Source organism: Enhydra lutris, unplaced genomic scaffold (assembly GCF_002288905.1).
Source record: "Enhydra lutris kenyoni isolate GAN:26980312 unplaced genomic scaffold, ASM228890v2 scaffoldscaffold14, whole genome shotgun sequence".
Lineage (NCBI taxonomy): Eukaryota > Metazoa > Chordata > Mammalia > Carnivora > Mustelidae > Enhydra > Enhydra lutris.
The window spans coordinates 7172331-7460688 of NW_019154098.1; the positions used below are offsets into that span (position 1 = coordinate 7172331).

At 43.8% G+C, this 288358-nt stretch overlaps 1 protein-coding gene across 2 annotated transcripts; it reads right to left on the minus strand.

The window, feature by feature from the left end:
- Positions 1–8961: 8961 nt before the first annotated feature.
- Positions 8962–194058, minus strand: LOC111146653 (KH RNA binding domain containing, signal transduction associated 3). Of its 2 annotated transcripts, XM_022502292.1 has the most exons (11): positions 193899–194058; positions 129697–129815; positions 110070–110186; positions 104105–104251; positions 91369–91508; positions 77150–77345; positions 52734–52816; positions 19483–19541; positions 16492–17614; positions 15989–16047; positions 8962–9223 (listed from the first exon to the last, which is right to left on the minus strand). In XM_022502292.1, exons 1-9 carry the CDS (start codon positions 193984–193986, stop codon positions 17523–17525), a joined length of 1041 nt encoding a protein of 346 aa, XP_022358000.1. In that variant the 5' UTR covers positions 193987–194058; the 3' UTR covers positions 8962–9223; positions 15989–16047; positions 16492–17522. The 2 variants fall into 2 exon arrangements, with proteins under 2 accessions (XP_022358000.1, XP_022358001.1); XM_022502293.1 differs by lacking the exons at positions 8962–9223; positions 15989–16047; positions 110070–110186 and having other exon boundaries at positions 17353–17614; positions 193899–194037.
- Positions 194059–288358: the final 94300 nt, after the last annotated feature.

Here is a 288358-nt window from a genome sequence, read left to right on the forward strand (position 1 = left end):
TAAGGTTGTACCTCGTGGTCCCTTGAGCCTTTGCATTTAGCCTCATTCAATGCTTTTTGCTTTGGCTGCTGTGATGCTCAGGAGCCCATCTCGGGCTTTATGGGGTTCATGTTCCTCTTCAATCACACCTTCCTCTGGCTGTAGCTCATTATCTCAAGCCCACTGGCCTCTCCCACCACCACCACCATTTCCTCAACTTTTCCTTTCCTGCTCCGGTACAGCGCGCATGCCGAAACCATCCCCAACTCCTTCTATGTGGAAAGACACCGGTGACCAAACAAGGCCACAGAAACTACAAAACTCCCCCAGCTTCTATGAATCCAATTACGTAACTAATAAGAGCAATACATTTCTCGGGAGAGGCGATGAGATAGCGTGTCTTCTCCTCACAGAATGTAAAATGTCTGTGTATTGTTATGCCCGAGTTTTCGCGTCCGAGAGACCACCAGGAGCCAAGCACCGATGCAATCACACGAGGGTTTATTTGACAAGCTTAAGCTCGGGCCCAAGTATACCCGACACAGCAGAGTAGGGACTTGGACCCCGAACCCCAGATTACAGTCAGACTTTTTAAAGGCAGAGGAGGGGTGGACTTGGTGGTGGGTGAGGACAAAGGGGATCATGGATGATGAAAGTCTCCAAGGACTTTCGGAAGCAAGGTCTCCAGGACCTTGTGGGGCTAGCTATTGCTGGGAGAAAGGTTATTTATTACTAATAATAAAAATCTTCTCGTGAGACCCTTTAGATGTATATCAGTGGGCCATATACTTGGGAATGATTCTTGACACTATCTTAGAGGTTTAGAGATGAAGGAATTGTTAAAGTAGACTTACAGGATCCTGGTCGGACCTGTTGGGGTAGGAGGTTGGTTAGGCTAGGATTGTCCTTAGCAAAATCTCAAGTTGAGGGCAGTTAAGTCCCCAGGGGAGAGCCACTCTGTCTGTTTCAAGGGCTTGTCAGTAGGTAAGGACTTTCAATGATTTTCTTTTGCCTCTGTTTCCCACATTAGCTAAACTTGAGGTGAGATGGCCTTAATTTTCTCGGCCTGCACAGTATTTAAGGGAAAGGAAAAAGAAATCGCTCCTGCCCCTTCCTACAGCCCTCCTCCCGCTGAGTCTTTTCCTAAGCAACCTTAGAAATTTGCCTGAAAGTCAGAATTAAGAGGAGCAGGTTGCCCCCCCAAACCTTGAGCCCATTCGAGCACAGTCCGGGGACACAGGAAGGGCCTCCGAGCTGTGCGTCTGTGTCCTGAGGCTGTGGGAACAAGTCACCGAGTCTCGGCAGGGCACACAGCACAGACTTACGGTCTGAAGGCTCCGGGTTAGGCTCTTGTCAGGTCTCGCTGGGCTAAAGTCGGGGTCTCGGTAGAGTCCCCGATCAAGTTCTCCAGCGGAGAAGCCGTTTCCTCACCCGTTCTCGGTCCTGCGGAGACCAGCTGACCCCTCTTCCCGGGCTTTCTGGCCGCACTTACTGCCATTCTGATAAAACTCAGCAAGCGATGACTTTTGTCTGCTGAATGTCCTCGAAACGGCCCCAGAAAGCTCGGGTAGCGCTCGTGACCCCCACCTCTGACATTCTCCCAGCTCTTCACTGCAGGGGTGTTCTTGGAGGCAGAGGGAGCGGGCCCAGGCCCCTGCAGGGGCTGCCCCCCACCCCCACCAGCTGTTCTGTCCAGCGTCAGTCTACAAAGCAATCAAAGAGAACGCGGCTGTCTAGAAACAGAAAGCCACTATGAGCAGACAAGTGTCTGTGCTAGTCCTGGGAGAGCTGGGACAGCTTCTATTTTCCTTCTCTGTCCCCCTTTCTGCTTCCCTGCCCTGCCCTCCTCCTTCTGGTCCCACCCCGCCATGGGCTGGGGACTTGGGCCAGCTGTACCCAGGTTTCGCTTTGATTCTCGCAACCTGCCCGGTGAGGCTGCGCCATCACTCCGGTTTGTCAGCTGAGGAAACCACATCTCAGAGGGTATGGGAATGTCCCCAAATCAGGAAGCCAGGAGGTGGTAGAACTGAGAAGGGAGGTGGGTGATCTCAGGGGGAGTGTCTCACACCACACACACCACGTCATGCCTACCGGGGCACCATGTGTGGAGACAAGTGCCACATGCCCTGGCTTCTTGAAGAGATGCTAGAAAGGGTGGGGTCCCTTTCCCAGGGAGCCAGTCCCAGGGTGGTGTGGCCCTAGGTTGCTCCGAAGCTGAGCTCAGAGCTCTGAGCAACCCCCTCCCCCAAAGTTGGCTTGACACAGCTGGTTTCACAGGCACCGGCCCTCCTCCCCCTCCAGCAGCCGTGGCCTTGGCCCTTACAGGGAGGACAGCCATGCACATGTGTACCATGGGCCCAGCACAGGCTCTGTGGGATCTGAAGTATGCTGAGTCCTCCCTCCACAGCTCTCCCTCCTCCCAGCCTCTTCATTCCTTCTCAGGCCCCGAGGACCTACTCCTGGAAACCGACAAGGACACTGGCTGGTCTCTGACTCTACATTCCAGCTGCTGCCCTTTCAGGGGTCCAGGCTGTGTGGGGATCTGTGGTGCAACCTCACCATGACGAGCCTCTCTGTTCTGGATTCCAGCCCCCCTCCCAGCCAAGTGTGCTATGAGCTCCTGCCAGGGGCTGGGGTGGAACCCTTCAGCAGTGAATCGGGAGGCCAGCTCTCTGGGATGGGGGATTGCCTCTGATGCCTTCTGGAAACAAAGCCATATAGAAAGCCATAGACACTGATCTGCTAAGGGGTCCCCGCCTAGGTCCAGGAGGTCCTGCCTCCACGGAAGCACTGGCCAGGAAAGCTATAACACACGTATAGGAATGAGAACCTGCCCACTTGACGGAAGGCCCCTGGGTGCCAGAGAGGCTGGATGTGGGGGAGGCAGGGTGCTCTGCGGCGCTGGTGGGGGTGGGGAGGGGAGGGGAGGTCAGATTTGGCTCTTTGGCGGCAGTATCTCTCCTGCCGCTGATTGGGAGCCCCTGTGGCAGGGCCCCTCCTTTCTCCGGCGCAGGGGCTGCTGTTGCTAGGTGTCCCTGACAGGCTTCCAGGCTTGGGGGCCATCAGGCAGTCAGCGAGGGGAGGGCAGGCTTTCCCCCGGGGAATGGGGATGGACATCCCTCCCTTCCCACATCCTGTGCTGCCAGGGACTCCGGACATGGGCACAAGGAAGGCGGGTGTGTGGCTGAGTGGTTCAAGTCACCATTGGACAGTGGTACAGGCAGGGGACTGAAGTTGACACTCTTTCTGGCTAACTTGACTTCCTCCCGCCACGGGACAGTGAGCCTGGAAGACGTCTCGTCACGGGGCGGTGGATGCCAAATGCAAAGGAGGCCGAGTGGTTACCAGCCCCCGCTGCCGCAGGCCGGGTGCGAGCCCACAGGGAAGGGGGCCGGGGCCACACCGTGGCTTGTGCGGACCAGGGGGCCGTGTGGAAAGCGGGCTGAGGCTCCGGATCATCCGCTTTCTCATGAAAAGCCAGACGTTTAGGGATTTGTGGGGAGATGGCTGGTAACCGGTGAAGTCAGCTGGAGGACTGTGTGAGCCGAGGAAACTTGCTGGTGGGGCAGGAGCGGAGACACGGGCATCTCATTTAATCTTGTTTAATGAAAAGAAAAATTTCTCTGGAGCATCTACAGTTTGACCTCAATTATTCAGTATTATAGATTCACAGGAAAAGAGGTCTGAGGGAAATAAATATTCTGTAATACAATTGCACCGTTTGGTTTAAGATGGAGACATTGAGGCGTGGACGGAACATCACCTCAGTTAAGCCTGTGCAGTCTTTGGGTTGATTAATGCAACATGTGTTTTTTCACTATGAAAATAGGTTCTGGCGGCCCGTTAGGAGTGTTGGAGCCCTCCCAATCTGGAGAGTTCAGGCCAAGAGGCCTACACCACCTCTCCCTCCTAGAGCATTCTGGATTTAAACCTCCTGTACGGATGCGGACAAAAACAGTGCTGCGGCCACAGGGCCCAGACGTGTGGTCTTGGACTCTGCTGCCCCAGCTTTGCTGGCCTTGGGCTTCCCTCCTGTGAGGAGTTTGGATCTTGCTTCTGTGATCATCTTCTGGCATTTGGAAATCATGAATCTCCTGCCAGAAAAGGGAAGCAGATTCAGTTCCCTTTGTCTGCACTGTTGTGTTACTGGGATGCCTGCTCTTCCGGTGTTGACACGGATTCTCCCTCCGCAGCTGCCCGCTGCCGCCCTGGGGCGTGGCGTTGGGAGAATGAATGAGCACATCACAGCCTGCTGGTGGGGGACAGCCTCCTGCCTTTTGTTCACCAGAAACACTGAGTGAGGCTAGAGATTTGAACTGTTCTCTGGATTCTGGTTTTTACAGAATGTGTGTGTGACCCTCCAGCCATCTTCTCATCTATCCTCAGTCCGTGAGTTACCCGAGGGCAAGCATGTCCTCCCTTCCTAATGCTGGGGGACCCAGCCCCGCAGCCAGACAGCAGGTGCTCAGCCCGCGCTGGAAGAGTGAATAAGCCACAGTGACACTTTCCTTCGTCTTGCCTGGGGCCCAGCTATCTTCACCAGCACCAAGCTTCTGAGGGTCTCTCAAAAACATTCCAGGGCCATCCTCAAGAATGTCCATTTCACAGATGAAAGCACTAAGACTCGGGAATAGTTCTCTCCACGTCACTCAGCTGATGGGGAAGGAGGGAAGGCGGAAAACACACGCCTGGCTCTGGAGGGCCAATCTGGTGAGAGGACATCAGGGGATACGAGACCTGGCACCCTGCCCGAAACCCAGGTGGTCTGATCTGAAGAAATGAGCAGCAGAGCTACTTGCTCAGCCTCTTGCTTCCAGTGAGTCCAATGGTTGGAGGCAGGGCCCAGCAAGTGGCTCCAAGATGGGGGTTTCCTGACAGAAGAGAGGCAAGAGGAGAGCTAGGGCTTGGGGATGGGCTATCGATGGCTCTGGAACCATTGCAGTGGGAGATGGAGGATGAGCAGGGAAACGGAGGCCCAAGTCCCCCGGGGGGCCGCAGGGGTTAAGGGGAAGGCTGTGAGCCCAGGCAGGCAGAGTGGCAGAGGCTGAACCCCGCACACCAAGTACAGAGCATGTGGTGGCTGGTAGCGTCGCGGCTCCACCGGCTGGTGGGAGGGAAGGGGCTGCCAAGTCTCCCCGAGGTGGAGGACCCGGGCTTCACCTGGCAGGCCTTTCCCTGGGCGCCTGCTTGTGTGCAGAGCCTGGGTCATGGGGGGAGGGCGGACCCTCAGGAGGTCACTGTTCTGGGAGGAGACACATCGTGATGGCTGAGGGTTTTCATACCCGCAGGATCAGGGGGTGACATCTATGTTGAAAGTGCATGTGTGTGAGGGTGTGTGTGCGTGTGCATGTGCGTGTTTGCATGCGCGGGGCGGGGGGTGTCCACAATAGCTAACAACTAATTTATATCACGTGCTTACGAGGTGCCGGGTCTCACTCTGACAACCCCCTGGAGGGAGGCGCGGCACTACCCCCCATTTTGTAGGTAAGGACGTAAGGCACAGAGAGGAAAGTGACCTGCCAGGTGTGGTGGGGGGGTGGTTTCCAGCACTGCCCCCCCCCCCACAGGATCCCTGCCTCCTGGCATTTGCCCCCAGCTGTGTGCAGTCACCTCCCACTGGAGCGGGGCTGCCGTTTGCCCAGTAGCCTGCTGGGGAGGTGACACTATGTTATATCTGGGATTCGGGTATGAAAGCCTGTGGTTCTGTCTCGTGTGTTCTCTCTCGTGGACTCTTTCTCGTGGACCACTTGCTCTGGGGAAGCCAGCTGCCATGCTGTGGGGACACGGAGGCAGCTGGTGGAGAGACCCGTGGGGACCCCTGGCCAACAGCCCAGGAGCGGCTCCGTGAGTGGCCCCTGCAGCCCCAGTGGACACTTTGCCGTCCCGTGAGAAACTCCAAGCCAGAATGTGACCCAGACTCCTGACCCTCAGAAAACACAGGACATTGTAAATGTTTGCTCTTGTAAACCTCTGAAGTCTGGGATAGTTCGTTCAGCAGGAATCGATAACCGAGACACCAGGTGTCCGTTCTGGTTAGCACCGGACTCCAAAGGCCACGCTCTGACGCGCCGTGCTGTGCTCTTGCCAGAAGCCCCAACGAGGACCGCTTTGGAGGAAGGGCATCTTGGGTCAAGGGCAGAGCAATGGAAACGTGCCATGTGGGGCAGGCTGAGTGGGAAGGGCCCACACGTACATTCCGGTGTGTGGACAGGCTGCCGAGTGGGACCCGGGCCATCGGGACAGAGGTCAGAGCTGGATGTTCAGCGAAGGGTCTGCAGGAAATGAAACCTCGGAGGTCACTGCTGAGCAGGGCCATGGAGGAGGGCCTGTCCACTTCCCACAGAAGCACCTTTTTTCTCAGAGCTTCCGGTGGGTCAGTGCTACAGCCCCTGGCCCAGGTCGCCCTGCAGAAGACCCTCAGACCGCGCGGCAGCAAGCATAACGTGGACAGCTCCGTGGAGGGACCACTTTAAAAAGCTAGCTTCAGGATCGAACACAAACGTGCTGAAAAACCCATCAGCTGTTATTTTTAAGACCGTGAGAAGTCCCTGGGATCCTTTACAGTCAAAGGCTGGAACGGTTCTTTCAGCCTGCCATGCCTGGAAGGCTGCTGGGAGCAGCAGAGAAGATGAGGAGGAGGGAGCTCAGCTGTCTGAGATGGACCGAAGGGAACTCAGCTGGAGAAACGTCAAGTCGAGTTTCACATCTACAGGTTTCCTCTGCTCACTGGTGCTCCTGTGCTCAGTGACCCACTCTCAGACTTTCCCCCAGCCCCGAGGTGTGATCTGTGGGGACGCCCAAGGAACCCTGGCCAGGTCGGGCCCTGGGCCGAGTAGGCAAAACAGTCCCCTGGGAGGAAGTCTGTCCTGTGGGCCGGAGCCCCCAGAGCAAGGGGACCTGCACCCTCGGAGCCCCTGCCGGCCCCCCACTTCCCACCCTGCTCCCGGGGCGCCCTGTGCTGCTGGGGCCCAGCCTCCCCTGTGGATCACTCCCCTGCATCCCTCCCGGTGCCTCCCACCTCCCTCATCTCAACTGCACCCTCTCCAGCAACTTTTCTCGAATCTGCTCCCCGCTCTCACTCTGCGAAGACAACCGGGGTCACAAAGGCCTCTGTGTGTCCCCACCGCCAATCCCTAACGTATCCCTGCTCCTCCTGCGTTTTCCCATCACAGGGAGGGGATTTATTTCCTCAGTGGCCCTACACCAGATTCTCTGTGCCGTCCAGTGCCACTGCCCTGCGCTCCACATCAGTCCATGGACAGGCTTAAGGGCTGTACTTCCCAGGCACGTCTGGAGCTTGGCAGGTCCCCAACCTTTGCACGGCTGCCCACAGGGCCAGGCTAGCATTTCCTCTTCCCTTCACTGCCATGGCCTCTGAGGGGGTGCCTCCAACTGGCCGCACGACAGCCTATTCTCAAGGAGGCTGCCAAAGTGACTTAGAACACACGGGTTACACCACTCCTCTGCTCAAACCCTCCCGCACAAAGTTCCCTTTTAAATAAAGCTCTCAGGCGGCCCTACATGCTCCAGATCACCCCCCCCCCACCCCCGCCAATTTCACTGTCCTCTTCCTTGCCCCTTGCTCATGCCACCGCTTCGATACCGACACCCTCCCTGCTCCTCAAGCCTCCAAGCCTGTCCCCACCTCAGCCCCTTTGCACTTGCTCGCGTCTTGGTGTGGCTCACACGCTTCCTTTTCTAGGTGCTGCTAACCTGCTGCTTTGTCAGTTGAACCCCCGCCTCCCACGATGAGGCGCTCCTATTCCTCAACAGCACCAGCACCACCAGGCCCTCTCCGGGCTTGTGGCCGGTGGCCTGCCCCCTCCTGGTGGAAAGTGAGCTCCCTGAGGACGGGCTCTCTGATCTGTTCTCCGCCCGCTCTAGCTTGTAGGGCAGTGCCCAGCATGGAAGACATTCTTGACAAGTATGGGTTTCGTGAGCTAAGTTAGGGAGGAGTGGGAGCGAGGAGAAGGGTACAGACGGGTGAGGAGCTGGAGAGTTTGAGTCCCTGGGACTGTTGGTAGGTCTACGACTAGTGTCCCTGACTCCGTGGGTGGAAAGGCTGCAACGAGTGAGCTCAAATTTTTTTTTTTTTTTTCCCATTTGTAACAATCTGGCTTATGGTTTGAAGTTCCTGGTTGTTCAGTTAATTTCAAACAAAGGGTCCCTGGAGCTGTCACTGTGCACCGCCCTCCCGACGGAGCACTGAGGGGCGCTCACAGCCTCAGGGGCGGGGCGCCCACCTGCTGCCCCCGTGGCCTGTGCTGCACTCTCTCCGACCTGGGGCTGTCCGTCCTCGTGCTCCTGAGATGCACATCTGTGTATGTGACAAGTGCAAAGGCATGATGGCTGAGTGGAGACGTTCGGATGCATCATGAGAGGATAAGGAAAAGTGAGCTTCTTAGAAGTTACTCGGCGGTTATCACAATGTTCCCAACGCCGCACGCTGTCGAAGTGAATGCCTTAGAGCAAATGTGTCTTTGAGGTAGGAGAGTGACAATTTAACAATGCACAAGACTGTTCCTGAAATTCCAAGACTAGGAAACATGTTGTGTGAGCTTCCAGCAGAAGGAATAAAACATCCTCCTGGGGCATACTGAATTAAAGTCACAATGCAACAGTAAATGAAGAAAGGAGAACGAACAGAATAATACTGTCCACAGGGATTATGACCTTTATGTTCCATAACAAATTACAGAGAGGCATGAAAATCAGCTTTCTTTTCTGGCTGTACCACTCTGCTTCCTGCAAAAGCCTTTCTATTAACCTTTTATGTGACAGGATACTTTTGGAAGAACACGTCCGTATTTATTGGTCCATCACTGAGACGCACAAATCATTTTCAAATCTGGACTATGTATATAATCTGGCCTTCTCTCAGTGAGTTCGCAGGCGTACATGGTTCTCAAGTGTGCAAAATTTAGAGCTTGTTGAAATAACAAGACCTTGTTTTTCTAGGTTTATAGTAAAGTGCAGAAGATTGAAATGGGCAGCTTTTATTAAGTAACACACAAATCATTTGTTTGTTGTTGTTAGGAGACCACAAAACAAGATCAGTTTTCTTCCCTTTTTTAAACAGGCTTTCCAAATTAAAAAAGCGTATCATTTTATAAAACATTTCACAGGACATAAAATTGTGAAAAAAATTCAGATGATTTTTAAGCTCCCAAGTGAATTCATTTACTGACTAGGCACGTTGGTGAGTCGACGAATTCTAAGCAGTCCATAACTCGAAGGAAAGCCCCTGAAAGAGAGGAAAATGAAATACATTTGTATACATCAAGAAGCTAATAATTATTTATGCTCTGTTGGGGGAAGGCAGGCTTTAGGCAGAGGAAGGAGGCAAGTAGAAACTTAACAGAAATAAGGATATTTATGGAAAACGAGGCAAAATAAGAATTATAGAAATTTAAGAACATAAAATATTTGTGTTCGGTAAGGCAGATGCATGGTAAATTAGTATGAGGAGGATCAAAATACTCTCCATTACAAGGTTTTTGGGTCTGATTCCAGAACGGCCCTTGTTTGACATGGAACCTCTAATACCAAAATTTGAAACGGGTCCCTAGGGGTACACACTGGATAGTCCTTGACATCCTGTCCTCTGAGCGGAGACCCAACGTTCAGATGTATTTACAAGTTTTTATTAACTAACACCAAGGAATATATTTTAATGTGCTACACAGAACATAACTGTTGTTTCAAAAACCCAATGGGCATCAAGAAGGAAGAAGAATGAACCCAATCAGCGTGGAGAAGTGGCCGTCACAATGCTTATTCCTCATGGCTCTGGTCACACACACGCAGCCCTGGCGGGACCATACTGTTCGTGGTGCCCCATGACCTGGCCCCTCCCAGCTCCCCGGCACTGCCCCGTTCCTCTCCCAGCTCAGGCAGCTGCTCAGGTCCCCCCACATGGCGCAGCTTCCTGCCCTGGTCAGTGCCCGCCTCGCTCACCTACACCAGCCTGTCAATATGCCTGCCCATCTCTGCGAAACCTTTTCCTGCCCCTCCGCCCAGGGTTCGCCCCCTTGCCCCACGGCTGCACCCCTCTGCCTTCACTTAGCCTCTGATCACTGCACATGCAAGAGACAGGGAGCCACGTCTTGGGAGCCATGTGGTGCCACCCGCGCGTGTTTCGGTGGGGGGGGGGAGGTGGGGGCGCTGGGAGCCATCGATGCCACCTGAACTGAAAGGCTGATACTGTAAAAGGTAAACATCAAATGTAGTAAATCTATTAATCGGGGTTTTGTTTAGTTCATCGATGGGTCCTTCCAGAACAGCCTGATGACCGTTTCAGGGCACACAATGTAACGGACGCATTCCTGACCCTGAGGGACTCTGGCTGGAAGCTCCCAATTAGGTGCTTGCCAATCGAGTGCCGGCAGCCGGTACTCTCAGAGTGAACAGAAAAAAGGGTTCTTTGGCAAAAGAAGAGAGGGAAGATCTCAAAGCGTGGGCAGGATCTGGGGAACAAGAGCACAGGAAAAGCTGGGTGGGGACACTGCAAAGTAGCACCCCGGGCCCCCAAAGCAAATCCACTCAGGCTCGGGAGTTGGGGGCTGCACTGAAGGGGTCCGGTGCCCCCACATGCCTCACTCATCCACACCCAGACCTGACCCACACCGTGCCAGCCGCCATGCTGGGTGCCCACTTGGAGTGGGGCACAGGTGCTAACAGCTGACAGTAAGGAATGCATGCAGTATGTAGGGTTCAAGTTTCCTCAGGAAAGCAATACAGTAATATTCATAAAAAATGGAAAGGTTCAATGACCCTACTTCAGAAATGTGTTCTTAAGTTGTATACAAATGTGTGCAATCGCAGCGATGGAGGGCTAGGCTGTCCAGCACTCGCACTGATGAGTGTAAAATGCTGGGGGTGAACTTCATGTCCATCAGTACTTGTTTAAATTATAAACCACATAACTATTATTCAGTCAATAAATAGGAAAAGGTAGCTTTACAGTATAGAATGATAGAAAATGAACTTTTAAGATGCCCTCTAAAGTGAAACAAGAGGGTAGAAAACAGTGTACTGTTTCGTTTGCAAAAAGGTAATAGTTAGAAAAGAAACATGTGCTTTGCTCATGCACAGACTATCTCTGGAAAAATATACCAAAACCAAGCCAACAGCTTCTTGGGGGCTTGGGGGTTTCATCATATACCCCTAAAATTTTTGGATTTTGTACCAAGCACATGTATTATGTATTAAATAAAGGACATATTTTGGCTTTCCAGCTTCCCATTTCCTCCCACTAAAAAAGTCAGTAGTTGCAGAAGTAACTATCTTATTTCCACTAAGAAACCAAACTAATATTGCAAAGTGCTCAGGGCTGGCATTTTAAGAATTACAAGGTTGTTGGCTCATTCACTCCCTTCCTCTTGTGTTCCACACCGAACACCTCATCAGCCCCCACTGCGTGCCAGGCACGATGCTGGCATCTGGGTGGACCAGTTAAGAAAGACATGATTCCACGTTCAAAGAGCCTCGTCTTGTAGTTGGTGAGAAAGACACGTCAATGAGTGGAGCAGAGACGGAGCCCGGGGACAATGCCTCCAGCTCCAGCCCGGCTCACTTCACACAGCATCTGCCTATTTCTTCTCTCTCCCCATTTCTGGCCCTGTCAGGTATGAGGCCGCAAACACGGACACATGAGTAAGGCCCGGGTCTTGCCAGCAGTGGTGATCAAATGAGACTTTTGGGTATCTCTGTCTACACCTGAATGACCACATTTAAGAACCTGCCGAATTCTCTCCAAGTTCAAGGATGACTCTAATTCCACCTGGTAAGGCCAAGGACGTCCCAGTCCACTCTCCTCTACTGTGGAGACACTGAGCCACCTCATTCATTTCACTCACTCACATATTCAACTGCTTGTACACGGATCCTTTCCCGGGCATAAGCATGGGGCATACACTAGAGGTTTCTACACTGGTGAGGGTGGGTGGAGAGGAACATGAACGATCCGTTGAGGGACAGTTGTTGCAGAATTCAGGCAACTCCAAGAGTTCTCAGCAGGGATCCGACACCAGGCCTGAGGTGGAGACGGTGTGCCAAGGAAGGCTTCTGGGACAAAGGGAAGCTCCCAGGCTCACTTTGAAGCTGGACAGACCTCAGTGACTCACTGGGCCAAGAGCTGGCTGAGAGGGGTAAGGAAACGTGATTTCAGGCAGTGGACAACCCAGACAAGAAAGCACCAAGAGGGATGTCCAGTAGCAAGGCTGGTGCAGCCATGAGGCTGGAACACAGTCACACTGGGCTTTGGGTTCAAAGCCAAGAGCCTGAGCTCTACCCTGCACACCAGTGTGTGCGGGGGGGGGGGCAGGGCGGGCAGCGAGGGGATCATCACACTAAGGTCTGAAACAATTTTGGTGCTAGGTGCCAATCACTGAAATCCGAATCCCACTGAGAATCAACCTCAGTTGGATGGGATTTTCCATTAGATAAGAGAAGGATGCAATTCAGATCTGAAAATGTTCTACAGCCTTTCTGAAAGATGGACACAGAATCAAGACAAAGTAGATTTCATGATTTTCAATATAATCATAGGGTTTTTTTCCCCTTTCTATCTGTACAAGACACTGAATATCATTGTAAATAGATCTTATTTGCATAGAAAATAACAAACTTTATTATTTATATTCATTACCTAAACCCTATAAAGTGGCTTCTATTTTGGCTAATTAGACTTTTGATTACATTTTTATTTTTTTCTCCAAATTATTGGTTTTAGACTCTGGGATCCATTTCTCTGTACACAATGACCAGAAGCACTGTCTAATTTTGAGTTAAACCAATGGAGCTGGACCTTCTGAATTATAATCCTGTGGACATAAGTAAGGTTTTTGTTTTTGTTGGGGGTTTTTTTGGTCTCTGCTAACTATTCCTAAGCACCCCTAACACTGTCTGCTAGGAATCCTATCGATCCACTGACAATGTCACTCTCTCCTATTCATTGACTTGCTGAATACTTACTCTGCTGAGAGGAGACTGAGAGGATAAAAGGTTAGAGCCCTATTTTTTAAGACACTCTGTGTCTGGGTATCAGATCAATAGCCAGTGCAAACAGAGGTTGGTACAAAGTTCTTCCTGAAGCAGAGACTGACAAGGCCCTCTCTCTGCCTGGGGGGGAGGGCGGGCAAGCTGAGAGGTGAGGAGGATGTTACAATGGAAAATGGGGTCACTGTGTCGAAGCTTCTTAGCGGAATGTGTGCGACCCTTCATTATGTGCTCCCCGCCGCCCAGACAGCACATCTGTTGCTTTCTCTGATTACCTAATATAGCTGCCGTCTCCCAGATAATCGTACTTTCTTATCAGTCCATGCGTTTACATTAAGCAACAAATGAGCAAATACCTGCACACATTAGAAGTGTTTCTAAGTCTTCCACAGTAATACCGAGGTAGCTGGCATTCCTGTGCCATTTTATGGGTGGGACACTGCCATCTCGACTGTAGTTCCGAGGTCAGGTAATTAAGCAAGGTCATCAAGCTGGTAAACGACAGAGCTGGGATATGAATGCTTCCCAGAATACCTTCCCCTCTGTGCTGAGGTTATCTCCTACTGGCACTTACGCCCCTGCTGGCACCTGCCTGGCAGACAGGTCTCTCTTCCACGCACCTGCACCTGTGCTACGGACTCCTTCCTTGCCCATCTCCCCAGCAGGCTGTCGCGTCTTCAAGGACAGGACAGGACAGGACTATGTCATTGGCACTGAACTTCCAGGATCTGTAGCACAATGTATCTGCGTGGACACTGATATTGATTCAAGCCGGACGTCCTAATCAGATGATTCAGAACCTAAATACTGTCAAAGAACTTCTCCTGAAGGAATCTGGTGTGGGGGTGGAAGAGACAGGGAAGGGACTACTGGACAACAGCTGTGTGCTGATGACGCTGAGGGCTCTGGGAGTTACAGGAAACATGCAGACCAGCCCCTGTGCTCAGAGATGATGGGGGAGTCAGTGCTAGTCCAGAGCTCAGCCAACAACAGAGATTCTGGATTAAAGTTTAAAACTGGCTCTACCAATTGCTGGGTGTGAGTTTTTTACCTAAATGATTTCACATTTTGAAGCTGAAGTGTCTTCCTCTGTAAAATGGAGGCCACACTTACCTTCTTGTGGTTGTGAGGATTCAGTGAAATCATTTACTGAGAGTGACAAGCTTATGCTTGGTCGTAATGGCAACGTGTGACCAACCTACGTCACTAAAATGAGTATAAACTCAGCATGCTACTTCAGAGAGGGCACTGGGCCAAGTCCTGAGGAGTGGGCACGATTTCTGTGGGTGGAGGAATAGGGGCGAGCCCGCTTCCTTTCCATCCTGAATTACCGCAGCCTGAGGAAGGCCCACGTCTTAAAGATCTTTACGTTCTTTACGTCTAGTACAGAACTCAAGCTCAGTACATACTGTAAAATGAGGAGAGAAACTAATCCCAGGAGGGTAGACGAAGGTTAGGGGAAAGATCTGGGAACGGTGCAACGTGCTCTGAGGAGTGGGGAAGACCGCGTGTCTACAGCAGATTCTTCATGTGGAAACCAGAAGCAATAAGGCTCGGCAGACTATGTGCTCAAAATGGGAAGCCCTTGGAAGCCAAGCAGGAGGATTCTTGTCCAAAAGTATTTCTGCGGCTTCCTGACCTTTCTGGCTCACGATCCCTTTTTATAGTCCAATGGGGCTACGGGTTCTCTCTAAAATGAAAATAAACATAACACTGAACAATAATGCCTATGAATTAGCTCTGAAGACCATCTGGGGGTTTACCCTCTAGGGACCTATTTATAATCTCTCACTTAAGAAACCTACATTATTATTCAATATGCTAATCCCCCTCCAAAATTACTTACTAAGGAGGAAAGAGTGAAAAATTCCAATATTAAAACCACACATTGAAAAAATGTATGATGTGTCACATTCTCTTTCTATGCAAGAAGTCTCCCTGCCCCACCCCCCAAAAACCCCTCAAAACCAAAACTCTTATGTTGGTCCATGAGAATAAAGAGACCTATTCTCTTCCCAACAGTTAAGGTAATTATTTCAGGTGAATTTTGGCTATTGGAGGGGAAAAAGGCTCAGCTATTTCCCATACACATTAAATACGGGCATTCAACTTGACAATTAAACTTCACATTTACTGTAATACTTTTTAGGTTACAAAACACTCACAGTATTAGCTCAAAACACTCATAGTATTAGCTCACTCAATTCTTAGTAACAACTACATGCATTAAGCATCATTCTCCTTGTGCTGATGTCCAAAGGTACACAGTCAGGGGCAGAGCTCAAATACAACTACTTTTAAAAAGCAAGATACTCTGTGATGTCATGGCCTAAGCAGTGTTTCTGATGGTTTAGAAAAACAAAACAAAACAAGACAAAAAACAAGAATACCCTGAAACCAAACTAATGATACATTTTCCTTACAGATCCCTAACTTTAAAAAAAAAAATACGAAATAATTTTATAAAACAACTGTTACGTTACTTGTCTTATACAAGTAATAACTTGTTTTGCAAAATTCAAAAAGGACAGAAAAGTACACACACAAAGTCATACTTTCACAAGCCTAAGATAATTATTGTCAAAAATCTGGTGCATACCAGTGTAATTTTTTACCTACAAATATATAGCAAGTACACACAGTTTTTAAAAAAAAAAAAATTGGGGTCATATTATACGTCAGGCTTGATAAACTGCTTTTTTGCCTTAATAGTTTGGACATTTTTTCATGTTACTGCCTGGGCTTCGATTTCTTACTGAAGAAAGCAACGCTCGTATTAACTGCTGTGACGACTTACGCCTCTGCCCTCCGTGGCACCAGCAAGGCCGTCTGGGTCTGACTTGTTTATATTCAGGGAGCTTCTGTTCTGACTGGAGGAGTTAATTTGCTGTAATCACCAGTGCTGGTAATAGGAACCAGCGTGGGATATTTTCCATGGGACTTTAGATAAGCATGAAATTGTCTTCATCTTCCGTAACACATCACAATAATTGGAACAAAAGGCACTCACCTTTGTTTGCTCCTTGGGCACAACCAGTTCCTCTGACTTCCCAAGATGGCTGACATTTCCTAACAAAAGAAAAGACCTTTTTACTCAAAGAGAAGGAAATCTCTTAAGAAACAAAAATTAAACATTTTACATCATCTACAATTAAAAAAAAAAACAAAAACAACAACAAAAAAAAACTTAAGCCAAATGATTAAAGAATAACTTTATTAAATATTTGTCAGTTTTAAGAAGTGCCCTCAATTACTAACCAAAGAATGTATTACAAACAACTAGTTATGAGGTTTTACATTTGTTTAATAGGGAATAATTGGCCCCAATTAAACTGACTGAACTAAGGCTTTTTAGATTACTAAAACAAATTAAACTTTTTAAAATGAGAATTTAGGTGATCTTAAAACCTCTCTAAAATGGATAATGAAACTTGCTAAGTTGTAATCTCCCTGGTTTTATTAGTTATATTAAGATAAATTAAGTGAGATTAAAATCTTATTTGATTTATTTACCTTTGACAATGAAGACCGTTTAAGGGTTACACATCCTCAGCCTTGGCGAGTGCGACCTCAATTAGTCAAGTCAGATTGTCTTTAAAAGCTTTGTGCTTATTGCTTCCAGCATGGAGCGAGGTGTTCATTAAGGTACCAAAATTCTCATAAAAAATCCAAAGTTGCACTAGTGAAAAAACGCTCAACAAGATGAAAACTGATCACATCTTTTTCAGAAAATCAGTAGTTATTTTAAAACCAGTTTTTAAACAAGATTTGGTTTTGCGTCGTTTTAACTTGCTCTCACGCAGCTTAACACCATGTGGCCTCTTTAAACAGCATTTAAATCTACGGTGAGTATAGAATGGTACATTTAATTTTATACCATTTTTTAAGTCAGTTGTACAATGTTTAGTGTGACCCTTTTATGACAAGCGCTGTTAAATGAACTCTTTCCCTGTTTACAACTATTTATGAAGGCCTTTTTAAATAAGAGAAACATGAAATTGTTAGCTCACACACACGGAATTTCTTTCAAAAGTTTATTTAGTATCAAGCAAGAGGAGACTTTGCTCAACACTACAGAACATTTCAAGACTTGAGTTACAAAAGAATACCACATTATTTGCACTTGTAATTGGCTTCCCTTTTTACGCATGTTGGCAAGAGAAAAAACTAGCATATGGCTGAAAGATAAAATAACTAATTGCTATGGAAACCTTTAAAATGAAAGGTGAGGCTTATGTTAAAAGGATGGATTAACATATTTAGTAAACCTAGTTTTTTGTTTAACACTAGTTAATCAAAGTTATTTTTTTCCTTTTGATGACCTATTTTTTTCATATACAGACTGGAAATAACAAAATTTTACATGTTTTTTTTTTTTTTTTCTGCCCAGGTTGATGTTTCCACAAAGTAGTTTTAAACTTCCATCCATTCAGATTTTAAGCATTTTGATTTATTTAAAAAGGGATTGTTCATAGAAAAACATTACTTTGAACAGTACACAGGACTGGTGGAGACTGGCTATTTCACAACACCAGACAGTACAATCAGTATCTGCCGTAGGGCTGGTCTCTGTAGACGCCCTTTGCGGTCCTCGCTGCAGGTGCCTTGTGTCTCGAGTTAGTCCAGTCCTCTTGCCCTAAAATTAGTAAGATATCAAATCACAATTAGATCATTGCCATGGATCCCGCTGGCTTCATTTTTCAGAATCTACCTTAACCCTGAACCAGTGGTAGACGTCATATTGAAGACAGATAGCCCTGAGGTACTAGGGGTAAAAAACAAAAACAAAAACAAGGGTAATTACTTAGAGAAAAATTATAAACACAATAGAAAATGGTCGCCCCACTAACAATACCTATCAGTATGGGGAAAAAAATGATTTTTGTATCTTAAATCGCAACCGACTTTGCAAGAACTTTCCTTTTGGTCACTCATTTTTAACAAAAGCTCACACACTCAAACAGCAAACTGAACTGCCTTTTGCTAAACGTTAAGACATTTATGAATGGGAAAGAGAATGGGAAGAGGATCACTCAGACTTCTTTTGACAGCAAAAACAAAGACAACACAAAGATTTGTGCAGGCAAAAGCAGACAAACGTGATGAGCACCGTGGGGGTGGGCAGGGTGGGAGGGAGTCCCGGGTCCTGCTGTGGACAAAGTGAACGGAAGTCGTGTTCAGGGGAAATGTAGCCTCAACAATACTTTCTGAATATGAAATAAACTTGAAGACAGAATGTCAAGTCTCACTCATCCTAATACTAAATCCATACCAGACAAGTGTACAAATAACAAAAGGCATTCCATCATCTCGATCTCCTGAAATTAAACACCTGTTCCATCCCAGCGCTCTCAGCGAGTCATCTACAAGTCTCCGACAACAAACAGTTAACATCTCTGCAGCAACATACAGCAATTTAAAAGCCATGTGTCCACTGAGACCAATTTGAAAAGTCTGTGAAGAAAAAATACTTAAAATGACCTCTTCTTTTGATACAAGCGTGCAATCAACGTCATTCCCTCAAGCTAACGTGCATCCATTTAAGTAGACAGCATTCAGCAAACCAAGGTATTTCTCTTAAGTGTTTGTTACAAATAACAAAAAAAAAAAAAAAAAAAAATCCAAGGTGAGGTCATCACGGCTTGGGGCAGGTGATATAACAAAATGCACTTCAAAAGGAGCACCGGAAAATGATTTTTCAGTTATGTTCAGAGAAATGTCAGAACATCCATTAACCAGAATCCTGATTCACTTGCACTGGGTACTGGAGGCATTTATCAGAGCTTTGCAACTGATTGAAGCTTCCTGTTCTCTGATCTCTTTGCCCTGCGGCAAAGGAGCTTCTTGCTATCATTATGTTGCTGCTGCCAATTCTTTTAATTAAACCTGTCCTCCTTCTGCATAGAGACTTTGGACCTGGATTCCCCAGCATCTCTACCAGCTCTCACTGAATTACGTGGGGTTTAGCTGTCTCCCCATAAGCCAGAGAGCGCCTTATGGCTCCCCACCCCTGGCTCAGTGCTTTTGTAACCTTTACGGAGTGACTCCCACTGTAATGTTTTTCGAGGGTTTGGGATCAGAGATGAATTAAAATATGAAGATGGGGGTGGGATAATCCTTTGGGAGCTGCAGTCTCCAGGGCTTCATTTTCCTTCACTGTCAAGAAGCAAAGACACTTCAAAAAGTCCCGAGCTATCAAATGTCTGCAGTCTGGCAAAGGACTCTATAAATGAGAAAATCAGCACATGGCAATCAACCCAAACAGAAAATCTAAGTTGAGAATGTGAATGTAGGCAATTTTCTTTGAGTTTTTAGTCCTCTTTAAATATTAAATTTAAATCTTAAAGGAGCTGAAAATAGCTAGATATGCACAGATGAACTGAAAGGGAAGCTGCTGTTTCAGTCAAAATGTCTTTATGGATTTCTCCTCAGTTCCGGTCTTGAAGGTGTTTCTGGGACCACTCTGCCCGCTCTATTTCTGGTTCGTGTGGGCCAGTTACTCACCATAGGAATCGTAGGTCTCTTCACTGAGTCCATGTCCATAATCATAGTAATCAGCACCACTGTATTGAACAAAAGACGCCAAAAAAAAAAAAAAAAAAAGGTGAAAACAGGATAAAATAACTTGACCGTGAGCTTAAATCATATTCAGTGAAGTATTCTAAAACTTAAAGATAGCCAGTCAAGGGCAGGGCTACACACTGAAAGAAAGAATTCCCACTGAGATGGCAGAGACCTAGCACAGAAACTTTAGACCTCAGGAATATCAAAGATTTCCAGCTATAGTACCTGATAAATGTGCCTGGCACTTTAGCCACAGATTTTGGCCAATGAGCACCACGTGAGTGTCTCTGTGCATAAGGGATACACAGCCTGTGTGTTCTGGAAGGGCAGGGTCTGCACACTTGACAGGTGTGCGGCGAACAGCACAGTGCTCCAGGCCGGGCCCCATGGCCCTGGAGAGGACAGAGAACCACAGGTCCAACGGAAAGAAGGCAAAAACGTTCCTTCCTCTTTAACTCCTGCCTACCAGAAAAGCCGACGCTGCACGATCTGTGGGCTTCGCGGTGCTTTATAACTGGGACCGAGGTCCAATGTTCTGTTTCGCCAGCACTGTGGCATTATTGTCAGGAAGTCGGTGTGATGACTATGTTGCGAAGGACAGCAGGGTGACTCCGCACCCTCCGGTCATGGCCCCCTTGCAACGTCCATGATGATGGAGGCGGACCATCTTTGCACAGCACAGGCACGTCTATGTTCTAACATACGGCATCCCTGAGATGGGGGGCGGGCGGAGGGAGCCTGTTATCAGGGCCATTCTGCAGATAATGCGAAACAGCCTACAAATACACAATGTATTTGAACCAGGCATAATTTTTATAGGAACAAACCTATGGAAAATCTAGATTACTAAGCCACGGCAGATATAAGTAGTTTATGATGCTATTCTGGGTATCCAGGGAGGAGCTTCCACTCACCCTCTCAGGCTTTGCGCTTTCCCACTCTACTTAATTTTGTAGGGAAACAATCGTCCTGAATTTGTTATCTTGGACTGTCATGGAAATAAACATTCTCATTATTCCAGCCTCATGCAATCAAGTAAGAAGTTCTAATCAAAATAGAAAATGATCCAGCTCGGCTGCTTAACACCTTAGGAAGTTGCAAGATGAATAATAAAATCTGTAGAGTGAGTGTTGCTGAGTGCCAGCTGCCGAGGTCCCGTGGAGTCCCCACAGCAGCCCCTGAAGTGAGTGGGGCTGTCATACCCATTTTAGAGATAAGGATATGCTGCTGCAGATCGGAAAGCCAGGATTCCAGCCAGAATCTCAGACAACAGATAAGTGACATACTCGTCGATCAAACCCACACCTGGCTCTCTTCCCACGCGTCCCGTCAGGCAAGCGGCACCAGAGACTCAGCCGCGCTGACGGCTGCAGCATAGCAGAGCGATCCTCGGACGAAGCAGTAAAGCAAGGGGAACAGCTTCCTTTTTGCCTCAAGCACGTGCGGGTGGCTCTTCACCTCTGCTCCTCCTTCGGCCAGAAATGTTCTTCTTTGCTTTCCTTCCAATCTACGTGCTGCTCAGTCTGTAGCCCAAATGCTACCTCCTTGGAAAACCTTCCCAGTTTCCCAGGGGCTGGCTCCCCGAGACGGCACACTTTCCTTGTCCCCCCTGCCCCCCTCCCCCATGCCCGGCCCCAGGACCTTCCTCTAGATGGACAGAGGCGGCGGCCTCACCAGCGGCTACATCACACGGCTTCCCAGAGAACGTAATGGTAGAGCAGTTCTGAGCCACCCGCTGGAGGGTGAAGCTGAGGAAGGGGTGCAGAGAAGGGACGGACAGGGAGACGGCGGCAGGGCCCTTCCAGGCAGAGCAAACTGCACACATAAGGCACAGATGCATGAAAAAGCCTGAACGATCCGGATGTCTACAAGTACCTCCACCGCACGGAGTTAATAAGCACTGATAAAACGCCGGGGCTAGACTATTCCTCGGTATAAAATGCTTCCTCCACGTGCAAAATATAGGTCAGATCTTGTCATCCTGGTTTAATCACATCCTCACTAGTTAATTAAACACAGTGTAACATACTGGTTATGAAGGGAGCTCGCCGGAATAGGACATAAGCTCTCTGGAATGTGCCGTGTTAAGAAGCTCCACGGCTTTTTAAATGTTGCCCAGGAAGAGAACAGTCACTCCTACAGCTGACCTATTACACCACGTGGCAACGTGCAGCTTTTCTGAGGAGGGGCACATGGCTGCAGAGTTTTATAAAAAGGTCTTCAGGCTGACAGCTGACACTCCTAGAGGATGTGGGAGGAAGGCAGGGAGAGGGAGGGCGGGCACGCTGCTCAGTGAGACCCCTTCACTGTCCACGAATCCATGTGCATGATTATACTTGATCTTCCTAAAATCGCTGTCCTTGAAGACGGAGCAGCCGAGGCTCAGTGAGGCTGGGCCACCTGCCCGGAGTTACACAGCTCAGAAGGGACAGCGCCCACACCACGTGCTGAAGACCTACACCAGTTGTGGACTGTGCTCACTGTGGGGCCACCTTACACTGGTGGGGGGTGGGGGGAGTTCCCTGTCCACTCTGACCTGCTCTGCCACTCTTCCAGAATGTCTGACTTGCCCCCTCTGGGGCATCTAGGATCCCTCCTCATGCTTGGAAATAGAAGGATTTACACACAACTCATTGCCCTGTGATCATGGTGAATTATCACTGCCTTCTCTGTCTGGTCTCAAATTCCCTCTCTCCCTTTCAGTAGCCCTCACTTTCTCTCAAGGCAACAAATTTATCTATGGTGAGAAGCAAATGGGAGGAACTAGCTAAAAAAGGATCAAAGAAACATTTATATTAAAAAACAAAAATCCAGCAACAACAAGCAATATAGGAAGTAATATTGCTTTCCTACCTCTTAAGGTTTTATAGCTTTAAATATGAGAATTGCCTTTAAAGTAGAGTATTTTTTTTTTTTTTTTCCCATCTTGAGTTCAGAAATTCAGAAACTAACCCCTTGATGAAATGTCAGTGTCAAATACTGGTCAAGACACTGGAGTCTGAACTGGGACCCCCACCTGCCGGGCTCCCTAGGAGATCCGTCCTACCCGCTGCCTTCGTGCTCCATCCGTCAAACCACAGGCCTGTTCTAGAAGCTATGCAGACCCCAGGCAGCTCTGACATTCTCGATGGCTCAAGCACAGCAATTGGCCACAAAGCAGTCAAAATAACTTCTCATTTTGTTGCAAATAAATTGGCTAATGTTTCATAGAAACTCAGCACTAAATTAAATGAACCTCAGTCCTCTTTCCAAAGGTCAGAAGTTACAGCATAATGGCTCCTTAGACAAATAAAACGCTGATGTTCTTGAGAACTGGATCTGTTGCACAAAGTGAGTCACGTCTTCACAGGCCTAAGAGAGTATCCTTCACAGAGGCCTCCTCTGCGCACCTCGGGTTGTAAATGGCAGGCACTGAAGCTCGCCAACAGAGACCCTGAACAGTGGCTTTTTGACCCAACCAAGTCTTGATTAAACAGACTGAACAGTCCTGCACATCTGTTTAGACTGGACATCGGTCTGGGAAGTGCCTAAAACTGTTCAGTGTAGAAAAGTCCGGGGCGAAGAACGTTTCCAGTGAACAGGAGGATCAGAGGGAGCACAATTTGCTACTCCGGCAATGGTTTGGTGATAAGACCATCACGGTTTTGACAAGTGAAAACTTTAAACTGACATTTGCTATCATTTCACCCAGTTTCTGATTATTTATTGCAAGACTGTCACTGAGCCAGGAAGCTGGGAGCAGCTGAGCCCCATTCTCAGAGCTGTCAGTTCCACTGAATTGCTTTGCCAGCCCTTCAGCGCGTGCCCCTCAAATGTCTACTAACCAAAGATGTGTCCTATTTCCCAAGGATAAACTCAACACCCAACATATGACAAAAGGAAAAAGACATGAAGAATCTCTTCACTTATGCATACGACATTATAATATAACATCAATAATAGACTGGAAAACACATTAGGCCAAGTAGGCCTCAACTCCATCACAAGGGATCCAAGAAGCTGGTCCCTGAACAGATCAAGAGCGGGCTCTGCTCATGCTGGTACTAAGGCCGTGTCTGCCCAGGGCCTTTTACTCCGCCACATTCTACCCCATCCCAGTGGCCAAAGGAAGTTCGAGGATGCGGCCTACCTCCTGGCTTTCCTGGAGGTTCTTGGTTCCATCAACCACAGTCAAGAAACAGACAACAGAGGGGTCAGGGAGCAAACTGCAGCCCTGGGACCAAGCCCACCACTCTCTAGACCTTCCACTCTCCATTGACAGGGGTCCAAGAGGAGAACAGAAACTCTGAGACCCTTATCACCTTGTCCCTGTGGGATCAAGAAGGCAATCCTGACATTCATCTGTCTCCTGCCCTTTCAACCTCTTCAAGATCTCCACCAATTTCTACTTTAAAGTCACTGAAACCAATCACATGAGACCCCTTCCTTGTATTTACGTCAGCTCAGCAAGCCCTAGACCACTAGGATAATCTTACCCACAGGCCTCAAAGTCCTGCCCACCTGCTGCTGTCTGTCCTCAGCTCCTACCCAGCTCTGCAATCCTTTCTCTGTGCCCCCTGGAATTCATGGCCCACTGCTGGCAGAACTCCCCATATAGTCAGTTTCCAGTGCGCTCAGGGCAAAAAAAGTTGTACAGTCATTCTTTTCACCAGCCATTCCCTTTGCCTAGAATGCTCTGACCTCGAGATATCTGTGTGGCTAACTTCATCTTTCTAAGACTTTGCTCAAAGGAGGCCATCTCAACAAGGTCCACTCATTAGGACTGCAACCCCCCTGCTCCAGCAACCCTCACCCACAGGACTCTGCTCCATTTTCTTCTACAGCATATGTCGCTTTCTATCATGCTACATACTCATTTCTTAAACGTACTATTTCCTCTCAGCAGAATGAGAATATATGCTCTCAGGGAGGGACTTGGGGCTGTTTTATTCGATGACATACCTCAAGCTTCTTTAGAATAATACCTAGTACAAGGTAGACACACAGTAAAATTTATTAAAATCACCGAGGCAGTGCAAGAAAGACAAAGTGTTATTAGTGAATAAAAGTGAATGACACACTACTCCTCTCACCTCACTTTTAAAGGTACAAAATAAAAGGACTTAAAGGATTTAATATTTTTGGGATGTTGAATAGACTTGGAAAATACGGTGTGATCATTACTCTCCAGAAACTAACAAAGATGAACAAGTACATTTCCACAGAAGAGGGTACAGGTGTGCCTGAGCACAGAAGGGTGGCCAAAATACCTTGGGATCAGAGTCTCATTACATTGGGAGGTGAGAAGAAGGTAGGAAGGTGACATGGATTGGCTGAGGAACTGAAAGAGGAGGGAAGAGGCAATAGGTGAGTCAGGGTCCGGCTACAAAGAAATTCACGAACTCTCAAAAAAGGGGGAATTACTCCACTAGTAGTGGTCAGCTGGTATACACAGGGGCACAGAAAGTGTGCACCCATGTGTATTTTTTCTCATTTAACCTCATGACAAATTGATGGAAGTAGATATTATTCTATCCCTTTATATATAATAAAATTTGAAGCTCTGAAAGTTACCTAAACTATCCAAGGACAATCATGAACAAGTAAGGCCCAAAGCTGTTACGTCAGGTCTGTCTGGCGCCATAGCCGATGTTTATCGTGAGAAGCTGCCCTCTCCTCTTCTATAATGCTAGAAAGTTTGAAGTTAATCCTTTCAACAGAAAAGTTAGGGCAGTCTGCTTATGCCTGGCCCTAACTCTTTCTTCATCTCATGTTACATTCACAGCTCTCTGCGCACTCAGTATGCCCTTCAATGTAAATAATAACTTGTGTCTTCAATGTCTCAGTTTTTTCTTTTATGAAATTCTCTCTTTCCCTTACTCTTAGTTTTTTCCGTCCTGGTAATGCCAGTTAGGTTACTTATGAAGTTTTGGGTTCTATCTTCCATCCAGTTTTTCTATCCTACTTGGTGACTCTTTATCCTTTGGTGATACTCAACGGCCTTCTGTTGGACTTTAAATCCCAGGCTCCCCAACTGGTTTGGCCTTTGTGGCTTCCAAGTCCTCTGACCCATATGAAGATTTAACTACTTACTTTAAAATTCCTTCTACTCTTTGAACTCTGTTCTGTCCAAGTATTGGTTTTTCAGTTTGCTGAGTTTTTTTTTTTTTTTTAATGCTCAGGACTTGCTGGATGCTTTTGATTTGAGATTTTCAGTTTGTTTGTCTAGGGATGTTACCTCTTATTATTATTTTTTAAATACTGAACAGGGCTTCTTTTTATTAACATATAATGTATTATTAGCCCCAGGGGTACAGGTCTGTGAATCGCCAGGTTTACACACTTCACAGCACTCACCATAGCACATACCCTCCCCAATGTCCATAACCCCACCCCACCCCCCGCAACCCTCAGTTTGTTTTGTGAGATTAAGAGTCTCTTATGTTTGTCTCCCTCCCAATCCCATCTTGTTTCATTTATTCTTTTCCTACCCCTCAATCCCCCACATTGCATCTCCACTTCCTCATATCAGGGAGATCATATGATAGTTGTCTTTCTCCGATTGACTTATTTCGCTAAGTATAATACCCTCTAGTCCCATCCATGTCGTCACAAATGGCAAGATTTCATTTCTTTTGATGGCTGCATATGTTACCTATTATTTAAAATAGCTTTCTTCTGGTGGTTGTGGAAAGGGGACAGAGTATACTGTTGGGTGGGATACATAAGTAATTGGTCTCCTGCACCTGGGGCTCCTGGTTGCCCTACCAGGTGGCACAGTCAGCTTTGGCTTTGCATGGCCACAACAGTCATCTGGGAAGAAGCACTACCACTTGGCACTGCTAAGCGCCTCTCAGTAGCCAGACTAGCCTGGCTACTCCAAATGCAGCTCTCCAGTCAATTCTCTTGGTGCCTCATGTTGACAGCCACGTGTGGGGTTGCATCTGCCCTAAACCCTCCACCACAGCAGCACACTTCTCTGCCACGGCTGGGCTTTGTTTCATTTTGCTTTCTCATAGATTGCCTTCCATTTGCCTTCCATTTGCTTTCCCTCCCTCAGGAATCTTTCAAAACTTGTTTCTGTCACTTCCTGGATTTTGAAAGGGGAGGATGGATCAGGTTTGTGTTCTTAGCCCATCCTCCTGACTCAATCTTCCTCTTTTTAAATCCTTTTTTAGTTTTATAATGCATTACAGATTATCCCTTAATCCTCGAAGCCCCTGTCTGAAGCAGATATTTTTAATTTTACAGGTGAGAAAAATGAGGTCAGAAGATGGAAACCTGTCTAATTCGTAACTGTCTTCTGTAGGAATCAGAGAAAGACTGATATCAACACTAGGACTGAACCCTGTCCATGTCTCAATCAAGAGTCTAAGATAAGGATATCTTGTTGAGATGGTTTTGGCAATTTTTAGGGGTGGGGAGGTAAATCTGGAATTCATCCCAGAATTGATCTTAAGTGGATATCTTCCAAAATTAAATTAGTAAATTCTGCACTGTTGAAATTTAACATAAAAGGGTTGGTGTTTTTCTGGATTGTCTTGGCTCATTCCTTTGAGAAAAAATTTTATCTATAATCCTTTGATAAAAATTAATATTTGAGCAGGCATTTAGTGAAAATTCATTATCTGACAAGAAAAACTACAGGATGGGGCACACGTGGCCTAGGTAACAGCTCCAATCCGGCGGCCCCCAGGCCAGTGCTTCCATTCTGCTTGGAGCCTGGGATACTCACGCAACCATTAAGAATTTTTATAGATGCAGCAAAACAGATTAAAAGTCATATTTAAAATGAAATTCTGGGACTACTCTCATTTTCCCATTATGACAGATAACTGAAAGATCTGAAATTCCTTCAGGGTAAGTGACTAAAAAAAGTCCAATACGCTCTCAGTAAAAGCCCTACTTCTCGAATAGTCCTTTCATAATATTTGATAATATTTTCTAGGGAAGATGCTGAATAAATACGTCTCAAACTGGGTAGCACAGGTCAGATGGGAGAAGTCTAGCCATTTGCTCACTGCTCTGCTACATCTGGACCTTCCAAATGTGCTTGGTCACTCCAGCTCCTACTGGGGTTACTCTCTGAACTGAACCACTGCCCTCTGAGATGGGAGAGGTCAAAGCATGACTTTATTCCCATCTTCTGTGTTCTGCTAAGTGTGTTGCAGATCCAAATGCAAGGCTGTTCATCTTCTGCCCCTCTTCCCCTGAGGACTGCAAATTTGGACAATGTAGCTTTGATGCGGGAGGGAGGCAAGGGCCAGCTGCTCTTCCTAGACACACTTGGGGTTCACAGTATCCCACTGTGGGACAGGCACCCAGTGGCGATATGTCTGCCCTCAGGGAGCTTATGGTGTGAGGACAATGCACTGAATGGGAAGGCTGTACAAGGCTTACCCTGATTTAGAGAACTTGCTTCATCCCTCTCTTGCTGGTGGATCCATCTCTAACTGAGCGCTCTCCTAGAGCATTAATACAATCTGCATCTCCAAAATCGGAGGGGGAGATGAATCATGAGAGACTGTGGACTCTGAGAAACAAACTGAGGGTTTTGGAGGGGCGGGGAGTTGGGGGATGGGTGAGCCTGGTGGTGGGTATTAAGGAGGGCACGTATTGCATGGAGCACTGGGTGTGGTGCATAAACAATGAATCTTAGAACACAGAAAAAACAAAACAAATAAAGTATGGGCTGTGGACTCCTAGGAGCCCCTGCCATCCTATAGGGGGCCCACCAAGTCAAACTATTCTTGCGAAAACAAGCTAACGCTATTCATCTTTTTCACTGTGCTCACATTTTGTGGTGGGTAAAATTTTCAGTGCTTTGGCAAGAACCAAGGTAGTGGCATCAAACTATACTAACAGTTAAATTAAGAAAAGTACTATCATTTAAAAATATCTTGTAAAGCAGTAAGAACTGTTAATCTTAATAAATCTCAACTGTTCAGTCCATGCCTTTTCATGATTTTGCATGATGACATGAAAGTGTGCTTACGGGAGCTCTGCTGCTGGGTGCAGGATAGGCTGAGTTCAGGCTCTGCTCACAGCACCCCTTTCTACTTGCAGGAATGAAGCACACCAGATCATAACTATGCAGACTTACATATGTGGCTGGTGTGTTCTCAAAAATGAATGAAGTGAGCTTGTTCCTTCAAGAAAAAATGACAGTATTTGTTACCAATGATAAAATTCAAGCTTGCAGGTATGAACTACAAATCTGAAAAATTATTTACCCCTGTAAGTACTGAGAGCAAGCCAGTACTTAAAGAATTCTCTATTGAGACTGGTGGTGGGAAAAACGAATGATTTTTTTGATATTGCACAAGGAAATGTGTCACAGCATCATGAAAATATGCACAACTCAGTGAACAAGGACTTTTTAAATGACCATGTTTCCAAATCCACCGAGGGTAAATGGACCAAGGTATTTTAATGTAACTGAGTATGAAAAGTTTATGGACATGGTTTCAGAATCCGTATTAAAACTAACCTTTAAGAAACTAGCACCTGCCAAGTTTTGGTGGACTATCAAAGATTAGCCACAGTTATGCGGAACGCTGTCAAAATGCTTTTCTCTTTTCCAGCCATGTATTTGTTGTCCCAACTACTTCAACCAAACAACGTATAATGTCAAACTGAATACAGAGGCAGATGTGAGAATCTAGCCAGCTTCTGTTAAGCCAGACATTAAAGAGATGAGCAAAATATAAATCAATGCCACAATTCTAATTTTTGTCTTAGAAAATAGTGATTTTCCATAAAAATAGATTATTTAATGTTAACATGCAATGGGTTGACTCCTGTTATATATTTCATTATTAATAACTGTTTTTATTTATTTTTTTTAAGATTTTATTTATTTATTTGACAGAGAGAGATCACAAGTAGGCAGAGGCAGGCAGAGAGAGAGGAGGAAGCAGGCTCCCTGCCGAGCAGAGAGCTCAATGTGGGGCTCAATACCAGGACCCTGGGATCATAACCTGAGCCGAAGGCAGAGGCTTTAACCCACTGAGCCACCCAGGCACCCCTAATAACTATTTTTAAATGTTTCTGTTTTAATTTCAAATATGGTAGATGTTAACAGATACAAGCCATACATGTCAAACGACAGTGTGACTCTAATTTTTGAGAGTATAAAGTATAAAGGAGCCTTGAGGTACAGGATGCTTGTTGGCAGGAAGTGTGAGGAAGGTAGAGTGACTATTACATACTTGCCTGAAGAATGATTCTTTTATCTGGAAAAACGTCTCACTGTCCATGTAATGATGGGGAGGAAGGGCTCACTCACAGAGCTAGTCAGGTGGACAGAGCTCAATGTCACAACTGCCTGGCCCCAGATCTCACACACACCAGGATTAAAAATCTAGATATTATGGGGTAGATAGGCAAAAAGAGTCAAAGGAAACTTAGACTTCTTATAAGCGAGGCAGGTATGTAGATCCTCCAGACCCATCAGGCACAGTTTTAACATGAGGGTAGTTTCAATCCCCTCACTGGTACATGTCACTTTCTAGTGCCTAAAATGTAAGAAAACAAATATACACTGAGGTTTGAAATAAATAACTCTCTTTAGGACTAAAAATTACAGACATGTGCCAATAATTGGAATATTCCACTTAAATGGCCAGGTATAATTTATAGTTTAATCAGGGAATCCCTCTTTCTCTGAGAAGAAGCTTCAGTAATTCTATTAGCACAAAAATTTAAGGTCTGACTTTCGGAATTCTCAACCTTTCAGAGTTGACATCATTAATCTGTCAGATATTCCATTGCTCGGGAGAAGACCCATCACAAGACTGACAGGGGAGGGAAAACAAAGGCAAATTTAAAAAATGATGTTGCCAGATGTCTGGGTGGCTCAATCAGTTAAGCCTTGGAATCTTGGTTTCAATTCAGGTCATGATCTCGGGGTCATGAAATCGAGCCCTGTCTCGGGCTCCACGCTCAGCACAGAGTCTGCTTCACTCCCTCTCCCTCTGCTCCTGCCCTGATTTGCAAGTGTGCGTGCTCTCTCTCTAATAAATAAATAAATCTTTAAAAATAATTTTACTATGTTTTTTAAGCTCAGAAATACGATTTGGTAGAAAGAGTAAGTGGAAAATGGGGCTTAAAACAATGTGGGGAATTAGTTCAGCTCCCTAATCAATTAAGAGTTAACATAAATTTCAGTTTACAATGGAATCCTATCTTAAAAATGGGTTGATACCAAATACATACCCCATGAACATATTTTAAAAATTGCAATTGAAATTTTTTTCTCCTTTTGTTTTCAGAGACAAAATAGGATTTTAAAGATTTACTTACTTATTTGAGAGCAAGCCAGCAAGCAGGGGGAAGAGCAGGGGGCAGGGAGGGAGAGAGAGAATCTCAGACACCCCACTGAGCATGTAGCCCAACAGGAGACTCAACCCCCCCCCCCCCGACGTCCCCCCATCCTCTAGATCATGACCTGAGCCAAAACCAAGAGTCAGACGCTCAACTGACTGAGACAGGCAGGCGCCCCTCAGGGATGAAACAGGATTTTAAAAGGATGGGTGAGAAAACAGAGCTTTTTCTTCTTTACTAATAATAACTTAAAGAAAATCAACGAAACTGGTTATATTTAAATATGTGTTAGCCCTCTAATTTTGTAAAACTGAGACTATTACAATCTGAATTTTACCGGGACATTAATAGTAGTTCCCGATTCTGTAAGAGGAATACATTCACCCAACTCAGCCAAGTCTTGTCACTGCTGAGGCCCGCCCTGCTACCAGCGCGCACGCGCACAGGCCGGGAGGGAAGGCCAGCAGCGCACACAGCCGGGCGCGTGCAAGCGACTTCCGGTTCTCGACTTCCGGCCCTCGGGTCCCGCCGCCTGCCGCTGTGCCGCCCTTTACTGAAGCCAATGCTGCGAGCCAAGCGCTTGAGGCAGGATTCTTCCATTCAGTCGTGGACTCAATTACACAAAATCCCCACCTTCATACAGCTTATGTTATAATGCGAAGGCAGACAATAAGCAGTTCGTATGTACACACAGTGAGAGTAAGAACGGGCAGACCTGCCTGGCCCGCCGAGAGCTGTTCCCTCACAGCCCACCCCGAGAGCCGGCTTTCACGGTGTTCCGCGAGCAGCGTCTTGAAGGCAAGGGCGGAGGAGCAGCCAGCGCCTGAGGGGGGCAGGGTCCCAGCAGCGGGCTGTGGGTGAAGGAGGTGGGCACGTTCTTGGGCCATGCGGGGCCAGAAGGGCAGTGCGGCCGGCACAGAGCGCCTGGGCGGGGAGGGGCTCCGACCGTCGGAAGAAGGCGGAGCTCCCAGTCCTACAAACCTCGGACGAGGTGGGAAGTTACTGGGAGAGTCCCACTAACCAGATCGGGCAGGGGTGATCAGGGGGCGGGCCTGGGACCCGCCAGGTTGGAGAGGCCTCTCTGACTTCTGGGACCGGGAAGCCACAGTCGGGAGACACGGCTGCAGGCACCGCAGACTTAAATCTGGAGTCCTCGCCACACAAACGCCCTTAAAACCCGGAGAGGAAGACAGCACTGGGGGCCTGCACGCAAAGGCAGGGAGCGCAGATTTGGGATTGAGAAGGTTCCCTGGGTTTTGAGGCCTGTCCTAGCATTCGGAAGTAGTGTCACCTTGGGCAGGCAGCTTGTTGAGTTTCAGCAGCTACAAGTGTCTGAAAACAAAAGGTGCTCAATAACACTGCAGGAAGGAATGAGGATGTGTCTGGCTCACAGCTGCTGCTCAGGAAGGGACAGAGCAGCTGGGGCTCTGGGGAGAGGGTGGTAATGGATGAGTAATAATTAAGTGAGCTCATGTCCACAAAACACTTGTCACGGGCTTGCCACGTCGTCGGTACAAAATAAACGGTGACTATTATTCTTAACCCTATTGTGGTAATTACATCTGCAAAGCCTCATTTCAGACTTAACAATTACTTTGTCAAATAAAAAGATTTTAAATGTTAACACAGGTTCGCCACATAATCAGAGACTGAGTTCGCCGTTTACAGCTGATGTTCCACTTCTCCACTGTGAAATGCTTGGGAATTTGCCCTCACTACAAAGTGCAGGAACTTACAGGTACTTTGCTGAATCAAAGGGAAGAAATCGACCTTGAGAGACCACGTGGCCCATCTCCTGCCTTCAGGCTAAATTGTCTTAATCGTCTGAGAGAAATGATTCTCTCTCCACTTTCCAAGACTTCCAGAAATGAAGCCTGAGTAACCTGCCACAGTAACACACTTGAGCAGCCCTGCCAGAAAGTACTTGTTTTATGTTTAACCTTAATCTCTCGTGAGACACTCAGAATCCTTTTTCTTTCCTTATGTTCTCCATAGAGGTGGAAAGTACCACCTTCTGTGTAAGACAGCTCAGGAAGACAGATTTGCACAGATGTGAAAAGGCCAGGAAGCCTGTGCCCTCCAAGTGCTGACAAGCCTGATTTATGGAGGACCTACTTCAACAACCAGGACCAGCCGATGCTCACCTTTGGAGGCCGGACCTGCGAAGATTTAACGTAATAGTAAGAGCAGACAACACTTACCAAATGCCTACTGTGAGCCATGATCCTGCTAAGTACTCTCCCCACAAAGGATCTTTCATCTTTAGAACAAATTTACAATTGGGTATTATCTCTGTTTTAAAAGTTTAGGTTAAAAATAGTAACACTTTTCCACTCTTTAAGAAGAGATTCTTACTTGTTACACTATCTCTTGAGAAAGATGGTCTTAGTAGAAGTTAATGAGATTCAGGTATCTTCACTGAACATTGTTCAACAGAAATTTATGGAATAGCAGCTATGTCCCAAACACTGGAGATGCATCAGTGAAAAATATTTGGTCTTTGGGTATTTTTTGTTTGTTTTTTAAGATCTTATTTATTTATTTATGTTTGTTTGTCTATTTTTATTTGAGAGAGAGAGTGTGAGTGAACGAGAGAGAAGGAGCAGGGAGAAGGGCAGAAGGAGAAGGAGAAGGAGAAGCAGGCTCCCCACTGAGCAGGGAGCCCAATGCAGGGCTCCATCCCATGACCCTGGGATCGTGACCTGAGCCAAAGACAGAGGCTTAACCTACTGAGCCACCCCAAGATTTGTTTTTTTGTGATAAAACTCGCTTGGTCTGGTGTGCAAATCAGACGGTGTTAAGTGGGCAAAGGGAATAATGTGACAAATGAGACACCCAGAGCTCTAAAGGAACTCAGAGGCACGGTGTCTGAATCACTCTTGGGGGACACGAGCGAGCTTCCTGGAGGAGGAAAGGTCTAAGCTGACTCCAGAGGGAGGAGCCAGACAAGGAGAAGAAAGGCATTCCAAGCAGAACCACAACATTCTATCTGGCTTGAGAGAAAGTAGCCAGTCAGAGACAGGAAGTGACTTCTCTAAAGTCAGGTGTCTACTGCGCCAGGGAGTCAGGGGTAAGTCTAGTTACCGTCACCTCCCAGACTGATTCTTTCCACAACACTAACCTTGCACCACTGTCTAAGAACTGTCTCACCATATACTCGAAAAAATAGGAAATACGTCTGGGTACTTTTTTTTTTTTTTTTTTAAAGCCATGTAATTCTGGGAGACCAAGAGATGATGGGAATTAGCTATCCCAGAGCCAAAAGCAAAAGCCAGAGAGCTCTGGGGTGCCGGACATGTCCTCCTGGTTGCAGGGGCGCACACACAGGTAAGCAGTCACAGAACCACACACTTCGGGCAGGTGTGAATTTATGTGCTTTGCTGTATATACATTATGTCTTGTTAAAAAGAAGAAAGTCTTCGAGAACAAAAAAACCCCTAATTTATGTGCTAAAAGGTAAGGTCATTTGTTGTCTGTTTAGCACACTTTTCCTTTCTTTCTTAGCAAAAGACTCCTTATAAGATGGGGGTATGTTGCTAGTGATAAGGCATCAGTCCCCCAAACTTCCTTTCTTAGATACTTCTGCAGGCCACACAGAAGCAAACTCACGGAGTGAAACTTCTGGGAAGTTTCCTAACAGAAGGCTGACCCAGCCAGGAGGTATGGCATTCTCCTCTTCCTCCTCCTCCTTTCTGCCCAAGCCCCACTGTGATGGTTGACATGTCAACAGCCATATCGAGACTGGAAGGAGCCTCAGGACACAGGGTGGAGAAAAAGGAAAGAAGGGGCCTGGCACTTAGTAACTATAAAGATGTGTTCCAGAAATCTGCAGTTGCTTACATTCTTACATGAGAGAAAAGAAAACTCTCATTTCTTACAGTTTATGGGTAATTCAGAGCTCATCTTAGTCCTAAAAGATAGAGCACTACATTCTGAAATAAGGGATGTTGAGTATCTCTTTTTCTAACGCAGAAACATCCAACTATGCTTTCTTATTTGGACATCAAACCCCTCTGTTGTGCTACTTCTTCCTATCAAAACTCTTGCTTAAAAGGTTGCAGATGGTTCTCCATAACTTTAAAAAAAAAAAAAAACTATGAATTTTTATTAGATTCCAGGAAAAAGGGAAGAGTAAAAAGGAAAAAATTTGTTTACAAGAGTATCTTTAGTTCACATTGTGCCTTTTTTCTTCCTCCAACAGCCCTGAGCCATGCCTCCAAGCAAGTCTCAGTGATGCTGTGTGCCTGTTTCCCAGCCCCACACACTGATGCTGGTGGTACGATGGCTAACATGACTCTCTTTAGAGACTCGTACTTTCATTTTTAAATTTTTTTTGTTTCAGAATTTTACCATTTTTTAATTTCTTTTCAGCATAACAGAATTCATTGTTTTTGCACCACACCCAGTGCTCCATGCAATACGTGCCCTCCTTAATACCCACCACCTGGTTCCCCCAACCTCCCACCCCACCCCTTCAAGACCCTCATTTTTTTTTTTTAAAGATTTTGTTTATTTATTTGACAGGGATCACAAGTAGGCAGAAAGGCAGGCAGGGAGAGAAGAGGAAGCACGCTCCCCGCAGAGCAGAGAGCCCGACGAGGGGTTCATCCTGATATCATGATGAGCCGAAGGCAGAGGCTTTAAGCCACTGAGCCACCCAGGCGCCCTGTCATACTTTCATTTCTTAAGCAGGTTTCTTTTCTTACTGTCATCGTTTTGGAAGACAGCCTAGAATTAACAGTTATGAACCAGGCTTTGGAGTTGAACAAAGGTATTATCAGAAGCCAGGCTCCAGCATTTACTGTGTATATAAACTGAGTCAAAGTTAATCCAATTTTCTCACCTGGAGACAAGTTTTAAAACTAATTCTTTCAGGGGCATCTGGGTGCTTCAGTTGGTTAAGGGTCTGCCTTTGGCTCAAGTCATGATCTCAGAGTCCTGGGATCGAGCCCCACGTCTGACTCCCTGCTCATCAATGAGTCTGCTTCTTCCTCTTCCTCCCCCCGTTTGTGCTCTCTCTCTCAAATAATAGCATCTTAAAAAACAAAACAAAAAGCTAAATCTTTCATAAGATTGCTGTGAAGTTCATATAAAATAATGTGGTGCATATATACCTCAAGGACAGTCATTATTAGCATCATTAAAGCAGAGGTTCTTCCTAAACAAGTATTATTTTTCTCAGAGTTCTTATTTCGATGTTACATCATTTATTTCTGCTTAGAAAGAGAGGACCTCACCTTCAGTGATACAAATCTAACGACGACAAAAAAAAAACCCAACAGCTAATGGTTTCATTCTGTTTGCACAGTACTCCACAATTTCATAACCTTATTTAAGTTTCCAGAGGTAAGTACTGTTTTGTCCACTCACTTTATCAATTAAATACAAGGTTTCATGAGGCTTACGGCTGGCTGGCTCCACTCGCACAACAGAAGACAGAGCGGGGTTCAGTTAGACCTGCCTTTGACTCACACTTCAGTATTTGTACCACAGCTGTCAACTGCAACAATGAATTCATTTCACAGAAACACTAACATTTAGAATGAAGATTTCTTATGAAAAAACACAAGGAAACAGATCTGTTTTTTATAACATTTTTCTGGCAAAAGAGGATATAAAAATTGTTATCAATTATGTATATCAGCACGAGACACAACAAGAAAGTCTAATGCGAATTCTCTGTATGAAGCATCAAGACTGTGGATTAGAATGTGATGGAATGTAACTGTCAAGACAGATGGGAGTTTTGGGGGGGAGCCCGTGAAGGCAAAGGGTCAGAGGTGGGTCCCCAAGTGACAACGAGGTTGGGAAGGTTGCTGAGAAGTTATTTCAGAAGCATGAAATATGTACCTACAAGTTTAAAAAATATAAGAAGATATTTTGGACGGAGAACAAAATGGGGGTTGGGTTGATGAGCCTATTTACTTGTATCTGTGAAGACCCATGTCCAACTACATTGTGTGCCAAGGCACATAATCTCTCCGTACTGGTTCCTTTGGCTCTTTCCATCGCATTCAAAATGGTCTATCAACATTTTATGAGCAATCTGCAGTATTTCATGGAATCGTTTGTTAATGGGAGTGTTCATGGGATCTTGAATTTGTTTTTGTAGCCAGTGCTTCCATCTGCTCTATGGAGGTATGTTCTGGAAGAGATTTCTGACACATCTGATAGTGGCATATCAAAGCAATTTTGTGTTACTTTTAAAGACATTTGATTGTGATCAGCAGTATCTATGCATGTGAAATATTACGTGAGTATGGAAGGAACCTCATTTGACTTTTTGCGGGATTGTCAGCATCCTTGTGAAACAATGTAGGACTAGCAAATGGTTTTCAGTGTTTCTGGAGAAGCTGGTAGACACTAACTTGCATCTATGTGCATATCAAATCATTCAGTCTCACTCTTCAAATATGTAGAATTAAGATAATTTCAGCTATACCACCCGTAACAGTTGTTTTTAAATTCAAATCCAACATTAAGAAGTTCAAATCATATACCTACACTGTTTTAAAATTACTGATGTGAAGTTAAATTCTCTACCTTCCCATTTTAGTCAATAAACATTTATTGAACATTTTATGTTTTAGGTGCTGTGCTAGGCACTGGGGGGGATGGTATGACGGTGAAAAAGTTTCAAGTAGACAGACACTGATCAGAGAAATTAGTTCAATATAAAATTGCAGTTATGAAGGAAAATTGCTTAATATTATGAGAAAATATAATCACAGCACACTTAAAAAAAAATCACTCAGCTGCAATACAGAGAAATGACAGGAAAGTGGTCACAAGTGGAGGTGGGACAAACAGCACAGAGGCTACTGGTATTCTAGAAGCAAGCAAGACGATGCGGGCTTGGACCAGCGTGGTGGTGGCGGGCATGAAGTAACCTTGGTCTAAAAGAATCAAAAAGCCATGTCGAATTCTTGAGCTTGGTATTCGGGTCCACCAGAAACTAGCCTCTACCCATCTTTCTCTGGACACTTTCTGCGCCCTCCTGAGGCACTTGAGGCCTAAGCCTCGCTGAGGACAACTTCTCATCAGCACACACCACGTCAGTGCCCTTCACCGAACTATTCCACTGGCTTGCTCCCTTCTCCCCTTTCTGGATTGCCAGATGCCCGGTAAAATGACCATCTATGATCAGCGGCAGTTAAGTAGATGATGACTAAACACCAACTCAGACTGGGAGCTTTGTAGCAAGTACGTTTTACAAGTTTTCTTAATTTCATCCACGTTACTGCAACCGCCATGATTCTGTTCCTTTTCACTGCTGAGCAGCATTCCACGGTCTGAAGACATTACGGTTTATCCCTTTGTGGAAGGGCATCTGGGCTGTTTCCAGATTCTGACTCTCAGAAATAAAGTCACTGTGAACACTGTTAAATAAAGCTTTTTCTCAATACATATTCTTATTTCTCTGGGATAAAATTATTAGGAGTACAATTACTGCTATATAGGGTACATATACGTTCAACATTTTTAAAGAAACTGCCAAACTTCTCATCGTCGGGCTGCTCTATTCACGTATGAGGTTTTTAGTTGCCCAATAACCTTGTCAACATTTGATGTTGTTAATTTTTATTTTAGCCATTCAAATGCAAGTATAGTGATATCTCACCGAGGTTTTAATCTGTATTTGCACTTCCTCCATGACCTATGACTCTGAGCACTTTTGCATATTCTTCATGGCTATTTGAATATCTACTTCTGTAAAATTTCTGCTCTAGGTTTTCTTATAAAAATTGGGTTATGTTTTTCTTGATGAGTTGTATAGTTTCTTTATATCATATACATAAAAGTCCTTTTCAGATGTATGTGTTGCAAAGATATTTTCCCTGACTGTGGCTTATTTATTTATTTTCTAATGATGTCCTCTGATTAGAAGATGTTTGAAATTTTGATAAAGTCAAATTTCTAAATCTTTTCTTGATTTCTATTGTTTCAATATTTTCTTGTACAAGCTTTATAAATTTAACCTGAAATCTCTAACCATCTCAAATTAACATTTGTAAATGTATGAGGGGTGTGTGTGTGTGTGTGTGTGTGTGTGTGAAATCAAATCTATCCCCCCCTACACAAATATCTAACTGTCAGAGCATTACTTACAAAAAACATAATTCTTTACCCACTGAATTGCTCTGGTGCCCTCAAAAGCAATTATGTGCGGGTCCACTCCTGGATATCCACTGGCCGGTTACCCCTTCCACAGCACCACCCTGGCTTCACTACTGGGGTTTCATACACCAGAAAAGTCAGTATTCCAGATTTGTTCTTCATTATTGACTACTTTAGCTATTCTAGGTCCTCTGAATTTCATGTATTTTAGAACCATCTTATCATTTTGTACCAAAAAGAAACAAACAAAATCCCAAAACAAACGAAAAACAAACCAAATCAAACAAAAACAAAAGAACCTGTAGGAGTTTAGATTGAAATTGTACTGAATTTACAGAAAATTTCAGGGAGAATCAGTGTCTTTATCAATATTGAGTCTTCCAAATCAAAAACATGTGGTATGTATCGCCATTTAGTTTGGCCTTTGTTACTTTCGATAAGCAACGTTTTAGTAACGGTTGTCAGTATAGAGATCTTGCACATTTTTGTTATAATTATCCTTAAGAATCCTCACACATCACTGGTAGAAATTTAAAATGATAGAATCACTTTGAAGAACCAGTCGGGCAGTTTCTTAAAAGGTCAAACATAAAATTACCACTTGAGTCAGCAATTCCACTCCTAAATACCTACTCAAGGGAAATGAAAACACAAGCTCACAGACTTGCACGTAAATGTTCATAGTAGCATCACTCATAAGAGCTAAGAAGCGAAAACAATGGTATCAGTCACTTAGTAAAAGTATAAACAAAATGCAGTGTATCTATAAATGGAATACCATTTGGTAATAAAACAGGAATAAAATACCAGTAAATGCTGTGATGGGGATGGACCTCAGAAACATAACGCTAAGTGAAAAATACCAATATAAAAGATCATATGTTTTGATTACATCTAAATGAAATGCTCAAAGAAGGCAAATCTATAAAAACAAAAATGAGATTAATGGTGGACTGGGGCTAGGAAAGGGATTAATTACAACAGAGATGAGGGAATTTATTACAGTGATGAAAAAGAAAAAAGAAAAGTTCCCAAATGGGATTATGGTGACAATCACACAACTTTGTAAATTTACTAATAGTAAGTTTTTAACTTAAATGGTGAATTTTACAGCATGTAAAAATATGTCAATAAGGCTGTTTAAAAATGATCCCTAAGTATTTTATGTTTTTGATGCTATTGTACACAGTGTCTCTCAGGGGTTGTCTTCCACTTGCTAACTGCTGTGGAAGTCGAGTCTGTGGAAATACAGGACTTGTATACTGGCTGCGTTACAACTGACAAACGGACTGAATAGACTGAGTAGTTTTTTAGTGGGTCCCTTAGGATTTTCAACTACCTGATCATGTTATCAGTGAATAAGAACAGTGTACTTCTTCCTTTTCAATCTGTATGCCTACTGTTCCTTTTCACTCGCCTTCCTGCCCAGATCAGGCCTCTCAGCACAACACTGAGTTCAAGTGGAGTGTGGGCAAATCTGCTTTGTCCCCATCTTAGCAGGAAAGCATGGAATATTTCAGTAAAGAATGATGTTAGCTTGGTGTGTGTGTGTGTGTGTGTGTGTGTGTGTGTGTGTGTGTGTGTGTGTTCTCTTGCAGATGTCTTCTATCAAGTTGGGGAAAACATTCCCACTATTTTCAGTTTGCTCAGACCTCTATTTGTTATTAATCATCAGTATATGTTAAACTTCGTCAAACATTTTTCCTGCATTTATGGAAACAATCACATGATTCTTCTCCATTAGTTAATGTGGAGAATTATTATTTACTTTCATGTATTATATAAATACTGCATTGCTGAGAGAAACTCTATTTGATCATGATAAAGTAACCAATTTTTGATCTGCTAACATATTTTGGTGAATGAATTTGTGGTTATGATCATGAGGGATAATCTCCCCATCTTAAGATCCTCAATCACATCAGCAAAGTCCCCTCTGTCATCCAAGGGAACATAACTCTAGGTCCTACAACCTCTAGGTTAGGTTGTGGGTGTTTTGGGGAGCCATTATCCACAAGCCAAGGCCGTCACGGGCCAAGACAACAGTCTCCTTATCTTCATAGTTTTAAGTCTGCAAGCTCCGTCAATCATGCTGAGACTCATAGACAGGAAGAATTATTGTAACATATTCTTGGACACTTAAAACATTTTGTTCCCAATTATTCAAAAATATCTTATTCCAAAGGGAAATTTGAAGCTTCCTATTAAAAACTTAGAATTACAGACTCAAAGGGAAGACGACAGACTTTAAGGATGCCAGAAGACATGAGACAGACCCCATCAGGGGTCTTCTGCACAGACCCCTGGCTCCCACAGATGGCCCCTCGGGCAAACACTGTTACCTCCTTCAAGTCTTCCATCACCTCCTCCATGGAGCTGAGCACGAGTGCCATATTTAAACATGAGTAGCACTAGAATTTAAGCTCTACAAGGGCATGATCCTTACCTTTTTTGTTCATGGATACTTATCAAGCACCTGGGACAGTTCTAGGAAACAGCAGGTACTCATGTTGTTTGCTAAATGAATGAATGGAAGCCATTACAGAAATTCCAACACTGTTTTTTCTTTGGGAAACAAACATTTACTTAGCAACTATTTGGTAGACACTGAGAAAAGTTTTATATATATATATATATATGTATATATATATATATATATATATATATAAAAGTTTTATATATATATATCACCTCATTATGTAATGCTTACTAGTCAAAAAGGACATTTCTCAATGTTGGCTGCCCACTGAAATTATCTGTAGAGTTTAAGAACTTTCAGATAGCTATGCTACATCAAAATCCAGATTAAAAACAAGCAGCAGCAGATTGGTTTGGGCACCTGCTTGTCTTTTTTTTAAATTCTGTATCAGTGACCCTCATACACAGCCAGAGTGTGGGCAACGTGCATTTTCACCAGAGACTTTCAATGCATCAGACTTTTTACCGTGTTTCCAGAAAAGGAACTTTTAAAACAGATACAGACTTCTTAAATGTTATCCATTTAACTGAAAACCACAGAGATCACTTCTCTGACCAGTAGTGTCCGAGGTATGGGGAACAAAAAGACAAATAAAAGGGTCCTTGCTACTGAGAGCCTCTCTGTACAAAAAGGAGACAGAGTCTCAGTAGTCTAGTAGGTACTACTGGAAAATGGAGGCGAGGAGAGTGTTTTGAAAACAGAGAAGATCGGCTCAGTGCTTAACAGCACACGGGAGGAAGGGGGTTGGGGGAAGCTCGCTGGATGGCAAAACCCCTGATTCAAGGAACTGCAGCTCCACCGCAAGCCGTCTGGCAAGGAAGAAAAGGCAAAGAAAAACAAATCATCCTATTTGTGCTTTCTTAGAAAAGTCTAAAAAAAAAATGCACGTAATGTTTATAGAAAAATATAACCACAATGTCTTTAAAAGGTATGTGTGAAGAAATAATTGAAGGAGCCACAAAGGAATTAAATTTACTGTCCTACTTCATGCTTTGACATCTACTTCATGAGTAATCGAGCAAACTGCCCACAATTCAATGTAAGGTTAGAGCATCTGGGGCTGACGACATGAGGCTATAGACAAAAATCGGGGCCAAATCAAGAGAGGCCTGGCTCCCATAAAGGCTCCTACTGGACAGGATGGTCCCCCCACATCCTTTAGTCCATCCTCTTTAAAAATTAATTGCTAGCATTCACAAAATTACTATATTGGTAAGATTACAAACTGCCAAGACTGAACACCACGCCCCCTTCAGAAATCTCCTTGTTTTTCTATTTGCCATACACGCTTTTCCTCTCTCTGTAGTCACATTTTCCTTGATCATAAACTTCAAATAATCCAAGGGGTAATCGCTCTCCTGGAGAAGCACAAGCAGACTCTACTGGAGATGTACAACATATCTAATATCCTTGGGGCTAAGAGTCTGAGATCCAGAAATTCTGAATCTCAGACTCTTAGCCCCAAGGATATTAGATAATTACAGTAATGATAGCTAATGATAGCATGTACAGTGTGCCAGAGCTGTTCAAAGAGCTTTCTGTCTATTAACTCATTTAACTCTGTAACAATCCTACGAGGAGCTTACTGTTACCATCACCCATGGTTTCCAGATGCGGAATCTGAAGGGCATGTTCTGCACTGGGACCTCAGCCACAGTGCTGGTCAGCGCCGAGCCAGGGTTCAAATCCAGGAGACTGGCCCTCCGCCCTCACTGACCAAGCCCGGACTCGGCCTTCCTTAAGGCACTGTTTGACCTGTTACTTTGGCCGAGGTGATATGGATAGGTTTCCTTCCCATATCTAAAATGTCATATCTCTTTCCCTGAACTTTGCCAAAACTGTTGATTCTTTTTAAAGAGCTTTTAAACATACTTACTTACACTGTCAGCTACTCACTGTACAGTAAGCGCAGGCATGTACTGTGCAAATGCTGAGTCAAGGGTTACAAACACTTCCGAGGTTCCTGATGAACACTTGTAAATTACTTCCCAAAATGAACATATCCCTTCATGATGACAAACAGAGGGGGGAAATACAATTTATACCACGTCTGAATTATTTCAGCCGCTAAAGTCATGAATCCAATAAATGAGGTTTGACTAGATTTTTGAGCAATTCAAGCACCCTGGCATTCGCTATTATAAATCATTCTTCACAAGTAACTTCAAGCTTTGACCTCAAGTCTGTGCTTCCAAACATGTTATGATTCTAAACAATCTAAATTAAATGAAGCCTTCAATACCTCTCTACTTCACAAATGAGGAATCAAAATGGCAAGTATAATTTTGTTCAGATTATTTATTTGTTGAGATTTTACTGACAGGAGACTTCCTCAGAAAAAGACTGCACAAGTTTCTAGACGCAGAGACTATACTCCTAACAGGCGCATGGAGCGGAGTAGAGCAGAGTGCTCAGACCGTCTGGGCTCACACAGGAGCTCCAGCACTTACCTTCCACGTCCTATAAGGTTTGTGCCTCGATTTCTGCATCTATAAAGTGGGATAATAGCTGCAGCCTACTGCATAAGGCTGCACGGTGCTCAGTGATGTGAGCGAGCTGACTGAGCTTCTCTTTATGTCACATCGGCCATTCCATATAATCTGTCTTCTAAGTCAGATATTGTCGTCATTTCACAGATGAGGAAAGACTGGAGGAAAACCATGCAGCTAAGGAAGTGATGGGGCCGGGGTTCAAACCCAGGTGTTTCTGGTTTTATAGCCCTCAGTCTTTTAAACTAAACCACATCACAATGTAACTAAATCATATAGGATTTGTCAGGAAAATTCTTCTAAACATCAATAAAAACACATTTTAAGGATGTGTGAGACATGAGGAAAGAAGACGTGGGTAGAGTCAGAGCAGATCGCTTTCTCTAACAGAACTTAATACTTTGTAGAGAAGATTTAAGATCGGGGTTTGAAAAACAACACCCCGACTTTTGGGCACCCCGTCGCACAGTCCACGTTTCGGCAGTGCTCGTCCTCCCCTGCGCGCTCCACGGCATCTGTCGCTGCTCTGAACGGCTGATCATAAGCACCGCTTTAGTCTTCTCAACGCCATTAAACAGATGGCAGCGCTAAATCCGAATGATGTAGTACATCTCCCCGGTGGACTGTGTTTTCACATGCTGCCATTATTCTGCAATTCCTCAGTGGTAAATCTCATGAGTTCTCAGGAACACGAAAGACTGAACTGACAGTGGCACTGATTGACTACCACTAGCCGGCGTCTGCCCCATCCCGCGTTCCCGTGGACTCGTCTGCTTCACGCGTGAAGATTCCACACGGTTGGCACGCGGGGTGGGTACTCTCCGCATGGAGACGGACAGGTTTGTCCACTTGTTGCCTCCAAGGGGAGCAGAAGAACGGGGGCTTGGGCTCTCAGAGAGCTGGGTACGAGGCCTGACTTGTCAGCTGCATGACCTCAGTCAGGCTCACGTTCTCTGAGCATCCGTCTCCGTCCTGATGAACGTACACATTTGTCCTGTCCCCAGAATATCCATAGTTTGGGGACAGAACAAAATGGCAGGCATCAGAGCCTCTGACAGGGTACTGAACGCTTCCCAAGCACTCAAGTGATACTTGACTTCTTCAAAATGTGCTCGCTTAATAAATCTGGAAACTTTTCCTTTATTTTTTACTAATTTAATTCTAAGGAATTTCCTGCTGAAGCTATAAAACTTCCTGGCTTGCTCTCAATATAGTCAAGGTATTGAGTTTAGTAACTCCAAGGGAGGCCCGATCATGGCCCTGGTTCACTGACCGCCCCTCCCCCCTCAGCAGCGGCACACCCCAGGGGGCCAGTCCCCAGAAAACAAACCCAGTGCAGTGTTGGTCACACTGCAGTCCCTCCTGGATGGCTGTCAGGACTTCTGTCATCCATGCGCACCACTCATCCTACCAGTGACTGAACGGTCGTCTCTGTATTGACTCTGATTTCACCTCCATGTATCAGAACTGAACTATAGCGATATTCATAAAATCGTGTGCTTGACATGCTAAGTATATTTTCCCAATGATTCTAAAATCTATCATGAGAACTGTAAAAAGAGGTCTGCCTGTGTGCCATCTGAAATCGTGTTGTGAAACATCAGTGGTATGTGAACTACTCTTGGAAAAACACTCCTATAATAGAAAGAAAATGGGCTGAAATCAAGAGTCACCAAGTGAGTGACTTATTAAATCTTTCTCTGGGTCTGTGTTCCCAAGAATAAGCTGGGGGTGATCATTTGCACCTGTTAAACAGGTTAAACTTCACACCAGAGGAGACAGACACCACATGCACGTATCTCTCAGAGTGTAACCCGTACTCTGCAGGGCTGGTCAGCGCACAGTGATGGTCCTCAGAGCAATTCTCAAATCCTGCCAACACTTCAGCCTGGTCTGTCCTTCCCTCCTCCCTTCTAGCTGCTGGCTTCCCCTTCTCACAATAGCCCCCCTCCTTTCTTACTACAGAGTCTTTGGCTGATAATTAAGGAATTTATGGTTTACGGTATAATCTGGGCTGGTATCTCTGCCTTTCGCCAACGTCTACACAACACAGGAGGGACGTACTTGTTCGTCAACAGCTCCCACTGCCTAGTCTGTGCTCAGAGGCATCGTAGGTAGCCGTGCAGCGAGCAGAACACGACCCAGGGGAGCCGGCCGGGTGAGAGCACACTTGACAGAAATCTGACCAGGCAGAGTGAACAAACTCTGATCCACACCAAACCATTACTGCCTTTAAAAAAAGTCCTCGACAGGCAAACAAGACACCACACACATGGCGATTTTCTTCTGAAAAACAGTTTCACTGATGTTGAAGTGGTTACAACTTAAGCTAAACAACAGGTCCTCATTTCCAAAGTGAAAATCCCAAATCCTTCTCCGACCTCCACGGTCGGCTCTTGAGAAGGCACTGCTGGACATGCAGTCCCTTCGGCCGCCAAGAGCAGCGACAGCAACTGGGCGCTGGGCATATGGCAACATTAATTTTTGTCTCACTGCTTCCCTTGGAATTGGTATTTGAAAACAAACCCAGAGTGCGCACAGCTTCTGGCAGCTTCCGTCACCCTGCCTATCCAGATAGAGGGCATAGCTGCTGTTTTACAAAGACAAGTCAATACGATTCTACATTTTCAAAAATTTTTCTTAGCTGGATAATGGTTCTTGGCATTAGACAAAAACCCAGGCTCCTCTAGCACTTCTCGGCTGTGTATTCTTGGGAAAGTTGCTAAACACTGCTCTCCTCAACTTCTGTGTGCGGGGCACTCACCACGTGCGGCCACTGTGAAAAGCAGAGATATGGCATGTGAAGAACATAAATGCTGAGTACTAGACTCAAGAGAGCCTCCCAAACAGACAGCTATTATTCCTAATTCTTTCTTTCAGAAATTTTAGGTGCTTTCACAGAGATTTTGGAGGATGAAATGAAATATGTACTTGAAAGTACGGTCAAACCACAGAGCTCTTGGGAAACTGGAATGTCCTATTAAACTCATCCAGAAACTCACGATTCTTACCACACAGTCATCTACTAACATTTTTCTGAAACCTTTTGTTCTACTTTCTTTATGATCACAGTAGGAATCAAATATTCTTTTGAGAATTTACAATTACTAGGTACACAATCGAAGATACCTTGATATTTTTAATAAATGTGATGACTTGATTTACAAATTTATAGCAAGATGATTATTACAGTAAAGCTCTTAACATATTCTCTCCTCGCACTGTTGTTATGTAAGAAGCCTGCAATCTATTCTCCCAGCAAACTTCCGGAATCTGAGAGTGTTATTAACTATGGTCATCGTGTTTTACACTGCAATTATTTTAGGATAAATAAAACATTCAATAAAGAATGAATTCTGTTTAGTTTAGAATGAGATGGATATATTTACAAGTGATTTCTCGGAGTCAAAATTGGGACTTTTGTGAAGTCTCGAGTCATGTGAGGGGAGGGGCAGGTGTCTGAGGGCCGAGGCCGTCCATCACCAGCTCTTTCTATGTACCACAGCTGCTCAGGAGGGGTGTCTAAAGAAGGCCACAATAACTATTTTTGAGCCAATGTATATTAGAACAATTCCAGTATTATAAAGAATAGTTCCTATTTCTCTTCACAGTAATTGTGTGGACAGCTTGTCACTCATTAAATGTGTGACATTAGAGAAACAATGCCTTGTTTTACACTACCGTATTAGCACTATCAAGGTCATTAGAAAAATCAGTAGGGAAATGTAGCTGAACTATACTGAATTTTCTATCACTCTGCAGGGATCCTCGTTTGTACTCTAATTTTAATACAAGGTATTTGAAAATCGGGAGAAAATAATTCCTAGTTTGTAAAACCTCCTGAGAGAAACTGTTGTTTCTACAGCAAAATGGCGTCATAAAATGATTACAGCTTATGAAGTTTAAACGTCATTAGTGAAAGGGACCCTTCTGCACAGCAGGTAAAAATACCCAGTGGCCACCCATATGAGCCTAATGTCTTGCTCTATTTTCTTTTCAAGTGGGTTCTAGCTGCTCAGTTCTAGCTAATCCCAGTTTATGTTAAATACTGATACTGACCATCCCAGGGGAAGGAGCCCTCCAAAAGGTCCCCTCTCTCTCTTCTCATTTTCCCTGTATATCATTGACTCACACAATCCTTCCAGATTTTCTAGTACCTTCCCTATGTGAAATGAGATGCAGAAAAATTTAGAACTGGGAAAGGAGGGCAGCAACCAAGATTTACTCAGCGCAATGTGCTAACTGCCTTACACCGTGCCCTAACTGCCGTACACAGATTACCTCATTAATTCTCTCACAGAAAAGACACTGTGGATGACATGATTTCTCCCTACCCCCCAGCAATTCCCACAGACTGTAGGCTTTCCTGTCTCATTCAGCTTGCCGGCTGACCATCTACAGAAGAAACAGAGCTATACCTTCTACAAGCCGACACTTAGAGAGGTCAAGTAACTTGCCCAAAGCCACAGAGCCAGCAAATACTGAAGTGGGGTCTAAATACAGGTCAGCCAGACTCTAACCACTATGGCCCAGATCTCCAGAAGTTTTTGATAACACATCTGTTATCAGAAAGAAAACCACTTTCGATCTTATAACTGTAACTGTTTTTGTGTAACATGTGCACTAGAGTATTAGACGGTTATATTTACACATAACACAAAACATCAAAATAGAAATTTTGAAAATAGGAATACGAGTTGACCCTCCCTAATTCTCTTTCTGCACTTGGTGAGCTGACTTGCTTCCCGGAAGGGTGTAGGCCCCAATCTGGAGATGCTACACTGTGTGCCAGAGAGACAGAGCGAGCCAGTCTTTAACTCTGCATTATTCAAGAGAAATTTGTAATTTAAAGTTCTCTAGTAGCCACATTAGAAAGAAGAGGAAGAGAAAGAGGAAAAGGAAGAGGAAGAAGGAGGAGGAGGAGGAAGAGGGGAGGAGGAGGAGGAGGAAACGGGTAAAATAAATTTTAGTAATACATTCATTTTATATTCTTTATTTCATGCTAAGTTTAGGACCCTGGTGTACATCCTACATTTCTAGCACACCCCCATCTGCACCAGCCACATTTCAAGGTACACCGGCCACATGAGCTAGTGGCCACCGTGGTGGACAGTACAGGCGAACCTCTGCTCATGCTTTCTTCCACACCATGATGTGCCAAAGAACATTTCAGAACAGTTCTGTCATCTCAAAGCAGATCAGGTGAAGAATTCACAACTACGGCACAGAAGGGGCTTTCAAATTCTGATTGAGAGAATTATTGAAGTACAAAATTAATTTTACAGACCCTGAAGAGTCAAATCCAAGGAACTGCAGACTACAGGTCATCGGGTGTTACCCGGTGTCGCCTATTAGTGAACATTAAGGCTGTGTGCTCCCTGAGAGCGGTGGCACTGAATGCTATTTGCTAAAAGGATCGAATGTAAAACTGGAAAAGTAAGACCCTTCATTTCATGAGTCCTGGTGTACAACATTAATATACAGCATAAATGGAATTTTAGGTGTGATTAAGGTAGCCCAAGTCTGATAAGGAAACACCTCCAGTTCAGATGGAGGCCTGATTCCTATGGGATTCTAAAGCCCCATGAAGTATTCGATTACTGAATACTGTATATGGGAAATACTAATAGGAACTCCCCCCGCTGAAATCAAAGCCATGACAAGGGGAGAATGGAGGCAAGGGGACACAGGACAAAGAGGATGCTGTGGGGCCAAGCTGGGTCTGGACCACAGCTTGGGCTTCTGAGTGTGTGGGTGAGTCACTTCACCTCTCTGAACCTGTATGGGAGGGGATGACGTGAGTTGTATGAGCAATATTTTAGGGTGTGCTGAGAGGGGAGAGAGGATGGACAAGACCAGGTGCAGAGGAAAGGCTCACCAGCTGAAGACAGTGGTGATGGTGATTTCCTTGTTAATACTATCTGATCCTGGGGAGGGTCTGAAAGTTCGCTATTCTAATTCTGACACACAGACTGTTGTGCTTAAAGCACTGTCGCCATATGTGCCTGTTATGGGCCAGACCATGTCCCCCGCCCAAAGCACATGCTGAAGCCCCCAGCCCAGTACCTCCGAATGACACTGGAGTCAGAGACAAGGCCCTCGAAGAGGTGATTCAATTAAAATGAGGCCCTTTGTGGGTCCTAATCCAGTGTGACCAGTACCATCAGAAGAGAAGAAATGTGGACGCACACGGACACACCAGGGATGCATGTGTACAGGGAAGGACCATGCAAGGCCACAGCGAGGAGGTGGCCATCTGCGAGCTGAAGGAAGAAGCCTCAGGAAACACTAAATCCCCCAACACCCAGACCTTGGACTTCCAGCCTCTCTAACCATGAGGAAATAAAATTCTGTTGCTTAAGCCGCCTGGAGTGTGGAAATTTATTACGGTGACTCCTACAGACTCCTACAGACTCCTACAAACTCCTACAGTGCATGAAACCATCTTTCCATCCCACCCCACAGTACAGCTGCTTCCCTTGGGTTTATCGGACAGAGCTATCCTGTCGAGCCTGCGATGCTGTGGGGAGGACGCGTGTGGCCACGGACCTCGGTGCAAAGCCTGCTCCTCTGCTTGTAAGCTGTGTGATCCCAGGCAAGTCCCCTCGTTCCTGGAAATCACAGTCTCCTTCGTCTATAAAAGGGCTCACGTCTATGTCACAGGTCATGAGGATTAAATGAATACTCAGATTACCTAACAAAGAGTGGCTTCTACATTTGTCAGCGTGGGCAATTAGCATACAATTCTCTGTCCTCCTTCAGGTGTGATGAGGTGCAACACTGAAAAGATCACTTCAAAGAAGGCAGACCGGCTGTCAAGCAAGATGTCTCTTTAAGTGAGTCTCCGTGACACTGAAAGGCCTTACAGTGCACCAGCCTCTTAATTGGTCTCTGCCTCTAGGCTCACCAACCTGTCAGTCCAGCCCCTCCGCTGCCATGGGATGACACTGACTCCAAGTCAAAAAGCACCGTCCCAGCGTGTAACTCTACGGGCTCCCCACTGCTTGCCGCCTGCAGCGGGGAGCCCCACCACCCTGCAGGGAGTCGCGGGCTCCCACCTCATCGCCTCCCCGCAGATCAAGTGCAGCTCCAGATACCACTTACCCCACCAAGCCCCGGCCCTGCTATTCCAGCTCTGTGAAATGCCCTTCCCTGCTAGTACCCCAGTGACTCTCCCTCCCACTTCCCCTTTCGCAGTGAAATGTCCTCAGTGTTCTCAAGCAGACTTTAGCACTGCCTACTTCCGGAAATACTGAATTTCCCCTCAGACCTCTCATAATGACAGTCACATTACACTGCTCTTGAGTATTTTGTTGTTGTTGTTTCCTTCTAGACTGTGAGCTTTTCAAAGAAACGGTCTCTGTCTCAATAATCTTTGTATTCCAAGCATCAGGCACAGAGCCCAACACACATGGACATTCAATACATGTGGGGTGAATAAACGACTGAAGCAGTGAATGCCTGTGACCCGCCATATTAATAATGTCACCATCCTCATCATGATCATTATCACAGCTTAAAGTGGAAAGGCGATACGCTTTCTAAGTCTGGGCTCACATTGTGGATTGGTCAGTGACTCCTCTGAGCCCTCATTTCATCATCTGTAAAACAGATACAGTAACTCCTGCTGTTACCATGCAGATTAAATGACACATGTGAGTAAAGGCTTACACTCCACCTGGGACTTCTGGCACATTACTCAATCCTTCCTCTCTACAGTGGAACAGGGCCACACGCTTGATACAGTTGCCGGGACACTAACAGGAGGTACCATATGTAAAGTCTTGGTTAGCACCCACCAGTGCCAGTCCCCCAGGCTGTGCCAACCCTCTCAAGGACATGAGCACAGTGCACCAGACTCCTACTCAAAAAGACCAGTTGAGACTGCAAGTCTGAAGGCTCTTAACTATTATAAGTTATATGAGAAAAAAATCTGACATGAGCCAAAAAGAAGAAAGAACTTTCTATCCATGTCAGCCTCAATGCCAGAGCTCAGGAATAACAGGACCAACCTGTTCAAAGTTGCCCGGCACTGCATGAGTTCATCGAAACAACCACATAGTCCTTATTTTTTCATACTTCATAAAGCCAATATTTTGTATATATGTCTATCTTTGTACTCCACGTAGAATTTTAAACAAAAACCAAATGGTTTCTAGGCATTTAAGAAAACATTCTGAATAGGGATAAACTGATTTCATATATCAATGAACATCAAGGTATATTATATCACAAGAGGTAACTATAAAGCTCTGTTTTGCATCGGATAACACTTACTTATTTCTGGGTAAATACCTCTTTAGAAAATGAATTAGAGCTACCTCATTATTCACAAATAGGAATCTGAAGTTGTTAGAAAATAGGATCACTGCTGCTAAGAAACAGAAACGTTATGTGAATGCCAAACAAAACGTCTGGGTCTTTCCACCGTAGGCACTGACAATGTAGGATATTTACACATTGCTGATGTGGTTTTAAGCCTTAGGACTTGCACAGCCACAGACTTTGTAGACACTCTTCCTGCTCAGAATATACCGAACACCTAAGTTACATTTTTAGAGTAAAAAATATTTCCATTTTTATTTTTCAGGCCTATTGCTTTAGCACTATGACAAATTTGGGAGGAGTAATCATGCTAGTTGGTAGGATAGAGAGTGCTTCTCCAATTAAAACAAACAAAAAACAAAGCAAGCCAAGTCACGATACCCTTGCTGTCTGATCATCCCCGTTTCCCAGAATGTACGTATGTGGACAGAGAAAAGTGTCTGTTAACGGGGGTCTAATCAGAGATCGACTCTTACCTTTGGGCAGGGGTGCTATAGCTGTTATCATAGGAATCATAACTCTGTTCGTCATAAGCAGTGCCATATCCATCATCATAGTCCTAAAATAAAACAGGAGAAGTATAAAAAAAGGTCAGAAAAGTTTCTGGAAAAAAAAAAAAAAACAACACTCTGCTTTTAGTAATTCTTTATTAATTCAGCTAACATTTAAATATATATCTAGGTATGGTACAAAGAAAAATGTAAGAGTGACATCAGTGAAAATGATGAGTAAAAACCTCCAAAAATTTTCTCTACAAAAGCCAAAAGAAACTGGAAAAATTCTCAGAATCAACATTTTCAAAAGTCTGAAAATTAACAAAAGGTTTGCAGAGATCTAAGGAGCATTTATTTCTAAAAACTTGGCTGAATCTTGGTACAAGCAGTGAGCTCTGTGATGTTTTAATGAGTCCCTTTCCAACCCACCATTCCCAGCTCTGCGGGAGCCTTGAAAACCAACAGCTGTAACCACAGTGGACACCAGCAGTCTGGGGACCACTGGAGGAAGCAGAAAAGGGTGATGTTCTTAAAACCTCATTTCCAGAGTATTGTATTTGACCTGACCTGGAGCTCATCCAGTGCAAAATGCCTTTTCCCTGGGGGTATTCAAAGAAAATAATTAGAGGCAATTATATAAGATTTTAGCTGCTTGAGGTAGTGGAACAAACAGCAGTCTAATCAAAGGCCAGCAAGAGAAGTGGGAGGACAAGATATCCATTTGCCCTTTGAATAGTTCTGACACACTCCTGACAATCTAGAAGATTACATGTCTGCAGAGTACCATGTAGAAGCCCAGGAAAGACCTGGGAAGGTCCTGAGCTCTCCTCTCCAGGGATCTGTAGGTTCAGCACAAAAAAGAAAGGCAAAGCCAAGGAAGGAATTAGTTGTAAATCAACTGGCTGAGTCTAAATGACTTGTTCCAACATGTTAGGGACTTAGTTTCCAGGCATTCATTAAAATCTCTGTCCAATCATTAGCTGACCACTAAGGTAACAGGAGACGTTTCAGTAACAACACATAATAAATATCACAATATTAGTTTGGAAAAGTCATTAAATAAAAAAGGAAAACAAAAATACTGGAAGAAGGAGCATTTAGTTTCCACAATTGGCACATTAAGTTACATCTCTAGTTTTATTTTTTATTTTAGATCTTATTTATTTATTTGAGAGAGAGAGGGAGGGAGAGAAGCAGACTCCCCACTGAGCAGGGAGCCTGATGTGGAACTCAATCCCAGCACCCTGGAATCATGACCTGAGCCGAAGGCAGACACTTAACCAACTGAGCCACTCAGGAACCCCTAAATCTCTAGTTTTAAAAAGATATGCAAAGAAACATGAAGGTATGGTTCACACAGAAGAAAAAAGTAATCAACAGAAACTGTCCCTGAGGAAGCTGAGACACTGGACTTACCAGACAAAGACAAATAAGTTATTTGAAATATATTCAAGAAACTAAAGGATACTCTGTGTCTAAAGAACTGAAGTATGAGAACAATGCCTCACCAAATACAGAATATTACTATAGATATAGAAAATAATAAGGAATCCAGAGAAATTTTTGAGTTGTAAAGTACAAAAAGTGAAACGGAAAAATCACCAGAGAGGTTCAACAGCAGATATAACTAGGCAGAAGAGAGAATAAGTGAACCTGAAGGTCAATCAATTGAGAATATCCAGTATGAGGAAGATAATACAAAAAGATAAGGAAACAAGTTCTCAGAGACATGTGGGATACCATCAAACATGAATGTATGCATAATGTGGTACCCAGAAGGAGAGGAAAGTAAGGAGAAAAAGATTATATAGAAAAATAATGGCTAAAAACTTCCCAAATTTGATGAAAAACTTTAATCTACCAATCTACCAAGAAGCTCAAAAAATTCCAAGTAGGGTAAACTCAAAGAGACCCATGCCTACATACGTCATCATCCAAAATGTTGAAAGACAAAGAGAGGATCTTAAAACAGCAAGGGAGGGGCACCTGGGTGGCTCAGTGGGTTAAAGCCTCTGCCTTCGGTTCAGGTCATGGTCCCAGTGTCCTGGGATCGAGCCCCACATCGGGCTCTGTGCTCTGCAGGGAGCCTGCTTCCACCTCTCTCTCTCTCTCTGTCTGCCTCTTTGCCTACTTGTGATCTCTGTCTGTCAAATAAATAAATAAAATATTAAAAAAAAAAAAAAAACAGCAAGGGAGAAGCCACTCATCATGTGAAAGAGATTCACAATAAGATCAAAAGCTGATTTCTCAAGAAAGACCAAGGCCAGAAGATGATGGGACTGCATATTCCAAGTACTAAAAGAAAAAGACTGTCAACTAAGAATTCTATAACCATCAAAACTATCCTTCAAAAATAGAAAAATTAATGTATTCTCAGGAAATAAAAACAGAGAATTCATCAATAGCAGATATGTTCTACACAAAATAGTAAAAGAAGTCCTTAAGGTAAAGTGAAAGGTCATTAAAAAGTAACTTGGATCCACATGAAAAAAATACAAGTAACACTGATACAGGTAGCTACTTAAAGAAATACTAAACTATAGTATTAAACTATAGTGTTTTTGTTGTAATTCCTTTTTTCTTTTGTAATTCCTTTTTCTCTTGTTTGATTTAAAAAACAACTGGATGAAGAACTACAATTCTGTGTTGATGGGCACACAATGTATGAAGCTGCAACTTGTATGACAGTAACAACACAAAAGGGGGCAGGTAAGGACATAGCTAAAGAGGAGCAAAGCTTTTGTGTACTGTTAAAATTAAGTTGGTGTAATTTTGAAAAAGACTGACATAAGTTAAAAAGTAAATTGTACTCTCCAGGGCAGACTAATAAAATAAGAAACAAGAAAAGAGAGGGGCCTGGGTGGCTCAGTTGACTCAGCATCTGACTCTTGGTTTCATTTTGGGTCATGATCTCGAGGTTATGAGACTGAGCCTGCATGAGGCTCTGCTTGAGATTCTCTCTCCCTCTCCCTCTCCCTCCCCCTTCGCTCCTTCTCAGCCTACACATGCATGTGCACTTTCTCTAAAAATAAATCAATAAAATCTTAAAAAAAAAAAAAAAAAAAAAAAAAACAAGAAGGGGCGCCTGGGTGGCTCAGTGGGTTAAAGCCCCTGCCTTCGGCTTGGGTCCTGATTCTAGGGTCCTGGGATCGAACCCCATGTCTGGTTCTCTGCTCAGTGGGGAGCCTGCTTCCTCCTCTCTCTCTGCCTGCCTCTCTGCCTGCTTGTGATCTCTGTCTGTCAAATAAATAAATAAATAAAAATCTTGAAAAACAAAACAAAACAAAACAAAACAAAAACAAAAAAAATGACAATGCAGTTAAAGTGATCCAATTAAAAAATCTAACAACAGAAAGAGATAGTAAGGTACAAAATAGACGTAAGACACAGGGAAAAAATAGCAAAATGGCAGATATAAAACCAACTTTATTAGTAATTACACTAAATGTAAATGGATTAAATGGAATAGAAAACAGAAATTGGCATCAATGTTTATGAGATCCAACCACTTGCTGTCTACAAGAGATACACTTTAGATTCAAAGATAAAAAATACATTGAGGGGCGCCTGGGTGGCTCAGTGGGTTAAGCCTCTGCCTTCGGCTCAGGTCATGATCCCAGGGTCCTGCGATCGAGCCCCACATTGGGTTCTCTGCTCAGCAGGGAGCCTGCTTCCCCTTCTCTCTCTGCCTGCCTACTGTGATCTCTCTCTCTCTCTGTCAAATAAATAAATAAAATCTTTAAAAAAAATACATTAAAAAAAAAAGGATGGAAGAAGATACACCATGGAAATACAAATCAAAAGAGGACTACCATAGCTGCACTAATATCAGACAAAATAGACTTTAAGAATTGTTACCAGAATAAAAGCACATTTACTTATAATGATAGAAGAGTCAGTCTATCAAGATGGTAATTATAAAAATGTATGCATGTGTGTATATATGTGTGTGTGTGTGTGTGTGTGTGTGTGTGTGTGTGTGTATAACAACAGAGCTCAAAATATATGAGGCAAAAACTGACAAAATTTTAGGAAGAAAAAGATAATCCAACAATAATAGCTGGGAACTTCAACACTGTACTTCAATAATAAAAAGAACATTAAAAAAAAAAGATCAAAAAAGAAATAGAAGATTTGAACAATACAATCTAATTATACCTAACAGCTATAGAACAGTCAGCCCAGTGAGGATGAAATACACATTCTTCTCAATACACATGGGACATTCCCCAGGAGAGATCATACATTCTCCCAATTCAAAATTCACTACAAAGCTAAGTAATCAAAACAGTGAGGTACTAGAGATGCAGATCAACAGAATAGAACTGAGTGTATAGAAATAAACCCTTACATCTATGGTCAACTCACTATCAAAAGACTGCCAAGACAACTCAATGGTGAACAGAACAGTATTCTCAGTATATGGTGTGGGAACAACTGGATACCCACACGCAAAAGAATAAAGCTGTCCTGTAACCTCACACCATATACAAAAACAAATACAAAATGCATCATACATCTAAGTATACAAGCTAAAATTATACAACTCTTAGAAGACATCATAGGTGTAAATCATCGTAATTTTCAAACAGTTATGAGTTTCTTAGATATGCCAGCAAAAGCACAAACAGCCAATGAAATATAGACAAAAACAGACTTCGTCAAAATTAAAAATGTATGCATCAAAGGACATTAGAAAGACAGTGAAAAGACTGTCCACAGGATGGGAGATAATATTTCCAAATCACATATCTGATAATGGTCTCATATTCAGAACAAAAGAAGAGCTCTTACAACTCAACAATAAAACAACAATAACAATAACAACAACAACAACAAGAGCAAAAGCCATCCTCCCAGTGCAAACTGAAGACATTCTGCAGATTTAAAAACAAGAACACTGTGGTTATCTGAAAAGCACTGTGGAAGTCAAAAAGGTCCAGAGAAATCACCATTTTATAAAATCAAATTAGATATATTACAATGACATTTATGTCCATGAATGTATGAATTCTACCCTGAAACTGATCATCAAGTTTCTGGTGTTAGTCAATTATATAGTGACCTTGGATTAATTGCTATATACTTAATATTTAAATGAGCCTGAAAAAAACACCTATTTTGGAACATTGGTCTCACCAGTGTTAATCAGTTTAGTGATTACCACCAGATCTCTTGAAGTAGAGAAATGTGGTCAAGGGGTGAGAGAAAGGATCTGGAGTTAGATGAGCTTCCATAAGTTACCATCAGTGATTTTAGGCATGCTCATTCCCATATTGAAATCTGTTTCTTTACCTGTAAATTGTGAATCCCTTAAATATTCTGAAGGGATGAGAAATTATATATACACACATATGTACAGATTATAGCAAAAGCACACACCCTGTATTAAGAACTTTATGAAGAACAGCTTATATAATTAATTATTGTATTAAAGCATTACCCATAAAGACCTCTCTCCTGGATTTCTCAAACAACACAGCTAACAGATACAGAACATCAGAAGCCACTGTGTGCAAGGGTATGAGCCAAATAACTTAGTTTATTCTCTCTTAAAAAGCATCTGTTAAATATTAGACCTCAATTTACTTGGCTTAGGCAATCACAAATATCTAAAAAGTTATAATGATTTCCATTTTGTAAAACAAACATCAACACTAAGAGGCAGTACTCTCTCTGTAGGAATGAGGCTCAAACATTTTGCACAAGATCACCTATTTTTCTTTTAGATGTTTTTTCACAAAGGAGGAACTTAGTATTTGTTGAAGAGCTGCATGTCTAGTACTTTGGGCACAAGACAGAATAAAATATAAAATGAAAACTCAATAAATAGGGGCAGAGGAAAAATAAAAGTGAAGAATACACTTAGCAAACAATATATAAACCACAGTGTTCCTCACAGTCGCATAAGGCAGATTACTCATTTGGTGATCTTCCAATGACCAATGCAAGAAGGAGAGAGCTATCGGACAAGATATAGGCAAAGAATACAACAACAACAAAACTGATGGGATTTTAAAAACGCAGTAAGTCATATAAATGCAGTTATTACTGATAATCCTGGTGAGTTCATAAATTAAAAGAAGCTGGTGTTCCTAACAGGAAGAGTAATATTAAGTTAAATTAAAAAACAGCAAGAACAAACCAAAGCCCTTCCACTTGCCTCCTACCCTGTTCCTGGCACTCAGTTAGACATGACAAATGGAACAGGATCGTCGTCGTCTGTGGTGCGAGGGAGACGACGGACCACTAAAGAGATAATGATAACACCGCAGGTCAGGTGCTATGGCAAAGGTGAGCACTGAGGTGGCACAAAGTTGCCCAAAGGGGAATGGGAATGGAGAAGACGACCCCGAAGCGCCAATGCTAGCACTTCGTTTCAAAAGCTGAGAAAAGCAAAAGCAGCTGTTGAAATCATTAAAAATAAAAACCAGGCAGAAGGAACAGCAAGTGCCAAACAGCAGAGGTACAGAAATCTGAGAACCCTCACATCCAGGAAAACCAGCAGCTTGTTGGGGGCACCTGTAAAGAGCAGAGAGCAATGAAACTGAGAAACCCATAAGCCACAGCATGGATTTGAGTTCTGAGTGACATGATCCACCTTGTGGCTTAGGGACACAGGGAACAGGGTGTGGACACAGAAGATCAGGGTGAATCTGGAGGGCTGGACTGGTCATTAGATCATGGCTCTGCATAGTGTGGCAATGAGGAGCTCAGAGTTCTCCAGGAATGTGTTAGGAGCCTGAAGAGTATGGCTTCACCAAGTGAAGAATTCCACTGCTCTGTTTATTTAAAGGACCAAGATTGTAAATGAGTGGAACTTTCTTAAATAACTAAAATGTTTAGTGCTATACTATTTTAACCCTACAGTTATGTTATTCATTCCTTGTTCAATTATTCCGTCAGATATTACAAGGCTAGAAATGTACTTGCATTTTCAAATTGTATAGGTCACTGAATTATTGACTTCCATGTTTTTACACTAAAGATTTTAAAGGATTAAAATTGCAATTCTCACATAATTTCTTTCATGATGATTTCACAGATGGATTTGGCCATGGGGGGCAGAACTCTTCTCATCACAAAAATTGTCTGTTCTGTGGACGACACTTGAATAATACAGGGAAGCGTGAAGAACAACGTGACTGGAGCGAAGGAAGAAAAGTGAGTGTAGGTGCAAATATGTTTGTAAGTTTCTAGGAAGGAGCAGAGGGGTTCTTGTTGATCATCGGCCATCTTACTGCAAGACAGGAGAGGAGGTCACTGGTAGACAATCGGGGATTTAATCAGAAAGGATTCAAGATCGTTCCCATGAGGAAGGGCAGCAGGCAGAGGGAGTGAGAGCCCCTCAGCATTAGGTTTCTTTGTCTGAGAACCAATCTGGGCATCAGCAGCGCGCTCTCTCTTTTTGTTTCTCTCTTTTTTGTTCTTTTTTTGAATGCTCTTAGTGTTTCCAACTACTGCTTGCTGGTTTATTTATTTATTTAATTTGATATTAAGAGATTCCTCTTTGGATTTTTCTGAGGCCAGATCAGGGATTTTAACAAATAGTGAATACATTATTTGCTACAGGTTAACATGTAATTGGGCAGAAATCATAAATCTAGTAGAGACGGGGCATCCCAGACTTGGTTCAATCACACCGCTGAGAATCTACTCTAAAAACCCTTCCAGAACCTGGGGTGGGGGACATCTATGTCCCTGTTGGCAGTGCTCAGACGTGTTGAACGATTTTCTTTACAGTTGAAATCTTCAGGTAATTTCCCGCATTTCTTTATTTTCTCCAAGAGAACATTCTCCTTTGTGACGTGGCCTAGTCAACATGTCAGCCTCATTTTTTGCCGTATGTCCTGAGCTGCTCCCAACAAGCCTCTGCATCCCCACCCTCTGCCAGGGGCATTTTTCTCTGTGAGGCTCGGAGGACTCTCCTCTCCTGCTGTATCTGCTCAGTCCCAAGACACCGTGCGATGCAGCGACTGAGCAGATACGCACATCTCCATTCCTGGGTGGGAAGGAGTGGGCCTTGGCCTCCCCCACTGTTACCAACACGGATCATGTCTTGTTTACTCTTTTACACAGAGCAGGAAGAGTGCCTGGAGCCTAGGAAGGGCGGCTCGATACATCAATGCTCATTCGATTGCCGGACCGAGTGCCTGCAGAGGAAAAAGCATGCAGCCGCACCCCCGCCTGGTCCTGTCTCCTGCCCTGAGCATGGGCCTTATGAACTTGCTTATTCCAAGAACTTACTGAATTCCCTCAGAAGCAAGCTTAAGAGCGCTCCCTGACTTTATTCAAACGCAGTGCAAAGATGTTTTATCTCCTTTGCCACACTTTAAAACAGGGTCCTGTACCCGTGAGTGGGATGGCACAGGAGATATACATGTCTGATAAAATGCTGAGAATCCACTGGTCTCCACAAAGCTCTCTGAAGGCACCTTCGTCTGGGCAGAGTCAGTGCCTGGGGCTTTCCCCTCCCCCCAGCATCCCCCCACCCCCACAGGAAGTCTTCAGCTATCTCCATGCCATCTCTGCATCCCCATGATAACTGCGGTACAATCACCCAGAAGGTTTCAGCTGAACTCGTATGATATTCTAACTCATCTCCCTGGAAGTGCTCCCTTTTCTAAACCTTCCACCAGAAGTAGCCACTACAATGTGGGTCTGAGCTTGCTGCCTCCCTTCTTACAAATCGCCACTCCCCACCCATCCTGTTTCTACAAAATAAAGCACACCTTGCCAAGCCTCGCGCGGGCTCACCTCAGCATCCTGCCCAGAGACAGCGCAGGGCATGCCACAGCACCTCTAGAAGCTTCACCGTTTCATGCTGTAAATGCTCTGTGCCCTCCGCTCCCTCTGCTACCCCCTTCTAGGTTTTCCATCAGAAGACCTCAGGCTTAAATTTCACACCCTCCTTTGTGCTTCCACGATAACCGATAACTCGCTAATACAAGGGACCTGGAATTATCCCTCCGCCTCCCTTCTTCCCCCCAAGTCTGCAAGGTCCTCATGGGTAAGACCCAAGCCTTGCTTGTTCTCATATCCTCAACGTCTGCCATGTTGGAGGCTCATAGTGACCTTGTTGAATAAATGAATGACGACGAAAACTAAGTACGGACCAAGTGGCAGGAAGTAGACCAAAAACTTCTTTAAGATGAATGCAAATTAAGGAGATATTGTAGAATCAAATGCAATATTTATTATAAAATACGGTAAACGGTGGTAATGAGACCTCACCTGAATTCTTCTGTCAAACATTACCTACCGGTCTTACATTGCCTGTTCTCAGCAAAAATTCCCTTTTAAAACTCTGTATGCTATTTCTGAAAGTCAGAACATTATTAAAAACAGCAAACAAACATGGACAAGAAATAAATGTATATTGATATAAAGTCTTGCCTTATTAACAAAGAGTTACTGATTCAACAGGTTACACCTCTGAGTTTTCATCTTTGACAGTGAAGACGTCTATGTGGAATTTAACTGAGAGGGTGACCTGGACACTTGCTAGACGCCAGGGCTGTATGAGGAGAAACATGTTCTCACATAGGTAGAGATTCTCTGTTTGCCATTCCCGACCTAGAAAACTCCAACCGACACATGGCCAAATACCAAAGAAATCTTGCTTTGAAAAGAGATTTTTCTGAGATAAAGGAAACAGCATGACCTATTTTTAATTCTATTTCTGTCACAAGTAAAATCAAGCATAACATTTAAGCTGGGAAAAGCCATTTTAAACAGAAGAATTTATAAAAGACTTGGATTTCAAAAATAATGTTTCAGTTTTATGTCCTTTTAAAAGGAAACAATTACCCTATATAACACCTCACTTTAATTAGGGTGATATCTGGTCATTCTGAAATGCAAGAGGTTTTAATTTATAATACAGCACTAAAACATATTAAAATCTGTAGGCTTGGGGTGACTGGGTGGCTCAGTCGGTTAAGTGTCTGCCTTTGGCTCAGGTCACAATCCTGGGGATCAAGCCCCACGTTAGGCTCCCTGCTCAGTGGAGACTCACTTCTCCGTCTCCCTCTGCCTCTCCCAACTCGTGCTCATGAGTTTTCTCTCAAATAAATAAAATCTTATAAAACATCTATAATCTTATAATGACTATTTTGACTTTATAAGACAAACATTAAGCTAAAAACAGTCTTTTCAAAAACGCATTTTCCCGGGGTTCTGAGTAATAATATCCTTGTCAAGTATTACCAATGACCATGAACATATCACATAACTAAGTTGATTTATAATTAAGGACAAAAATCACAATATTAATAATAATTCTAAATAAGAATCTTTTCCATAATCATTTAAATATCATTAATTCAACAATCAAAATCACATCCCTAGGTAATGTTTACAAGCTAGGAGGAATATACTATACACAGCTTCTAGATTATACAAATTCTTCCTATCAGCCTTTGGAGTCTGATCCTGTGTTCAAATTCCAGCTCTAACTGTGCAGCTTTGGGAATATCACCTAACCTCCTCAAAACTCAATTTTATAATATGCCAAATGGGAATCGTGATCCGTGTTATGGTTATTTCCAACAGTTGTAGATGGATTAACCAGAAAGTATATATGAAACCTGCTTGACACAGTACTTGCCCAATAAATGTAGATTTATTTAAGGATCTATCCCTTTTAACATTCTCAAACTCTTAAACCAGAGAATCAGCAGAGCTATCCATGGATTTGTCTTTTATAGAATGTGATAAATTCTTAGAACTTTGTCTAAAACAGCAATGTCTGTGTGTCCATTCAGCAAATGCTGGTGCCGCCATGGTTCTGGATGAAGCAGCAGTTGCCCACGACCAGCTGTGATCCTCTCCACAAGTGAACCCAGCTTGGGAAAACAGAGCTACGTCAGTCATTCACAGAACCATTTCTTTCCTCTCAGCTCATACCTAACAGGCACAATTAGATCTGTCTGGATTTGACGAGGTGTTAAAAAACACAATAAAGGAAAATTAGATAACAAAGAGGTTAACCCAGCAATTCCACAAACAAGGGAAGGGAAAACTGTACACAGAATATTAAAGAAAACCAAATTAAACCAGAAATCCCATGAGGATGGAAGAAAGGGGAGTTACTAAACTGCATTAAGGCCACATTATGCACATCATGCCGAAGACTTTTACATCTATTTTTCTGCTTTCCAAAGGAGGTGGGCATTTGTTGAATGCCTACTACTTGCCAGGCATCTCTCCAAGCAGGGGGACACAGTACCAAACAAACAAAACCAAAATGCATCCTTGTCCCTGGGGGGCTGACATTCTGGTGGGGCGGCAGACGGAGAAAACCAAGCATCCCAAAGATGGCACGGGGGAGGTGGGGGAGGCAGCCAGAGGAGCCTTAAGGACTCCAGTACCAGTGTGAAGGGAGTGAGGAGCTGCTTATGCAGATTTGTTTAAGGGGGTGGGGGGTAGATTTCAGGCAGGATGAACGACAAGCACAAAGGTCCTGAGGTAGAGTCAGCCAGGTTGAATGAGCCAGAGGAAGGCAGGAGCCAGGTCACCTGGGACCTGCAGGACTTGATGTGAGGGAGGTGGCCACCAGAAGCTTCTGGGCCTCCTGAGAGTTTCTGTGTTGTCTGAGATTTGTCTTTCTGCTTCATTTGACTTGACTTCTTCAACATTGTTTCTTCCTTCATCTGCATCTAATCTGCTAAAAACCATTTACTTAGTTCTTTTTTTATAGTTCTAGAATATCTGCTTTCTGTATTTCTATATTTTCCAGTTCTCTGCTTAAACCATCAATCTCATCTTTTAATTCCTAGATGATACAGAACATAGAGTTACTTTAAAGTTTATATCTGATATCTGAATCTACTATCTCTATTTCTTTTCTGTTTTTTATTATGGTGACTTCAACTTTTACTTATATATGAAAAATTACAGAAAAAATTTAAAGTCTACGTTACATATTTCTCCGGAGAGAATTTATATTTGCTTTGGGTGGGAGGATAGGAGAATTAGCAATTCCAGCTTAGCCTTAGCCCAGAGGGACTAGGACCTCCAAACAGCCTTCCCGCGTAAGTGCTTCTCTGAGCTCCAATGCAAAGCCTACAGGGTTATCAACCTTCTGCACCCAAACCTGGGGGCCTTAAATTCCAGTTTTGGTTTTTTTTTTAAACCTTTCCAAACTCCAGGTTTTTTAAAGCTCAATTACCTTCTCAGCTACCTCTTCAGGAACTGGCAGAAGGCCCCCCAGGGGTTCTCAAGCAGGGTTCTACCAGAGAATAAAGCCCAATACCCCACACCCACTGTGTACAAAGTGAATTCACTTCTTTCCCATGCATCTAGAAAGGCAGTACCTTCCTAGCACCATTTGCTACATCCCGTGATAGAGATGAGGCAGCCCAGCTGAGAAAGGCTGCCCAAGGGAAAATGCGCTCAAAAATGCTGAGCTCACCTCTTTGGCGTTCCTCAAGAGGCTAGCTAGTATTTGGTTTGTTTGTATTTTGCTAGCTCTTATACCTCCAAAGACGTTTTCTTTGTTGCTTCTGTTTCACCCCTCCCAGCCACTCTTGGCAAGGTCTGGAGCAGACTCTCATGAATGGGGTCTCCCTGTCTTTTGGGCCACCATGTTCTCTGAGTCCCGACAGGAGGAAGCATTCAGTAAATCCTTTCTGAATCAGTGGGTCAATAATGAATGACCAACAGCTGTAGATTCATTCACTCACTCTTCCCAGTGAGAAGACAGCTCCTGTGAGAACGACAGCTGGCCAGGAGGGAGGCACCAAGGGACTCCAGCGTCACCAGGAAGAAGAGCCTCCTGGAACACAGAAATGCACACCTACTGCACAGAACACAGCTTCCTCCACAAGGAAACCGAAGCCCCAGACTATCAGAGTTTACACTGTTAGCACTAGACTGCTCCGTGCTTAGCTTCCAGGCAGAGAAACCTTCGGGTTACCACCTGGTCTAAGGGCAGATAGGCCTGCAGGAAGTCGTGCTGTTGTGTGATGGACAGAGTATTGGGTCTGTCTGGTATAGCATTCTTCAGACACAAATTGGTCATATTTTAAAACCATTTATCCAAGTATACAACAAGGCATAAAAAGGTACAAACCCCAAGTGCGCTGCTTAGTGAGTGTGCAGAGCAGGTAACCAGCACTCGGATTAAGAACCAGAACGCCCCGCCCCCACTGCGAGGCCGTCCCCGAACCTGTCCTCAGTTACTACCTCCCCCAGGCAGTAACCACCATCAAGTGAGCTTGAGCTTTCTGTCAGTGGAATCCGGGTGACTACTGCTCTGCCCAGCACAGTGCCCTGAGATCTGTCCTTGTCATCAGAGGGAGCTTCAGCGGCTGGTTCCTTTCTCGCTGCCTGAAAGTACCGATCTGTATCGTCACACCGCGGCTGGTTTATCTACTCTTGTTCTGAAAGGTATTTGGCTTCTTTCTAGTTTTTGCCTACGTGGCTCTTGCACAAGTGTTGTGTGCGTCCTCGTACGTTCCCAGGAGCAGCACCGCGGGGTCTCAGGGAAGCACGTGTGCAGCTTTAGCAGGGGTGTCAAATAGGTTTCCGAACTAGTGTTATCAGCCTGCGTTTCCACAGCAGCAGAGGAGAACTCCTATTGTACCCCGTTCCATTTAAAACTGGAAATTATCTTTTTAACTATTTTCGTAAGTATGAACAGCACTGGGTATTATGCTTATCGTAAACAGTAATCCCCACTTATCCAAGATTTCGCTTTCTGAGGTTGTGGTTTCCTACAGTCCACCACAGGCCAGAAGCAGATGATCCTCCTCGTGACCCCTTGTCAGAAGGCCAACAGTAGCCTCCCGCTATGTCACAGGCCTGCGTCACTCCCCTCGCTCCATCTGGCCACATGGACCTTTTATCGCCCCACATCCTCCCAAGAAGAAGGGTGCACAGCACAGTAAGATATTTTGAGAGAAAGAGAGACCACATTCACATAGCCTTCATTACAGTATACTGCAGTAACTATTATTGTTGTTGTTAATCTTCTAGGGGCCTCATTCATACATTAAGCTTTATCATTGGTTTGTGAACAGGAAAAAACAGTGATTGTAGCATTGAATAGTATCTGCAGCTTCAGGCATGCCCCGGGGGTCCTGGGACAAACCCTCCGCAGTTAAAGAGGGACTGCTGTATCAATGTCCTGGGCACAGTTAGCAAGGGTCTGGCATGAAAGACAGAGCTACTTGGTAAACTGAAGAACTGAGATTTCTGAGCCAAAACCAAAATGACTTTTAGACTACTTTTTATGTGCCAGGCACTATTTTAAATACATTTTTTCAAAGATTTATTTATTTGAGATAGAGTGAAAAAGAGCATGAGCAGGGGAGAAGGGCAGAGGGAGAAAGACTCCTCTAGCAGCTCCCTGCTAAGCATGGCAGCCCCACTGGGAGAGCGGGGGAGGGGGGATGTCTACCCAGGCTCCATCCCACAACCAGAAGGTCATGACCTGAGCGGGAAACTAAGAGCCAGCTCTTTAACCCACTGAGCCACCGGGTGCCCCTAGATACTTTCCATATGTTAATTTGTCTAATCTTCATAACACTATGTGTTAAATAAGTACTAATATTTCCACTTAAAATCAGGGACTGAGGGATAGAGCAGATAAGAAATTCACCCAAATTACACAGCAATTAAAGACACAGCAAAGATGTGAATCTAGTCAGTCTGACTCCAGCCTTTGCTTGTAACTATGGCGATAAATACAGGGCTCATCCCCATAAAACAGAGGATCAGACCCTGTACTATAATCAGCTTCCCGGGACAGGGCCACATTCCGAGGACACATCTGGACGGCCAGCCGGCCTTCTGCACGTGTTACCCAACCTGACAGTGTACTTTAGCCCTGAAATATATCTTTCAAGGTTCCATGTCCCGTTATGACCTCACACTCTGCTAACGAACTGGATGAAAGCAAAAGGATAAAGATAAAGACGATAATAAACCTCATCAGTAAGACGGCACCGCCACGCCTCTGCTGGCCACGCCTCTGCTGGCCGCGCCTCTGCCGGCCGCCCCAACATCCACTGGCACCTCCCGTGGGTCTCTGCCTGCCTGAATGCTGCTAGCACCTTTCTCTGTTTGGTCTGCTGTCTCCAGAAGTCTTTCCACATTCCATCAAGCAGCAGTCTTCCCTGATTGGTCCTCCTGAAATACTCTGTATGTGTGTGTGTTTCCTTTGCTGTATTAAGAAATCAAATATTGGGGCGCCTGGGTGGCTCAGTGGGTTAAGCCTCTGCCTGCAGCTCAGGTCATGATCCCAGGGTCCTGGGATCGAGCCCCGCATCGGGCTCTCTGCTCGGCAGGGAGCTTGCTTCTTCCTGCCTCTCTGCCTACTTGTGATCTCTCTCCCTTTGTCAAATAAATAAATAAAATCTTTAAAAAAAAAAAAAAGAAATCAAATATTGATTACTACGTGCTGGGCACTATGGATAAAAAGCCATGGCATCTATCATCAATAACTTGAAATGTAAGGAAAATAATGATATAAGTGAAGGGAATGATCACATTGTTCTAAGAAAGTATCTTAAGTAGAACCACCACCTGAAACAGACAGGGTCATGGGCAGGTTCAAAGCACAGACAGTAACAGTTTGTCTTCCTAGACACCCTGATCTGCTTGAACGCAGGGATGGAGTTCGATGAACGCTGGTTAATGTGCGAAGAAAATGACAAAACTAAGATGGCAGGTTCTTGTAGGGGATCCATTATAACAGAGGGCCATTCCCATGGTTCTCAAGCCCTTCCCTGCCGCAGCCCTAATTCACTTGAGGGACACGACACCTCCATCCCGGTAGCTCAGATACAACCATCATCGCTCGCTCACTTCAATGGGCAAGCCCTCACTGCAGAGGCAAAAATTGTTCTCCATGCCCTAGAGACACTGTCATTCCAGAGTTCTCCATGCTCTTAAAATGCTTTTCTGGTTGGTTTGTTTAACAAAAACAAAAAACAAAACAACAAACAAACCAAAAAAACCCTCTAAATACATAAATTTAAAATCTGAAATCATTTCTCAAAGTTCTGCGTTTCCAAAATAGGTCAACCTTCCAAAAATTTAGGAAAGAGATCAACTTATGAAGGTCCTGACAGACACTTCAAGTAAATTGCATGTGGCTCTTGCTTCTGGTAAAATGAATGTGAAAAATTACAGAACCTTCATCTTTTTATCTAAAACAAAAAGGTGTCCCTAGGCTTTTCAATTCACATTTAAAATGCATTTTCATAAATAACCTTTTCACAATCTGTACTCTGTTTTAATTAAATTTCTCACTATGGAAAACAAGATAATTGAAACAATTTAGAGATTAGTTAACTGTCAAAAAATTATGCCAGTAGTCACTGCACTGGGAAAATTTGCCAATGGTACAACGTTCTTCTGTAACTAAAGTCCCCAAACTAGTCATGTAATTGAAACTCCAGGTGAGCTCACAAATGAAGAAGGACAAAGGCTTCACCGAGTCTTCAGAACAAAATCTACATCACAGATTTACATGTATGTTCAAACACTGCATTTGGTTTTGCACGGATGTTTCCAGTCACCGAAAATTTGGAAGAGTTTATCCCTCTGGCAAAAGAGTCCGTGGCAGTCCCTGCATGACCAGGTGTTGGAGGGGACACCGACTATGGCGGGAGCAGGCTGCCTGCTTCAAGCCAGCTTCAACTGCCGCAGCGTTACTGCGCCATGATGCGGGAGAACAGGCAGAAGAGGCATGTCTGCTTGTGAAACCCACGGTTCAGATTTCTGCTCCGATTCAAAACTGTCTCTGACTTTTTAAACCTGGATTAAGTGAACGGCAGATGTCCTGTGAGGAAACGCCCCCTAAGAGCTGCACAAGACAGTCCTGAGAAGCCCCATCCCCACGGGGCAGAGCACTGGCTCCGGGGGGGCCCTCCATGTGCCCGGCCGTCCCTCGCCTCTTGCAGGTAGGCACGACTGCACCCCATGAGGGAGGCATCCCAGAGGGATAATCAGAGCATATCAAGTACCCGCAGAGCTTCCATATTCTGAAGTTAAAGGACTTCTAGAATGCCCTACCATGTTTATGTTTAAAGGGGATCAACCCATCAGCTCAGCCTCCAAAGCCTACAGCGATTCACATGAAGATATTGGGGACATCACTGACTGGCACGTACTTCCTATGAAGAAATAGATGGGTGACATGGGCATAATTAAATGAGTTAGAAAAGAATAAATGATTAAAGCTTCTAAGATGATCTGAGTTTGTACATCTTGAATGGTGAGTATGCATTTGAAAAGAACTCTCATTTTTAAAACATTTTTCAAAACTTCTAGAATTCAAGAGACTCAGAGCCACTCACTTTCCACTTTCAGCTTGTTACTTCCATTAAAATATAGTTTGCTGTGTTTGTTCTGTGACTTTCTTTTCAGTACCAAGATTTCTAGCTGATGAAAATGTAGTTACTTATTAGAAAAAGCATTTCTGGGTGACAGAATGAAGAACGCTTCAGAAAACAACCAATTACAGAATTTTAAAGTTGGAAAAGAAGTTAGGACGGTGGGGTGCCTGGGTGGCTCAGTAGGTTAAGCCTCTGCTTTCAGCTCAGGTCACGATCCCAGGGTCCTGGGATCGAGCCCTGCGTCAGGCTCTCTGCTCAGCGGGGAGCCTGCTTCCTCCTCTATCTCTCTGCCTGCCTCTCTGCCTGCTTGTGATCTCCGTCTGTCAAATAAATAAATAAAATCTTAAAAAAAAAAAAATGTTAGGACGGTGTCTGGCCTAACCTGCTGGTTCCTTGGGTGAAGTACCGTGACTGGCACTTTGTAGTCACAGAAACCAAAGCCCAAAAGGGTTAAACAATTTGCATACGAAACAATGGTGACACTGATAAGAACGGAGACAAGAAACCAAGTACTTGCCTCACAAAGTAACATTCTCTTTATTAAATTGCATTGTCTTCCACATTTATTAGTTCACTAAATGAGCCATGCTATGCTGCTAAAATTGGTGCCAGATACTTAATTTTACTTCACTAAGTATATTTAACAGTGCACATGACACATGGAATGACACATTCATTGGCCGTAACAAAGACCACACTCCACATGTTAATGTATGATCTCTAAACTGTAAGGCCTGTGGCAGGCTTTGGGCAAACTCAGAGGAGAGGTGAGAGAAGAGAGGAAAAGAGAAGAGAGGGAGGGTGGGGAGGGAAGAGGAGAGGAGGGAAGAGGAGGCAGAGGGAGAGGAGAGGACTGATGGAAAGCTGGTGGCAGGTGAGACATGGGGACAAGCATTACAGACAGGTGCAGACTGGGAGAAGTGCAGGTGCTCTTGGAGGACATGGTCACAGCATGTGAGCGGGATGCTGCGAGGGAGGGGTGTCTCCCGAGGAGGGCAAATGCCCTGGGGTGACATGAGGAGCTGGAGACCAAAGAGCGATGCAGATGTGAAAAGGCTCGGTTTGCTGTCTGCTTATAGGGAACGAGAAGAGGCACGGGTGAGACCCTGCCGCCTGGGGATATGCCGTCCACCCTCACCAGCCTCTGTAAGCCCACGGGGCTGGCCCAGGCCACAGCTTTGACAGTGCTGTGTGGCACTCTGGGACAGAAAGACACAGGAGGTGGACAGTGGAGGGCCCGCAAGGGAGAGGCGAGAGTTGGAGATTTAGATCAAGTAGTTACAAACAAGCGGGGTTTGTTGTTGTTGTTGTTGCTTAAAAGATTTATTTATTTGACAGAGAAAGAGCACAAGTAGGCAGAGAGGCAGGCAGAGAAGGGAAGCAGGCTCCCCGCCAAGCAGGGAGCCCGATGCGGGACTCGATCCCAGGACCCTGAGACCATGAACCAAGGCAAAGGCAGAGGCTTAACCCACTGAGCCCCCCAAGCACCCCACAAACATGCAGTGTTAGGTGAAATCATGGAAACAGACATTTTTCAGCAACAATAAAAGATAGTGAGCGTTTAAAGAACATGGATCTATTTTGATTGTGTGTTTTCTCTGCATGTGGAGCCTAAAGTGATTTATCAAAACTGGTTTCATTTTAGAAATTCATATGTAAATTGGGCTCTGCCAGGAAGCATCAAACATGTCTTTCTATGTAATTACACCAACACTTTGAATTGTTAAAGTGCTCTCATTGAACGTATTCTGGGTTATGTTAATTACTTTGTCAGTTATTTAATTATTTGGACATAAGTAATCAACCAATGTCATTTTGGGGAAGAGGTACTTCTTGTTCTCAAAAAAGAGATGAGAAGTTACAGTAATTATGTCTAATTTTACTAAGTTAAAAGTGGAGCAGAAGGTCCCAAATTTCTTGGCAAATGGTTGAAAACATATCCATTATCTGTTTTCTTCTCTCCTGGAAAAAAAAGCTAATCATGCTGAATTGTCTTGTTTCCTTAGAGTTACTCTTAAAAGACAAGCGTTCACCGACGGGAGGATCTGGTCTCCCCAGTGGAGAGTCTGTTCCTCACGCACGGCCACTGCCTGTTGCCTGCCCTCTCCTCACGCTCATCTCCTCGCAGAGCAGCAGACTGATTTACTAACAGATGTTCTTCTCAAGGACACATGCTCAGGGAGCATTTGTGACAGTGACTGTGATGAAGAACAGTTGGCCCAGGTGACATTATAAATGATCAAATATCTTCACATATACACCTTGAGAAAAATCAATCCAATTTCAATAGTCACATTTTGACAAGGAAATACCTTCAAATTATCAAGCTTTCTCACTGGGGCTAATCAAGCGTATTCTTATAACGGCCACTGTAATGCTCACCACTCGCTGAGTGTTTAAGCCTAGTGCCATGCGGGGATCCCTTCAGGCTGGCGCACGTACTCTGAAGAACACGGAGTATTTTAAGGACTGAAACGTATGCTTTCTCAAAAAAGTAGCAGCTGTGGCAGGATCTGAAGGAATAGGATGTTACCCCCTTTTTGGTTTAAATAAGCAACTGATAGGATTTTTTGTCTTTTATTCTGGAAATAATGTCCTCAGATAATAAATGTTAAGTGGAAGTTAAAATGAAAAGCAAATTGAATTGGTTGGATAGAACCAAACAAGTTCACAGAAATAAAACATTTAATCACTATGGATGTACTTTGAGGAGGATCTTTAAAAATCACATTTCTGAGTTCCAAAGGAATGACACGTCTTTTTGAGAGTTACAGGTGCTCTGAAACTCTTAAAGAAAAAACTATTTTTTTTGGCTAGTCAATACAACACTATTGTCTTTTATTATTTTTAAAATTCCTAAACCCATCCTGTTTTTCCTAATTAGTCTCAATTTCCATTTATCTAGTTAAGGTAGCTTAACACAAGTGGCTGATTACACGGCCAGGCCACAGGGGTCATCTGACAAAATCTCCCGTCACCTGGCCCACCGTCCTGGGGAAGCAAGATGAGGTAGCCGCTACATTTTCTCCAAAGAGGAGAAGAGCCTATAGTCTCATCTACTAGAACACGGTTCTTCATAAAGCACTGACTGTTCGAGACAGACAGCCCCTGAGTCCTGAATCCCGCATCTGCTCCTTCTTTATCTGCCACACAACTTTAGGCGAGACACTTAACTTCTCACTTGCACAACAGATCATAACATCTCACTGAGTGGCTATGAGAAGAACATGACAGAACATACATGAAAATGCCTTGTGGAGGGTAGCTTCTCATTAAATATTACATCGTCTGGAAAGTTCATTCTTATACTGAGATAAGAATTATGTTACTCTGCGACTTTCAGGAGCTACACAGAATTAGTCCTATCTCTTTGTAACCTGTAACTGCCCTTTGAACATCAGGGACAGGGATAACTAAGGCAAGATGTTTTTTCAAATGCCAACTCTCACACTGCTTCCCATCGGATGGTTACAGTAATGACTTGGAAAAGATCAATGGTAACCTTCATTAGGAAAACTTATCGGGTCTCTAATCCAGTAAAGATTTACTAAGTGCATATGATGTGCCAGAAACTATGCTACAGGCGAGAGAGTGTTTTTCCTTAGAAGTTTATAATCTGCTGAGAAACAGATGTATACTAATGACTACACTATACAGCTATATGCCCACAGTGAAGAGAGAGAGACAGAGAGAGCACAAGTAGGGGGAACAGAACAGGGAGAGGGAGAAGCAGGCTTCCTGCTGAGCAGGGAACCCGACCCGGGACTCGGATGCCAGGCCTCTGGGATCCTGACCTGAGCCAACAGACTCAACAGACTGAGCCACCCAGGTATCCCTTAAAACTCAGTCTTGAGAACAGTCACACATTCAGCAAACACTTAGTAAAGACCTTCTATGTGCCAGACAGCATACTAGGTGATAGGAGTTATAGACAAAGGTGAATGGCAAGCGAGGGATCCATATTCTCAAGGAGTTTAGAAACTCCTTTATATTCATTCCAGTTCAATGGTATGATTATTTTAAAGATCAACTCCAACTTTCCCACTTGCCGCATGAATGAAGAACTATTTGGGGCGTTATAGGATCTCAAGCTTTCTAAGTTGGATAATGTTTAGGATATCCACCTCTTCCAAAGTCCCACAAACAAACAAACAAACACATTTTTAAATTTTCTTTTTTTAAGTCTGGGCATTTTCTCCTTCCCGTGCTCCAAAGCTAAGCATGTTGTGTGAATAATCTTCAGGATTTCAAATAGTTAGGACCGATGGCCAATGTCTGGGAATATACCAGACACCGCAAAGCTGTGGTCAGGAAACGAGTTGAGGTCAAAAGAGCACACCTGAGAGGCAGAGCTACTAGGGCGAGCCGCAGAGGTGAGGGGACTGTGTCTCCTCCTCACACCAGCTCCCAACATTGTTTGCTGTGTACAGTGTTCTGCTATTGAAGCTTTCAGTATATAACAGCATAAAAGGCCTGCAAAATGCGAGGCAAAATGGGGAAAATCCTTGTTCTTGGCTATTAACTTCCATAAATGTTTCCAGGAGTAACAGATACAAATCAAGGGGGAAAGGTATAGCACATAATCCAAACTCTTCATTATAGTAATCCAACTTGGGGAAGAGGCCGTACTCATGACAGTACAGCTGGCCCTTACTAATAGATAGCCTACTGCTGACCAGAAGCCTTCCCAATAACATAAATAGTTGATTAACACATGTCCTGAACGTTGCATGTATGAAGTACTGTACTCTTATAATAAACTAACTCAGAGAAAATATTAAGAAAATCATAAGGAAGACAAAATACATTTATAGTACTGTACCATTATTTTCAGAAAAATCCACATACAAGTGGACCCACGCAGTTGGAACCCGTGTTGTTCAAGAGTCAGCCATCTTTCTTTCGTGTATGTGTCCTACTCCAGCACCTAGAGCACATTAAGAAAGCAGTTGTGTGTGCAAGAGCTGTTGTGTGAACATGACAGAATTGCCGATGTCGCACTCCAGGTAAGTTCTGATGAGGGCGGGAAACACAGCCATCGGTTACCTGGGAGAGGAAGAGGCCGCCACCCTGGAACTGTGGCCACAGCCACAGTTAGCGCCTGGAGGAGCGCCAGGTGAGTGTGGGACCCGAAAAGTGAAAGCTCCCTTTCTCCCCGAAGCTCCTGAACCCCGTCTGCTCCTGGAAGGACACACAGATTCTTCCACATGGCCACTGTTGCATCATCCATGGTAGTCCGTGGGAAGGGCAGTAAATTAACTCAACCAAATACTTCTCAAGTCAATTGTTTTAACGCCTTTCTCCTCTGGACTTAAACTTTTCCAGAAATGTTCATTTGTATTCATCTAATTGCATTCTGGATTCACTAGAGTGTACACCTAGAGACAGACGGAATTCAATCCATCTGAGTGGAAAGGTGAATTAATGTATGGGGAGAAGGCAACAGCTCTTTCTGAAATGTGACTGTAAAGCCCAACAAGCAGCTTGCCTGACTCAGACCATACTGACGGCGCCAGGGGCCGAGGATCCAGGCCTCCCACACCCTGTGTCTGACGGTCTGGCGACACCATCTAGCCACACCTGCATTAATCCAGACCTAAGAGAAAGCCCAGGTGGAAAACGACAAACACCGAACAGCACTTTCCCCAGGTTGCAGTCTCTGCTATTCTCAGGAGACGCCGCATCTGTGGAAGAGCTTGAGGCATGATTATCATTGTCAGTTTGGTCAGAATATCAGGACACAGGAACATGTCAAACTGTAAGAAAATAAGGAGAAGAGATAGAGGTCACACCCTTTCCCAACTGAATAGCAAAATGGTGAAAGTGTTATGGGATTTATTTGTCAAATTCACTGAGTTCCCAGGATCCATTCTCTGCCGCTCATAGATACAAGCCAAACATCCTTGCCCCTCCAGAAGTCCCAGTGTAGGTGGGAGAGAGACATGTGACTCCAGCAGTAATGCTCAATACAGCAGCTCCTACTTCCTCTGACTTTCCCTAAGGATAGCTGACAAACAGGAAGCATGAGATTCCAAGCAGAAAGCAGTACCAACAAAGGTCTGGAAGCCCAAGAGGACGCAGCACACAGAGGGAAAGACACAAAGTTCAGTACATCCAGGACAAAGACTTTGATCTTTCCAGTGGCTGCTGATGCAGCTGAAGATGTCCCAGAGAATGAACACAGCCTTCCAGACACCATGCAGGGAGCCACCGGGCACCCAGCAAGAGCTCTCCCTGACATAAAACATGAAAACCCATCGGTTCTTGTACCTCAGCCCCATCACCCGTCACTGCTTCTCTTTGACAACGGTTCCTGTACTGTTTCTTTAAGACTTTCAATCACTAACATGAAGCATCCATCCACCACTTATTTTCTTTATTTATGTTAAACTCGAAAGTCACAGGAAGAATCCCAGGGGGCTTGTATTCTCGTTGAAAAACGCCTCTGTCCTTCCCCTCTACTCAGTTTCCATGGATATATTTTCTTTCTCTTACGTTCAGTAAGTCTATGAACCGTATCAAAGAATTATCAAATGGTAATGGAAACACATACTGATTTGCATTAATGTAAAAAATTGGGAACTTTTGTTTTCTTCACTGAAAAAAATTTCAACTAAGAATCCATATTCAACAGTAGCACTTAAGAGGAAACACTTCAGGGTAAAAACAACTTGGTATATGTAGGTGATTCTTTTTTAAATGACTGAATTACTCAGAAGCAACCTGTAGTGGAACTTGAATGAATGTTACATTAAAACCCGTAAGAGCTTGATGACATGTCTCCTTGATCCTGGGCTAGAACCTCCCTACCACCCAAATTCATCTTCCCTATCACAGATGTAAGTTACTTGACAAAAGAGGCTATTTCCTTCTCATTTCTTATACTGCTAGTATCACATCTCATTTGGCACTCAGTAAACGTTTGCTGAACTAAGGTAGCATTTTTGAGGACTACAGCAAGTGAGGGTGGGCACTTGGTTACGACAGCCAATGCTGCGTGTGGCTGGCTCGATCAGATCAGCACAGCTGCTGCATGACTCCTTCACTTACATAATCTCCATACGTCTCTTGTGTTGGGGGTGGTGGCGGAGGTCGGTACCCAGTTGAGGGAACTCCTCTTGCTCTGGGAGTGAGAAGTCCTCTTCCCCGACTCACTGGCCCTCGGGTGGAAAGGATTCCCCTGGAAGCTGGCGTCCCTCGTGGTACACCAACTCCAACTGGCCGGGCTGTGACTCCTCCCCTTCCCCTGCAAGCAAGAGGGGCACGTTAGCAATAGTCATCATTTCTCTACCAGGCCATGGTTCACATGCATTTACACCTCAGGAAAAGCAACATTCCATATTACTATAAAAAGAAATAAGGAAATCAAATGCAAAATGAAGACTAGAGCAAATGAGAAACAACTACATAGTGCAAGGAAGTTAAGTCGTTTAAGGCTTATACAGCGGTCATGAATATTATAACATCAAAGAAACCCCAAGACTCAATTTCTGGCTAAGACACAGAGTAGTAAGCGAGGACATGTGGGAAGGCTGCCTCATCTACTGAAGACTTCTTTGTGATGCCAGGCCAGGGTCACATCCGACCTTCATGCCTACATCATGAAGTGGGCTGTATTCTACTTGTCTATGGACAAGGAAACTGAGGCTAGAAAGATCGTCAAACTGAGAACACAAGTATACATCAGAGTTCGATGAAAGAGAAAATTAAATGTAACTTCCCAAATAATGTATTGAACACACAGTAATTTAAAATACCATTCTTAAGTTAAATAAATACAGGTATTTTCTGAAGTAGAATTCAACTTATTTATGTATGTCTAACATAAAATAGGAGATTCCAAGTCAGAGAGGACAGAAGAAACAAGCTGTATCAACAATCGCTCAACATAAGCAAAGCTTGAGAAAACATTCAAACTCTGATGAAATAAATCAAAGAAGAAATATCCCATGCTTAATGATTGTTACAGTCAATACTACTCAGTGGCCAACCCTTCCCGTCTTGACCTATATTATATACTCAATATAATCCAGTAAAATTCCTGAGAACGACTTGGCAGAATGACAATCACATTCTGGGGAATACATAGAAAAGCAAAAGACCCAGAACAGACATCACAATACTGAAGAAGAAAATTTTAGATGGTCACAGTATCTGATTTCAAGACTTATTATAAAGCTATAATAATCAAGGTAGTAAGTATTGATGGAAAAATAGATACACAGAACAGTGGGACAAAAGAGACAGACCTGAAACTGATCCACAGAAATATAGTCAAGTGACTACTGACAAAGTTGCAAAGACAATTCTATGAAAAAGTCTTTTAAACAAATAGTACTCAAGCAAATGGACATCCATATGCTACCAAAAAAGAGAGAGAGAGAGAGAGAAAAGAACATAGAGACATCTTTCATAAAAATTAATTCAAAATGGACTTTAGACCTCACATAAAATATAAAACTTATAGAAGAAAATTCAGAAGAAATCAAGAAATCAGTGTGATTTCTTGGGTTTGATGATGAGTTTTTAGAAACAGTATGAAAAACATAATCTATGAAATAAAAATTAGTAAGCTGAGCTTCCTTAAAATTAAAGACTTCTCCTCTGAGAAGGACACTGTTAAGAGATGAAGAGACAAGTCACAGAAAAGGAGAGAATGTCTATAAAACACGTATCGGATAGAAAACACGGTGTCCAAAATATACAAAGAACTTTTGAAACTCAACAGTAAGAAAATCCAATTAAAAAATGGGCAAAAGAAGAGACAGCTCACTGAAGAAATTATACAGATGGCAAATAACCAAAGGGGGGAAAAATGTTCTATATCACTTGTCATTAGGGAATTGCAAATTAAAACAAACCTATCAGAACAAATAAAATCAAAAGAAACTGAATATACCAATTGATGTTGAGGATGTGAAGAACAAGTGCTCTCATTCATTGCCAGGGGGCATGCGAAAGAGTACGGTCAATCAGGAGGATAGTTTGGCACTTCCTTATGAAGTTAACATGGTATTGTACGATAATACAATACAACCAGCACCTGTATTCCTAGGTATTTACCCACCTGATTTGAAAACTTGCTTCCACACAAAAACCTGCACATTAATGTTTACTGAAGCTTTACACATAGTGGCTAAAACAAACAAGATGCCCTTTAAGGGGGGGATGGATAAGCAAGCTGGGGTGCACACATATGAAGGAATATTATTTGGTCATGAAGAAAAATGAGCTCACAAACCAGGAAAAGCTATGGATGAACCTAAAACATATGTTTCTAACTAAATGAAGCCGAGGCTATGTACTGTATGACTCCAATGATAGGAAACAGTGGAAAAGAAAAAAACTAGTGAGGAGTTAAAATCAGTGGTTGCCGCAGGTTAAAGGGAGGAGGGAAGGTTGAAAAGGTAAAGCCGTAGAACACTTTAGGGGGCTGAAACTATTCTGCAGGATGCTGAAATGCTGGATACGTGACACAAAGCCATTTGTCAACACCCACAGAGCTTTGTGAACTTTAACGTATGCAAACTATATATATATATATATATTTAGGAAATTGAGGGCTTCTAAGATGGAATGCTAAATGTGACAAAATATTTTAACTACATTAAAAACATACAAAACACCTTTATGAAGTTGAGAAGAAGAATAAATTTAGAAATGAGTGAAGCTTGTAAGACTAAAGGCAAAAGAAAATGCATGTAAGCACTGCTCTAGGTGATAGGCTTATTTCATGAGGAGGGATGCAGGTACACATAATGATTCTGATATACTCTATACGTACACTGGACTCTAGCAATCAAATGGACGATGGATAATGGAAGCTACACTTCTTGTGCGGGAGTGAAGGTTACAGGTGAGCAAGCGGAAGAGGCTAGAATGAACACTATGGTTATGGACTGGAATCGGAGACATCAGTATCAACTCTTGATTCATTTACTATGGGTACAAGCGGTCACACACAGAAACATACACAGATGTGTACACATACATGGGCTAGTAGAATACATATGTTTCCTCGCTCTGTCAGCCGAAAGGGCCTGGAAGCAAGGACCTACCAGCAGCAAGAAACAGAACCAGCACCCAGATCTTGGTCTCTCACACCATTCTCCAATAAAAGGAACCGGTGCTCCTTGGAGAAATGGCCGATTCCAGGACTAGAGCAGGAAGTATGCAAGATGATGCTGGAGCAACTTGTAGGACAGAAGGCAAGGACGTACTCAAAAAATAAATAAAGGTATATACGTACGTACATATTATAACCAATAAAAAAATTATGAGGGTATATGAGAAGAGTAGAGAAGCCAACTGAAAGAACACCCATAGGCCAAAGCTAAGACAACGTGAGTAAAATGAATAAAGCAGTATTGGATTCTAACCCAATGTATAAAACATAAATATCCGTAAACCCACACTAATATAAACAAATGATTGAAATAACAAACTGCAGAGAAGAAAATCGTGCAATAATTTATGTAGGTATTCTACCCTACATAAATCAACTTTAAGTGGGAAAAAATCAACTTTAAGTGGGGAAACCCAACAACTATGACCTTAGCCCAGTTACCAAGGCATCAGCAGCAGCACAAAGTCATGTGGACAATAGACACCACTGATAGGACGTGATGAAAATGATAGGACGAAATGAAAATGATACTTCATCTTCGTGGTTTTTGTTCCCTAAACCTGTAACCCCAGGTTTATCTTGAGAAAAACATTAGACCCATCCAAGATGAGGGACATCTTCAAAGAACCTGACCAGTACTTCTCAAAACATTAAAGCCATTGAAAAGATGCAAAATCTTAAGACTTTCACCCTTAGGTTACTTGTATTATTTCTTTTGTAAGTATTACATAAATTAGGTCTGTTTTTGCTCATCCTAGGCCATACAAATTGGCACAGTAAAAGTGGTGGTCAAGAGAAAGGTCATGGGAGTCAGACCTGAATTCAATTATAGATTATGTTTCCTGTCTTAATTTCCACCTTCCAGTTAATATTCAAACAAATCAAATCTGAATTTTCCAAGCCAGTTACTCCACTGTGAACTGGGTTACAGTTATTTCTTAGTAATAGTGTACAGAAAAACGACACAGGACACAGAAAGTACCTACCACATCTCCTACTCAATCAAGATCAACAATTTATGTACATTTCAATCACTCTGAATTACAATGACGGACACTATAAATTCTTGTCTTACTCGTATTTTTATCTGCAGGATATATCTAGAAACATCTTCAATATGATTAGAGAAAAGAGTAGTTTCTAATTACAGTAGATCTAATTCATATGTGATATTTCAGTTAATCTGTGTTTATCCAAACTAAGCCTCCTGCTTCCTTATCTAATACCCCATCCCTGCCATCCAAGGTACTATATGGACCACAAAATATTCAACATGGTTTCTCAATCTATAAATATAAGTGTTCCATTAAATTGACAGACATAAATTTATATATTCAAAAGGCTCACAATTCTTCCCCAGCATCATCAACACTGTTTGGTTATGTGCCCTCTGGGTATATGGAATCACAGTAAACTACCTGTTACAGAATTTCAGACAAGTCATTTGATATATGTAGCTCTGGATACTTATCTAGGAAAGACCCTTTGAAGATTCATTTTTATGTGTTTGCAATTCCATGGGAACTGCGTGAAACAGCACAGTTGCTTCAAAGGACACTCTGGTGAGATGAAGACATGCAGGAAGTAGTGGCTAACATAAAGATCCTATGCAGAATGTCCCCCGTATGCGACAAATGAAGTTCAGGGTAAAGTTTAACAGCTGGACCGATAACATGGGGATAAGAAGAGGAAAAAAGTGTCTGTGAAATGAGATAATAATCAGTGGGAATTTATTATTTTTTTACTTGAAAAATTGATTCAAATTGATAAAATTAGGTTGCCACACTGTTGAGAATGAGGCTAATGAGAAAGAAGGAAGATCACACCTCTGAACAGAAAGCTTTGTAAGCCGAGGAATCGGTGTGAGGGTCATGGTTCTTTCTGTTTGTGTTCTTCAGCAGTGAGACCCTGGTTCCTGGTTTGAAACTCAGATGTGGAAATAATCTAGAAAAGTCTGTGAACAGGTACTTTCACGGGAACAATGCTTTGAATGACTAATCAGGAACTAATTATTTATAGACTGGCAGGCGTTTTAGCATGTGATGAAAGAGTACATGCCTTCAGTTCCAGCATTCCCATCCTCAAATCTGCTCTGTCCCTTAGTTGCTGAGCCTCAGTTTTCTACCTGTAAAATGGCCTCAATAATACCCTGCTCTCGAAGACAGTCGTGAGAGCTACACACAGGAGGTATAAAGTGCCTAACCTGACACAGTAATTCAGTAAGTGGTAATTATCACGCAGTCTTCCACTTGGAATCTGTCCTGACACCTTCCTTGGGCCACTTACCGGAGGACAAGGGGAGAACAAAAGAAGGTATCAATCACATCAGTTAGCAAGAGCACCTTGATGTACACTCTACCCTTTTCACAGCAGTAATGCAGTCTGGGAGAGAAAGAGAATAAACATATACTATTACACTGTTTGGCCTTTGTCTATAAATTTTATGAGGAGGAAAAAGTACTGGGTAAAACAATGACTTTGGTGGCAGAAGCCCTGAGTGCTCAAGTCAGCCCTGGCATTACTGACTGGGCAGGACCCACAGCTGATCACAGGCTGGGTGCCTGAGGGAGCCGAGGGCAGGGTCTTAGTTGGTACCACCAGTATCACAGCGGGAAGCTAACCTTCCCAGGGCACTACCTGAGGCCCATGCCCTGGTGCACTAACCACCCAAGGGGCAGTTTATTTCTCCCACAGACTCCCTAACAAACTCATGGACTTGTCTTCATCTCTGCAGTTTTCTGAGAGGGAAACTTAATTATTCTGAGACTTTCCCTTGTTGCCAGAGGTTGACAAGTGAATGAGAGGCTAGATAAGAGCAAACAGGGAACACGGCCTAAGGTTATAATCCCTCAGAACATGCAAAAGAAATTGTCAAAGCCAGTGACGACCGAAGCTTCCAGACCCTCTGGCAGCCCTTCCTCTTAGCACCTTTAAAGTTGATCTGAAATGTGGCTCTACAGCAGTACGTCCACACTTCTTGTGTGTCCTTATCACCCACTGAGGACCTGTGTCGGGAGCCAGGAGGTCTAGAGTTCCATTTCCAACAAACTCTTGCTGCTCCTGGTTTGGACCCAGAACATACAGACCTGTTCTTCATTCTGGGATCCATCCCATTTCCAACACAATTAAAAAAAAAAAAAATTCAAGACCAACTGTTTCATTATCCTACATTGTACAGAGTACAAAATAAATCTAAGGCACTTTGTTTCTTCCTCAAGAAGTTACCAACTAGTTATTAGTAAAATTACTGACAATATAAGGCACTGTGAGAAACACAACCTCTTATAAAGTGCAAGAAATGCATTTATCTTCTCTTTCCCACCAGTGATGTATCCCCCTGAAGACAGAGAGCTCATCACTTACTTTGAAGCCTGTCACTGTCTTCCAATTCTGTAAGCACGCTTGTACCTTTCTTTATTTAAAAATAAAAATTGCAAAAGTCTTTATCATTTCTAACTAATAGCCCTATTTCTGCCTTTGCAACTTTGAGGATGAGTCTTCTTCCTCTCTGGTAACAGTGAATTAATAGTAAAGAAGATTAAGAGAGATGCGTACTTTTTCCAAGGTCCTCCGTAAGAATTCAAGTTGCGATGTGGATCATTTTGTGTCATCGGAAAAGGAATCATGGAACAGTTGGGCTTGAATAAATTAAGCCCACGGAAATGATAAAAATTAAGCAGCATTTGGATTAGCATGTGCTCAGTGTTCTAGCTCCACTTTACAGCTGAGGAAACCAGGGCTTAGCTTGGGGAGAGACCCGAGGAGGCCCTACAGCTCCAAAGAGCCAGGGGACTGATTTTCCCAGAGTCACACCCAAATTCCAAGCACAGTCCCCATCTTTTCTGCTTTCCAGTCTCTGCTCCTCTGCTTGGGATGACTTCCCTCTGGCACTCTCCTGCCTTATACCCATGTCCCCCATTCAAAGTTATTTGTACCCAATGGGGCACCTAGGTGGCTCAGTCAATTAAGCATCTGCCTTTGGCTCAAGTCATGATCGGGGGATCTTGGGATTGAGCCCCACACTCCCTCTCCCTCCCCACTCCTGTGCTCTCTTTCAAATGAATACAATATTTTAAATAATTATTTGCCCCCACATTTCTATTTCCATTCCACTTGTTTTTATATCTCCCATCCCCTTTTTACACTATTCTGCCATAATTACTTGTTTCTCTGACTTCTACTTCTGAAACTCCCTGAAGTCAAAATGACGACTTAGCCATCTCTGTAACTTCAATACTGTCACAGAAAGAGCTCGAAGAAATGCTGTGACATTAAATGACCTAACAGCAGGAACAGACTGACTGATTTTCCAAGAGGAAGAAATATGTTAAAGCTTCTGAACAACCAGGGTGTGGTGGGAGGAGAGTCCCACTGCACACGAACACTCTGCGGTTCCATCTGCCTCCAACTGTCTCAGCTTATCAGTAGAACTTGTTTAACATTATTGTAGGGAAAAATCAGGCGGCAAATTGGGCGTCAGAAACCTTCCTCCAGTTGGCACTGACGCCTACAGGGGAGCTGAGGACATTTATCTGACTGTATGCACTTGACACGTGTGCGGTCGACCTCACTGTGACCAGGAGAACCGCGCTTTGCTGCCATTCTTACCTGCCTGCCCCTGGCTGGCTTCGGAATTACAAGCTCTTGCACCAAGTTCTCACAGTCCTTATAACACTATTTGCCATGGATTTTGTCTTCCCAAAGCCTATTAAAGTGATTTTAAAAGAAACCACACATTTTTCATTTTCTCCTTTTATTTCCCCTTAATCCACTCCAGTATGGCCACTCAGTAATACGGCCCCAGGGGCCGCTGGAACGGAAAGCAAGTGGATACTGAGGAAGGAGGAAGCAGCTCAGTAGGAGAAATCCATGAACCTTATGGCAAGAAAAGAAGAGAAACTCATTTCCCAGGGAAATCCTCTACTACTCTCTGCCTGGGAAGTGTGGCATACATGTCATGTACCAATACCTAGGTTTTTATGAAATCAGAAGGAAGGACAAGAGGGTGAGTTCTGACAGTTTGGTCCTGAGAAGCTCAGTCCAAAAGAAAATCAAATAATTTAAGTTATATCCCAAGGAAGCGTCGTTATTTTTTAATAGAAAACGTCTATCAATAATGCAGACTAGTAGAAAAAGAAGTATATTGTCATTTTCCTATATCTACCCTTTCCTTATTAAAAAAAAAAAAAAGACCTTTTAATATAGATTGGTAGATTAACACAAATCTTATCATATACTAGAGAAATATTTATGACTCTTATATTAACTATTCAGTGTTCCTGATAACATTTCTCATAACTTCATACACTATGGGAGAAAATATATCATTTTCAATCACTGAAATAATCATTAGCATCTATGATATCATTCACGATGGATTTAAAAAACGGTGAAATCACATGGAAATCAATGTGAAAGAGGACATGTGAGTGCCGGTGTCCCATCCGACCCCGTCATAAGAGGTTATGTAGTGCTCTACAGAACTGTGGCTACTTGTTTGCTCAACACAGCAACTGCCAAAACACTGGTTTTACAGAGATATGACATCAGTGGGGCACAATCTAATGTTGAAACTATAAATAACTCCCTTATGCTGAGAGCTCGAGCGGTGCCCATGAGATGCTGAGGACTGCGGGGTCCCGGGGAATGCCGCAGCACCCCAGCACCTTGGCAGAGAGTTTGGGAAATGCCACCCAAAGATTTACTGTGGAACTTCAGTCCATGAAAGAAAAGAGGAAGGGGCAGGTAAAAAAAATTATAGAAACCAGAGTTGAAAATTTCCCCAATTTAATGAAAGCTTATAAAAAGCCTTGAGTGATTGTGTCAGCTTCATGTCCTGGGTCCAAACCACCACATTCAGCTCCCAGTGCTGAAGAACATGATTCACTACTCAGAAAGGCAGGCTTCATCTGCTTGGTCCACTCTTCTTCCTATCGTTTCTGGTCTCACATGCAGGGAGCTAAGACTGCCTGCTACCTGGGAGGAAGGGCCCGCTGGCCAGAGTAAAGGTCAGCGGGAAAGCAGCACAGAACAAGCCAGCTATCTCGAAGAAGGCGTGGAAGGAGCATCCCCACGGGTCCAGGACAGCCTGGCCCAGACCGCTGGGCAGCAGGTCAGGGGGGAGGAGGGGACCTGCCCAAAGTGTGCTGCCTGCAGTGGCCCCCTCTCCAGCTTCCCTCTGCTCTTCCGCAGACCCCGAAGGGCCAGGCAGGCCACACTTCACAGCAACGTCCCTGGAGGCATGCACAGGACAGACCGGAAGTGAGGAAACTTCCTCATCTCCTGAGTTACAACAGGTGTTAAGTTTAGTTCTCGCATTTGAAACTGAAATGAAAGGTTTATTTAGAGTTTGTTAAAACTTCCCACTGCAGGATTTAATTTTAGATCATTTACATCTTTCAGCAGAAAAGTATCCTGAACTGATAAGAATGGGGAACATTCATGAAGCCTCCAGTAATAATTTATTCCACTCTGAAATTCCAAAATGGTGATAGCCACATGACCATTCCCACAAAGCTAATCCCCTAGTGCATTCAGTCATGGGACAGCGAACTACATCAACACAAAATACTGCAAATGACTGACACTTGATCAGCAAGAGCCTAAAGGATTTGCTATTGTACTGCAGTCACTTAACAATTATTTACTAAGTGATTCCTTTATGCCAGGTCCTAGGGACACAAGAGCCTTTACGGGTTTACATTATCATGAGGAGAAGCCAATGAAAATGTGAACAAAAAAGGTAGAATTCAGTGTGATAAATGCTATGAAGGGATCCCAGCTTTGGGACTGGGGTACGATGACTCTCAAGACGGTGCTTGGTAAGGCTTCCTAGGCATGGACCTGTGTCTGTCTACCGTGTGAGGCCTGGACAAAGCATCCCGAGGTGGGGTCAGTGGCGGCAGTGAATGCAAAGGGCCTGGGAAGGAAATAAGCTTGGCCAGTTTGCCAGAGAGTTATGAGACCAGCCAGACCACAGTGCAGAAAACCATAAGGTCAGAAAGGGCAAGAAGATCGCCAGGTTATGAGTGTGTCCTCGAGCACGGCAGGAAGTTTGGATGTTCTCCTAGAGGCAAAGGGAGCCACCAAAAACTAAGGCAGGGAGAAGACAATGTCTACTTTAACAGGTCATTAAAGACTGCAAATGAAAAGTGGAAGAGCAGTGTGCCTAGACTGAGGTGGGGAGGAAGAGATGATTAATGAAAACCAGACTTAAGGTTTATTTTATTTTATTTTATTTTTAAAGATTTTATTTATTTATTTGACAGACAGAAATCACAAGAAGGCAGAGAGGCAGGCAGAGAGAGAGGAGGAAGCAGACTCCCTGCGGAGCAGAGACCCCGATGTGGGGCTCGATCCCAGGACCCTGGGATCATGACCCGAGCCGAAGGCAGAGGCTTTAACCCGCTGAGCCACCCAGGCGCCCCAAGGTTTATTTTAGAGGTAAAATCAAAATGGTGTACAAAAAGGCCTACTAAGACTGTGCACTGGAGATAATTCTCACAGGTCTCAGGACCTGAAGGCCCTGGGCTTTGAGAAGTATGTTTGTCTTCTGTTTTATTACTCTTTTAGACCCTGAAACAGTGTGATTCCATAACCACGTCTTCCTCAGCTTTGGCTACAAGGAAGCTCAAAGTATAATTCGAAGACCAACTCTGCGACTGTACTCCTGTGTGCTAACCTCACTCCTGGGGTTTGGTAACCTTCTGTCCTAATTCCCACATCCATTTATTTTTTATTCCGCGAGATGTGCATACTAGTTTGGCAAGTTACTATATGTGATTTAATGAGAAAGTGGTAAAAAACATAAAAGTATTTCCACCATAGATTGTATTAAAGGTGCCATCATGGGCTGCAATAAAAGTCCAGTGAAAGGGACAAAACCAAAGCTCTATGGAGGAAATGCAGCGGCAGAATGGATGGAGGGAAGCCCAGCTCCAGGTGAAACGCAAGGGAGGACCAAAGAGAGAAGAGAGGTACGGACGGTGGAACCAGGGTCTACAGATCTTGGGCGAGTCATCACCTTCCTTGCTTGAGAAATGGTGAGTGAACACACCAGTGGCCCCTCACAGGGCTGTTATGAGGCGTAACCTAGTTAATATCTGTAAATGCTTAGAAAAGTACTCAGTCAGTAGTAGATGAAGTAGAAGTGTTAAAATAAGTTTTGGTGTGAGACACAAAGAAAAGCAGGATGTAAAGAGGTGAGGGGCTGGGAAGGGATGCAGAACTGTGGGCAGAGGAGCAATGTTCACGAAGATATGGGAAGGACGTGAGCACCAACTTCATGAAATAAACAGTTTCCAGCGGGGGTTGGAACACAGGAAATACGGCAAAGTAATCAGTGAAGACTAAACAGAGTGAGGCCTTAAGAAAGAATACAGGAGGGCTCTGAGTACCTCTTCGAGGAAGAGAAAAGCAGAGTATTTGAAACATCTGGTACCGAGGAAGCCCACAGTCAAATGGAGGAAAGAAGGTAGGGGTGTGTGAGGTGCTCTGCCCAGTGCCACAGACATGCGTCATGAAGAGGAATAATTTTTCATCTGGGTAGATGGAGGTGTTTCTGCAGACACTATACTCAAAATACCAAAAAGTTTCTGCCTTCCTCATCTGTTTAAACTTAATTTAAAACCTGACAGTGAGGGATGCCTATGGCTCAGTTGGTGAAGCGTCTGCCTCGGTTCGGGTCCTGGGATCAAGTCCTGTATCAGGCTCCCTGCTCGGAGGGGAGCCTGCTTCTTCCTCTGCCTGCCACTCCCTCTGCTTGTGCTCCCTCTCTCATTGTCTCTCTCTCTGACAACGAAATAAAAAAACATCTTAAAAAACAAAACAAAACAAAAAAACCTGACAGTGAAATGAGAACTTATCTTCAATCAAAATGATAGCTCTGGTTAAGGAACACAGCATCCCCTAAAAAGTGCCCTCAACAGTGACACTGAGTGTGCTCTCTTCCCTCCGCCTCCGTCCGGGAGGTTCATTCTGTGAATGTTGCCTTCTTTAGAAAAAGGGCATTTGCTGACGTGATTATCAGGTGAGCATCTTGGGAAGGGAGGAGTACTCTGAATCGCCCGGGGGGCCTAAACGCTATCACGTGGCAGAGGGAAGCACATGGAGATGACAGACAGACAGGAGAGAAATCCACATGCAGAGACCGGAGTGATAAGACCACAAGGGAAGGCATGTTGGCAGGCACCGAAGCTGCATCTGGCAAGGAAAGGATTCCCTGCTAGAGGGAAACCACCACCACCACCTTGACTGTGGTCTGCCCAACACTGATTTTGGACATCTAGTCCCCAGAACTGATAAATCTCTATTGTTTAAAGCCACCAAATTTGTGGTCGTTCATCACAGCAGCCACAGGAAACTAACGCAGTGAGTACAGTTGACCCCGGAACAACACGGGTTTGAACTGCATGGGTTCGTCTGCACACGGATCTTTTTACAATAAATACAGAACAGTAGTGTAAATGCATTTTCCCCTCATGAATTCCTTGTTAACATTTTCTTTTATCTAGCTTATCTTATTGCAATAATACAGTATTTAACACATACACAAAATGTGTTCTCGACTGTGTTATAGGTAAGGCTTCTAGTCAACAGTAGCTTCTTAGTAGTAAGTTTTGGGGGAGTGAAAAGTTATACACAGATTTTTGACTTTGCAAGAGGTCAGTACCACTATCTTCCCACAATGATCAAGGGTCAATTGGAATTTCTTATGATTTAAAGTAAATTTAATGGTAGAAGAAATAAAAATGAGAGGGATTTACCATTTACTGAACACCTACATAAATTATTTCACTAAACCATCAACAGCGATCCATTATCAGCCTTTTTTAATAGAGTAAACCCACTTGGTACCATGAGCAGATCTGTTTATTTTACATCGCAAGAACACCTGTTTGTAATTGCTCTCTTTGACCATACACTAATCAGCAACACTTAATAAGAAAACTGACTTTTTATTCTCCTAAATAAGTTGGAGATATAAAAGAAAGCTATTTGAAATTATTTCATTCAAAATCAATCTGAAAAAATATATATGTAGTCACCAGTGAAAAATCTGTTACTTCTTTCTACTGAGTTCTTTTGGATGCAAAGATTAAAAAATTAAAAATATTTTTAAATAAATTTGAGATATATCTCAATATATGGTTTTGCTTAAACTGTCTTATGAATTCATTAAAACATTTTATTTTTTATTTTTCATTATGTTCAGTTAGCTAACATAAAGCACATCATAAGCTTTTGTTGTAGTGTTCAATGATTCATTAGTTGTGTATAACACCCAGTGGTCATCCCAACACATGCTTTCCTTAATACCCACCACCCAGTCACCCCACCTCCGCACGCCCCTCCCCTCCACAACCCTCAGTTTGTTTCCTGGAGTCCAGTCTCTCTCACGGTTTGTCTCTCTCTCTGATTTCATTTTTCATATTAAAAGTAGTCATCAGTCCAAAGACAGAAAAAAAATTCTGTGTACCTGGACCAGCTGAGGAGTTTCAGAGCATTCACAGTGAATAAAATGACAACAGGCTTCTGGATACTCACTTGGTGCCTGACATGGTGCTCAACAGAGATGTGGCAAAGAACTGGCCTAATCCTGTACTCAATGGGGAAGGCACATGCTTCCAAGACTTCAATTTGCATATCAATATTATTTTAAAACAAGCCTCATTTTAAAAAATTTTAAAAATTAATATTAGGGGTACTGAGTGGCTCAGTAGTTAGCCATCTGCTTACGCAACGGGTCATGATCCCGGGGTGGAGGCCCGCACTGGGCTCCCTGCTCAGCAGGAAGCCTGCTTCTTCCTCTCCCACTCCCCCTGCTTGTGTTCCCTCGCTTGCTGTGTCTCTGTCAAATAAATAAATAAAATCTTAAAAAAAAATTAATATTAGAGTGATAAATAAACTTGGCTACAGTCATCAGCCAGTAAGTGGTACAGGTTCTATTTAAACCCAGGAATATCTCACTCCAAGCAAAGTGAATCCCCTTAATTACAACATTATAATGTCTGAACATATTCTTGCAGGTTTTGTAAGGATATACCGATAGAGCTGTTTGACTATTAATAAAGGAGACATTAAAACGGTTGCCATGGTATCCTATTCTAATGAAAAAAAAAGTAAGTCAATTAATTACACCTACCTGGTTATTGCTGGGGTGGGTACACCTCTTGTACGCAAGGTGGGTTTCCCTCGAACAACCGGTACATCCGCATTTTCTGAACCACCGTTCAAATATGTTAATTCTTGGAGCTGTGCTTGCCTGATTTCATCATTATAGTCCTACACAGAAGACAGAAGACAGCATAACTCAGCTCATGTGAAAAATACAAAAGTATTTAGGACAAGAATAAAACAACTTTTAATAGAAGAAAGGTCAAGGAAACAGCTGAATTCATAAAATAAGATTTGAGATTGTTGAAATGAAAATGCATCAATAAATTGTTATAAAAAAGGGGGGAAAAAGCGTATTTTTCCCAAACTAAAATTTTCTACAATCAGCCATTATTCCTTCTGCTGGACCTACTTTCCAAGTAAGATACTTATAAGCAAATTAAAATACCATATACAGACACATGGCACTGTTATTTACAACTCAATTCAACTAGTAGTTACTGCGATCTGTGAAGGACCACTAAAAGAGCTAGAGGAGGAAGCCTGGCTCCCTACAGCCAAGGAGCTCACAATCTAACAAAGGAGGAGGACATACATACAACAGGATAGCTTTACTGAAATTAAGAACCACGTGTACACATTCCTCTTGTACATTTCCATCTGGATATTATACTAGAAAAATGCACCATTTTCAAAGCTGAATATATCTTATTCTTGGAGACCTGCTCTTCTTTATCTTACGACTGTTTAAATATTCAACTGAGAAACCCTGGGAGTCATCCTTGATTACTCCTTTCCTGAATATCTCCAACCCCATTCAAGAATCATCAAGAAGTGTGATCTGTTTTACAATAAAACGAAAGTTCAGGTCTAAACTGTCAAAAAGGAAAGTCCTGTAACTCAGCTGTGGGCAATGAGAGCAGGTTCCCAAAAGAAGTATCATCTAAGGATGAGTGTGAACTAACTACCAGAAGAGGGGCAGTACACTACTGTAGCTGGAGGTAAAAGCACATTTTAAGACCTAAAGAGATGGTGTCCAGGGAACATGAAGAAGTGCCATACGGCTGAATTACAAGAGCAACTTGGGGTGTGTTTTTTTGGGGAGGGGGGTTGGGCTCAAAGTGGAAAGGAAAGCAGAAACCAAATCAAACAAAGTCTTCAGTCATTTTAAATGTAACTTAAAAGGTTTAAAATTAAGGGTACTAAAAAGCACTTTAGAGTTTTAAGGAAGAAAGTTGCATATCTAGGTTTGTGTTTTAGAAATATTATAAACAATTGGATGCCATCAAATTAGGTAACTAAGATGACAGAAAGACACGGATGAATTTCTACAAAGACACAAATTACCAAAACTGACTGAAGAAGAAATGGAAAATCTGACAGATAAGCCAAGAGACTAAATTAGTACTCATTAAGTGTCCTGCAAAGAAAAGCTTAGGCCCACAAAACTTTAATGGTGAATTCTACAAATAATTAATAAAGAATTAATACTAATCCTTCACAAACTTCCAGAAAAATGAAAGAAGAGGGAGTACTTCCTCACTGTTTCTATAAAGCCAGTACTGTCAGGGTACCACAATAGACAAAGACATTGCAAGAAAAGAAACCTATAAATGAATATCCTTATGAATACAGAAACAAAGGCTCTCAAAAAAATTAGGAAGCCAAATCCAACAGCATAAACAAAATAAAAGGAGGAAATATAAACAAGAATCAAGTAAAACTTATTCCAGAATTGCTAGTTGTCTTAATATAAAAAAACCAATTAATATAACACCATAAAAATAGAATAAAGAACAAAAAATGATCATTTTAATACAAAGAAACCAAACCATTTGTGAGAAGAATCCAATGCTTTAATGATAAAAACACTCAACAACTAGGAAATCCCAGAGTTAACACCGTATTTAATAGTAAAAACGTAGAAGAATCATCCTAAGATGAGGAACAAGATAAGGAAGTCTACTCTCACCCCTTCTATCCAACAACACACTTGAGGTTCTAGTCAGGACAATAATGTAAGAAACAAATAAACAGCATTCAGATCAGAAGGGAAGAACTAAACAACCTTTATTCACAGATGGCATAACCCTGTATACAGAAATCAAAAGAATCCACAAAAACATTATTAAATAATCACATTACAAAAGGTTTCAGGATATAATGAGATCAATATACCAAAATCAATTTTATTTCTTTATGAACAATACAAAAATAAAATTAAGACAATAATTCCACTTATAGTATCATCATAAAGAACAGCATAGGAATAAATTAACAAAATAAGAGCAAGATTTGTATACTGTACAACAAAATACTATTGGAAGAAATTTTTAAAAAATCTAAGTAAATGGAAACATACCCAATGTTCATGGATAGGAGGACCTAATATTGTTATGATGACAGTATCTCTGCCTTACTCTCCCACCTCCCAGACTGATCTACAGAGATGAGGAAATCCCTATCAAAATCCCAACTGGCTTCTTTGTTAAAATTTCTATGAAAATCCAAGGGACCTAGTATATCCAGAATAATTTTAAGAAAAAAGAACAAAATTGGAGGACTAATATAATCCCATTTCAAAACTTACCACAAAGCCATAGTAACAAAGACTGTGTAGTACTGGCTTAAAGGGTAGACATAAAGATCAGTGAAATAGAATTGGGAGCCCAGAAATAAGTTACTAAAGATTGATGTTCAAACAGTCTCTTTAACAAGTGGTACTATAGTAATAAGGAGAACACTGAAGATAATGGAAGTCTTACACCTTGCTGGCAGCAATGAAAACTGGTCCAGCCACTTGGAAAAACCAGTTAGCACTACCTCAAAAATGCTTTTTTTTTTTCTTAAAGATTTTATTTATTTATTTGACAGAGAGAGAGAGAGAGATCACAAGTAGGCAGAGAGGCAGGCAGAGAGAGAGGGGGAAGCAGGATCCCCACTGAGCAGGGAGCCCAATACGGGGCTCCATCCCAGGACCTGAGATCATGACCTGAGCTGAAGGCAGAGGCTTAACCCACTCAGTGACTCAGGCGCCCCTCAAAAATGTTAAACACAAAGCTACCATGAAACCTAATAATTCCACTTCTGGGTCATACCCAAGAAAGTGAGAACATACATCCCTCCAAAAATCTGTACACGAATGTTCACAGCAGCATTCTTGATAATAGCCAGAAAGTACAAATAACCCCAACTGAAGTCCTTGACTAATAAAGAATGGACAAATAAAACATAGCATACCCGTACAATGGAATATCATCCAGCAATGAAAAGCAGCTTCAATGAACCTTGAAAAGAGTACGCTAAATGAAAGAACGCAGGACAAAAGACTACACATACTGTTTCATTTTATACAAAATGTCAAAAATAGGCAAGTCCATAGAGACAGATTACTGGTGGTATGAGACAGAGAGGTGAGAGACAGCAGGGGACTGGAATGGGGACTGCTTGCTCAAAGGTATAGGGTTGCTCTGAGGAATGATGAAAATCTAAAGCAGATTGTGGTGATGGCTCCATAACTGCCAACGCACAACAATCCAGTGAACTCTGGCCGTTTAATGGATGAATTGTAGGGTATGTGAATTTTATCTCCATAAAGGCTGTGTAAAATACAAAAAAGTGAGTGAGTGGTTGACTAGGGAGGAAGAAGAATGGGAAGTCACTGTTGATTACAAGGTTTACTTGGGGGTAATAAAAATGGTCTTGGGTTATGGTGACAGCCAAAGAACTCTATGAATACATGAAAAGCCACTGAATTGTATACGTTATAGGAGTGAATTTTATGTGATGTGATTTAGATCTCCATAAAGATATTCAATGGAAAAAAGCACACTAGAGGCAGAAATCCCAGATGGAAGCTCATAATTCCAGTGTGTGGTAAGGACAACCTGGAGTACAGAAGTGGCAGGCAGGATGAGGAAAGGAAGTTTTGGTGTTATTTATAATGTTTAATTTTTCTTAGACATGGTAATATTCTAGATGGCAGAGGTATATCAGCAAAGTCAAGAATGTCAGTGGACATCTGGAAAATAAGAGGGGTAAGTAACAATGGTATCATGTTGTAACCAGTTTGGTACAGGTTGACTCTGCACTGGCTTATGACACATTAATTCTGAGAAGTCCCATAACAATCAGACATAAAAACCAGAAATTTAGAAGTTAAAGATATGGATACAGAAGTGGAGAAGGAAGGGTTATTCAGGTGCTACACAGCACCGAGCAGAGCCTGTCGTCAAGGCAGGCCTGTGGCTGCCCCCGGAAGATAACCTCTAAGCCCACAGAGGGGACCGCCTGCTAAGAGAGTTTCTGTATGCGTGGCTTTGAGGCCAAGCAGTACAGTGTGGCGAAACGAGTCTGCCCCAGCAATGGGATTAGCGGGGAACCTTTGTTTTGGCTCAGGAAGTGGCGTGGTGATGCTGGACTGGGAGCAGCTGAGTTCAGACCAGGGACGCCGTATGCGTACGTGATGGATCCTCAATAAAAACTGTGCAGTGGGGTGCCTGCGTGGCTGAGCAGGTTAAGCCTCTGCCTTTGGCTCAGGTCATGATCTCAGAGTCCTGGGATACTGAGCCCCACATTGGGCTCTCTGCTCAGTGCGGAGCCTGCTTCCCCCTCTCTCTGCCTGCTCTCAGCCTACTTGTGATCTCGGTCTCTGTCAAATAAATAAATAAGATCTTTAAAAAAATAAAAAATAAAAACCATGCATACCATGGCGCAGGGGAGGCTCCCTAGCTGGCAGACCCTCGTGTGTGTTGCCACGCATCACTGCTGGAAGAATCAAACGTATCCCTGCGGAATTCCCCGCGAAGGGACACTTGGAAGCCCAGGCCAAGTCTTCCCTGTGCTCCTTTCCTTGCTGATGTTGATCGGTATCCCTTTGTGGAAATAATCCATAGTCACAGTGTGTAACCGATTTTCTGAGTCCTATGGGTCGTTCTAGAGAATTAATGAGCTTGTCGCGGGGACCTCTAGCAAGAAACCATCTGTTTACAAACATCAGCCATAAGCAGGACGCTGGGGCATGTTACTGGAGCGGGAGAAGGGCTCTGGACAGCTATGCACGGTAACAGAAGAAAAGCCACACGGGGGGATGGATAAGGGGAGGCAAGCCCCTGAGAGGGACACGGAGGTCCGCCTAGCATGAAAGCCACAGGAAGTCAGTGCTACATCCCACGGGATCCCACGGGATCCAAGAGTAAAGCCAACACTGACTTCAGCAAGGGTAGTTTTGGGAAGGGCAGAGCTGGAATCCATCTCAGGGGAAGGGAGAGGGAGGGGGAGAAAGTCACAGACACAGAGCAGGCGGGCAGGTTTTCCAGCTGTGCGACTCCATGAAGAGGAAGAGGAGGGACTGCCCCTGGAGCGAGGAATGGAGGCTCCTACGATAAAAGAAACAGGCTTTCCAAGTGTGAATAAAAGATTCAGGGGCAACAGCTTCCTGAATTATTTAGAGTTTAAAATACGAAATAGACTTCATACACTTATTTAAAAAAAAAAAATCTGCTATCTCTTCCTTACTTTTCAAAAAGCAGAATATAAAAAATGACTTGAATCCTGTAGTGGAAGGCACTGTGGAATAGGAAAAGTAGTGTGAACACCAGTCGAAAAGGAAGTCCAGAGAAAGCTGAATCCATAATAAGCAAACACTTGCAGAGGCAAATTCAACCTGCCACGACTAGTGGGACGGGCACAAGACCAGGCGTCTAGGTTTTCTTGCAGACGGAGGTTCTTTCTCTAACTTATTTAGGGCACTAGGATCTCAAAAGACTCACTTAAATCTATCATTATTTCACCCTCTCTAAAATAAGCCTTTTAATATGCTCCTTACCATTTTACTAAAAATGTGTGAAGATTCATAAATTATTTGTAAAGCACATGCTAAATAAAATGTGAAAATGTGCTACATAAATGCTAAATATTTGCCCTGTTGGAAAGTGCGAGGAGGTGTGACACAAAATTGTACGTGGTTCCAAAATAGGTTCATGGGAAAAGAACACAGCATCCAAAAATACCATTAAAAATTTTAAACGGAAAAAGAAATTGCTCTGAGTGATTACAATGGTGTCACAAAAATTAGAATGAAAGCCCATTTTAGACATCATCTTTGTAAAAATACATTCTCAAGAAGACAAACTGTAGTCAGAAACAAATTACGGAATCTGAGTCAACACATCTGGGTTAAGCCTGAATTTAATGAACTGGACTCACCAGATTTGTGATGTTAGACTAAAATTTTAGGGAACTGTTTCTGTCAGATAGAACTATTGGTAAAAATCATTGTAGTTATAGTTTTCTTGGTCTGTAATATGATGATTTGAAATCAGGTGGGAAACCAAGTGACATATGTTAGCACACAGACTAAATGATAACTCTACATTTTAAACTAGTCATTAGTAAATTATCATTTTAACTTCCTATCAGAAAAGTGAAAATATTATCACACTAATTCAAACATGTCATCAATTGTGAAGAGTGGAAAAGTGATCAGAATTCTAATTACACAGGTACACGTGGAATTTTACTGTCCAGTAAATTTAGAACATATTTAGATGTGTTAGCCTAGAGAATGGGAAAAAACTTTTTAAATGAAATCATTAAAAATAATTCATTAAAATTTAGTGGATACTCAGCCACGGATGTTCTCTTCAGATATATTTGCCCAAATACACCAATGATTATGTCAAAGATTAATCTTGGGATCAATGTCTATATTATAATCTATAGAAGTAACATAAATGTTCATTATTTGAAGACTGAATACATACTTCTGGAACATGTATATGATGTAATATGCAGACACCAAAACGAATGAGGGGAAATATTACACATCCTCATATGGTCAGGGTCCAAAATACTCTTAAGATTTAAAAAAATAAATGTAATGAGAGAATATAAGACTTGTAATTTAGCTAAACAAGAAGCTTAGTAAAACCTTTCCATAAAAAGCAACAATAAAAGCTGACCACACAGTTAAAATCAACCATTTCAGGGGCACCTGGGTGGCTCAGTTGTTAAGCATCTGTCTTCGGCTCAGGTCATGGTCCCAAGGTCCTGGGATCAAGCCCTGCATCAGGCTCCCTTCTCAATGGGAAGCCTGGTTTCCCTCTCCCACTCCCCTGCTTATGTTCCCTCTCTTGCTGTCTCTCTCTCTCTCTCTCTGTGTGTCAAATAAATAAATAAATAAAATCTTTAAAAAAACAATTATATCTTTAAAAAAAAAAAAACATTTCCAAACTCTGGGAACTGACTGAAGTTGCATAAAAAACTGAAAACACAGTAACTTTATTAGTGTCAGGTACGAAATGTGGGAGTCTGGCATTTTGTCTGGAGAGGCTGCCATCCTTCTTCCCCAGTCCAGATGACGTGTCAGTTCCACCACTAGGGAAGGACATGAAAACCAATAGTTTGCTGCAGGAGGAAGTTCACTTAATTTGGAAGAAAGTGTGGGAAAAAAACAAACAAACAAACAACAACAACAAAAATACATGCCCAACAGCACTGTCAATATCAGTAACAATTCTGGTAGCAAATACATAAAAGTCCAGTGAATTAACAAGCCTAATATTCAGGTTTGGGGTGTGGCAAGCAACAGACTAGCGGACTAGCCAGAAACTTAATAGTCATGGAGAGTCCTGATGTGTTCTCTGCACATCTCTGCTGAATATAAGGCCTGAAGAGAGCGTAAAGCTCCACCCTCCGTCCCTCCCCAACAGTGACTCTAGCCATGTGTAAAGGACAGGCAGGGATCAAGACCTTGGTCACAAGTAAAGACCAGGGCAGCTGTGACAACTGACCAGCCTGAGTGCTCCCCAACAGCTCCATCAGCAGAGGCTGGAATCCTTATCAACACGTGCGTGTGAGCACGGCCTCTGATTAACCTCTGGTGACGTCTGAGTGATGCTGACGCCCAGGGCGCACCCAGTGGCCCAGGTTAGAATACAAGTGAGGAGAAAAATGAACCAAGCCGTAAACCATGAAGTAGACAGACTGCACATTTAGTCCAACTAAATCACTAGAAATGAAGGAAAAAAACCCACAACAACAACCTTGGAGACTAAAATGAATCTGAATGCAAATGTGCTATAATATGTTATCTGACGTGTGGAGTTTTCAAAAAAAGAAAAGTTAAGAGGCATGCAAAGAAACAAGAAATGTGACCCATATATAGAGAAAGCAAACAAGCAAGCAAGCAGGTGAGCAGTATGAAGACGCTGTCTTGGAGAGGGTCCAGATGTTGGGGGAAAAAAAGAGAGAGAGAGAGAGATTTAAAGAAAAAGAAAAAAAAAGAGAGAGAAAGTACAGCAACTATAATGAAATTTAACCATAGGAGTTTAACAACAGATTTGAGATGGCAAAAGAATGAGTCTGCAAACTTGAAGATAAGCCAATTAAAATTACCCAGTCAGGAACACAGAGAAGGAAGGATGAAGAGAAAGAAGCCTCAGAGATGTGTCAAACACCGTCAAGCGCACCAGCACACGAGTCAGGGGACTCCAGGACTGATGGGAGCAGAGGAGAAAGAAAAAGCAAAAAATCCTAAAGAAACAATGGCTAAAAACGTTCCACATTTCAAGAAAAATGTACACTTATGGATCCACAAAGCTTAATGAGTAAGAAGGATAAGCATACACAATTACAGTTAAATTAATGAAAATGAAAGACAAAATGTTGGCAGCAGCAAGAGAGAAGCAAGAGATCATGTACCAAACAATAAAATCATTAAGGACTCTTCTCATCAAAAATAACGAAGGCCAGAAAGTGCAGACTGGTCTTCTACCACCTGAAAGAAAAAACTGTCAGCCAGGAATTACATAAACTATCTTTTAGAGTACAGGTGAAATAAAGACATTTATTTATATCTTATATTATATAAGATTATATTATATCTTGTATCTGAGAAAAACAAAACAATTTTGGGAGGTAGCAGATCAAGGTTACAAGAAAGACTAAGGAAGTCCTTTGGGCTGAAAAGGGGTAGTACCATATGGCGACTCTATCCACAGAAAGTAACGAAGGGCACCAGAAATGGTAAATGTGCAGGTTAATACAAAGGTCATGGAAATATTGCACTACTAGCCAATATCCCTCATGATTATAGATGTAAAGATCCTCAATAAACTACTAGCAAATCAATCCTAGCAACAGGTAATATGACCAAGTGGGATTTAACCTGGGAATGCAAGGTTGGCTTAACAACTGAAAACCAACTAATACAATACACTATTATTAAAAAAAAAAAAAGGGAGAGAGAGAGATAAATCACATGATCATTTCAACAGGCAGAAAAAACAACTGGCAAAATCCAGCACTCATCCACGATAAAATTCTCAACACCCAGGAACAGAAGAGAACTTCCTCCACAAGGTAAAGGGCAGCAAGGGAAAGCTTACAGCTGACGTCATACTTAATGGTGAAAGACTAAGAGCAACAAGCAAAGATGTTCCACCTTCACCACTCCTGCTCAACAACGCCCTGAAAGTTTTAGTCAGTGTGATGAGGGAAAAATAAAATAAAAAACTAAAGACATTAAGATTTCAAACAAAGAAGCAAAACTTACTTTATCCACAGATAACATGATTCTGTATGTAGAAAATCCTAATGATTCCATAAAAGCCAAAACAACAGACCAACATGGTCACAAGACACATAATCAGTGTATAAAAATCAACTGTATTTCCATATCCTGGTAACCATTTGAAAATGAAATTTTTTTAAAGATTTGTTTACTTATTTGAGAGGAAGGGTTAAAGGGAACATGTGCAGGAGAGGCAGAGGGAGAGGGAGAGACAATCTCCAGCAGACTCCCTCACAAGCCTGAAGCCCGATGTGAGGCTCAATTCCAGGACCCTGATATCCTGACCTGAGCTGAAACCAAGAGTCAGATGCTTAAACACTGCACCACCCCGGTGCCCCTGAACATGACATTTTTTTTTTTAAAGATTTTATTTATTTATTTGACAGAGGGAGAGAGATCATAAGTAGACAGAGAGGAAGACAGAGAGAGAGGAGGAAGTGGGCTCCCTGCTGAGCAGAGGGCCTGACATGGAGCTTGATCCCAGGACCCTGAGATCATGACCTGAGCCGAAGGCAGAGGCTTTAACCCACTGAGTCACCCAGGCGCCCCTGAACATGAAATTTTGAAAGCCCCATTCACAATAGCATCAACAAGTATAGAATACTTAGAAATAAATTTAATGAAAGAAGGCTAAGACTGGCACCTCGAAGACTATAAAACACTGTGGAAGGAAACAAAAAATATCTGTTAAGTAGACACTTCACAGTCATGGTCTAGAAAACTAAGTATTGTTAAGATGGAAATTATCCCCAAACTGAGCTACAGATTCAATCCTCTATCAAAACCTTTGGAGGTTTTTGTTTGTTTGTTTTGCAGAAATTGACAAGCTAATCCGGAATATATGTAGAAATGCGTAGGAACCGGAATAGCCAAAACAATTTTGAGATAGTGCTTTTTCTTTAAAAAAGCATCAACAACCTGGATTTGAAACCAAATTGCTAGAAGGCTAAAGTAATTAAGAGCATGACACTGGCAAAAGGACAGACATATAAATCAATGGAACAAACTGAGAATGCAGAAACAAATCCAGACATTTATGTTTAGTGGATTTTCAACCACAGTGTTGCAGTTCAACAGGAAAAGGATTGTCTTTTCAACATACGGTACTGGGATAACCAGCCGGATATCAACACAGAAAAAGACAGACCCAGATCCTAACTTCATACCATACATAAAAATTAACCTAAAATTGATCGTAGGCTTAAATGAAAGAACTAATACTAAAAATATTAAGAAAACACAGCAGAAAAATTTTGTGACTCTGGGTTAAGCAGAGTTCTCCTGGTCAGCCCAAATTCAAGGGGAGAGAAGTCAGATCCATGTCCTGGTGAAGTGTAAAGGGGATGGGGTGGGACGTCCTGTGGCAGCCTACGTGGCTAGGTCAGCACTCCCTAGTCCACACTGAATGACCACTAAGACATTAAACTTCTTAGTCTTGTCAGAGTAGCAGTCTTATAATCGTTTATATGAACATCTGATTCTTACCTGTCCTCCCATTATATAGACTCTATAGGGGCAGAAAAAAGAATGTCTTTTATTACTTCCCATGTATCTATCACATAGAAAGTACTAAAAACTTTGTTTCTAAACTCAATGAACAGCAGAACCTGGTTGGCAGAGTCGGTTAAGCTTCTGACTCTTGATTCTGGTTCAGGTCACAATCTCAGGGTTGTGATTCGGAGCCCTGTGAGACTGGAGCCTGCTTAAGATTCTCTCTCTCGAGGTACCTGGGTGGCTCAGTCAGTAAGTGTGTGCCTTCAGCTCAGGTCCTGATCCCAGGGTCCTGGGATTGAGCCCCATGTCAGACTCCCAGCTCCATGGGGAGCCTGCTTCTCCCTCTCCCACTCCCTCTGCTAGTGTTCCCCCTCTCACTGTCTCTCTCTGTCAAATAAATAAATAAAATCTTTAAAAAAAATTCTCTCTCCCTCACCCTCTCTCTCCCTCCTCTCTAAAAAAATAAAACAAAATAAAAAACTAAATGAATAAATGGATCTTCATATTGGCTTGAGGGAATTAAGCTCCCAAGTAAAATAACTTATAGAATCCATGTTTCGCCTTTTCCAAGGCAATCATGACTTAAAATATCCTTTCCCTATAAATTCAACAGTTTTCCTCACAGATAATATAGTCCTGATACATGTGCTGTGTATGTACATACATGTGTATGTAAATCAACCCACTAGACCATCCTGGGATTGCTGAACTCAGTCCTACCTCAGGCAACTGTCTAGCAATGGGACAGCTTCTCTAAATAAATTGTCTAAGGAACCAAAGTGTTCAATATTCTGTTTGTTTTTTTTTAATCTAGTACATGTAAATTATATAAAAAACCTAAATTAACTTTCCTAATAGAGGTATGGGTATGTTCTCTTTAAGTTTTCATATTCTTAGCAATGCCAAAGTGTCTGGGAAGGGTTAAAACAGAAGAGCAATTGTTCTATTAACAAAGCTTAAGGGGCGCCTGGGTGGCTCAGTCAGTTAAGCCTCTGCCTTCAGCTCAGGTCATGATCTCAAGGTCCTGGGACCAAGCCCTGCATCAGTTCTCTGCTCAGCAGGGAGCCTACTTCTCCCTACCCCTCTGTGATTTCTCACTCTCTCGAATAAATAAAAATCCTAAAAACAAAAACAAAAAATAAACAAGAAAACAAATCATAAAACACTTGGCAGAAGCCAGCTAACTGCCAGCACGGTGCCTTTCTTCTCTGTGCTCCTTATGCGTATGTCTGTGGTTATGCTGACCATGCTATACTGTGATCACTGGCTTAGGCTTCTCTCTTCCCTATACTGCATCGCCCTGGAGGGGATGCCTCGGTCTTTTATTTATGTCTGCTGGTCCAACACCACACACAGCACTTGCTGCATGAAAGGCACTAGTATGTTTATTTTGGAGAACAATGGATTTGTAGGTGATTTTAGTGTCACAAAAAGGCTTAGGACATGTGAGTTCCAAAACTTGAACTAGTGCTTACGCTCTTCAACTTTCTTGGCCGTAGAGCCTTTACCAGTATTATCTAATCTCTTTAAAAATACCTTGCCTCATTTATAAAGAAATAAAAATGCCAATTCCCAAGGACACTTTTAACAAATAAAGTGCTGTGCAAATAATACTTACTGATAAGAATTACCAAGGATTAAAATAAAGGAAGAGCTTTTAAAGTATAAATAAACTATCAAGGAAAACTCTACTAACAGGAATGAGGAACTTTTTGATTTCTTCCAGTGCGTGTCCCATCCGGGCATATGCTTCCGCTGGTGGAGCGAAGACTTCAATGAGAACATGGAGGTCATCATTGAGGTGAAAGTACTTGGCCTCTCCACTTTTCCTCAACTCTTCTTCCTGAAGAAAGAAAAACCAAGCTTGAAAGGGTGTCTGTGTAAGAGGAGACACAGGAACGCTACACAGAGTTGATCCAACATGCAGCTGTCAGAGAAGGCTTGCTCAAGGGCAAGCAGCACCCGCAGGAGGAAGGATTAAAACACAAATCTGATCCTGCCATGCCCACCTTCCATGAAAACACCCAAAGCTTTGAGATTCTATTGGAATAAGTCTCAGCTCCCACCTCTAGCCTAGAGGGAGACCCTTGGCCATATGATCTGGCTGCTTTGTCTCCTCCCATCTCCCCCAGCCTGACACCCCTCCAGCGGCTGCTCAGACCCCTGGTCCAGCCAGCTCATCTCCTAAGCTCCCTCTACACTGGTTAGGGTGAGTATCCGTGATGCTGCCACAAACCATTTCCACCATCAAATTACTGAAAATACCTATTGTTTACTTGATTATTATCTAATTTTCCTCACTGGAGGTGATCGCAACAGAACAAAAACCATGATTGCCTTCTGTGGCGCTCATTTTCCTTGTCTAGAAAAGTGCTTGGTATACAGCTGACACTCCACAACTACTTCTGAATGAATAGGTAAACATTATTCATCGTTTCTATGTTCATTTGCTCATTCATATATTCATTCAAAAAAAATTTCTATATGCCAGGCCCTGTATCTGAGGATAAAACAGTGAAAAAAAATAATAAATGAAAGATTTTATTACAGGATTTTACAAAATTATGATACACATTTTTTAAAAAGTGTTTTTTTTTTTTTTTATTGTTTGTTTACACAATGAAATTCAGGGGGAAAAAAGAGGAGGAAAAAAACCTAGACCAGTCAGCAAGAGACAAATGATTTTGGTCCATTATTTTCTCCTAACTAGTATTCTTTATAGTGGGAAATGACAAAATGGGGGTCTTCTAAAAGTCTTTGTTTCCAACATTCAAATCATACAGACAGATTAAGATGAGTAGGTACCTACACCTAGAGTGACTTCCAAAACAGGGAAACCTTCCCAGACTCTCTAAAATACCAAACCCATGAGAAGGAGAACCCTAGAACTCCTGGCAACAACACCTTTTAATTCCACCACAGGCCTAGAGGTCAAAGAGGCACAAGCACCCTTGATTTCACCATTTAAGCCTTCAACTGGTGTTACTTCACTAATCTGACTGCTTTTAAAGGAAGAGAGATCTCCATCTAGAGCATGACTAGGACATGGGGTTTTGAGTCAGATATGCCCAAAGCGTAGCCGTGCCAGACACCAGGTGCATTTGTTTAGACTGAAGAAATGTAATCCAACCCTTAATTTGAAAAATCAGGTTGGTGCTAACATAAGTGTATTAATACAGGACCACTGAGAAAAGTGAAAGAACCAACTTTCCATAAATGCCTGGTGAAGGAGATCACGTACGTACACCCAGAACACTGCTTTACACACACCAGGACTGAGTATATGCCGGTTTCCTTCGCATTTACAGAAAGTAGGTCAGAAACTGAAGGAAAAGAAGGAAAAACATTTGAAGCAAGGAGAGCGAATATAAGCTACCATAATACCCTCCGCATTTCCTTCACACTTGGTCACGCATAAGAAGAATGATTCTTTTAGGCCAACTACAGACTATTTATTCTAATCAGAGCACTTTCCATCCCTTGATCTGATACTCTGTCTTTCAGAGCTGAAGTTTTAAACTTCACAGAACCGAATTTTATGTTCAACAGTTCACTTCTGAAAAGCATAATCTACTGACGTAAACACTGTTTACCTATTGGAATACGGCATCACACTGGGGACACTCACGAGAGTTTGTGACTGATTCACAGGGCAGCGCTCTGCCACTGCTGCCGCAGATGGAAACAGCCAGACAGGCCTTCTTAGCCCAGCCTGTTGTCCTCATCTCCACACAGCGAGGGGCGTTACCAGCTCCTTTCCTGGGTTAGTGGGGACAGGCACTATGGAGTTTGGGGAAGAACGCAGACTTTGTTTGGAGTTCTGCTTTCAAATCGCAGATTCAAAATGTAGTGTATAATTTTGGACAGGTTACTTTATCATTTTAAAGAGGTGATTTTCAGTGAAGAGTAAAAGTATAGTATCTACTGCTCAGAGGGTTTTTGTAGTAATAAAGTTATCAGAATAGTAATTAGGAGTTATTAGTAATATACAGGCATTGTAGTAAAAAAGGAGTTTCATATTTAAAGACATAAAAGTCTTTAGAACTATGCTTAGTACATAATAAACACTCAATAAATGATGACGGCAGTATTAATTATCCTATTAGTCTAGAACATAGACAATAAGGGCAGAACAGCTAGCATGCTGGGCACAAGCTGAAGGCTCAACAGACCACAGCATTACAGTAATTGTTATGCTACATAACCAACTGACCCAAGTCAGTAATAACTCCCAAAATTTCATCAATGTAGAAAATACAAGAATAAAATGAATTATGGTCTCATTAGAATTTAGATAGTGAACACTTTGAAAAGCTAAAAGATGAGATTTTTAATAGTAATGGAAATCTCTTTAGCAATAAACATTATTAACTGAGAATTTCTGCAGACTAAAAGGAACAACAGAAATCAGCATTCAAGAGTTCCGGCAGTGAGGACCTGGCTGCAGTACAGGACACGGGATCCCCGTGGTCGCTGCTTCTGCAGCAAGCCTGTGACTTGAGTTATGACCTATGGTGACATCACTGAAATGCTTTGGAAGGTGTGACTGTTGGCTGTGTGGGGCAGAGGCCGGCCACAGTATGACGCGCAAAAGGAAAACAAGGCAGGGGGAGTGGGTAAAACTGTACTGAAGAGTTCTAAAAAGAAAAAGACAGACTCAAGATTTGACACGATGAGCTCAAGTCTGAAAGAGCCAGAAGAAGTCTAGAAAGTTTACTGCTTATGGCCACAGGTTGATGGGAGCCAACAAGCAGAAGCAGAGTTGACACCTGTGTGCTTCTGAAGGACAAGACAGACTGCCCGGCCCCCTCTTCTGTGAGGTTTAGGAAAACGCCTGGAGAACACTGAAGATCTGAGAACTGGACTGGCAACATTTGGGAGGATTCGAAGAACACTTAGTGTTCAAATGAAGAGCCCAACTGAGCTTTCCGCAGGTGCAGAAGCCTGTCTGGTGAAATTTTTCCTACCTTGTTCGGAATAGCCAAGGTTCCTTGAAAGGAGATGACAATTCTCAGGCTATTTTTTTTTTTAAGATTTTATTTATTTATTTGAAAGAGAGAGCAAGAGGAGAGAGCATGTGCACAAATTGTGGGGAGGGGCAGAGGGAGACAGAGAAGCAGGCTCCCCACAGAACAGGGGGCCAGACACGGGCTCAAGTTCAGGACCCTAGGACTATGACCTGAGCAGAAGGCAGACACTTAGCCAACTGAGCCACCCAGGTGCCCCACTTTATTACTGTTTCTTGGTATGACCTCCTGGTCTAGGATCAGGTCCTTGCTTGTCCCGGGGATGCAGAGAATAAGAAAGCTAATAATAACTGTGAACACCTCCTGTGTACATGTGACACTTCCTCCTTGTCTTCCCAACACGGACCAGGGGTCTTTTCCTAGAGTGACTGTGCACTGAAAAGAAGAAATATCCAGAAAGCCTGAGGATTAACAAGCTGGACTCTGAGTACTCGCTGCTCCACTGAGGGCCACTGGTGATGGTGGGGGGTCTATGTGGTCGAGATATAAAGGACTTCTCATCCTGTCCCTTGAGAGCAGCTCTGTTGGACTGTAAGCCCCAAATGTATGCTACTTCCCCAGTTCCTGGGTGTCCTGATGGAATGGAAATGACCAGCCACTTACATTACAGAATCTCTATAAAGATTCTCAGACCAATGTGGTCAAGGACACAGAAATGAGAGGATTAGTAAAGTGCTGGTAAGTGGTCTAGGAAAGCAGCCTAGACCCACTGAATGTGTAAGAGAACAGGGTGCCCCACGCAATGAAGAGCGGGCACTCAGTCACCAGGGAGACAAAGGGACTCATTTTAGTAGATGGCAAAGCACCTCATTCCCCAGCTGCCTCAGTGCTATTCAAAGGACTCGAACAAAATGTCTTTGGTGACATAGAGAGAGGTCATATATCACTTCACAACACAGACTCCCCTTCAGAAAGGACCCTTGGCTACTGCATTCCTGAATGCCCAAAACACCAACAGCACAGACAGCCCTTAAAACGACAACATAATATAGAACAACCACCAAGCCCTGATAGCAAGGGGATGATATTTAGAATCCTTTTTATTAAATGGCTAGCCAGGCACTTGCTATTACTTGGACATACAATCTAGCTAGAGACTTGCTTTCCCGACTTCTTTTGTACTAATTTTACTAAATTATCCGTGGATCCCTGACCACTGCCACTGTCTGCCACAAAATGTTGCTTCTGACCAAAAAAACTCCCTTAACAGCAAACAAAATAAGCAGTATGTTCACAAATTTCATTGGTCATATCATGTACCTGATGACCAGATGGCCTTACTGAAGACCCAATTAAGGTATCAGCAAGGATGGGCTAGTTTCCTATAAGTTATACAAAACTTCTGACCAACTGACCAATATGGTTCCTTTCCCTCCAGCTTCCAGAACAGATGAGTCAGGGAATCAAAGTAACATCATCTGAGACAGCAAGGCTTAGTGGGTAGTGAGCCTAACCTGGCCATGCATTAGAATCATCTCAAACACCCACGGAAAATTCCTTTTAAGGTTCTACCCTTAAAAGTCTATATGGGAATTTATATTTTAAAACCACACTCCATGAGAGTATGATGCGTAGCCCTATTTTAATCAAATAATTTAACTTCACTGATTAACCCAGATAATATAGTCAGGTTCTCTAAATCTAAGGTTTTTTACATGTAAAATAAGGACAATGTTATACATCTTCCATCATTTTTCTAGGGATAACACAGAGTAACACACTCATAGTAGCTGTCCGACAAACAAATGGCAGCCAGTTTTTATTATAAAAGCCTTTGTCTAAATGGAAATTTTTGTGCATGCCAGGAGGCTGGATTTTATCTAAATAACTTTCTTGCCTGACACAATCATTGTTCAACATTTCATGGGAAGTGACCACTGTATGTGGGATCGGTTTTCAGTAACCTCAATCTTTCACAGCGACAGAGCAACAAAATGATAACAGAGAACAATGTAAGTGATAGCACATTATGAAATGTGAAAATTTCTTTCAGTAGTGGTATATTTAAGAAAGTGATCAATAAAAATAACTCAGTAATTTTAGGTTACTACAAAAAAAAAAAAGAGGCAGTTAGCAGGAATAGAACCAACTAGAGCTACTGTGTGTGAGAATACAAAGCCACTATTAAAACATTTAAAATCAATTTTAACTTGATAAAATGTATAGGGTATCAAACGGAAGGCAAAAAGAGCAAATCCAAGCATATTCTTTATAAACGCAACTATGTGAAATACAGCCATAGAAAAAAAGCCAGCAGAAACTCATCCAAGATGCAAACAGTGGCACTAAGACTGCAGTTAACTTTGATTTCTCTTTGTGGTAATTTCCCTATCGCTGTACTTTCTACGAGGTATTGCTTATATGGTCAAAACCGCAGGCACTGCTACTGCATTTTACAAACGAAGCTAAGAGTTACAGACGTACATGTAGGACATCATACATTCTGAAACTGGCCCGAGTGACTCAGTTTTCGACACAGTATCAGAAACTCCATCACTGTATACAACATTTTCACGTAATTTCCTTTGCAATCTTAGCTAGCTCTAATATAATTTGCATTAATACAATAAATAACCTAATAATGCATTAGGTAACTTGTCTCCAAAGTAGCCATTTGTCTATGATGAATGTTACCTTTGCCTTGTCTCTCATGGAACCTTTCCCAAGGATGGACATTTTTGTCAACGTTTCTTCTTGTAAACGCTTCAGAGAATTGCCACGGGGACCCAGAAGTTTCCCCACAAAGTTGAACTAGGGAAAAAATAAACAAACCAAATTTGTAACATTCATATCTGAAAATAATTTATTAATCTTGAATGTCAGTAAACACTACAATATGCTATACATCACTAAGTAATGCCAAATAAATAAGTTCCTGCGATATGCCTCACACTGTACAGTTTTCCATAAAGCACATATAACGGGGCTAAAAGTTGTAAAGTAAAAACCAATCATTTCAATGATGGCTAGATTTAACAAATTATAAATTAAGCCAATTCCCAGAAACCCTAGGTTGCTATCCCAACAATTTTAACACACATTTGACTTCAGCTGTGGGTGGGGAAGATGTAAGGTGCTCTGGGCTGGTCACTGTAGAGGGTCTGGGTTCTTCCACCTAGTCAGAACTTGAGCTTGGTTAGTCAACCAGGGAGTGTGCTTAGGCCTAGGGAAGTTCGCGAGCATTCAGTGGCTCACAAAGCTTCAGGACAGAATCCATCTATCTCTTCTAAAATAACTAGCTACGAAAATGATGACAAATTATTTAGTCTTGATTCTTAGGGTTCTTTATTTAATAAGCAGAGCAGAAGTGAATTCATTAACAGTATTGGCTCTGAGGCTACACTGTCATAGTTTGAAAACCCGGCTTTTCCATTTACCAGCTGAGTAACCCAGCTACTTAACTGGTTTACTTGACCTCTCTGTACGTTGGGTTCCTCGTCTATAAAATGAGAATGGTGAAAGACAACAGAACATAGCCCCATAAGGCTGTTAGGAATACTAAAGGTGTCCACATAAATGAATCAGAACAATGCCTAACACAGAACTGATAATAAATATATCTTGAAGAAAGGATTATAATCAGGAATTTCATACAACTTTTATGCCTTACCATGATTAAGGTAAGTCAAGAATACTTCTTGTTCCCAGAAGGAAAGTTAGCCCTATTGACCAGGAGGGAAACTGTTCTCTTTGGCAAGATTCCTGATTACAAACAAACTCACGCAGCTGCTGCTTTGGTATCAGCTCTCCTCCATGAACTGTGCCATTACTGTGCTATTGCCGTTTTTAAGAGAAAATTGTTCCTCAATTTCCCTATAGTAACTGAAGTAATTTTCTTAAAATATGTACTTTTAAAAAGTCAAATGGTATTTTTTTCTTGGTCTACTTTTAATTTTATTGGTCTTCAAAGAAAACTCAAATATCTACAGTATTTTTAACCTTCACACATAAGTATTTTTTGCTTTTTAAATTTAAAGTCGATCACTTTTTAAAAATATAGAAATGTTACATATTAAGTTAAAAATATCAAATAATACAACATAGGGGGAAAAAAAATCAGTGTCTCCACCTACTCATCTCTACCTTATTCTTGGTTCCCCATTTACTCGCTTCATCTTTCTGAAAATTCTATTATTTGGCTATTAGGATCTCCTGAGCTGGAATTCTAAATTTCTCTCTTATTTTTCTTCTTTTCCTCTCACCTTCTCTCTTTGTTTTACTTTCTGGGGGATTTGAGTACATTTCCTACATATCTATTGATTTTTCCATTTCTGCTATCAAATGTTTAACTACTAATAGTATTTTCTTTTATTTGTTCTTTTTTTACAACATTTTAAAAACATTTTATGGAAGTGATATAAAGTCTCACATTTCTGAAGATATTAATGGCAGTGCTCCCCATCCCCACCCCCACTTGGAGCTTATAGTATCTGCTTCCTCCAACAGATTCACATTTTATGAATTGGTCTCTTTCTACATTATGGGCTTTCCTCAAGGGACTAGTAATCCTCCGCTGCCTGTTCTTAAAATTTAAGGCTGAGTCTCCAAAACAGTAGCTGAAGTCCTGCTTTCATCCACAGAATTTGACAACTGGACTTAACAATTCACTTTAAGATAGGAGGCCAGTATTTTCATCAAGAGTTACTCAAATATCAGTATCTGTGTTTCTCTTCTCTTGGCCTAGGTAAGCACTACCCTGAATAGGAATTCCCCAATCTCCCAGAAGGAGGTATCAGCTTGGCTGCTGGAATGCTGGGATTCCCACTAGTAGGTATACACACCTTTATTTAAGGAAAATAATTTCCTCATTTTCAGTGTGGCATCTCTAGCCCTCAGTCATATCTCTCTGGGTCTTAGAGCCCAAGTCTTCTTTATTCAAACCCTTCGGGCAGTCTCTAGCCTGCTGCAGTTAAAACGGCAGATACCCAGTTTTATCAGCGAGGAAGAGCATCCAGTGGTCTCAACACTTCTCACCCAAACTTAGAACCTAGTCATCCCTTCTTCAGTCCTGCCCATCAGTCCACCACCTTCTCAATAACTGGTATCCAGGATTCCTGAGTCTTCTCAAGCTATTTCTGTACTAACAAGCCTGTTTCTGGGACACTTCCTCTCGGCCTGCAAGCCCAAACTCTGCTTTCTCTTGTTGTCTAAGTCATTACCATGTGTCCATTTATTTTGCAACCACCACAACTTCACTCCCATCATCGGCCTGTTATTGCCTCAGCCTTCCATTCTTGTCTTTGAGGATTTGTGCCTTTTTTCTTTTTATATTCATTTTGGTAGGTTTCAAAGATGGCATGAGACAAAATTTGTGGTTGAGAAGCCATACTTACATCACACCGTTAATCACTAAATATTTCCCCACTAAAAAAACCAAGACACCTTAGAAATCATCCAGTGCAAACATCTAATTTTATACTGATGAGGAAACTGACATCCACAGAATGATATGACTTATTCAATGTCACTTGCAGAACTCTATAGAAGAAGGAAAAACATTTTTATAATTTTATATGCCTTTAGGAGATTTCTTTCTGCATTGAATTTCTATTAGCCTTTCATTCAAAAAAGGACATAAATGAGCGTTTTGACAGTCAGAAACATTTTCACTCCCTTCTCTATCCAGGCACATAGTGTGCAGGAGTTACATGTCCCAGGTCAAGTCACAGTCATGAGTCCCAGACTTCATCTACAACACAAGGACTGGACAGGCTACTGATTGATGAATCAGTAAATATGAATTAAACAGAGAAAGGTACAAAAAAATCACCTAACAGAGCAACCAACAGACTGTGCACACTCCATGCCAAATTAGTAATAAATTGATGAATTCAACTATTATGGACATACATAAATTTATATGAACAATATCCACTGATTACCAGAAACTGACCCGCCTCCCTCTGCAAAGCTACCAAGGAAGCCAGCACACTGAAACGGCAGCACTGTGCCCAGGCCACCCAGGCGAGTCATGGAGTTGGCCTCTGACTGGCAGTCAGGAGAGTCTGAGGTTTAGAACCGAAAGTGCGGACACTCATGTCCTTAGTGCTGAGTCACAACAATGGCAATGCGCCCGGCTGCTCAGTGGTCAGGTTCTCAACCGCTGAGTGCATCACCTCCCTAGGGAATCTGGAAATACTTAGCACTTCTATTTTGTTGTACAATGATGTAGGCCAGTACTGGCATTTAGTGGGCAAAGGCCAAGGATATCACACACCGGAGATGGATGGAACTGCCCTTCACAAGGAAGAGGTGTCCTGTGTACAATGTCAGTTTTGTCCCTACTGAGAAACACTGCTAGGGAGAGCAGTCACTGACTCTGGCTCCTCTCTCTTTCTTCGGCTTTAAGTCCCTGTTGCTGTCCTTCTTGCAGATTACAAGTTCCATTTCTCTATAGATTCTACTAGGTACCCTTCATACATGGAAAAACAAACCAAAACTTAAGCTAGCCCAGGTTCATACTTGCAGCAAGAAAAGGTCTAAGTGACACTAGCTGAATATATGTTTTGGATTCTTCAGACAACATGAACAATATACAAATCAGGCGGCATGGCTGTCTCATTTGCTCTGAGTATTAGGACCATCCCGCTGGAGCTCCTGGGCCAGAGCCTTCTGAAGCAGTGGGGTGCCCTCTTACCAGCAGTGTGACCAAGGCAGTTCCTCAGCCTTCCTGGTCCTCAGGAAGTCAAGTCATGGCTTATGAGAGACCTCACACTGAAGGGTTATCAGGAAAATTAAGGTGCATCAGGTAAGTGCTGAGCACCGGGAGGATGCTGAATTTAACCCAGCCCTGTGCTCCTGACTAAGAGTAATGATGAGGACAAGTTCAGGCCCTTTTCCATTTCTAGGAATGGCTCATTGCAATGAACTACTCCTCCCCAGGTGATTTAGGTAGGACTTGTGGATGACCCACCATCCACCTATGACAAAGCCAGACAGAGACCCTTTAAATCCACATTCTCTGCCCCACCAAAGATTAGCTGACCTGTTTGTCCCGATTAATCAATCAGAAAATGTCTACTAACCTGACCTGATCAAACTTCAGGGAAGTTCTCCCTTTCCTCAGGCCCCTGAATATGACTCACCAGCAACCTGGGCCAGCATACAATCCCTGAAAGACACCCCACTTCAGGCGCCAGCCTCAAGGGGAACGTTCTCCAATCTACTGTCCCTTCAGTAGGGACATGCAGCCTCCACCACTCCTCCCACTTCCCCCACCTTGCTGGCCTCATGCCCTCTCCTCATAAAAGCAAAGCCTTTGCCGTCTGACTGATCTCATGAGGCACAGATCTTCTCTTTATTACAAGGCCCCCGCCCTGCTCTTGTAATAATACTTTCAAATAAAGTCTTTCCTTAACTGAAGTCAGGATCTAATTTTTGACTACCATATTCTAAAATGAGAATGTAATATATTTTAACTTTCAATTTTATTAACAATTTCATTTGTGATACAGATGTAGTGAAAAGAAGGATCATATGCATCCCAATGTTCATAGCAGCAATACCCACAATCGCCAAACTGTGGAAAGAGCCAAGATGCCCTTCAACAGATGAATGGATAAGAAGATGTGGTCCATATATCCCATGGAATATTACACAGCCATCAGAAAGGATGAATACCCAACTTTTGCATCAACATGAACAGAACTGGAGGAGATTACACTAAGTTAAATAAGTCAAATGGAGAAAGTCAATTATCATATGGTCCCACTTATTTGTGGAGCATAAGGAATAGCATGGAGGACATTAGGAGAAGGAAAAAATGAAGGGAGAGAAATTGGAGTGGGAGACGAACCATGAGAGACTACGGACTTCGGGAAAAAATCTGAGGGTTTTAGAGGGGAGGAAGGAGGGGTGATGGGTGAGCCTGGTGACGGGTATGAAGGAGGGCACGGGCTGCATGTAGCGCTGGGTGTTATCCGCAAACAATGAATTATGGAACATGACATCAAAAAACTAATGATGTACTGTATGATGACTAACATAACATAATAAAAAATAAAAATATAAATGAATAAATAATTTTATTTGTGCCTAGATTTGAATAAAAGGTGAAAGTGATATTTCCAAAGCAAATTATATTTTTCCAGATGTTAATTATTACATTATAAATACATTACCATATTACAAGTGTTACAATTGTAAATAGGAAACTTTTCAAAGATGGTAAACCAACATAGAGTTTTCACTGCATAATGTATAAGATCCCACAATTATGTTCTTTGTTGGTAAAAACTAAATGCTTTTCTGAACTGGCTTTAATTGGTTTAAACATTTGTGATGTGAAACTGTTCCTGAGGGAGCAATTACACTTAAGCTGTCATTTCATAACAACTAAGCCTCAAGAACATGTCACTATCTTCATTAAAAGGTCCCCTTAATTGGGTGCTCACCAAAAAGTTGGTTAGTCCAACAAAAGACTCCTTTGTTGACCTTCAACTCAACCCTACTGCTGAACTTGTAACCTGGGCCCTCACAGCGTCAAGCATTATCTTCCAGAGCTCCTGGGCCCAGGCAGCCACCCTGCCGTAGGACCCTGACTCTAGCCACGAACCTGACATTCACTCCGTGATGGCAATGATGGGGCCTTTGGTGCCCACAGCTCCAACACCTGTGCAGAGAGAGCATTTCATAAAAACCCACTGGACCCATGAAAGCTCACCGATGTCTCTCACAGTCACAGTCTACTTTACTGCGGTCACACCACAAGCTCCCAGCCCCTGCCACCATCCTCGCTCACCTCGCCTGCCACAGAATCCACCTCTGTCTCCTCAGTCAGCACAGAGCTCTTCACATGAAGCTCACTTGGATACATCTCTGATTCAAATACAACCCCCAACCATCTTCAGGGTCAAGTCCCAGTGTCCTGACTCTGCTGAGCACGGCTCCTGCCCTCCTCTCTGGCTCCACTAATCTCCTGCTTTTGACTTTAGCCATTTCTGGTTCTCAAAACTACCAAGAACTACCCATTTCAGCTCAGATGCAGAGCTGAAAAGAAGGTCCCTCTTGCCCTGTGAGACAGACAGGAAGAGAGCTGGACAGAATGCAGGTTAATTCCCAAGCCCCAGGGCAAACACCAAGTGGGTGGGGGGGCACCAAGGCAGAGTTCAGGTGCCGGCAGGGAGAAAAGAGCCTCCTGCATTTGCTTCTTTGCTTACCCGGGGTGGGCTCCCCTGAGAGCGCAGAAGCCCTAAAAGCTACAGAATTAGAGGAGTTGACACTTCCTTAAAGGACTTTTGCGCAGAAATTCAACATTCCTGCCCCAGCCTCCAGGTGTTCACAGGAAGATCAGGGAGCAGGAAGACTCCCGAGGCCACTCCCCTACATGCCATATGGGCAAAGGAAGCAGCCACTGCTGAGATCTGCTCAGACCCATGCCCTCATAACCACCCCCACCCAGAACAAAAGCTTTATCTGCAGGAGCAAGGACAAGACCACTTTGCTTTGTTTTTTAAAAAATATTGCCAAAGTCAACAAAGCATGTAGTTAGATCAGGTTCCAGCCCTCAGTAGGTGTTACGACTACTACATGCTGGTGAAGAGGCAAGCACGTTCCAGGGGCCGAGTGGAAAAGAGAAGGAGCTGATGGCCCTGCTCACATGGAGTTGCACGTCAGCAGTAAGAGCCCCGTGACAAGAACAGCTTACACAAAGATGACCACACTGACGAGCTGGCAGGGAGCACCCAGGGCAGTGGACGAAAGCACTGGAGCATGTCCCGGTGCTCACGGAGGGATGGCCCATGACAGCTGCGTGGGAGCTGTGTGCTGAGCAAGGGTGTGGGTCACTGTTCCCTGCAATGTGACCAGCTAGTGCAAAAGCCCTGGGGCACAACAGAGCTTCTGAGAACCAAGAAGCTGGCAGCCTGAGGGGAGCAGAGCAAGTCGGGGCTGGAAGGAAGAGGGTCAGAGACAGCCAGCAGGCTTCACAGGCCACTGTCAAGAATCCGGACTTAATTCTGAGTTTAAAATATTTAAAATTAAAATTTAAAATATAGATGGCAATCTGGATGGTTTCATTTTCTTTTTGTATTTTGTATTTTTGTATTTTGGTCACTGCTTAACTGTTCTCTGTTGATAGGAACTTACTCCTTTAAGGATGGCAAACGCCACACTTGAGGGAAAGTGAGCACCCGGGGACAAAGAACATGCCTGGCCAGTCCCTACTAAGGCCAGTCCCTACTAACGGCCAGTCCCTGCTCACAGCCCATCCCTCCGTCTCCCAGGCCCAGAGGGCTCCTGCTGTGGGGGCCTCCCAGCATCCTCCTTCTCCTCCTGCTTTCCCGTGTGACTTATCAAGCCAGATTTTAGGATACTGTTTTTTTATGTAGATTCCGGAGAGGAGGGAATGTATTTTACTCAACTCTGAAACCAACATCTTAATTCCCACCTCCACTCTCAACACACTGCTACACAGGAGGGAGTCATGCTTTAAAAAAAAAAAAGAAAGAAAAAAAGGACAAGATCAACAAAAAGAAAAGAATAAGCTCACGAGCCCTGGGACCGGAGCTCCAGTCTCCCGGCTGTCACTGCTCCATTCTGGGAAATCCACAGCTCTAGTCTCCCGGCTGTCACTGCTTTACTCTGGGAAATCCACAGCTGTACCAGCTGTATCACAAAATAGAAAGCACTCTTTGGCACAAGAGGAAGAGTTTCCAACAGTCAGGTTCTGTCTGGGGTGGAGTCCCTCCTGGTCACAGTGACAGACACGCTCACAAGTGGTACGGGGTCTTCCCTGACTGTAACTGAATTTTCTAATGCTCCCTGCACCTCCGCTGTTTTTGTTAAATGCATTTTACTATTTCATCGCCAAAATGAAATCCTGGGCTAACCCTGACACTTGCTAAGAGCAACCCCTTCGGTACATGATGGCCCTTCTCCCCCTCACAGCCCTGCCACTATACTTCTACAGTCCTGGCGTGCACATGCACAACACATGCACACGCGGGTCATTTCACACACCTGGTCTGACCTGGACACGAGAAAAGCACGCTTTAAAGCTATTTTGGTTATCTACAGCTACACGACAGCTACAAACTAACCCAAAACTTAATGGCTATCAACAATAACCATTGATTTACTTGCTCACAATTCAGCAACCTAAGCCCCAGGGGAGTTTCATGTGGCAACGGCCAGATCAGCCGGGGCAGGGAAGACCCACTCTCAAGATCGCTTTTTCCCATGTCCAGTACCGCTGATGGTAGCTGTCAGCTGGGGTCCTCAGTTCTCCCTGTTTTCACTGATTCTACCCCACCTAGGTATTCCCGGGTTCCCACTTATCCTCAAGTGGCCTCAAGGTGGCAAAGCTTCCTCCTGGCCTATGGCTCCCAAGATCAGAAAAGGAGAAGCTGCCCATTCCTCTAAAAGCACATGCCCATAAGTCAACCTCACATTACTCTGCTGCAAGTTCTCACAGGAAGGTTGCTGCAAGGTCAGGGCAGACACAAAGGAAGGGCAGGGAGTGATCACTGGGAGCAGAGCACAGCACAGAGAACAAGGACAAAGCAGTCATTTATCAAAAAGTTAAGTTTTCACAGCCTCAAACATCAGTCTTTTCTAGGCCTAGCAATGTACCTGCCTACCTATTTTCCCTAATGGGGGCAGTGGTTGTGACCCTCTGAGGGCAGAAAGCCTGTCTCATTCATCTGTGCAACAACTCAACAACTGTGTACAACAGCACCTAGCTTCTAACAGCCAAGCAGTGCCTCATGCATTCAAAGAGAATGATGAATGTCAAACAAAATTAATGCCCAGAGTGTAAGAGTCACTACCCAGGGGTTTAACACAGTTTAGTTAACTTAAAGAAAACCTAGAGGATGCCACACAAGCACAGACGAAGGCAGCAGATTTCTGGTATATGGGTCCTAACTGGCCAACAGCATCTTGTAACTGAGTGTCTTATAAAATCTAAAGTTCATTAAAATGCTAAAAAAGACAACTGAGAAAGACTACAAAATAATAGGGTACCGCATCAGATAGATGGTGTAGTCTAGTATTACAGAGATGGGTCTGAAGTAGGACTGTGAAACAAAGGAGAGGATATAAAGAATTTTTTTAGATGCTTGGATACAGGAAGAAGTATATATCTCATTAATTTAAGAGCTAAGAAGATGTAACAGAGGAAGGAGGACAAAGGGAGCAGGTCACCAGTGATGGCAAATGCAAATGCACCTTTGGGACTCTGCCTCAAGTATGGCAAGATCTTACACGAGACAGCAAAGAATTATCCCCACAACTGGATCCCACACCTCTTAAGGAGATATTTAAATGTACACACACACACGCACAAAATGTGTGTCTGTGTGTACATATGTGTATGTGTGTACATGTGTGTATGTGTGTAGGCACTCATTTATTTTAAAACTCTGTATGTCTTCTATCATTGGCTAATGTTGCTAATACTTAGGGCAAAAGATTCATCATTAACCATACTGGACATAGAGAAATAGCTCCGGTTGAGAAGATTCTTCTTGTCATATCCAACTGGATCACAGTTCTTTTTACTTTGTGGTAAGGCAGCTTGGACGAGGCACAGGGGAATGATCAGTGTTGCCATTTTTCTTGCTCATTTCAAATGTATTTGTAGACCTTTAATTTACAGTTTCTTTTGTAGTAATCTGTGCCCATTTAAAGGTAAATTTAACTAAAACTAGCTAATGTAGTCCATGAATCCATACCAAGGCACATATCACAGCCTTATGCCCAGATATACTGAAAGAAAATTAAGACCTGGAGACTTTCTACACTGTGGAACCCCCCACCTTACCGGAAGATATGGCCTCCGCGTGCACAGAACTGCAGGCACTAGCATGAACCCTGTAAGGGAATCAGTATTCACCTAGGTACTAAATACTAATATTAAATTTAATTTTTTGAATAAAAGCATGGGCTCTGGAGCCAGATTTTTGGGATTCAAATGCCTGTTACTTAGTAACTGTGTAACCCTTAGCAAATTGCTTCTCTATTCTTTTTTTTTTTTTCCATATGTGAACAGGAGATGATCATTCCCTCCTAAAGTTGTGAAGATTATTTACATGTAGTTAATACATGTAAGATGCTGGAAAAGTGTCTGACACATAGGAAACCGTAAGCTATATACATATACATTAAAATAGAAGTTCTAGCAAGTGTTTCTAGCACCAAATATATTGTTGTGCATACATCCCACTTTGGAAAACATCACCCGAGCATTTGCTTTTACCTTACCTGGGAAAGAGAATTAGACCCTCAAGAAACATATTTTGTTCATAATCTCCACACTCCTCTGATTCCCACCCATGGGCAAGAACGGAAAGTAAAGAGTGTATGAGATCTATCTTGCCTGTCTTCGCTTGAAAGGAAAGACCAGATCACCACTTTTATTAGCTCTATGGACCATTTTAGATCCCAATAATGTAACCACTAACCCAACAGTTAGTTAAATAAGTCCACATTTTAGTTGATATTCAGAATACTCATCTTATTTGAATTAAATCAATGTCATAAATGCCAAACTCCAAACAACTTTAAACCTATTAACAGACCCGGGACCACGGCATCCACATGAAATGGAGTGGGTGTTTCAGAAACAACATGCTTGATTCTTAGCAGAGCTAGTAACTAAGTCAAGTTTTGGATTACTGACAATAACTTCCATGAAATCTCTACACAGATGAATTTCCTAAGAATGAAAGTCATGCCAAACTTGTTTAAACTTGTTTGAACATTCCAAACTTGTGTTTAAATCAATCATTCCTAAATTTTGAGGACTTTAAAGAGTAAGTTCTTTTAGAATATAGAACACCTTCCCCATACATTCCAGTTGTCTGTCTCAGTGTCGTCAGCCTTCCAGGGCTCCTCCGGGCTACGTACAATTCTGATGCCCAAGTACAGCACTGAACTGGCTTTCCAGACTAGTTGTCATCATTCCAGTGACTGCTACAACCTACTATTTCCCATAATTAAATCATTCTGGCTCAATAGTTACTCTGCCCTCCCCTTTGATCTCTACTTATTTAACATCCTGAACTTACACTTAGGGACTAAATTTAATTCCATCTGTAATTCTTTCTCCAAAAATAGCTCTCTCTTACATGTTTAAATTCTTGGAGTGTCTGTCTGCTTCTTACGTTAATTTAGTATTTACCCTATATTATTTAGTGAAATGTACTCTGTTTTCCCTATGAGAGTATCAATCCTTTGGGAGTAACTGGGAGCCATAGTTGAGTCACCATTTTTCTTACATAACAGTTTCTCAAGAAATACTTGTGGAATTAAAATTTATTTTATCCTGGGACAAATGGCACTAGTCAACACAGTTTTTATTGATTTTCTTTGCTGCAGAAATTATTGTGATCTATTAAAGCTACAGATAAAAATAATTATTTAAGTTTATTAATTTGCCAACCGCAAATCACTAAGTATTACTGGTAGTGAAGATTATTTGGTGCTGTCACATTGATTGTAACTTTAACATAGTATTGACTTCTAAACAGCAAAGAGCTCAACTTATTTAGACATCAGCAACTCTAAAAATCAATGAAATGTACAAAGAACTCCAGGAGATGATATGGGCCAAATCCATACATACAGGCATCCACAAATAATGTACAATATGAAATAATCTACATACTTTCTATCTCTATTTGCTCAAGGCTGGATTCTACTCCTTGGGAGGGCAGATGACAAAACAAATTAGAAAACGCAAACTATCCAAAAATGAGATTGAAATTTTAACCAGAAACTCCCAGACTTCAACATTCTGGCTGTGAGGTTACGAATCTAAAGGCAAGAAATTGATCTGGACAAGAGCCTGTTACATAAGATGGGCGAGCAACAACAGCATAAATTAAGGATTAGTAATAGAATACAAACATAGAGATGAATTGTAATTAATTGAGGAAGTAAAAATAATAAATGTGTAAAAGTCATGGCATTTCAAGAATGGAGGGGGAGGAGGTAAATCAAGTAGAAGCTAGTAGACAAAAATCACACACCGATTTCATTTAGGCTTGGGAACTTAGGTATGCATGTGTGTTGTCATTCAGTGAAATAAGAACACAGGAGAAGGTGTAGGTTGGCCAAGAAGAGGAGGAATTAAAGTAATAAAATTTGGTTATGTCTATGTTGCAGGAACATAAATAATATTCTCCAGGAACACAAATTCTTTCAGGAGCCCTGTAATTTATGCCTGGCTGGTTTTGGAGTCCACTTAAGAAATCTAAATCTAGGTTTAAGTGCTCCTTTCCTGGTCAATAATCAAGAACTATAAAGAAAAATCAATCTATAAAGAATCAGAAAAATTATTTAAAGAGAACAAAGGAAAAGTCACAGGATAAGATTTGAAATTTCTTCATAATATTTTTGAGTTGCTATCATATTTACAAATACCAATTTAAATAACTTTCTAATTATCATGACACCAGAATGTGTCACAAGATCACAATCATGGGGAAAACAGCCTCTACAGACGCACCCCTCCATCTCTACCTGCGACCGCACAGCTCTTGGCTCCCTGGGAGGTGTGGGCTGTTGAGATAGAGGGAGGATGACCTGAATGGTTCATGGTCAAACAACAGCCTTACAGGTCAGTACATTCCCTGAGGTACTGGAGTCCAGAGTGGCCTTCCTACTTCATCATGGTGTCCCAAAAGTTAATGCATAGCAAGAGGGAAACTTATCACAACTTATCACAAATACATGTGTCTTGAAGTGATTATTTTTAGTATCAGCCTTCCTTGATGTCAACAAGTTTCAAAATCCCCACTGGACACCAAAATCAACTTTTGTAATGGTACCTAACACACATACATACAAGTACCATACATACATGCATGCTATCACTTTATTTCTACAGATAAACTACCAAATGGACACAAAAAATAAACACTATTTTCACATAAAGCCTCTGGAAAAATAGTATATGTCTCTGAAAATCAATTAGGAGTCACATAAAAGGCAAGTGTTAACATACCAACATAACTGTCAAAATAATACTGTGGGAAATTTTTAAACCCATCAAGATTTCTATGAAATAGGTTTCTACCCTGTAGTAAATTCATAGACTTTTACTTGTCTGCAACATGCTACAAGCGAAAAATGCAAACCAATTTTTAAAAAGAAAGTCTTTTGAGCTTTAACTCAAACTCCAGGATGGAACATGTTTCTATAGGTACTTCTCTGTTCTCTCTCTCAAGACCCTTAGCCTAAGAGCTTCTGTGAAACAGGAAATAAATAAAATTCAAAATATGCTCATAATAGGAAGACATTCAATGTAATAAACCATGTTGATTAATGTTACTTGAAAACAGTATGCATATATTAGAATAGTATGCATATATAATTAGTGTGCATATATTAGAATAGATTAAACAACTAGCAAATTAAGACCATTAATAAATCTAACTTAAACTTACAACTAAAACTGACAGAATTTAACTCAGTACCCTAAATCTTAACAATCACTGTTCAAAGGTCTCTCCCAAATTAACAATTGCAGGTCCATTTTTTCCCCAAAATGGCAATCTTTTTTTTATCCCAGTTACAAAAGTTGCACCAACTTGTTGAACATTAAAGTACAGAAACATAAAGCAGACAGAGGCACATGGTCCTACCCTCTACCATAGCATCTGCTCTAGAGTCAAGTGTCTTTTTTAATTTTCCCTAAACAATTGTCCAACTGGGATTGTTACCTGCTTTACATGTTGCCTCACTGTAGCAGACATCTCACCGCAGCAGCACAGCATCGGTGTGTGCAAGGCTGCACGGAGATGTAGCCCACTTCCTCGGAGAGCCTGCTTTCCCGAACCGCGCCCCGGAGTCCGCCCCAGCACGACTCTGACGGTTCGCAGCACCAGGCGCCTGGAGAAGCCCCGCATCCGGCTGCTCGGCTCACACGTCACTTCCTGTGGGACCCCCGCGGCCCTCGCTGGCCGGCCCTACCCCGCACTCCGCTCTCTGATCACTTTATCTATTACTACTCTGTAAAAATCCGCACTTCTTACTGAAATTGCCCTGTTTAGCCAAATAAAATGGCTTATAATTTCACAACTGCTCTCTGCCCTGGGCCTCCCTGTCACGGCCGCTCCGCGACCTCGCCCTGACTTACTTCCGACCCAGGCCCAGCCAGCTTCCTCAGAGATGGCCGCTTCCGGGACGGCCTCTCCCAGAGTCAGCACGACCCCCCTCTCTGCCTGCCCGGAGCACCCGGACCATGGACCCCTCAGGCTATCTCCCGGACATCAGGTTGCTCATATTGGGAGTATGAATGGACGGACGGATTCGGCGATATGTGAAACAACAGCAACAACAGAACATAAAATGGAAACCACAGAGGACCTCTCGGTTCCAACGTGGACTTGGCACCTACAGTGCATCTAGCCGCTGCTCAGGACCAAGGGTAAGGGTTTCTCCACAGGAAAACTCTGGATAACAATTACTACAGCTTTAAGTCTTAAAAAACACCCCATAAGACAGTGTTTACTTTGAGTTTCCCACTTTACAAGCTCTGGCTACAACTCGAGCGCGAATGTGCCTGAGCTCTGCTCCTAAAACACTCACGTCCAGGGCTGTCCACCGAAAGAGTTGGAAGTGGTTCACTGAGAGAAAATACTCAATTAATGGAAATCCTTTCACTGGATGGAGTTTCACAAACAGCACTGCCCTCTTGCCCCAGCAGCTGAAGGTACGTAGGGTCAGGTAACTGGGTGCCCACCACCACTCCGCCCACCATCACCAGCTTCCTTCAGCTCCTCTACACACTGACACCAGCAGGAGAGCTTTAAGCTTTTTCTTGGAACTGCCGCAAGTGCCAGATTAGCCTTCACAAAAGTCTGGCTTGAAACTCCCAGGCTCAATTTGGCGAGGCAGAAATATCTTTTCTCAGCGTTCTGGAAGCAGTGGAATTCTAAGCAGCCTACTTCAGATATTGTATGTACTTGAAATAGACTCTGCTCTCTGTTAGACACAAATTATAATTTGTCTGCCCCCACTCTCATCAAAGCTGACAGTGAAAAACAATATTTGAGATTTTATTTCAGGTACTTTTACACCCATATTTTATTTCATATACTCGCTCATAATCACAAAGTATTAATTCCAGATTAATCACCTACCAGACTATGAGCTATTTAAGGACAAGAAAAGTGTTCATCTTTCTATCTACTGCATATTTTGCATATAGTGTATCAAGCATACTGGTCAATTTATAAGGTTTCTGTAAGCCAAGATGTGTTTAGTAATGAATCTGTCTATGAAATGTTCACAACATAGTTTCCTCTTTTCTAAGAATATGTATCTTCAGTTCTGCAAGTATGGTTGTGTAGGCTCCTAACAGGATGACCATTTATAGATAACAACTATAAATTCTTAAACTCCAGACAAAATACAAAAACCAATTGTCTGAAGCCTTTGGAGAATGATCAAAAGCAAGGGGATTCTGGAAGAGAGTCAAGACTTGGAAGACTGGGCCTGGACAAACTTACTGGTTTAGAGTTTTTAGCCTGGGTGGCAGAGTCTGAGGCAACCACAGTGCCGAAATGGGAGGGAGGGATACTAGGAAAGACAGAGTTGGGGGTGGGGGGCTCCAAATTTGTGTAAAAATCCGCCCAAATCTTGATCCCTAGGACCCTGTTGCCAAAAACAAATGCCGAAGTCAAACTAAGAACTGAACTGAGATGTGCACTCTACTCAACAAGTCTGCTGTCTGAATCCAAAGTCACCGACATTCCTCAAACAGCAGAACAGAATCCAGAGTCTTGACAACACAACACTCATGACCCCCAGGGTACAATCCAAAATTATTTGACACGCAAAAAAACTGGAACACTATGCCTGACTATCAAGATAAGTTTATCAATTCAGGCCAAATCCAAGATGACTAGGATTTCAGAATTAGAGACTTTAAAGCACCTATTTTATCTGGACTCAATAACACAAAATAATGTAACACCTATAATGAATAAAAAGCAGAAAATCCCAGCAGAGAAAGAACAATTTTTACATACACATACTTGAATAGGAATCAAATAATAAATTCTGAAACAGATCGTTACAATGCCTGATATAAAAATTTATCTGATGGGCTTAACAGGAAAATGAAGATAATGTAAGAGATAATCCATGAATTAGCGATACAGAAGTGTAAGTCAATCTGAAGAATGGGGCAGGGAGAGGGGAACAGAGAAAAGAGATAGAGGAACCATTCTGAGAATATCAAAATGGTGACCATACGTGTAACTGGTTTCCAAAGGTGAAGAAAGAAAGGGGCATAAAAATATTTGAAAAAGTAATAGCTAAAATATTATGATGAAATAGATAAATCTCTTGTCAGCGGGTCGGGGAGGAGACAACAAAAGATGAAATGGAAATCTGATTAGCACCATGTCAATTAAAGACTTTGAATTCACCATCAAACTGAAGGCTCAAAGGGTTTTTCACTGGTGAATTCTATCAAATACTGAGGATGAAACAGCATCAGACTGACATAAATTCTTTGGGGTTAAAAAAAAAAAAAAGGAAAGGAACACTCCTCACTATATGAAACCAGCATAACACTAATATCAAAATCTGACAAATACGTTATATATGAAAAAAAAAATTATAGGCCAGTATTGCCCATGAACATATAGGCATTTGAACCCAACAAAATATAAGACATAATAATAAGTAGGGTTTAACCCACGAATCCAAAGTTGGTTTAATTTAGACAAATCAATCAATAAAATTCACTATATTAACAGTGTAAAGAAGTAACCTTCTATGTTCATTTCAGTAGATACAGAAAAGGCCATTCAATGGAATTCACCACCCAGTCAGGATCAAATCTCTCAGCAAAACTGAGACAGAAGGGAACTTCCTCCACCTAACAAAGGGCATCTACAAAACCCCCTGGCTGTTACCACTCTTAATGCTTTCCATTCTGGTAACAAGGAAAGAAGGCCTAATCTCACTGCTTGTACTCAAGCATTACACAGAGATCCTAGCCAATACAATAATGTAAGGTAAATAAATAAAAAGCATAAAAATTGGAGGGAAAGAAGTAATCTGTTTTGTAGGTGATAAGACTGTACACACAGCATATCCTAAGTAATCTATAAAACAACTCATGAAAACAATTGAATTTGGCAAGGTAGCAGAATGTAAGGTCAATATACAAAATTTTCTATTAGAAGGAAAAAAATAGAAAATAAAATTTTAAAATATCCATTGTACAATAATATCAAAAAAACATAAAAAGATTTAAGAATGAATTTAACAAAATGCAAGTAAGAGTTTTACCCTGAAAAGAATAAAATGCTAATAGCAATTTAGGAATCTACTAATGGAAAAAAATTAAAAAATAAATAAAAATCTATTAATGGAAAGATACACCATGTCAAGGAAGAGAAGACCCAATGTTATTAAGATGTAGTATTTCCATAAATTAATCAATACAGTGCAACTGTAATCATTATCCCAGCAGAATGTTTTGTGAAAGTTAATAAAATAATTCTTAAATTTACATGGAATTGAAAAGGACCTCTATATAAGTAGTCTTAAAAAAGAAAGGATAACGTTGAAGGGACTGCATCACTCAACTTCATGCCTTATTATAAAAAGCTACAGTAATGAAGATAGTATGGTAATGGCATATGGATCCATAAATAGATGAATGAAACAAAAATGAGTGTGCAAAAAATAGACCCCCGCTTATACAGTTATGTAATTTTCATCAAAGGTGCTAACACCATCAATGGGAGGAAAACATTTTTCAACAAAAGGTACTGGAAAAACTCGATATCTACATGGAGAGAAAATAAATTTTGAACCCTCTGCATCACAACATAAAGAAAAAGCAATTTGCAATGTATCATAGACCTAAAAGTAAAAACTATAATGGTAAAGCTTTTAGAGAAATACAGGAGACTAGCTTTATAACTTATAAACAACTCTAGCATCTCTTTGAAGCTGGCAAAGATTTGTTAGTTGACAGAAGGTAATAATCATAAGAGGAAAGAAAACTTGATATAGTAGACAGACATCAGGAAATTAAAAACTTCTACAGATCACAAGACACTATGAAGAAAATTAGAGGAAAGCCAGAGACTGAGCCAAATATTCACAAAATAATCTAACGAAGGACTTATTTTGGGACATTTAGAAAAGCTCCTACAACTCAATGACGAGAAGACATACAGACCATTTACAAATAGGCAAAGGACCTTAAAAGACACTTCGAAAACAGAAGATACAGGAGGGGCCAGTAAGTAAGTACATGAAATGAACACATCATTACTAATCAGGGAAATGCTAATAAACACCACAGGAAAATACCAACATACGATCCAAATGGTCAAAAATTCAACAGATTGAGAACATCAGACACTGATGAGGATACAGGGCCGCTACAACTGGCTCACACTGTTCCTGGAAAAGCAACAAGGTATGATCACTTTGGGAAAAAGTACGGCAATTTCTTGGAAAATTAAATACATAGCAAGTTAAATCTTACATGTATATCTACTCAAAAGAAATAAAAACATAACCAAAAATGTATGAAAACTTGTATGAAAATGTTCACGGTAATTTAATCTATAATAACCTGAAACTGAAAACTGCCCTCGTGAATGAATGAATAAATTTATTGTTGTGTATTCAGATAATGGACTACTACTGAGCAGTCAAAAGTAATGGACTACCAATGTACACAACAGTATGCATAAATCAGGCCCACGAACACTCAGCAGAAAGAAAAACAAGATAGAAAGAGTATCAATGTATCAAGTCATGCCAAATCTAAAATGACCAAGATTTAGAATCAGATAGAAACTTTAAAGCACCTATTGTAATCATGTTCAATGACATAATAATACTTACAATAAATGAGAAATAACATTTTTCTCGAACAGAGAAATAGAGTAGATAATATTTTGAGCATTCATGTGCTTACACTCAATGCTAAGCGTTTAATATGGATAATCTTATTTCTTAACAATCTAATCTCATCTTACAAATTAAGAAATTAAAGTAGAAGTTACATAGGTTATCCAAAGTCACGTCTAGGATGATTCAGAAGCATAATTCTTTAGGGCTCCCTAACTCACATTAGAGTCAAACGGAAAAAGATAAGATCACTAGGTAAGTTTTTAATTTTTAATTAACTTTAAAAGTGTGCCTGTGTTGGTATGAGGTAGGGGAGGGCTATGCTAAAGGAAAACACCTCAAGAAAATACCAAACAGAACATAAACTCAACATCTGCTCCCTCGTGATTAGGTTTGCCACAACCTGCAAACCTCGCTGTCTTACCTTAGGGAACTGCTTTACAGGGATTAACACTTTCTGTCCCAGCTTCATGTTCTTATTAATCACCACATCGATGTACTTTTCTTCATCCTTGCCTTCTCCTTTTTGAAACTTTTCTATTTCTGTGGAGGAAAAAAGATAACCATGAAGTGTCTGATTTAGAACCCCAGAGGTTGGAAGTTCTTGTTAGCATTATTGTGGCATGATATCAAGTACAGAAATACGGACTATCCAATCAACAGGAGTTTTTCAAGAAACGGCATATTTCCCATTTTATCAAACCTCCTTCACCAGCAGAAAAAAGGCATGTACCGTGGCTCTGCAAAGTCTAATCTCAACAGCCCACGCTAATGGAGGGAACAATGAACAAACTAAAAAAAAACAGACACAAAAATAAGTTTCTTGGGGCCTTCTGGAATCCTAGTGAGAGGCTGCTCAAACCACTGAGAAGAGTTCAGAAAACTTTCTCCATTCAGTGTTACCAAGTACTGACATCCCTATCCATTAGCTTCTGGTTCTCTGAGGCTTACACCACAGGAACTGATTCTTTATGATGGCATGAAAAGTCCCGCACAACTTTGTCCGTTGACCTCCCCAACCAAATCTACCCTTCTCACAAGTGACCCATATCAACTACACGTTCATGCTTTCATTAACGTTCTTTTCGCTGCCTGTAATGTTATTATTTCAACGTCATACACCTCCTTCAAGATTCAGCCACACTGAATACTATTTTTTAATGTGTGACAATCCCTTTCACCAATGAGGCAGGAAGGAAGGAATCAATCCCTGCCACCTTGATGCTCAGAAAACACTTCATGTACAACTCTACTATGACTCCTCTTGAAAAGAAAATGTGGTGCCTCCATAGTTTATCTCTGTTACAGACAATGTCTGGAACCTCCCATTCACAGGTTGAAATCCTAATCCCCAACTTGATGGTCTTAGGAGGTAGGGCGTTCTCAGGAGGTGATTAGGTCATAAGGGTGGAGCCCTCAGGAGAAGGACTAGTGCCTTGCGAAAGAAACTCTACGCATGGAGCTCCTTCACCCCTTCTGCCACAGGAGGACACAGCAAGAGACCTGCTGTCCATGAACCAGGAGATGGGCCCTCATGTGACACCAAATCTGTAGGCATGTGAGTCTTAGACTTCCAGCCTCCGGAACTGTGAGAAATAAATTTCTGTTGTTCATCAGCTCCCCAGTGTTCTGGGAGAGCTGCGAGAGCAGGCCGAGTGGACCAAACACTCTCCCACCAGAACATAAATCTCTCTTAGGTAAAAATCTGTCTCTTCATCCAATAAACATCTGCCACTAAGCACACACCACGTGCACCTCCCAGCCCCTGGAACATTTCAGATGCTGTTTCCTCATGCTGCTGCCTACAGCATCTGGCCGTCCAAGAGGTACACAAGCAGGTGTCTGAATGAGAGCTGAAGGGAATGTGTACATGCACTGCTCCTTCCAGAAGGACCACAAGATACGCAGGTTCAAGGAAGGGAACCACAGCATGGAGAAGGCCCAAAGATGGCATCTGGTGTATAAAGGGGCAAACATATTCACTTGTTCTGCTTGTTGGGCTAGGAATACTTAAGAATTTAATATGTGCCACATTCATGACATAATTCAATCCTCACAAGAGTTGGCAAACAGGAAGTTCTGAAAGGTTACTTTGCTGATAGCAAAGGCAGGATTTACCTCCAGTTTTGCCTGACAATAAAGACAGTGTGCCACTGCCGTCTCTCCCACCATTTTTTATGTCATGTAAGACAGAAAATAAGATTTTCATTGCACCTCAGGATACATGGAGGCTCTGCTGACAGCTGGAGACTTCAGTCACCACTAAGGATCCCAATGGCATTGATGCCTCCCCTCCTCCGCCCCCTACCCCTCCATCTGCTCCTCAGAGCTAAACCCCCAATTGTCTTGCTTGTATTCAGAGCTGAACTTGATCTCTCTTCTCCACAAGACCGTCTTGGCACCTATCATGATAGTCCCGAATAAAGTCGTCCTTTCTATTTTAACAAGTATCAGAATAATTTTTTCTGTAACAATGCACGGTAAAAAGTCAGTATATATGTGGGACATAATGAAAAATATACATTTGGTCTTTGTCCCAGGTTCCTGGCACAGATTTCCCAGAACCCTACGAGTTTCCTGAGAGACAGGAGTGCACTTTATCATTCCTAACAAGCCCCTTTCAACCATACAGGCCTTTATGCTAATGAGATGACTCTTGGAGGAAGAGGGAGCTGGCTGCCAGAAAAAGCAACCATGTGAAAAACCAAGCAAGTGCCAAGCTGGCGTGTTCAGCACTCCCACCCGTGGAGAGAGAAGAGGAGCTAGAAGGAGTTCAATCATCAGTGACTTAGTCAATCGTGCCCACATAATGAAAACACCATGAAACCCCCTCAACAACAGGGTCTGGGAGGGTGGAGTGCCTAGACAGGGCAGGGAAGCCCCGCGTCCTTTCCCCAACACCTTGCCTCCACACCCCCTCTTCTGTTTGGCTATTTCTGACTTGTATTTTTTAGAACAAACCATAATGGGAAGTAGAGTGCTTTCCTGAGTCTGAGAGTCACTCTAGCGCATTCCCGAACCTGAGGCTGAGTCGTGGAAGCCCCACGCTTGCAGCTCATCAGGCAGCAGTGTGGGTAGCCCGGGCACCCCATCCGCAGCTATGTCTGAAGTGGGGCACTCTTGCAGAACGCAGCCCTCCTCCTTGGCGGGGGTGGGGGGGGGTCGTCCCCTAATGGAGGGGGGTGATCCCCTAACTCCAGGAGCCACTGTCAGAACTGAACTGGATGGAGTTGCTGGACAGCCAGTTGGTGCTGGACAGGGCTGGTGTCAGGAGACACTACACAAAAGGGATTACGAGTGCGGGGGAGGAAGATGGAGGCAAGCAGGAAAAGCCCGGAAGAAAATACTAAACTTCCAAATAAACTGATTCTTTTGTCTGCTTTCTTGTATCATCCTAGGTTTTCATCCAGAAAACGGATTCCAAACAGAATCTGTATGGGAACAATGTACACGAAGATAGAAGAATGTGAAATGCAAAGATTTACTTGATGATTCTTGTTACTGTTGTTGAAAACACCTTTAAGAGTACTTTGAATTTTTACTTTTTCCTATAAAAATGAAATATATACATGGTAAAAATTTAAAACAGTATAACAGGATACAAAATCAAAAGAAGAGGGTCCTCCCACACCCATAGTCCAGAGGTAAGGACTGCAACAGTATCATACACTCTTCCAGAAGTTCTCCAGGAATACATAAGGACACACTTGCACGTGCATACGCACACACACGGGGTTTAAACCTGGAGAACTGGCGTACATGAGCTAAACTAGTTTCATTTTCCTCGGTAAAGAACAATAAGTCACATGCCATCTGCTCCATCAAGTGTAATAATTCATGACTTCAGCTTTAATTAGAAGAAAATTAATTCCACATTTTTATTTATGCATTTATGCTACAATTGGAAATGCCTTTAGCATATAAGATTCAACAAAATTAGATATAATTGGTAGAAAGAAAAAAAAGAACTTTTAACATACATAAATGTTTGTTAAAATAGGTGTGATTACCTATTTTCAGATAACACTGCGTTTTTATTATTTTGAGCACTTATATGGACAACATGTAACTTCAGAGTCAGCATTCAAATGTTATTCCTAGCATCAGTGACAGTAAACATTTTAAGCAACACATAAAAGCATAAAGATTAAAATATTAGAAAAATATGTATTTTACAATATATTTCATTAAAGTTTGAGATACACCTATGATTTTGGAAGGGAAAATAAATTTTTTTAAAAATATATAAAATATCTAATTTCCTCTCTAGACCATCAACTTTGAAAATGTTCTGCTGCTAAAATATCTTGTTACTTTAAGTAAGCTTTGAATCATGTTAAAATAAAGTATTTCACTGTGTAAGATTTATCTGAAAATTGTGAAGGCCTGAGGCCATTCCACGAGCGTGCTGGCCTGCAAGGACTGGACTCAGCCGACTGCACAGCGGCAGCGGCAGAGGGCGCCCCAGTCCCCGGGGGGTCCAACGCGCCTGGCTTAAACCACAGCTACTGTACTTTCCCCAGACCTTCCAGCTACCAAATTCAAAACTGGTCAAAACTTCTGTGGTCTTTTTAGGGACTATTCATTCAATCAACAATTTTGTAATTTCCACCTGACTGAGGATTATAAGTAGTCTCATGTTTTCATTAAGTCCCATAAAATACAATGCAAAAAAAATCAGGGGGAGGGGGATTGTACAAAATGATGTATAAAATAATGGAACAGCTTTCTGGTATTTACGCCTCTCCCTTCCTGGGAGTTTCATTTTCCAAAGCCCACGTGACCACCTCTCTCATCTTCCATAGGGAAGGAAAGGTACTTGACCCCCCCACAAGGTGGATATGACCTCTTAGTTAACTGTAGCTAGTAAAGACCAACCATAGAGAAAATCCAATCCAGTTTCTGAGGTCGAATGCATGAGGGATTTGACTTTTGTTACTAATCCCCGGATTACATTTGTTACCACTCAGTGCAGTGTACCAATGACATCTCCCAGCTCAGAAATAATAAGCAAATGTGTGATTAGGTTTTAGATAATGTAGGGGATTATAATGTTATGCTTGCAAACCGTGGACATCTTTTTTTTTTTTTTTTTTAAGATTTTATTTATTTATTTGACAGACACGGCGAGAGAGGGAACACAAGCAGGGGGAGTGGGAGAGGGAGAAGCAGGCTTTCCGGTGAGCAAAGAGGCCAATGCAGGGCTTGATTCCAGGATGCTGGGATGAGGATCTGAGCCAAAGTCAGATGCTTAACCACTCAATCACCCCTGCAAACCATGGACATCACATTTCTGTCATCCCAGAAGTCTAGGGTCAGTTACAATGTCTTTTTTTTTTTACAATGTCTTTTTTATTTGTTCATTTCTTTTTTGTTTTTGCCTTGGGTGACTACAGAGCTTCCTAAGCAATGGCCATTTGCCTTTTTATTTTAGCCCATCAAATACAGTAAAGTCCACTAATCCTCTACGAAACAGCCAAAATACCTTTGGATTTACATGTGTTAAATTTTCAGTTATTCATTTAAAATATTAAATAATTAGAGCACTATAAATTTTCATTAAAAATGCTTACATTCAGGGCACCTAGGTGACTGTCAGTTAAGCATCTGACTCCTGATTTCAGCTCAGGTCATGATCTCAGGTCCTGGAATTAAGCCCTACAACAGGCTCCATGCTCGCTGGGGAGTCTGCTTGAGAGTTTCTCTCCTTCTCCCTTCCCCTTGCTCTCTCTCCCCCTCAAACAAATCTTCAAAAAAAAAAAAAAAAGCTTAAATTCTCTCACAGAATCAAGCACATTTAAATTGATATCTTCCTTTTTCCGAGCAACTCCATTTCTAAGAATTCACCCACAGACATGCTTAAATGTAAAATATTACGTACAAAGCTTCTAGCATTGTCTTTAATAGCAAAACACTGAAAATCATCTAAATGTGTATTAACAGGAACCTGGTTACAGAAGCTAGGACACACAAGCACTATGAAATAGCAGACAGCTACTTTACAAGATCAAGAACTCTCTGTTCTGATAGCAAAAGGCCCCCACCAGATACATGGCTGAGTACACACAGACACACAGACACACACACAGTGTAAAACGATACAACAACATATGTTCGTATTCACCTGCATATGCACAGGAAACACCTCTCTACTTACAGATAAGAAACTAGCAACACTGATAACTAGCAGACATGAGGGAATCAGGTGACAAACAGGACTTTATCTTTTATGTTGTTTCACATTTTTTTTAAAGATTTTATTTTTTTATTTGACAGACAGAGATCACAAGTAGGCAGAGAGGCAAGACAGAGGGAGAGAAGGAAGCAGGCTCCCCACAGAGCAGAGAGCTCGATGTGGGGCTCGATCCCAGGATCCCAGGATCCTGGGATCATGACCTGAGCTGAAGGCAGAGGCTTTAACTCACTGAGCCACCCAGGCACCCCTGTTTCACATTTTTTTTTTTTTAAGATTTATTTATTTGACAGAGAGGAGGCAGCGAGAGGGAATACAAGCAGGGTGAGTGGCAGAGGGAGAAGCAGGCTTCCCTCGGAGCAGAAAGATGCCCGGCTCCATCCCAGGACCCTGAGCCAAAGGCAGACACTTAACAACAGAGTCACCCAGGTGTCCCTGTTTTAAATTTTTGAAACATGAATATTTCACCCACTTAAATTACATAAAAATAAAATTCTAAACATCTTATAAAATTTTTGAAAATAAAAAGAATAGAATAAAAATTTATAAAGAAAGGGCCATGATTATATTTTGCATCTTGGCTAGTAACCCAGAGCCTTACTCTCTCTTGATCATTCATTTTAAGTTATTCACTCCTGTGTTATTTTACTGAAACTGTAGGGATTTACCTGGGCTGCTTATTTCACTTGAAGCAACAGGCAGATGTCCAAAAATTACATATAAAACATTTTATTTTATTTGAGAATCTGGTTATTTTAAATGCAATAAGGTTCACTTAGGTGAGCAGTTCCCTTAGGTGAGTCACCTACCCAAAAGCAAGGACTGACTGGGTTCTGATATGTTGAGGACAGGGACTAGGAGCTGGGAACAGAATAGAGAGAATGTGTGGCACGGAAACAGTAATACGACGCACACGGTGCTGCAGGAAAGGGGCTGGCAGCTTTGGAATTTGGGCAATTATTTGAAAAGCTAACTCCAAGGTAAGGAATGGAGTTTGTCAGGCAAGGAAATGAATTCTTCACTGAAGGTAAGTAGCCCTGTGTAACACGAGTTCACATTCGCTCATTCGATGAGTCAGACTGTACAGTTGATAAATGGAGTTTTACTAAGATAGCAAAACCTATTTTCCCCTTTTCTCTTCAAACAGTACAAAATGGAATAGATCAGACAAGTAAGGACGACAAGATCCTGCCATCACAGAGCCCGTCGGGGAAGAAGCATGAACTACTCCATTTCCTGACTCCAAGTCCTGGCTTCCTGCAGAAGGATGGAACAGGTACAGGGTGAGACGAGGGGTCAGCACAGAGAAGAAGTGAGGACAAGAGCATAAAAGGGCAGGCCAGGTTCCTGAGGTCAAAACTGAGATCCTAACAGATCAGTAATAGGGAGCTACTACAGTTGTCAGGTGGGGAGTGTTGTGATGGAAAACATCCTTAAGGACATCCTGGCCACTCAGGAGCAAGTCACATGGATGGGATAGAAAGAGAAAGAAAGAGAGAGAGAGAGGCAGGTTAAAACACAACTAGATAGGGGCGCCTGGGTGGCTCAGTGGGTTAAAGCCTCTGCCTTCGGCTCGGGTCATGATCTCAGGGTCCTGGGATCGGGCCCCGCATCGGGCTCTCTGCTCAGCTGGGAGCCTGCTTCCCTCTCTCTCTCTGCCTGCCTCTCTGCCTACTTGTGATCTCTCTCTCTCTCTGTCAAATAAATAAAATCTTAAAAAAAAAAAAAACAAAAAACACAACTAGATAATAAAACAGTCTGTTGGGATGAACCACTACTGTGGGACAGCACCAGACAGTTTATTTATAGTTGACGTGGACAGATGACAAATGTGAATGCTGTCAGAGGCAAAGTCTTCATATTTAGAGAAACCATCTAGTTTACTGAATATGCAATCAGAGAAAACACACAGGGACACACCTGTGCTCCTGTCCCCATGCTGTATCTCCTAACCCATAACACCCACTGTTGTCCATAGCTTCTAAAGCACCTCGCCCACCATGTCATATGTAGGCTTTTGAACTTGGTCGCTAAGACTGGAACATTCTGTAGGCTTTTTGCCTTGAGGTATCTTCTCCTCAAGATATCTAGTTATTATAGTTATTATATATCTATATATCTATATATAACTAGATATATATAGTTATTATATATCTAGTTATATATCAAGATATTTAGTTAGATATCTCCAACTAAATTCGACTTCCTGGAAGAGCTGTCCTTGAATTCCCAGACCAGTTAGCCAAAAAAACACAGCACTCTAGCATGATGCTTACCAGAGGTCTAACCTGCTACTTCCTGTCTGGTTTCTCCAACAGACTGTCAGCCACCCCCTTTTCAATCCCTTTCATGATGCCTGGAATGTGGTGAGGGCTCCCACATACATGCTGTGAGACTGGACAGTGAAAAGAACTCATCATTAAAATACACGTGCTTATAGCCTTACCTTTTATTCAGTCTTTTTGCTGCTCTGTCTCCCATCACCCTGACAATATTCCAGGACCGGTGAGCATTATTCACATTTTACACAAGACAGAAGTTTGAAAATGCGTTTCTAAAAGTCACACAAACGCAAACAACATCATCGAGACTCAAACTGAGGACTCTGAACGAGGACACTTTCCCAACATACTCCATCCATGGGTCATTAAAACATTTTATCTGGCTAACAACCCACTGGACTCGTAGCACACAGTGTTTCTATAAAGGAAAAAATGCATTCTTTATACAAGGCCAATGAAAGAATGCATTAACAAACCCACACATCCCTGTGCTGAGCCCATACGGAATTGATCTTTTAGGTCAGAAACTGTTACTAGAAACCCTGAGACTCTGCGACTCTGCCTATTCCTAGAGCTTCTGTTCTTTTCCTGGGTGAATGATTCAAAAAAGAGTATTGCAGAAGGAAACACATGGCATTCAAATGGGGTAATCTGAAGCGGCTTTAATTAAGGGCCAATATATTACAGGTGCAGAGAATCTACAATAAGAGCAACAAAGAATGGTCCAGCACTCTGGGGTTATCTAGCAAAGGAGGGGTGACTGCCCCAAGACATGAAGCACGAGGGGGCAAGGGAAGGCAGAGAAGGAGGCTGTATGGCGAGGGCAGCCTGACAGGGGTCACAGACTCCCACAGAGGGACACAGAAAACTCACGGTAACCTGACAGGGAAGAAGCTAAAGAGAACAAGCACCCTGACCTCGCCTCTCCCTCCCGACAGTCATCTGTGGGGCCTTCCACGGGGCAGGTACTGACCCAGCCACAAGCCAGAGGGCAGGAATGTCTGCTAAGACCGCCCTCATGCCATCCACATCAGCCTCTGGGCACAGAGCAGAGTGGAGAGGCTGGAAAGAGGATGTGGCAAGGCAAAAGGCAGCTCTCCGGCCCTACATCTTCGGTAAAAACCAAAGGAGTCGTTAAAAGAATTTCTGATGTCTCCTTTCCACGTGAGCTTACCACATGGAATATCACACAGCCAAAGGCTAACAAGTAATGACAGCTGTTTCAGGGGCCACTTCCACCAGTACTAACGAGGTAATTATTGTTATTATTCGATTGATAATCATTAACCAGGTACAGGGCTCTGTCTGACTTACAGCCTCTCTTTATTCTACCAAATCTATGATCTATCATGTCCATTTTACAGAATAAGACCACAGGGTTCAAATGGTTAACAAGTTTGACAGAAGTTAGGTAATAAGGATTTGAGTCAGGATTGACATCAAGGTCTATCTAGTGTCAAAGCCCATCTTACTAGTTGTTTAAAAGCTTCTTAGGGGGTACAAGGGTGGCTCAGTCAGTTAGGTATCTGACTCTTGATTTTGGCTCAGGGTCATGACCTCGGTGGTGGTCCACCTTGGGCTAGGCACTGAGTGGAGCCTGCTTGAGATTCTTCCTCTCCTCCTCTCTCTGCCCCTCCCCGGCTGATGCATGTGCACTCTCTCTCTCTCCCCATCTCTAAAAATAAATAAATAAATAAAAGTCACTTAGTAAAAAAATCATTTAAAAGGGTCATAAAAGTGTTGGTAAATAGCACCAATCAGACACAATAAAGTCCGAGTGGGGACAGAAATGCAGCCAGAGGAGCCTCTTTCCAAGCACCGCACCCTCTAGGAACCAATCAGGGAAGACAGGACTCGGCCCACACAAGGAGGAGAATAACTACAAGCTCGACATGCAGAAACCCAGTTCAAAATAACACAAGAGCCCAGCTGGATGAGTGAAGCTGATCTTAAAAGATGTTATAAATAGTGTTCAAGGCCACTGCAAATTCTATTTGACAGATTACTAAAACGTTACTGCGGCTGCTGGTCTGAAAAGAAATTTTTTAACTTCCAACATGACAAATGTTTTCACTAAAGAATTATTTAAGTAATCCAAACCTAACTGAATACCTATTAGACTCAAACCAGAGCTGAATACACTAAAACCTGCCCGGACTATATTGATTCATACAGCTCATGATCTTGCAAATCATCTTCCATAAACAGAAATAAACGGCACCGCAGCGTTGAGATGCATTATCACTGTCTAACAAGGATGGGCAGACTCGTCATAAACACACACACATACCATCCAGGAAGCAAGACAAGAGCCAATACTCTAAATATTACAAATGTTTGGAAGTAAACTATTTTTATAAAGACAGAACAGATGTTTAGGCACAAATATCCTTAAATATATATACAACACATAAGCTTAAAACATATATAGAAAGAAAGGAAAGTCAAACTGCTCCAAGAAGGAAGAAAGGTTGGTAAAGAGGAAGGGAGGAATTCCTTCTACTCATCATAGATAATTAACAAAAGTATAGCAGTAGTATAGGCGCCAGAATTTATCTGCTCTCTTCCAGGTAGTTAATCCATGTCACACTGTAGCAACGCAGCTGTGATCTTCCCTGTACAGAAAGGGAAGAGCTGCTTAGAGACCTCCAGGGGCAGAGCTGAGGTCCCAAACATAGTCCCAACTCAGGACCCCAACCACCGTTCATCTCTTCCTAAAGCTATGCTCGTTCCAGTTTCTGGCACTACTGTAGCACAGGGATCTTGACTTTGAATGAGAAAAAAAAAATGCTTTGGATTATTTCATTTTTGCAGAAAGTCACCAAGCTATTGAAAGTATCAAAAGAAATAACGTTTATCACAGTGCTTTAAAAACTATTACATATAGAATAAATATAGTCTAGCATCTCTCACTTAACACAGTGTTTAATTTGCAATGATTGATTTACAAGTATCTCATTATAGAATGGATTTCGAGAAGAATCTGTGAAAGCTATATGATTCTAAACAAGAGCTATAAGATTCCAAAGAATCAAATCCAGGTAACTTCTGAACACTAGTCAGAATTATTACGAACATTTTGTCAAATTCTTTTTAAGGAAAGAAAAATGCACTGGCATTTCCAATGCACTGGCATCTCAATTTCTCCTGAAATATATGCAGTCAATCACCAAACAAAGAAAAAAACCATCATACGAAGATACAGCATGATCTATTCAGTGCCTCAAGGGGAAAGACTCAAAGACCTTCAGAAATAAGTAGATTACTAGATTTTGGTTCTAAATTCTAACACTTTTCAAAATAAACTTCTAATTACAAAAGGTTTTTCCCCCCTCGCAATTTTAAAACAATAAAGACCAAAGCATGTAAACCAGAGCTGAGATGCCCCTAAAAGTGGTAGAAGGTGTCTAACAAGTTAAAAGAGTTCCTACACGCGAGACAGCACACTGGAGGCTCTACCTACATTTACTGCCCCTGACTTCTCAGAGCGATGGGGCAGCGATCATCACCCTTTTCTCTGACACCCGATCAGCAGCAGAGCTGACAACGGACTGCAGGATTATGGACTCTCAAAGGTTTTGCTTCTTCTGCAAATTACCATACAACTTCAGCTTCAAAACCAAACAAAACCTTCCAAGCCAACAGGTAAGCACAAGAGATTAAATTCCACCACCAATAAATCAACAGAATGTTATAGGAACAGTCCATCAGCTGCATTTACGGAATGCCCACTGTTTACTGAGAAAAACGACAAAAGCAACAGAGGGAGTTAAAAACATAATAAATGCACAATAGGGCAAACACATTTCCAGCCTGCTGCTATGCAGAGTAGTGAAGACAACAAATGACCGGGGCTCAGGCTCACCCATGGTTTTACCAGTTCTAAAGGTGAATGTTGGCAAATTTCTATTGACCCATTTTCATCTGGTAGCAAAGAAAGTTCAGAAGTATTTATTGGCATTGGCTACAAAGAATGGTTCAGCTTCCACTTGAATCACCCGAACAAGGGAGGCAGGGAGAGGCTAGGAGTTCTTGCCTCCCCAAACAGACCAATACCACGGCTGCTCCATATGCTTCGGGGCTATTCTTGATAGAACCTAAGACATCTGTCCAGTGAAGATTTGGTAAACCCACAGATTAAATGCAGAAAACACTACATGAGGTTAATTCAAGTTAATAATGATTTAAGTTGGTAACTACTGAAAGGAAGGATGGGAATAAGTACTGAAGACTGGAATAAGGAAACTCTACTTTTTAGTTATACCTGCCTGAGGGTTACACGACATTTCTCACTTTTAATTGCAAACATCATTAAGTATACTGCAAAAGACCAGCTATCTTAAACAATTATCAGGCTCCAGAGGTCACCAATTAGAACCCTGCAAGGATTTGAATTAAAAAAGGTTTTATGATTAGGTGAAGTAATGATCCAAGAAAGAGATTAGTTCTGTTCCGACTGTACTCATTATAAAACCCATTTCCTTTGTGTGAAGAGTCAGTGTCTTTCTCATTTATCCTGCTGGCATTACCACACTTGGAGATAGAAATATGACTGTACTAATGATATCCTATAACAACCATATAATGCAAGCATTTTGCTATTACTTTCATATCTAATAAGATTACCAATGAATATTTTCTGTTGGTTAGAAATTCCAGATACAGACTCTGTGGCTATGATGGACTATCCAAAATAAATTCAAAGCAGAATATAATCATGCAGTGTCTAGAAAGACATTTTTAAGCCAGTTTTATAATCATAATCAGTCTATTTATGCAGCAAAAAGTCGAGTAATTGAGAGAAAACGATCCTTAAGACATTAAATCATATTTTTCATAAGCTGATAAGGGTCACTTTTATAAAAAGAATACAAAAAATTAATAGCACATCAAGGATTGCAACAAGATCCCAAAGACCACACCTACTCTGACACTATTTAAAAGTGTGTTAACAAAACCATGGGATATGCTAGAACAATGAACACGGCTAAAAACAACAACAATGGCAACAAAAAACATAGCTTAATATTAATACAAAATGTAAAAGATACCTAAAAATACTGTATTTCCCTCATAATTCAATGTCTTCTAAGATACCTGAAAAGTGCCAAACAGGCATAAAATACTTTAAAAGCAAAATGCAGTAATAGCAGAGACAAACATTTTGTCACTCAAACTTCATCATCATGGAAGCTAAGACACTGATTAAAAAAATGAATCTGGAAGCACTTTAACGGTCCCAGTTTTGAAGACAGGAACATGCCAACACAGATACATACAGTTCACTGGAAATGAGGACAAGCTTCCCAGGCCAGCAGAAAGCTGGGAAGAGTTACCCACATGAGGTCATTCTCCAGCTACATTTTGTCCATGGCTTCTCCTTAGGAGTCAGATGCCGGCTCTTCACAGTGGACATTCCCAGGGAATTTTCTTAGAGGTATTTGTCAAGCAGGGTATAGATCTTCACTTTCTAAAGCAAAATGTGCATTAAAATCCTCTAGGGATATTACAAAAAATCAGCCAGGGTAAAGCCAGTCAGTTGCATTTGTTTGTTTTCATTTTGTCTTTCAACCATAAAGAATTTAGTTAAGCAATTATGCAGGCTAGTGGGTTCCACTTGTCAAATCTCCTGACAACTGACTGATTCATTTTAAGGCTGAACATACAGATTACTTGTTACTTTCCAGAACTGGCCTACATGGCCTGTCCAGGCAAATGAGACAGGATCAAAGGATGGATACAGGGCTTTACTTTGACTAAAACCAGCAATTACTACCTTGGGTTGATGTCTGACAGTCTTCTAGTCTCTTGTCTTTGGCACTGGAGGTGGAATAATTTGTTGTTCTAGTCTACAAACGAGTTAACAAACTGAGATGAGAACACTAAGGGGAGCAGCACAGCCAGGAACCCAGAGAAGCGTTCCTCTAGACCAGCTTCAAGAATCCCCCACTTCGTGTGGCAGCTGCCAGTCGCAGCAGACACACGGATACACAGTGGACTCTAAATATCACTGACTCATGAGAGAGGGAGAAGGAATGACTATGGGGAAAAGTCTAAAAAGACTCTGTAAGGCAGGAAATAATGGGGAAAAGCTGAAAAGTGCTGCCTGGGAAAACCAGCTGAAATAACTGAAAATTCTTATCCTAAAGGATAGCATCATGAGAACTCATGAGAAAATAGAACGTACATATAAATATTTCTGTATGTCACACACTGGGGCTAGATCTGGTCAGGACGAAGTCCGGTAGTACAGTTAGGACTGAAAGGTAGACATCAGAGAGACAAGAGACTAATGACTAGTGATCTTCAGGAGAGTTGAAGTTCACCTACAGAGCTCTGCCCAACACAGATGAGCCCGACCAGACAGGAACGTCACAAAGAGGGTTCAGTCATTGGACGGCAAGTCGAACTTGGGGGTTCTTTTCAACCCTGAGATTTACACACGTCCTTATCATCTGTCTACCTGATCAGCTTTTACACACACAAAACTGTGTTCTTCATCACCATACCCCAGTACCTAGTTCTCTGCACCAAAAATACAATATGCGCTGAAAACACTTATTGAGTGAATGACAGAGAACGCTGGTATTCTCCACATTGACGGAGAGCACAACAAGACCTGATGAACTTTTAAGAATCCCCACAGGTTTATTTAACCCAAACGAAAGGCACCTGTCTATCTCTCGCTTCTATAAACAAACTGTCTCTGCCACTTCCTAAGATGCGGTCTCTCCATCTGTATGCAGGCTTGCCGGAGGAGAGACTGGGGGGCGCTGACTCTTCCCCCTTTGGCTTCCAGTTCTGGGCAGCATGCCCACAGGCGGTTTCCAGTTCGAGCCATGACAGTGGTTTCCCCACAGTCCCAGAGCCACACTCACTGTATTTCCTCAGCAAGCCAGGACCCTCCACTCAGAGGCCCAAGTCCCGGCCCTTGAGCTCCCTTGTCAAGCTCCCTGAGTAACACACAGATGGGGCCTTGGTCCCAGCTCCATGGAGCTCTTCCTCCAAGTTTCCTCAGCTCCCCACGCCCTAAGGATGAGGTTCTGACTACTGTGACTAGTCAATGTCACTTCTGTGTCCTCGCTTCCTTTCCAGCCACCCAGCACGTGTCTAACCAACTCGGGGTTTCAGTACTATGTGCCAGGTCCCCTGCTGGGCCTTCACTGGGGCCCTCAAGGGTCCCAACCGAGAACAAAACAGGCAGGAAGTGGCAGGGAGCACAGGGGCTGAAGGGTAGCCTGAGCTTGACCACCAGAGCATCTCTGGCAAGTCCCTTACCCTCTCTGAGCCCTCATTTCCTCACATATAAAAATGAGGAGAAACCCAGGCTTCTGGGATCTGCCCCTGACACCTGGGGTTGGGAGTTGCTAATCGAATGGCACTGAACCGCTTCTAATTTGATCCTTCTAGTTCCGTATTGCTTGGAAACTCAATTAAATTCTAGACTGGTTATTTGTTAATGGTAATGAGGCCCTAAAGAAAAGGCCAGACAGCTTTCCCGGGCACACAGCATACTTGTGCGGCATCTCTGTCACCCGCTGAGAGTGCAGTCTTACTGCCTTGGCCTCAGAGGTCTGAGAGGGCGAAGAGCAGAGGCTAGGAAGCAGGACAGAGGTGGCGAGCTCCTTCCCCATTCCACTCCGACTGTACCATAAAGATCACAGCAAAGCTGGGAAAACCCAGCATCTCTGTAATGACATCAGCATAGATGTTCTCTATACAATGGAGCCATAATGAGTATCCTGGAGGCTGAATTATCTGAGCTAAATTTCTGATTTCCCCTGTGAAAAGCACAAAACACAATATAATCTGGGAATGCGCGATGCAGGTGACGTCTACCTTCAGAAGCACACCTACCCGCATTCTAATTTGAGGAACGCAGAGTAAATTCCTATGAATATATAACCATTCAACGCATTATTGAGAGGGAAAGTGTTTATCATCTTCAAAACATTTGCTATTCCAGGAACTAATTAAGTTTACAAACTGTGTTGTGAATACCAGAAGGCAGTAGATATACAAATCATACTGTTAATTATGTCTCTGACAAAGAAACTGTATCACAGGTATTACATGCAAATGCTACAACCAGCCAAGTCCTTTAAATTCCATGATCTCAGGTTTGCGAACAAATGAAGCCAAAGCATGAGCATAAAACGAATGTAAAATTAAGTTGCTTAGAGGAAAATTCAAAAATAGCCCCACGTGAATGCTTACTCAGGTTATCTGTCACCTGCTTTTGCTTATGTGCTCCCAGAACAGCATATTAACCTACAACCTCCAGACAAACACAACTGTCTAGCTTTCTGACACCTGTAATAAGAGTATAAATTAATGATGATATGGAAAGAGGAGCTTAATTTAGTGAGACCGGAAGTGGTAAAAACGAATAAAAACATGGGTTCAAACCACAGATCAGCACTTGCTTACACTAGGACACTGGAAAAAAAGGAAAAAAAAAAAGTCAAAGGTTCTCAGTCCCCTTGACTATCAATCAGGGATGCTGACACCTACTTCTGCAGCTACGTCACACGCCGGGCCTCGACACTGCACACAGCAAATTCTAACCTCCCACACATCCCATACTTCTGCATATTCATGTGAGCAGAGGTATGTATGAAGAGAAGGCTAATAAAACTTCAACGAAAAGTTTAAATATTAATTTAATTAGCAGACAAAGACTTGCAGAGAAACCAGAGTCACAACAACTCCCGATTCTCCTGTGGTCAGCCACCGGAGCAGGGAAGTGGTGCATCCACTGGGAAGGACCCGGGCAGGGTCACACCAGGGTAGCCCACACATGAGGCTGAAGATGCCTGAACACATCTGTTCTGACTCACTTGGGGCAAATGGTCTACTCGGGTGAGTGCCTTTCCCTCCCTGAGACTCCAGTTCCCTACCGGTAGAACCGGGCTCACCTATCATCTCACTCGGTCGAGGCAGAAATTGAACGAGAGACCATGTACAAGACGCCTGTCCACAACAACCTGCGAGAGCGACTCGAGCTCGGGGACTGGCGGCAAGGGCCCAGGCGAGCCCCGGCTGGGCAGCTACTACCTCCAAGCGGCACAAGGAAGCCGCAGACCACAGGTCACGATGGGGAGCCTTTCCCGCTGCAGTTACGGGAGACCTGCCAGGTGACTCTACATTTCCCGTTCACAGCTCGGCCGGCTCTCTAAGCTCAGACCTGAGGAAAAACACATCTGCTTCCCTCCAGAAGGCAGTGAAGAGCGTGTGCTGGGGGAAGGAACAGTTCCCGAGAACAGGGAAGAGAGTGGGGCACAGGCAGTGTCTATAGCGAGCTGTGCCTCCGGGATGATCCAACAAGGCAATGATATCAAGTTGGAAAGTATTCTTTAACAGTATATGCAGGTGTATTTCCACACGACAGTCTGTGTACTACGTCATTTCCATCCTGGAAGTATGTCACACGCTCACACCACAGGTACGCAGGGATCCTCTAGAAGGCAATCAAAACCACACACACCAGCTCAGGAGAACCTTCTCTGAGGATGGAAACGTAGGTCCAGGCGGTGCAACAGGTAGTCACAGGCCACACGTGGCTACTCAGCACCTGAAATCTGGCTCGCACGACTGAATTTTTCGTTTTATGTCACATTAATCAATTGAATAGCTTCAGGATGGCTGGATGGGTCAGTCGGTTAAGAGTCTGCCTTCAGGGGCGCCTGGGTGGCTCAGTGGGTTAAAGCCTCTGCCTTCGGCTCAGGTCATGATCCCAGGGTCCTGGGATCGAGCCCCGCATCAGGCTCTCTGTGCGGCAGGGAGCCTGCTTCCTCCCCTCTCTCTCTCTCTGCCTGCCTCTCTGCCTACCTGTGATCTCTATCTGTCAAATAAATAAATAAAATCTTTAAAAAAAAAAAAAAAAAAAGAGTCTGCCTTCAGCTCAGGTCATGACCTCAGGATCCCGGGATCAAGTCTGATGTTGGGCTCCCTGCTCAGTGGGGAGCCTGCTTCCCACTCTCCCTCTTCTTGCTGCTTCCCCGCTTGTGTGCGCCCTTTCTCTCTGACTCTCTCTCTCTCTCTGTCGAATAAACAAACAAATAAATCTTCAAAAAATTTAAAAAGCAAAAAAGAAAGTTTGAATAGCTTCAAGTGGCTAGACGCTACCACAGCACAGATCTAGAATACAGCTGAAAACTAAAAAGGAAGTGAAAAGGTATATGATCGGCAGAAAGAGATGTCATGAAGTTCAACAACTCACTGAGCCCTTACAACATGCCACCCACGCTCCCTAGCAAACACCTGGAAGGGATGGACAAGTCCAACGTAGACTCTGGTGGCAGGCAGCCCTGGGCTCGATAAATGGAGGTTGTTACTGAATCGTGTCATGATACTGACCCTATTCTCAAGAAGTACATACATGTGGCTACTCACAACACAACCTATACATTTAATCACTTTAAGAAAAGCAAAAATGAAATACTGCAAAATTTAAAGGAGGCAGTAAGCATTTCCAAGTCCAAGATCAAAGGGAACTTGGGCATAAGCATTAAATTAGCAGAGCCTAAATGAGCGGGCCTGGATATGTGTGGCGGCGTCCCATGCACGGGGAGCAGCACAAGCAGGGCTTTGTACATGGATCTGTGGCCATGTCTGCAAAGACTATGAAGCAACAGAGTGACAGAAGCATAAGGTAAAAATGGGGAGTGATGGGGAAGTGTCTGGTGACAGAGCTGAAGGGGCAGGCAGACCACAGGCAGGTCAGGAAGGGCTTGCAGTGCTGTGCGAAGCAGCAGGTCCTTCAGGACGGGCTGGGAAGCCTGGAGCACTTAGACGGGGCAGGAGCAGCAAGGGGGTTGGCCTTCCAAGGAGAGAACCGCATCCCGCGGCAGTGCCCGACAGCTGTTCTATTCTAACCGATGATTCTGCGTCCTCAGCTGCTTAAGGCTAAACAACTTCAATAAACAAAGATGCCAGCAGAAGGCTGTACAGGAGTGAAAACATATGATAAAGAAAAGTAGGTTCTGAGACCTCTACAGGCCTCACACATCAGAAGTAGGAAGCAAATTAAAAGCTTCAACAACTCATGCAAAATGTACAAGATGTAATGGTATGAACTTCAGTGTAAAACTCACGTATTGTATGTTAAACCTGGGGCCAGAGGAGAGGCTGAAGACTACAGAAAGTGAAAGTCCCAGAGAGCAGCGCCCAAATGTCTTCTAGTGACTACAAGGCCATTTTATTTTGAGACTAAAATGTGAAAGAGAATTCTGTTATATAATACCTATGAAAGAAGAAAAAAAATCCTTACGTGACCACTTTTCTACAAGACCGGATGAAAAAGACAGATAAGCTACATTCTGGGAATCCCGTAAACAGATAGAAATCTTAATGGAGGATGGGTAGAAATGTAGGATTTCAAACTTCTTTTCCTCTAATCTATGTATAGCTCAGATCTCTTGAATTCTTTCCTCCCTCCCTCAAATGCATTCAGATCTCTTAAACATTCTGATACTGTTTCAGTTTCTTGTTCAACAGGTATATGTGATTCTTCTCAAAATGACCTTTACAGGGTTGCCTGAGTGGCTCAGTGGGTTAAAGCCTCTGCCTTTGGCTCAGGTCATGATCCATCCCAGGATCCTGGGATCGAGCCCCACATTGGGCTCTCTGCTCGGCAGGGAGCCTGCTTCCTCCTCTCTCTCTGCCTGCCTCTCTACCTGCTTGTGATCTCTGTCTACCAAATAAATAAATAAATAAAATCTTTTAAAAAAATGACCTTTACAATTCATAGAAATAATATGCTAACAGGGACATTTTTTTGCCTGAAACAAGAACCACATCATGACTGTGATTTTATGTGGACTCTTAAAAGTCCTAATGCCAGGACATCACACCTTTATGTACGTCACCAACCAGATATATTAAAAGGCCCTAATTCTAAGAAAGAAAATATTACAAAATAAAGGGAACAGGGCTCCAAAAATCAGCCAATGCTGTTTATATCTATTTTCTAAATTAAATGTTTGTTCAGCCATGCACTATATTGCATATGGTATAAACAGAGACAGAGATGGAGGTCAGCATTGCTGAGAAGCTCCTGACTATCAGAGAAGTATATTTCAGGCACTTTTAAATATCTTGTCTTAATTCATCTTTGAGGGAGGTAACAAACAAAGGGAGCTCTTGCCTACCAAAGCAACAAATGGAAGTAACAGGTACTGAATCCACATCTGATTAAAGGCCCATGTTTTCGGCTATAGCAATAGCATTACACTCTTCAGTGATAATATTTAAGTTCAGTATGCTTAATATAAACTTCCACTAATCCCTGGTTAATCATTTTACTCATCTTCCCAAAGCACTCATCCCAGGCTGCTTTGTAGCATTTACCATGACTGTGTAGCTCCGTAACCATGGCTAACTTCCACCACTCAGGACGGTGCTACAGACGTATCGAGCACTGGATGAATGAATGCACACACGGTCTTCAATGATCATAAGACATGAATTCCCTGCTGGTTTTTACCATGAAGTAGTTAAGTGACCGTTAGCAAACGACAAGTTTTCTGAGTTTTATTTTCCATTTCTTTCAGGAAGTATTTTCTGAGCTCTCTATCTCTTCCTACCCCAGTGCAGCCAGCCACTAGGGACAATTGGAACTAACAGCCTCTGAGACGATGGTATGGTGACATCTGCTTCCTTTCTAGACAATTCCTCTTTGAGGGCCTCTTGCTCCTGTCCATTTCAAAACCTATTATCATCATCCTCCACTGGCCCCAGGAGCTCTGATGTTCAAGCTCTGTTGGTGAGTCAGAGTCAGTTTCCATTCTTTGGAAACAAAGGACTGTGAGTGATACCATGTGAAGTAAGACACCATGTGTCTCCTCCACACAAAATAGTCTCCAATAACATCACTTCATCTAATCACTTTATTTAAAAAAAAGTTAATACCAAACTTCAATAGGATCCTGGCTTATCATACTTCACAATGAACTGCATTTCTCTCACTGGCCACTGGACTACTTTCAACTGAACTTTTGTCTCTTCTTGAAATCCTTTTGTCCGTGTTTTTAGGGCTATGTCTGGCCTACCTTAGCAGTTGCGGTGATTTTCTGAGATGAGTGAAAAACTCTCTTCAATTAGGAGATGCAACATCATTAAGTATGACAACCTGATTTTCTGTGGAAAAATCCTGAAGGTAATTGCAGCCAATACATAATAGCTTTAACTCTATTGCAGAACTAGCAAAGGGAAACTGTACTGTAAATGTAACAAATATTTTCTATTTCATTTTAACTTTGTAGAACTGTAAGTGGGGCAAGAGCTCTTGCAAGGAAGGAGGTTGGATAAAAGGAAACTGCTTAAATTTTTTTTTATTGTCACCTAATACAAAAATATCTTTGATCAAATAAAAATCCAAGTAAATCTCCTCCTCCTGGGGAAGCTAAAAACTCAGAAAGCAAAAGTTAAGGTAAATGAGCTTAAGACACTCTGATGTGTTTCTAGAGTAAAAATTAATAGTTTTGAGAAGTGCAGTGAAAGTAAAAACTAAGATGTGTAGATACTGTGCTGGAATAAAACATGAGCTTCTGGCTAGATTCTGTATCTTGGATTTTAGAACCTGAAAAAGGAAATTTATAATGAAAGAGTTGCAATTTTCATTTTGTGTAACGGGACACACACACATATAGCTAAGTGTATGAGGAGTTTTAAAGGCATCAAGGCAGATTTATAGGAAGACGGGAGTTAAAAATGGGTGGAAGTAGGTTTAAATGACATCCCCGACCCCTCAAAGCTCCACGACTTTGGTCAAACCACTTAATCTCTGACACTCTCTTTCTTTATTGGTCACATGTAGACACTGATGCCCGCTATGCAATCCTGTCAGAAGCAACTAAAACAGTAAACGAATACAAATAATGCCTAGCAGGCAATAGATACTTTTATTACCTGTTAGTGTTGTTATATTTATGTACTTTTAAGTGATATCCCCCTAAACCAAAAACAAACAAACAAAAACCAAACACCAAACACACTGAAAATACCTACTTTTCCCAACTGAAATCTGCAACACTCTTTGCTTTTCTGCACATCATTCACCTAGAAGAGGCCCCAAAACTGACTGTGGCCGTGGGAGGGTGAAAGAAAGATGAACATTAAGTCAGTTCCAGGGGTGAATGCAATGACCAGAACCAGTGAGACCTGGATCTAACCCACATTTACAATAATGAGGATTCTTTCAAAGGCCAATACCCAGTACTGAACAGGACAGAGGGAGACAGACAGGTAAGAGTGTGCAGTACAGACCGCACCCACCACAGGAACCAATGCGCATTCCCTCCCCACTCCAGAGGGTAAGGCCCTGGCGGGGGAGCGAGGACAATGCCTTTCTTTCTTCTGCAGCCTTTATATTTCAGAGTAAATGCTCAACATACTTTAGATTACTAAATTAGTAAGTGATTAATATATGTGTACTTAGTTATCCAAAAAGAATAAGAAAATTAATCTTCACTCATTGGTTCAAAATCATTTCATTCATCTATTGATTGAATGCCTTTCCCATGCCAGGGGTCATGCTGGCTGCAGTGCTCTTTCAGAAACAAGACAGAGTTTCAGTGATCAAAAAACTTAAAGAGCAAGGAAGGCAGACATTAGGGAGATAATTATAGCAAAGGGTGCTGGGTGTCCTAACAGGTGAGTGAACAAGCTACGAAAGACATTAGCAGAAGAGCTCAACCCAGTCTACCTCAGGACACAGAAGGCAAGTGGCGGCTAAGACTTATTGAAAGATTTTCAACACAAGAATTATGTGCTCTGCTCTGTTACATGATCAATCTGGCTCTCACCTGCCAGGTACGGAACAACCCAGCAAGGCAGGAGATCGCTTAGGACACTGCTATAGAGATATTTCTTAATTACGACCAAAAGCGCTGGTACTCATCAACCCCAAAATCCCCAAAGACGGTGTATTTTATGTACTATGGTTTCAATCCCTCCAAGCAGTGCAATATGGATAGACCACAATCAATTTTTTTTTTCATCTTTGGGTCTGTGCACATCTTGAAGACCACTCATTCTGTTCACAGAGAGCCATGCAATATCCTTGAATGAACACTTTACCTAAGAATTGGTGCACAAACCACAGGGCGGCACAAAGAAAAGGGTGTTCTGTGCCATGGTGATTTACTGCCAAAGGACTGGGCTGCTTCCTGTTTTACCACCACATAGAAATCATCTGATAGTGACCCAATTGGTGACAGAATAATCATATGTTTTTGAGAAGTTAGATGGAAGAGTACCCCCACAATGGCTAATTTTTAGCCTTATGGCCTTAGATAAGTTACCTAGCCACTTGGTTACACGTTATTCACTTGTAAAAATGACGAAAATGGTACTTACTTTTCATGGGTTACTAAAAAACATTAAGCCTAGTGCATAAAGGAAACCTACCCACCACAGTACTTGATGATCATAAATGCTGCTTTTAGATCCATTTACATTGAAGCATACTGACAATTTCTTCACTTGTACAGAGGCACTCTGATACCCTTACAAATCACCCACCTTCCACTTCCCATCCCAGCCTAAGAAGGAGCTTTCAGGTACGCTGCTTGCGTTCGTAACAGACCACAAGAGACGCCGATGTTAACGCTGACAAAGTTGAATTCATGCAGAAAGGAAACATTTACAAACTAGGAAAGCCTTCAAAACAGCCATTTGAATGAAGCATAAAGAAGAAAGGGCACGTGGGAGAGGCTGCTCAGGCCATGGGAGCATACCTTCTTCTCAAAAATACCCCTATAAACCTACCATTAGGTCACACGGAGCATTTCTGGTGCATCCACTAGTGAGCGCGTTTCCCGCAGCCCCGAAATGGCACCCAGAGCCCCGCCAGGGAGCGGAGGAGGGATAACCACGCTGCCCTGCTCCAAAGACGGGCAGGAAACCGTGCTTCTGCTCATCATCACGCGTCAAAGCATACATGTGCGGGCAATTTCTGTGCCACCCTCCACGGAGACAGGGGAGTCTAATTTCTCCTTACATCTGGGCTCATTTTCGGGACTTAAGCAAAAGCAGGCAGCAGAGGCGGCACACTGGGACTTCCAGGCATGGTCATAAGAGGCATTCAGGCTGGTGCCTGAGCCTCAGGAAATGCACTCTTGGGACACTCCCCCTGGGAACCCTACCCCACCACACCCCCCCACCCCACCACACCCCCCCACCCCGGGTGCTAAGGGCACTAAGAAGCCCATGAGGAGGCAATGGGCAGGCGGGGTGGTCACCCACTGAGGCTGCGCTCCCAGCCACCAGGAGCAAGCAGCACCTGTCAGCTGCTGGAGGGGGCAGCTGGACACTGGTCCTGCCAGGCCTTCAGATGCTGTAACCCTGGCCACCCTCTCACTTCCACCACGGGCAGCTCCCACGTGGGAGCCGCTCAGCTGAATCCAGAACTGTGTGCGCTCACACCAGACTGGCTTGCGCTACTTTAAGTCTGGGTAGTTTATGACACCGCAGTAAAGAGAATAAATACATCGGGCCGTGCGGATTTCAAGTTAAGGAATATTACCAAGGTAGCCACTTGCCTAAGCTTTAACTAGCCTCCCTCATGTTCAATTGGCAGATTAAAAACAAAACAAAACAAACAACAACAAAAAAAATCCCTGGTATTTGTTGGGGAAAAAAATAAAAACTGCTTCTCAAGAGTTTTCTTCAATTCACTGACCTGTCTTCTGGACAAGTTTCTCTCTGTCTGCATGACCTCCCTGTCCCCTGCAGTTTTCCTCCCATTTCAGCATCCATGCTCCTATCGACCATGTCTGCAGCCCTGCAGCTCCATCCCCAGCCTGGCCCTGCGCTCATCTGCAGGGTCCACCCTGAGTTCCCTGGAAAGGAACACTTTCTCTGTAGCTCATATTTACATTTCAAAAGGAATATTTACTTGCTTAAATTATGCTTCCCAAAATATTTAAAATGCCACACACTTATGCTTAAAATGCAACGTCTACATAGTTCAGTGATTCCATTCCAAAGTTCTCTAGTCATCTCCCTGAGGCAAAAACAAGACTGTTCACACACTGCTCTTGTCCCAGCACTCACTGCTCTGGTTCTGTTCACCCCACACAGGTACCAGGGACTCTGCCTCCACCAGGGACACCACATCAAGGGACCAGCCTCCAACCTGAAGGCACTCATCCTTGGTCAGAACAAACAGACCCATAAAGACAAAACCCTGATACAACCCAATAAGGGAAACATGAAATCACAACGGACCCACAAGCACTCGGGTGGCGTAACCGCTTTCGGTAAGGAGCCCAGACCACCTTCCTGGCTGATGTAGCGCCCTGATCCGAACCAAACTCAGACTTCCTTCCTCCAGCTGTGGCTCAGCTACTTCCTGGGCTTCTCAAGGTAATTCACTGCTAACACTTCAGAGCCGCGCAGGCTGAGGCACAGCTGACACCCACGATGCAGGCAGCAGCAGGACAGCATGGCTTGCTACTTAGCACGGACAGAAGCTGGAAGATCCACAGAATAATTTGTGAGTCCGTCAGAAAGCTGAGATACGAACCTGGTGAACTGAATCCTAAAGCCTGGCAAGCTCCTCCAAGGAGAGATGGGACCCAAGAAATCCTTTACCCTTGGCAAAGCATGAAAGTGGCGGCCATAAATGAAAGTATGAAGAAAACACCTGAAATTTAAACAAATTCTTAGAGGCTGCCTGGAAGCCAGTAGGACAGTTTAAAATGCCTGGGAAAATATACCCACTCACCACAGGCCTCCACCAGGTGCTTAAGACCAGGGAGGAACAGGAGACTTCAAGCACAGTTTCTGGGTGGGACAAGCAGTGACAAGAAGCCACTGGGAGGCAGAAAAAATAAAAAGCCCTTCTGCACCCCAGATCCTTCTCCCACAAAGAGCAGACGCATCTGCCACTGAGGCAGGGTACATAACCTGCACGGCGCCCTCCTCCACCTGCAGTCAGAGGGCTGGAAGCAAAGTCATAGTTCACTGGAGAGGGTGGAGGTGAGCAGAACCCACTGGGGAAGATTTTAAAAATCTGTTTAAAAGCAAACAAAACAAAGCAAGCGAACAAACAAAAATCGGCCCCAATACATACTATATTGACAGCAGGCAAAAATGCATCTGCTACCAGAGGAAGAGCAGGAAACCAGACTGCTCAGCATCCTGCACTGAAACAAGGCTATTAGTGCTTACATTTCAAAGAAAAGAGTCTCAATCTAATGATGTAAGCTTCCATTTGAAGAAACCAGAAAATGAAGAGCAAACGAAGCCCAAGCAACAAAGGAAGGAAAATAGCAAACAGCAGGTATCAATGAAATTACTAAACTGAATCAATGAAACCAAAAGCTAATTCTTTAAAAAGCTCAGTAGTGATACAATAAATCATAACTTATTTATCACAAAAAAAAAAAAAAAAAGGCCTCTAACCAGACTGATCAAGGGAAAAAAAAGTGAAGACATAATTACCAGTATCAGGAATGAGAGTGACATCACCAAAGATGTCACATTCATTGAAAGGACAAGAAAATATTATCAATAGTTTTCTATCAATAAATGTGATAATTTCAGTGAACTGGTTAATTTCCTTAAGACACAAACTACCAGGGCACCTGGGTGGCTCAATGGGTTAAAGCCTCTGTCGTCAGCTCAGGTCATGATCTCAGGGTCCTGGGATCAAGCCCTGCATCTGGCTCTCTGCTCAGCAGGGAACCTGCTTCCCCCCCGCCTCTGCCTGCCTCTCTGCCTACTTGTCATCTGTCATATAAATAAAATCTTAAAAAAAAAAAAAAGCAAAGCCACTCTTTGCATTAAAAAAAAAAGACACAAACTACCAAAGATCACTCAAGAATCAAAAGATAACATGAGTAAGCCTCCATCTATTAAAGAAACTGAATTCATTGTTTAAAAACTTCTCTTAGAGAAAAAACCCTAGGCCCAAAGAGTTTCACTGGTAAATTCTACTAAACACATAAGGCAAAAATAATACCAACTGTACACAAACTCTCCCAAAATAGAGAGGAAGAGTGAACATTTCCAAACTCATTTCACTAGCCTAAAACAAAAATCAAACAAAGATTTTAGAAGAAAGCTACATATCAATATCCCTCATGAATGAGAATGAAAAAGTCCTTAACAGAATATTAACAAATTGAATTTAGAATATCTAAATAGGAGAATACATGACCACCAAATTTGGATCATCCCAAGAAGATAAAGGCTTAACACTGGAAAATTCAATGTTTTTCACTATATCAACAAACTGAAAAAAGAAAAGCCATATGGATATCCAAATAGATTTAAAAGTATTTTTTTTAATTTATTTTTTTCTAAATAGGCTTCATATCCAAAGCGAGGAGCCCAACCTGGGGCTTGAACTCACAACCCTGAGATCAAGACCTGAGCTGAGATTCACAGTCAGAGCTTAACCAACTGAGCCACCCAAGTGTCCCTAGGAAAAGTATTTCATTTTTATTTTTTTAAAGATTTATTTATTTGACATAGAGAGAGATCACAAGTAGGCAGAGAGGCAGGCGGGGGGTGGGGAGGGGAAGCAGACACCCCCCCCCCCCAAGCAGAGAGCATGATGCAGGTTGATCCCAGGACCCTGAGACCATTACCTGAGCCGAAGGCAGAAGTTTATAAATTTAATGCAATTCCCTATCAAAAGCCCAGTAATTATTCTGTAGAATTGATAAGCTAACTTAGAAATATATAAGTATGATTTTTGACAAAGATTCAAAGGCAATGCAGTACAGAAAGATAGTCATTTCAACAAATTGTGCTACAACAATTAGATATATATAAGCAAACCAATTAATCTCAAGCTTGCCATATGCAAAAACAAAGAAACAAACTGGAAATAGAACACAAACCTATATATTCCACATCTGCTTCCCACTTCCTTTGATTCATCTTAACTTCTTCTCCATCCACAGAGCTTTCTCCAAGTGGATTAGTTCAATAGATAAACAAGTACTTTTAATTACTGTTAGACAGTGAATGAAAAATGCATTTTTAATTTAATATGCACAAAGTTCAGTTGAAAAAAAAAATAAGGCAAAGTACTGCAACTCACAGATCTTGTGCTAATAATCCTGTATATTTGTTCAGCAGAACCCAGCACTCAAAATGTTTCTGTATCCACTATGTCATATTAACACATCATAGCATCTGTGGTTTTCGACAAATAGTTATTAGCATTCCATTTGGTCTTCCAGTCTTGAGATTTATCAGGTTACCAATCTATATGTTTGTCAAATAATCGTAGAAGGGTGATTGTAGGTACAGAACATATACAGTAGATATTAAAACCTATCCTTATTAAAATAGTGGCTTTTCCTGTTACCAAAATATCCTTAAATGTACAAAAGAGTTAATTATAAAATAGCCTACTTTATTACATTATGATAGTAGTTTATATAGAGTAAGCAATTACCAAATAGACAACCAGAACACCACCTAGCAATGTGTGAGCAGCTATTGGCCAAGAAATTTAATTTATTCATCAAACAAAACTTTCTAGAGTCCCTGCAAATGTACTAAGCGTTATCCTAGATGTGGAACATGGTCTCACAGATCTAAGAGTTTCCCATCTTTTTGATCATAGGACCCCTTTAGACTTAGACTCATACAAATACTTAAGAACCTCAGAGAGCTTTTTGTTTGCATGTCATAAAGTATCAATACCTACCATATTCTGAATTAAACCTGAGAAACTTTAAAACATTAACTTAAAAATAACAAAAGTAGAAGTGCCTGAGTGGCTCAGTGGGTTAAAGCCTCTGCCTTTGGCTCAGGTAATGATCCTGGGATTCTGGGATCGAGTCCCGCATCGGGCTCTTTGCGAAGCAGGGAGCCTGCTTCCCTTCCTCTCTCTCTCTCTCTGCCTGCCTATCTGCCTACTGTCTCTGTCTGTCAAATAAATAAATAAAATCTTTTAAAAATTAATAAATAAATAAATGATTACATTGTAACATAAAAACATATTTTCATGGAAATAACTGCAGTTTCCAGAAAAAAAAGAAAAAGAAAAAATTAGCAAGAGGAAGTGGCACTATTTTACTTCTGCATACTTCTTTAATGTCTTTAAAAAAAAAAAAAAAGCTGTATTCTCTTGTGTTTCACCTACTGCAACATCTTATGAGAACATACCAAAAAAAAAAATAATAATAAAATAAAAAAACAAAAACAAACAAACAAAAAAACCCACACCGGCATTCATCTGGAGAAAGGCGGCATCTCTTCAGACAACTGTGGATATTCTTTGTACACCACTACTTAATAGGCACTAATTTCTTGAAGGTCGAACGCAATAAGGAATCTGAAACTGTATCAACGAACTTTTCATACTCTGTTAAACTATAATCTATTTGGTCTATCTTGCACTAGAAGGAATCTTTACTCGTGTAATTTTGTAACATCACACATGTTACGTAGATCTTCCAAATGCAAACACATTTCATTTACAATATTTAAAAAACACAAGTGTTTATGTCACTACTCTCCTCAGAATCTTTAAGTATTAGGAAGCAGTTAAGCATGTGCTTAGAATTTTCAAAAATCTAATTTTCATTTGAAAGCTCAAATTTATCACTGGCAACAAATACTATGAACTCCTTAACCTGAAGGAAAGGCTCATTTCATTCATTTCTTGAGAAAAAAGTCTGTAAAATACTCAAATCTGAATAACCCTGACTTCTCTCTCAATGTCAATCTTTCTTTTGAGTAAAATTGGATTTTTATGAAAAAGTGGCTAGTTCAGCTAACAAACAACCACACATGTTTTTCTTTGAGACAACTATCTACTACTAGGGTATCCATAAGAAGTACTATACACGGGCTTCCCTTTTTGTCACAAGGAATATTAAAAAGAAATGTATCCAAAGGGTGACATTCAATAGCATTAACAATTTCTGCTCCTCCAACAAGAACATTCTTAAGTGAAACTGGTTTGGTTTGGTTTTGTTTTGTTGTCCTGCCAGCACCTGGTAGTGGTGAACGGTAAAACTACTATCCAGCACAGTCTGCTGCCACTGTCTTGATATTTGTGCTAAGGGGCCAGGGATTTTCTCTGTATTACATCTGCATTACCGGTAAAAATGTTAACACAGTGAAAAAGGCAAAAACATGCCTTCTTGGAAGAAATTGTTTTGACCTCACAGACCCCCTTCAGGGATTCACGGACCACACTTTTGAGAACTACTGCTTTAAACTACTGACGAAACTATGTCAACTCTCCCCTGGGTCTCCAACAAATAGGACCACTGACTCTTATCTCTCGGGGCCCTCTGATCCTCAGCTTTATAACCAAACCAATTTTCTCATATTGTAAGTTAAAAATGAAACATACATACACATATACAACATGTACCTTTGCCCAGACTAAATACTTACCTGCATGAAAATAAAGCTTAGCTAACTGAGTGCACAATTCCACTTCATTTTCTTCATCTTGTGCTTTTTTCTTTTTTGAAAAGGGAAACAGTCTCATTTTTTCTAAAACCCAAAGAATTCTTTCTAGGTAAGTAACAGTGGTCAGAGGCAACATAATGAGCCTGTCCCTGCCAGGGGGAAGGTAGGGAGGCTCTCAAACTTATAAGAGCTGTGTTGAAAAAGCCCTTCTCACTCCTATGGCAACGTGGAAAGGAAGGGACTCTATTCCAAAGAGGGAGGGGATGCAGGTAAGTCGATGTGGGTAACATTAGTTCACTCACATTTTGGGTTAACTAGAAATCCACGGGTCAGCTTGGAAACCAAGGGAAAGTAAGAAAAAAAACCAACATCTATTAATACACCACCATGTACTGGACACTTATTAGGATTCGTTCATTGTGGTTTCATGAGGGCATTTAAAGCTCCCAGCTCCTCGTATTTCACACAGCTAGTGAGTCACAGGTTGGTCAAACACAACCACATATGCTAAGTCCAAAGCCCACAGTGACTCACACCTTTAATCATGTGATTTTTGCATTGAAAGATGTGCCAAATTCCTAGTAACAATTTGAATTAGAACAGGGTTAGAAAACTTTCTGTGAAAGGTCAGGTGGTAGATATTTTGGCTTTGCAAGTCATAAATAAGTCTGTCAGAGCTCTTCAATTCTGTCGTAGCACAAAACCTACAGTGAAAAAATTACAGGTATCAGGTAAACATGTGAATGTGTCTGTATTCCACTAAGACTTTATTTATGGACACTGAAATTTGAATTTCAAGTAACTTTCACACGTTAAGAACTTTTTTTTTTTTTTTTAACCATTCTTAGCTTGCAAGTCAAAAAAAACCAGATTTGGCTGACAGGCCGAAGACTGTGAATCCTGATTTAGAATATACTGGCTGGAGACTGCTGTTAAGTATTTTACATTCTTCATATCTTCAAAACACTTTTTTAACTTTATTCGTATTTTTAGCTAATGATAGATATAAAAGAATCAGAAGCCAGAATAAAGGGACTTTATTTCTAGTTGTGATAATGACTTACTCAACAAGAAGATAGTTTTGCATTAACTCTACCCACTATTGTGATCAGCTTCTGCTCAGGAGAATACTTACATTAAATGTTTATATTAAAAAAAAAAGTTGAGCAAATTTTCTGAGATATTTGGAAAAACACACAATCTATTCTTTAGTTTTGAGACACCAAATTTTTAACCACTTGATTAGAGAATCTCCTGATCAAAAACTCTAACAACCAAGGGAAGTATTTACTTCACTGAGTTATTAGAAGAATCCCATGAGCTAATGGACTAAGCATGTGCTACCATACAGCATATATTTAATGAATATTATCCAATACTGTGCTTATAAAATAGCAAAAATGAAGTCAATATTCTAAAAGAATAACCTGAACTAATAAGTTCATTTTTCTTTTAATGCACAAAGAAGTTCACTGCACTTTTATAAAAACAGGGGACACTGAAAATCATTTCTGTAAAATTAAAATCATTCAGTAAACTACTATATCTATAAAATGAATTATAGCACTTTTTTTTAGTTCAGAAAAAAATAAAAATTTTGCATTTTAATTTTTTTAAGATTTTATTTATTTATTTGAGAGAGAGAGAGAATGAGGGAGAGGGAGCGTGAGCAGGGAGAGCTCAGAGGGAGAAGCAGACTCCCCACTGAGCAGGGAGCCCAATGTGGGACTCGATCCCAGGACCCCAGGATCATGACCTGAGCAGAAGGCAGTTGCTTCACCAACTGAGCCACCCAGGCACCCAAAACTTTACATTTTAAAGAAGGTTCTGATTCTAGCTTCAGTGAAAGTGGAATTAAGTACATTCTACCAGTTATCTCCCAGGAATGTGACCCAAACACAGACAGAGTGTAGACAGCAGTTATCTGAAGGGCTTTAAAAGCAAATGGCGGCAGGAGACCTGGGGAAGGAAACCAGAAACTGGAAATAAGATCCACCCAGTGATGATGCTCCTTTGTTCTCCTCCTATTTCTCCCATCCTAGACTTAAAGGCAACCCAAAATCTAGAACTCTGTACCATGATCGACAGAAAGAACTCCGAGAACAGCCCTCTCTTTCTGGTCTGAGGAGCTGGAAAGAGAGTGCTAAAGATGAGAGGAAGCTGGGAAAGTCCTACAGATAAGCCTAGTCTTTTAGGTTGCTTACCCCTTTCTCCTGACCCTGCCACCAGGCAGTCCCCCAGCAGTGAAGGCGAGAGCAGTTGATGCCTTCCCCACCTCCAGCCCCACCCTGTGGACACCTAGCTTATTCTCAACCCGAAAGACTGGACCCAGGCATCGCCATCTCCTGGAAAGCCATTTCCTACACTCCGGCCTGGGTTACGTGTCTGTCTCTGTGCTCCTAGGAAGGCTTCTGCTCTAGTTCCATCTACAGGGGGACAGTCCCTTCTACCCCACTCACTGAAATGCCCTAGTCTGGACCTCAGAGAACTGACCGTTCACTGGATATCCACTTGGTGTTTCCTTTTCTGTGCCCATCCTTCCACTATAACTCAAGTTCTGCCAGAGGAGGGTCCTGGCCACACTGCTCATGACTGTGGACCTTGTGCCAAGAATGAGTCCAATATACGGAAAACAAAGAAATGCAGGTTATGTGAATAAATAGGCATTCTCAAATTGTCTTCCTTTTTGATTACAAAGTATTGTCATATATGACATTGTAAAACGCTGAACACTTCACAAGCACACACAAGGTTCTAAAATATGGTATTTAAGGGCCTTTCCAAACTGGTCAGCATGTAACCTTCTGTACAAGCCACCTGCCAGGCTGCTAGGAAAAATTCTTATTTAAACAATTCTTTTTTAATCTGAATGAAGCTTGAGAAAAATAACAAGACATGGTAGCCCATGCAAATTATCATCATAGTATGTTTAGTTTTCTCAGTAATTACTTCAATTACATTTATACTGTTTTATTACAAGTTTATATGTGGCCATTCTGATTTTGGGGTCAGACATTTGCTTTCTCACATGGGCCTCTACGGTTGGCTCTTGGATTCCATCTACTCTCATACCTTCATCTGCCAAGTTCAGTGCTGATGAGGTTGGGCCTCTTTCATGGGCTCCCGACAAAAGTGTGGTCTCACCAGCCAACACGGACTGAGTACTTCCTACGCCTAGCACACCGGACAATAATTCTTTAATCTTTGCAACAACCCAAAGAGGGAAGTTATAACATTCCCACCAGAAGATGGGTCCAGAGCTGAGCTGACTGGAGCTTCGATCCCGTCTATGCCCACTCCCCTGACCAGCCACCAGACAGCCCACTTAATTTACCTCTGCTGTCCCGCCTACATTTCTCAACTTTGAAAGTGGCACTACTGGGGCGCCTGGGTAGCTCAGTGGGTTAAGCCTCTGCCTTCGGCTCAGGTCATGGTCTCGGGGTCCTGGGATCAAGTCCCGCGTCAGGCTCTCTACTCGGCGGGGAGCCTGCTTCCCCCCCTCTCTGCCTGTCTACTCTCTCTGCTCTGTCTACTTGTGATCTCTGTCAAATAAATAAATAAAATCTTTAAAAAAAAGAAAGAAAGAAAGTGGCACCACTGTACACTCTGGGTTCTCTTTGGGAACTGATGAAGATAAAATGTTAAAAATTATTTATTTTGTTCTAAAATATCATTCATAATAAGTACACCTACCAAGTGGCACTGGCATATATTACATAAATGTTAGACACACAAATAAAATCAAATGCTAAGTGCCATTTGTTTCCAATACCATTACGGTCATCGTGTATTTTTACAATTTGTGTTTAAATCTAAAGGTATTACCCAAAGAAGGAGTTTAAAAAATTCCAACACAAAACAAACAAACAAACAAACAAAAAACAGAGAACATTTATTCATTATTCACTATGAATATTGGCAGACACTGAAGTTCAGAATTTCTACCCCCAGTGACACTTGCTTTTCTCAATAATATGCCCTCAGTCTGCTCCTTGGCTTTCCTCTTAACACCTGATTACATAATACCTTGTATTAGTCACTCACTTTCGTCTTATTCAACTGTTCAAAGCTAATTATAAAATATGTTGAATCCCACACCTGTGTATCAAGAGCCCCAAAGATACCAGTGGTGTTACTGAAGCACTTTGGCTTTGTGTTAACACTTTAAAAACTGAGAGTCATTCTCACTCTTCCATTGTATCATCCATTATCTCCATGTCAGAGGTGAGCAAGAAGGGACGGGCAGAGAAGTAAATCATCTGAGACACAAGAGTCAGAGATGAGCTCTAGACTACCAGACATGTGCAGGCGTGGGGGCAGGGAGGGCAGGCACTTTCTTGCGTGAGACAGTTCTGGAACCAGACCTCCGCACTTAATAAAGACCAGCCAATTTCCTCCAGCTAAAAGCTATAAACCAAAATTATAGTCAACATGTCAAAAGAAAGGGACACTGGGTAGATGTTCTCTTTCTCAGAGCTGGAGAGGTCATCAAAACCAACAGTCACTGGCCTTGGACTGTAAGGCTACTTCTCCAGGTGTAGAAACAAGCCGTTAGCTTCTCTCGCCCAAGTTAAGAACCCCAATCTTCCCCAGATACAAATACAAGTCCTGATGCATGGGGAGGGGTTGGAACCATGCTAAGTGCTCCATCACTGTGAAATGTTAAACTACTTCTACATCTCCATCACATCCACAGCTGAGGGCACACATACAGGCGGCCTGGAATGAGAGAGGACAGGCACACATGCCAGTCCTGCACCCCAAAGCAACAGGGCACTAGGACAGACATGCAGCGTGTCCATTGGTCACCAAGTGGACCAGAGTCCTGCTCTCTGTTCAGTATGAGAGACAGAGAGGAATGAAACAGAAACAGGCCCTGATCTTGTGGGGGACCACAGCCTCGTAAGAGAGGCAGACTATGTAAAGGAGAAGGAAGAAAGGGGCTGGACAGAATTGCCAAAGAAAAGAAGCCCGGGGAACATGTTACCAGCTATCACGTGCCGATAAGGTAAAAAAGCTGCTTCTGTAATCTGGCTGGCCACCCACCACCTGCACGTTAGTGGGCCTTGTCACATGGTATCTCTCATTTTCAGAATAGAGAACACTCAAAAAGGTAACTTATCTAATGCACAGATAATAACCAGCATTGCTGGGACCTGAACGCAGGATTAGCTGAGCACACTCAACAACCTCCACTCAGAAGCATTCACTAAGCATCAAGTACGAGCAGGAACTAACCCTACACTGAGTCCGCAGTGATGACCAAGACCTGTCCTCTTTCCGTGCAAGTTATGCGGCCATACAATTCACTTCAGGATGCTGTTCAGGAGTCTCTCACTGAACATGGGCTCCAAGCACAGCCAGACTCCGGATCAGATATGAAATTCACGCCGTGGACACCAGTAGCCCTGCATCCTCATCTTGCTCTAGTTCTCAACCTTCTCTATCTTTTTTAGGATTTTTATTTATTTATTTGAGAGAGAGCGTGAGAGAGAAAAGCAGACTCCCCAACATGGGGCTCAATCCCAGGACCCCAGGATCATGACCTGAGCTGAAGGCAGATGCTTAACCAACTGAGCCACCCAGGGGCCCCTCAACCCTCTCTATTGCTGAGGATGGCATAGTTTTTTGAAAAGATGTTGAGCACTAAACTGACACTTGCTATCCGTAACTTTCTCTAATTTCTGAATGCTGAATCTTAGTAGCAGTAAAAACAAAAAGGGAGGGGCATAATTTAATCTTTGTTTAAAGTGTTTTTCTTGAGGTGCCTGGGTGGCTCAGTGGGTTAAAGCCTCTGCCTTCGGCTCAGGTCATGACCCACAGTCCTGGGATCAAGCCCCACATCGGGCTCTCTGCTCAGCAGAGAGCCTGCTTCCCTTCCTCTCCCTCTGCCTGCCTCTCTGCCTATTTGTGATCTCTGTCTGTCAAATAAATAAATAAAATCTTTAAAAAAAATAAACAAATAAATGAAGTGTTTTTCTTAATAAGCTAAACTTGGAGGAGGTCTCTCAACTTCTTATCCCTGCCAGGCTGCAGGATCAAGTCACAGTAAGAGGGATATTTTCACAGCTTAATAACTGAAAGAAACATGATCTCTCCTGAAACCCATCATGTATACCTAATAAAGCTGATTATTCAATAGTTTAGCAATAACAATTAAAAGATCTATAAAGGCACTTCCCTCTTACTTCTTTTCTGAGATCAATATGGTAATAATCTCCCCTTCACAAAGCGTGACCAGTATACATAATATCCACAATACATAAAACACACTTTATGTAGAACTATATACACAACTGTATGTAGAACTATACATATATATATACATACATTATTTTCTATAAATGTATTTATATACTGTATGTATGTATGTATGCATTTTTTCAAGATTAATATCCGACATACACACATGTACGTAAATACCCATATACACATGGACAGCTACTCATGCACACATATAGCAACCATTTCTGAAAATAAGGCACATTCAAACTGAATTTTTTAGCACTGATTTTTAAAAAGATACCATTTTTGAAGCACTTCTATGGGTCAAAGTACAACAGTGTTTAAGCAATCCTTAAGGCCCCAGAATTATAAAGACTCCCCCAGTTACTCAAGCCAATATCCATGTTCTCCCTGTTAGCACAGATACTGAAATGGAATTCAGGCAAGCTGGTCCTCCTCTCCCTTCCTCACCGAGCCATCCACCCAGAATTCCTCACCAACCAGAACCCACCGTGCTCTCTCTAGGTTCCATGAGTTCATGCCGTTATCCATTCCCCCCTTCTCTTTCAATCCTGTGTACGCTTTAAGTTCAGTCTGTGAAGTCTCCTTCCAAACATACCCCCGAGTTACACCCCCAAGCACCCCTCCAGCAGCGGGGCCACACTTCCTTCAGGAATCCCCGCTCCATCCAGCTCCTGCAGTGCCTAATACAACAGGTATTTAATAAATTCACTGATTCCACAAACATCTGCAACCTACTATGTGCTAGGAAATTCACACAGAGCAGAGACACCACACTTGTCCTACCAGACATTAAATGGTAAGTATATTAACAACCATTGACAAAAGGTGTCAAATGAGAACTATCCTTAGACATTAGGTGTAAAATATTTAAATGACTTAAAATGTTGAAAAAAAAGACAAATATAGAGGAAAGAATGCAGGAAGAAAATCTGTTTCATATAGATCTAAAGGTTCGAGATCAAAATACCAGATAGAAGAGAAAAATCTTTTTATACAAATTAGCTCAACCATCCTCTTCTAGAAAAAGAGACGGAATAAAAAAGAACTTGCTTTTCCTTCATCAGATATGCTTCCAAAAATAAGTATTTGTTTGCGGAATGATTCATGTTTGATCAAATCTGATAATAGTATTTCTGCGAATCTATTTCTGTCACAATTAATTATGTCAATTTATAATAAATATACACCATATAAGAATGGGTTTTGCTACACAGGTAAACATCACTGTTATTATTCAAACTGTGTGCATACACTGAAAACATCTGGGAGACGAAACATGAGACATCCCTCCCTAAATACGCACAAAGTACATATAAACAACGATTACTGGGCCTTTCTGAGGGAGCTTGTGTGCAGATTATTAACTCTTCTCACTTAGGAAACAGAACATGCCCCCTGCCTAGGAGCAAACCTCTTTCTGGGAGGAGTCCAGTCCTCTGACCTCCGCATCGCCACACACAGGAGCTCAGAGAAGAACCTAGGGCAAGTAGGCTTCTTATAGACAATACTGCTCCTGTAACAGTCCTTCACCCAAAATGTTCACTGAGCATCTTCTACATGCCAAGCCTTGTTTTGACTATGTGGCACCAGCAGCAAATGATATAAAGACCTGCCCTCATGGAGTTTATGACCTACAAAGGGGTGATGCCTTTAGGAAAAAATAAAGCATTATACATGGTATGGGAAAGGGACTGAGTCTCACTGACCTCTTCATTTGCTTCTCAAACCATGAGGTCTACATGCTGACCCTGAGCCAGGACAGCCTGTGGACAGTCAGAAAGCTATGTGGGAACCAAAATGGAATGTGTGAACCGCATTGCTCAGGCATGTTGCTCTTTACTCTCTGGGCCCAGAGTCCAGGGTGGTCTTACTGCCTGGCACAGGTCAGTAACAAAGACACCAGGTAGAACCCAGGAGCTCAGGCCTCTGGTAGTGATACAACAATCCTGACCTATCTTTGTAAGCCATGCATTCTGAGTGCCTAGGCTAGAAACCAGGGATTCCCATCAATTCTGTACATCTTATGGTGTTATTAAGAGTCTCAAGTGAAACAGCAGGTGAAAATCTTTGGTAAAAGCCCTATAAAAAGTTTTCAAATGCCATCGCTGCTGTCGTCATCATCATCTTTACCGTCATCATTTGGTCATCTTTACCATCTTTACCATCATCATTTGGTCATCGTCATCACCTTTACCATCATCATTTGGCCCTATTAATGTTTGATTATAACATGGAGGAATGGCTGATATTCTAGAAATTAACTTCCACCAAAAAGATCAAGCTACCATATGGAACCTTACAGGAAAACCCTTCCTGCAAGGAGCAGAGCTAGAGTTTGCATGGAAATGATACTGACAACTAAGCAAGTGACCAAACAGAGAACAAACCCCTATAATCTGCAGGCAAACTGGCCATTGGGTGATGCGACACCGAGGGTGACCCACTCCCCTCATTCACACCACCCTTGCATACCTCCAAACCTCTGCTCTTCTGGCTGCCATGCTCTCCTCCAACCCTGCACACAGTTGGCAAGCTCTTGTTCATTCTTTAAGGTCCAACATAAAAAGTACCACTGCTGTGGCTTTTCTCGTCCCATCCAGACTAGTTCCGGGTTTTCTCGTCAGCACTGGTTCATTCATTGTTTCTTACTGAATGCCTACTATGTGCCCATCAGTGCTGGAGCCACAGCACTGAACAGACATGCTATCCGCATGCAGTTTCTATTCCAGCAGGGAAGGACGGACGACAAATGGGACATGCCAGACAGTAAAGGGGTGCTCTGAAGAAGGAATGGAGCGAGGAGGGTAACCGAGGCAGGGAGAGGACACTGTCAGGGCAGCACACAGTTCCACAGTCCAGTCGGCGTGCCCACAGACCATGGTGGCCTGCACCTGCGCAGCTCTCCACGAATGCCAACGGTGGAATGGCAGCTACCATGGACAGCGCCCACCGCCCAGGCCAGGAGCGCCTCCCATGTCAGCGGGTCTCATCTCCACCCCCAGCCCGACCTGCAGAGCTACCTGCCACATCGGACCCCACCTGAGGACATCTGGGCAGGAAGGGCTTACATTACTAGTCAGCAAGCAGGAGCAACAAGGCAGATTTGAATCTAAGCCAGCCAACCCCAGAGGCCTCATTCTTAGTCATAATCCAGTACTGTCTTCCCATACTGGACATTCAAAGTCATCTTACATCAAAACAAATTGGAATTGTGCATTTTGCTCTACTACACATCTAGAAATGGCTTGGACTGGCCCCCAAAACAGAGTCTAAGAGCTCCGGGTGGGGAGCGAGAATGAGCAGGTCATGACTGGATCCACCCGTACCAAGGTCTCGGGGCTGTGGAAGAGCAAGCTCGGCTCTGTGAGAGGAAGCGGGAATCCCCACATGCGGCAGAATCAGGCACCTGAACGGGATACCTTTAGAGCACAGCACACTTATTGGAATTCAGAGTATGAATCTGATTCATATACTGTATCCTATTTAATTCCAAAAACTAATTAGCTTCAAAGATTCTCAAGTACAGACAAGGCCCTCCGCCCACTCCTCCAGCCGCCATGCCACAGCTTCAGCAGCCTGAGGTCAACAGCAGTCACAGGCGCGTGCGGACAGCTGTAAGCCACAGCGAACACGCCCGGGCAGCTGAGTGTGATTATCTGCCACAATCCATCATGCTTCGGGTTTGGTGCTGGACAACAATGCAACTATAATAACGACCGGTTTGAGAAGATGTTTTCCGACAGGTCTGACCACTGTGCCACGTGTTTAAAAGAAAGAAAAGGGTCCATAAAATAAGATCAGCAACTTTCAAACGTAAGGCGGTTCAAAGAGGACTGAATTAGTAAATACAACATTTCAGTAGAGAAAACCATCAGTCTGACCTTTCTTTTCAATGGGAAAGGGGTACAGAGAGAGGGAGAGAGACACAGGGAGGAGGGAGATGATGTCTAGAAATGCTAGGAGAACAGAAAAAAGGATCTGTCCCAGGAACAAGCACAAGAATGGTAACAAAACCCCATGATTTAATGGACTTTCTTTTCTAAATGATCTGATGGGAAGAGCTTTATGAAAAAGAAAATATAAACACCGCTGGGCAATTCCTAAATGCCAAGCACTAGTCAGACTCTTGACAAATGTTTCACTTCCTGCCCCAACCTTCTCACCTCCCAACAGCACCGCTAGTGAGACAGTGCTCTCCACTCTGCAGAGGTGGTTTACCTTGCATGAGTCCTCACAGCTGCAAACTAGACCAAAGCACCACTGATATCTTCTTCCCCAGACTAACACTTGCCCAAACAAGGAAATCAGAATCTCAAACAGCAAGCTTTCCCCAGCTTCTAATGCTACTCCTCACCTATCCCAAAACACAGAACACAGACACACACACACACACACACACACACACACACACAAAGAAAGAGAGATGGGGAGAAAGGAGGGCACACCATGGAGGTATAAGGACAACTGAGCATATAGAGGATAGAGAACTATCTCAGAGGAACACAAGGTTTCTCCCAGAAACCGGTCCTGGGAAGCAAGAGCTCAGTCCTGCCTTCTCTTTTCATTAGTATTAAGCCTTATAAATAGAACCATTTCCTATTTCCCAGGGAAGCACTGTAAATTGCTTTATAATTCCACTGCAGGTTTTATCAGATGCAAATCCAAACACTAGATACATCATTGCTAATTATTTTTCTCTCTGTTCTGTGGACAACTTCAGCTACTTTAAGTTCATCTGCCCAACAAGTAACTCTGACCTTAGATATTAATGTAATACCCAATAACATGTAATACCATGTAAATACTCGGTTTTTTAGCTTAGTAAAGTATGCTCCCATGACCAAGTAAACATAAAAGGTGACAGGCTGACAGCCTCCACATATACTCTCTACTTAGCATCTCCCTAAATAACCACACCCTAGGCAGACAATATAAATTATCCTAGCAGTCGAATCACTATATTGTACACCTGAAACTAATGCAGTACTATACGTGAATTATACTAAAATTGAAATTTTCGTTATTTTGTAAAAAAAGAAAATATTAAGAATGATTTTTTTAATATGATTCAGAAGACCTCATTTAAATATATGTACATATACTACTGACTGGCAGAAAGTTTAACTGATACAACTCATCTGTAAATCAATTTGGCAAATGTGGGTCAAGAACCTTTACAATGCCGATAAACTCTGACCTACTTAAGCCAACTTCTGGGTAATTGTCCTCCAGAAATTACCTGAATGCCCGCTGCAGAGTTACTTGCAAAGAGGTGCACTGAGGCACTCACTGAAGACTTACTATGTTCTAGGCATGGTGGATACACAGTCCTTGCCTTCAAGGAGCTCACCCAGTCAAGAGAAGACACATATTGGATGGAAATACCAAGCCAGTGTGAAAGACTATGACAGAAGGAGGCAGAAAAGGGAATCAAGGAAAACCAAGCCAGAGGTGAGAGTGGGTGGCAAGTAAGTTTCTCTAGGTGGGGATACCCCAGCTGAATCCCTAAATATTTAAATGAGTTAATTAATAAGCACATAGGAGGGGAAAAGGCATTTCTGTTAAAAAAACAAAACACAACACACAAACGGTCTTCAAAAGAGCATGTGGTTTTCACGAATCAGACAAGAAATCCAGTGTGCTAATAACCTCAGGACCCTGTGACAGAAATGAGGCTGGAGACCACAGAAAGGATGATACTTTCCTGAGAAATTAAGATTTTACTGTTAAGATAAGAAGAAACAGTAAAATCTTTTAAACACAGGAATGACTGTTTAAAAAGATTTCCTTTTATTTTGATGTTATTATTATTTTTTTATGTTGTTAACCAACATATACATAGTACATCATTAGCTCTTGATGTAGCATTCAACCACTCACTGATTGCATATAACACCCAGCGCTCATCACATCACATACCATCCTCGATACCCAAAAGCAGGCTACCCCAACACCTCACTCCCTCCCTCTGAAACCCTCAGCTTGTTTCCCGGAGTCCAGAGTCTCTCATGGTTTGTCTCTGTCTTTGTCTCTGTTTTCTTCCTCTTCAGTTTTCCCTCCCTTCCCCTCTGGTTCTCCACACTATTCCTTATGTTCCACATATGAGTGAAACCATATGATAATTGTCTTTTTCTGCTTGACTTATTTCACTTAGCATAATCCCCAGTGGAATATCACTCAGTCATCAGAAAGGATGAATAACCACCATTTGCACTGCTTCCTTTCAAAATGCAAACCTTAAGAGAGAGGAGAGCAGCGCCTGCGGTAAGGAAGCAGGTTCAGGCTGTCACACACTCTATGCTAGGGCAGAAATGGACACGCTGCAAAGCAATGGGACAGACAATTCCAAATTATAATTCCAAAAACTGGAAATGCTCATTTGTGAAGAATCAGCTGAGTATATGGTGTCGTACATAACACAGAGTACTACATAGCCGTGAAAAACAGTGTTTTCAACTTCTCAGTGACCTAAAAAAACAATTATGCTAGAACATTAAACTAAACACAAAAATCTAAAATTCTATATGGAGAAGGAAACTAAAATACTGACAATGACTATTCACAAATGATTGCTTTTTAGGGAATGCAACTTTTTAAAAAAAATTTGTACTTTCTATTTTTTTTTTTTCCAAAGTAAGCAATCATTTATCAAATGCATAAAGGGAGCTTTCAATGCACCAGACACATGTGCTGGAACTACTTATGCAGTGGTCTACAAAACAGACATGAACCCTGGCTTCATTTGCTCCATAAATAAGACTGTATTTATCAGAAAAATACTCATTTTTAAATTTAAATCCAAAAGCAAAGGAAGGAAGGAAATGTCTTGAAATCATTAGTTTTAATAGACGTTTAGTAGATTCCTTATGGTTTTCTATAAAAGATCATGTCATCTATAAAATACAGTTAATCATAGTTCTTCCATGCCAATGCCTTTTATTTCATTTTCTTGCCTCACTACCCTGGCTTGAACCTCCAGAACAATGCTAAACAGTATGGGTGAAGGCTAAAATATTTGCTTCTTCCTCATCTTAGGGGTAAAGTCTTTCACAATTATGATGTTACCTGTGGGTTTTTCATAGATATTCTTTATTACCAGGTGTGGAAGTTCCCTTCTATTCCTAGTTTGTTGAATGTTTTATCATGAAATGTTTAGAACTGACCAAATGCTTTTCCTGTGTTTATTGAGATGACTATTGTTTTTTTTGTTTTTTGTCCTGTATTCCATTGATGGTATATTAACTAATTTTTCAATGCTAAACCAACCTTGCATTCCTAGGATAAATCCTATCTGATTATGGTATGTAAACCTTTTTATATGTTGCTGGATTTGGTTTGCTAGTATTTTAAGGATTTTTGTTCCTATATTCATAACAGAGATTGGTCAGAGTTTTTTTGTGTATGTGATGTCTTTGTCTGATTTTGTAATAAGGGTAATACTGGTCTCATAGAATGATTTGGGAAGTATCTATTTTTTTGGAGGAGTTTGTCAAGAATTTGTATTAATTATTTTTTAAATGTTTGGTAGGATTTACCAGTAAAGTCATTTGGACCTGGGCTCTTTTCAGTGAGTATTTTTTATTTTAATTTTTTTAAAAGATATTATTTGACAGAGAGGGAACACAAGCAGGGAGAGGGAGAAGCAGGCTTCCTGTTCAGCAGGGAGCCTAATGCAGGGCTCAATCTCAGGACCCCAGGATCATGACCTGAGCTGAAGGCAGATGCTTAACTACTAAGCCACCCAGGCGTCCCACAGTGAGTATTTTTTATTTATCAATTCATCTCTTCACCATTCTATTCAAATTTTCTATTTCTTCTTGAGTCAATGTTGGTGGTTAATGTTCTTCTAGGAATCTGACCATTTCAATCAAGTCATCTAATTCATGCACATACAATTGTTCATAATATTTCCTTATAAGCCCTTTGATTTCTATAAAGTCAATAGAAGGTACCCCTTTTCATTACTGATTTTAGTCATTTGAATCTTCTCCCTATTCTTTTAGTCAATGTGGCTGAGGTTAAATTTTGGTGATCTTTAAAAAAAACAACTTCTGGTTTGTTGATTTTCTCTATTGTTTTTCTATTCTCTTTTTGATAATTTCCATTCTAATATGTATTATTAGCAGACATCTACGGAAGACGTTCCCTTGACAGCAGCAGAAACTAATTTTTCTTAAGCCACATGCAACATTCTCAAGAACAGATCAATCTGTATTATTTCCTTCATTCTGCTTATTTTACGTGTAATTTGTTTCTTTTCATAGATCATTAAGAAGGAAGATTAGATAACTGATTTGAGATTGATCTTCATTTTTAATATAGGTATTTATAGCTATAAGTTTGCCTCTAAGTGCTACTTTAGCTTCATCCCATAAATCCTGCTATGCTGTATTTTCATTTTCATTCATCTCAAAGTATTTCCTTTTTTTTAAAGATTTTATTTATTTGACAGAGAGAGAGAGAAATTACAAATAGGCAGAGAGGCAGGCAGAGAGGGAGGGAAACAGGATACCCGCTGAGCAGAGAGCCTGATTCGGGGCTCGATCCCAGGACCCCGAGACCATGACCTGAGCCAAAGGCAGAGGTTTAACCCTCTGAGGCACACAGATGCCTGAGCCACCCAGGTGCCCCATCTCAAAGTATTTTCTAATTCTCCTTGTGACTTCTTGTTTGGCTCATCAGTTATTAAAGTGTCTACTAATTTCCACATGTTTGTGAATTCCCCAAGTTTCTTTCTGCTATTGATTTCTAATCTCATTTCACTGTGGCCAGAGAACATCCTTTGCATAATCCTTTAGAATTTACTGAGGCTTGTTTTATGGACTAGCATATGATCTGTCCTGGAGAATGTTCCATGTGACTTAAGAAAACTGTTGTTTCTGCTAGTCAAGGGAACATGTTCTACAGATGTCTACTAAGTCTAATCAACTTATAATATTATTTAATCTATTAAATTTATTTAATCTATTAAATCTATTAAAATCTATTAAATCTATAAATCTACTAAATCTATTTAATCTACTAAAATCTATTTCCTTACTGATCTTCTACCTAGTTGTTGTATCCATTACTGTAAAAGTGTATTGAAGTCTCAAACTATGATTGTTAAGGAAGCCATAATTATTTAAGAACATTGTATTAGTTTCCTATTGCCACCATAACAAATTACCACAAATTGAGATGCTTGAAACAACATGAACACAATACCTTATAGTCCTGGAACTTAAAAGTCTAGGATAGGTATATAAAGAACCAGGTCTTAGAGAGGTTCCAAGGGAGACTTCTATCCCATGTCCTTCCCATCTTCTAGAGGCTGCCAGCATTCCATGGCTTGTGGCCACACCACTATAATCACTGCTTCCACTGTCATATGCCTTCTGTCTGACTCTGACTGCTCCTCCAAATCTCCCTTATAAGAACGAGTGAGATTAGACCAGGCCCACCCAGAGGATCTGTGATAATATCTCTACCTCAAGAACTTTAATAATATTTGCAAAGTCTTTTTTGCCACATAAGGTAATATTCACAAATTCTAGGGCTTAGGATATAGACATATTTGGAGAACACTGATCACCTCACCATAAATACTACTTGAAACAAATTACTGAATCAAATCTGACACAAATTGTTGAATCAAGTCCTCCTAGTTTGTTACAGGTCACTGAGCTCACCAGGGTCAGTAAAAACCAAGCACCTTTTAGCCCTACTTTTGAATATATAAACTTGTGTTCTTCGGGCATTCTTTATCGGTTTCATTACTACATTAGCCATGTTTAGTTTCTTTTCTCTATATTTTCCTCATATTTTACGGAATTATTTCACGTGATGGTGCTGAGTATGTAGGACTGAAGCATGAATCTGTGGACAGTTACGCCTTCTACAGCACCGCAGAAAAGAGCACCAGTTTTCGGTCAACACAGAGTTTGGTTTTAATCTCGCCCTTCACCTTTGTCAGGCCTGATTTTGTTATAAAATGGGGTGTTGACATCTATCTGTATAAGCTGCTGTAGAGAGTAAATAAAGCGATGCATGAAACAATACGGAAAATCGTGGGAAGGAGGGACGAAGGAGGAGCTCAGTAAGCACTTGCTCAGACCGGGAGGGTCTACAGACAGGTAAGAAACAGAAGGGCAGGGGGAAGGAAAACGGAGCTGTCAGGTCAGTCAATTAACTACCTGGTCATTCTGACACATGAACCAAACAATCTCTGACAAACGCTTTGAAAGGTACTCTGAATATTACCCAGATAACAACTTCCGTATGATGATGAGGTCCATACGGCCCTTACATCTTAATCCACTGGAGTAGGGAAGCAGATTGAAAAAATCCAAAGCACTCAGTTACAGGCTGGCCATGTGACATGAGGCCAGGCACAACTTCCACAAAAGCTTGTTTTCTCCCCTATCAAATGGAATCTGTGTCTTTTATCTCAGAGACCTGTGCTAAGAATTGAGAAAAATATTGTCTGTACATCTTCGGGCACTTAGAGAGACTCAATAACAGCTCATTAACAACTGTGTGACACCGACAAGTTAGTTAATATCTCTGGAACCCGATGTACAACTCAAGATAATATCGTAACACATGAAAATCCCTAACTTGGTAACTGGCAAACATCGGCATTCTGCAGCCTGCCCTGATCCCGCTGTGGTAGGAAAAAACCCACGTCTCCCTCAAAGACAGCCCCACAACCTCATCTCCAGAACCTGTAAATGTTAAGTTTCATGGTGAAGGAAAATTGCAAGCTGCAGATAGAACTAAAGTTGTTAATCACTTAATCTTAAAATGGGGAGATTGTCCTGGATTATCCAGGTGAACCCAAGGTAATTACACAGAATCTTACAAACAGATGAGAAAAGCAGGAGAGAGAGGCCTACGAGGACAGCTTTGTGGAAAGAACCCAGCCTGCCACTGCTGGCTTTGAAGATGGGGCAAGGGGCCAGGTGCCCCGGGCTGCGGGCAGCCTCCAGCAGCAGGAAGAGGTAGGGAACGATTCCTGCCCTTGAGTCCCGGAAAGGGCTGCAGCTCTGCTAACAGTCTGATTTTAGTTCAGTGAGAACCATTCCAGACTCCTGCCCTCCAGCACTGGAAGATAATAAAGCCACAAAATCCCTGGCAATTTGTTATAGAAGCGGTAGGATGCTGATACACTGCCCCGTCCTGTTTTTCAGTTTTATTGTAAATAAGTCACAAATAACATCTGAACCTGGAAACTGAAAAACCAAATTGTTTTTGTTTTCTCTACACAGATGGCCCTCACCTTTAATGAAATCCCTTAAGAAAATCACTTCTTACTGAATATACTGATGAGGGATCTAAGCAGTGCTTTGATTCTTGGCCCTTGTCATAAAAAACATAAGATATTAAACAATAAAAATAGATTCATTATCATTTTGGAACCATGGTGTTAATAATATAATTAAGGTATAACCCACTGCATACATTACCTGCTGTTAAAAGAAGGAGCCAACTCAAGAGAACCCTTTTTTATTCAAAACTAAGCAAGACATGGAACCTACTTCCCTTGGGCGTCCTAGCATCAAGTATACTGTATGTTAGGTTTTGAGGCAAAGTTTATGGTTTGAAACCTATTCTGCATGTTATGATTTTTCTTTAATAGAGGAAATACTGCTTCTTTGACATAGATGTATTAACAGCGGAGACCAATATTCACTCCAAACAAGGACCCCAAATCAAGGTACTCAGAAAGTTTATTATTAGTATTTTTCAAACCAATGGCAAAACTATTCTGGAAAAGGGTTTTGAAACGTCATTCAAGGAGAAAGTAACAACTTGAGACTATAAATTAGGACCTAGTGTTTCATTAATTCCTAGTATAGTCTGCGGCCAAAGGAGCTAAAATACAGAGAGTCACTGACACACTCCCATCTCTAAAGGATACCAACGATCCTTGCTGTCTCCCCAAAACCGTGACATCACCACCCATGAGAAAGAACTGTGGTTCCACAGACTCGTCTGGGCCACCACAGTGGGCCCAATCACTAGAAGGTGACAATTCCAGGGCAAGCAGACAAGAAAATAAAAAATATCATCGGATAGGGAAACTTTCCAGACTTTTCTCCTGGAACTCGCCATTTGGGGCCCATTTGTGCACCCGGCTGCTCCAGGAAGAAAGCCGCCTGGTTCTACCCATTTGCCGTGAGGTTTCTACCACCCACGCCAGAGACCAAACAGCAACACTAGGGGAGGCAGCATGAGGCGGATGACGAGCGTCTCCTTCCCGAAGCCCTAGAGGAAAGGAGGTGGGACAGATCAAGCCGTCTCAGCTCCTGTGTCCAAGTCCTGCGGCCCCTGTTCTCTGACGGCAAGGGCATTATGCTGCCCCACAGTCGTGTCCCGGGGAGCCTCTGAGGCCCCGCTCTTCGGCTCTGGGTTGGGCAGCAGGTTTCAGCTTCGGGATGGACGGCGGACCCACCCTTACTGCTGACCGTAGCAACACGAACCCAAGCATTCACGAAGAAAGCAGTGATTTCAACAGGCATCTGCTGGTGAGAATTAAAAGCCACAAAGCATTTTGCTCAAATTCAAGCTCTACTGGCAAAGTGTGAACTAGCTCAACAGTCAGTCCAGGAGACGTGTGCTCACAAACATGAGCAGACGCGGAGCCAGGAAGCTCTGAGGACAGACAAGCCCATGACAACCTGACTGCTCCACCAGCCACTGGAGGCTGGAACCAGCTCGGGGCTGGAGAAGCCTGCAGAGATCCCGCTTTGCTTAAGCATCACTGGCAGCGACAAACTTTAAGATTCCTATGTGAGAAGAAATGCATCACACGTGCACACAAAAAAAGCTTTTAAAATACACAGTTTCAAGTGTAATTTACATGGATGAACTCACACACCCTTCATGAAGTAAGAGAAGGAAACAACAGAGGGTTTCTTCACCTCTGCCCACAACTCCAATGTTGACGCGGCCACAAGGGTCTCTTTGTCCTTTCCCCTTTGCGGTCTGCACCCTCTCCCCACGGAACCTCCCCCATCAGGGCTTCAGATACACACAGTGAGTTCTCAGCGAAATCAGACGTCTGGGAATACCACACAGAACTCTGAGCTCACACACTGTTCCACCTGTATTGTTCAACGTCCCAAATGATCCAAAACATGCAGCCGGCTGAAGGCATTCACGCTCCTTAGCCATCTGTTTGCAGGCCCTGCACATTCTAGTCCCTGCCTGTCCCGCTACCCCACTTCTTAGCACATTCCTGCTTTTACTTTGTACTCCAGACAAAGAAATAGAAGGTGCTTTCACGTGTATTACCCATTCAACAGACACCGAGTGCCAACTGTGTTTGGCACCATTCTGAGCACCAGAGACCCAAGCAGCTCGGAGTCTCTCTTCTATACAGTGTTGAGGTGCATCACTAAATCCTCACAAGAAGTCGGGGTGGTGGGGCGGGGGCGGGTAGGCAGTACCGTGCCTACTTGAACAAACCAAGGAACTGAGTTTGGAGAGGTGAAGGTACGTGCTCACCTCAAATGAGATGAAAACACTCTCCAAGTTTCTTCAACAAAGCACCCTGAGATAACGAAGTCCTTGCCCTAACGCACAGAACAAGAATGTGAGACCAATTGGCTCTTCTTCCTACAAACATACTGAGACCCCCATTTCCCAGGCACTGTGCTGGGCACCGGGCAGGAATCAAAGAGAGTAAGTCACGTTTCCTGTCTGAACGACCTTGGACTGTTGTGGGAGAAATAACTCCCAACAAGTCATTATCATCCGGAGTGTGATAAATCCAAGGACGACAGCAAAGAGGAGGAAGGGTCCCACTGCAGGGGACACACGGGGGAGGTGAGGAGGAGCCCCCGAGCACACTACCTGCCTGACCGGGTGTCCTGTGGTCCATGCTGAGGCGTTAACTGACCGGCGTCACAGGTGTGTCACCCTCTGCAGCTGCCCCAGGAGTCACACGTGGATCGGGATAACGTACCACTCCCAGGCGGTGCCAGATGACCCAGCGCTGGTCTTTCCTGCGGCGCCTACCACCCCGCACTGTGTGCATCTTTTAACTCGGCTGCTTCTCTACTGAGCCAAAAATTCCCTCAGCTCGAATAAAGTACGACCCTGCTCTGTGTCCCCGCACTTAGCCCCACTGAGGAGCACGATCCTTTCTGAAGAACACCCTCCAGTCCAGGGTGAAAGGCAGGAGAAACACACAGCCTGTCAGGACACTCCGAAAGCATCGCTGAAAGGTGGACAGTCATTTCCGGAAAGAGTGAAAGTCTGAAGTCTCACTGGCAGATCTGGCTGTTCCTGTGCCGACAGCATCTTGCTGACTGCCCAAGCCCCAGTGCTATTTCCTGCTGTGACTCCTTTACTGGAAGGGACACGGCGCTCTCACAGACACTGGGGAGCCAAGAACTCATGTGCAGCCTTCTAAAGGAATGCTTCCAGAAGTACACAATGGCTGTCAGGTCTGTCCCTGTGCCTGTGCAGGGCTCCCTGAAGAGGGGACAGGTGTGCTGCTGGAGAAGGGGTGCCCACAAGATGCCAGGCACTTTCCAGATTCTCTCATCATCATTTTCTAGATGGAGAAACTGAGGCTCACAGAGCTTATTATTACCAAAAGTAACACCCCAGTTTACCACTTATGAGCATAACCCTGACAGAGTCAAAAAAGGAACTAAAAGAAAGTACAATACAGAATACAGTCAGCTGACTGTTAGGACACATGACTTGAGTGTGAGCGTGTTTGCGTGTGTGCGTCTCCAAGTGCTTGTAGGCACAACAAATACAGGGCGGGGAGTTTGTTCTGAACCGATGGTACCCTACACGATGGGCCATATGTCCAAAGGGTGGACAGTGCTTTCTTCATGGGTGTCCCTGAGTAGGTGCGAGACACACAGACACTAAGGCAGAACTTCCTCCTGACTCCCCGTACTTAAAACAACGAAACAGTAAAAAGCAGTAAAATTCATTAACCAAATCAAAATCTTATAAGGCATCCCAGGACATGGGAGAAAAGAGCCAGGTGGGGGCAAGAGACTTGCACAGCTCCCCTCTCCCTCCAGACCAGACTCTCCACAGAGCCATGAGCTGCTCAGTGACACAGTCTTGAGAAAGGACCAAGAGCGACCTCATGCTCTTCTGATCAACAGATAGCCTGCCGGCAAACGGAACTGCTCGCCGACACACTCACAACTGACTTTTGAATTTGGGTAGTTAAAAAAAAAATGTAAGCAATAACTAAAAGTCTGATTTATTTCGGAGTCATCAGAGACACTTTAGACTGGTTTAATCTGCATCTTCACGCTCCCGCTATTGCTATCTGCGGTGCTCTGGCGCATGTCCCCTGTTGCCTTAGTCCTTGTCACTGCACGTCAACAACAGCTGGTCCTGCCCAACGACATACCTGTCTCTGAGAATGGGTTCACTCCCTGATAAAACCCATTTGTTACTGCTATAATGAAGGTCTTTTTATTGAATAAATTACATAATGAAAATTGTGAAGAAAAAAACCTATTCTGAGACAATAAAAGGAGCATGATTTTGAGATTTCTCACCCAGTTAGTTGGTGCTGGAACTGTGCCTTTCAGCTGAGGACTACCCAGACCAGGAGCTATGCTAGACCAGAGCAGAGGCATGTGTAACGCCCACACCTCCCGGCTCTGTCTTGAGAGAGGTCTTCAGGAAGAAAAAGGTAAGCATTTTATCATAGTGAGATAAAACACTCCCAGGAGTTTTATGAAATTATTTTTATTACTTTGCATATTGTGCATACTATTTTTTGAATATTTTATTTATTTATTTGACAGAGATCACAAGTAGGCAGAGAGGCAGGCGGTGGGGGAGCAGGCTCCCCACTGAGCAGAGAGAGAGCCCAATGAGGGGCTCGATCCCAGGACCCTGGGATCATGACCTGAGCTGAAGACAGAGGCTCTAACCCACTGAGCTACCCAGGCAACCCCATACTATGTTTTTAAAAGACTCACATCTTGCAAATTAAATCTCCAACAAATCAACATGTCATAAGAAACAGATATCCAAAACATCCATCTAAGAGGAATGAATGGTCTGCAACAGAAACAATGAATGAATGATTAATCCCCTCATCCCAAGGGCACAACTCTGTGTGTGGATGGCATTGGAAAAGAGAGGCAAGGCCTGGTCCCTGCTCTCTAGTAGCTGAGAGCAGGGAAGGGCAGGCAGACTATGGCACACGGCCCGTTTCTCTAAAGTGTCATCAGGACGCAATCATACACATTCGTTTCTATACCATCTCCAGCTGCTTTTCTGCTACAGCAGTGAGTTGAGCAGAACGCACAGCCTACAGACTATCCCCTCCTGGCCTCTTACAGAAGTCTGCCAGCCTCCACGCAGCTTCCTGCGAAGGTGGTGGCCAACCCCCACAGACACACACCCACCTCCTGCCATCCAGTCAAAGGGCCCAGAAGCAATGACACCCCAGCAGCCCCGATCCACACGGTGAACGACAATCCTACATGAGAAACTGGGTAACTTGGGAGAAACGGCTGATTTTAGAGCCACAGCAACAAGATGTGCCTGGAACAAAATGCTATGAGGAAGTAAAAAAAAAAAAAAAAATACTCAGAAGATGCACAGGGTGTTCCTGTCAGTAGGACCAGGAGCCAGAACATGGGGCTCCCCAACGGACAAATCTGGGGCAACTGAATGGTCAGTTTATACCGTGACTATAGGATTATAACCAATTGAGTCAAGAACTTATACGGATAGATGACACCTGGAGGGAGCGAGGAGGGAGGAGGGAGAGAAACCTTCAACATGTCCCCTCCAGCAGAACGCCGAGCAGCCATTGCAGATGCAGCGAGTGAACAACACCACCACCACCTCACGGCCGGCACAGTAAGAACTCGGCTGGGAAACACCAGCCGATGCTGAAGTCTGTGACGAAGAGTTTATCACGAGGAACAGGGTACTGACATGGTCTCCAAGCAGGTCTCTGCCGAAGCACAAATGCCCTTCACAAGGAAAACGGCATCTTTGCAGGGAAGACAACAGCAGCACCTGAACCAAGTAGCAAACGGAACCTCACGGGGAACAGGGCGGTGACAGCGACACCGTGCGCCTCCCCATCTGAGCACTGAGGACACACCACACCTCCGCGGCGTGCCGGCTCAAAGTGCACACACGTGAACCCAGTATTAAGGAAACAGACAACCTGAACCCAGGACCACTCTACCAAAACACCTGGTGTGTGTAGCCATCAAAAGTGCACACCACGAACGGTGAAGGAAGACAGGAACTCTTCCAGATGAAGACACTGAAGACCCCTGACAGCCAAAGGTTCGGCGGGATCCTCACCCGCACCCGCTGAAGACAAATGGGAGCGAAGGGCAAGACGGGCACGTGCACAGGAGACGAGACAGTCGTAGGAAGGGGCCATTAACTCCCTAAATCTGACCCTGCGCTCTAGACTGCAGTTACATAAGAGAAGGTCCTTACTCTTAGAAAACACACACCAAGGTACTTGTGTTTGTCGGGGCCTGGGGAGGTGACACAGGCACTTTACCTCCCGAGTGTCAGGAACATATGCAGATACGTGGAGAGGCGGGCAGGCCAGCGTGGGAAAATGTGAACGACCGGTGAACTCAAATAAATGGGCATACGGAGTCTCAGCACTTAAAGTTGTTTCCAAACGAAAGCTTTTAATGTCAGGAATAAGCACTAAAGGTCTTAACAACGGGACGGGGAAGGGACAAGGACAGAGCAGCACAGACGTGCAGTGCACAGGGATGCGGAGGAACACGGATGAGGGTGTGACGGGACACAGCAATTATCTGGGGGAGTCGGGAAAGGTCCGTGTCCTTGCCCAAGACCTCCTCTCGCCTGTGGGGAGAGCTGCGTCCAGCAGAGTCCTCCCCGAAGAGCACCCTTCCGGGCCCTAGGCCAGCTGCTCACGCTCTGAGCCCCAGAACGCCCCCAGCTCCTCCCGCCACAGTGCTCACTCACTCTCTGAATCGTTCCCTTGGCATGTTCAGCTCCCTCTCTGCTCTCTGGATCACAGATTCTGGATAAAAACTGTGAAGTGAAGATGCTGATGACCAAGATGACGATGATGACGGAGGCGGCAGCCGCCCCTGACCCGCGCCACTACACATCCCACATGACTGCACAGCTCCCCCCGCAGCGCGTGTAAACTGCTCAAAGACTCCAACTGGCTTCCCTTTTTTCTTCTTTAAATGACCATTTTACAGTCACGGAAAACTGAGCTGAGCAGGGTTCATGTACCCAAGGTCACTGCACGAAGTGGCAGAGCTGAGATGGGAACTCCACGCTGGGTGACTGAAAACCACCCCTCACCTCTCCGTCCTACCAAACCATCCGCACCTCATCTGGTATTTCTAGTTCGCAGTGGTCTGCCCTTGTGGGGCAAACAAAACGTAAGAGGGATTTCTCTAAGTACAATGCTCTGTTCATGTTTGCTGAGCATACCCAAACCCAAAGCAAGGGGCGGAGGAGTCACAAGGTGAGAGGAGAAAGCCAGCACTAAAAAAACTGCCAGCTTGGGGTGCCTGGGTGGCTCAGTTGGTTAAGCCGCTGCCTTCAGCTCAGGTCATGATCCCAGGGTCCTGGGATCGAGTCCCACATCAGGCTCCTTGCTCAGTGGAGAGCCTGTTTCTCCCTCTGCCTCTGCCTGCCACTTTGCCTGCTTGTGCTCACTCTTTCTGACAAATAAATAAATAAAATCTAAAAAACAAAACAAAACAAAAAAAAACAACAAAAAAAGAAAACACCAGCAGAATCTACTCACTGGTAGATAACCAGGAGCTGAGGTAGGAAATTCAGGTATAAAAGATACATGAGGAAGGTGTGTAGTGAACTCGTATTAGGTGTAACAAATATGTGCTGTACGTTAAAATCTTAGAGTAAAACAAAGCAAGCACCAACCACATCGTCGTCACTCTGCCCTAGTGAGGCACGAGGCAGGCACCACTGCCTGCACAGATGAGGAGACGCAGGCTCAGGGAAACGACTGGCCCAGAACGCACAGCTACACTGAGCGCCGCGGGTACTTCACAAACACTAGTTGAATAAAATGAAAGAAACCTCAGCAAACATTTTGGAAGGCTTATGGACTCTATCCAGTATTCAGCTCTGCTAAAATTACTAAAAATGCAATCGTGGTTTTGTCCAAAATTTCTCCCAGGTTTTGGACCTGGTATTGATCAAGCCCCTGACCCCAGGAGGAAGCAGGAACTCCCACCGCAGCTGACAAAGCTTTCGTGACAACTGTTTGCTTCCTCACACAAATCAAAGACTTTGACTCCTATGCTCCAATGCAAACAACAGGACTGTAATTTTCCGCACAAAATGAACGAATTTGTGGCCAGCAGCCATCCACCTGACGACCCCAGGTGCCCCCCTTACCCTGGATACAGTTTCAGCTCAAACACCTTGGGGACGTTTTCCCTCTAGGGATGGCAAGCCCCCCACCGTGACCTCGCACAGGCGAGCTACCCCGTAACCTCCGCGGACTCATCTGCAGGGTGAGAACCGACCGACCTCGCGGCCGGCCCAGGATGAATGAACCCAGCAACGCGCGAGCAGCGCCTGGGACACCTGAAGCCCTCGAGAGGGTGCCTTCAGGACGGAAGTCATGCTTCTCTGCCAATACTGCGGGGAGCTCCTGAGTCTGCTCTTACAATCAGAAACGAGAAGGGCTGATACAGGAAAATCCAAAGCAACACAGGCCTGTGGACAAGCCTGCGTGGGCTCAGAGAAGCTCCAGGGCGCGGAGAGGGCAACCAGCTGTGCGCAGCGCCATCTAGTGGAGCGGGAGCAGAGCACCAGCGTCGACCAAGGGAGACGACGAGCGGGCAAACCAGCCCTGCTCCCCTCCGCTCTCCTCCCCCGCGGAGCTCACACCGACAGAGACGCCCCCGGAAGACGTCTGTCAAACAGGGCGCTCTCACATCCTCGTGCTCTTTACCATACCGGCGAAGAACATCAACGACACGCCAGGAGCACCTTTTCAAGTCCTTAAAATAGCAGCAGGGGCTGATTGGTGAAAAATTATGGAAATGCAGAAAACGATGGAAATGTACAGCTTACCAATTCAGAGCAAGAGATCTCGTGCTTGTGGAGAGGAGCTGCTGAGTGTCCAGCTATGTTTAGGGGCGGTCACAAAGCTGTTTATGGACGCTCCGGGGCGACCTGAAACTCCAGGGGCTACCACATCTTGAGCGTCACGGGGACAGTCAACCAGCACCGCTAACTGTCCGGCCACCACTAAGGAAGCTTCCCAAGAATGAGTCTGTCCTTCAGTATTTCCTGCGCTGGAAAACTAAACTCATCCCAACAACAAAAAACCACCCTGAAAACTGAAACTACAAGATTAAGTTATTACAGGTTTTGCATCTGGAAAGTGGTGCCAGGACACATCGGTCTCAGGCCATCGTGTAAAAAGAGCAGGTAACGTTTACCAAGCACCTGTCATGTGTTAGACACGTACTCGCGTCATGCCTGAAGCAACAGCCCAACAAAAGAGTGTACGTGCTCCTGTGTTAAAGATGGAAAACCGAGGCTCCCAGAAATAAGTAACGTGCATAGGCTCCGACTACAAAGTCTTCCCCTCCCATAATCCCACGGCCACCTCTGGAGCAGCTCTTCCCTTATTAAGTAACCCTAGTTCCCATGTAAATGCCATCCGCCACACCTTCCACACTGCCACTGTCACAAAGCTCCTGCCCCCTTTGGTCAGGCCACCGTGTGCCCCTCTGCACAGCACACAGTCCGCCCTCCCCACACACCACCGGGCTGATACTGAACAATGACTCTGCCGAGCTGCTGCGTGGCAGAGAACTTCCCATGGAAGTCCAAGGTGAAACTCCAGCCGCAGGGGAAGCTTCCAGCTCTGCTGGTGCTCACAGGTGAGCTGTCTGTTGTCTGGGAGGCGGCAGATAAGGACTTGAATCCTGGTTTACCACTTAGCTGTCTGACCTTAGGCAAATAATTTGTCCTTCATGCCCTCACTTTTCTCACGTGTAAAATAAGGTAAAACGATTTACTCTTTTAACACTGTGAGAAAAATTAAGCACAATAACACACATAGAGCATCTAACCCAGGAAAAGTTCTTGATAAATGGTGACTGTTACCATTAGCAATTACGAGGCAAGGGTAGTCAAACATCCTCCCCACGAGCCCACTGGCATCAGAGAGCCAAAACCATTGTCTGTGAGAATATGTTCTTTTATGTTCTTGGCACTCTTTTCCCCCCTCCACTTTTTGAGCCTATTTTTAGAAAATGGAGAATTTCTAAACATACAATAAACTGACTAAAAATCCCTGATACCATCCTTTCAACCAAATGTTTCTGTGACAAATATTAAAATATAAAGAGCTTTGTGCCTCTGAGAGGTTCCTTCAAGACAAAGAGCCATTGTCTTAGTGACTTTCCACAGTGACAATTTTCCTATTTTCTCCCTGACCACTGAAATACTCATAATTAAGAATCCTTACCTTGAATGCCTACTGAAGACTGAGAAGTGCTGCTGGAGAATGTAGGGAAAAAGTGAACTTGACTTTTTGTAAAACACATTTTAGGGGGACCGCTTTTAAAAACTCATCATCAGCAGTGGAAATTCCTAAATGGCTTCTACTATAATAAAACTTGTATTTAAAAACAACATCGACTTCCATCCTTTCATCTACTTTTCTTCAAGCATCCTATCAGAACACTGCAGACTCAAAACTTCAGCCTGATTTTTGAAAGTTGTGCGCCTTGACTGGGCAAGCTGCTTTACATTTTTGAGACTCAGATGAGTCATTTGGAAAAAAACAAAAGAGTCAGGCAGGGGATGAAACCACCTGCCTTGCAAGATCTCTGTGAGGGTTAGAGACAAAGCACAGGAAGCACCGGCACCAAGAGGCCCTCCATTTCGCAGCTTTCATCATCATCATTATCCCCAGTGCTTAGGAACACATCTACTTTTTGGTAAAAAATAGAAACCAGTCTATCTTCCCCCAGTGAGAATGATGACAACAAGCAAAAGGGTCTTGTGCTATCAGATCCGCTGTGGGCATTCAGTCTGCAATCCCGGTTGCTCCCCTGGTTTGGCGTGTCTGTCTGACCTCTGAGTTGGAGGATTAACTCCTTCGGGCAAGAAGGCTTCACTGCCATGTAACGAGGGCTGCAAATTTCCGGGTTTAGTCTGTCATTAGGAATTTAGGGAAGGAGAGCTAATTGTATTAGAGCATATTGGCTTAATAAATTCCTTAAGAAGAAGAAAAGTAAATAAACGTCTGGTGGCAAGCAGACCTGCTAACATCTCCTCACGTCTCCTGGAGAAGAGCCCCGCAGTCCCACCACATGCAAAGAGCACGGGGGCCTCCTGCTGCTGGTCCCACACGGCATCCCACTCAGAGCCTCTTTCACTGTATCTGTGCCCAGGTCAGCTGCCCTACCATGACAACACTCTGAGTCTTCCACCTCTGTGAAAACTGCAGCACAACACTGAAAGAAGGCAGGAGTGGAGAGATCTAAGAGCTCCATGAGGTTCTCAAGACCAAGCCATGGAAGCCCAGGCCAGCTACCCAGAAGCTGACACTCTCCCATGGAAGACAGGTCCTAATAACATGGCGCAAGGATGATCACACCATAGAGGTAAGCACCACCTGCTCTGGGAAGAAATGGGCCACCTAAATCCATTCGGGGGGAAGGATATGATCACAGGAGATCCCTTAGAGCACAAATTCCAAGGGCAAGCTATAAAAAGGGATGGCATGTAACCGGGCTTTCAATCCCAGCCCAGCCATGAAGGGACCCTCTCCCTCTGTGGGCCAGTGTGGTTCAGGAAAGAACAAAGCTTGTACCTTCACTGGGACATTTTGCAATGTCCTGGGTAACTCACTTTAGTTGTTGGAGTCTCGATTTCTGCAACTGAAAAACTGGACTAGTAACATCTACATTTCTGGGCGGTTACAGTATTCACATTACAGACATGACCCGGCACAGAGAAAAACCTCAAATATGTCCCTAGGCTGACTAAGTTAAACCATCTAGTCACTCGGCACTTCAAAAGGACAGCTGAAGGACAGTTGAAGACTTTCCTTAAGAAAGAAGAGGACATCTCCACACTTGACACTCACTCTCAGATTAACACATGTGAGCACACTCCTTTCTCAGGAGCAGAGTCTCCCTTGTTCTTCCCTTGCCACCTCCACGACTCAGCCCAGGACCTGGCATGGCAGCTTCTCCAGCAACATGTCACTAATGACCAGATACCAAAACACTATCACGCACCAACCGCTGGATCACTTCAAATCATAGCACGCTCCACAAAACTCAGAAACAGCATCCCCTCCATTTTCTTACCAAAAAAATGATTAAAAATTCTGAAAACCCTAAGAAAAACAATTGAAAACTAAAAAAACCACAGCCTCTTTTGGATGAAACAGAGAATCACACACTACATCTAAATATAATTCTGCAATTTCCATTCTCCTTCGTCTCTCTTACTCCACACATCTGACAATAGTCAAGCAAATCACACACACTTTCCAAAAGGGGTCACCAAAAAGGAAACATTAGCCATCAGGTTTTGTTGAACAAAGAGACACGGCACATCAGGCTAGTAATGATCCTCCCCTTATACATTTTTGCCCCTCACACATATCCTGAATAATGCTAAGAGTACTGATTTTAGAGAAACTGATGTAAGATGAAAAATTATTATTTTGAAATACCAACAGACAACTTTATCAATCTGGACACAAACAGACCAGCTTAATCTTGAATCCTCTGCTACACTTCCCCTGTAACCAACCACTAAATATAACTTGGCAGTGAATCAGCCACCAATCCATATATTATATCAGATAATTAAAAATACAGGGTTATGTAATCTTATTTAATGGTTACTTGGCTTGGATTGAAAACCATCCAAAGCAGTACCAGAGAGCTGGATTAAATTATAATGCATAAGACATTTCTAAAGATGTTTTTATGTAAGAGTCAGCACATCCCCTCCTAGCAAATACAATACAAAACATGGGACGCTACTTTCATCTCCAATTAACCTCCTTGGCAAGAACCGGCAATGTCAATTCTCTATAGGCATGGAAGTGGGGGAAGGGGGTGGTACCAAAGCCTATCTTTTTTGATTCAGTTTTAACATCAAGTAAACATTAACCATTATATTTGGTAGAAAAATGAAAGTACTCAGTGTTTAGGGGAGAGGGGGAAGGGAGCTAGTTAGCCTGAGAAAATAAAAAGAAAGTCAGCAACTAATGCCATCATGAAACACAAGGCTGGAAAATGTGTAAGAGCTGGACTATACTAGCTTGGGAGCACACATCCTGATGTCATCCCAGCTCAAGTTCTTCCTTAAAGATTATTAGGAAAAAAAAAATAATTCAGCTAGGAGGTTGATCAATGTTTACAACTACTGATTTTTTTTTTTTAAATGGCAACATCTCATTTATAAACTGTTTCATTATCATAATGTGTTGATTACAAAAGTAATAAACGGGTCACAGGAGGGCTTTAATGCAAAAGTGCCTCTTGGCCAGAGCATTAAACCACTAGATAAGTACAGAATGAAACTTTTTTTAAAAATCAAGATAAGTCAACCAGAAGCAAGCATATTAATGATATTGATTTCTGCAGGGTTTTAAATAAGTATGTGTGAAGTAGTTTATTCTGTCTTTGCAGGAAGACCTAAGTAGCAAGAACAATGGCTTTAGGAGACAGAAGACCTGAGTTCAAATTATATCTCCGTTGCCCACAAGCTTGCATAACTGGGTTCCTCAGGTGCCTCCCCGGAAAAATGGGGACACCAGTGTCTACCTCACCAGGGTGCAAGCATGAGACAGGAACTAGACATCATGTACCCTGAAGAGACTTGGAAACTTGAACACACTCCATGCAAACATGAGGTATCGCGTTCACTGCTGACCATCGTCACTGCACAAGTTACTGCCGGAACACTGACACCAGTATAGAGATTCAGAATAAACTCTGAAAAATAACAGTTTCTTTTCAAGGCAAAGAGTCAAAAATACTGTTAAATGAGAATAAAAATACTTTTCTGTAGCCAATAACAAGACGCTTATCAGATTCAAAATCAAAGTTTTCTAATAACCATTCAGATTCAGATTTAAGATACTATTTAGAAATGCACTTGGATCGGGCTCTCTGCTCAGCGGGGAGCCTGCTTTCTCCTCTCTCTCTATGCCTGCCTCTCTGCCTACTTGTGATCTCTCTCTCTCTGTTTCAAATAAATAAATAAAATCTTAAAAAAAAAAAAAAAAGAAATGCACTTGGGAGTTACATAATTAAGCATGATTAATATTTTAAATGATAGGGCTTTGCTTTCTGGATATCAACTTATGATTTAAGGGGAAAACATGCTTGTCTGAAGTAATCTAAATTAACAGTAACAAGAGCATCTCAGTATCACCTTTTCCTTCTTTCACATAACTGTTCAATGTGAAAAAAATGTACTTCTTACCCAAATTACATTCTTTATGGAAAAAGTAAGGTAATCAGATTCAGCATCTAAAAAAATACTAAATGGTAACATTGTCCAATATCTGTTTCAAGTAACTAGAGGCCATTAACACTAGTAGAAACAGAAACCGAAATAATTTTGAATGCATTAGCAACACAGTACTATAACAACATGGCTCAGAGAAAAAAAAAATTCTTTCAAAATAACTCATTACACTTCTGTTGAGCTGTTTCCTTAACTGAGTGAAACATAACTTTGTCAACTTCTTTATTTAAAAAAAAAAAATGGACTGGATTCCACAGTCTAGAATCTTTCTAATGCCATTGATCTCACACAACATACAAAGAAATTTCTTTCACAGAAATGACAGCCCGGCAGGCAACAAAAGATCTATTTAATCATAAAGAGCAAGGAGTAGAAACCTAAGTGCAGAACCGTTCAGAAGAGCATGGGAATAAACTGAAAATTCTTTCTAATTTAAGAATGTAAGCCCATTACTTTTCCACAAGCCCAACTTATTAAAGAAATAAAAATAAGTCTGCAAATAAAATAAAATGGGAAAGCTCTGAAAACCAATTTCTATTCAACAATTCAAATGGCATGCATGCTTAAATTCTTGGAGACACTGAGTCTCTCCACTACCACCATCAGTCGACAACACACCCTACTCCGAAGAACTGGTTGAAATAGGCAAATGCTGGAGGCTGCTGTTTTAAAATATAGACATCTATATACAAATAGAATATGTCTGCCTCATCTTTCACTTCCAACAATAAAAGAACCAGGGCCAGCATTAAGATCAGCAGACCCGATTTAACTCGGGGACCACAAACTGCCACTTCATGGAGTGATTCATGCAAAGGGTAACAGATCTAACCAGATACTATTTCTGCCATCACTCAGAGAAAAAAAGAACACCAGTGGCCCCCAAACCCAACTTTATCTGAAACATGGATTAACAGATACAGAAAGAATTGAGGACTGTGCCTGGGAAGGCAGGCTTGATTTACCTTCCATCCCAGATTACTCAAGAAGCTGGAGGAAGAACAAACCAGGAAATACTGTCCTAGGTAGGCACGTCTCCATATGTCCCTGTATCCAGGTGCCCTGTACCTCCCAGGGCTGTTCACACCCTGAACTGGCTGAGCAGTGCTGAAAAGCATAGGCAGCAAAAGACTCCTTGCCCAGTCTTCCCAACCCCTAGCCAGCCCCCAGTGAGGGTGACCCACCCAGAGCTTCCCAAAGAGAAGACAGGCAAGCCAAGAAGGGCGCAATTGCGTGGGCCTCTTCTCCCCTACCAACCCTTCCAAGGCCAGCTTGCAATCCTTGGCTGGAGCTGCCCCCACCCCTTCCCAGGGAGGCGGACCACGCTGCCAGGGTGGCTAGCCTCGGCATGGGAGAAAAAGACGGATAGGAGAGGAACTGGGCTCTGCTACTAGGACCGCGAGGTCCCTCTCCTCTGAAATGCACAGGGTCTGACCCCAAACCTCCCCCAAGGTCCTCAAACTTCACTAACAATCCAAGCACCTGTTCCCTTCACCTCGTGTGCATTTCTGCCCCTCAAATCCTTCCATTTTGCTCCAGCTCTTTCTTCAGTTCCCGGGACAAACCAAACATACGAGGATCCCCGAGTCCCTCACAAACTACCCTCCAATGAGATCATTCAACCCCCACCCTGCCACAGCGCCCAGATGTTCAACGTCCTCTACCAATAAGTTTCCCTCGGGTATCTTCGAGTCCCCAAAGATCTTCAAGTCTCATCCGAACGCCCCAACCTTCTGCCCCCCGCCAAGCCTCCCAAAGGCACATCTCTCTTTCCCCCCAGGTATCCCACGTTCTCCCAGGTCCCCACCCAAATGCCCCCAGATTACTACCTGGGTCCGCGCCCGCCTCCCCAGGTCTATTTCTAGCCAACTCCACAGGTTCGCCTACCCAGAGCCCGGCATTTCTACCCGCTCCCGACCCTCCCCAGTCTCCGAGCCCCCGGCCACCACTCCCCCGGACCCAACGGCCGAGGGCGACAGTTAACGGCCAGCCAGCGTGCGCCCTCACCTTGGTTCACCAGCCGCAGAGCGTGCGTGAAGGAGGGGTCCAGGGAGTCCTTCTCCGCCATCAGCTCCGGCAGGTACTTCTCCTCCATGCTCGCTGGCCGCCGGGCCCGGGACGCCGACGCGCGGCAGGCGAGCAGCGGCGGCCCCGCAACCCCTGACCCCGCCCGCGCCCCAGCGGCGCGCAACCCGGGCCAGGCGCGGCGGCCGGGGCGCGGCGGAGCCAAGCCCGGAGGTCGGCCCGGCGGAGGCGGCACGAGGCGAGCGTCGGCCGCGCGGCTCCGGTCCCCCGGGGTGGCCGCCGACTGCCCCGGGCTGGCGGCCGCTGTTGGGACGCGGCCCCCGCAGCCCCGCAGCTGGTCGAGTAGGAGCGGACGCGGGCCGGCGCACTCAGGCGGACCCTCGGGCCGGGCCGGCGGGGAGCTCGGCGAGCCTGAGGCAGTCCCTGGCGAGCCCCGCCAGCCGGCGCCGGCGCCCAGCTCAGCCGCGACCCGCACGCCGCGCGCCGCCCCGCGCTCTCCGGGCCGCCGCGCGAAGCGCCCGGCCCGCCGCCCCGCCCGCCGCGCCTGCGCCTGCGCGCCGCTCCCGCGCCCCCCCTTCGCCGCTCCCGCGCCCCCCCAGCCCCGCCCCCGCCGCCCGCCCCCGCCGCCCGCCCCGCCCCGCCCCGCCCCGCCCGCCGCCTCGGGGGGCCGCCCCCAGCCGCGCCGCTGTCCTCGGGGAAGGGCATCCCGGTGCCTCCAGCCCTCGGGGCGCTCTGCTCCAGCTCCGGGGGCGTGGGGGAGTCCCGCTGTAGGGTAACGGCGCTGGCAGACGCAGAGGCCGGGAAACTGAGGCCCGGAGAGGTCGGGCGCCTCGCCCAAGGTCACCGGGCGAGCGTTCCCCGGAGGGGAGACAGAGGCCTGGCCGGGAGAGCGGTCAGGGCGGGGAGTCCGGGCTCGCCCGGCGGGCTCTGGGGAGAGGCAACCGGGCGAGCCGCCCTGCTCTTTATAAGGCTCTCAGGACTTCCCTAACTTATTTCGCTTTGCTGTCCCCTCTTTGCAAGGAAATAAGGCGGGCGCGCCGTCCTTCGTTGGCGCCTGGGCTCTGGGTGCCTAAAAGAGGGACCCCAGGTACCGAGGTCCGTTACATAAAAGCGCGTGCCCTTCAGGGCATCTTTGTCATCCCGACTTGCCACCGGCCTGTCTTTCTCTTCTCCCATAAAGAGCTGTGACTGGAGGAGAAAGAGGGAGACTTGCAGGAGCCTGTCCCCTCATGGGGAGAGTCCTCTGGACACACGTGGATGCTGATGTCTTAGGTCCCCTTCTGCCCCCTTCCCCAACAGGCCCTCCCTCGGGACGTTTTCAGGTGTCCTCGGCATGTGGAGTAAAATGTCCCTGAGCAAGCCAAAGACTCCTGAGTCTGTCCTGCCTTTCCCCGGCCAAACCCCATCCCCAAGTCCTGGCCTCAAGGTCACCTTCCCTGGACAGCTTTCCAAGACTTCCTCTGCAAAGCGGTCAAGGCACCGTCCCCCCCTCCCCTCCCTCAACCTGCGCTGGTCAGCCCTGGCTCACAGCTATAATTCTGTTTCCAGGAGACCCTGAGCATCTCAGGCGCAGAGCTAGAATTTTGTTTTGCAGGGAGGGTCCCCAGCATCTGGTGCCTTTGGGACAGGTGTGGGGGCACCAGAAATGTTTGTTGAAGGAACAGACCAGTGGAATGCCAATCCTGTGGCCAGCTGCCTGGGGCAGATCTTCCTCCCAGGCTCATGAAGGCCTCCACAGCCAGAGATGCTGAGAGTGGAAATCAAGGATCGCTAAGCTGCTCTGAGTCTCAGCCCCAAGCACTCATGCACAAACACCCCATCCCCTTTTCCACCCCTAGACTGCAGTGCCTCCCAGCAAAAGTGTCCTTTCAGAGTTCCCAGAAGGAATGTTCATGTCTCTCTTCATTCTGAACTCTCAAGAAGCAGTCAAAGGGTAGGTTAATTTTGTAGCCTCTGAGACCCCCACAGCCTGGATTTGCCTTAATGACTCTCCTGCTCATGAGACCTACCTGTGTGCCTCAGTCTCCTCGTCTGTAAAGGAGAGATGAGAATCCAGATACAGATACAGATACAAATGTGGACCACATCTCCAAAACCAAGGTTAAGCCAGCAGCCCTTGGGGACACTGGGAAGGATTCGTGGGGCTATGTTTTCTCTTAGAGCATTGGAAAGGAATGCACATACCTCCGGCTTCTGTTCCTGCATCACAGGACCTACATGCTAGGGCGTGTGTCCCTGATGGCCACACTTAAAGGGTGGAAAGGAGAACGGGTGTTCTGGGATATCGGTGAGCCCCAGGGGAGGAGAATGGGGACCAGATGCTGGACGCTCAGCAGCCCCCTCATCACTTGGTCTTACAGCCTCCTTTCCATTCAGGCTCTCTGCCCAGGTAACTGCCCACACTTTGAGTAATTGCTGTTTTCATTAAGCACTTACTAAGGGCCAGGCTCTTTCATTCACTATTTTCAGTTTTCCCAATGACCTGTAGGGAAGATATTATTTATCACCACTTATAAATGAGGAAACTGAGGTTCAGAGCAGTTCCATACTTTTGCTTAAGTCCCATGGCTGTCAGTCAGGGATCCTAGACTGATAGACCCTAAGGCCTCCTCCCTCCCTTCCCTGTTCTTCCCTCCCAGGTGTCAGTTCCTGATAGCTGTGACCCACTCCAGCCCTCCTCCACTGGCAAGGCTGGCAGACACGTCCCCCTGGCAGCTGGGGAGGAGGGCTGTACACCAGGAAGCTGACAGCAAAGGCACTGAATCTTCCGCTCTGGACCCTCCTCCTCTCTGAACCTTCCAAGAGGGCAGGTGCCTAGCACCATGAGTACCCACATGAGTACCTCCAGGGAGGAAGGAGACGAATGTCTCTGTGAGATGCTCAGGAAATTGTCCCCACCCACCAAGCTGGCTGACTGCTGGCTGTGGGGCCCCCACGCACCTCTCCACAGACTCTGTCGGTCTTCGTGAGATGGCCACTCCTCAGGGCCCTCGCCGTCAGATCCCTGAGGTGATGAGAAAATCTGGTGTTAGGAACAGTTCCGATTATTTGCAAGCCATTGCCGATGGTACTCAAACTCAGGTCTTCTGACCTTCAGACCAGAGATCTCTGCAGACACCCACCAGTATTTCCTGAGCACATGCCAAGGGCAGGGTCTGCTTTGGGTACAAGGGACCAGCCGTGAACCAAACGGACTTCCACAGAGCCTCTTCAGGCGGGGCCACGGGGGCCACTTGTCCCATCTGCACATTTTGCATCTGACCTGGAGAGGAGGCCCTGGGCTCCAATAAAAAGCTTTTTTCCCACCTCTGGTATGTCAGGGGTTCACCTCCCAGCCCCAGAGACAGAGGGGCTCTTCTGCAGCCAGGCTTATCAAGTGTTGCCGTCCCCACGCCATCTCGGGAGCAGCCCCGCCACTTGAGCCAACTGGCACCATGGCTGTCTGTCAGAATCCCCCTGAGCCCCCACCTACCGCCCCCATGTGTTGGTGTGGACAAGTACTGGCCAGCCTCTCAGACATCGCCACAGCAACCGCGTGCCTCAGACAATACACAAAAGCGGGCGGCATGTTTTGGAGGGAGTTGTCATGTTTGTTACCAGATTGCTGTTCACACCATAAGGGTCCTATTCCTTCGGTTTAGGAAGGGTGAGCACTATCCCAGATCTCCCAAGACCCTGCAGTGCCGTGGGGGGGTGAAGTTGAGAACTGGACCAGGAACTCGAGGCCTCGGTTTGACCCCTGGCTCTCCTGCTCTCTAACTGTGTGATCTTGAGTCAGATACTCAGTGTCTCTGGGCACTGGGAGAGGAATCTGTATCTTCCAGGATGGTGGCAAAGCAGATTCCTAAGGCTCATCATGAGCACTAAGTGACCATGCTGAAGGCTTTTGACTTTCCCTCCTCCCCACTCCCCACGAGCATTGTCCCCGCTCCCGTGCACCCGCGACACATCACACTGGCGTCTAGTTATCTGCGGACCCCTCTGCCTCCACAGCCCGAGCACCCGGCTGGGCGGTCAGTTTGCAGCAAGCCCTTGACACCCGTTCAAGTCCGTTCTTCTGAAACACAGCCTCTGACAGCACCACTTCCCAGCTACCTGAGACAAATGAGTTTGTCATGTAAGACAAGCACCAAAAGATGGCACAGCCTTACCTAGAAATCACTCATTTATGTGTCAGGAAGAAAGGCACCAGGCACGTTCGCTCTGATCCCTGGCTCCAGACAGCGACAGGAAATGCACGTTCAAACCTTGAGTAGATTAAAAAGTCTTAACACGTGAGGGGGAGGACACGGAGGAACTCCTCAAAGTCCGTAGCCTTCCAAAGTTCAAAGCGCAGCCATCAGCCCGGAAGGGCCTCACTGAGGACCAGTTGATCTGTTAGGGGCTCGCTCCTATTTGCTCAATCAGCCTCCCCAGCCTCCCGCGTCCAGTGTGCGGAGACACGGCGGGAAGGAGCCGCAGTGGGCAGCTCGTTCACGAGTCACTCGCTTTTAGAGGTGAAGAAACTGTTGCCCCGAACATTTAAGTGATTGAAGGCAGGAAGTGGAGAACTGCACACACACATGCACACGCGCACACACGCACACGCGCACGCGCACACGCACACGCACACGCGCACACTCCACCCGCGTCTAACGACAGGTGGAATGGGACCTTTCAGCTCAGGCACTCACATACTGAAGACACCTGTTTGTCTCTATATTCATGTTCCCCGAAAGTCCAGTCCCTCCCCTCCCTGTTGGGTAGACTGAAACCCCGGCCCTCTAGCAGACTCATCGGTCAGCAGGAAGGGAGCCCTCGCGGTTCTTAGAGCCTCCGATGGGAACCACAGTATTGCGCACACGCCCCCTCGTGGCCAAACGTGGAAGTACACACCCTCACAAGTTCATGCTGAGTCAGGTTGATCTCCCGGCTTGGGTCGGACTTGGAAGCCGCCAAAAGGGAATCACAAGTAGGATTCTTCTTCAGTGAAAGACTGAAACATGGAAGGTAAAGAAAAAGAGGAAAATGAAGGGGAAATAGGAGGGAGGGAGAAGAACTCAGGAGTAGAAGGAAGAGAAAGAACACAGAGTAGGAGGTGAGCACGAGGCAAAGGAAGGTTACGGAAGGGATGTTTCTCTATGCTGAGCCTCTGTTTCAAGGATAAGCGCGCTAGGTAACGGAAAATAACAAGAATTGCTGTGTGCTGGGTTGGCGTGTCACAACCAGTCAGGTGTGTACGGATGAGCAGGTCACCCCTTGATTGACCCCGTCACTGTCTGGCTCAGCGATCTTTCCAAAACCCCACGCTTTCTCTGTCTCTATCTCTGAGATTGTAAAGGAGTAGCTACTAGTTGTTGTTTTCATCCTCTTTTATTGAGATCTGATGAGAACAATAAAGATTTGCAGAGAAAACCCCGAAAAGTGCTCTGAGTTCCCAGTTATAACCATCGTAGAAGTGTGTTTTATTATTTCCCTCTGTGCAGCAGCAGCCTTCTGTCCCCCGCTTCCTGGACTAAAAGGGGATATGTGATGTTGGACTGCCAGCGCACTTGCTATATTTCAACAACACATCAACTTATCACAACCTCTGGTGCTTTGTAAGATGCTGTGATTTGAAAGTCGCTGTTGAAATATAACATATTATTGCCACAGTAGTAAAAAGATCCATGTCCATCTCCTAACCCACTCTTTCTTGTCGACGTGCATAGAGCTGTCCATAAAACAATTCCAGCCACATTAGCCAGACACTTTACAACAAACCTGCACGTGTCTGAGTTCGGCACAATGCTCATACAAAGCATTTTGGGAAGTGTCAAGTTCGTGTCCAATCAGCCCTCAAGGGGGTGATGACATTTGGAGAGTCGGTTGCAAAGCAAACACATCCAGGTCACATTAAAAAAAAAAAGAAAAATGCCAGTGTTTGCTTGTGCTTTTTTGTTGTTAAAAAATGAGGAGCTAATCTTAACAAAATCGCTGTGGAGGAAGAAGGGACATGAAGTCGAGGTTCTGTACGCACACCCACTGAATTGCATGAGAAAACATCTCTGAACAGGAGTGGACTGTTGTCAGTAACCATGGGCTTCCCAGGTGTCCCTATGGACTTCATGCTTTGGGTTCTGTATCACCTGGCACTAGCTTCCCCATGCACAGCCTTCATCACTACCTGTATGGATTTATAATGGCAGGTTACACACCTCGAAATCCTTTGCTTCCTGTTAATGGGCAGGGGCGCGGCGTAGGATACCAGATAAACTCACGCAGTCTTGATTCACTTGATCCAGCCTGGAATGGCAGCTGGTACGTGGGGTATGTGTGGGAAGTTCCAGCTTCCTCTGGTGAATCGTAGCTGGAGAATGGATTCTCTGGAGGCTTCCGAGCCACACTCACTGGTAGCAGCTTTGCAAAGCTACAGCAGCTTGACCGTACCAGCCGCGGTAATCTGGGCACAGTTCTACACAGTAGGTTACCCTTGAGCACAGAACGGCTGCAGCCACCAGCTGAGGATCCAAACCCAGCCATCGGCCTACCCACAACCAAAAGAGTGCTTTGTGTGAAGCAGCCTCTTCTGGCCTCAGTCTGCCCACTTGTGGAATGAAGACAGGATCATTCCCACAAGCAGTTCCTTTAAGATCTCCATGAGGTAAATGGATGTAAAGTGCTCCGTACAGAGTCTGACACCCAGCAAGCCCCGAATGGAAAGCATATATGTAAAATACCTAGAAATATAATGGGAGCCACCAGTGTAATTTTGAGATTTCTAGCAGCCACATTAACAAGGTGAAAAAAGGATGCCTCAGTGATTCAGTCGGTTAAGGGTCTGCCTTCCGCTCATGAACCTGTCATGATCCCGAGGTCTGGGGATTGAGCCTCGAATCAAGCTCCCTGCTCAGTGGGGAATCTGCTTCTCCCTCTCCCTCATACTCTCTCTTGTTATCTCTCTCTTGATCCCAGATAAATAAATAAAATCTTAAAAAAAAAAAAAACAAGGTGAAAAGGGACAGGTAAAGCTCATTTTAATGAGATAGTTTCTTTAACCCCCTATATCCACAATAATTTTTCAGCATGTAATCAATACTTTTATAATATTGAGATATTTTATGATCTTTTTTTCATGTTAAATTTTTGAAACCTGGTGTGTACTTTGCACCTGTAGCCCTTCTCAATCCAGGTGCAAATGGTTACAATAAAGTGTTGTCCTATCAATACCATAAAGATAAATTTTCTTTAAGATTTATTTGACAGAGAGAGAAGCCTGACGTAGGACTCAATCCCACGACGCTGGGATCATGACCTGAGCTGAAGGCAGAAGCTTAACCGACTGAGCCCCTATAAAGATGCATTTAATGGAAGAATATCTTACACTGCTCCCATTTTAAAATTCAAATTCATTTAAAACTTAATACCATTAGCTCTAGTTCTTCACAAATACTAGCCCCAAATCAAGCGCTCATTAGCCACATGTGGCTAGTGGCTGTGGTATCAGGCAGTACAGATCAGAAGAAGAGGTTCAAGGGCATGAAATAGAACCCCATCTTTCAGCGCTCAGCCAAACAAGATGTGTCCCGGTCTCACCCCACGTGGAGTCCAACATCGGCTACAAAATGTGCGGCGAGATGTCAGCAGTGAGCCAGGCTCCTTCAGTCTTTCTGCTTCACCGACGTTAGGGTGTCACAGTGGGATGTCTCCACCCCTCCCTGGGCATCCGACCTCATTCCCGGGAGGCAAATGTGGGGAGGGGGAGGGCTGACAGGAAAATGATCTTTACCTGTTGAGTCTGCTCTGTTGTTAAGATTTATGAGAAGCCCCATGTAGTGGTTCTTGCTTAAGTATCCGTAGCCAGAACCGTAACACACACAGCCAACCTCACCTGCCCAGGACAGAGCTGGTAAATACAGAGTTTTACCTGGACATGTTGATACCCCCACAGAAGTGGAGTTCCTCCAGGAGAAATAGGAACCAACGGACATTTGGTAGCCCCTGTCAAAGGTGACACCGCAGTTATCATTACTAATACTGCCAACCTTCACCAAGAATCCTTAAAGGAATAAAATAATAAGAGAGGGGAGGAATGTCTCTTCCTTTACCCTGTTTGAGTAGATACGGTAGAAGCAATTGTTCTGAGCATCTGAGCGTGAATGAAGAGTGTGACAGGGCTCATGAGGGGTGGGTCCCCGTCCTCAGGAAAAGGAAGGGTAGCACAGAGCCTCTGTCCCATGCTTCTGCCAAAAAATACCTAGTTCAGGCAGAGGGCTGCTTGTATAGCAGTGAAGATCATCGTCTACAGAGCCAGCTTCTCTCTAGCTGTGTGCCCTTGAGCTCCTTGACGTCTCTGTGTTTTCTCACTCACTCTGAGGAAGGGGATTACAGGGGCGCCAACCTCATTAGATTATTATGAGAATGAAGTTAGCTAACATTTGAAAGTGCTTAAAACAGGGCCAGGCGCCATAATATGTGCTTTATAAACGTTGCTTAAATAGAAAAATCTCAGCTCTGTAAACAAATTTTGGCTCATTGATTTCCTCAGTGTTCGGTACTGGTCTGAGACACTGTTCTCCCTCCAGGGCTGAATGCAAAGCAAAACTGTGTCTGTCTGTCCAGGAATAAAAGATAGAAAATGATGAAGTCAGCAAAGTCGAGAGATCTGTTCATTGACACAAGTCACCGAGATGTACTGTTTGGCATTCTATAGCCTGAAAAGTATTGATTCTTTTTGTCTTATGGACAAAACAAAACTCTCCCAAAACTTCAAGACTACGAACGAAGGATTTAGCTGACCGGAAGTAAAGTCCTACCTCTTCCCTGCCCAGCTTGAATGTGTGACTTGGCCAAGATACGCTGCCTTTCTCTGAGCCTTCATTGTCTTATCTGCGAAATGGGGCTCCTAATTCCAGCGTCAAACATTTCCTCCAGGCAACACAACACTTTCTCAGTGAATGCAAGTTGTTTCCTCCCATCTTTTGTCTTTGAAAATCTGTAAGGCAGGAGGAAGTTTGGAAGAGAACTCTTTTGAGAGACTGAATTTCACAGACAGGCTCAGTGACTTAAACATTAACGAATTTGGAGCAACGTGTACGTCAGGGTTTGTTTGTTTAACTAAGTCACATGCAAAAGATGCATCTTGCTTGTGTGGATCAGAAGGCTCCGCGCTTTTGCTCTGAGTGTTTTGCTTTGGGCTCATATCTCAGAGGCATAGTGGGAAGAGCCCAGACTTTGGAGCTCAGCCTGTCAACTCCTTTAACAAGTGACTTCTTTTCTTTCCTTTTTAACATTAAAAGGGTCTTTTCACTTCTGAAAAATCAAGACCACTTAAATTCTCTAAGCCTCAGTTTCCTTAACTCTAAGTATCTACCTCACAAAATATTGAGGTTGATTAACTAATATTGTGTTCATAAATTGCCCGGCACATAAATTGGGGGCTTGGTAAGCAATAATTGTTACAGAAAGTGAATGATAGAAACTTAGGCTTCTTGTCAAATCACACAGACTCTGTAAAGTGGGTAGAGAAAACAATCTACAGAAATTACCTCTTTCGCTGATGATTTATTTTCTAGATTTCCTGGAATACAGAGTGGAAGAGAACGCTCCAAAGCTTTACTGAAGGAGCCGTCAGGTTTTAGTGGCATGAGGACAGTTGACTTCAAGTGAGGTCCAAGGAGATGTGCGATGCTGGAGAATTGCTTCCAAGAAGATCTTTAAAATTGGCTGAGGATCTGAGGCTGTGTGCAGAGCAGTTAAGTCACTGCATAGTTGCAGCAAGACGTCAAGTTGGCTCTTAAAACAGACCCCTCAAATTAGTCTAAGAGCCCTTATAAAAAATGAGCCTCTGATTAAGAGATTAATTTGGTCTTATTTTGCATTTGCTTCTTTGCCTTTCATAAAATAATTATCTGCCCTTTAAAAATAGCTTTTGTTTTACTCTTCTTCCCAGCCCCCCAAATCCTACTCTCTTTCAATGTTCTCTCTCATGGAGTGTCCTCTCTGTCATTCCAGAAACCTGAAGGCCACTGCCTCACCTTCAGGCCCACAGTGATTCTGTTAGCAGTACCTGTTGACTTCCTCTCCCAAATATCCCCAGATTCCCCCATTTCTCTGACCCTGCTCTGCCTTTTCCTCAGAAGCCTCCTGCCCACTGCCTTTGAGCCTGGCCCTCATCTGTGTTGCACCCAAACTGATCTTGGCCAATGCAAGTCTGCTCATTTCCTTCTGGCTGAAAACCTTCTCCCCTGCTGGTAGTTCTGATGAAGACCCAACCCCTTTATTCAGCCAAGAAAGGCCTGTGGATATGTCCCTGACTACTTTTCAAGTCTCTTCTCGCTCCCCCAACAATGATCTATGGGGTTGGAGGAATGTACCAAGAACTCATTGAATGGAAGCTTCATAATCTACAATGGCTTCCTTTTGCTCCAAACATCCCCCTGACTCTGACTCTGTTAACCCATGTCCCATCCTCCCCTCTGACAATGACTGTTGACCCACATCCCTTCATTTCCTCCCCACCTCTTTGCACACAAAGCCCCAAAGAGCTTTTCTATGACTGGCCTCTCCCAGTGGGGGCTGCAAAGGAAGTATGGTTCACTGGTCCACCAGAACATACTGGTGGAGAGCTAGGACAGATTCAGCCAATCTCCCATAGCCTCAACCCATCAGAGCATCACACACACACATATACAGGCACCCACAATGCCCCCCAGACTATCACAGTCAAGCCAGTGCCCGGACACTAGACAAGCACTAGGTAGATGAGTGTGGCCAGAGATAGAGCAGCTGTTTCTGAGAACAAAGGGCACATCTCCTCACCAGTTCATAATCCTTTTGTGTTTTTCTCCTTGGTGTTCATCTGTCTATTGATCAGTGTTTACTGAGTATATAATCACGTTTCAGTTACTGCTCCAGGCTTTGGAACAGGGACACTGCCCTCAGAAAGTATAGAGTCTAGTGCAAGAGATAGACACGCTACTTCCTGGCTCTATGACCTTAAGGAAGTCACTTAACCTCCCCGTGTCCCAGTTCCAGTTTACCTATAAACTGAAAATACGGATGTCACCCTCACAGCACTGTTATGGAATGAAATGAAGTAGCATATGTCAATTACTGACTTCATAAGGTTGATATGAGCTATAATGAGATAGTACAAGAAAAGGGCTTAGAATAGTATCAGGATAACATCTTCAATAAACAACAGTTTTGTGTACTGTTATGTGAACGGAGACATGTAGGGCTGCAGATTGTACCAGTTCTCTGAAGAAAAGGAATTGAGGCCCTGGGGGTGGGGGGAATGATGGGAGGAACTTCTGTGGGTGGAATGACCAGAGAAGGCTCCTCTACAGAGGTAACCGTTAGGACGTGAAGGAGTCCGCTGTGAGACTCAGCGGAGCCAGAGGGCTCGGGCCTGGGATGTAGCAGAACCAAAACAGTTGTCCTAGGCACAGAGATGTGGTTCAAACATTTTCCCTTCAGCTCCTCAGGTGTATCCTCAGATGAGACTCATCACCTTTTGGAGACTCCGTTTTAATGACAATGTCGTAAAGGTAAAAGTAATGAAGACAATAATGTCAGTGTGGTAGATTTTAAATAACAGAACTCATGTCAGTCACTGAGCAGAGAACCCTACACATGGTAGGCATTTAATAAATGCTGGGTTGCATCTGCTTCCCATGCCAAGCATCCTCCGAAATTAATGCTTTCCTCCTTCGGACCATTTGCATAACCAGTAAGTCAGACTTGGAAGCCACGCCAATCTAACTCCAGATGCTGGGTCTTTCCCCCTTCACCAGTCTGTCAAAGCCCAGACCGTTGCAGTAGCTGATACATGTCTGGAACACTGATTCTAACTCACCTTTTCCATGAATTCTCTCTTTACTCCTCACGGTGTCTCAGTGGAGAGGATTCTATGCTTCCCCCCATCTTACAGGGGAGAGGGGCCCCGAGAATGCGGTGTCTTGCCCAACTTTACCCAGCAGTGGACTGCCCAGAGTGTCCTCAGCCTGTTAGTCAGGCTCCCGCCCATGTGTAGACTTCCTTCCGGGGCCGGCATGGAGGGAGGGTTTGTTCTTGTGTTCTCCAACCCCCTCCATTCCTGAGGCTGGATCCTACTCTTGACTACTGCTCCCCTCTTTCAGGAAGGTTCTGTCTTGCTCGGGGCCACGGTGATCTGAGCTGAGCTGGAAGCATCCGCCATGTTTAGTTGTAAATGTCTTGCTTGTGTGTGATGCATCTACCCCTCCAACAGGCTGAAACTGCGCCTGCCTCCCTCTCTTCCTCACCTGCATCTCCTGTTGGCCACTGCAGAGGTCTGGGGAGCTGTAAATGGTCAAGTCCTGACAACAGTGGACGAGAAGGGAGGGAAAGCAAAGAAGAAGATTGGTCCCTGTGATTGCAGAGGATGGAATGGCACTATTTCTTCATAGCTAGAAGAAGTGCTGAGTAATCTCTCAATTATAACAGCACTTTTTCTGAGGAAGCCACATTTTCTGAAATAAGAGGACACATTTCTGAGAAGAGAGGTGTGAAGAGTCCACAAGTTTCGGCTGTTAGGATCGGGTTGGGGGTAGTTGTTGGAATTAGTGTCTCGGCAGGATCCACCGAAGGCTACTGACCTTGCCATTTCACAGATAAAGAAATTGAAGCCCAAGTTCATTCAGCTTCTGAATCACTGGCGGCACTGAACGAAATGGTGAAACCCTTTCTCTTTGAGAACCATCGTGATGTGTGTCCATGCCTGGTGTTGCCAGGTTCAGCGTAAACCTTCTGTGGTCCATATCACAGATCATTGGAGCTTCAGTCCGAGTAAGACCATGACTTCTCACCACATTTCAGGACCCACTCTGACCTCCCCCGTCAAAGCACCCATCTGATGACGAAATTGTTAAGTTGTCCGAAGCACCCTGGAGAGCAGGCTGCAGGACATTTGTCTGTTCCACGTTTGGGCTGCAGCACCTGGGACAGCTGTAGTCTCCTGCTCTTGTTCTACATCCCAGAGGGTCACTTTTCTTGCTCCCTGACTACACCACAAGCTCCTCCTGCCCCCGCCCCCGTATCCTCCCATTCTAACTGGAGAACTCACCTTGACAGCATGCCTTTCCTAGATGAGGTGCCCATCCTCTGGGCTCCCAGAGCCCGGGCTTCCCCATGGTATCACGGCCTCCTCCAAACACTCATCCCTCGTCCCCACCGGGCTGTGTTTTCCCGGAGCCCAGGGACCACAGGTGTTCAATAAATGTTAGTCGGGTAGATGAACAAATGACTCATCGTTGTTGTTGCCATCAGTTTGTGGCATCTTTCCACGTAATCAGTTAAGCAAAATTGGGTTTAACATGCATCACGTAAGCCATCTGCATACATTATATCTGACATGTTATACTGGATAGATGGCTCTGAACAGTGGTAGTTTCAGGGAAACTACATACAGATAGCTAGTTTTAGCGTTGAAGTAAAAAAAAAATGCTATAGCTATTATCTAGATAATTTTAAGGAAGTGGAGGTGGGGAGAGCTTCAAATACAGGGCATTCATTTCCTGTACTCATGAGAAGCATCAAATTTCTGGGTTTTATCAGCTAAAAGTTTGAATGTGTGTTAAATTACTTAACAGTTTGTTATATGTCAGGTGTAGAAAGCCAATAATTTCCAAAAAATGAACTCTACATCCATTTTAATAAAACTGAAGCCCGTATGCCCAAATCTTATTTCTGTTTTTGTTTTTTCTCCTGTAACTGATATCCAGGAAATTCAGGTGATAGTGCCTACGTCCACAATGATCAGACTATGTTTCAGCCCTTCATTCATTCATCCATTCAGCAAATCACTGGGTCTCTCTGCCAGGCTCCACGGAGCTGCAGGGGGATGGCCTCGGCCTCAGGGAGCTCCAGTCTCTGCTCCTCGTCTGGGAAGACACATCTTACACCAATAAGCTCACATACCAGCATGGAAATCACATGTGTGATAAGTGCTCTGAATGGAGAACAGCAGTGACCCGCTGAAGTCAGGTGGTCAGGGCAGTGCCAGCTAGAGGGGGAGCAATTTGTCCTGGTCCTCATTCTATAGATGGGGAGAAGGAGGACTGAGCATTCTGACTCTTAGAGAAGGCCAGGGACGCAGATGAGATAGACAAAAATCTTCTCTTCCCAGAGCCCAAGATTTCCCCACTCGTCACAGCCTTGCTTAATTGGTTCATCTGCACAAGCACAGAATAAGGCTAGGTTATTTCTGAGATCTTTCTACCTCCAGCAGTCAGTGATCTTACTTGATTAAATCTACTCAAATCCATGCCTTTGAATATTTCCCTTTTTTCTGATCTCATTATGAATCATTGATGAAAACCAATCATGGTGATTCCACTGGGGGAATTATTTTCATAACTATGTTCCTTTTTTTTTTAACATTTTCTCATAATATCTAAAAACTGTTTTTTTTTCCTCACATAGCTTAACTTTTCTCTGAAATGAAATTTTGTGCTAATAGATACAGACACAAACCAATTGATTGAAGATCCATGAGGGTGAAATTGAGGGGAAGGAAAGATATAGCCAGATCATCCATGTTTATTTTAATATCTATATGCAAGGCATTTTCTGAAATAGCCTAAAATAATCTATATTTCATCAGATGGGACTGTCAATAGAACAAAGTCTCGTCACAGAATAAATTCTCTTCAATCTGCAATTAATTAAGCAAAGGGACAAATCATACTTAAAGATCTGTTGAAAGGATATCAACACTATTATTTTTCTAATACAAAGTGCTTTTCCCATAATGCACCTGACCCCTCTTTTTTCCCCTCTATAATGCTTGATTGCAAAGAAATTCTTAAAATAGGCAGAGCAGAGTCCTCATTAGAGAAGTTTAGTTGTCTCTGGAATATGTCTCAAATCCCCCAATACTGTCTTCTCCACCTCCCCACTATTCTCTGAGATTTCACCATACTGGTTCCATTCTCTCTAAGACAAATTCCCTGGTAGAGGCAACTCACATTTTCCTCCCTTCCTTTGATCCTCTCATCTTTCCACCCTGTCTCCATGTCCCCCAAATATGAAAACACCTCAACGTTCTGGTGATGTGGAGCTTGGCACTGGCACCCTTGCATGGAGTGGACAAAGCCCCACAGACCCAGGACAACTCTAGGGTCCCCACTCGTCTGTGCAATAGCACAGCCAAGGCAGGGCAGGGAGGTCTCCCTCACTTCAGCAGGGTGCGTAGAGCAGCGCCCAAGCCTCCTGGCTCTCAAACAGTGACGCTAATTGAGCTGAGTTAAATCTAGATGTGCTGGAGGAGAGTCATGGAATTTGAACCTGGTTCTACTGTGCTCAAGTAGCTGATGGAGAAATATTTATTCACGTGGGAATAAGGCTTTTCTTTTCATGATCTGATGAAAAGTCATTGGTACATATGGGTTCCAACCCGAACTTTTCTTCACAGCAGTGGTGGGACCTTGGACAAATCCTCTCACTCCCAATGGCCTCGGGGTCCTCATCTTAAAATAGGGATAATACTCTCCATTGGGTTGCTGGGCAGATCAGGGGTAAGCTCATCTGATCTCCTGCAGGGTCTGACTCACAGTCGGTGTCTGTTTCTCATTCCCAGTCAGCGACAGCATCATCACCTCCACCACATGGAGGGTGGCCTTGTGAGCCATGACTTGAAGCTTGGCGCTGTTCTCTAACACATGTTTGCTGAATAATCAAAATTCCACCAGCTTATGTGTTAAACACCTGCTCTACCTACACAGGTTTTCTGCTGTGTAAGATACAAGAAAAAACTAAGACGGGGTTCTAGCCATCAAGGAAGTAACTACTATGTTCGAATAGATCATTTAATCCATCTCATTACTTGGTAACAAACTGGGACAGCTGCAAACTCCCCTGGATGCAAATGGAAAGAGGAGTTTAAATAGTTTATTCCAACTACCTGCCTTGTCTGTCTGGAGCGCTGGAGAAGAAATAAGAACAATTATTGCCTTGTCTTTGTGGCCTGTTGCCAAATGAGACAGGGCAAGAAACTCACCAACCAGATTCCCATTTCCTTTATAAGCTTAAAATCTACCATGGAGAGATGCACCTTTCAGTGGAATATTGGAAATATTGGAAATCAAAGCTTCCTACAAATTCCCTATGTTTTTGAATGCATACTAAAAAAAAATGAATGAATGAACAAGTAGTATACATAATTCTGTGCTTTGCTACTAACCATGTCCACAGTATCATGCATTCAAGCCCGTGTTCAGCAAATATCAATCGAGCACCTGCTGTGCATCAGGTACCATGCAAAGTACTTAACCCCATTATGTCAGATCCATATACCAAACCTGTAAGGTGGTTACTTTGATACCCATTGTACAGATGAGGAAACTGAGGGTGAAGGGGCAAAGTGATTTAACTGTGCTTCTTCTGTTAGTAGGGAGCAAAATCCAGTTCCAATACCAAACAATATTCATGTAAATAACAATTACCATATTTATTAAGAGGCTCGAGGGAATTGACTTCCAAAACTGCACCTCCTGCAGTTTTCTGCATTTCATTTCATTTCAGCCTGTTGCAAGGCTGAAAGACATTTTCTCTCCTATGCTACACTCAAGCCAACAAAAACCCAGGTTCCTTTTACCTTCCAAATAAATCCAGAATGAACCACTTCTTGTGACCCATCTCTACACTATAGGTGGGTTGCTGTGGGTCTCCAAAGGGCTCTGGCTGCTCTCACCCAGCTGGCAGCAGGCTGCCATGATCTCTGGAGTTGGCGCTCTCCCGTCCCATGGCATTTGCACAGGAAGAAGTCATTCACATCTGCCAGCAGTTTGCGCCATATGATATACGGTTTACATTTTGGTTTTGCCCTTGAGTGCCTTTCTCCTCCCTCCAGAATGAGGTCAGCAATCTTCTTGGTTCTCTGATGTATTATTTCCAGAGCCAGCCACATAGTAGGTGCTCGATAAACATGTGATGAATAAAGGAATAAAGGCTGGATTTGGGTGTTATTCAGTGGCATCAAGATGACATAAAGGCCAAGGAATGCAGGGACATCTGAATCTAGGTCAGCTGTGGACTTCTTTCCCAGTGAGGACCGTAGGAAGATACATACAGAAGAAACAGTGTAAGACAGAAATTAGTTAATATTTTATTGCCAGCTGACATGGACACCAAACCCAAAGGAGCACTCTGGAAAGCTGGGCTAGACCAGTGGCCTCAAGTGGGGTACCTAAGAGGTCTTCTACCACCTCATCCACACCAGATTTCCAGTCTTCTCCCCCGTTGATCATCACCTGGAAGTCAAAGAAAGAGAGCCTCTTAGTACTTCTGCTGTCAGTGCAAGAGAGGAGAAGGCAACAGAATCCCAATCAGGAAGGAAGGGAGTGGGGCAGAGGATCACACCCATGTCCTGAACTTTAGGTGCAATAAATCAGCAACCTGGAATCTGACCCGTCCAAGGAGTGTGGCATCCTCGTCAAAAGAAGGCAGGGTGTATCAGAGAACCTGCCCTTCACCGTGTCTTGAACATCAGGCTGTATGCATACAATCTTTGTTGCCTTTGTTCACTCAATGGACCTACACACATTTTCCTGAGTTACTACACTACTGCAGTGTGCAGCCTGGCCCCCCAGATGCCCCAGATGCCCCCCAGCCCTGCGCAAGATTTGCGTGCAAAACCATTGTGCTAACACAAAACCTAGTTCCCTTGCAACCCCTCCACCTGGGATTGCATGAACCGTTGCGAAACACATGAACCGTGGTCCAGGGACCTCAGACAAGGTGGCTGGAGGCAATGGCGTTCCAGGAGCTTCACTATATAGAAAAAGACCCCAAACTTATCATTTTATTTCATGACTCTACAGATGGTCCAGGCTCTGTTGTACAGGTCCAGCTGGGGGCCGCCTGGGGCGGCAGTTCCCCGAAGGCTGGACATCCAGGATGGCTCCCTCACGTGGCTGTTGGTTGATGGTGGCTGCTGGCCAGCATCCCCTCTAGGGCTGACGAGTCGAGCTTCGACATGTGCCTTCTCCACTTGGCTTCAGCTTCTGCATCAGAGCGGCTCATTCCAAAAGGGAGCACGCCAAGAATGAGCCTCCTACAGAGGTCCAAGTGGAGCTTAAAGGCTTCTTAGAATCCAGCCACAGAAGTTCCAGAATATCACTTGTGCTGCATCCTGTTACTCAGACAAGTCCCTCAGGCCAAGCAGATTCAGGAAGATGGGCAGTAAACTGCACCTCTTGATGTGGGAAGCTATGTGCCTATATGGGGGGGGAGGGATGGACAGGGGCCATCTTCGAAACCATCTACCCCAGACACTCTTCCTGGAAGAATCAAAGAAAGCAGGCAGAGTGTCCTTGCATAAGAACCAAGGAGACAGAATGGATGCTAAGACACAGGAGGAGAAGTAACATTAGAGATTCAAGGTTTTTTAAAGATTTTATAGATTTATTTGAGAGAGAGAGAGAGAGTGCATGAACAGGGGGAGGAGAAGAGGGAGAATCAGACTCCCCGTTGAGCAGGGACCACCCCACCCGGATGTAGGGCTTGATCGCAGGACTCTGAGATCATGACTTGAGCCAAAGACAGACACTTAACGGACTGAGACACCCAGGCACCCCGGAAGAGTCAAGCTTTTAAGTGAAAACTTCTCAGCCTTCAGGTGAAGGCAGCAGATCAAAATAGGGCACACGGGAGGGTGGCCTAGGGTTGAAGGTACTGGGCACATCAGGAGACAGGAGCGGACTCAGTCCAGTCCAGCCGCCATAAGCTTCGTTCCCATCAGTTGGTAAAGTGATGAGGGGTAGAGCCCTACAAATGCAAGGAGCTCCAACAAAAGCCTGATTCTGAAATGTTTATCCACCTAGATCATTAGGATAGCTCCTAGAGGGCTGAAGAACGAAGGAGTTTCTGCCAGTGGAATCCAGTGAGCATACACCCCTCCAAGTGAAGGAAGTGTGCTAATTTGATCAGTGTAGATAATCCAAGAGGGAAAAAAAAAAAAGTGGTTTTTTAGAAGGGAAATCTGATCAAGCAGCCCATGTCCTCAGTGGGCCTCCATCGATCGCTCAGACGGCGCTCCCAACTGGGGTCCTCAACCCCAGCTGAGTGCTGAGCAGGACACAGCAAAACACGGATGTCCTGCCTGGGTCAGAGTGAATCATAGTAACAAATCGAACATTGTTATTAACTTCAGACAAACAAACAAACACGAAGATACCTTGGTCCGGTGTGCCAGCTTCAAATTGTTCAGGTAAAAGTTGACATTTCAAGACATTCCCCACTTTGGGTGGCTGGTCCTGACACAGAAGACCGCCCTTAAGAGGGGTTTCAGACAGCACATTTGGGGAGGCACTTCCCTTAGTGAGTGGGGCCCTGGTTGCCTCTTCTTCCTTAGTCAACTAACCCAGTTCAACAAACATTTCACAACTCATCAGCGGCAGCACTGGGAAGTGGTTACAAACAGAGCTGCTACCCGTCACTGGCTGGGTGACCTGGGGTGACCCTACTACTAGCTGGCCTGGCATCTCTGAACCTCAGCTCTGGTTTCATCTTTCCTTAGTCTGGGGTTAGCAGCAGCACCTGCCTGACAGGCTGTAGTGAAGACTGATTAGTAATTAGCTCAATAAGTATAAATAATGGTTTTTATTATATTCTAGGAAAATAGCATTATGCTCTCATGCCTCTGAGCCTTTGCATGTGTTAGTCTGCATGACCCAGAGTTCGGTCTCCATGTTGTGTCCCCAGGAAAGCATTCTCTGACCTCCTCCTGCCTTGCCTGCCTCCCCAACGGGCAGTCAGGTTAGGGAATATTTCCTCTGGGTAACCCCAGTCCTTGGGCTTTCATCTCTCTTAGCGTATAGCACCTGTAGAATTCTGAAGAGGAATTACTTCACACACACACACACACACACACACACACACACACACACATACACATACACACACACACACACGAGATTATCTTGAGCCCTGAGCCTCAGAGGCAGGGGACTCTGTTTTTGGCAGTCAGCGCAACACAATGGCTAAGACTCTTAGGAACGATGCTGCCTGAGTTCCAATCCTGCCCTTTTTTAGCCCTTTGACCTTGGGCAAGTTATTTAACCTGTGCCTTGATTTCCTCACCCATAAGGATGGAAACAAGACAATGAGAGCAACAGTACTGCCCTAGACCAGGGCAGTCTTGGTCACATCCCACTGGGATCCTCTGCACCCCCTTTAAGACTGGGTTTGGGGTGCATGGGATTCTGGAATTGCCCTCCCAAGCAGCCACTAACCCATCCACCTGCTGGGCCTCTGGAGCTTTCTTCCCTGGTCTGTTCTCCTGAGGGCACACAGCACTATGGGGCCTCGGGCGTGGCTGAGGCCTCGGGCGTGGCTACTGTTTGGGAGATGTTTCTAAACTGAGCTTGAACTTGAGCCTGAGGATAGGAAGAGAAGGGGACAGGGAGATCCCTCTGTTTGTTGACCTCAGTCTGCAGGAAGCCATGTGATGTGTGATTCTATCCCTTCCCGCAGCTGCCAAATCTTCATTAAAGTTTATCAAACTCATAAACGCCTATTATGAGTGGAGCGTGCATGTGTGTGGGTGGGCGTGCTTCACTGAAATGGGGAATGAGCCTGCAGTCATGTTGGGCTCAGCATGCTGTAGGACAGAAAGAGCACAGACAGCAAGAGACCTGAGAGGCTGAAGAAGCCCTGCGGAAGGGAGGCTCTTGGACTTAGCAGAAATCACACAGGCAAGTGCGGGATCTCCAGGGGCTGGGGAAGAATCGAAATGTGGCTGACACTATTGTATCAGTGTCTGTCAGGGGTAGGAGATGGTGGACGACACACGAGTTACACAAGAGAGAAACCAGGGCTAATGCACAGTCATTCTGGACCCTTGCAGCGGGGAAGAGAACACAACACCATCTCAGGACAATGCAGACTGATGGGATAATGGCAGAGACCGGGAGAGAGCTGTAGGTGACTCAGAGATGGGAACCCCGGGAGGAGGGAGGGTTTAGGTAGATGGGGAGCCTCATCGTAACTGATTTCCTCGGTCGGTCACTCCTCTCTGGGGTCTCTGCTTCTCACAACAGATGCTGGGTCACATTCATCTCTGTGTTTCTAGGGTCTGTTACAGTGTCTGCCAGCATCAAGGCACTAGTAAGTGTTTGTTGAATGAACAAGTTAATGGAGACGTTTCTGCATATAAAACGCAATATGTTGCTTAAAAATTCAATTTGTGCTCAGCTTTGCAGATGCACATCTGTTTGGATAGTTGGTTATTTTAATTACATTCAGCTTTTTCCATGCAGCATTTATGAAGTGGACTGTGGCAGTAATATAATTAAACTAATCAGCATAGAAAGCAAAATAAGATTATCCAAGGTAGATTTTGACCCTCAATTATATGATATAGCTACCACTGCTCCAGACAGAGTAAGGGGCAGTGTGGTCCAGTGGGATGATCACAACCCTTGGACAAACCACCTAGGTTTCAATCCTCGCTGTCTCTCAATATCTGTGTGACGTTGGGCAGGAATCAAAGTCTTCCTCTGTTATATGAAGGAAGTAATACCCACTTCCTGAGATGTGAGGCTTATGAGGGATGGCACGGGTATATAGGAGGAATATTCAGTAGGATTACTCTGATTTCAAGCAACGCTATTCTTGAATTCAAATCTGTCATCACTGTGGACTCAGGTGAGGGCAGTTGCATTAGGGATCAGCTCCCACTTAGAATCCAAATACCATGAATGATGGGAAGCTTGACTCTGCCTGGCTTTTACCCAAATCCCGTGACCCAGTGTTCATCGGGATTCAATATGAAGTCTGATCCTAAGTACTGAAACAATATTTAATATCAGCCCATTGTGCCCCTGAGTTCTGCCATAATCTGTTTTCAGATTTGCTGAAGTTTTCTTTTCGATTTTATCAGCAATTATTTCAAATGAAATTGGCACCCGACAATTGGATTACTGAATCGTTGACTCTCATATCCTGGTAGACAGTAAAAAGCAAATGCAATTTTCACCAGTTACCTGTCAACTACTCCATGTTGTTATAGGGAAAAGAAGTTTTGGTCCAGAAAGACAGAGTGGAAAGGGATCTGAATGGATGAGAAAGCTGGAGGCGAGCTCCTGCTACAAACATGGCTTCGTGTTTGTTAGATAGGACGTGAAAGCTTTTATAAATCATATCCTTATTGTTTTCACAGTATGTATTCATATTAATCAAATTTCCCACTATTAATAATAATTTATGCTCATACACTAAATGTCAATCCTTTAAGATGACATTTTAGCATGCCCTGTTCTCCAAATAATTATTCAAGGGAAATAGGTCAGATGAGGGGCAGGGCGATAGGGCTAGAGAGAATCAGATTTAATTCTTACTCCAGCACAAAGGTGCTGTTGGGGGAGATCACTAAGAGGACACAGTCACCAGTTGACCTGTAAGTTGGACCCCAACAACGGGAGGCTCATCACCTCTTCCCTTGTCCTTGGAATGTGCATTCCACTCCCCCGCCCCCCGCACTCCTAGAAGCTGCCCCAAGGACACAGCCCTGAGAGAGTGATGTGGTATTGAGACATTCTAGATGGTCTAGGTGACAACTCAAAACTCTATATAAACTTTTCAGATTTGGCTAACAGGTGAAGAGATCTACTCGTCTTGCAGTGCCCAAGACAAGCCTTATAAGTAAGTTCTCTTGCTTATCCTGCCTGCCGCCTCCCCAGCTAGAACGGCTGCCTCTTTCTTCTGTCTCTTCCTGTCCTCTACAAATGGGGGCCCATTTCAGATCACACTCACAAAGGTTCGCAAGGAGGTTCCCAACCAGTAGACGCTTCATCGGAATATAAACATTGTAAGGCCTACTGGCAAACTTGTCATAAAGATTAAAAGAGGTGATAATATACAGGAACACCCTAGTCATTCTCAGTTCTTGCCTTTTTTTTTTACCAATGTAGCTCATCTCATCATCTATTTGGTAATATTTTTATTCTCTATTATTATTGCGTTCTCTATTATTTGCTTTTTCCCTGTAAGAGAATTACATCCTTGCCATTGCCTGGGTCTTTGAATGTGCAAACACATGGAACAGACCTGAATTCAGTCTGTGGCATTGACTAAGACACTATAACTCACTGAGGTTTGGTGGTGGGGAGGTGTTTGTTGACAGTAAATGCTGACTAATTCACTGTCTTGGAGGGCGGAGGATTGAAGAAGACAGACACTGTTTCCTGCCTCAAAGAAGTTACAATGTAAGAAAGAGAGCAGCTCTACAACCAGTAGTTAAAATAAACTCTTCAGGGCTCCATGATGGGCAAGGGAGGAGATATGGAGCTAAAAGCAGGAGACTCCATCTCACTGACAGGGACCGTGGCCACAGAGGAGGCCACAGGCCTGGGCGTTTTCTTGTCTTGTCTAAGAACCATAGTATAAATCTCATGATGAGTAAAATAATGGCCTCTTAAGGCACCTGGGTGGCTCAGTTGTTAAGCATCCAACTCTTCAATATTGGCTCATGTCATGGTCTCAGGGTCCTGGGATGGAGCCCTGCATTGGACTCTGTGCTCAATGGGGAGTCTGCTTGAGATTCTCTTTCCCTCTCCCTCTGCCCCTCCCCCCACCTCTCACACTGTCTCTCTCTCTCTCTCTCTTTCTCTCCCTCTCTCAAATAAATAAATAAATAATGGCCTCTCAAAAATGTAGATGTCCAAATCCCCCAGGATCTGTGCATGAACACGTTACACAGCAAGGGGAATTAACATTGCAGGTAGTTAGGATAACTATCCAGCATAGCTTCAAAGAAGGAAAGTATCCTGGATTATCTGGGTGGGCCCCATGCAATCCCAAGGGTCCTTGAGGGTGGGAGAGGGAGGCCCAGGAGTGATGGTCAGAGTCAGAGGGAGACTAGATGAGGCTGTGCTGTTGGCTTTGAATGTGAAGAAGCAGCTGTGAGCCAAGGAAAGCAAGGAAGGTAGCAGCAGCAGGAGAGGCAAGGACCCTGAACCTCAAGAAGGAAGGTGGTCTGCCAATGCCTTGATCTCAGCCCAACGAGATCTGTGTCAGACTTCTGACCCTCCAGGACTGAAAGATGATAAGTGTTGTTTTAAGCCCCTAAGTTTGTGGTAAATTGTTCTAGCAGCAAGAAGAAACTCATACAGATCCAGCTCTCTCTCTGTCTGGAGTCTTTGTTTTCTGAGGAATGACTTCCCATCTCCTCTACAATTTGCCTTCATTTGCTCTGAGCCCTTCTAGAAGAATCAAATTAATTTGCCTTCAACACCAACCCTATTGGTGTCAGAGGAGCCACATGGGTGGGAGCCATCAGCCCGATATCCACTTTCTGACGGTGGCACCCAGGTAGGGTGTCCCTGGGAATGGGAGATGCAAGGGCACAGAGGGTGTCAGGAGCAAGAATTCCTGTCCCCTCAAGGGTCCTTCTACCTAAGAATAAAATTGACACAAGACAGACATTAACAGGAGAAAATAAAATTTAATAGTGTAGGTACTGGCAATCCACACAGACACAGAAATTAGGCAACAGGAGGTAGGTGTATCATCCTAAACAAAGGAAAAGGGGGCAGAGGTCTAGGACTTCAGAGGAAAGGAATGCACTTCATGGGTAACAGGAAGAAGAGTAGAAGTTTGGTGAGGAGACGAGAAGAGTCACACAGATAACATTTATCTCTCCTAATAGCCCTTATTCTGGGAAAGTTCCCCCCCCACCCCCGTTTAGATTCTTCTACATAGTTAAGGGAGGACAAAAGTTTCTCTTGCGTCTGCAGGCTCATGATTGCCTTCAGTTCAGAATAATTTGCATGTTGAATGGGCACATGGAGGGGGGTCTGCTGTCCTGAACCCCTTTGAGGATCACCCAGTCCATCCCTCATTTGATAGATAAGTGGCTAAGTTTTGAAGAGGCAGAGCAACTTGTCCAAAGTGCGGAGCCCTAGAGGAAGTGGGCTAGCCCAATCTCCTGACCTGCCATGAGGGCATCTGCACATAAAGGCAGTGCAAACAAGGTCAGCCAACCTTGGCGCTACAGGGTAGTAATTATCTAAAGAGAATGTGGGGAGGGGGAGTGAGGAGGTTGCAGGCGCTTGACCTGTCTGAAGGGCAGCAGGAGGAGAATAAAATTCCTTCTGAGCCTTGGAAATGTGGAGCAGGGTACCTGTCTGGGGGGCAACATTTTCTTTCATAAAATCGATCAATCAATCCACCAGACCATCTCCAGCGAAGACAGGCAAGATGGGATTCCAGCATCCCCTCCCTGAGAAGACCTGCACTCGTCCTGCAGACTCCTTGCCCCATCTGCCTCCCAGGTGGCTTCTAACCCTGAGCTCCTGGCCTTGGTGAACAGTGGTGTAAGAAGGTCAAGCTCCCCGACAACATCTTTAAAGCTCGGGGTCTTCTCTTCCCCTGGACCTCCCCACCCTCTCTTTTGCCAAATCAGCAGGAAAAGCTTTCAAGTTTGTGCTTTGTCACTCCAGTCTTTGTAACATGAGCTCCTCTATTCCAAGCCACTGGGAGATATATTTGTCTTACTTCAAAACAGCCCAAACAGTCAGTGGCTGTTGGGTGAAAGGCACCACGCTAAGGATGAGCTCATTTGTGAGCGGCCCTCTCTGAGGTTCGGATCTGGCTCGCCCAGAACCAGCTAGAGCCTCCTGCGGCTTCCCGTCAGCCTGCTGGGCCATCCTTGTCCTGCTGTCTGCTGACCCCACCTCTTGCTTCTGTAGAAGAAAGGCTCCGAGTGGCTCCATTACCTTGGGGCCGGGACAAAAGTCAGTGATCATCATACTCAGGCTCCGAAGGGCTCTGTCCAAGCCTCTGCAAGGCTCAAAGAAGCCTCTGTAGACCCCTGTGATGTTTCTGCCAGGGAGCAGGCTGGGTTTAGGATCTGGAGAACGGAACTGAAAACATGCAATTAGCATACATCTCCACTCTTTGGGGCCCCAGACAAATCACCCTCCCCCCCCCTCCCGGTACCAATAATAGATTTAAGATGTTTTCCTTAGCTCTGGAAAAATAACCATGATGGCCTTATTATCTTGTTTTGGGGTAAGAAAAACTCTTGTGGGGTGGGAAGGAGGGTCTGGTGGTGAGGGCAGATGATGGCAGTGGCAGGTTACTCCCCAGAGGCCAAATTACAATAAAGCAGTGCCCTCCGGGTTCACTCGCCATTGAGGACTCAACTTGGAAAGGTCACTGACCCTGGTTGTGATTTCAGTGTGTCTGTTTGCTGTTTTGCATCTGTGGTTTTTCCTGGTATGTAACTTTCCTCCCTCTCTTTCTGGGTTGGCTGTGTGGGAGACAAGAGGACAGACAGAAGGACCCAGCAGGGCCCCCATTCCTTCTCATATGTAAACAAGTTCTCTAGTGCAGGGGGAATCTTTTCAGATTTGTCAATAGCAACTGAAAAAAAAGAAGTTCTGACCGATAGTAGGGAGGGATGTGGATACCATTCAGGAGTCAAAAAGAAGAAAAGGATTTTTTTTCCCCCTTGGATGTTTTGAATTAAAAAAAAAAAAAAAATGAACAAACAAATCTGCGCTTCCTGAATGTTTATGTAAGGGAGGTGGTGGGGGCTGGGGAAGTCACTTGAGTCCTGGAGTTTTTATTTTTTAATTTTTTTTATTTTTATTTTTTTTACGATTGTATTTATTTATTTATTTGACAGAGACAGATCATAAGTAGACAGAGAGGCAGGCAGAGAGAGAGAGGGAAACAAGCTCCCTGCTGAGCAGAAAGCCCGATGCGGGACTCCATCCCAGGACCCTGAGATCATGACCTGAGCCGAAGGCAGTGGCTTAACCCACTGAGCCACCCAGGCACCCAAGTTTTTAAAGATCATTTAGAAATTACATGTTATTTTAGAACATTGTTCTTTTCAAGGTATTATTATTTTTCTATAATACCTTGACTATAATACTCCCAATGTAGGGGCGCCTGGTGGCTCAGTGAGTTAAGCCTCTGCCTTCAGCTCAGGTCATGATCTCAGAGACCTGGATCCAGCCCAACATTGGGCTCCCTGGTCAGTGGGGAGTCTGCTTCCCCCACCCCCTCTGCCTGCCTCTCTGTCTCCTTGTGATCTCTCTATCAAATAAATAAATAAAATCTTTAAAAAAAACCTCACAACATAAATAGCCATCTTCTCTACTTCATTAAGATCATATTGAGATGGGGTTCCATCCTCATACTGGGCCTCATTTATAAGATTTCTTTAGCCTTAGAGGAAAGGTGGAGGGAGAGAAGCTCTGTTGAATGCCCTTGTGCTGGCAAAATTGTTTCACATGGGCCCAGGACCCATTGGTTCACATGGTCCCAGTCCTCTGCTCAGAGAGGTTGAGTATGTCCTGTGCATGCACAGCGAAAGAAGGGAGAGATGGACCAGATCCAAGCATGTTCTGTTGGGGGTGTTAGGTCAGTGCCTCCAATGGCAGGTGTCCTGACATAGTCCACTGACTGGCTGACTTCTTCAACCACCTTGTCGAGGTTTCTTAGGAAACTCTTGATTCTCCCTCCCCTACCGTCCTTGGAGTCCAAAAATAGATTCTCCTCCCCCGTGCTTCAGTTATCTATTTCTGTGTCCCAAACTATGTACAAACTTAATAGTGAAAACAGCTATCCTTTGACCAGACCTTGTAATTCTGTGGGTCAGGAATTCCTGCGGGGCTCAGCTGCATGATTCTTCTCTTCCATGTGACTTTGATGGTGGTCGCTAGGTGACAGTCTAGGTGAGAGTTCAGTTGGCAGATGGGCTCTTCTGGGGGATCCACTCACATGCTCTGTGCTGTGTGGGGATAGCTGGAAGGCTGGGTTCCACTGGGCTGTTGTCGATGGAGTGTCCCTACGTGGTCTCTCTAACATTGTGGTCTTAAGGGAAGCAAACTTCGCCTATCCCCATAGCTATGTATCTTCTGCACACACGGTACAAAAGGTCAAGCCTAATTCCCTCCCCTTGAATATGGGCTACTAGCCTTAGTGCTTTTCTTTCAGTGAATGGTAGTGATGCGTTGTGACATCCAGGGCTAAGTTAGAAAAGGGTGATGCTATGTCCACCTGGCTCACTCTCTCAGCCTTGGAGTACTGGGCTAAAACATGCAAGCCTGGTACCCCCAAAGCTGCCAAACTGGAGAGACTCAGCAGAGAAACCACAGTTAGAGATGCCTGAAGGCCTCCAGCCTCTCCAGTCCCCAGCTCTTTAAGTTTTCCCAGCCCAGGTGCCAGTCCTGTGAGAGGAACTTCGGATCAGTCCAGCCTCCAGCTTTTGCGTATCCAGTGTGACCAAGTCGAGATGAGAATTCTAAGCATTCTCGACATGTTCTATATGAATTTCTGGTCTTCCAAATCCATGAGCGTAATAAGTGTTTGCTAGACATCAGGAAAACTCTGTATAACTTGTTTTGCAGTGATAGAAACCAGAACAGTGACAGCCCAGGGACCAAGGATTACATGCTGCAGTTAAGAAGAGGGAGACTTCCTAGTCTTTTATGCTGGCCTGTGACCACAGTCACTTCTTCTGTACTTCATTGGCCCATGCAGTCACAACATTCAAGGGGAGACAATACGCACCTCTTGGGGACAAGAAGGTAAGCATTTGCAGGCGTATTTTTAATATCTCTAAAACCAGTGTTCTTCATCTTAGTGACAACAGCTTCTATGCAGCTGCTCAAGCCAAAACCTGGGACTCATTCTTCATGCCTTTCTTTTCTTCCCCTCCAAATCCAATCCACCAGCAATCAGCAAATCTGGGTAAATCTCCCTCTAAAGTATTTGCAAAACCATCCGTGTCTCTCCCTCTCTCTCCTGCCCTAGTCAGAGTTCCCAACATCTCAAGCATGGGGTATGCCCAGAGTTCCCTGCAGACCCTCTCCTCTACTCTTATTCCTCCACAGTATTATCCATACATCACTAGAGTGACCTTTTCAAACAGCATGAATTGGATGCTGTCATTGCCCTACTAAAAGAGATGCTTCAATGACTTTCCACCATAGTTATGGAGACTGAAATGATCTACTCCTTTTTTCCACCTCTAATCCCATCCACGTCTTTCTCCTCCGCCTCCCACTGCTCATGCCAAGCACCTGCCCACCGCAAGGCCATTCTACATGTTGTTCTCTCTGCTGGGAACCTTTTTGTCTAGGTTCTTTGTGTGTCTGACTCCTTCTTGCCTTTTAGGTCATCGTTTAAATGGCACCATATTGGTATGACCCCGTCTAACCATGCCAGCTAAGAATGTCCACTACCCACCTCCCTTTTGTACAATTCTCTCTCTATACCTTGTTCCTGCTGTTGTTTATGTCGCAGAATTGGAATTTACACACTACAACTCAGGCGCAAAAATGATAACTTAATTTCTTCTCTGTAGGTGATCTCATTTTGCCCCAGAGCCTTCCTCATTCCGGCTGTTGGAGACAGTAATGGGTAGTGGGTGGTGGAGAGAATATAAACTCAGTTTCTTCCCATCTAAAACAGCCCCTTCAGGTTTAGGTCTCTTGGGAAAATACTCCATCCATTCTAGGCCTACTCTCTCTCAGAACCCTTCCTCCCCTCTTTCACTGTTCCTTCTTCATTCATCTTCCTGGATACTGACCAGGTACTCAGGGACACTCTGCTTTCCCGATACAGGGTCCCCCGCCATCTGAAAGCAGAGCATTCCTTTGAAAATATCTGTAAGCCAAAATGAGGTAAAGCAAAAAAGCAATTACCATTCATTCATATGGAAAATGTTTTGAATATTCCCAGACCAAAAAATAACCTCCTTGCTCTTTTCTTATACCTAAGGACACATCTTGCCAAGATGCACAAAATAAGTGGAGATAAAGCACAGATGCTCACACAATTCAAAGCTCGGGGGTGGATGCGGAGATGCTGTGTGCAGTTCCCGGAGAAGGAGCTGGGTGGCGCCATTCTCCCCCCTCCGCAGCAGCTTCTGTAGGGCACCTCACTGAGCCCCGAGGTCTTTCTTTGAGTGATATCTGGGAATCCTCTAATAGGTGAAGGGGGATAGCCTCACCTTCTCTCATCCTTTACCATATTCTTAAACTGAGGGAAGGCTTTAAAATGACTCATATAGGGATGCCTGGGTGGTTCAGTTGGTTAAGCGGCTGACTTTGATTTTGGCTCAAGTCTTGATCTTAGGGTCTTGGGATCGAGACCTCCACTGGGCTCTTGCTCAATGAAGAATCAGTTTGTCGCCCTCCCTCCCCTTGCCCCACAAGCTCGCTTTCTCTCAAATAAACAAACAAACAAACAAATAAAATCTTTAAAAATTAAAAAAAAATAAAATTACTTATGCAAACTATGAGTACTATGAAAACACAGGAAAGGGTTCCTATCAGTACTCTCTTTGTTTTTCCAAAGGGGAAAAAAGAGAGGTGGATCCTCAGGAACAGAGGATGGTTCCAAATTGTTAAAGCACTTCCTTCTAGTCCCTTCAAAGAAAGAATCCCAGCTTTAGGTTTGAGAAAAGCCAGAGACAAAACTGCCAGTGAATAGGCAGCTCAGGGCTCTGCTGGGGGAGGGGAAACCGTGCATGAATGAAAGGAAGGAAGTCCCAGGATTTCAGAGTTCAAAAGGACCTGCAAGATGATCCAAGCCTGAAGTTTTCAAACCAGAGCCCGCAGAGCAAGGGATGCTGAGGAGCTGCCCAGTGAGGTGGCTGTGGAGGGTCCCTCAGCCCCTGTTCCTTTCTCAACTGAAACATTTCTAATGTTTCATGCTTTATGGTGCCTTTCTGCACAAGATTGTGCTTTGAATGTGGGTTCTGATGTTGCTGCATGAAATGAGCAGAGCCCTGCTCTGTTCCCACCTGCCTCTGTGCAGGGGAGGGAAGGATGTCCTAGAGAGAACACAATCCTCCCAAGCACACAGCTGGTTGGAGGCAGAAAATAGAGCCAAAGCCGGCACCTGCTTTAGTGTCCAGAAAGGAACAAAGAGGGTAAGCCCACTCCAGGCCGAACCTGTTGGCGTTACTGTGGCAATGGAGGTATTTCCGGAGTCAGAGCAAGTGACCCCGTAGGACCCCACTGGCTCCTCTGCCCATGGCCAGCGGCCAGGGCCAGGGCCAGGGCTGACCTGCCACCTCATCTCCATCAGGTGCCATCTCTGATTAACTACCCTGGGACAGGACCAGGATGCTTCAATTCTTTATTATCTCAGCCAAGGAAGATTTGACCAGGAGAGAAAAATACCTCTTCATTCATTTGCATCAAAATGTTCTCCAACCTTTTACTCCAGAGCTGCCTTTGTTTGCCCAAGAGCTCTGTTATCAACTTTCTATAAATCAGGCAGTCACACACCTCATTTGCATATGCCCAAGTGGGTTTTGTAACATTTTCTAGGTTGTCATGACATTCAGAGAGGTGAGACAGGAACAACCTGCTTCTTGAGCCTTCCTCTCCTCCTAGGTGCGGATGACCCAGTTCAGATAGGAGTGCAGGCTGGGTGCCGGAGGGGCTACCATCACTGCGCATGTGCAAGAGTCAGCACCGCCTGCCCCAGGTGCTCTGCAAACACCTCTCCTGCGATCCTCACCACAGCCCTGAGAGGCGAATATCTTTTAGTTAGAATAGGCTAGGCTCTGCTGTGGTAATGCATGCACTTTGAGAGCTCAGCGGCTTCACACAGAGAAAGTGTGTATGTGTTGTGCAGACCCAGTCCCAGGGTTGCAAAAGAGTTGTCCGGCGGTGGGGAGTGGGGAGGGCGGGCGGTTGTTCTTCCTCTGGGCTGTAGCTAGGTCTCTCTCACCCATTCTAAAATCGAACCCATCTTGCTGCCTCTGGATTGATTCATTCCTCCTTATTTATGGGCCAGAATGCACAAAACATTCATAGGTTTCCTATTAGTGAAACTCGTGTCCTATTTATTGGGAAATAATGCAGTGGCCTTATGATGGTAGGGGGAAGCAGCTTCTTCCTGCCCTGATTTAAGTTATAATGCTTTGTACACTGTGAATGAAATTAAAGACTATCACACTGCAATTCCTCCTTTTTCTTACCTGGGAAGAGGAGATTAGAACTCTCATTTCACCCCACCACAAATTCAGCTGTTCCATGAAAAATGGCAGTACTGATTTCATATGCATGACATATCTTAGGGGGTGAGAAGCAAGTACTTGCAGGACAAATATGGGGTTTAGTAGGTTTGGTAAAACTTTTATTATTCGTTATAAACAATCAGGTTTAATGAAGCAGTACATCTGCTCATAAAAAGTATGATTATTAGGATTGTAGACAAAACATTCCCACTCACAGAAGGCCTAATGGAATGAAAACAGTAATTGTCTTGCCAAAAATATTGTTAAGTGTTAGAATTGACACCAGGAAAATGAAACACTTTACTTAATTTTTGATAACATTACATGTTGAGACATGACATGCCTGGCATTTCGATTGACACAAAACCTTGCTTTTTAGCTCAAACACATTTCCTGTGTTCACACTCTGCTTTGCAATGTGATTTCCTGAAGCTTGGCCTGGCTCCAGCGGATGGTAGAGTACCACAGGTCCAAGTTTTATTTCCTTTCTTCCTGTACATCACCTAAACTCAGGAGTTTTGCTCTGTTGTTGTTTGTCCTTTTAAATGTACACCTAATACCGTGATCAGGATTCCCACTGCTAAAAAATGTCAGCTCTCTTCCCAAGAGAATCAACATGCTATGGACAGAAAGTGTGACTCGGGACCCACAGAGATCTGATAAACCGTGTTTCACACAGTGCTCCTAGGATATCTGACACTGTATAAGCAAAATGTAAAATGGTCTGGTGTTTTTGGACAATCAAAACATTGCCTAGTCAAATGGCTTACCATTTCTATTTTAATACACCCCCCTGTAATATATTCAGCTTTCTACAAACAAAAGGAACCCCACAAATTTCAGTAGGTCGACACTCTGAAAGGGCCCTCTCCTCAGAGCGCTGAAATCAGCACCATTTGAACAAAGCAACCTGTCCTTTTAAGAAAAATCCCTCTATAGAAATGCTATAATTTCCCTGTTACAAAGGAGCCTTTTTCTGAGCACGTAAAGTGCCAGTTTGTTCAGTGTGACCTCTGCTTTCATTCTATCAAGGTTGTATCTGATTACAATATAAGACAGATGAAGGGGATGCCGTTCTAGGAAAGAAGGGAAAAAAAAAGTTTTAGTCTTGGGTCACTTGCAGAAGTGGTTCATCACTTTTATTGGCAATGTTTTCAATAACATTCTAGGGTGGGGGGGGTTCTTCTGTGTCAATCCAAAGGATCTGTCTGGGGTCTATTTTCAGGTGCTTTGGTGTGTGTATATTGGAATCTGACCCACATGGGTAAATGCTGGGTTGGGCTACTGCTCTCCTTCTGGAACAATGTGGCACAACAGGGGGAGTCTCGCCAGACTTTGTGTCCACAACAGCTTCCTTGTGTCTCTTTGTCATTCTTTAGCCTAAACTTGTGCTGGCCAACAGTCCAAACCCTACAGGAGGTGATGTGGCTCCTGGGAGTAGGGGGTGTTCCATAAACGGTAAAGGACAATACAGATCTTTTTTGTGTATCACTGGAGAGAGAAAACCATTTTGGTAAAGAGTCCTTCAGAGGCAGGTTTTGAAACCAGGTTCCACTACCTACTGATTCTTGCTAGCATTCTATATTAATTATATTAATGTGGGCTAATTAGTTCCCTCAGCCTCTTCCATCATCTACCTCCCAGGGGTGTTAAGAGTTAAATGAGACATTGTATATTGTTCTCTAGGTACGGTGCCCAGGACATAGTAAGTGCCCAAGAAATGGGAGGTGTGATTATTATTTGTAGTTACAGTACTTTTAAGAAGGAGATAAAGCCATGGAAGTTCTTGCCTCTCTGAGAGCAGTGCGAGGAAATATAGTTTGCTGTAATGACAGGGACGTTGAAGTGAGACTTATATCCTGTTCCCAGTTCTGAGACCTTGGTTAGAGCCCTTTATCTTTCTGTCATCGAACTTCCCAAGTATTGAAATGGGGATAATACTTTCTACTTCTTAGTGCCTGGCCTATATAGGATGAGCCCTAAATGTCCTATGAATGCAGGGATGAGGTAACAAGTGTAAAACACTTGGAATGGAAGAGATGCTTTAAAAATGTCATAATGTGTTTAGAGGCTGACTTATCCCCTTCTCAATGGGGAACTGTGATCCCCTCAGCTCTACCTCGAGAGCACTGCCCAGGCTCATTGCTGTCCCTCTGCCTAAACCTTCAGCCCCTGCTGGGAGCACCAAACACCTCCTTCCTATCCCTGGGGCCATTCAACCTTGCCAGCCGTTCCCAGCCCTGTAGTCCAGAAGGATCTTTCTAAAAATATGCAGTGCAGCATGTTGCTCCCCTGCTTGAACCCTCCAGTAGCTTCTCACTGTCCTCAGAATGAAGCCATGGTCCCTGCCTGTACCAGCCTGGTCCTCGGCTGCCCATCTAACCTCAGACCTTCTGCTGGGCCCCATCTGGCTACATTGCTGTCCTTGCTGCTCCGCTACCACATAGAAGACTGAAATGTTCCCTCTCCTTGGACTTGTCTTCACCCAGCTCTCTTCCTCTCCCTTCTTTTGGGTTTCCATTCTGGGGTCTTCCTCAACGAGGCTCCCTGACCATGTCATTTCCCCTCTGCCTCTGGTCAACTTTGGACCACCAATGCCTTATTGTCTCCGTGGCAATAGTGACTCCCAACACTCTCCTCCTTGTGACCTTGGTTCTTGTCTATCTCCCATGAACCCAACCTCTCTGAGGTCGGGTGATTTGTATGTATTGGTTATTCTTGTGTTGGAGAGCCTAGTACAGGTCCTGGAGTTAGTATGTGCTTAATCAATGTTGGCTTGACGAATATTGATTACTCACTGTGTACCACGCACTGGTTAAGCTGTCTGCGATTCAGAGATGAATGGCTGTTTTATTCTCAAAACAGATAAATATTGCAAGAGAGATAAATGTAGGGTATTATGGAAGAACAAAGGAAAGACAAAGTCATCTAAGTAAAATAGGGTGATGGTGGCTGGAGTACCACAGTCTTCCCAGGGTGGCCAATACCTCAGAGACTGTGTTCCAAAAGATAACACCCCACTCCCCACCACAGACTATTGTATGAGTGCAAACAGGTTACATAGGAAAGGACTTTGTGTTCCTTTCTTTTCTCTTCCTGCAAAGAAAGCCCTTAACCTTCAGCCTTTGGCCTCAGGCCTCTGAATTCATGAGGAAACCAAGGAGACCCTGGGTGGTGGATTTAAAGGAACAGAGAGGCCAGCTGGGGTCTGAGAACTAGCTGCTGTCACTGGGAAGGGATGATTTTACTGTCAGAGCCCTCCAGCCTCACAGTACTGTCAGGGGGATGCCGGCGCCAGGCTCTCACAGCAAACTTGAGAAGAATTCCTGTGAAAAATACTGTGACAAGTTATATGAAACACTGAGGAATAATCCTGAGTTTCTCAAGAGCAAGACAACTGTTCTCGCAATCATAAAAGCACCTGCGCAAGCAAGAACAGTAAATGTAATAAAATGGGGGGAAGATTGTCACAGCTCATAAAGGACGAGGATGATTACCTAGTTACAGACCTTCATAAAACCCTTCAACAAGTAAAGGGAGGGAAACTGGGACAGCAGATGATACCTCCATCATGCTTGCTAACCTAGACTAGATCCATAGACTGAGAAACAACAGAGCCATATCATCATTCTAGTGAATAAAGGTGGGCTTTCAGGGAGTGACCTGTCATTTTAGGGTCAGCCCAAGACATATTCTACCAGTGGAAAACTTACTGGACTGGGGTCAAGAGTCCAGGGTACTGGGTGTATCTTTTTCTGAGTTACTATGTGGCTTGAGATTATCTCTCAATGTATTAGGATACTTAACTCTAAAGTTATAACAAACAATTCCTTAATCTTGGCTTCCTAACCCATTAGATGTTTATTTCTCTGACATCACCATGCAACATGGGTCAGCAAAAGACTTTCTCTCGACCATCACTCAGAGACCCAGCCTAGTGGGCATACTATTTTTAGTACATCATTCTCAAGGTCCTTTTAAGTGTTAATCTCCAAATGCTGTTGGTCAAGAAAGGACATGGAGGACCACACAGGATATTAGGGATCTGGGAATTTATGAACTAGAATTAAAAACTGTCTCTTTCCCCTGATGTACAATGGTGAAATAGGGAGAGAAATTCCACAGTAAAATCTCCCATTCACAAAAGGAGAGGAAAGAAGGCACATCCTAGTCACTGATCCATATCAAAGTGGAAATCCTATAGTGTAGAGATTATGAAGCTTCCTTGCCCTAGCAGAGAGAGGTTCCCAAGACTTTTGTTCTGGTCTTTGGGCAGAACCAACATGTCCATTTTCCTCGATGGCTCCAGCGTTAACCCTCTGGGGGAATCCTTCTTTGCTCATTTTCTTCTGTGAGCACATGTGAGGTAGATGCTGAGTAGAAGATCTCCTGGGGGGCTGTGCAGTTTTTGGAGACTGTTGTTTGCTTATAGAAGGCTGAAGGAGTGATAGTTGTTTCAAGTCTCAAATCGTCAGGGATCTTTTTAGTCTGAAATTATGGTTTCCTTGGTAATACAATCCTCCCAAAACCTTAGTAGACTTCTGATCTTTTTGCTTCCTGACAGTTCCATGAGCCAATAACAATACCAAAAAAATCTCTCCTGAACATATTTTTCAAATCTACTTCTTCTTCTTTTTTTTTTTTTTTCTGCTTCTTCACTCCCATGCCTTTCTCTTTCGATTTCATGGTATATGAGGCTGTTGGAATTAAGTGGGAAAGTCATACATTCTTAATCTCATCTTTGTTGCAAGGTTTGTTTGTTTGCTTGCTTGCTTCTTTAGATAAAAGGCTTTCTAAATCTTATTTTCTACCATCTGGAATCTAGAGTCAGTCAGGTTTTTCTGATCCTGCAAGGTCCCACATTTCTGGACTCTCTCTATTCTCTTTTATTTTTGCTTATAAACCAGCTAATGGTCCCCTGAGTACATCTTGTTTTTGTAATGCCTTGTCAAACAGCCAATACTTGCCAAGCACTCCCAACTTTCGATTTTCCACTGGAGATGAGGCCATTATTACCTTCAGATATAACCACATTGGATGTCCTGTTCCTTGGATCCACCCCTGTGACATGTACTGAAGCAGTTGGGGTGTGTTTCAGAAAAAGATAAAGCCTTTCAGGTGTTCTGAAGAGGAAGGGATTTAATATAGGCAGTTAGAATCTTGCTCAGTCATTGGTAGTGCTAGGGAGAAAAGGTCAGGGAATCCACTGCACCCTCATCCAAACCCTTGGAGAGGAAGATGGACAGTAAATTGCAATTGAATTTATTTGCTACATAAGGAATATGTTCTGGAGTACTCTGACAGTGTACTGCTTGGTAACCTACTGTAATCTGGGAAATGAAGAATAGACTCCTCTTATTTCCTTTGTTCAGGATTCAGTGGCAGGAGAGGGACTAGCATTCCACATTTTCCTGACATGAGGGTACTGTGGAGATTGGCTCTTCTAAGCCATACTGATTAGATAGATGCCAGGTAGCAAAAATTCTAGATAAAAACAAGCATTTAGATTAAAGTATAGTATCTGGACTCAACACTAATCAGTAGGGTGTTTTATCCTCCATTACTTCTTTTTTTTTTTTTTAAAGATTTTATTTATTTATTTGTCAGAGAGAGAGAGAGAGAGAGAGGGAGGGAGAGAGAGCAAGCACAGGCAGACAGAATGGCAGGCAGAGGCAGAGGGAGAAGCAGGCTCCCTGCTGAGCAAGGAGCCCGATATGGGACTCGATCCCAGGACGCTGGGATCATGACCTGAGCCGAAGGCAGCTGCTTAACCAACTGAGCCACCCAGGCGTCCCTATCCTCCATTAGTTCTAAGATAAAATCTGAACTCTTTAGCATGACAGGTAAAGGTATTAATGATCTGACTTCTTACCCCTTATCTTTTCTGTTGTTGGGTACTACTCCTCTATTCTGTAACTGTCATACAAAATTAATCTTCATTCTACAAACTTGGCATGTTCCCTCACTCCTCCTTGCTGTGTCCTTGACCCAGAATGCCTTCACCTTGAGTTCTTCTCTAATCTGAAGGGAAATTTAAAAATATTTTGAAGTAAATCAAATTGAGAATCAAACTTATAAAAAATTGTTTGATGTAATGAAAATAGTGCTGTGAGATAATTTATTTCACTGGTTTCACTTGTGAATCCTACAAACATTCAAGGAACAAATAATAGCAGTTGTCCATAATCTCTTTCAGAAAATAAAATCAGAGAGAACATTCGTAATTCATTCTATGAGGCCAAAATTATCCCAACACCAAAAGCAGTTTAAGAAATTACAACAAAAGGAAGTTATGACTCAATATCTCCCATGAACATAGATGTAAAAAATCTTCAACAAATCAAATCCAATCATGTGTAAACAGAATTATACACCATGACCAAATGGGATTTCTTTCAGGGATACAAGGCTGGTTTTACATTTCAAAAACAATCAGTGTAAACCACCATATCAACAGGTTACATATGAAAGCCCATATGACCATGTTAATTTATGCAGAAAAAGCTTTTGACAATACCCATTCATGATAAAAACTCTCAGCAATCTAGGAATAAAAGGGAACTTCCTCAACTTGATAGTGAGCAGCTGTAAAATACCTTATAGCCAGCATCCCACTTCATAGTGTAAAACTAGGTGCTTTTTCTCCAGATCAGGAACAAGTCAAGATGGCCTCTCTTACCATTCCTATTCAGCATCACACTGGAAGTTCTGGCTAGTGCAATAAGAAAAAACAGACAGGAAGAAAAGAAATAAAAGGTGTACAGCTTGAGAAGGAAGAAATAAAACTGACTTTGTTCACAGATGACATGTTTGTTGATATAGAAAATCCCTTAAAAAATACTTTATTTGAGAAAGATGGAGAGCACAAGTTGGGGGAGTGGGGTGGGGCAGAGGGAGAGGGAGAAGCTGAGCAGGGAGCCAGGCACAGGACTCAATCCCAGGACCCTGAGATCATAGCCTGAGTCATAAGCAGATGCTTACCTGATTGAGCCACTTGGGCAATCCTGATGTTGAAAATCTTAAAAATAGCCAAAAAATTCCTTATTCTGGAAATAATAAGTGATTATAGCAAGGTTGCAGGATACAGATGAATATAAAGAGTGAATTGCTTTCCTATAAACTGACATTGAACAATGGGGATTTATAATTAAAAAATTAGTGTTTATAGTAGCAACCAGAAAATGAATTACTTATGTACAAGATCTGTATGTGGAGAACTACAGAACAGTGATGAAAGAAAGATCTAAATAAACGGAGAGCTAGTCCGTGTTTGCAGGTTGGAAGGCTCAATATTAACATGTTAACTCAATGTTAGATGTCAATTCTTTACAATTTGCTCTGTAGATCAATGCAACTTAATACAAATATCGGTAAGATATTTTGTGGATAACAAAATGATTCTAAAGTTTACATGGAAGGGCAAAAGACCAAAGCTAGCTAACACAATACTGAAGAAAAAGAACAGAGGTGGAAGACTAACAATATCCAATTTCAACACAAACTCCAAACCTACAGTAAACAAACAGCATGGTATTGGTGAAAGGATAGACATGTTAGTCAACAGAACAGAATAGAGTCCAGAAATGGACCCGCATAAATATAGTTAACTGATCTTTGACAAAGGAGCAAGAGAAATTCAATGCAATGGGGATAGTTTTCTCAATGAATGGTGCTGGAAAAAAAAATGGTACTGGAAAAACTGAATGTTTATATGCAAAATAATAATAATAACAACAACAACAAACAGAAATAGAGGCCTTATATTTTTCATAAAAATGAACTCAAATGGATTATAGAACTAAATGTAAATAAAAAACTATAAAACTTCTAGAATAAAGTATGGAAGAGAATCTACATTTACTTCACCCTGTGAAAGATAAGGTTAAGAGTTTGAAAAGTCAAGCCACAGACTAGAAGAAAATATTTATAAAACAGTATCTAAAAAGGACTTACAACCAAAACATACAAAAAATCCTAACTCAACAACACAAAGACAAACAACTTAATAAATGAGCAAATAACTCAAAATCTAAAGAACAAACAAATGGGCAAAGGACTCGGTAGACATTCCTCCAAAGAAGATATACAAATGACCAACAAGCACATAAAGAGATGATCCACGTTATTAATCATTAGAGAAATGTAAATCAAACTGTAATGATATGGCTTTTCACACCTGTTGGGGGGCATCATTAACAAATGAAAAACACCAAGTATCAGAGGATATGGAGCCTTTGGAACCCCAGTGCACTATGGTGGGCATGTAAAGTGGTATAGCCACTATGAAAAACAGTGTGGCATCTCCTCAAAATATTAAACATAGAATTACCATACGATCCAGCAATTCCTCTTCTGGGCGTATACCCCAAAATACTGAAAGAGACTTAGGAGATATTTATACACCCATGTTTATAGCCGCATTATCTGCAATCGTCAAAAGGTGGAAACAATCCAAATGTCCATTAATAAATGAGTGGATTAAAAAAAAACCCTAGTATGTACACACAATGAAATATTATTCAGCCTTTAAAAGGAAGGAAATTCTGACACATGTTACAATATGTATTAACCTTTAAAACATTACACTAAGTGAAAAAAGCTAGACATTAAACAACAGATATTTTACGGTTCCACTTACATGAGGTTTCTAAAATAGTCAAATTCATAGAGATAGAAAATAGACTGAGGGCTACCAGAGGCTATGGGAAGGGAGGATTTGGGGAATTATTGTTAAATGGGTATAGAGTTTTAGTTTTGGAAGATGGAAAAGGTTTTGGAGATGGCTATTGATAACAGTTACACAAGAATGTGAATATACACTTAAAAATGGGTAAATGGTAAATTTTATGTTATGTATATTTTACCACAACTTTTTAAAAGGGCAAAAAACCTAAACACACTTCACTAAAGAGGATATGCAGAGGCAAATAACCATGTGGAACAATAGTTGACATAATTTGCCATTAGAGAATTATAAATTCAATCGACGATCAGATATTACTACACACCTATTAGAGTGGTTGAAATCTTAAAGACTGAACAATACCAACAAGCATACCTACCACCCCAATGTTGGTTGGTAATATCATTGTCCAATAAAAGGAACCAAGATTTCTTTTAGAAATAGTTGATTCTAAGACTGGAGCATGAAACATACAAGACAAGCCTTATAATACCATAGAGTATTTATTTTTTAATGTCACAATGATAGAGGGGAATCTATCAAAAGGACACAGGAGCCAACTGAAAGAATTCCCAATGGCCAAAGCTGGGACAATTCAAGCAAAAAATTAAAGTTCCCTTGGATTATAACCCAAATTGTAAAATAAATATTCATGGGTCATACTGATACAAATAAATGGTTGAATAAATAAATAAGTGGGAAGAATAGACAGTCCTCTGGTACAGAAGAATTCCAAATAATTTATGTAGATACTCTTCCCTCCAGGAAGTAGAACACAGTGCCTGACTCCTTAAGTGACTTTCTTCTTAAAAGTAGAATATGGAATGGTGAGGAAAAGAGTAACTTCACCGTGGAGAAACCTGACAAACACTATATCAGCCAGGAGATCAAGATTAACATTAAAAGTGATGTCATGTTGATAGTATGTACCCTTGATATAATATGATAAAAATGGCAGTTTTCCTCTGTAGTATTTCTTTAAAAAAAACCATACTCAAAATCTAATCATGGGGAAAATATCAAACAAATTCTAGCTAAAGGACATCCTACAAAATACCTGATCAGTATTCATCAAAACTGCCATGGTCATTAAAAACAAGGAACATCCAAGAAGCTGTCACAGCTGAGAGGAGCCTAAGGAGATATGATGATTCACTGTAATGTGGTATCCTGGGTGGGATCCTGAAAGAGAAAAATTTCATTAGGTCAAAACCACAATTATATGGTCAATTAATCTTTGACAAAGCAGGAAGGAATATCCAATGGGATAAAGATAGTCCCTTCAACAAATAGTATGGGGAAAACTGGACAGCAATGTGCAAAAGAATGAAACTGGACCACTTCCTTATACTATACACAAAAATAATTTCAAAATGGATGAAAGATGTAAATGTGAGACCTGAAGTCATAAAATCCTAAAGGAGAGTACTGGCAATAACTTCTTTGATATAGGCCATAGCAACCAACTTCTTTCTAGATATGTCTCCTGAGGCAAGGAACACAAAGGCAAAAATAAACCTTTGGGACATCATCAAAATGAAAAGCTTCTTCACAATGAAGGCAACAATCAGCAAAACTAAAAGGCAACCTATTGAATGGGAGGAAATATTTGTAAATGATGTATTTGACAAAGGGTTAGTATCTGAACTATATAAAGAACTTATAAAATTCATAAAACTTATAAAACTCAACACCCAATTTAAAAATGGGAAGAAGATATGAACAGACATTTCTCCCATGAAGACATAAGTTGACCATCAGACACATGAAAACTTTCTCAACATCACTAGTCATCAGGGAAATGCAAATCAAATCCACAATGTGATATCACCTCACACCTGTCAGAATGGCTAAAATCAACAACACAAGAAGCAACAGGGGTTGGCAAGGATGTAGAACAAAAGGAACTTTCATGCACTGCTAATAGGAACGCAAACTCATGCAGCCACTCTGGAAAACAGTGTGGAGGGTCCTAGAAATTAGCAATCATACTACTGAGTCCTCACCCAAAGAATACAGGAACACTAATTCAAAAGGATACACGCATCCCTATGTTTATAGCAACATTATTTACAATAGCCAAATTATGGAAGCAGCTCAAGTGTCCATCGACAGATGAATGGATAAAGCTGTGGTAGATCTACACAATGGAATATTACTCAGCCATCAAAAAGAATGAAATCTTGCCATTTGTAATGACATGGATAGAGCTAGAGAATATTATGATAAGTGTAATAAGCCAGTCAGAGAAAGACAAGTACCATATGATTTCACTTATATGTGGAATTTAAGAAACAAACAAATAAATGGAAAAAATGAGACAGAGAGACAATTCAAGAAACAGACTCTTAACTATAGACAACAGGCAATGGTTGGTGGGGGGATGGGTTAAATAGGCAATGGGGATTAAGGAATGCACTTGTCCATGATGAGCACTGAATGATGTATAAAGTTGTTGAATCATTATATCATAACCTGAAACTAATATAACACTGTATGTTAACAAAATGGAATTAAAGTAGAAACTTAAAAGAAACACACACACGTACAAATAAAATTATTATTGGTACAGTTGCCAAAAAAAAAAAAAAAACCTAAGGAAATCTAAATAAACCACAGACTCCAGTTAGTGATAATGTATGTAACAACATTGGTTTAATTACAACAAATGTACTATTACTAATGCAATGCACTGGTATTTGGGAAATTGAAGTGTATATGGGAACTTTCTGTATAATCTTCACAATTTTTCTGTAAATCTAAAACTATTCTAAATTTAAAATTGTTTTTAAAAAGTAAAAACAAATAACTTCTATTTGTCAAATTCCATAATGAATAAAGTTGAAGACAATTAAATTGCTGGAATAGATTATTGTAATATTTTCATGAACATCCAGAATATAGAAAATCTTTTCTTTAATCATTTAGAAAACCAAGAAGTACAACAGAAAAATAGGCAGAGGCATAAAAGAAACACATACAGCCAAGAAACACATGGAAAAATACTCAACTTGTTTAATTACTAAAGACACTCAAATGGAAATAAATTAACATTTTCCACCTCTCAGTTTGGCAAAGATTAAAGATTGATAATCCTGGGCTGGGAAGATGTATGGAGATACATACTTTCAGGCATCATTGATGGGGGATGAATTGGTTAATACTTTTTAGAAGGAAATTTGACAATAGCAATCAAACTCTAAAATGTACCCTCGGCTCAAGTTCTGCTGCTCTGAAAACATTCTAAATAGAGAATCATTCTTGGGCACAAGTGCATGAATTCAAGGATATTAACTAGAAATTTATTTTTAACATTGAAAAGTGGAAACAACCTAACTGCCCATTAAAAGGGAAGTGCTCTACAATCCATGGCCTATGTGGGAGAAAACTCTGCCTCTGTGAGAACAGTCAGACACTGCATGGAACGAGGGCTAAGACTTATTTTAAGAGAAAACAGCAATTTGCAGAACCACGATTATGTTGTTATCTCCCGTGTGTTTGAGGGCTGGGAGAAGGACAACGTGCCCATGCAATGCTAGGTTAAATCTGTCCCATCGGGGAACAGACAGGGTATGAGGGACATTCTTGCCCTTTACTATGTATTTTAGTATTACTGGAAATTTTCCCAATGGAAATAGAGCCATAGTACTTGTGATAACTAAGAAAAAAGGCAAACAAGAAGACAAAAGGCAGACAGGCCAGATCATGGTGACTTCATTCTGTATGAAGTTACCTGGGAGCCTCTCTTATTGAATGAGCCCTTCCTGCCCCAGGTTTGAGAAGCCATCAAGATCTACAGCACACCCCTACCTTTTCTACCATGGCGTCCAGCTCTCAAAAGTGCATCTCAGAGACCAACACTGACCACTCACATGAACAGCCAGCCTCTCTCGAGATCTGGAGATACGTATATGTGGGAGCTCACACACAAATTCATATGAACCCACAAGACGTGTGCCCTATTAACGTACTGCCTGTTGATCACACACCTCAGTGTGCTACCAATGGTAACACAAACCACAGTAGACCATAAGATTTTCAGAAATCCACCATTATCAAGAGGCTGTTTATGGGAAAGTTTTGTTTCTGCTCACACAGGATTTTTTGTTGGCTTTCTTCTGTTACAGCTGATTGTATCAGTGGAGGGCTTTTTCTAAGGTGCTGTGTGGATATCCATCCTAGGGATGCAAAATAATCCCACCCCACCCCACAACTCTGTGGCTTAAAACAACAGACATTATATTTCTTAGGAGCCTGTGGATCAGCTGGGCAGCTCTGCTCATCCAGCCAGGTTTGGCTCATCTTGGCTGGGCTCACTCACATGCCTGCAGCCAGCTGACACATCCTTGGAGAACTGTTGCAAATGAAACTACAGGCCACCCACTTATACTTGAGTTTCAGGTAAACAACAATCATCTTTTAGTAGGCTATGTTCCAAGCAATTACTTGTCCCATGCAACCCCGATCTAGAAGGTCCTCAGATAAAATGATCCAACTCTCCTCATTTTTCTCACATCCCTCCAGAAAGCCAGCTGGCAGCAGGAGGAGCCTTTGCTTGCACAATGTTTTCCAACACCCTAAGGGGCAGAGAAAGTCACATGGATGTGCCCATTTTGAGAATAGGAGGGAGTCACAAGTTACAGGGCAAAGGTCATCTATACAGGGAGGTCACTACATAGGCCTTCAATGCTACGGTAACATAGGACTCCAGGGAAATTCTCCTAAGAATTCAAGAGATCATCCTGAGGAACAAGTCCATCTCTGATTACCTAAAAACTCTAAGTGAATGAGCTTCTACTACCCAGCACAGGGTCTGCTACAGAATAAGGAACAGATAAATGTTTGTGACTTGAACTTAAGGCTGAGTCTAAATAGGGTCTGTTTTGGGGGGTCAAAATGTTTTTTTTTTTTTTAACTTGAAAAGATGTGTAAAGAAACATCCAGGAGTACATGTATACTCCCTCAGTGCCAAATGTCTATGGAGTTGAGATAGGTGTAGGGAGCTGTCAGCTCACAGTGCCCAAAGGTGGTCCCCATCTTTCCAGCCACTTGCCAAAAAGGTTTTTTTTTTTTTTAAAGATTGTATTTATTTATTTGACAGACAGAGATCACAAGTAGGCAGAGAGGCAGGCCAAGAGAGAGAGAGGGAAGCAGGCTTCCCGCTGAGCAGAGATCCCGATCCGGGGCTCGATTCCAGGACCCTGGGATCACGACCTGAGCCGAAGGCAGAGGCTTAACCCACTGAGCCACCCAGGCGCCCCCAGGTTTTACCATTAACAGACCACATGTTCTTTGCGAAGTCACAGGACCTCTCAGGGATATGTGTTACTTTTTAATTTTTTTTTATTCTGTAAAATTAGGTGCATGGGAAAGACTAGCGTCTTCCCAACTTTTGTTCCATGCAAAACACTTTCTTTGAGAAATGTTTGCATGAAAGGCTACTACATAAAAGGGAATTAAAACATTGTTCTGTGTAACTTAAGTGGTCCTTGAGAAAACTTGGTAGATGCCATTTGATTCTCAAAACACACCAAATAGTGTTTATACGTCCTTTTAGAACATTGAGAATTACACAAATGACATGCTAGAAGGGACTCTTACCTGCCATTTTACCTCCCAAAAAATGTATGCTGGTTTCTAGGGAAATAAGAAATAAGGACCACATCAGGATAGTTCTTGTGAATTGTAATCCCAACCCTGAAGTTGTGCAGTATACAACCTGTACAGTCATTCACAGCTTGTCCTGAATGGGTTGTGCATTTTTCTAAGGCCCTCCCCTTGTGTGTTTCTCAGGGAATGCCCTTCATCTGATGTTAAATTCCTTCTACTTTGGGGGGCTTTTGAGGAATGCTGAAATATCCTCTCTCTCTAATACTATATGGAGGAGTTTTTTTTAACTTTTTTTTTTTTATGTTCTCAATTTACAAAGCACAAAATTGGCCTCCCAATATCTGTCTTCAAAATATTCAGCAAAATTTCACTGATACATCAAATTCCAAATTCTGGAAACCGATGGATGGGATGTGGGACTTTTTTATTTTTTCCATTTTTCATATCACAGAGTATTTTTTAAAATTTTTATTTATTTTTTAAATTTCTTTTCACTGTTCCAAAATTCCTTGTTTATGCACCACACTCAGTGCTCCATGCAATACGTGCCCTCCACAATACCCACCACCAGGCTCACCCAACCTCCCACACCTCTCCCCTCCAAAGCCCTCAGTTAGTTCCTCAGAGTCCACAGTCTCTCGAAGTTCATCTCCTCCTCTGATTTCCCCCAACTCCCTTCTCCTCTCCATCTCCCCATGTCTGACTTCTTCCTCCCCTACAGCTCCCCTAGTGGAGGGCATTTGGGCTATAGAAGTCTGGATTGTGAAGTCTCCTCCTTAAATGGAACAGGAACAAGTCTGGTTCTTATCTGTACTTCAAGAACAATCACGGGGCAGGGATATATTTATAGTAAAAAGATCTCGACCTGACGGTTGGGGTCTAGATTATGATTCTAGCCTTGCCTCTTAGTAGGTTATATAACTGGTCCTCAGCTTAAAAATCAAGATAGGAGAAATAAGCCTAGCTTCTACTCACTCACGAGGGTAGGGTGAGCTTTAAAGAAACTAATGATTGCAGTAAAGCATCCTAGAAATGTAAGCTAGGACTCTATTGTTAAAAATAGCAATGTTGATAATGTTGAGATCATTACTATTTGGGTCCTTCCTGCAGGCTCTAGGGTCACCTGCTGTGGGAGTCCCCTGGGGAGCCGCTCTCCACTGAGCCATATCTGCCTCCGAGACCCACTCTGCGCCCTTGTCTCTCCTTCCACAAAGTCAAACGTTAATATGCCCAGCTCCTTTGTGCTCCTTGTTAATAGAAGTCCTTGTCTTTCAGCAGTGGCCTTGCTTGCTGTCATCAGAAAGGGACATGTGGGGCCGTTTTGCATTACTCCAAGTGACAGGCTGAAAGTACGTCCCTCCCCTCACTAGCCTTGGATTTACTTTTGAGAGGGAAGAGCTGGAAACATGAGATTCAGGACTTGCCCTCACAACTCTGTCCTGCATCACATGACCCTGGGACATGACAAGTATGCCAAACAAATGAATGAGCCAAATGATGGTGGTGATGAGGATGACAAAAACTGCCTCATTCTAAGAGCTCTATATTAATTCACTTAATTCTTACCCCAACTCTGAGGCAAGAGCTTCATTATCCCCAGGTTATAGGTGAGGAAATGAGATGCCATGAGATCCAAAGCTAAGAAGCTTTGGAGCTGAGATTTAAGCACAAACATTCCTTGGGTCTAAAACGTGAGCACTTAGAGTGATGAAACTATATTGTGCTACCTCATTAAAGAAAAAAAATAGAGGAAGCATTTTGAAATGGATGGATTGCATCTTCCCTCTTTCAGTCCTGACTGTGCCTCATCAAATATCTCATAGTACCCTAAACATATTTACTCCCTCACATACCTTACGTCCGTGTATGTGCTTTCCCCTTTGTCTGGACAACATCTGTCCAGTTCCATCTGGATGAATTCTGGCCCTTTTCATGACTGAGCTCAAAGGTCGTTTTCTCAAGGCAGCCTTCCAAGAGTATTTCTTCCTCTGGGTTCTCACATCCTCCAGAGAATTGGGTCCTACAGCTCAGCACAGTGCCCACTCTTTGTCTTCTTACGTATCTGGGGGATATTTTATCATTATTTGACTTTGGAGCCAGACTCCTTAAAATCAAATCCTGGCTCTGCCACTTGCTAGCTTGCTAGCAGTATGACCTTGGGGAGTTGAACTAAACCTCTTACCTCAGTATTTTTATCTGTGAAATGGGACTGATAATGTTGTGAAGATTAAATATATCCATTTCAGTAAAACACTTAGAACAGTGTCCAGGACATAGTGAGGGTTTTAAGTCCACTCACCACTGAGCTCCAAACTCTTTAGATCTGAAACAACAACTTTTTTTTTTTTTTTTTTAGTTCCCCCCATGCTGGTATAATATCTGGCATATACGCACTCAGCAAACATTTGTAGACTAGCTAAAGACATGTGTTAGCTGCTTCTGGCAGAAGGCACAGGGACTCACAGGCACACCAAGCAGACCAAGAAAATTTCCTTCTCAAAGGTAGGAGAGGGTGTGGAGTACAAATGTCCCAGTTGAATCCCAGGCAAGTAGGGTGGGGAAGGAAAGAATAGTGGGCAGCATTATGGAAGAAAGTAATGATAATCCACATTCTTATAAGTTACATGATGGTGGCAGGAAGAAATGGGTATGGCTGGTGAAGACCAATATGGCTTGGGGAAGACCTCTATGGTATGGCTAACCCCACCCCGGGGCTGGGGGTAGGGAGGCTTGCTCTATTATCTATGGTATGGGTGGCTATAGGCAAGCTTATGACCCTCCGAAAGGCTGGGTCCTTCTGTCCACCAAATGGGAGGCAGGAATTAGCAGTTGTTATAGGCTGATTATTTAAGTCTCCAAAATTCATGTAATGCAACGTTAGCCCCCAGTGTGATGGCATTTGATGGTGGGGCCTTTTGGAGGTGATTATGCCCTGAGGGAGGGGACTTGGTCTGATGGGATTTGAACCCCAGGAAAGGCCATGTGAGGACATAGCGACCATGTTGGTCCCTGATCTCAGACTTCCAACTCCAGAACTCCAGAAATCATTGTGTTGTTTTCGTCACCCAGTCTATGGTATTTTGTTATGGCAGCCTGACCTGGCTGAAGCAGTGATCCAGTCTCCTTTGTCTTTCTGTGACTTGTTTTTTTTCTCTCAGTGGTGTGCTTTGAGACATACCTGCACCCCCCGCTTCTGTATCAGTAGATTTGGTTTGTCTTCTGTGTGGTATCCCATTGCACCACGAGACCGTAAGTCATTGATACAGTCCCTCATGGAAGGACAATTAGGGACTTTCCAATGTGTTTTCTTTTACAAAATCCGTGACAATGAACTTCTCTGTGCCTGTCTGCTATGTCCACATCAAAGGGCTCCTCTGAAGATTATACCTGTGAGTGGATAGCTGGGAATTGCTTATGCAGATGCTTTATTAGCAATTGCCAAATGGTGCTGCAAAGTTGGTTGCACCAATTTATACTCCCAAGCTGCGAGGTTTAGAATGTCTTTGAATACTGATGTTCTGTGAATTTATCATCTTCTCCCTTCCCTGCAAATGTCTCGTGTTCTCCTGGAAAGAAGCAAAGCACCTTAGGACTTTGGGAGGATGCAGCTCTACAGTAAAAGTGAGGCTGTTTACCAGACCCCAGAGAAGGACCTGACCTTAGAAAGAAAGTCATGTCTAATGAAAAATCTTTGTTTCTAGCTCTGCCAGTAATCTCCTGATACTTTGGGCGGTCCTCACCTCTAAGTGCCTGGGCAAGTCAGGCAGTCTTGTTTAGATTAAGTACTGAGGACTGTATGAGATACAACAAGTTGGTGGCCAGTGCACCGTGTATTCTCTGAATCTCTGCCATGTGCTGGCAGTTCCACAGAGCAGTGGGGGATACACCGGTGACACTATCTCTGACCCTTCTCTCTAGGAGTTGTAGAGCAGTTCAACAAAGTCTGGAGGTAAGTGTTTGCTAATGTGGGCAGGGGCTTCGTTGTTCAAGGAGGCACCAGAAACTCTAGGCTCTCTTTCTTTTCCGTTCTACCATTAGTTTGTTCATTTTCATGCTTGTCACTTGGTGGCTTCAAAGAGGCTGATGCAGCTCCAGGCATCGCACCACGTTTAAGGCAATAAAAAGGGAGCGGAAGCAATTCCAAATGGTGATGTCCTCGTCATTTGAAAAGCGAAGCGCTCTCAGAAGTGTGCAGCAATCTTCCGTTTGCATTCTGTTGAACAGCACCACATCTCATTGTCACTCCTAGCTACGAGAGAGGCTGGGAAGGCATCTGGTTCTCCAGCCTCCACAATGGAAGGTGGTGAGGAAAAGTAGTAGTGGGGCCGGGGTGTAGGTACAGATGGGAACAGCTATTGGGCTACCCAGACTACAATGTCTGTCATGTATGCTGTAATAGCATCTGAACTTTTTCTCTGCAGCACTTACTACAATAGAACTTAGAAATGACTTGTATTAAGTTTTAAAAAGGTGGATGCTCCTCTATGTTTTAATGTCTGTGGCTCAGATTGGTTAATGAATGTCTTCTGTGAATTATGGAGCACTGTCTGCATTCTTTATACTCTTTTTCAGATTCCATACCCACTAAGTTCTCCTTAGCTCTCTCTTGAGGCTTCCTCTCAGGTGTACCCATCACTCTCTCCCCTCTTCCACTGACCCTTGCTCCAGGCTCTCCTTAAAGAACAATCACCTGTGACCCTTTGATGGGGAGGAAGAGTCGACTAGGGCTGGTCCAAACGCTAACTGAGAAGCTAGATGTGGGTTTGGTTTCTCTAACTTTGGCCAAGTCAGGGGCAAGCTGGCAGCTTGAATGGTGTGGCAGGGAGGTAATGTCTGAAGTTTGGAGGAGCACAGACTCAAATGTCTTTGGGGGATAGGGAGAAGACGTCAGAGTTGAAAATCTAGGCTGTGATCTCAGAGTCGTGAGTTTAAGTCCAGCAAGAGTTTAAGTTTAGAATAATCTGGTCAAAATTACGCTAGAGGTCTGGAAAATTGCATAGAACACTGTTTGTGGGTACCCTTGGTAGTGAGATCCTTTAGCACTGGCATTTCTCCTTAGACAGAGATAATAGGAAGGGCAGGGTTTCTGAGAATCTGGGGACCAGCCACTCTCTAACAAGCAGAATTTGAGGTGAGGAACCTCACAGTATCAGGGAGGAGCCCCACCCACTCAGGCTTCTCTGAGTAGCTTTGCTAAAGCAAGAGCTTGTCCTGGAACAAGTTGAAGTTCTGGTCAGGCCCTGTCGTGCTGTCCCTCCAGGTCCTGACCTGAGTTGTCAACTCTATCCAGAGACTCTGAGAATGTGGCAAAGCCTCAGTAAAATAGTGCATGGCAGAAATTAACGATCTGATCCTAAAATTCCCAAGGAAATGCAAAATTCCAAGAATAGCCAAGCCAGTAGCCAAAACGAACAAAGATGAAAGATTTACACTTCCTGACTCCAAAACTCAGTAGAAACCTATAGGTAATTAAGGCAATGTAGTACTACTATAAGGATAGACATATAGATCAATGAAATAGAGCTGAAAGTCCGAAAAGAAGTCCATACATTTATGGTTAACTGATTTGTAACAAGAATGTCAAGGCAATTCAGTTGGAGAAAGAATAGCCTTTTGCAAAAAAAAAAAAAAAATGGTGTTTAGACAACTAAATACCCATATATAAAAGAATGAACTTGGACCTCTACCTCACACAATATATAAAAATCAATTCAGGATGAATCATAGACTGAAAATAAATCTTAGATCAAAACACAAAAATGGAACTATAAAGCCTTTAGAAGAAAATGTAGATGTAAATCTTTGCAATGTTGGATTAAGCAACGTTTTCTTAGATATACCACCAAACACATAGTGAAAAAAGAAAAAAAATAGAAATATGAGATTTCATTAAAGTTAAAAACTTGTACAAAGAACTTGTGCAATAACCAGGAAATTAAAAGACAGTCACAGAAAGGGAAAAACATTGCAAATTATGTATCTGTTAAGGGCCTAGTATTTAGAATACACAAAGAAGTCTTACAACTCAGTAACATGATAAACACCTATTTCTTAAAATGGACAAAGGATTTAAATGGACATTTCTGCAAAGAAGATAAACAAATAGCCAATGAACATACGAAACGATGCTTCACATCATGAGCCACGAGGGAAATGCAAATCAAAATCACAATGGAATTTCACTTCATACCCTCAAGCATGGTGTTATGGACTGAATGCTTGTGTCCCCCCCAGCTTGATAGATTGAAACCCTATCCCTAGTGATGGTGTTATGAGGTGGGGCTTTTGGAGGCAATTAGGTTAATCATGAGGGTTGAGGGTAGAGGGATTAATGTCCTAACCAGAAGAGACATGGGAGAGATGGCCTCTCTCTTCTCCATGCAAGGGAACATCAAGAAAACAGCTACCTGCAAACTAGAAAGAGAACTCTCACCAGATCCTGAATCTGTTAGCACCCTGATCTTGGACTTCGCAGCAACTAGACTTACGAGAAACAAGTGTTTGTTGTTTAAGATCCCCGGTCTACCTGTTTTTGTTATAGCAGACTGAACTAAGGCAGATGGCTGTAACACACAGACAATAACAAGTATTCAGCCTGGAGAGAAACTGGAACACTCATATGCTGCTCGTGGGGAAGTAAAAGGGTGCATCCACTTTGTAAAACACTTGGCAATTCTTCCGCTAGTCAAACATAGACTTACCATATAACCCAGCCATTCTACTCATGGGTGTATACTCAAAAGAATTAAGACAAATGTTCAAACAAAAATTTGGATATGAATGTTCACAGCAGTGTTGTTCATAAATTGCCAGAGTGGAAACAACCCAACTGGCCGATAAACAAATGTGGTATATCCATACAGATGAATAATCTTCAGCCATAGGAAGGAATGAAGTAATGATGCAGTGTAGACGCACCTTGAAAACATTATGTTAACTGAAAGAAGCCAGACACAAAAGACCATATGTTTGAGGATTCCATTTATACAAAATGGTCGGCACAGGTAAATTTGTAGAGCCACAAAGCAAATTAGTGATTATCAGGGAAGGAAGGTGGGAGAGATGGAACTGACTACTCACTGAGGTGTTGAGTTTCTTGTAAAGTGGTGACATATTCTAGAATCAGATAGCAGTGATGGGTGCACAATTCCATGAATGGGCTAACACCCACTGAACTGTAAATTTTAAAGGGATGAATTTTATGGTATATGAATTATACCTTAATAATAGCAGCAAAAATAATACAAAAATAGAATAGGGCAGAGTTTCCCTGAACCCTGGATTTATTAAACTTTCAATGTTTCAAAATAATGTGGAGTCTGGGAGAGGGGCGGTGCCTGGGTGGCTCAGTGGGTTAAGCCTCTGCCTTCAGCTCAGGTCATGATCCCAGGGTCCTGGGATTGAGTCCCACATCGGGCTCTCTGCTCAGCGGGAAGCCTGCTTCCCCCTCTCTCTCTGCCTGCCTTTCTGCCTCCTTGTGATCGCTGTCTGTCAAATAAATAAATTTAAAAAAAATAATGGGGAGTCTGACAAGGTTTGCCAATTGTTTAAAAATTTTACTAAAAAACTCATTAAATGAAAACCACACAGACTCTACTATGTACTGCTACTCTAATTTCTCTTAGAAAGAGTATTCTAATTTCCCACATCAGAAAGTGAGAACATACTCTCAGAATAAAACTCAGTTCTTTAAATTGACAGAACTTAGCTTTGTGAAAAACACAATACATTCATGTATTCATTCCCAAATGCTGGTGGAGAATTTAGCCGGCATCAGGCACTGTGCTTGGCTTTGGGCGGGGCTGATCGTCCACTGGAACCTGCTAGTTCAGACCTTCCTCCACTCTGATTGGCAAGGACCCACTTCGCCATACCAGCTGTGCCATATTTTGAAAATCATCCTTCATGCTGGACATCCAGAGGTGAACCAAACAAACACGGTTCTTTCCTCATGGAAAATATCAGCTTGTAGGGAGCCATCCACATAAATCTATAATTAATGATTTGGACAAATGCTCTGAAGGATAGGATTTGAAAGAACGGAGGATTCACTTACAATGTAACAAGAGAGGGCTCCTAAATGACTTTTCTCATTTCACCTTGGACGGGTGAAAACCTCATAAGTCTGTGCAGATCTGTTCTGGGAAACAGGGGATAGGGAAAAGGGCTCCCTAAGAAATGTGTGAAGAGACAAGTGTTACAGGAGAACATAGGATTATGGTGGAAGTTGTTTGCACTACACTGCTGAGGTGTCTGTCCTGTGCCGCCTGCTTGGGCAATCTTTCAAAGTGAGAAGCCAATCTGGTTGGAACAGTTGGACAGGAAGGTGTGATCTGTGAGCTTGTTACATTTCTTGTCACTTTCCCAAGGAAGTCAAGAGACCTTGCCTTATCATCATCCCTTTTATGCAACCACCACCTTACAGGTAGAGATGTGTTCCTCCAGAGACAATGGGAGGAGGAGGAAGAGGAGGGGGAGGAGGTGGAGAAAAGGATGTGGACAGATTGCTTCCCGTGTCACATGTCCTACCAGCTCCTCTCTTGACCACAATTACATGAGCTCCCTCAGATGGCCAAGAGAGTGGGCTGGTCTGAGCTATGGACCCATAAGGAGATGTGGCTTCCCTATGCCAGAGCCTAGGGCTAGGGTTGCTTCCTGAGCCAAAAGCAAGGCCAAGAGCTGGAAGAGTGAACCAAGGAAAAATCTACGAGGAAAGCCAAGGTTCCAGTTTTGATTAAGCACAGAGGGACACAACTTTCTTCTAGGTGAGAATGTCAGAGGTTGAATCAAGGGACCTGAAGTCAATGGCTCTTGTTCTCATTTTACAGAGGTTTAAATAAGTCAATCCTCTATCCAGTAATTTTGTAGACCCAATATAATTTGTCATAAAAAAAAAAACTGGTTGACACTATAAAAAACAGGAAGCACAAATAACCAAATTCAAATGACTTGAATGTTTGTCCAAATTAAAAAGAGAAATTTTTAGGCCAGGGGGTCGGTGACTATGGCCCTTGGGCCAAATCCAACACAAACTATGTTGTAAATAGTTTGATTGGAGCCAACCACACCCATTCATAGATGTAGTGTCCGAGGCAAAGCTCAGTGGTTGTGGCAAAAATCCTATGGCTCGCAAAGCCTAAAATGGTGACAATCTAGCCTTTCCCAGTGTAAGTTTGTTGACCCTCACTCTAGGTCTTTGGTACACTTAACTTTATCTACCTAGACATATTGTATTCATTTTTTCATTCAAGCAACAAATGCTAATATGCAATGTGCCAGGGCCTGGGAAAGGAGAGCCAGAAGATCCTGTTCCTGCCTTCAGAGAACTCTTGGTTGTTGCTGGGTGGGTGGTAATTACCATGGAGATGGCAGGCAGAGCGGACAGCTCTAGAGGTGCTGGAAGGATGCCTAGCCCAGGTGAACTAGGGTGGGAGGGCAGGGTGGGCTTCTGGGGGACAGAGCCTCTGTCTGCTGAGTTTGCCTGAGAATCAGTGCTGCCTCTCCACTCAAAGTGAGGACCCTGGGCCAGCAGCCTGAGATCATGTGAGTGTGTGCTCATAGTACAGACTCTCCACCACCTGCCCATTCCCTTCATGGGCAGGAATCTACATTTTAACAAGCTCCTCAGGTAATTTGTTTGCATATTAAATTTAAAAAAGCTTTGACTTAGGCAAAGTATATTCCAATTACATTTACTTGTGCCCTCACCAAAGTAGTTCTCAGCCTGGCCATGTCCTTTAAGAAAGGCCCTGGGGGTGGTTCCATGGTGTAATGGTGAGCACTCTGGACTCTGAATCCAGGAAAGACCCTGGGGGCACCTGGGTGGCTCAGGTCATGATCTCAGGGTTGTGAGATAGAGCCCCAGGTCAGGCTTCTACTCGGTGGGGCATCAGCTGGAGATTTCCTCTCCCTCTGCCACTCCTCTGCTCATGCGATCTCTCTCTCTCAAATAAATAAATAAGTGAATAAAATCTGCAATAAAAAAATAAATAAATAAAATCTGAAAGAAAGAAAGAGGAAGTAAGGAAGGAGGAAGGAAGAAAGGAAGAAAAGAAGGAAGACCGGCCCTGGGTTAGAGGCAAATGGTTCCTTTCCCAGTGGGGCCTCCATCTTTGAGGGCCTGGCAGGTCCATGGGCCCCAGTGAGGTGGGCAGGACTCAGGAGGTGAGCTCCATGGGAAGGACAGAGACTCCAGTGTGGTGTCTGAGCCAGAGTCCTTATAGATGCTGTAGTTCAGACGGAGAAAACCCCAGTTAGTTGTCCAGGTGAGAAGTCAGGAATGTGGCCAGATATGAGGGATGAAATCAAGAGTGGGGAGCCTGGGGAACCCAGACAGGGATGAAGAGAAAAACAAAGCAAAGAAGGACAGGGTGAACATCACCAACCAAACCCTGGGAGCCTCAGAGGGCCTGTCTGACATCCAGGGGTGGCACCCAGGGATGGGTTGGGCTGCCATAAGGAGAGGGTCAGGTCACCCAGAGGCAAAGAGTCCCAGGCAGTGAGCTCAACTGCATCTGGAAGGACTTGGGAGCCCATCTTCAGCAGACTGACTCGGCTCACACAGGGCCTGCACCTTAGAGAAGGGTTCCAGGAGCCCTCCTCACTACTGGGTGGTGCCCTGGTCCCCCTACAAGGTTAGGGTGTTTGCAATGATGGCTTGGGGGTGACTGAGGACTCTTCTCTGCTTCTTTTGGTCTTGCCTGATGCTTAGATCATGGGAGGAGGGGTGTGGGGCCTGGCATCTAGGGGTCCCTGGCATTCTCCTCCTCCTCTGCCAGGACTGGCATGCCTCCCAGCTCTGTTCCCCCTCTTCATGTCAATCAGCACTATCATTTCTCACCAGGCATTTTTGTCACCTTCTGGGCCAATGCAACAAGGATTCATTACTCCCTCCCTGTTTTCCAAGCTTCCCTGCAGATAAGCATCACCTGGGACTCCTGTCATAATGAACAGACTAGTAAAAAGTAGCAGACGTTGGGAGCCCAGCCGAGAAGCCCCCAGTGATCTGTAGGTTTTGGGAGTGACTTGGAGGATTTTTATCTTCAGGGAGCTTGGGGAACACTGGGCCCAGTAGTTAGGAATGCAGGTGCTTTAAAGCAGACCCCTGGGGTCAGATTTACCACTTTATTGCTCAGCAACCCTGAGTGAATTATGGAACCAAAGGAAGCATTAGCTTCCTGCTACCCGACCTCCTGTAGAATGAGGATAAGTACAGTGTCTTTCCCAACAGCTTGTTTTGAAGATAAAATGAGGCGTGTTTATCCAACACCTAGCTGAGTATGAGGCATAGAGAAGCCCTTTGGTAAATGTTAGCAGTTAGTCACTTGTTAATGAATTAGGGCCTAGCTATGTATGTTGAGTGCCACAAGCCACCCACTGGCTAAATGCTGGGTACTGAGGAGTCAGTAAGATGGATTTTTTTTCCCTCCACCATCCCTTCTCCCGGCCGTCCTGTGATGAACACAGCGATCTTTCCAAAACGCGCATCTGACTGATCAGCTCACAACCTTCCCATGGCTCTGGTCATGCTCCGTTCTACAGTCTCATCTCCTGCCTGGCCTGTCTTAAAATGTCTTTAACATTTTCCTGCTTGTATGCTTTTTTTCTTGCTTCCAGACCTTTTCTCCAGCTGGTGCTTCACCTGGAATGCCCACACCTCCTTCGCTTTGCCTACTCACCAGCTGTCAGGTGCTAATGCTCCACTTGGCTCTTCCCTCCCCGGGATGATGGCTCCAGTCTGAGCCTGGCTTAGGGCTGCACATCCTGAGAGTCATTTGGGCAGAACACGGGACAAAGGACCCCGCCCCACCCCAGAGCAGAGCAGGCTGTATGCAAAGGCAGGCAGGGGGGCAATGGTATCCTTTGATGGAAAGATGTTTTGAGGGAAGAAATGGAAGCATCCCAGTGTGCCATTCCCAGAGATGAAAGGTACCTACTTCCATGACACTAGGCTCCCTTGTGTCAAGGAGACGCACACTGGACCCTTGCTGAAGGTGGCAAGACAGGCTTTGTTTAGACTCCTGCAGGAGGGGTGCAAGACCCCAGGCTAAACTGAGCCTAACTCCACATAAGACAAGGAGATGAGGTTTCTAAAGGGAGAACAGAGAGGAGAGGAGAAGAGAGGAGAGGAGGCCATGAGGAGTGGGAAGGCAAACAAGGAGGGACTGGCAGGGCTATGGGGGAATGGAAAACCACAGAAGGCAGCTAAGGAAAGATTCACTGAGCCCAGTTTGGCCATGTGGGTTGGAGCAAAATACATTTAGTGGCTTAGCAGCATTGACTCAGCTTGGAGACACCTTTAGGGAGACAATTCAGTGTAGGTAGAAGCCAGGTTAAAGCTTGGCCAGGTTCTTGACATGGTGTTCTGGCAAGTTCTTTGTGCCTCCAGAGAGTTACAGCTACACTGAGAGTTCTTGCATTCCGTACGGGTCCAGAGCTAAGAACAGAGCTGCTGGGGTAAGGTCAGTCTGGCTTCCACCTGGGATCAGAAACTAAGAGGAGGTTGGGTGAGTCCGCATTGGGAGGAGAAGAGGCACCCATAGCGTGAATGCGCCTGCAGGGACCACCGCAGCAGGAGCAGGAGCTTGGAACCAGCCATGACTGGTGCGGTCAAGGGGTCCCTGAGCCCTGCCATTTACTACAGCCTGTGATTTTTCCTATTCCCCCAGGCTCCCTATAACTAGTAGGTATTGGGATGACACAGTAATTCTATAGAGACACCCAACCCCCAGCTCTCAGTGGCTCATGCCACAAGGTTCTCATTCCTGCTGTCCACCTTTCCTGGGGCAGCTGTGACCTTGTTCTGGCCGTGGCTCTCCTGCACTCGGACTTTGCTCTGGGACTGGGATGAAGAATGGGCACTGGGGGATTCTGAAAAGAGTGGTACAGGTTCCTTCCCACATTCCACTGGCTACAGCCATCCCGGATCCAGCTGTCCATGTGGCAGGGGACTTCTCTTGCTCTGCCTTCACATGGCATGAAGTTGTTCCCAGCTGTCACAGCTCTAGGTCAGATGTCATAGTTCTGCTCTTGCAGGGATGGGAGGGGATTTGGGCTTGATGGCCGTGTTGCCACATGGCTCTTTTGCTGCATGTCCGTGTCTACAAAAACAGACGGGCCCCTAGACTCTGCGTCAGCGACAATGTCAGACACGGGAAACTAAAGTTCATACATCACCAGAGAACCCAGACTTCTGATGCAGGAGGGCCGGAGGAGTATGTCCAGTCCCTGGGATTTCCCTATCTCTTCCTCTCCTTCTCCTCTTCTTCCTCCTGCCTCCAACTCCTATCCTTGTGCCTCTTGCTTTCCTTTTCTCTTCTTTCTCCTTCCCTTCTCCCCATCCTCCTTTTATTCCTTAAAACCAGAGGGCAAAATAAGTTAAGTGACTTGCCCAAGGTGAGCATCGGGAACTAGAGTTCCTACAGCAGGTCTAAAGTCTTCCATCCTATTTTGTAGGGCTGCAGTTTGAAGAACGTTAAGCAAAATTATGAAGTAAAAATCCCCTTTGCAAAAAAAAAATTAAAATCTGTGCAGCTAATATTAAGCTGCATTTCAATAAATTCGTTTGATTCCAAGTGAAGCTCGCCTGGGCTGGGTTATAACTGATGTTCAAAGATCTCAATCACGAGGCCAAGGCCATGGCTGGTGATCCCACTTGGGCTGGGCTGTTATTCCACAGCCAGCTGTTCCCCTTGGTGAAGGCATTAGCCATGTTTGATGTTTGCTAAAGGCACTTTGTGTCACAGCAGTAGTTACTATAAAACAATCACAATTTCTGTGGGATTCAGGGAAAATAATTTGAGAAAGATTGCTTACAGTGAGTTCATCAATCCTGTGTATGTTTTAGGGGCCAACAGTCAAAAATGACAACATTTTCTTGCTGCAAAATGCCCTTTCTTTCAATTAAATCACTCCTGTTGTCCTCACTGAAAGTCAGGAGAGGTTGTTTTAAAAAAGATCCTGAGTTGTGATGGATAAGAATTGATTGGTGCCCTTCAGAGGCGACAGGGAGGGAGCAGAAAAGGCTCTAGAATCAGGCAGATGTGGTGCCAACATTGACTGGTGGTGTGACCTTGGGCATCTCTCGCAAACCCAGAGCCATGGCTCCTAAGGATAAGACACCGACCTCGAGGGTAAGGGTGGGCACCCATCTGACCTCTTTCCATGTGGTCAGCACAAGGAGCCAGCCTCCAGGCTGTGTCCTAATTGCCACCACCCGATGGCCCCATTATCCTTGCTTCCTGTGTCTGGAACTTTATAAGTATTATTTCTTACCTTTGTAACAGCCGTGCAAAGAAGGGAGGATGGAGGGAAAGTGTGCAGTGCGTTAATTTCTACATGAGAGACTGTAATATCTCATTGACACACACAAGTAACAGTCTAGGGCCAAAAGCACCAATTAATTTGTGTTGTTGGATCTTGGGGTCGGCAGGGGTCTTCAGCATCTTATTGTATACCCACCACCTGATGCACAGAACCCCTCCGCAGCTCCAGCACAAATGACGTGACTGCTCTTGGTGTTCAAGAGATTGTTCAAGCAGCCCATTTATATGTCGAATAGTTTTGACCATTAGAAAGCTCTCCTATATAATGAGCCAAAGTCTGCTTCTCCGCACCTTCCATTTTTGATTGTTTGGTTTATGCAGAGAAAGTAAAAATCATGTTTGGGTTGAGTTTATAGAGCTAGTGCTGGGTAATACATTTCTTTAACCAAATAGCGGGCTTTGTCCTTTTTCTCTTATGTTTTAATATTTTGGATGCATTTAAAGCCTGGCGTCACTCCATTTCCATGAGTAGCGGAGGGCTGTATGTTGGTAAGAAGTGATATAGCACTGCGCTTTTTACAGGGTAGCCTCCAGTGAACCTAGCACACACATGACCTAGGTTCAAATCCCAGCTCTGCTGCTTACTGGCTGAGTAACCATGGGCCAAGACACTGATTTTCACACCTTCAGCTTCTTCGCATACAAAGTGGAGAAGATAATAATGGTAACACCGTCTGGGCGGGTTCTTGTAAGAATTAAATGTGTCATATGTGTACGGTGCTTAGAATGTGTATGTATAGTAAGTGCTCAAAAAATGCCCATTACTCTCCTTGGACACCTACTATGTGGTAGGGAGAATATTGGGGCCTTTACAGATACCCATTCTAAGATCACAATAGCCTGCGCATCCATATACAACCATTTAGTCCGTCCCACAGGAAGGTTTTGATTTGGTTTCCCCAGAGAAGGAAGCCACTAGAGGGTACATTTTTAAGCCAACTGCCATAGTAGGTCCTGGAGCTTAGGTCCATGGTGAAACTCGGGGAAATGACGAAGAGCGCATGCCTCAGCATTATCCCACCAGAGGTTCAAGTGAACGGGGACATTTATATCCCATTTCTGTCTGTATATCCCAATTCTGTACACCCACAGATACCTCTATGACCAGCACCATCCCTGCCAAGTCACTGGCTTGTCTGTTCCCCTTAGTTTCACGTGGGCAACCCTGATCTACTAGTTTCTCAGTCCCCAGCACCTAGCATGGATATTGGCAGTAATAGGTTGTCAGTTCATTGTTAAATTAGCAAAGGAATTCACCATCTGGCTTTGAAACTGGCTTTGAAGTTTAGAACGGGCTTTGAGGTGTTTTTCATGGACATTCCCAGATCAAATGAAAATTAAATCTTTAAACAACTTTTTTCTTAAGGAACAATGTATGTGCCTTTCCCACCAATAGTAGGGACAGAGCTACTCACATAAACTTTCTGTCTAGCTATGCATGCCACATGGAAATTGGTCCAAATGCTAATTTGAGGGCTGGCCTATGTGCTTCTACCTGTAGAAAATCAGTGCACCTTGCTCAGAAATACATCTGCGGCCCAACTGGAATCGTTGTGCAGAAATTCACAGCATGCTTTTCTGCTTGAGGACTTTTCTAAATTCTGTTTTCATCTTAGTATTCCAGCTTAGTTTGCCTCTGCCCCCGTTTTCTAATTTATTTTTATTTTTTATCTTGCTGTGCTATACATAAGGATTTCCTCAGATTCTTTTCAGAACAGGGTGAGGTTTAAACAAACACATGGCAAACAAACATATGTCCTTGTGAATTCGCAATGACAAGCACTGAGGTGTTTGTTGGCTTTCTTATCATTGTGTCCCTTCCACCCCCCTTGGAGACATTAGTTAATCTACTCTTGTCATGCCAGATACATCTTTACACCAGAGATTGCCAGGGTAGGTTTTAAAATCTCCCTGCCTTAACACCAGGCATGAGTTGGCTGGTGAAACACTAAAAAACGTCGCTAGGAGGCCTGTGTTCCTGTTTTCTAAAGCTTCTTGTCCCAGGACTATTCAGCTCTGGAAAACAACTAAGGTACTAGGCACCCTCTCTTCATCAAGAACTTCAAGATAATTGGAATTTTCCAAGGAACTGCAAAACATTATTATTTTTATTTTTAAAATTTCACTAGAATCAAAGTTATAATGTCAAACATTTAAGATTTTTCCTTCCTCCTGCGACCACACTCTCCTGCCCCCATCACGGAAGAAAGGGGTTGCACATTCCGCAATCCAATAGTGTCACTATCGGCTCGTCAGATGCGAAAAAGAATCCAAACGAGACTCCTTACTTCTCGGGAGAGCTTATTTCCCCCAGAATCTCTCTTTTCCCCTATTCAGGCCTTTCAGCCATTCAAGCTCCTTGTCATAGCCTCCCCCCCCACCCATCCCCCATGTCTCCCAGGGTATTCAGCTACCGTTGTGGACTGTCATTCACTTATTTAGCCATCTGACAGTGGGATGGTGGTGTCCAAACCCCCAGTGTGGGTGGGGTGCCCACGCCTTGGTCTGGTTCTGGACTGATATGTTAAAAGGCCATTGGACCTTCACATCACCAAAATTAACCTTCTCCGGCATTGTCGTTTCTGACACTAAAAGATCTTCTGTCTCTTATTGTTCCAATAAACTTTGCACATGCCAAATAACAGGAAATGTGGAGAGGAAAAGAGAAGGAAAAAAATCCGTATTTAATATTTAATTTCCTTATCTCCTGGATTTTGTATATTATTATGAGATTTTTAATTAAAAGCTCATCTCAGATTCAATTTCTCTATTAAAAGGGGTAAAAGCAGATGTGAAGGGCAAAAAATTTAAGTTTATGAAAACCTGGGTTTCATTAACTATTCCCTTTTCAACTAAAAGATGGTAACACCACACATCAGATAGCATTTTGTATTGTCCAGGCAACTTCCTAAGGAGAGATTAGCCTGGCAAGAAGTTGAGTTGGACAATTGAATATTTTGAAAGAAAGGAAGAAAGTCCAAGCCAGGGGTGCTTTCGTGACCTTTGCTGGAGTGGTGGCAGGAATTCAGCCCAGTCCTGGGTCCTTCCCCGTGGTATATGTGATGGTGCCCAGCGTGTGTTCCCTCTGGGGCTCTCCCCCATTCCCACTGGGGAGAAATGTCTCCTCACTCACCGGAGTTTTCACTTAGGGTTCTCTACCTGGCACCACAGCTTTGGAAGCAACAGCCCCCTCTTGGGTTAAATGCCTTTCAGGGAGAAGGAAAGGCCCTCTTCCTTTTTATCCCACAGCCTCAAGATAGTTTGTTCTGTGATGTTTAACAGAAGTTTCCGGCAGACTTGAGTAATAAGGGAATTACAGTTCAGAGTACTTATACTGAGTGAAACCACTCTCGTATTCTGCAGGAAGAGACTCTCCCCAAGCTGGTCCAGTAAGAACTGTCTTGTAACCACTCCTGGTTTCCTCCTTAAGCAGAGGCCAGCCTTCCCTTCCACACCACATTGGTAAGACACTGAGTACATCTCTGTCCTCCATTGGACAAAGGCCCCTCTCCTTCTTGGTGTAAGGCCTGCCTTCAGATGCTTCTCCTCTGTGTCCAGATTTGCTCTTGCAGAGAAAGTCCACTCCCTCCTAGCAGCCCTACCCTCTTCTTAGAAGAGTTGGCCTCATGCTGTGTCTTCCAGCAGGACAATCCCATCAGAAGGTAGTCATCCAAATGCAGCACAATGCATCTAGCTGGTGACCTTCATTCCGGAATTGCCTACTTAGTTTTGCTCTGTGTGGGACATCAGCAATCTAATACGGGTCAATTGCACATTCTCCTTGAACTGGACATGGTAGTCAGGGCCACATCTTATTTTTGCATCTTTAAAGTCTCAATTCCTGATGTCCTGTGAGAAATGGATCACAAAGGCTTCCTTCTATACACACATCTAAGAACAAATGAAACATTTTTAATTCTAAAGCCTATAGAGAAGTAAGTTTCTGCTAGGAAACACAAGTTGCAGACTTTCAGTTCTGACCGTGATCTAAGCATTTTTTCATAGGTAGTCAGCTGCTTAAAACTCAGCATCTTAAAGCTCCCCATTTCAGAAGAGGATCTTTGCTCTATGTATGTGGGTTGTGGGCAGCAAGGAAAGAAGGGGTGAGTTTGAAGGCCAGCAATCCTCTTTTCACATCTGAAAGGTGGTATTCCTACAACAAAAGAATGGTCTGCTCCCAAGATGAAACCAATTATCCATCTATTGTAGCACAGAGAATTTCTCAAAGCTTTGAAATGAGAAATTTCAAAGACCTTAGGATGATGTTTTAGTGAAGTTCAATGTATAGATGTCTCTTACCTTATACCATAATCTCTATCAGATGAGACTTCCACCCATGTGCTAGCCTCAGACTGGGAGTTCAGCTCTGAGAAGTGGGGTGGGGCAGGCAGAGGCTGGGCTTCCTCCTGTGTTAGTCAGTGTGGTCCGCTGTAACAGTGTACCATAGACAGGGTGGCTAAAGCAACATTTATTTTTGGAACCTGGAAGTCTGAGATCAGGGTGCCAGCATGGTCAGGTTCTTGGTGGATGTCCTCTTTCTGGTTTATAGATGATCACCTGCTTGCCATGTCTTTGCATGGTGGGGAGAAAGAGACCATGCTGGATGGTCTCTTCATCCCTTATAGGACCATCAATTCCATCGTGGGAGTTATACCCCATGACTTCATCTAAACCTACTCACCTCCCAAAGACCCCACTTCAAATACCATCAGATTGGGAATTAAGGCTTCAATATATGGATTTTGGGGGCACACAAATGTTTAGTCCATAGTGCCCCTTCTTTGATATTATTCACAGGTTACGGCTTCCTCTCTCTATATCTCCCTCCCTTCCATCCCCTTCTGTGTGTGTGCGTGTGTGTGTGTGTGTGTGTATTTGTAAATGAGAGAACAAAATGAACATAAATTTCATTAAGCATCCAGATGTTTTCAGAAATCTGTCATCACATAATTTTTGAAAGACATTTTCAACCAACACCTGGTTTTTGTTGCTATATCAACTCAGGGTAAGGTGAACCAAATATTTAGAACTGGAAGGGAATATTTTGAGTCAATTCAAGATTATTTACTTCATATAATGTATCCATCCTCTTCATGTCCCGGCTCCCATCCTCTCCACCCTCACCTCTGGTCATGGCCCTGACAGGGTGGGTGGTGCCATGCAGGTTCAAGTGCCCTGTATGCTGGTGCCTCCCCCCTTAGGCTGAGGTCATGCATCTTTCTCACGCACTTGATGCCCCAGTGCTGGTGGGTTGTATTTAGCAAGCACCCATGTATGATCTGGAAGGGCAGGGGTGTTACAACCCCCAGGGGCAACTCTCAACAATGGGTTGTCTTACTTTCCTGGTTGGTCTTTGGGAGGAAATCCCATGAGAGGTATTCTGGGCACTCTTCAGAAGTGCCCGGGAAGGATGGAGCCACAGATGCTCATAGCCGTGAATCCAGTAGTATGCCCTTTGTTGTTTTTTCCTCACATGAGGGAATTAAGGCCTCTAAAATGTTAAATAAATATCTGTGCCCTATTAGTAAGAGTACCAGGATTCAAACTCAGGATCTTCCCTCTAGGGAAGCACTCATCCTTCCATACCTTTAGCAGAAACCAAAGGGGATTGGTACTAATCATCCCTCAGCCCTGGACTGAACATTTTCCAGGTTCTACATCTAACCTGCTCTGGACATCATTGCTCTCCTGCTGACATGAACCCTGTAAAGAGGGTTGATCAAACCCATTTTAAAGATCAAGTATAAAGATGGGAAGAAATTTGAAAAACTAAAATGTAGAGAGTCTGAGACTCAAACCCATATCCGATTATCTCCAGAATCTTGAATTTTCTACTTTCATCCAGAAAGTCACTTTTTAAAAATTTTCCCAATTATACTTTGATGATTACCAAGAACCATGGTATGACACTGCTGATCTTTCTCCTAGTATAAAGAGTTGTTTAATTGTATATTCTATATTTCATTCTTATATGTTATAATAATGATGTGCTTACAACATGTTAAGTATTTTGCTTAGTGTTTACCCTGAATTATTCCTCTCGATTCCCATGGCAATTCTAGAAGATAAATGCATTATTGGCTAAATTTAGCAGATGGGAAAATTGAAGTTCAGAGTGCTTAAATCACTTGCTCAAGGACATCTCTGATTCCAAACTATATCTCTTTATCTACTCTGTTATACTACACACTTCAGAAGCTCTTCACATTGGAAAGAGCCCCAAAAGTGGAGTCTCTGGGACAAGAGCTAAAGGCTCTTGGTAAACTCATTGAATGCCTGTGGTGTATGGCTATGATTGATCTCATTTCCATTTGATAAATTGTGCTTTCTGTGTCACTATTTTGTCATTCTTGGTTCCACTGGGAGCTCTGCTTTCATCTCCATCTTTCCATTTTCCCGAGTCCTATTGTTTGGGTTCAAATCAGATCTGAGCAGGGAGAGTTATAGAGGGCACCTAGCACATTTTTTTATGTAGACAGTTGTAGTTGGAGGTGACATCTATTAGAAGAGAAACATATTGTCTGGATGGAACACTTTTTTTGGTTGTTCAAAGAGAATTACAAAATTGTGAAAATAAGACATCTGGCCATTTCACCTTGTTGACACGTTTTCAGGCATGATTGATGACTCCAGCTCTGGCCCCAATATACACATGTGCCAATACTGTAAATCCTTTTATAGTCCATACATCTCGATTAAACCCCCGACACTGTTGATATACTTGGTGAACAAATATCAAGCACAAAGCCTCAGGAAGGGAAGCAAGCACAGGGAAGTAATTTGAGTTCACGTAAGTGAATTAGGCAGATGTCTCAAGAAGGGGACTCTGTCTGACAGACCTGTAGCCATTGGAAGATGAAATGTGGGGCTGTGACCCCTCCCCCCAAGACCTCAGAAGACTTACAATGCAGGTGGGACTCTCTAGTTGAAGGAATATGATGTAGATTACCCAGCTCTGATGTATCTCATATTTACTCTGGCTCTCATTTCTTCATACACCAGACATCCATCAGGCACCTACCCTACCCTTGATTCTGTGCTCGGCCTGGGGGGAACATATTTGGAGAAGCCACAATCCCTGCCACTAAAGGGGGAAAACCAAAAATAAAAGCCAACCCAAATGCTATCATCCCCATGATATAACACAATCGTGATGATGGAAAGGAAACTAAGTCGACTTCTGTCAGGTGATGAGGTTTGTGCCTTGAAGAATAACCAGTACTGGTCAAGGAGAGAGGAGAAAAAAGGTGTTCTAGGTAGAGCATACAATAGCTTAGGAGGCTTGAGTGTCTTAGAGGGTCTCCCTGATTTGGGGCGTGTAGAGGAAATAGGACTGATGAGGCTGAGAGCTTGGAAAGCGGGAACCAGGTCAGTAGGGCTCTCAGACATTCTAAGGAATGTGGACTTTATCAGACAGGACTTTCTTTTTTTCACTTTCTTCATACCCACAGCCATCAAAATGACACATTCTCCTTTAACATTATTGAAAATTATAAGATGAATTATGCATTGCTACTAAAATAAAATGGAAGCAATAGTGCAAAGTATGGTTTTGTTTTCCCAGACATTGTTTTGAAAACCACTGTGAAAGGCCACAGAGAAGCACTGAGGGTTTTGAACAGAGATGAATGTGTGTGCTGGGGCTCCCTCGGTGATGCTGGAGGAAGTGTCTGCCTTGCCCATCCAAGAAGTCTGTGGTGGATATATACCATGGCCTGAAAGCGTGTGTCCCTGAAAAATTCATATGTTGAAACCTAATGCTCAATGTGATATTTGAGGTGGGGCCTTTTGGAGGGGACTGAATTATGAGGGTAAACTCTTAGGAATGGAATGAGTGTCCTCACCCTTTCCACCATGTGAGGACACAGAGAGAAGACAGCCATCCATAAACCAGGAAGCTGGCTGCTACTCAACAGCGAATCTGCTGGCACCGTGATCTTGAACTTGCCACCCTCCAGAACCATGAGAAACACGTTTCCTGTTTATAAGCCACCTGCCAGTTTATAGCATTTTTATTATAATGCTCTGAAGGAACTGAGGCGTTATGACAACAGAGGAGATGGAGAAGGGAGAGCTGGTGGTGTGAGGGCTAATGGGGAGAGAAGAGAGGCTGATGGGGTGAGGCCTGGTGGGGAAAAGGAGAGAGGCTGGTATGGTAAGGCTTGCTGGGGAGAGGAGAGGCCACCAGATAGCAAAGTCCAAGCTCAAGTTAATGCCTGAAGTTTAGGAAAACACACTAGAAATTCTCTTGTAAAATGGATTTTACACAGAGCATACCCATTTTTAGGGAGACTAATGGGCACTAAACAAATCATAATGATAGACGAGTAGCTAAGTTATAAGGAGAAAACTTTCCTCCTGTCCAAAAAGCCAGATTACAAGTAGATTTGTGGGTCCCAGCCTTTGCTTTTTCTCTCTCCCCAGAAGGAAGATGACCACTGGAAAATGAACTATTTGTAAGAATTTTTTTTGGTGGACATTCATCCACTCAGCCAATTTGTTGCCCTAGGAACTCCGTAGTGTGTGTGTGTGTGTGTACATGTGTAGGGTATGCACCAGGATGGTGAAGGCAGAGAACTTGCACTAAAGTTGTCCATGGGTCTATTTGGGAAGATGAATGCATCAACAGCAACTGAGTGCAAGTGAGAAGTATCCTAATACAAGTAGGATCCGGGCAGGCCAGAGAAGAGCACAATCCCTCCTTCCATTTTCTAGAAACTGTATTTCTGTTGGGAAATGGTCATATCTGATTCCTGGTATAGCTCTTGGCAGGAAGTGGTGGTGTTTTCAGATAAAGTCATTAACAGAAATCCAATAGCAAGGGATTTCCAGTGAAGTAGATAATGCAGGAAATACTTATGTGTGATGACTAAGCATGTTCCACAGTGTTGGAGCCTATGTTAGCTTGCTGGGCCTGCACAGAAAATACCACAAACTAGACAGTTTAAACTCAGAAATGCATTTTTTCACAATTCTGGAGGCTGGAAGTCTAAGATCAAGATGTTGGCAGGTTCGGTTTCTTCCGAGGCCTCTCCCCTTGGCTTGCAGATGGCTGTCTTCCTCTTATGTCCTCACATGGTTTTCCTTTGTGTGTGTCTGGGTCCTGGTCTCTTCTCATAAACACCCAGCCATATTGAACCCATAACCTAATTTCAATGACCTCTTTGAAGATCCTATGTCCAAATACAGTCACATTCTGAGGCACTGGGGTTAGGAATTCAAATATGAATTTTGAAGGGACACAACACAAACCACAAAGAGCCATATCGTGTGTGTGCTGAAGTTGAGATGCTAGAAGCCGAATCATTGCTTTGACTGGATCAGAATCAGAACATTTGTTAAAAGACAAGCCAGTGTGGTGCTATAAACCTAAGTGCAAATGGTGCACTAAGTGCACCACCCCATTTGGGGTGTCTTGATTAGCACCCATTGCTAGGCTATGGGTTTGGTTAGTGCTATGGTTTCCCACATCAGGGCCCCCACAGAAGCAGTTTTTACTCTTAGTCAATTGTTGGAGTTGTGAGTTGCCTTGGATTTCAGTGTGGTCAGTCATGTCATCCACCTCAACTGTGGAAAGAAGCTCTACTAAGGCAGCTTGAGATCACATGAATGCCTTCACCACCTGAGTTTGCCTTCCTTATTGACTGAATGTGAAATGCACAATAATCCAAAGTTTTTTCCCACACATATTTTAAGTTTCATCTCCCCTAGGTTTTACAATCAAATTTTGGGACTCCTTTTCTGCTTCTATCTTTTCCTTTCTTCAAGAACCTACTAGAACCTAGAACTTACTAGAAGCTTCCAAAAGCTAGTGCAGGCATTGAGCTAAGCAATCTTCTAGCATTAACAGCATCTCCGACAGCATACTATTCAGCTTCTACTCTCTATCCCTTGTTATAGGATATTGGAGATATTTGCCTTCCTATAACTCCTAGCCATTGGCCTTAGTTCTGCCGCTTGAAAAATCAGAGTCACAAATTCTTCCCATGATCCTTCCAGGATATGGAGTAGAATTTCATATTCTACTGACATCACCATGCAGATTCTTCTAAGGCCTTCAGTCCCTGCCATCTTTTCTTCCATCTATCCGTCCTTCCTCATACAGTTATTAAGCAGGATTTGTCCCGAAACTCAGACTGCAATGTGAAATAACATTTCATGAAATCAGACATACCATAAGGGCAGAAGAGATGCCTAGCCTCATTGCCACTGTATCCCTCAGGCTTTACACTATGCCCAACCCAGACAGAGCCTTAGTTAGTATTGATAGTTGGAAGCAGAAAAGAAGGTGGGCAGGTCATTTCTGCCCTCAAGGAGATTCCTATACAGTAAGGAGACAGTAGGGGCACAGATAATTCTATTCAGTGTGGTAAGTATACAATGGAGGTGTGTACAGAAGACTGCAGTGCACGACGGGAACCACATCTAGATCTACCTGGAAGGGCTTTGCAGAGGAGGTGATCCTTTGACCACTTTATGGACAACTTAAGGTTTTCCAGAAGGAAAAGTGGGGTTTCAGCAAAGAAAGTAGCATATGGGAATGCCTGGAGACTCACGACATGAGATAATGAGGAAACCAAGAGCATGTCAGCATTTACTGACTCCTTGTATATGCCAAGAATGTTCCACGTGCTTTGGGTACCAGAGACTGCAGAGTGCCTGTCACCACTCGAGTGTTTTGATGCCAAAAGCAGGAGAGAATCAAGAAAATCCAAGGAGTCCTAGGTATTCCTACCTAGGCTTTGATCTGTTAATGACTTGTTATTCGTTACTCTTCCATTTAAAAGGCACAGTCAACCACACAGCTACTGAGTAATGCATCATAAAGTACCAAGTAAAAAATAATTACATGTTCCTGAAATTGCTTGGTGGTTATCCTTGAAATATCAAATCATTCTGATGAATTACTTGGTAATATAACTTTTCTTTTTTAATTTCATGATAATGTTCCAATTTACTAGTCAGAAAACTCCTGATATCATTGCTGTCCCAGCAGGGTAGATATTTTAAGCAGTTTTGACAATATAATTATGGTTATTACGTGGATATTTGTTTCCCATCAACTAAATAATAACACCTTGTCCTGAGAATCTAGGTTTCTTGGAAGAATCTCAAAGTACTTTACCAACACACATTATTTTTCACAAGGGGTTTGCTCGTAGGTTCCCCAGGTTGAGGGGCTCACATTCCTGGTTGAGCACAAAACCCAATGGTGGTTAAAGCACCAGCCCCCACTCCCCGCCCCAGTCCAGGCTGAGCACGCAGGTGAAGCAAGTAGTGAGATTACCTCGGCTTTGCCTCACCCAAGGGCCTGGGATCTGGGGGTCCCTGAATCAGGGGGCATGAGATTCTGCCTCCTCAGGAATTCCTCACCCCCTCCTTTTTTGGGAGACCAGTTCTTAGAACCTGACTGCAAAGTAAGAGCTGGTTCAATCCCCCTAAGGCTGCTGCGTCCCAAGACCTGAGGTTGAGACAGAAGCTTATGCCAAATATATTACTTGGGCAGTAAAACAAACAAACAAAATAACTCTTATTTAAAATGCATAGCTTCATTAGCAATTGAGGTATCCTTAAGTAACAGCAGCTTCTAATTTACTCCTGAACACCTATTGAGTAAACAGCCATGAACAAATGGTGTCGGATGGAAAGAAGCATGAGTTTCACGTTGTCTGATCTTTCTGGAGGAAGCCAAGATGTAGCCAGGTCTATAATGATTTTCTTTCATTTATAAATGCCTTCAAATGAAATTAAATAGGTGATGGTCTGAGCACCTACCCTGGCACTTAGTAGGCCATCAAGGAAACTGTGTCTTCTTTCCTTTTGTAATGCCTTAGCTCAGTCTTCCTACAAAGACTGAGGGCAGCCTAGGTGCTCATGGTTACTCAGGGTTAAAATACCAGCACAGCAAGAGGCAGTACCTTTAAAATGCAAGTTTTCTTGCTTTTCAGGCATGGTGAGGTGAACAGATCGGGAGAGGGCTGTCATAGTTTGTGACTCAGGGTCCCCAAGAGTAAGGGAGGTGCCATGCAAGCTAGGGCCGCACAGAGAAGCCCCAGCATTGATCAGGAAGAAGAGGGAGTTGGGGAAATGAGGCAAGAGTCCTTATTGTGGTTTCCGTGGGAAGGAGTAAGTGAGGTGGGATCAGCAGGACTAAGATCAGCTACCTGGAGTAATTTCAGAGGGCTCTGGGACACCTTGGAGTAGAGGTTGTCTGGTACCTGGGCCTGGAGATCTCAGGGTAGGTAGACAGTGGCCAGAGTAGGAGAATCTAATAGAGACAGAGGGCTGTGGAAGGGAGGCTCTGGATTGGTTGGTGTGCACATAAAAAGTTACACTCACTGGGAGTCATTTACTGTTTCTATGAGTGGGCTAGCCCTAGGAGGGTCTGTCCCTCGAGGGTCAGCAAGGCCCCAGATGGCAAAGCATCAGAAACATATGGTTAGGAGCACCAGGGTGACTCAGTGGGTTAAGCACCTGCCTTTGGACCAGGTCATGATCTCAGGGTCCTGGGATTGATCCCCATATTGGACTCATTTGGAGAGTCTGCTTCTCCCTCTCTCTCCCTCTTCCTCTCCCCCATTCTACTCTATCTCTCAGAGAAAATAAAATCTTTTTAAAAAGGAACATGTGTTTAATACAGTAGGAAGGAGGCTAGAGAGACAAGGGAGTGGACAGGAAGGTACAGAGTGGTCCCTTACTGAGACAGCTATCACATTTTCCCAGGAACATGTTACCGGATTCTTGGTTGTATGGGCCGTCCCCAGATACTGTGGATTGGGATGATTTACTGGGGATGAGAAAGGAAGGATTTCTATGCCAGCATCTTCCCAGCTCCTGTCGAATCCTAAGCAAGGATTACCTACTTGGTATAAACTGCAGGTCACATCACAAGGTAGCAATGGTCCAAGGACGAGAGGCTGACAGCCAGGAGATGATGACATCTGCTCCAGGTCTGAAAAAACTAAATGAGGAGTCCCAATGAAATGTGGGCTGAGTTATGATTCTCCCCAAATTCATATGGTGAAGTCCTAACCTCCAGTATCTCAGAATGTGACCATATTTGGAGACAGAGTCTGTAAAGTAATTATATTAACATGAGATGATCAGGCTGGGTCATAATCTAGGATGACTGAGGTCTTCACACGAGGAAATTAGGATATAGATGGGTATGATGGGAAAACCACGTGAATAAACAGGGAGAACACAGCCCACTACAAGCCAAGGAAAGAGGGCCCAGAAGAAGCCAGGCCTCCCAACATCTTCGTCTTGGACTTCTAGCCTCCAGGACTGCAAGAAAAGAAATTACCATTGTTCAAGCCGCTCAGTGTATGGTAGTTTGCTATGGCAGCCCTAGCAAATGAGAGCAGCCATTGCACAAAGCTGTCACAAGGTATGCAATAGAATGGATCTGGTACAGCAAAAATAATGAGCTAATATACAGCCATTAAAATAAAGATTCTCTGGAGTAAACACGCAATTGCACATACTTATTGATGGTGAGTAAAGAAGGCAGAAGGGAAAATAGAATGTACATGTTGATTACAACTAGGTAAAATAAATGTAAATGTATATGTTTGTACAGATCAGGGAAGAGTTTGGAGTGATGGAAAGTTAATGCTCTTTTCTGGCAAAATTGTCTTAATTAGACTAACTTACACTACAATTAAACCTATATTATGTTCATTTAAAATTTTTTTCTTTGATCCTTTTTTTCACATATATAGAAGGAAAATAGGTTTGATTAAGTCATATGACCTAGCTGGGTTTATTTGCTCCCCATGAAACATGAACACTTGGGTGGGCTGAGAAGAATTCTGAGGCTCTGTCTAGAGTTTCTGTGAGTGGCATGGGACATGGGAAAGGCAGCAGACACCTGTCCTGACTGATCTCCAAAGACCTGTTCCGATTTCACACTGCGATGCTAAGATCGCATCTGCGGGTCTCTGCAGGTTAGAGGAGCATTGAGTTCCCTGCTGCTAACCAGCGGCATAAACAGACCCGCCATTCCTGTGCATGTGGTGCAGAAATGCACACGTCCTTGTTCCACAGCGCGGCACGTCAGGACCTAGCTCTTAGATAAGCCACATCGATCACATGAGCAAACAATCTGCAGCCTTTTCATTAACTGGACTTTGTTTCTCATTTAGGTTTAGATCTGGCCTCTCCCAGGGCTGGGGGTCTCTCCTCACCCAGCTTCCCTTGCTTCTTGGTTGGTCTTTAGGCAGCTTAGCCCATGTTTTCCAAAGTCAGGACTCTCAAAACCAGCAAAGAGAGGGAACCTGAGACCTCACATCTACCTCTTGCCTAAATGTGTTTCTTGAGTTATCTTTTGAAAAACACGAGTCAGTCTATCATTTCTGCAGCCCAGTTGCCATTTGCAGAGCCTCTCCTTGTGACTTTGATGCTCAGGCCTCAGCCTCCAGGGAAGACAGACAGGTCAAGTCCCCCTCCCAACCCACACAGGGTTTCGTGGCTCCAAGCATCACACAACATTCTTAACTGGGCTCCGGTCAGGCTGACTACCACCACTGACTCTTTGCCGTGCACACAGGTGGCATCCCAGAAGTCCCTTCTAAGTGGAATGTCCGGGGCTGACCCCAGAAAGATTCTGACAGTAGTAGTCCCAGTTTCACCCTGCATTGGGGGGACGCCTCATGTAACCCTCAGCTTTCTCACTGATTCGGAACTGCTCCAGGGCCTCTCCAAAGGGAGGCTCGCCCTCTGTGCCCTCAGCCTTGTAAGGTGTGGGGATGAGGGCTTTCCCAGAAAGTGAGATTTGCCAGTGCTGGGCAAAGAAGGAAAAGCTGGTCCCCCTCCCTGGGGAGGCCTTCAGCATACTTCAGGTGGGGAGGAGGGGGTGGGTGGGGCGAGTCACTCTGCCAGCTTGCAGGGCTGCCAACTATGTAATGGGATTGTCTGCAGTTCACTCAGAGACCACGAGTCCTGCCCTCCTGGTTCACTCCAGAGAAGCCTGCTGCTTTAAAGGAAGAGCTTCCCCTTCCTCCATGTCCCAGCTTGCAAGTGGCAGACACAGGACCCAACCCAGGGCTCCTGACCCTCATTGCTTATGTCCATGGCAGCTTTGATACAGTGTCATTTGCTGTCACTTCCTCACTCAAGTCTTCAGTCACTGTGAGGTAGGCATTCTTCTCAAACTCATTCCCACTCAGGTTATAAGGAAACTGAGCTTGGAGAGATGACATCATGTGCTCAAGGTCATAGTGCTTGCTAATCAGCTGGCTTCATATTCTCCTAGAATATCCACAGGGGCTCAGTGTAACCTCAGGGCTCCTTAAACCAGGAAGAGAGGGGCAAACAAGGAATCAAAGAAGGTGTGATTGCAGTAAAATGCATCCATAGAGTCATATCACATTGGAGGTCATGAAGATGGTGAAAGGGGACCATAAGCCAGGGAATGGGGTGGTTTCTAGAAGCTGAAAAAGCAAGGAGACAGATTCTCCCCTAGAGCTTCTAGAGAGGAGCACAGATCTGCCAATGTCTAGATTGGAGACGGGCACGACCCATGTAAGATTGCTAACCTCAGAAATGGTAAGAATACATTTGTGTTGTGTTAAGTCACAGAATTTGGCGCCGACAGCATCTGCCACACTGGGTAACCAGCAGTGTTTGCAAGAAAGGGAAAGCCAAAACCTTTACATCCGAGCATCAGTCTTAGTCACATTGACTCTTTATAGAATGAATGAATGAATGGGTCATGGATGAGTCCATTCAGATGTCCAGTGCTGCTCTACCTATTCCTGTGATGGAAGAGAACCAACACACATGGGCAGAGCAAGAGCTTCTCCATCTGCATCTCTGTCTCTACTTACATCACACTTGTACCTGTGTACCTATGCCTTACCTGTATCCACACCTGTCTATATTAAGTATGGATAAACAAGGCGATAAATCACCAGATGTACGTGCATACACGTACACCTCTGGTACCATACACATGTGGTTTAATTTCCACAACAACATGCTGCAGAAATGAATTTTCCTACATTTATTGATGTAAAAACTGAGACCCCAAAAAGCCAACTTGCTCAAGGTCACGCAGTTAGTCGGAAGAGCCCAGAATAACAGTGGAATGTGGCCTTGCTGGGCTGCTGGGTGGAGCCCCTCCCAGCCTCTCTCCCCGCTCCCTCTCAGCATCACCCAAACACATGACCCAGATCATCAGGCCAATTTGAGTTTTGAAGAATTTTCTTTGAAAAGTTCTCACACCTGATTTTTTACAGAGACCTGGTGGAATGATTCTCACAATTGACTTGTCAGCCTTGATAGATAGAAATCTTTCTCTACAATCCCAGTTGAAATGGGGGGGAGACGTTATTTTATGTGCTGACTAAATTTCTAAGCAGGGATCTAATTAAAACACGTCAACAACAAAATTCTGATTAAAGAATGCAGTATGAAAGTCGTATCTACTTGAATGAATCGAGCATAAATAAAGGGAGTGAAGATTTATTCCAGAGAGACAGGGTAGATAGAAGGGTGGTGGGGGGTAGGGAGAGTGGAAAAAAGAGTGCCTGGTGCTGGAGTTATTTGAAGCCATGGGTATATGCAGGCAGATTCTTATTAAAAGGTTTTGAGGATGGAGAAAAAAAAAATAGCACTACTTTTCCCTAAAGGTTGAAAGAGCAATAAGAGGAAAGCAATTTCTGTTTGGTGAGATCCATTTCATACAAGACTCGGGGAAAGAAGAATTTGGTGTGTCGCAGAGTCATATTGGGTACGTGCTGGAAACTGAAGGCTGGTCTTGACTTTCAGAGCATCTACCCCCAGCTGAAGCAGGTGAGGGATGGGCCAGCCACTAGAGGAACATCAGGGCCAGAGGACGTACCAATGATGCATGTTCCCACAACCCAGGCCTGTCTACCATTCTAGAAGACCCTAAAATCCTGCTGGTGTTTACTGCTCAGTTCCTACCGGCCAGAGCTAGTGCTAGAAGCTTTCAGATGCAGTTTAATTTAGGAAGCCATATCAGCAGCCCTGTTCGGTAAGCATCACTATCCCCATTTTAAGGAAATAGGCTCAGAGAAGTGAGTGTTACGGGAGACTCCAAAGATACCCACACTGAATCTCTGGAACCTGTATGACCTCATACGGCAAAAAGGACTATGAATGTGTGATTAAATTAAGGATTTTAAGTGGGGAGATTATCGAGGATTCTCTGGGTAGGCCCAAAATGTAATCACAGGGTCCCTATAAGAGGGACTTGGAAGGACATCCGACTGCAGAAGAAATAACAAGATGAATGTCAGAACCCCCTGTTTTCCATATCTGATCACCCTCAGGATCTGATCACGTTCCTCATCCCCTCCCATCTGATTATCTGATCACCTTGGCCTGCCTTCCGCAAGAATCCTATCAGCTGATTAGCAAGAACTGTGCTACTCTCTTAGTGATTTTCCATCCACTGATCCCTACAATCCCCTACTTCTTGGCTATAAAATCCCTTCTTTTCCATGTTGTATTCAGAGATGAGACCAATCTCTCTCCCTTACTGCAAAATCCCATTTCAGTGGTCCCTCTAACTATTGAGATAGTCCTAAATGCAGGAAAGCCTTAGCATATTTGTAAGCGTTGTGAATAGTTTTTCTGTAACACTGGTCATGTTAGTTTCCTGTGGCTGCTATAACAAAGTACAAACTGGGTTACAGCAAAATTACAAAAAAAAAATGTATTGGCTCACAGTTCTGAAGGCCACAGGTCCCAAAGCAAGGTGCTATTAGGACACACCTTGCTGAAATCTAGAAGGGAGAAGCCTCGCCTCTTCTGGCTTCTAGTGTTTTCCGGTGATCCTTGGCATTCTGCTTGTAGATGCATCACTCCAGATCTCTGCCTCTATTGTCTTTAGCGTCTCTGAGTCTCTTCTCCATTTCCCGTAAGGACACCAGTCATGTTGGATTAAGGGCCCACCTGTACTTCTGTATGACCTGATCTAATTGCATCTGCAAAGAGCCTGTTTCCAAACAAGTTCATACAGAGGCGCTGGGGGTTAGAATTTCTATGCATCTCTTTGAGGACACCATTCAGCCCTTGCCAAGGCCATCTAGCTGCTAAACGGCAGTGATGAGCTCAAATACAGCTCTGGCTCTTTTCCCTTCACTGGACTTGATGCAGTCTCTTTGTGCGTAAGTGTGCCAATGAGGCTCATGACTCTTCAGTGCCTTCCTAAGTGTTTCCGGCAGACTTCCTAGCGCTTTAAGTGTCCCAGGTACCCTCACTTGGGAAAACTTTTTTGCTCTACTGAGCTTAAGTCAGAGGGAGCTCTCATTTGCAACCTGCTTATCCCCATTCCAAAAGGCTTAGACACTTTATTTTCATTCCATTCAGCATGAAATTATTCTCCAAAGTGCAGAAGAAGGGGCCTTTTATTGAAATGGATCAGTTTCTGCCTGGAAATTGTGACATCTATTGCCCTTTTGGACAAACTCTGCTGTGAATTAACTATAGCTATCCTTGGCCCATTTTTTTTTTAACTGTGTTTTTGGCATTTTTCTTATTCATTAGTACAAGCTCTTTCTATATTAATATTTTTCTGTCATGAGAGTTGCAAATATTTCCGCCATTCTATCATAGATCTTTGACTTTGTTTTATTCTCGTTTGTCATGCAGAAGTCCTAACTCCTCTGCAGTATAAGTGTAGTCTCTCCTTCCTTACAGTTCTAGAGCTTTTTGCCTTGCTTGAAAAGTCCTCTCAGACCCCTTGTGACACATATGCCCTCCTTAATTTCTCACTGGTTTTGATTGCTTTGAATTGTTTCTAAAACAGAATATACAAATGATCAGGACATTGGTCATTCCACTCACCGTGTCACTGTGCTGAAGTCTACGTACTGATTCTGTGTGCTCCTGCATGATTTCTGGATTTCATAGAAGCTCTTACACTATTGAACCCGCAATATTGAACACTTATGTGTCTTTGATACCAGAGGCAAGTTGAAGTGAAATGCTCTGGGACAGAAAAGAAGGGCAATTTGTTGTGTTTCTCTTCTCTACTCCTACTTCCCTTCGGTAAAGCTGGAGATGACTGTTTGATATATCTACACAATTACAAATACATTCACATGCTTGTGTGTCAGAGACTGCTGCGTGCTCACCAAAACACATACATCTCAACAATGAATACTGTTATGCTGAAAATAAATAAAAAAAAAATGATTAAAAAAAATAAAAAAAAAAAAAACACATACGTCTCCCACACCGAAGGGTGGGAGATAAACTGAATGAAGATTTTGGTGGCTGCCACATTGGTGAATTGTGTAAAATTAGGTGTCTAGTCATCGGGGGCATGTCAGGACATGCTCCCCAAGGTATAGGGCAAGTTATCATACTAGAGCCCCCTGCACATAAAAGATAGGTACAGTGTTTGATGGGACTCTTTGGATTTGGAAGGCAGCACACACTGCATTTGGGAATACTGCTCCCACAGTTTATTGATGACCAGGAAGCATGCCAGTTTTGACTGAGGCCAAAACCTGCAACAGGTTCAGGCTTCAGTAAAAACTGCTCTGACATGGAGCCATATGACTAGGTATATCTTATGGTGCCAGATATATCCAGGTAAATAAGGATGCTGTGTGGAACACCTGGCGATCTCAATAGAAGGCCACAAAGCAGACCTCTAGGTATGATTGACATACTTCTATCATAGAGAATTATATGATGTTCATGAAGCAAGTCCCACCATGTGACTGGATCTTAATGAAGACTCAGTGTCTGATCGCAGGACATCAAGTGACTTTGCAATTGGAACTTCCCATGAAGAGCTGGGTGCTGTCCGAGCTACTAGGTTAGAAAGTTAGGCAAGCACAGTAACAACTCATCATAAGATAAAAATGGCTCATGCTAGTTCAAGCCCAGGTGGATCTGGAAGGCGTAGGTGAATTATATGAATGCATGACCCAGACCCCCATCACATACCTCCGTTGTGCCAGAGCCTCTCCCACCACTCACACCAATGGCCTTATGAGGTTCCATATGACACTGATGGAGAAGGAAAATTCCAGTCCTATTTCTTAAATGGTACACTTCAATTTGTTAGTACGCTGATGATTCCCCAATCCCACTCAGGGAGGTCCATGAAAGACAGAGGTTGGGAAGCATCTCAGCATGGAGGGTTTTGAGCAGACTTGACCATCCTCTTTGAGAGGGTATAGAAGCAGTCTGAGGAAAGGATGCATACAGGAGTGAATGGTTTAACTTCCTGGTCAGGGACCTAAAAGGAATGTTGTTAGAAGATGAGAAACAAGAGAATCTAAGGGAGAAGCACGTGGATAAACCTATAGTTGTAGATATGAAAAGCACTGGTCATGTTGGACTGTCACCATCACTTCTAGAAAATTTCTTTAGAAATTTTTTTTCTCTTCCCAAAACTCTACAACTCCTACCTCTGTTGGACAAGTGGTCTTAGATTCCAAGAGAAGGATGTATCTGTCAAGCAACATATGAAGGGTTCTACTAAGCCAAAGTCTATGGTTGATGCCTAGTTAGCTTCTCATGCTGATAGACCACAGGGTGAAAATAAAGAGCTACTACATCTGAAGGGACAAATGATATGAGGTGCTAGGACTGCTGCTTCTACTGGGAGCAGAGGAGCAGAAGTATGGAACTCACAAGATTCACTGAAGTGCTCCTTGGTGCTTCCATGCCCATTGGTAAATGCAAGTGGCAATTCATCAGCCACAGCATGACAAAACATTGTCACCAAGGACTCAGACACCTCAGCGATGAAGCTCTAACTTAACCCACTAGAAGAGCAACTTACACTAGCAGAAATATTACCCAAGGCAGAGGTCAATCTCAAATGAGTGTTAGAAAAAGGAGATGACAAATATGCAAGGATAAGCTGCCACACAGAGTCAGTGACAGAACAAAGTAGATTTCATGTGTGGTGAGAGTGGATCTGAGTGGTGCACGAGGTGGACGATAGCAGGTGCATGCGGTGGATTATAGCAGGTGCATGAAGTGGATTATAGCAGGTGCATGAGGTGGATTATAGCAAGTGCACTAGGTAGACTATAGCAGGTGCACAAGGTGGACTATAGCAGGTGCACGAGATAGACTATAGCAGGTGCATGAGGTGGACAATAACAGGTGAAGAGGTGGACTAAAGCAGGTGCATGAGGTGGACTACAGCAGGTGCATGAGGTGGACTACAGCAGGTGCATGAGGTAGACTATAGCAGGTCATGAGGTGGACAATAGCAGGTGCACGCAGTGGACTACAGCAGGTGCATGAGGTGGACTATAGCAGGTACATAGCTCATGGTCTCTTTGAATGACTCAGAAGCATACAAAGCTCTGTGGGCAAATCTCGTACCTGCAAAATATTCTCCCTTTAGCATCTGCATCTCTGCCTGAGAGCTTTTCAGTCTACAGAAGCTTGCTGAGCTCCATTTGACCATAAATGTCAAGGAATTGATGTCCCCCACAAGCAAGCATCAAGTAATAGTGGGCAGGAGTTAGTGAGATGTGTTCTACTTTGTCTCTCAGAGGGCTTGCAGCAAGCTGAGACCCAGAAGTCAGCAGTAGTCACCCACTCAACTTCACACTCTTTTGCCTTTTAAAGATTTTATTTATTTATTTATTCATTTATTTATTTGAGAGAGAGAGAGAGAGAGTGAGTTGGGAGGAGGAAAAGAAAGAGAGGGTGAGAATCTCAAGCAGACTTCCCGCTGAACTTGGAGCCCATGGGACTCAATCTCACAACCCAGAGATCATGACCTGAGCCAAAACCAAGAGTCAGACACTTAATCCACTGAGCCATACAGACACCCTTCGTTTGCACTCTATTGCCTTTTCTCCGCTCTGCCCCTCTTGCACATTCCGTCACTGTGCCTCCCAGGATCTCCTTCTGCATATACTCGCTGCCCCAATTCCTAATCTTAACGAATCCCAGACAAGGCAGTCAACAGACAATAAATACTAGTTTTTCTCCTGTGCATGTTAGAGGGATTTATTCTAGCTCATTTGTGATTTAGAAACAAAGACCAGTTGATGACATTTCAGATGCTACCACATTCTAAACCTCAGTGAGAACTGGAGAGGCTAAAAGAACAGAGAAGAATAAAAGTTTGGGGAAGCAAATGAGATGAGATTTAATATAGATAAGTGTAAGATAATGCACCTGGGGAAAATCATAATCAGCATTAATTTAAAGTGGGAGCCTGCAATTTGTGAAAGAATCATACCAACAAAAAGCTGGGGATAATAATGTATATATAAATTATGAATCAAGAAATGTGCTTCTCATTAGAAAAATAAAGTCCCCCATTTTTCAGGGTGTTGATAAAATGTGGTCAGACATGATTATGTCTTTCCATGCACGACCTTTCCTGAGACAGAACTAGAAATCACAGGTGGGTGGGTCAAGGTAGAGAAAGGAATCAACATTAGGAATGAGACATGGGATTCAGCTGAGTCTGTGTGGGATTCTGGGCTAATGGGGTTGAGGGCAAAAGCTGAGGAAACAGCCCAATATCATCAGATAGGGCATTTGACAAAGATCAGAAGTCACCTGGAGGCTTGCGGCAGGCAGGAGTCAGGGCAGTAGACATGAAGCATCAGCCATAGAGACCTTGAGGTGACTCTGAGGTGACACTGCAGGCTCTACTCACTGAGCGTCAGAGTAGGAATGAATCCCAGGGAGATGCAACCTCCCTTTCCAAGGGGCTTCAGGATTTGTGTACACCATATAAGGAAACCAACAGATAGGTGCCATGGGTAGCGACAGAAGCTGCTCATTCTTCATGATGCCTCATGTCTGTTGAGATTTTGCTTGGCTGCAAGTAAGAGAAAGCCTATATAAGTACCTACCTTGCTTTTTTCATGTAACTTGATGTCTGGAGGTTGCCTATTACTGGCACTGGAGAGGAAAACAGGGATGCCAGATGTTTATTTCCCTTTCACTAGATGAAGAAGGATGTGCTGAGTAGAGGGAATTATATGAACAAATGCACAGAAATGTGTGGTAGAATGAGATGTGTAACAATCACTTGTAACCACCTACTCAGTGTACACGGTCCCTCTCCTCCTTGATTGTCAAAGCCTGGTTTGTTTGGAAGCAGCAAGATCAGGTTGAGTGAGATACTCCCTTTTCCCAGCATCCATTGCAGCTGGGCATGGCCATATCACAGGTTTTGTTTCATGAGAATTAATATTTTATTAAACTTTGCCTTGCTTGGAGAAATGTTTTTATTAGTGATGATGATGATGATAAATACATAACAATGTAATTAAGTAGTAAATCTAAGGTGTATAGCTCTTCAGAGCATACAGAACACCATCGCACAGAGCATCTCATTTACTTATATTGTGTCAACTCTAATGAGGGTGTTTTTCATATGAAAAAACTAGCTTGGAGGGCAACAACATGCCTAAGACCACTTTGCAAGCTAGTGCCAGAGGCAGGGCTCAGACCAGGATTTTAAACTCCCTTTTCAGACCTCTTACTCCTCATTAAATGCCAACTGAAGATATGGATAATTTGGATGAATCATTCTGGTTGCTCTTCTAGGGACGCCTGCCCTTCTGCATCACACAAAGTAGACCTCCCTTAGACCCCACTCACATATCTCCTCCTGGGCAGAATTAATCAGTCCTGTCTTTGCATTCCTGCTGCATGTTATTTTTACTTTGATTATAGCTCTTTCTAATGTCCCATTAACGTCCTGCTTGGATATAGTGGGTAGTCATTAATTCATGTACAAGGTATTATTCATTGTGCTCCATGCTCTGAGTACTTACTGAATTGCAAGCTGAAATGCCTGGGAATATATCAGTATTCTTCATCATCTGCCAATTTTGTGGGAGGAATCAGACCACACATTCTACAAGGAGTGTGTCAGATAATGGGGTTCTTCTAGTGGTTTGATGACTTCTGATGAGACCCATATGGATCGTGGTACCCACAGGAAATATTACTCATCCCTACATATGGCTGCATAAAGAATGAACTGCAGTATTAGAAGTAGAATTGTATAGCCAGGTAGATCACAAGACGGTGTCACTGATAGTCACAGGTCACTGATGCTCAGTGAGGTCATCATCTGGGGGCAGAGAAAGGGCAGATTTTTTGTGCTAGTGAAGACCTTCAAAATGCAGAACGTATTAATTCTGATACTGTTTCTGGAGCCTGAGAGATCAGATTGCATTGTGTGGAGCATGCTGGGTCCTTTCAGAGATATTAAGTGATACAAGGACAAGCCTGTGGGCTCAGGGGTCAGAGTGCCCTGTTTTAGGGCTGGTCCCCTCTTTTCCTTTCCCCCTTTTTTATTCCGCCAATAATCATAAATCTGACTCAGCGCTCATTAAAACTGCCAAGTCCTTGTTCCTCGTGGGATTTATATTACAGGAGGAGAAAACAGATAATAAGTATGTAAAAAATATACAGTACTTTCAGGTAGAGGTAATTACTCTGCAGAAAGTAGAGCAGGGTCATGGGATAGAAGGTAATCAGGTGTAAGAATGTACTTCGTTGACGGGTGGCTTCATTCTGGGAAGGGTTTCCAAGAAGCTGGCCTTGACGCTAATGCTTGAATGATAAGAAAGAGGGAGCGATGCACACTCCTTGAGGAACTCTCAGGTGGAAGGGAGAGCACAGGCAAAAGCCCTGATAATGGAAATAAGACTGGTGGGTTCAAAGAACAGCAAGGAGACTCGTGTTGCTGGGGCAGACAAAGCAAGAATGAGAGCAATTGGAGATAAGGTCCCATCCCAGAAAGACTAGGGAGCTAGTGCTGTATAGACAGACATCTGCCTCCTTCATGATGCCTGGTGCAAAGGGGAAATGCACAAGCCCTTATTCAAAAATTCCCAAGGCTTCCAAAGCCTGAGACAGCAGAGCACCAAACCAACCACGCGGCCTTCTGAGCACGATGGCACAGGTCACACACCCATAAAGCCAGCGTGTGTGTAGGGCCATTCAGTCTCCTCAGTGAGAACTCAGAGGGTACATGGAACAATTGCACACTGGCCGTTCTGGAAGTGTAGCAGAGGAGAGATGGAAACACAGAGACCAGCTGGAGGGCCGCTCTGTCATCCGAGGAAGGATGCACTTGGGTCAGATCCGCGGTGTCTTTTGGAGATAGAAATGTCAGGATTTGCTGGTGATTTTAACGGAGTTTGAGGGGCAGACGGAACTCGAGGGTGTCTTCCAAGTTTTTGGTCTGAGTCGTTGAGTAGATGCTGATGCCCTTCCCTGAAACAGGAAAGACCAGGAGGCAAAGAGTTTGTGGAAGAATCAGAGTCCTTTTGGAACTCATGTTAAATTCAAGATGTGTATCAGATATCCAAGCCTGGCAGGTGAGTTAGCAGTGCAGCACAGAAGGGAGCAGTAAGGACCAGAGACGTAATCCGCTGCAGTGTATGGGCGCTATCAAGAGGGGCTGTCCAATAAGGACTGTGTACCTAGGTATTGATCTTCTCCACAAACACGTGAAGCCTGAAGCCCCAGCTGTTGTGCTGAGTCCTGGCTCAGCCACTCCCATCCATGTGCCCTTGAATACATTTCTTGGCCTCTTTGTATCCACAGAATAATAAACATATCTCCTAGTTGTGGAGATTTACAGGGGTAACGTATGTCATGTCCTGTGCAGTGCCTGGCAGGTGGGAAGCACTGTATTAAGAGTCACTGCAGTAATATTCTTGCAAATCAGTTTACTTCTGAGATGAGACCAGTTGTCCTGAGAATATCGTGTTTATGGAAGTTTGGCGTTCAAGCAGATGGAGTCAGCTCTGCAGATAGGAAGTATTCGTGACTCCTCTCCCCCTTCTCCTAGGAATGTCAGGGATTTGACTTCCCTTAAAGGTAGATTAGGTTAAGGGGTCAGACATTTACATAAAAACTTCCCTTTCTTCTCCCACATAATTTTATTTATTTTTTTAATTTCTTTTCAGTGTTCCAGAATTCATTGTTTATGCACCACACCCAGTGTTCCATGCCATACACGCCCTCAACAATACCCATCACCAGCTCACCCAACCTCCCGCTCTCCTCTCCTCCAAAACCCTCAGTTAATTCCTCAGAGTCCACAGTCTCTCATGGTTCGTCTCCATTGTGCTCCCTGATTTTCCTTGAGTCCATCCTTTGAAGATCCCAGCTAAGAATCCAGACCACCTGGCATATAAAATTAAGCAAAGTAAGATCATTAAAAGCCAGAGAGGCTGATCTTGGCTCCAGAAAGGACAAGATGGTCAGAACTATCTGGGATTTGGTGCAGAGGGGCTGATTGCATCTGAAATCTGAAAAATGAGCCCCTCTCCCCACCAAAAAAGACCTCATGAGTCAGGAGAAGAGGCCAGACCTGGTTTTCCTGGAGGAGGCTGGGACATCTTACGTCTGCCAGTAGTCGTCCCAGCTCCAACAGCGTCTCCTGTCACTCAGATTCTGACAGCTGTGTGTGCTATCGACTTTACCTTCTTTAATTGCTTAAATTATGAAATGCACTAAAAGTACCAGGAATGATAAACAACAGCCCTCCATCCCAATATTTGCTTCATAGATTATTAAAAAATAAAACCAAGAAGCCTTCGATGGAAGTCCCTCATTCACTCTCCTCTCTGAAGGTATCAAGATCTAAAACCCATGCACATCTTAACAAACCATGTTTTCATATTTCAAAATGTACATACAGAGCTCTGTAAACAACATATATTTTTGTTTTGTGTATATTAAAGCATCTGCATGTGTTTTATGGTTTTATACAAATGAATACCTTTGTAATTTGCTTTCCTCACTCAACATTATGTTAAAAAATATGTTTTGTTCATTAGTTTTAACTGCTGAGTAAATATCCCACAAACATCACAACTGATCCATTTCTCTCTTGATGGATAGGCAGGTTCTTTTCTTCCATTTTGCCCACTGTCACACGAGATGCTGCTTGGGTACCCCGGCCGAGCTTTTGTCCACGGCACCAGCGTCTTCCAGGGCACAGTGCCCATGGGGCAGCAGAGAGGGACATGCTCCTCTCCGTCATCACCAGATATCGTCCAACTGCTTTCTAAGAGGCTTCCCAAATGTGTGTCACCACCAGTGATGGTGAAAGTTGTCATTCCTCCATAGTCTCACAAATAGTAGCTCTTCACTAGTCTGTGGAGTCTGTCATTTCTATCTGATTTCTCTGATTTCTGGTGGGAGGTTGTCCCTCCCTGGATGCCCATCACCCTGGCTGGGTTTTTCCTTCATGCAGCCAAATGTCATTCCTCACAGAGGCAGGTAGTTTGGACCCGTGTGACCTGGATTGTCAGGAATCACACTAGGGCTCAAAAAGAGAGCTGGGGGAGGAGAGTGAAGACCAGAGGAGTGGGTGTCTCAAAGAAAAAAACTTTATCAACTTTACAAGTTTGCCACGGATGCTAAGAACTACTCTGATTCAATTTAAGACTCGATTGTTCAAGACCAAACCTAACCAAAGTCTATTTCTCCAAATTTGGATCTGCTTGGCAGACCCGTGGCTCCTCCCCAGTGCCCACTCGCATGTGCTGTGTGTGGAGGGACGCTCTGTGCATCTTGCCCAAGACCTTCCAGAGAGTCCGTCTGGACTTAAAAGAAACCTCTGTGCAGCTCAGTCCGGCAAATACTTACTGAGTGCCTACGAGGGACCGCTCACTGTGTTTTCCATCAAATAGGGCATATTCCCTTGGAGAGCCAATTATCAAAGTGATTTTTAAAAGGAACAGATGTGTCCCTGCCCACCTTTCTCTCCTGAGAAGCCCCAACCTGAACAAATTTGACAGTTCTTCCCAGTTTCCCAGCCAGACTAGACTTGAAAGCCCCACCGACGGGTCATCGGGAGAGTCCCGGACTCTGCAGCCTTCAGCCCTGACCACAAGGCCACATCTGTGCCTGGGAGGCCCCTCAGGTGCCACCCCACCTCTCTCTGCATGTCATCAGGAGAGCTCCTGCCCTGGACTTCAACCACATTTGGATGTTAAAAAAACCACAGATGGCATTGTGGTTCCAGGCTAATTGCAGCATATTTATCCGATAATTGATTCTCATTATGCACTCGTCAAACACTTATGGAAACAAGTGGCTGCTCTGTCCCTATGCCTGTAAGGTCTGGTTCATAAAAATGGACCAAAAAACCCCAAAACAAACAAACAAACAACAACAACAATAACAACAAAAACTAAAGAGAGGAAAACTGTTAGGCTGAGAGTGGTCTTGGGTCCAGGAGGCAGGACGTAAAAGGGAAGGAGCAGCCTGTCCAGTCTCTGGACTACCCTACCCTTGACTACTGCCCCGCCCTAGTGAACTTCCTTAAACGGGCTTTGCTCTTTGCCTGGGGCCTTGGTACGACGGTTCAACTGCTTTTGCTCTGGTTCCCTGGGACCATGGGCTTCTCACATGTGACCGAATGCCATCCAGGGGGTAAGAACACACACAGGCTGGATCCCAGGCCCACCCCCCATTACGTGAGACTGATGGCCTGATGCTTCCCGATCTCAGTGCACACTAGTAAAACCAGGAAGGGCAGGAGCACCTGTTCTGCATGGCTCTCGCGCGGCTGTGGCGAGGGGCAGCTCGCTTTGCCCTGGCAGGGCATGTGACTCCACCCAGGCTCTCTGTCTGTCCCAGTGCATCAGCCACAGCCGCCGAGCTCCTTCCCTGCTGCCTGCTCAACGCTGTCCTTTTATGGGCCAGGAAGCTCCAGGAGAGCATAGACACATTGCTCACAGAATACCCCACCACCTTGCACCTGGGACATGCTTAATACACTTGTTTTGAGTGAGTATGTTGATGCAAATCACCCCTGAGACCTGAGGGTAAAGTCCTCTACGGAGGATGAAATAAGAAGTAGCCAAGGATTCTCAAGAGGGGATTGGAGGGCAGGGGAAGGGGCATATATGATTTATGACATATTAAATATTATCATATAATTTTATATTTAGAAAATTAATACAACATTTGGGGTCAATACCAGCCACAGTAAAAACAAATTGTGGAGAAAGTCTTGGTGGTCAGTGGGCAAGGTTAAAAAAAAAAAATCGTAGATTCCAGAAAACCTCATTGATTCTGTCCACTTCCTTATTTTCTATCTAGGAAAGTGAGATGCAGGCAGGTTACCTAGCATACTGAGGGACCCCATGGCTGGTAGCCATCAGCTCTGAAACCCATCCGCTCAACTGTTCCTTCCTCCCTCCAACATTTAGCAATGGTGTGTTCTCTGGTCTCTGTTCTCAGGGAGCCCTTGGAAGGGTCAAGATAGCAGCTGCACACGTGAGCAGTCTGTGGGTGCACACAACATGTCCTTGGAGCACTGGGGAGGGAGGTGTGGTTTCTGCACACTGAGGATGAGCGGGACTTGTCCTCTGCTGGGAGAGGGGCAGAGCAGGTGCAGGTTCTACACAAGGACACAGAATCATAAGAATGCTGTGTTTGGAACCATGACTCCTATGGCATTTTTCTTGGCATCTGCCTTGGCTTGTTCTGTGTGTGCTGTGCTAAACATCATTTTGAGCTGGAAGGTCTGAGAGGACTGAAGCGTGGCCTGTGCTCCTGTTTTCCTCACTGGGCCGGGTGAGAACTGATGTCTCTGGCCAACAGGAGCCCCTGCCCTTGCCTTCGTGGGTTTACTGTCATCCAGTAGGAAGTGAGACAGTGATCTCTGGCAATAGCCCATCACTGGTCTGATGACAGATTCCAGCCTTCAGATTCAGAGATGTATTTCCTATGTTGCTTGTTACTTCTGTTCTCTCTCTTATTCCAGATAGGACTGAGACATCAACTCCTGGTGTCCCACCTGATGCCCCATTGATGGGAGTGGAGCTTGGGCCATCATTAAAAATGCAAGCAGTCAATTCTGGGTTGGATCCCTTCGATCTGGTTGTGTGACCTAACCCATCCCTGGGACCCACCTGCAGGACCTCTGAGTGAAGGACTTGGGCTTCGAGCAACTTGGATTTCTTTGTTCACACCTCTCCCCACCTCACCCCTGCTTCTTCCTACTCTTTTTCTCTGTCCCCACCCTATTTCCCATCCACCATCTTTATCTGCGTTTTGGAAGGTTTTTCTCCCTGGAGCTTCCCTTAGGACTGAAATGTTTCCCTGGTCCCACATTTGTATGTGGCTGTTGCTTCTCCAGTCAGATGACAGTCCCACAACCCATGGGGAACTTTAGAGGCCATGCCTGGGTTCTTATGTTCAGTTTCATGGGCAGTCTGATTAACTTACGGATGATTTCATTCATGCATTCATTCTTCAGGTATTTATCAACTGCCATTGTCGTTCGGGTTGGAGGCTGGAAACTAGCAACACTACTAATAACCAGGGGATGATGGTCTCTGCATGAGCAGGAATCCAAGCCGTGCAAGAGGAAAATCACAAGAGGAAACCAAAGTAGCTCTAAAATTCCAAAATGATTTCTATTTACATTAGTTACCTTGATACTCCCACCATCCAAGTGACTTGCCTATTAAAACGACTGAAGTTTTATAGAAGCAGCACCTGACCTTCAGTAATTCCCAGGATTACAGTAAAATCCCAGGATTGCACAGCCGTTCATGAGTGAGTGGAAGTGGGAATTACACTCAGTTCCTCTGAACTCTGTCTTTCCATTGAAAGACCTGTCTGTGGTTGGAAGAGCAAGGGCCACTGGCAGGCTAGCAGTGACTCTGGCTGCCATTTGAAAAGGGCAAAGCCACACAGATGGTAAAGGAAACTACTCCTCGTCTAGTCTTCCTTGTCACATTAGGCACAGTGAAGAGTAAACCCATTTTTGTAACCCTGTGACAATATCTCTCCCCTGTATATAGATTGTGGAAGTTCCTGGAGAATTTACTTCCCAAGCCACAGTCCTGAGCACACTGATAAATCAAGAGGTTTTATCATCAGCAGGAGGTAAACGGACTCAGGGACACAGGGAAATCAGCAGGTGAAGAAGAAGAGAGTGAATAGAGGCAGCCTGGAGGACAAGTAGGCGCTGGGTGCAGCCCTTTCTCTATAGTCCCTGAAGAATTCTGGGCCAGTGACCCTTTCCCTACTTCTCTCCTTCACACGCCTCTAGGATGTAACCATGGGAAATGCTGGTTATTGCTGTGGCAGCAGAAGTTCCATTCCCCAAGGATGGTGGGCACTAGATCCTGGTGGTGCTGTCTGGGAGGTCCTTGTTGGGAGAGTCTGGAACTGTCAAGCTCCAGGGACCTTCCTGAGTCCAGCTGGCCCCAGGCTTGGCAGGCTTCCCTCCTCCCATATCCCTGAACCACCTGTCCTCACTTCCCTCCTGCCCTTCCCCTCCTCAGCGCTGCCTCTCCCACAACAGCAGCGAGGGTGAGCCCTCTGACAACTACATATCCCCTGCTCAAGGGCATGGCTACAGGCCCTCTGGGACCATGGGGTCTCACTTCCCAAAGAGAAAAGGAGGGTGTGGACAAGAGGAGAGACAAGCAGGAGGTAGGGAAGGACAAGTACTACAGAAGATTGAAATGAACCCCCAGTTTTGCTCTGTGGGGCTGATCCTGCTGGACTCCAGATCCCTATCCTCATCCTGCTGGAAGTCCTTGTACATGACCTGAAGGCAAAATTGGGGTTCATTGATAGTGAAGGACAAGGAGCTCCAAGCCACTATCTTGTGCCTGGCACCATATTTGGGCCATAACTGAGATTCATAGAATCCTCAGAAAGATATGAAACCAGACCTTCTTGTGCCCATTTTGAAGATGAAAGAGGAAGAAGATATGAGCCATACAAGTGGGCAGAGCTAGTGAGTGATGATCAGGTCCCAGCCTCCTCCAAGTATCCCTTCCTTCAATGCTTTCTTGTCCCCGAGCTGGGGCCTTCTAACTAGGGAATCCCCACTTCTTGAGGGCAGATTTGGGAGCTCTTTCCCCACACCAGTCCATGGCACCTCAAGCCCCTGTCACCTGCACATAGTGCTGGAGGCTGACCGAGTGGCTGTGGGGCACGAGAAGCCCAGAAGGACCCTGAGCTGTTAGTGGATTTAGCTGCTTTATTGTCTATTCTAAAGAGAAGGACGCAGTTCGGGCCAGAGCTTCGAGGTGGCTGCTGAGTGTATGGAGGCCCTGGGCACTGGTGGGGCCAGGGAAGTCCCGCTGGGGAAAGGCAGGTGTGAGAGGTTACTTATGTCTAAACCTTCATGATGTGCCCGGGGGTTCAGTCTCAGACTCCCCTCCAGTGAAGAGTGGGCACAGCCATGGGGACCCCAGCAACAGGCAGCTGCAGATTGTAAACATTATCAAGAACTACTGGTCCTGAGCCCCACCTTCATACCAGCCACCCGTTCAGCCCCAGACCCACCCTGGGGGGTCAGTGCTGTCCTGTGCCCATTGTGCAATCAGGGGACACGGAGGCTCCGAGAGGCTGAGTGACTTACCCACGACGCATAAGAAAGGGACAGATGGAGGATACCAACCCTTTTGCTGGGGGAACAAAGCTGCCTTCCTACAGGATGGACCTCCTGGAAGCTTGTAGATTTGTTTTCTCAACTTGCAGGTTTTGTCATCCTAGAGGTAACCCACAGTCCATCTGAATTTGGTCAGCCTGTGAAATCTGTTGTCAGCGACCATGTGTCCCGTAGCTCCTGGGTGGTGAGAACTACAGCAGGTGCCGAGGGGCTGCGAGCACCAAAGACTCAGAAGGCCCCGAGCCTATTCTTCAGGTCCTCGTGTGCGGAAGCTGAAGCTGGCTTACAGGAGAACGAGGAGAGATTTACCAGACATATATACACCACACAGGCCACTATGGCTGGCTTGCCACCCCTCACCCTGCAATCCCCATCAGCCTTTCCCTGAAGCTACACCACCCCAATTGTCAAAAAAAAAAAAAAAAATGCTAAGCAAAAGCTCTTGGATCCAGCTTCCTACCAGATTCAAATCCCTCATGGCTTTGTCTAAGGTTAAGTTCTCCTGACACAGGATGAAATGCAAGCGTCTCATTTGGGAGCTGATCCAAGGAAGCATTTATGGAGGAAGGCAAGGAAGGGGAGGAAGCCAATGCATACATCAGTGAGCAGGGAAGCTGAATCTCGCCAGGGACCTCCAGGACTCAGTGTGGAACACCCCTCAGAAATTCCCCCAGGAGGGCAAGCTAGGACATTTACACACCAACTCCTTTGTCACTGGTGAATACTGCTCTGGAGAGTCTTCTCTGATCCTTTCAGCCTGCCGTCTGCATAGGGGGCCCATGTTCACGGACCAGGGGAAGCTCTCAGGCAGAGTCCCACATGCTGGAAGCAAAGAGCCCCCATGGGGAAGATGAGTCTTGAGAGTATGGATGGAGCCCCAAGAGCATCTGTGGCAGCCTCCCCTGTAGAAATGCTGGAGCCACCTACCAACCGGAAGAGGTCCTGAGAGGCCTGAGTCATACCATAACAGCTCTGCCACTATCAAGCAGGTGACCTCGCATGGTTTCCTTTCCTTCTAATCTTTTTTTTTTTAAGATTTATTTATTTATTTTTGAGCGAATGGGAGACCACACGTGAGTGGGAGATGGATCAGAAGGGCAGAGAATCCAAAGCCGACTCCATGCCCAGCAGGGAGGCTGATTCAGGGCTCGATCCTACAACCACAAGATCATGGCCTGAGCCAAAACCAAGAATTGGACAATTAATCAACTGAGCCAACCAGGTGCTACTTTCCTTCTCATCTTTAACTGCTTCATCCAGAAATGGGGTAGAGGAGTCCCTATATACTTCTCAGGGTCTTGAGAAGACTAAGTAAAATATGGCACGTGAAGTGTTTGACTCCTGGAGGACGTTCAGTAAATGACAGCTGTTGGTATGACTGTTCTCAAACACAGGCCCGCTCGAGTCACGTAAACCACAAATTGCCAGGAATTCGGAAAAGTGGAGGAGCTGTGTGGCCTGGGGGACTATTATAGA

Coding starts and splice junctions, on each gene's coding strand:
- LOC111146653 (XM_022502292.1), bottom strand. CDS start 193,986: ATGGAGGAGAAGTACCTGCCGGAGCTGATGGCGGAGAAGGACTCCCTG. Junction 129,816..193,898: donor TCTGCGGCTGGTGAACCAAG/GTGAGGGCGCAC, acceptor TTTCCTCCACAG/AAATAGAAAAGTTTCAAAAA. Junction 19,542..52,733: donor TATAGCACCCCTGCCCAAAG/GTAAGAGTCGAT, acceptor TGTTCAATACAG/TGGTGCTGATTACTATGATT.